The sequence below is a fragment of the Puma concolor genome, chromosome B3, assembly GCF_028749965.1.
Source record: "Puma concolor isolate L17-30 chromosome B3, mPumCon1.1.hap2, whole genome shotgun sequence".
Taxonomy (NCBI): domain Eukaryota; kingdom Metazoa; phylum Chordata; class Mammalia; order Carnivora; family Felidae; genus Puma; species Puma concolor.
In genome coordinates, this window is record NC_141672.1 from 103,310,913 (window position 1) to 103,599,270 (window position 288,358).

Sequence of the window (288,358 nt, forward strand, 5' to 3'; positions counted from 1 at the left end):
TACCCTTTGCTGTACAGAAGCTTTTGAGTTTGATGTAGTCCCATTTGTTGATTTTTGTTGTTATTTGCATTTGGTATCACTCCCAACTCCCAAATTATTGCCAAGACCAGTAGTGATGACCTTCTTTTCCCACATTTTTTTCTAGGAGTTTTATGGTATCAGGACTTATAACTCTGATCCATTTCAAGTTAATTTTTGTGACTGGTCTAAGAATAGGGGTCCAGTTTCATTGTTCTGCAAGTGGTTATCCAGTTTTCCCCACACCATTTGTTGAAGAGAGTATCCTTTCCCCATTGGGTATTCTTGATTCCCTTGTTGAATATTAGCTGAATATTATATATGCCAGGATTTAATTCTGAACTCTCTTATTCCATTGGTCAGTGTGTCTATTTTTGTGCTAGTACCATGTTTTTATTACTATGACTTTGTACTGAAGTTTGAAATTTAGAAGTATGATGATACCTCTGGCTTTGTTCCTTTTTTCAGAACTGCTTTGACTATTTGGGATCTTTTGTGTTTCCACATAAATTTTAGAATTGTTTCTTCTGTTTCTGTCAAGAATGCCTTTGGAATTTTGATGGAGATTGTGTTCAACCTTTAGATGGGTAGTATGGCCATTTTAAACAATATTAATATTAATTTTTCTGAATCAGCACAGAATGTCTTGTTTATGTCTTCTTCAGTTTCTTTTAGCAAGGTTATTATTATATACATCTTTCATTTCCTTGGTTGAATTTATTCCTATTTAATTGTTTTTGGTGCTACTGTGAAGGGGATGGTTTTATTTCTTTTTCAGATGCTTCATCATTATGTAAAGGAATGCAGTTGATTTCTGTGCGTTGATTTTATACCTGCCACTTTACTGAAATTTTTGCTTAATTCCTACAGTTTTTTGACCAATTTTTTGGGATTTTCTTTATGTAGGATCATATCAGTAAATGATGACAATTTAACTTCTTCCTTTTTTATTTGGATGCCTTTTTATTTCAGTCTTGCTTACTTGCTCTAACTAGACTTCCAGTACCATATTGAATAGGAGTGGCGAGAGTGTACATTCGTGCACTGTTCCTGATCTCAGGGGAAATGCTTTCAATTTTTTCTCCACTAAGTATAATGTTAGCTGTGGATTTGCAGTATATGGTCTTTATTATGTTGAGGTATGTTCCTTCTATGTGAGAATATTAAGAGTTTTTACCATGAAGGATGTTGTATTTTGTCAAATGCTTTTTCTGCACCTGTTGAGATGATCATGTGACTTTTATCTTTCATTTTATTGCCTTGATGTTATTAAATTTTTTATTTGTGAGTTGAACCATCTTTGCATCCCAGGAATAAATTCCACTTAGTCATGGTGCATAATCCTTTTCATGTGTTCTTGAATTCATTTTCCTAATATTTTGTTGAATTTTTGCATGTATATTCATCAAGGATGTTGATCTGTAGTTCTTCTTGTGGGATCCTTATCTGGTTTTGGTATCAACATAATGCAGGCTTGTAGAATGGGCTTGGAAGTGTTCCCTCCTCTTCCCTAATATTTTGAAAGACTTTAAAGAGAATTGGCATTAATTCTTCTTTAAATGTTTGGTAGAATTCTCAAGTAAAGCCACCTGCTCCTGGAGAGTTTTCTATGTTGAGAGGTTTTTGCTTACTGACTAAATCCTCCCGTGCCCCCCCCACCACCTTCTTCCTGATTCAGTCTTTATAAGTTGTTTCTAGAAATGTATCCATTTCTTCTAGGTTATGTAATTCATTGGCATATCATTGTTCGTAGTAATCTCTAATGACTCTATTATTTCTGTACTATCAGTTGTAATGTCTCCTCTTTCGTTTCTAATTTTGAGTCTTTTTATTCCTGATTTCTTTAGTTATTGTAGCTAAAGGTTTGTCAATTTTATCTTTTTGAAGAACCAGCTCTTAGTTTCATTGGTCCATATATTGTTTTTCTGATCTTTATTTATTTCCACTCTGATCTTTATTATTTCTTTCCTTCTGCTAATTTTTGTTTTAATTTGTTCCTTTTCTAGTTCATTGAGGCATAAAATTAGGTCCTTAATTTGTGATCTTTCATTTTTTTAAAAAAAATATGTATCTTTTAAAATTCTTTTTAAAGTAGGCACCATGCCAAACGTGGGGTTTTAACTCTGAGATTAAGAGTTGCATACTCTACTGACTGAGCCAGCCAGGTGCCCCCCTAATTTCTTAATATATACAATTATTGTTACAAAGCAGTTCCTCTCAGAACTGCTTTTGCTGCATCCCACAATACTTGATATGTTTTGTTTTCTTACTTGAGATAATTTTTAATTTGCTTTTTGATTTCTTCTTTGACCCAATGGTTGCTTAGAAGCGTGTTGTTGAGTCTCCACATATATGTACATCTTCTCACTTTCCTTTTTTTGATTTCTAGTTTCATACCACTGTGGTCAGAAAAGATAGTTGGTATGATTTTGATCTTAAATTGTCTAAGATTCATTTTGTGACCTATCATATGATCTGTCTTGTAGAATGTTCTGTATGTGTTTGAGAATAATGTGTATTCTACTGCTGTTGGATAGAATGTTCTGTATATGTTTATTAAGTCTATTTGTTCTGAAGTATGTTTCAATTCCAATGTTGCCTTGTTGATTTTCTGTCTGAATGATCTATCTATTGCTGATAGTAGGGTATTTAAGTCCTCTACAATTACTGTATTGTCTCTCCCTTAAGGTCTGCTATTAATTGCTTAATAGATTTTGGCACTTAGGTGTTGGAAGCATATATATTTATGCCTGTTATATATTCTTGATGTATTGACCCCTTTATCACTATATAAACAAGAGACCGTTGTCTCTTGTTACCCTTTATGGCTTGAAATATATTTTCTCTGATATAAGTATGGCTACGCTTGTCTTCTTTTTGTTGTTCTTTGCTTGGAATATCATCCTTCATCCATTCACTTTGAGCCTATGTGTGTCTTTAAAGCTAAAATGAGTCTCCTATCAGTAGCATATAGTTGGGTCGTGTTTTTCTTTTTAATATATCCAGGCACTCTGTGCTTTTTAATTGGTGAGTTTAAGCCATTAACATTTAGGGTGATTATTGATAGATAAGGATATACTACCACCATTTAATCTTTTGCCTCCTGGTTATTTTGTTCTCCATTGTTTCTTTATCCTTCTGTTTCTCTTTACCTTTCTAAGTGGTGGTTTTTCGTGGTGATTTGCTGAGTCTTGCCATTATGTTTCATGTCTCTGCTCTAGATTTTTGCTTTGTAATTACTATTAGGTTAACATAGAATATATCATAAATAGGGGTGCCTGGGTGGCTCAGTTGGTTGAGCATCTAACTCTTAATTTCGCCTCAGGTTATGACCCCAGGGTCATGGGATCAAGCCCCACATTGGGTTCCATGCTGAGGATGGAGCCTGCGTAAGGTTCTCTCTAACCCTCTCCCCCACTTGCATCTTCTCTCAAAAAAAAAAAAACACAAACAAACATACATACACACACACACATACATACACACTCCTTTTTCTGTTGGTAGTAAATTAGCTTAATTCTCCTATAGTTTCCATCCTTTTACTCTTCCCCTTTTATATTTTTGATGTTGCAAATTATCTCTTTTTATGCTGTGATTTCATTACCAAGTTGTAGTGGCTATTATTATTTTTAGTGCTTTTCCTTTAACCTTTATTATGTACTTAAGAGTTTTTTGTTTTTAATTTTTTTAATGTTTATTTTTAATGTTTATTTTACATTAAACATTAATGTTTAATGTTTTTTTTAATGTTTATTTTAATCTTTATTTTATGTTTGTTTTAATGTTTATTTTGAAGCAGACTCCAGATGCGGGGCTCAAACTCACAAACCATGAGATCATGACCTGAGTCAAAGTCAGACACTTAACGGACTGAGGCACCCAGGCAACCCAGTACTTAAGAGTTTAATATATTATTCTAAAGAAGAGTTACAGTAGTCTAATTCTGACTATTTGTAACCTTAATCAGAGTTTTGTGTACTTTGATCTTATTGTTTCAACCTGAAGAGCTCCTTTCAACATTTCTTGTAAGAGAAGTCTAGTGAGGTGAATTCCCTCAGCTTTTGTTTCTCTGGGAATACCTTTATTCCTCCTTCATACCTAAAGGTTATTTAACTTTACTGGATAAAGTTGTCTGGCCGTTTTTATCTTTCACTATTATGAATGTCATTGCAGTCCCCTGACCCTAGAGTTTCTGCTGAGAAAATCTCTGATAGCTTGCTTAATAGGGGTACCTTTAATGTTTACTCTTCCTGCCCCCCCCCCCCCCCCGGCTACCTTTAAATTTTTCTTTATCATTGACTTTTGACAGTTTTAATAGAGTATGGCTTGGAGAAGGTCTTTTTGCATTCAGGTAATAAGGTGTTCTGATAGCATCATGAATTTGTATATCCAGTTCCCTTCCCCAAATTTGGGAAGCTCTCAGGTATTATGCTCTTTTCTCCTTTCTTTCTCTTTTCTCTGTCTGGAATACCCATTATTCTTATGTAGGCATTTTTAATGAGGTCAGTTTTTTGGTTTTGTTTTTTTTGTAAGTTTATTTATTCTGAGAAGGAGGGGAGGGGGGCAGAGAGAAAATCCCAAGCTGCCAATGCACAGCCTGATGCAGGTCTTGAACCCATGAACCAGGAGATCATGACCTGAAGTCAGATGCTTAACCAACTGAGCCACCCAGACACAGATTACTTTGGCTATTTGGGGTCTTTTGTGCTTCCATACAAATTTTAGGATTATTTATTCTGGTTCTGTGAAAAGTGCTGTTGGTATTTTGATAGGCATTGCATGAAACCTGTGGATTGCTTTAGGTAATATGGACATTTTAACAACATTTGTTCCTCCCATCCCTTACCATGGAATATCATTCTGTTTGTCATCTCTGATTTCTTTCATCAAATTTATTATTGTCAGAGTACAGGTCTTTCACTTTGGTTAAGTTTATTCTTAGGTATTTTATTATTTTGGTGTGGTTGTAAATTGGATTCTTAATTTCTCTTTCTGCTTCTTCATTATTAGTGTATAGAAACAGCAGATTTCTATATATTGATTTTGTATCCTGCAACCTTACTGAAGTCATTTGTCAGTTCTGGCAGTTTTTTGGTGAAGTCTTTTGGGTTTTCTATATATAGTATCATGCCATCTCCAAAGAGTGAAATATTACTTCTTCCTTACGAATTTAGATGCCTTTTACTTCTTTTTGTTGTCTGATTGCTATGGCTAGAACTTCCAGTACTATGTTGAATAAAAGTGGTGAGAGTGGACATCCCTATGTTGATGTTGGTTGACCTTAGGGAAAAAGCTCTCAGTTTTTCACCATTGAGTATGATATTAACTGTTGGTTTTTTACATATGGCCTTTATTATGTTGAGGTGTATTCCCTCTAAATCTATTTTGTTGAGAGTTTCTATTATGAATGGATGTTGTACTTTGTCAAATGCTTTTTCTGCATCTATTGAAATGATATGGTTTTTATCCTCTCTTGTTTTAATGTGATGTATCACATTGATTTGAGAATAAAGAACCATTCTTACATTTGAGAAATAAATCTGAGTTGATCGTAGTGAATGACTTTTTTATTGTATTGATTCAGTTTGCTAGTATTTTGTTGAGGATTTTTGCATCTCATCTTTGCGTTACAGATATTGACCTGTAGTTCTTTTTTGTGTGGTGTCTTTATCTGGTTTTGGTATCAGGGTAATGCTGGCCTTATAGAATGAATTTGGAAGTTTTCCTTCCTTTTCTGTTTTTTTGGGATAGTTTGAGAAGAATAGGTATTAACTCTTCTTTAAATGTTTGGTAGAATTCACCTATGAAGCCATCTGGTCCTAGACTTTTGTTTGTTGGGAGTTTTTTGATTACAGATTCAATTTCATTGCTGGTAATCAGTCTGTTCAAATTTTGTATTTCTTTCTGGTTCAGTTTTGGGAGGTTATATGGTTCTAGTAACTTACCCATTTCTTCTGGGTTGTCCAGTTTGTTGGCATATAATTTTTCCTAACATTCCCTTGTAACTATTTGGTGTTGGTTGTTATTTCTTCTGTTTCACTTCTGATTTTGTGTCTTTTTCTTTTTAATGAGTCTGGCCAACAGTTTGTTTAATCTTTTCAAAGAGCCAGCTCCTGGTCTCATCTGTTTTTTTGTTTTTAGTTCCTATTTCACTTATTTCTGCTCTAATGTTTATTATTTATTTTCTTCTGCTGGTTTTGGGTTTTGTTTGTCCTTGTTTATTTAGCTTCTTTAGGTATGAGGCTGGTTTGAGATTTTTCTTGGTTCTTGGGGTAGGCCTGCATTGCTGCAAACTTCCCTCTTAGAGCACCTTTTGCTGCATCCCAAAAATTTTTGGACCTTTGTGTTTTCCTTGGTGTCCATCTATTTTTTGATTTTCCCTTTCCTGGTTGACTCATTCATTGTTTAGCAGCATGCTATTTAACCTCCATGTATTTGTGTTCTTTCCAGATTTTTTCCTATGGTTGACTTCTGGTTTCATAGTGTTGTGGTTGGGAAAAGATGCATGGTATGCCTTCCATTTTTTTAATCTGTTGAGACTTATTTTTTAGCCTAACATGTGATCTATTCCAAAGAATGTTTCATGTGCACTTGAAAAGAATGTGTATTCTGCTGTTTTATGATGGAATACTCTGGATATATCTGTTTAGGTCCATCTGTTTCAGTGTATCACTCAAAGCCAGTTTCCTTGTTGATTTTGTTTGGATGATCTAGCCATTGATTTAAGTGGGGTGTAAAAGTCCCCTATTATTATTGTATTATTATCATTTAGTTCCTTTTGTTATTTGCTTTAGGTACTTGGGTACTCCCATGTTGGGTGCATAAATATTTACAAGTGGTGTATCTTCTTGTTGGACTGTTTCCCTTTATGATTATACAGTACCTGTTTTTGTCTCTTGTTACAGTCTGTTTTAAGGTCTATTTTGTTCGATATAAATATTGCTACCCTGGCTTTCTTTTCACTTCCATTTGCATAATAAAGATTTTTCCATCCCTTTGCTTCCAATCTGCTGGTGTCTTTACTTCTGAAATGAGTCTCTTGTATGTGACATATAGATGGAATTTGCTTTCTTATCGATTCTGTCACTCTATGTCTTTGGATTGGAGCATTTAGTTCATTTATAGTCAAAGTAATTATTGATAGGTATGTACTTATTGCCATTTTGATACTTGCTTTGTGGTGGTTTTTGTAGTTCTTCTTTATGTTCTTGCTCTTTCATGGTCTGCTGGCTTCCTTTATTGATAGAAATTCCTTTATCTTTATTTTTTGCATATCTATTACTGTTTTTTGATTTGTGGTGACCATTAGGTTTACATATGACATCTTATGCATATATTAGTATTAAGTTGACGGTCGCTTAAGTTTATACCCATCCTTTTACTCCTCTCCCCTCCCACTCTGCATCCTCTTACTTTGTGAATCCCTTGACTAATTTTTATATATATACTTAATTTTATTGCTTTTGTGCTTCCTACTTTTCTTACTTCTACTTATGGTCTTTCCTTTCCCCTGTAACATTTCTTGTAAGGCTGGTTTAGTGGTGTGAACTCCTTTAACTTTTGTTTGGGCAACTCTTTATCTTTCTATTCTGAATGACAGCCTTGCTGGATAGAGTAGTCTTGGTTGCAGGAATATTTCTTTCAGCATTTTGAGTATTTGAATACATTATGCCACTCTCTTCTAGCTAGAGGCACTCCTCTCTCCCCCCTGTTATGGATGTCTGATAAGTTGTAAATTAAAAGGAGAGAAAAAAGAAACACTCACGCTGTCATCAGGCTGATGTCCCTCAAGTTAATTTTTCTATATGGTATGAGGTGAAAATCAAGATTCATTTTTAGTATGCCTCATTCCATTAGTTCAACTCTATTATCATCTTCTCCTTTAATTATATTGGTACTTTTGTCAAAATCTTTAACCACATATGTTCAGGTTTTTATTTTTATTCTATCCTTATGTCAGTACTATAACATCTTGGTTTTTGTTGCTGAATAAGAAGTCTTGACATCAGGTAGAAGGAGTCTTGAATTTTTTCTGCTACTTTAAGGTTGTTTTATTATAGGTCCTATATAGTTGCATTTTTATATTATTTTAAAATATAGTTGCATTTCTATATACATACAAAATGAGACTGAAAATTTCTAATGGAAAAATTTATGGAATTTTGATTGGGATTGTTTTGAATTTATAGGTCAATCTGAGAAGAAATGACATCTTCGTATTTAATTTCTTAATCTGTAAGCATGATTGTCAATACATTAGACTTGATCAATATTTAAAACTTCTCCTCTCCTAACGACACTTAAGAAAATGAAAAGGAGATCTAAAGACTGAAGAGAAAATATTCCTAAAATATATATTAAGAAAGGACTGGTATTAACATATCAAGAAATCTTCCAACTCAAGATAAGGAAAAATATTAAACATAAATACATGAAAAGATGTTCAACATCTTTAGTCACAGGAAAATGCAAATTAAAACCATAATGAGATATCATTATACACCCACTAGAATGACTGAAATTAAAAAAAAAAATGATAATATCAAGTGTTGGTAAAGATGTGAAATAACTGGAACTCTCTTATACTGCTGCTATGAATATAAAACAATATAATCACTTTGAATAACAGTTTGGCAATTTCTTAAGTCTAACATATACCAACCATACAACCCAGCTACTCCACTCTTATTTACCCAAGAGACATGAAGGCATATGTGCACACACAAAAATTTCTACACAAATATTCAGAATAACTTCATTTGAAAGAGACTAAAACTGAAAATAACCCAAATGTCCATTATCAGGTAAACACAGAAACAAACTGTAGTTCATCCATTAAATTCCTCATCAATATATAGGAATGAACTACTGGCACATGAACTACTGCAATAACATGGATGAATCTCTAAGTATGGTAAGTAAAAGAAGCCAGATAAAAATGAGTCTATATTTATGATTCCACTCATAAAATTCTAGAAAATACCATAAAAGACATAAAGTAGATCAGTGGTTGCCTGGAGATGGAATGGGAATGGATAATAAGGGGCATAAGGAAACCTGGGAATGATGGAACGTTCTTTATTTTACTGTGATGGTTCATGGAGATACATACTTGTATATGAAAATATTTATCAACTGTTTATCTGCAATTTATTGTGTGTCACTATCAATAAAGGATAAAATAACAAAGGTCACATCTGTTCTACCATAAATCACTAAGCTGGACAAAATATATAAAAGAACTGTTTTATATAAACAGTAAATATATAAAATATATAAAAGAACAGACAGAGCAGAACTGTTATCCCTGAGAGAAGAGAAACAAGTAAAGTGAACTCAATGATTGCTATTCCATCTTTTTGCCTGGATGCATTTTCCTAACAGGGAGGGGAAATCAATCAGAGCCCAGAATGCTAAATATGAAAAGACAGAGATGGGAGTTCATGGAGACTGACCAGTTGGCATGCAGGACAGAGCTCTAGAGAGAAGGAAGCTATGCAGAAAAAGAGCTCCATATAAATCCCCTTCAATATCTGTTTAGTATTAGGGCAAACACATCAAATGAAACTCATGCAGTTGAAAAATTATATATATAAATCAGTTTTAAACTGAACAATTCCCAGAGTTGTGCAGGGCAAGAAGTTCAAGTTTCATCCAACTGAAGCCATGAATTCTGAGTGGTCAACTAGGGCATTCAATGTCAACAACAAAGAGGCTATCCCACATTACTATGCCTGAACTATCTCTTGAATGAAATCTATTCTGGCTCCACCATAACAGCCTATAAACAAGGCTCAAATTTATCAGACTGATCAACAAATAAATGCCTTACACTCATTGAAAAGAAAACAAAATTAAGACAGTCAACAGTGAAGTAATCATAATGTCCAGCATCCAATAAAAAGCCAGTAGACATGCCAGAACCCAAGATGATCCCTAACCAGGGGAAAATTCAAATAGAGGAAATGGTAAGAGATGTTAAATTAGCAGACAAGGAACTTAGAAATCAAACTTATTTTTTACAACCCACAAAGAAGTTTTAGAGATGGAAAAAACCAATGTATGAAATAAAATTTTCACAGGATAAGATTAACGGGATTAGACAGTACAGTAGAAAAGACTGGTAAACATGAAAGAACAAAAATAAAATGAATGAAAAAATAAAAGTTCAGTGACCTCTGAGGGAACATCAAGTTCAAAACTAGATGTAAATGAAGTCACAGAATAAGAGAGTGTAGAAAAAATATAGGAAGAAAAGTGGCCAGAATCTGCCGATCTGACTAGAAAATACACACAATAACACACATCATAATCAAACTGCTATAACCAGTGATTAAAAAGAAAATCAATAAATAAACAGGAAGGGATGGACTGGGGAGGAATATCTCTTCCCTGCACCTCCATCGCACCTCACCTAGCATATCCTATCAAAGTTACCCAATTGCTTGAATGGTGCTAGATCACTAGACATGTATGTGGGCTTTAGTAAGTGCCACTACATAGCAAATGCCAAGGGCATGATACTTCAGACAAGAGGCTCACTGCAGCGTCCCAAGGAGAGGCTCCTAGAGCTCTTAAGTACCAGTCCAAATCTGTTGCGAGGTGGACTGGGAAGCCCTGGAAGGATAGCCACCTAGGAACAGGCCATGTCCATCCCCTCCATTCTCCCAAACAGAGAAACTGAAAACCATGGCTTTCCCCATGCGGGAAAAGGCAGACCTGTAGCAGAAAATTTCTATCTGTCAACCTCTGGGTTATGGGGCCGGCAATCTTATGCTGCATCGCAATGAAAACTCTAATTTTCAGTTACAGGAGAAAATACCCATCAACATATTAATTCAAATCTAACTTAAGCCTGGGGCACCTAAATCATACAGCCATCACTATGAGGAAGGTCTCTAACCCTAACAATACTGATTTGAGACTCCAGAGGAAAATGAATGAGCAGGCTGAAGAATCAAAAAAGAAAACAGGCAAAAACGTCTTTGATCTTGGCCGCAGCAACTCTTACTCAACACGTCTCTGGAAGCAAGGGAAACAAAAGCAAAAATGAACTACTGGGACCTCATCAAAACAAAAACCTTCTGCACAGCAAAGGAAACAATCAGCAAAACTGAAAGGCAACCGACGGAATGAGAGAAGATATTTGCAAATGACATATCAGATAAAGGGTTAGTATCCAAAATCTATAAAGAAGTTATCAAACTCAACACCCAAAAAACAAATAATCCAGGGAAGAAATGGGCAAAAGACATGAACAGACACTTCTCCAAGGAAGACACCAGATGGCCAACTGACACATGAAAAGATCTCAACATCACTCATCATCAGGGAAATACAACTCAAAACCACCATGAGATACCACCTTACACCTGTCAGAATGGCTAACATTAACAACTCAGACAACAGATGTTGGCAAGGATGCGGGGAAAGAGGATCTCTTTTGCACTGCTGGTGGGAATGCAAACTGGTGCAGCCACTCTGGAAAACAGTATGGAGGTTCCTCAAAAAATTGAAAATAGAACTATCCTATGACCCAGCAATTGCACTAGTAGAGGTATTTATCCACGGGATACAGGTATGCTGTTTCGAAGGGACACATGCACCCCAATGTTTATAGCAGCACTATCAACAATAGCCAAAGTATGGAAAGAGCCCAAGTGTCCATCGATGGATGAATGGATAAAGATGTGGTGTATACACACACACACACACACACACACACACTGGAGTATTACTCGGCAATCAAAAAGAATGAAATCTTGCCATTTGCAACTACGTGGATGGAGCTAGAGGGTATTATGCTAAGCGAAATTAGAGAAAGACAAATATCATATGACTTCACTCATATGAGGACTTTAAGATACAAAACAGATGAACACAAGGGAAGCAAAGCAAAAATAATATAAAAACAGGGAGGGGGACAAAACATAAGAGACTCATAAATATGGAGAACAAACAGGGTTACAGGAGGGGTTGTGGGGTTGTGGGAGGGGGGAAGTGCTAAACGGTTAAGGGGCATTAAGGAATCTACTCCTGAAATCGTTGTTACACTATAAGCTAACTAACTTGGATGTAAATTAAATAAATAAAAATATATATTAAAAAAAATAAAAATAAAAAGGGCACCAATTAGATCTTATGCCTCTAACAATATATAGGTTCTGAATTAACTTTAATATTTACTAAAATACATCAATTGGTAAAACTTCATGGACTGAATGCTGGGGCTCTAATTACAGTTATACTTGGTTAAATTTGAATATGGTACCCCAATAATCTAAATAGAAAAAATAAGTATGCCTCACTTTATAGCCTTACCTATCCCACTGCCAGAGTACCCATTGCGCTAAAATATTCCACAGTGAACATGAGTAATGAATTAAAACTGAAGTAAGTATTTGGCACTTACAAACTGGTCTGACAAAAGAAGACCCCACAGACCCATGGTTATAGTAGTTAATATGGCCCACTGAGGGTGAAAACAGGGCCTTCGAGTATGGAAACTTTATTCTTTACAACCCAATTAATACTGGTTATTCCTACTGCTTCTCCCCTTCACAGCCCATTTTTGCCTGCTCTTAAACCCAGGAAAAGGACTGATACCTCGTGCTGGATTACTGCAATCTTAAATGCTGTGGTTCCTTCCACGAAGGCCCCTATACTCAATACCCAGTATTACTGAAATTCCTAATGCCATCAGTCAGAAACTGGCAACTATTTAGCTATTATAGATTTGGCTAATATGTTTAATTTAGTGCCTATTCACATAGCTTGTCACCAGTTTGCCCTCACCTTTGAAGGAACACAATACACCTCAACTAGACCACACTGCAGCAGTGTTGCCATCACAAATAACTTTGCAGACAGACTCCTAACTGCATTTATCTTTCTCCAAAAGCATAGGTATTACCTTATTTTGATGACATCCATCTCCAAAGAGATTCACTTGACACACTCATTAAGGACATACAAAGTCCAACATTTTTTAGTCCTTTTTGGGTTCCGAAGGCAACACATTCCTCATTGACGAGTTTTGATTTAATCTCACAGATGCCACTACTTAGAAATGAGCCCATCTTAAATGGGGCTCCCTCCAACAAAGGCCCTAGAATCTATCCATATGAAAATCAACAGACACTTCCTTTAGTGCCTTTAGAGACTCCCCTAGAGAGGCTTTGACAACCTCCCCTCTTACTTCCTGGTCTCTGGACCACCTATGATGGCCTGAAGTTGCCCATAGGCTTCAGATGCAAGAAACTACCCTTCTTAGTCTCAAGCTATATACCAGTAGAGCAGAAATTGCTGGCCACGTACTGAGATATCCTGGAAATAGTGGCTCCTGTAGATCTCGAGCCTCTGTACCCAGCTGCCCATTATGTCTTGGGTCACGGAAGCAGCACCCCACAAGCGTAGCAATGCTATCGAGGCCTCCTTGTAAGATGGAACCAAACATGGGTTCTGTGACCTTAATTCCACTTGCAAGAGAAATGGCCTCCTTTGTTCTCAGCCCCTTGCCAGGTGTCACCCCTCCTCTAGAACCCTTAGCTACCTGTGGAGCTGCTTGGGAATTACCAAGTGAACAGCAGTGAAAGCTCACAGAGGGTACAGACGGTATCTCCACCACCATAAATGAGGGAGCTGAGTGCCATGTTGCTTTCCCTTAACCAGGGTGTCCCCAAGAAAGGATAGAACACAAGAGTCGGCAAAAGTGGCCAAACTTCAGGCAGTCATCATGCCCCGCTCAGCAAATGGCCCCATCTGCACCTGTGTACAAATGTTTGGGTCATTGCCTAAAAGTTGGTCCTGTCCCCTCATGGTAAAAAAACAAAACAAAAAACAGCCCAGAATCTCTTGCCTCATAGATACCCAAGATATAAATCAAAATCAAACATGCCTCAATATATACTAAAGGCCATAATACAAGGCCACACAAGACACACCTCATCCCCTTCAGAGTTCCAGACATTACTGATAGTAACCAAGACACATATTCCACTTGTCAAACTACACAATGATGGGCTCTTAGAAAAGGCATTCAACTGAATTTTTACCTTTCCAACAGGTCCCAGTTTACTGAGATATAATGGTCCCTTCAGATAACTTGTTTTTAAACTGTAGTCTGCAAATGGACCCCAAAATGGTCCCTATCTTGCCCCAGACTTATTCTCTCTTAATTTAAAGCTCCTTGGATAACTCACACCTTATACCAACTAAATAAACAATTTTCCAGTGCACCTTCCTATCTTTATTTATTTTTTTAAATATATGAAATTTATTGTCAAATTGGTTTCCATACAACACCCAGTGCTCATCCCAACAGGTGCCCTCCTCAGTACCCATCTTTCCTATCTTTAAAGAGGGTAAGCCTAGCCTCTTTGTATGTGAAAACTCATTATATATGAGGCCCTTTGATAATGTCTCCCCTATCTTTAAGGATTTTCAAACCTGCCTCCATCCCATAAGGGCAAGAGGCTAGACTCCCCTGGAGAGGCTATGACAACCTCTTCTGCACGATCTTCTGGGGCCTGTTAACCACAGATTTTCTGTCAGGTCAGACATCTGCTCATCCCATATGGGACATTTGAGCCAGAACTTCCACCATGCAAAAAACCTTCAATATTCAGATTCTAAAAAGATGGGTAATTCTTCTGGGATCTCCCGCCAACCTCCTCAAGGACAGAAAAATTAGTTGTCCAGGGCCATTTCCACAGACATTGTGGACTACTAAGGGAGACAGAAAATTCCAGTTTGAAAATGAAAATCACACTGACAATAATAAAATCCATACTCTGTCCCATAATGATGAGATCAGACACCCCCTTCTGGTAATACTGCATTCTGGAGTAAAATCGGCAGCAGGCGATAGAAGCCCTTCAAGTGCAACTGCACTCCATCCCACTGGCCACTGGTCTTGTCACTTTTGGTCTGAGCGTTTGCTCTGCTCTGCAATCCGGAGGCCCCAGCCCTCCAAATCAGTCACTGTTTCAACCAAACAGAGCAAATGTTGAGGCCACATGCCATCAGGTGTGGCTCATGCACAGCTCTGCGGATCAAAGGCCCCGCAGCATGTCCGCCAACAGTCGAACCGACACATAGAACAAAAGACCCATAATGACAGGCTAAGGTGCATGAGGACCTGCATGCACCTTAACGCTGCAGCTCCAGCAACCTCCGCCGTGGATATTTTGACTAGCAAACAACATGAGACTATATTAACGACACGCACCGAAATCAGGCCATAAAATTTAAAATCTATTTGCTGCAGAACCCCTCTCTCATCACCCATCTGGGAAAACCCTTGGACTGCTGGGGAGTTTTTAGATTTGGTCACCCTCACTTAGGGATTTGATTGAGCCAGCTGGGTTCTGGTACTCTAGCTCAATTACAGCAGTATCGTGGGTGCTGTCATCACTTTTGCTAGCCGTACACCCACAAAGCCCCTGCACTTAAAAGCCCTTGTACTGGGGCGCCTGGGTGGCGCAGTCGGTTAAGCGTCCGACTTCAGCCAGGTCACGATCTCGTGGTCCGTGAGTTCGAGCCCCGCGTCGGGCTCTGGGCTGATGGCTCAGAGCCTGGAGCCTGTTTCCGATTCTGCGTCTCCCTCTCTCTCTGACCCTCCCCCGTTCATGCTCTGTCTCTCTCTGTCTCAAAAATAAATAAACGTTGAAAAAAAAAAAATAAAAAATAAAAAAATAAAAAAAAAAATAAAAGCCCTTGTACTGAAAAGATACTTATAAGTTAAGCTCCCAGGCCCGACACTGCCTTCACATTCTACAAGCAGCTTGGTCTAACTTACACTCTAAGTTGTAGGAGGAATGTTTATACCCTTGACGCAAAAAAAAAAAAAAAAAAAAAAAAAAAATCCATTACAGTAGCCGATATCCTGTGATCAGTTTTGCGAATGTAAAATTAAGAGGTTTATATGAAAACTATTAGAATTAGTGACTTTAAAAGGATTAAATGGTTGATCAGATTTTCAGGATTTTACACTTCAATTTTATAGTTTCTATTCTCAGAAAATAAAACTCTCAAAGAACAAAAACACACAAACAAGAAACCATGACCCATACCAGTGTGCGTGGGCATCTACTTGGAAAAGGATACACCAGTCTCTAGTCCCAGACCGCACTGCTCTGGCCCAGTTCACCACTACAGAGGACATTGCCTCAGACACCATGACTCCTGTCCAAATCTCCGTGCTGAAGAGGACTGTACCCCAGGCACTGACACATGAGATGCGTGTCACTCACTGCTTTTCCTAACAGTAGGGATTCTGCTATGCTTCTTGATCTCGCTATTTACTGAGCCCACGATCCTAGTGTACTCTCTGCAACCCTCTGCGTTGCAGTGAATGCAAGTTTTTTCTTGGCCAGAGCTGTAAATAACAGAGTTCTGCCTTTTATCTCTCCGAGTGTTTTTGTGTCCCATCAACTTTAAAGATGAGTCTTTAAATCTTTTTCTTTCTTTTTTTTTAAGTTTATTTATTTTGAGAGAGAGAGAGAGAGAGAGAGAGAGAGAGAGCATGTGCACACGTGTGAGCAGGCAGGAAGAGGGGGAAAGAAAGAATCCCAAGCAGGCTCTGTGTTGACAGTGACAAGGGGCCCAACCTCACTGTTCCTGTCAGCACAAAGCCTGATCCCATGAACTCTGAGATTGAGCCCTGTGTCACTGTCAACACAGAGCCTGCTTAGGATTCTCTCTCTCCGTGTCTCTGCCCCTCCGCCATTTGTGCTTGCTCTCTCTCTCTCAAAATAAATAAATAAACTTAAAAAAAACCCACACAATTAGCTGGGGTGCCTGGATGGCTCACTCAGTTGAGTTTCTGACTTTGGCTCAGGTCATGATCTCACAGTTCATGAGTTTGAGCCCTGTGTCAGGCTGTGTGCTGACAACTCACAGCTTAGAGCTTACTCTGGATTCTGTGTCTCCCTCTCTCTCTGCTCCTCTTCTGCTCACACACACTCTCAAAAGTAAATAGACATTAAAAACAACAATTAAAAAAAGGACCTCTAAAAATGATCTAAGTTTCCACTATAAGGGGAGAAAAAGAGCAAATTAAAACCAAATAAGCAGAAGATAACAAAGAGTAAGATCAGGAAAAAAATGAGCAGAAAATAGACAAATAAAAAAACATCAACAAAACCAAAAGCTGGTCCTCTGTGGGGAGAAAGAAACTCTAAAGTTACTTCAGCCAGACAGATTGAGGGACAAACAGAAAAGAAACAAATTTCCAATATCAGAAATGGAAGAGGTGGCATCACTACAAATCCTACAGATTTTATAAAAGATAATAAATAATTTTCCACCAATAAATGTATTCCTTGAAAGGCAAAAATTATAACAACTGGTTAAAAAAGAAACAGAAAATCTTAATAGCCCTAGGTCTGCTTGGGATATTGAATCTGTAAATTTAATATCTCCCCAAAAGAAAACTCCATGCCCACATGCTTTCACTGGTAAATTCTACCAAGCATTTAAGGAAAAAAAAACAAAACAAAACACACACACACACCAATCTTACAAACTCTTTTAGAAAAGGCAAAAGGAAAGAACATTTCTCTTTCACATTATTTAGTCAGCATCACCCTCATAAACATTACAAGAAAACTACAGACTATTCTTCATGGAAACAATGCAAAAATTCTTAACAACAACAACAACAACAAAAAAGCAACAAAGGAAACCAAACTTACCGATTTCAAAACTTACTAGGCAACAAAAACAAAGGCAGTGTGATACTGGCATAAGGACAAATATATCAATGGAATAGAATGGAGGGTCAAGAAATAAAACCATTTGTTCACTGCCATCTGGTTTCTGACAATGGTGCCAAGAATATTCAATGGAAAAAGAATAGTCTTTTCAACAAATGATGCTTATCAACAAACCAATGATACACATGCAAAAAAAAATAAAATTTGACCCTTACCGTGTACCATACACAAAAATTAACTCAAAATAGATCATACACCTAAATATAAGAGCTAAAACTATAAAACTCTTATGAGAAAACATAGTGGTAAATTTTCATGCCTTCTGCTTTGACAAAAGATTCTTAGAAGTGACACTAAGAGCACAAGCAACAAGAAAAAAAAAATTGTACCGAATCAAAATTAAAAACTTTTGTGCTTCAAAGGCTACTATAAGTGAAATGACAACCCACAAAATGGAAGAAAATATTTGCGAGTCATGTATCTTCATATATCTGATAAAGGGCTTTTTTTACCTAGATAGAATACTTAAAAAAAAAAATTCTGCAACTCAATAACAAAAAGGTAAACAAAGCACAATTAAAAAAGTGGGCAAATGATCTGAATAGACATTTCTCCAACAGAGATGTACAAATGACCTATAAGCAAAGGAAAAGACAGTGCAATTAGTCATCAGGGAAAGGCAAATCAAAACCACAATGAGATACCACTTCATACCCACTAGACTGGCTAGAATCAAAAAGTCAGAGAAGCATTGGCAAGAAAGGGGAAAAAAATCTGAACCTACAAATGCTGTTGATAGAGATAGGAAATGAAGGGCGCTTGGGTGGCTCAGTCGGTTGAGTGGCCGACTTCGGCTCAGGTCATGATCTCGTGGCTTGCGATTTCGGGCCACGCATCGGGCTCTGTGCTGACAACTCAGAGGAGCCTGTTTCAGATTCTGTGTCTCCCTCTCTCTCTGCCCCTACCCACTCGCATTCTGTCTCTGTCTCTCTCAGAAATAAACATTTAAAAAAAAAAAAAAGAAATAGAAAATGAAAGTGGAAATACAGAAAAAAGTCTGGCAGTTCCTCAAGCAATTAAGCATTGAGTTACCATATGATTCAGGAATTCCACTCCTAGGTGTATACCCAGGAGAAATGAAAACATATTCCCACATAAAAACATGTACAGGGATGTTTATAACAGCATTATTTATAAAACCAAAAGAGGAAAACAAAATTTCCATCAACTGATAAATGGATAATGTGTGGTATATCTATACAATGGAAAATCATTCAGCCATAAAAAGAAATGAAGTACTGATTACATGCTACAACATGGAGGAAACTTGAAAACATTATGCTAAGTAGAGAAAAGCCAGACATAAAAGATAACACTTGATTTCATTTACATAAAATGCCCAGAACTGCCAAATCCATAGAGACAGAAAATAAATCAGTGGAAGCTGAGGACTGGGGGAGGGCCAGGGAAATGTGGGAGGAGGTGACATTTAAAGAGTACAGGGTTCTTTTTGAGGTGATGAAAATATTCTAAAATTGACCGTGACAATGGTTGCACATAGCTATGAAAGTACTAAAATCACTGAGTTGTGAAAAAGAAATCCTTAAAATTTTAGTAAGCCAAACCTAGCTGTATCTATATCTATATCTATATCTATATCTATATCTATATCTATATCTATATCTGTAACTTTACCTATATATCACAACCACGTATGAATTCTCTCTAGTATGCAACACCCTATTAACAGAATGAAGGGATCATCTCAACAGATGCAGAAAAAGCATTTGATAGAATTCAATATCCATTTGTAATTAAAACTCTCAGTACACTAGGAATAGATGGGAACTTCCTCAACCTCATCAAGGGTATAAATGAAAAACTCAAAAGTGACATTATACTTAGTGGCAAAAAAAACTGAATGCTTTTCCCCTAAAATTGGGAACTATACAAGAATATCTGCCCTGACTACTCCTATTCAACATTCTGTTGGAGATACTAGCCAATGCAATAAGACAAAGGGGGAAATAGGCATTTAGATTCGTAAGGAAAATCTAATGCTACCTTTGTTTCCAGAAAACATGATGGTGCACATGGAAAACAGAGGCATCTACAACAGAGTCAATACAACTAATAAGTAAATTTAGCAAGGTCAAAAGATACAAGAGTCAGGCATCTGGCTGGTAAAATTGTGGGGCATGAGACTCATGATCTCAGGGTTGTAAGTTCAAGCCCTACATTGAGTGTAGATATTACTTAAAAATACAATCTTAAAAAAAAAAGATACAAGGGCTAATATACAAAAATCAATTATGTTTCTATGTACTAGCAATGAACAATAAATACCATTTATAATAACATCAAAAATATTAAATACTTAGGAAAAAATTTCACAAAAAAATGTGTTATAATCTACACGATGAAAACTATAACACATTGCTAGAAGATATTAAGGAAAGCCTATTAAATGAAGAGAAACACTAATTATGGATTGGAAGATTCAATATTCTTTGTAAATATGTCAGTTATCCCCAAATTTAATCTATATATTCAACACACTTTCATTCAAAATTCCAGCATACTTTTTCTGTAGAAATTATCAAGCTGATTTTAAAGCTTACATGGAAATGCAAATAAGTGAGATTAGCCAAAATAATTTTGAAAAACATAAATGACAAATGGAGGAATTGTATTACCTGATTTTAAGACTTAATATAAAGATACAGTAATCAAGATACCACAGTGTGGTATTCGTGAAAATACAGACATAAAGATCAATGGAACAGAACAAAGTCCAGAAATAGATTCACAGATATAAACTGATTTTTTTTAAATGTTTATTTATTTTTGAGAGAAAGAGAGACAGCATAAGCCAGGGATGGGCAGAGAGAGAGAGAGAGAGAGAGAGAGAGAGAGAGAGAGAGAGAGAGAGAGAGAAATCCCCAGCAGGCTCCACACTATCAGTGCAGAGACTGATGTGGGGCTCAAACTCATGAACTGCAAGATCATTCATGACTTGAGCAAAAACCAACAGTCACACACTTAACTGACTGAGCCACCCAGATGCCCCTGTAAATTGATTTTTTAAAACAAAGGTGTTGGGGCACCTGGGTGGCTCAGTCGGTTGAGCGACTGACTTCGGCTCAGGTCATTATCTCACTGTTTGTGAGTTCGAGCCCCGTGTCAGGCTCTGTGCTGACAGCTAGGAGCCTGGAGCCTGCTTTGGATTCTGTGTCTCCCTCTCTCTCTGCCCCTTCCCCACTCATGCTCTGTCTCTCTTTGTCTCAGAAATAAATAAACATTAAAACACATTTTTTTAAATAAAAAAATAAAGCAAAGGTGTTAAAGTGATTTATAGGAAAAAGATAGCCTTTTCAACAAATAATACTGGAAAAACTGGATATCCATATAGAAAAAATATATCTCAACCCTTAGTTTATGCCATACATAAGTCAACTTGAAATGGACTTTATGTAAATGTAAAAACTAAAACTATGAAAGGCCTAGAAGAAACAAAGGAGAAAAACCTGTGACCTAGGGGTAGGCAAAGATTTCTACCTAGGACCAAAAATACCCCTGAACTTTCAAAGAAAAAAAAATGATAAACTGAACTTTATCAAATTTAAAACCTATTTTTCAAAAGACACCATTAAGACAACGAAAAGGCAAAGCACAGACTGGAAGAAAATATTCCCAGTATATATCTGATAAAGGACTGGTATCCATAATACACAGAGAGATCTTACAGTTCTCTAAGATAAAAAGCACAGTTAAAAATGGGGTAGATAATATCTGAAGACATAATTCACAAAGCTTTATCAGTGGTCAATATACGTATGAAAACATGCTTAATATCCTAGGTCAACAGGGAAATGTAAACTAAAGCTACGAGATAGTTCTGTACACCCATCAAGGCGGCTGAAATTAAAAAGACTGACAATAGCAAGTGCTGATGAGTCTGTGGAGCAATTTTTACCCGTTACATTGCTGAAGCAAAATGGTACAACCACTTGAGAAAACTCTGAAACAGGAAACTGGTTAAACACACTTTTACTATACACACACACACACACACACACACGCCCTACACTGGATGAAATGACTTGATGTTCTTACAAGTATGGGCCTATAATTGAATCTCAGTTCTACCACTCGCTATATTTATGGTCCTGGGCAAACTGTTCTTTAGTTTCCACACATACACAACAGGAATAATAATAGTACCTACACCTTAAAAAAAAAAAAAAAAAAGTACCTTCACCTAAAACATAACCTTGTGGAAATTAATTAATGCATGTAAATTACCTAGTAACAATGCCTAGCCCATGTAAGTGTTCAATTAACAGTAATTTCTGTGATGACTTATACTCCTATTTAATATGCGTGACACACAGTAAGCAGGTAATGTAATTCCTCTAATGTTGTTATTTATGTTTTTCAAATTTATTTTTGGCTAATCTCACTCCTTTCCATTTCCATGGAAGTTTTAAAATCAGTTTGATAACTTCTACAAAACAGAATGCTAGGATTGTGAAAGAAAATGTGTTGAATACACAAACTACATATGGGGAGGACACACATAAGTTACCTTATTGAGGCACCAGGGTGGCTCAGTTGGTTGAGCATCGGACTCTTGGTTTCGGCTCAGATCATGATTTCACAGTTCATGAGTTCGAACGCTGCACTGGGCTCTGCACTGACAGCATGAAGCCTGCTTGGGATCTCTCTCCTTCTCTCTGCCCCTCCCCTGCTTGTACATGCTGTCTCTCAAATAATAAATAAAATTTTTAAAAATATTTATTTATTTTTGAGAGACAGAGCATGAGTGGGGGAGGGACAGAGAAACATGGAGACACAGAATCCAAAGCAGGCTCCAGGCTCTGAGCTGTCAGCACAGAATCATACGTGGGGCTCAGATCCACAAACTGTGAGATCATGACCTGAGCTGAAGTCGGATGCCCACCGACTGAACCACCCGGGTGCCCAGGCTAAAACTCTTCTAAACCCTTCTCGGAGGTGACTCTCTAGTTAACAGAATGAAAACAAATTTCTGTAATATATAATATTAATAATACTAAGATTTCACAGCTTAACCAGGACAGTTCTGAAAGCTCTGGATAAAAGCTCCTAAAGCTGACAAAGAAGTCCCCCTTTGCCCATTCCTGAGTGGTTCAATTATATAAAGTCATTAACCTCTAGTTAACTAGAAAATCACACTAATCAGAGCATCTCACCCCCGCTGGCAAAAGATGGGGTCTCTAAAACCGAAATAACATGTATTTGAGCAGTGATGAGGAAAACTCTATTACCCATAAAAATGCCTGCTGCTCTTCAAAGAGCATTTGGTCCTGTCTACTCTGCGCTCTATGTCTATAGTGACTGTCAATGCCACCTGTACATATGAATCATCTCGGAGAACATTTGTGGAAAAATATGCCTAGGCCCCAGCCACAAATGTCTGGGGGTAGGGCCCAGGCTTGACAACTAACCTTACCCCGCTCAGTTAGATCTCCAATTTTGTCCAGTCAGCAGTTGTACCAGTTCATTTCTCTATTTAACCAGCAACCTTTACAAATTGAAATACTCAGTTGTAGAGCTGAGAAGGGCAGAAAAGGTTATGAAATCCAGAGCAATACAGAAGTGCCAGCTTCCCAAAAGGCCGAAGACCAGGGTACTGTGCCTGCCCACACCACACAGAAGTCTGAGCCATCTCATGAGCACGACCATATCCACCCACAGACATTTACAAGAACTTCTGCAGAGACTCCTTCTCAAATCAAAAGGTGGCCTCAGAGCGATCCCTCGTTCCATCTTTCCCTTTATATGAGAATTCAAACTGCTAAATTATCTAAGAATCTAGACCTTTTGGATTATTATTCACTGCTGCATACAAAGGAATATGGAAGGCTTTAAGAGGTGGTATTCAGAATTCACCTTGAAGGGCTTTCCTAGAAAAGATGCCTTAAAAAAAAAAAAAATCTTAAAAGTCTGTGAGCTTAGACGTTAACTCTCTAACACTGTAACAGAGCACAGTACCCAGCTACCAAGGTGAAGAATCGGTCAGATTTATTTCCTAGGAACAAAGACCAAAAGGCTGCCTTTAGAGCTCTAAACCTAGTCAACGATTTTGGATTTAACACCAGAAAGGGCTGGAGGACTAACATCTAAAACGCTGGAAACAAAGACACATACACTTCCAGGTGTGGATTTTTATTTTCACAGAGACAACAATGCCTTCCCACATACAAGTATTTACAAAACCCAACTGATTCACCAATCTAGAACCTGGGTTTTTTCCAGTTCTCAACATAGTTGGGAACATGGAAACATTAGTAACCACACAACTCCCAGAGGTGGGATTTATCCACCAAATAGTGCAGATTACCTACAAGTGCACTTACCTGCACAACTCAGTCTAAAAACCTCAGTGATACAAACCTCATGGCCAAGGTTTCGTTCATCTATTTGGTTTCATACCATGCAAACCTGAACAAGTGTGCTGCTACACTAACCTGAAAATCGGCTCTCATTTTACAATTAAAAAGGTTCTCAACGCTTTAGCAACTATACAGAATAGGAAGGTTTATTTCAAAAAAGAGTACATTTTTTTAAACCAGGATACACAGATGCACTTAATGTAACAGTACCTTCTGCAAAAATAGGTTACATAATACTCAGAAATGCAAGGAACAATCTTATTCTCTAAAAATTAGACAGCAGACGTTTTAAGCTTCGACAGCCTTCAAAATGGAGGCTGAAAATGCTTGGTGACAAGAAGGAACTCTAGAGCCTGACACCACGGAGCTAATGCTGCAAATTAAACTACTACCACACAGCTGCAAACTACTCTTTATATTCACACAGAGTTCAACAAAATGGTTTTGATTCCATCCTTTCAAATGTGTCTCGGTGCTGCAAGAAAAAAAGTTGAATGATACACAAAACTATTAAAAGTTACAACGGAACTATTTAAACATCTTCTCCAAAATTGAGAAAAGCAATCATGTTAAATTTTAAAAAAAGAGAAAAAAAGAAAAGTCTGACAAAACTCTCAAGCAAGTCAGAGGTCCTCTTCGTAAGTAGTCAAGTAAAGTTTACAGGAGATTTCAATAAATTATCTTGAAACCATGGCAGAGAGCTAATTTTCAGAATCGTCGCGGAGGTCCACCCTTAAATGGCTTAAATCCGGAGCCACTTCCTCTTGGCATGGAATTGCCACTGATTTGTACAATTCTATTAATTGGGGATGCATTACTGAAAAAGGTTTAAAAGAAAAAACTGTCAAGAACAAAAGAATAAATTATAGCTAATACCTATAAAGTGCTTATCATTTACCAGGCACTGTTGTTCTTTGTACTTTACCCATATTAAATAACATTCTTTTCAACAGTTCTGTGAGGTAAGTACCATTTACAAACTCCTCTTTATTGATGAGGAAACTGAGATCTGGAGGCTAAGTGACTTGCTCAAGGTCACAGCTAATAAATGGGGGAATGAGGACTTAAACTTGGGCACTCTTGGGGCGCCTGGCTGGCTCAGTTGGTTAAGCGTCTGACTTCAGCTCAGATCATGATCTCAGTCTGTGAGTTCAAGCCCTGCATCAGGCTCTGTGCTGACAGCTCAGAGCCTGGAGCTTGCTTCAGATTCTGTGTCTCCCTCTCTCTCTGCCCCTTCCCCGCTCATGCTCTCTCTCTGTCTCAAATATAAATAAAAACATTTAAAATAAATAAATAAACAAACAAACAAACAAACTTGGGCACTCTTGCTTCAAAGTCCCTTCCTCAGAGTAAGCCATTTACTGGTGTGCACATGAATGGAACAGAGCAGCAGCCCTCAGAGTGTGGTCCCCAGATCAGCAGCATCAGCATCAATGAGGAACTTGAACCACTGAGCTACAGGACATTGTCACACCAATATTTTTGGATTCTGGAGGAAGGTTGATTTTTTATATGTTTAATGCAACATAGTAGGTACTAATGAGAGACGCAAGAAAAAAGGCACACCAAAAAAACCTACAACCAATTTGGGAGATAAAAACCGATGGTAAAACGCTTTAAGTAGAATAAGACCAAAGCTTGTGGCTTTGGAACCAAGTAAATGGTGTATGAAAACATTTCTAACAATTAAATTTGTAAATAGTATGTGTAACGGAGAAGGAAAAAGACTAATTTGAGAAGCTCAGATAGAAGCTGAAATGAGGAAGAAAGCATAGCTACTATAACTCTTCTTTAAAAACAGAACCACATTTACATATTTATGCTAGGAATGAAGAAATGTAAAGATGAGGCCCAGTCTAGGTGAATGAGATGAACAGTGGCACCAACAAATTAAAAGAAGCTAGAGACGACAAATGGGACGTGAAGATCTGAAACAGGAGAGGAATGAGTTTGCCTGCGACCCTGAATTTAGAGAGAGAGCAAAGTATTTACATAAAGATCATAATACAGAGCTAAATATAGAGTGGTGTTTAAAGTTCAACCATCTGAAGGAGCCGGCAAAGGAAATAAAAAAGGTGAGGAAAAAAATACGATGCATTAGAAAACATGTGGGTCACACAAAAAAGGAAAAGCAGCAATGAGAAACAGTGCTTAACTGCCAAGGAGCTCAAGAACTCAGAAAATAAAGAGATATAGATTAATCAAGAAAAAAGGCATTGGTAACCTTTAGACCCAAAGACAGAAATGAGTGATGAGGCTGTGCAGGCCCAAATATAATAAACACTCACTCAAGTCTGATGGTAGAAGTGACCAACAGAATAGCAGTAACTGAGATCACCGAGTCAAGCCCCCCCTCTTCTAAGACAGGGGAATGGGAAAGAAAGAAGGGCAAGGAAGACCGGGAGAGGCCAAAGACTTGCCAGCTGAGGGGCCACGATGGATGTTAGTGCACAGGGAAAATGAAGCTCATCTCTTAGAATATACACAGGCTTTGGGTTAGTTAACTATCCAAAATTTTTGCTAGACCTATTTGAAAAGGAAGGAAGCAGAATATATTTTGTTTCCTCTTCCTTTCCAGAACTTTTAGGAGTGACAGGCACTGAACAAGATCACGACTCCAACATGAAGTTAATGTTCATCATCTACTGGTTTCTAAGACACACACGTACCTGTATCTCGATCCATACGGCAGAATGCCAATGTAAACTAACAAATTACCATTAGCTGCCCTACATAAAATCTCTGGGAGATTTTGAGTTAATAAGGAGAAATGTTTGGGCAGGGCAGGGCTAGGGCTGTTTGTTACCAGCTGCAATTTAATCTCTCAGAAATTATTTTGCCCTTTAAGGAAAGGACAAAGGTTTGGATATATGCTGCCAGAAAAGTCTTAACCGAATAACTACTTACCTCGCATGTTGGGTTATCATGCCCGCTCCTGTCCGGCCATCACCCATTCGCCTTGCATCGTGATAGCCAGGCCCTTGAGAAGGTGGACCATGCCACTCTTTCCTTGGTCCACTTGTGTCCCGTCCATGGCGTTCAACCACATGTCGCTCTTCAGGATAGTGCTAAAGAATCACATATTAAAAGAAAGGTCATGATACCCTCAGCCTCATGCCAACTCACTATGTTGGTGTGCTCTTAATGTCGGAAGCAAATCAATACGATGTCTGAGAAGAAAACTGGTGAATAATACAAGAGGATATGCAAAGGGTTTCCAACTACTTCATATTGAGAAGCTGCTCGGGCTTCAGGGTAGGGTAAGGGGGCAATGATTCAGCACTGTCATTTCTATTTCCATACCTTCTAGCATGCATGTCCTTCATGACTTTGAGTATTTCTAGATATGCATATCATGCATTGATTTATAGGTATGTAAGAAGGCACAGTGAAAGGTCAAAACCTGAAGACAAATCAAGGTGGGGTATATGCTCAACACTCAAACAGCACAGAGACACGCAAATCACCGTCTTATTTCACACGGTACTCATCAATGCTATGACTCTTACAAGGTCTTACATACATGACGAGAAAAGCAGAGTAGTGAACATAAAGAAACAAAAGCCACAGAACTAAGGATCCAAGAAAAGCAGAGTCAAAAGTGACAATACTTAGTCTACAGAAAATAAAGCTGAAGGTACTCTACATAGGTGTAATACTGGCAGAACAACATACATTATGAAAAACAGAATTGTCAAGGCAGGGACAGGATCTCCTCCTCAGAACATCTTTTCTGAATGGATATCTGAATACAGGGGCTACTCTGTGAGACTGCCTTCCTTAAGTGTTACTCTAAATAGGGCAGAATGTCTGGATTATACACCCCGTCTTGAAAGTTATGTTCAGGGCAAAGAAATCAATGAACTGATCCACTGAACATTTCAACTTACTTAAAACATGAAAGCTTATAATGCACTCCCAAATCCATTTCATAAGTGCTCTGGATGAAATGGAAAGTGTATAGTGGTATAGCTAGAATGTCAAGGGATTAAAAAAATTTCCAGTCAAGTATACCACTACAAAATCGAATATGTATTCAAATACAAAACAGAGCTTCATACTATAATGCAGGTTGAAGAATGGACACACACACACATTTCAGAATTCTTTTTTGTGTGTAATTTAGGAAGATTTTCTATTTGTGCTACTGTCAACTCATATGCCAGTATTTCATCAATAGAATGCTTTCAGATTCGTTGAAAGGTCATTTGAGTTGTTAAGAGATGAAGATACTTCGCTTTGGCCAGGTTCATTAACTTCCAAAATAATCAAGTCAATAAAGTATCACAAGAATAAAAAGCAATTTAAAAATATGAAATATTTCACCCACCTACCTTTAGAATTAAAAGAAAAAGACACAAAAATTATATCTCAATTCTACACTATAAACTACTGAATGAACAAGGAGAGGACTGGACAAAAAAAAGGAAAAGTGAAAGGGAAACACAAGTAGAGGCCAAAGATTTTTGCATCTAGTATGAAAGCCTCAATTTCTTAAAGAGAAATAAAACATTCATTCACTAGGAAGGCTCATCTACAAAATTTAATAATGCTCAAATTTCAGTAGGAATTTTAATAAAAATGGCATCAGACTTTCAGGGCTAGTATCCTACTTCTTTGTAGTGATGTTCAATTACTGACAGTAAAATATGAAAGATTTTAAGATCTTTGATAGAAACTAGTCTCCCAATCATTCTAATCTAACTAATCCAGGCTTCATCAAAATTTTAAGTCCTTGGGGCACCTGGGTGGCTCAGTAGGTTGAGCGTCCAACTCTTGATTTCAGCTCAGGACATGATCTCACGATTCTGAGAGTTTGAGCCCCACCTTGGGATCTGTGATGACAGTATGGAGCCTGCTTGGGATTGTCTCCTCTCTCTGACCCTCCCACGTGCTCTCTCTCTCAAAAATAGACAAATAAACGTTTAAAAAAAAAAAAAAAAAACTTAAAAAATAAGTCCTCTGAATTTATTACAGAAGAGTGGACAATAAACTCTCAAGCACTTACCTGTGTTCCACTTCCTCGGTCTGTGATTACGCCTCTGTCTCCCTCTCTGTTTCCATAGCTGGAAGCACTGCTGCGATTCCCAGGGGGAGCCCCTCTCACACTGTGTCCTGATACTTCCCTCCCCGATCGTTCCGGCCTTTCAACTCTGTTAAACAAAACCCAAAGATATCTACAATCAAAATTCTTTTACACCTTAAAAAAAATTTTTTTTAAATTTTTTTAGGTTTTATTTATTTAAGTAATCTCTACACCATGTGGGGCTCGAACCCCTGACCCTGAGGTGAAGAGTCGCATGCTCTTCCAACTGAGTCAGTCAGATGCCCTAACATCTTTTTTCCCTAAACCCAAATTCGTTATGTACCACCAGTTAGACACTGAAAACTACACAAATACCTTGCTTCCCGTTTGTCAGTGGACATGCCGCCATCACTTTTCCAGGTGGTTGGTCTGGATGGATTGGGCCCTGCTTCTCGAGGATGTCTAGGGTGAGTGATATCAGGCCTGTCATGGATGATTACCGTTCTCCTCTCATCTCGTTCTCCCCGGACTTCTCTCCTGTCCGTTTCTCTAAGTTCATTTCTTGGTGGTGGAGGCTCATTTCTTCTGGAATCACTGAAATTTTTGGGATACCTTTCAAAACCTGGATCTTCTCTTCGTGCAGTAGGACGTGTTTTCTTCCCTTCACTTTGACCAACAAAGCGTTCTCGCCTGTTGATTATCCAAAACAAAGAACACAGGTCCTGAGACGTACTTATTTGGCCCTATTTTTCTTAATTTTATTTGCATAACTTACAAAAATTACAGTTCTTTAAAAATTAACTTAAGGCAAAGCCACCAAAAAAGCCACAACTATTATTATAATCAATAACTTATATTCTTTTAAAATGAGCTAAATGTTTGGCATGAAAATTGTTTTTTAGCATCTGGGGGAAATTACATCAAACACTCTAGTGACTACCAACCTGAAGGATGTCATACTGTTCTTAACAGTTGAGGCACATCCAAAGCTAACAGTATTCCCACCTAGTTTTAAACAAAGTTAAAAAGATAAAGCCAATCTACTTGACCTTGTTATAGTGGCCTAGTAAAGCTTTTTTTTTTTTTTAATTTATTTATTCAAGCAACCTCCATACTCTGTGTGGGGCTTGAACTCACGACCCCAAGATCAAGAGTCACATGCTCTACCATAGACTGAGCCAGCCAGGTACCCCAAACTAATTTTGAACATTGAATTCTAGCTACATAAATTAATTATGTGAATTTATAAATTAATGAAAACAGAAACCAAACACACAATTTGTTCTGAACACTCAGGCCTGACCTGCTGTACTTAAGTTTTATTTATTTATTTATTTTTCAACGTTTATTTATTTTTGGGACAGAGAGAGACAGAGCATGAACGGGGGAGGGGCAGAGAGAGAGAGGGAGACACAGAATCGGAAACAAGCTCCAGGCTCTGAGCCATCAGCCCAGAGCCCGACGCGGGGCTCGAACTCCCGGACCGTGAGATCGTGACCTGGCTGAAGTCGGACGCTTAACCGACTGTGCCACCCAGGCGCCCCTGTACTTAAGTTTTAATAGAGAACCAAACATATCATTAGCAAGGCTCATGTACCAAATACAGTAACTTTAAAAAAGGCATCTACCTTTCAAAAGATGATGACTGTACTGTTGAACTCTCAGGAAACCTGCTCCTCTCTCGGTGATCAAAGTCATTAAATCTGTTCTGCTGGCGAGAATAGTCAGATCCATGGCTGAATCGTGCATCTGTATCTAGAGACAACTTTTTATTCTCGCTCCAGTAAGGATCATCTCGCCTTGAAGAGAAATATTTGCTCATTTATATAAATTAGTTTTATAATAAACCAACAACACTTATTTGGAGTCATACATACCACATGCTAGGAACTGTGGACACAGAAGGCTAATAAACTCAAGACACAAAACACTGTTACAAGAACAAGCTAGCAAAGAATTAATTATCAGACTGCATGAAGTCCTATAGTGTTAGAGGAAGTTCACAGGCGAGGAAATAGTTGAAAAATGGTCTGTTTTAAAATTCGTAAATGGAAAAAAGATACCATTTTATAATAAAATTCTAACAACGTTTTCAGTTATGTTTAACTTTGGAAGTTACACAGGTAAGTCCCAAGCACAATTCATTCATTCCATGTATTTTTCAACACAACCAACTAAATCTCATAGAATTTATGAGATAAAAAATTAAATAACTATATATATTTTGAAAACTATTAAGCAGCATGAACACAGACAACCCAAGTTTGTAACTTCCAAGTTTATCTGCATTAACCTGTAAGAATTTTCAAATGGGTCTGAGTTTGAGAAGCATCACGGAAGCCCAGTATAATCATGTATTTCCAGTCATAATGGAAAAACATGTGCCATTAGGAAGGGGAAGGGAAAGGGAAAGAGAGCAGACTCTTCCTACTTGACAATGCATTGGATCCACTCCAGTCCTGCAATCATTCCCATCCCTACTGATCATGACCTTTTATTCCAGTGACAGTTGCCTGTAGTTTCTAATGCCCTGGTCAGTCTTAGTTTAAAAGGCATAAGGTAACAAATGTAACTGTTAAAGAAGAAAGCAGGCAACTACCTATGATCTACATCACGTGGGCGTTTCAAAGAATTCCTTTTTTCTTGTTCATAACGAAGCTGCTGCTGTTGCCTTCTCAGTTCCTCTCGTTCTCGAGCAATACGTTCAGCTTCCTTACGACGTTCCTTCAGACAACACAGAAGGAAGAACCAACCAATGCAAAATGAAAACATAAGGTAAGTACATGCGCAACCTTGTTTTCATCCTGTCATTAAGAAACCACCATAGGCAAGCACCAGGCAAAACACATACCTGGGACAAATACATAAACAAAACTGACTTCAGAAATCAGAAATCAGTAATCTAGACTATGGCTATTGTTCTGCAACATTTAAAAATAACAGAGATTGGGTGGTGAAAGCTGGCAAGTAATTGGGAAGGTCAGATTCAGTTTCATCATTTGATTGAAACAAAACCACCTAAAGGGAATTAGAAATAAAGTTCTAAATATGTATGGAAACTAAATGCTTTGATGCAATTCTGCAAAGAGAGGCATTATTTCCTTCCAGCCTTGGGAAATCATTCCCACTCTAATATGTAAGGAAATAAGTTATGATGTGCTGAGACTGGGATAGTGACAGAGCCTGGATTACAACTACTCTGGACTCATAGTCCTATGCTCAGACTATTAGGCTGCCATGATATTGCAGAGTTCGAGTTACTACCAATTGGCCAGAACAAAGTCACTGCTAAATGTATTTTTAACTAGCACCTAACTGATGGTTATCTTTCAGGGGCACTCAATAAATGCTCATCAGCTGAACTCATTCTATAGAAGCTTTACAACAAGTAAAGCAAATTTTAGGGCAAAAATCACAGGGTTTGAAAAAGGTCAGTTATTTAAGATGAAAAGATTTTCTGACTGCACCTGTTCAATACGAATGCGTTCCCTTTCCAAGCGTTCGCGTTCCATTCTCTCTCTCTCTAGTTTTTGCCTTTCAATTTCTAGGCGCTCTCTCTCTCTCTGTAAGCGTTCCCGTTCTTCCCGTTCACGAATTATTCTAATGCGTTCTCGCTCTCGACGCTCTCTTTCTGCAATCTCTCTTCGTCTAACAAAAATCAGTATTTAGAAATACTTAAATTATGCTAGCACTGTGTGAAAGAGAATAGCTTTTGAGTTTGAATTTTTCCTTGTGGTTGGCAAGTTTAAACTTCAACTCAATCTAAGTAGTTTTAATGTTAATTGGAAAGAGAACTCAAAATAAAACTTTAAACAGATTCAAATGCTGTCACTTATTTATTAAGATTGTCAACTGAGCAGCTGAATTTTATAGAGTAGTTGCCTCTTAGAGGATTCCTGTTTAAATAAAAATCCCACTATAATAATAGCCCATTAGTTAATCAACATTTTAATAAGGACATATTCTACAAATATGTTTACAAAACTACAACTTCTGTTTTTGACAGGAAATTTTCCAGTAGCTAGTATGTGTTCTATCTCCTTAAACAAAGTAGACCTTATTTTGGTGACTTGGGATCATATCCATCAACATGAATTATAGCAGATGCTATATATAATAAGATGGTTGCCCTTAAGGGCTTTTTTGCTGTTCACTAGCCCGTGATTCTTTGAGTCAGGAGGCAGTTCAAATATTTGCTGAACTTAATGAAGATAACGTATCGGGACTTTTCACATTTCTGTCATCCCCTCACTCTAAGGCCCTCAGTGTGCTCTATCAGCATGTCTTCCTCTAGCCACCCAGTGGTTCTCAGTGGGTCAGTACTGCTCCCATGGAAATCTGAGGGGCACTTTAAATTATCCCAATGACCATCGGGGCCATTAGCAGCAGCACTGAGTGAATGGGGACCCAGGATTCTAGATAGCTTACACTGCATGGAATGGTCAGATAGTTCAGCACAGCAAAAAAATCTGTCCAATATTCATTATACTTTCAAATGTCATAATGGACATTCACGTCATTAAAACAAAATCACCTTTAAAAAAACTGGAGCCTAGAGCTTCACTCATTGTGAATACATGCTAGGTTGGTTGGTTTGCATGGTTGCATGGTTGGCATGGTTTTATATACACTAAAATTTCCAGGAATGCAACTCCATGTCAATTAGAAGGAAAATTATACTTTCTTAAGACCTTCACCAAGAGTCGTTCACCATTTCAGAAATCATGTTGTAATGCCAACACCACTCCTGGCATTTGACTTACCAAAACGACACACCAATATCAGTCTGCATTTGTAGCTGTCACATTCTCATTGAATCTAAAGAGGGTTGTAAACATCTGACTACTTCATTAGGTCTTCTAGAGAGTCGTGCCTAAACATTCATATCTGGAATATATGCTTCATTATAATTTACTTTTATTTCTCCTTTGTATTAGAATTAAGGCATTATATTGGTTTTTTGGAAATTATTTGCATAGGCATATAACACATTTGTAGGCCTATTATGCATCAATTACATTTCAGCAGAGTAAAGAGGACGCTGCAACTTTTTTTTAACATAACAGGGGTGCTGGTCTGATAGGCATGAGAATCCCTGCTCTAGCAGCTCCCACGCTCTCCTCCTGATCTGTCATCTAAATAGGAAGCTCAGCATATTAGGACTTCATCAAAAAAAAGCAAATGGATTCTGAGCAATGCGAGGATTATTTCTCTCTAATAAAGTGTGTGGCAATCACAGTACTATTTAAGTCATCACAAGTGTCTGGTAATTCCTGACGCTCCTGTGAACGAATAGATGAAATCCCATGATAAAAGACCTCTCAATGAGACAGGTTAGTATTTGGAAATTTATATTATAAAACACTATCACAAGAATATTTTAAGTGGCATCAAAAAATTGACATATGAAAGCAAACTGGCATTCATGGCAAACTGCTGAGATAGATACTGCCACTAAAAATTGAAAATGTTTTGTTTTGTTCTCTGTTTTAAAGAGAATGCTTGCTTTGAGACAGAGCTTGAACACATTAAGGTTCACAAGGCAAAATTCCTTCACTTCCTTTCAATTTCCAGAAATCTGGTTTATAACTAGTGTTAAAGATGTACCTACAGGTAAAGACAGGTATAAAATAGACACTTGAGAACCTATAGATTACGTTGAGGCTATCTTATGTCACCATCATTTTTTCCTTTAAAATGTTTTTCATGGCGGCAGCTTTGGAGTAGAGGAAAGAGCATTGGACTTGGAGTCAGAAGACTTGGGTCTGAGTCCCGACTCTGCCACTCATTAGCCATGTGGCATTTGGAAGAGTCTTTTAGCCTCTCTGGGCCTCCATTTTTTCAATCAGATAATGGGCACACCTAACCGTACAGAACAGCTGAGACAGAGAGAACAGATGGAAAGGTACTTGGTAAATTACAAAATGCTATGCAAACTTAAGAAATCATTAGGTTTTACTGCATTTCTTAAAAGCGGCAAACAGCTTTCTTGGGAATACAATTTCTAGGAATCTGGTTTGTAACTAGTGTTAAAGATGTACCTATAGGTAACGACAGGTATAAAAGAGACACTTTTCCTACCTTCGAAGTTCCATTGCTCGTCGCAATCTTTCAAAGCGAACTAAATGCTCTCTTAGTCTTTGTTCCTTCATCTTTTCAAAAGGCAAGATGTCTTTCCTTCTATAGTCTTTGTCCCTTTTTTTATCTAGGCTAGCTCTCTCCTTTTCCTTGCTTCTTCCATGAATCTATAAGAAAAAAAGTGTAACAGGACCAGAAGTTAAAATAATGTGGAGTTTTGGTTTTCAAGTTCAGCTGGTCATTTAAAAAGCTTTAAAAGAGTAATGACATTCTATTTTTCTTGATTTTCAAGTTATAGAGATACCGAATTATCTTCTTTTGAAAACAGCAGAATAGTACACAGCAGCCCTCTCAGAGACTTACTTTCTCATATCTTCCTCTTCTTGATGGCCTACAATGATCTCCTTTAGTTTGGTCTAGTATTACCATATGTCCTGGACTCTTTGAACCTAAGAGGAAAAAAAAATTACATAAACAAATGTCTAAACACTATCTCATTAAAAAAGACAGTAACTATCATGTAAAAATGCTGAAATCTTAGATAGCCAGATATTCACAACATAGTGCATGAAATAAATAAACCTACTTATTCTATGAGAACTTAACTGCAAATAGTCTTTAAAAAGAGCTCAACCCACAAACATAATTACTTTCAGTGATACCAAAAGATCCCAACTCTTATGGAAACCAATTTGACAATCAATTTCATATTAAAAAAGAAAAAAACAAAACAACAAAAGATCCCAACTCAGTCACACAGCTATCGATGACCATAAAGGGGCTTAGATGGAAGAACACACTTGTTTCCCAAGAGTACAAAAGAAGACTTCCCCTTCTACCACAGTGACACCTAACAACGAAGTTTAAATATTTATCTGGACTGGGATCTCAGGTTTTCCATTCCACTGTAAAAATGAAATGGTAGAAAGCATTAGAAAGGGATTGAGAAGAAAGATACATAAGCATACTTATTCGCTTCTTTTCTTCACTTTTTTTAATCGACTCTGAAGTTTGGCCACTTGATCCATTATCATTCTTCTCATCTTTACCTTCTATTTTCTTAGTATCCTTGCCTTCTTTTTTTTCACATTTCTCAGATGACCTTTTCTCTTCTTTTTTCACAGAGGCTTGTGTCCTGATCATACCACCCAGGAAAAACACGTAATGAGAACTTTTGCAGCAATTTTCCAAAAAAGTCTAGTGCTTATCAAAAAAATAAATCCTTACTTGCTACTTCTATCACTCATGTTTTTTTTGTCTCCAGAACTTCTTGAACTACTCTTTTCATCATTTTCTTTCTTCAATTCTTTCTTAGAAGGATCACCTTTAACCTGAAAGGTTTAAACAGGAAAAAAAAAATCAGTATGTTTTAAGGTTATGTTTCAGATCACAAAAAAGTATGTTTTGGGGAGCAAATGTGGAAAAAACAGAAGTAAAAACATAAAAATAATACTTAAAAACTATTCCAAATTCTACTCTCTATGGGTGTAAACTCTTTAAATTGAGCACTGCTAGCCCTCGAAGTAACCTCCGTTTTATATACATTTAGGCAAGCTTACTTTTTCAACAGAAATCAGCTGTCCATGCAGCTCAGTGCGATGAAGATGTGCAATACATCTGGATACCTCTGTGCTTGAAGACATAGTTACAATGCCATAGCACTTTGCCCCAGGACTTCGAGCATTCGTAACTACCTTTGCACTCAGAACCTAGAATATAAAATAACACTTGACAAAGTTTTACAACTTTACCACAACATACATTTCTGAATAGATCAAACTTCAGAACTAATACTAATCAAATAAAAGGATATATTCAGGATACATGAATTTGTGATGATGGATACATTTTGGATATATATTATTATTTTGGTTCATATTCTTGTGATCATTATCTACTTTGCTTATAATAAAAGTACTCAGTAAATATCCAGGGGAAAAATCTAAAGCATCAAAAACCGGGCTCCTGGATGGGTCAGTCGGTTAAACGTCCAACTCTTGATTTCGGCTCAGGTCATGAGACCACAGTTCGTGGGACTGAGCTCCATGATGGGCTGTGCACTGATACCACAGAGCCTGACTGGGATTCTCTCTCTCCCTCTCTCTTTCTCTGGTCCTCCCCCACACCCTGTCTGTCTCTCTCAAAATAAACATTTAAAAAATAGCGTCAAGGGGCACTTGGGTGGCTCAGTCGGTTAAGCATCCGACTTCGGCTCAGGTCATCATGTTGCAGTTCCTGAGTTCCAGCCCCTCCCATCGGGCTCTGTGCCGCCAGCTCAGAGCCTGGAGCCTGCTTCGGGTCTCCTTCTCTCTCTACCCCTCCTCCTCCTGCGCTCTGTCCCTCTATGAAAATTAATAAACATTAAAAACAATAATAAAAAAAATAGTCTCAAAAAGCAATTGTAATCTACTTGTTTTGTGTTAAAATTTTCAACTCTATAGCCAAAATACAGCAGTCACATCAATGCAATAATGACACAATTAATGAAAGCAAAGAAATTAATATTCTCAATTGCATTTGGGCCAAACTTCCCCTATCATAAACCCTCCCTGAATCTCTCAGAGGAATAAAAGAGGTAATTTTCTAGAAAGTTTCTAAATGAGTGTTAACAATTTTCTCCAATGAGTTAAGAAATTTCAAAAAATGAATAAAGAACCATCCACATATAAAAAAGCAGTCTTAAAAACACACCCTACAAAAACATACTCTAAAAAGATACACTTTGAGCTTTAAAAATATACACCAATATAAAAGTGACAAAGAATTTCAATTCTATCAAAGTCAAGAGAAACAGGGATGGATGAGTAGGAAGAAAAGTGGCAGTACAATCTAGTGCTGAACAAAAAGAGAGACAGACATAATGCCAAAACGAGATAAACAGGGAATTTAGGAGGCTGGGTGGTGTGGATGGCTGGAAACTATCAGCTTTTATCTCAAGTCTGGGAAAGGCAGACTTGCCCCAACAACAACTTGGTTTTAAAGCCCAATGTCTTGTTATAAAAGTACACGGTGTCCTTATATAGTTTTAGTCCTAAGAAATGCCAGCATTAAAAAACTTTTTATATCTCTAACAATAAATTACTGAAAACAAAATAAAAAATAAACCAAGGCTGATCACAGGACTACAGTTCTCAGTGTTGTTTATCTGACACCTATAAGAATCCTTAACACTCAGGCAACTCTATATTAGAAGAAGAAAAAAAAGACTTCTGAAATCAACAGAATAGATTTTTATAACATTCATGAATGGTTATTCACCAATATTGGTCATTAATTTAACAAATATTTCAAAGCCTACCGCATGCACTTAAAGTATAGCAGACGAAGTCCCTGCTATCAAAGAGACTACATTGGAGGGGTGCCTCCAGTCAGTTAAGAGTCCAACTCTTGATTTTGGCTCAAGTTATGATCTCACAGTTCCTGGGACACAGGGATCGAGCCCTGTGTCACGCTCTGCGGGGACAGCACGGAGGCTGCTTGGGATTCTCCCTCTCCTTCTCTCTCTGCCCCTCCCCCACTTCTGTGTGCATGCTCTCTCTCTCTCAAAATAAACATTTAAGAAAAAAAGAGCTTACACTGGAGTAGATTACATATGACATATAATGAAAACAAAAATATAAGGAAGAAAGGAGTGAGTGCCCTAAGGGATACAAATCGACTACAATGCAATTCAACAACTATTAATTGAGTATTTAATGCATTTAATTATTGGCTATTCTTCTGTTAGATCTTCCCTTTATATGCCAGTATATATTTTTCTGATGAACCAACCACAGTCGAGCCTCCCCTTCTGCTCTCTTGGCAACTCTTCCATCATAGCACATATCACAACTTCTGATGAAGGATATTTTCACCAGTTTTACATTTTTTTCCACTACTGTACTGGAATCTGTATGGTGACAGGTGTATCAGTTCCCACCCCCACCAAATTCTATATCCCGTTGTCTAATATTTTCCAAATGACTAGATTAGCCTTAGATACTCTAGTTCCTAGAAGAATCATGATGAATGTGATGAATAACTCAGTCCTTGGCTGAAATGGGCTTAAAATATGAGCTTTTAGGGGCGCCTGGGTGGCTCCATCAGTTGAGCGTCCGACTTCAGCTAAGGTCATGATCTCACAGTCTGTGAATTTGAGCCCCGCATTGGGCTCTGTGCTGACAGCTCAGAGCCTGGAGCCTGCTTCGGATTCTGTGTCTCCCTCTCTCTCTGCTCCTCCCCCACTCATGCTCTGTCTCTGTCTCTCAAAAATGAATAAACATTAAAAAAAAAAAAAAAGAAAACTGTAATATGAGCTTTTAATACAAAGATCCCCAGGCTCAGAGTGAGATTATAGGACGAACTCTACGTTACCACAGAATTCAATAATTATGCTTAAACCAGTCCTAAGAAAAACAAAAAAAACTGGAAGGTTTCATATAATATTGTTTTGAATAGAATTCCTTTCAAACGGACACACGAGAAAGATAGATAAACAGGTAAAAGCAGCGTACCTTTCCATATTTGCCAAAAAGGTTCTTCAAATCAGCAGCTTTGGTATTAGAAGAAAGTCCACTAACCCAGATATTTTTAGTTGAGCTTCCACTGCTACCACTAGTACTACTTGTACTGCCTAGAACAAATTTAATATCAGACATTTTAGTATCTCCACTGGAATTTTTTTTAATAAAATGATTAGATCCATCTTCTTTCAAAATTATAGAATTATCTTTTGACGTAACTAAATCTAATAGCACAACCTCGCTGTATCAAAATCCTATGAATTTGCTATTATTAAAATCAAACACAATAGACGATACAACTAGTGAGGAAACAAATCTGAACATCTGTATAGTTTCTACTGCATGCGTTAAACTGAAGTGGGTAAAAAATCAGTTAACAGGTCTTGACTTTGACTGTTAAGTTTAATAATTTATACTCTACCACTGCAATGAATATAGACAACTGGAAAGCAGTCATCTAGAAATGTACAGATTGCTTAATTACCCACATATGTCCTGGGCTTTAGATCCTGAGACATTGGGAGTGCAAAAGGGAACAGTCAAAGGAAGGGATAAACCATATTCAAAAATGTAAATGTTTAATAACAAAGACTAACCAACAGCTCATCTTCATTCTCTGGTAGAGAAAGAATAAAACAGGAATTATATGCAGCTAGATAACTCTGGATTTAATAAAAAACAATCTTCTAAAACAAAGTTATTAATAAGAATAAAATCAGAAACCTCAAAATTCTTTAGAATAGGTAAATGGTTATACGAATTATTTCTGTACTACCTCCATACACAAAGTAGGCTGTCATACACCTAAGTACCATTTCTTGGAATACAGGCCTAGTCAGTCATTCCCCCCCCCCCCCAGTGCTTTTCTTCAAATGTGCTGTTACAAAAGGGAGCTTTCATTCATTTGACTTAATTTGCAGAACAATTCTTACCCACTTTAAGGAAAAAAAGTATGTAAGCAATTAAAAGTAACAATTTTTATAACTGCACGTTATTGTAAGTAGAAAGAGTAAAATTTTCAATGCTTTAAAATATTAATGCCACAGGTTTTAGTTGAAAAATTACTGTCCACGTAGACTTATGAAGAGACGACACATTTTAAATATTAATGTCTGCTGCATTTCTACTCTTAAAAACTACATTTATCAAAGGATCGATTTTATGAAATGCTAACTAGAAGACTGCGTATCTTTTTTTATGTTAACAATAACATTTGGGCCCTGGTACTTCTCTTAATTACAGAAAAAAAAAATTTCAATAATAGAAAAAAGTTAACATTTAAACAAGACCACTAATCTTCTGAATTTAAAGGGTAACATTCAATAAATCTATTAAATTTTGTCCATTAACCAAAACTGTAAAAGGATGTGAGTATTGCAATTAACTGTCAATTTAGTACACAATCACTTGAAATTCCAACTATTAAAATTACCAACAAAATAACACTAAATGAACCACAAAAATCAGATAACATTCCTTATTTATTCACTGAAGAGGCATTCTAGGACTTTGCAATATCTGATTGGTGTTATTTCCCTTAAAGTGATTTTTCAGAAAACAGGAAATGTTTTTCAAGTAGACAGCATATGTACAAGAGGAAACTACAGTGCAACAGCCATGAGAGACCCAGACATCCCAGTAACAGAAAGTAACCAAATATTGTATCTTTAAGCTTATAAAAATTTAAAATAAAACGAATTTCCTACATAAAACTCCTATCGACCCAAAATAAGTCAAATCAAGAAGCAAATTGTAAAGAATCAAAAATACCCTATACTGGCTATGTTAACAGAAGTGTGCCCTGATTTAAACAATGAAAAAAATAAAACCAAATGTTAGAGACTGATTTTCTTTTAAATATTAGACTCCACAAATATATGCAAATATCATTTATGGCACATTTCCTACTAGACAGAACAGGGAGAAGGTTGGTGCATATGGGTTGCAAATGACTACGACTAAAGATAAAATATTTCTAAAATTATAAGGCAAGAAAATGAAGTATCTATTGTATTAATATTCAACACAGGTGCTTAGAACACAATGTTAAAAATACAACTTTTAGCATAATCCTACCAGTTTACAAATTAATTAAAGCTTAACACCTCAATAACACCAAGAGTTTGCCAAAATCTATTTAACTCAACAGTCTGCACAAAAGCCATCCAGAAATTTTAGTATGTATATTTTAAATGACTAAACGTCAAAGGAAACCCCAGGCAATTATTATTTTTTAACGAAAATACGCAATTTACCACTGAAATAAATAGGAAAAAAATCCATTACCTTTGTCATCTTTGGATGATGTCTTGCTGTCTTTAGATTCCTTTGAAGAGCTAAAGAAGCAAATCACCAGAAGAAAATTGAAAACAAAAAAAAAAACCCAAAAAAACCAAAAATCGAACAGCTTGATATTGACTACATTTCAAACTAGTGCTATTCACACAAATTAACAATTCCAAAGGTCTAGATTAGGTTATTTGAACAAATGATTCCCTTAGGATTCTTGCACTGATTTTCCCCAAGATGCCTGAAGATCTAGATTTTCTGACAATTCTATTCAGTGGATATATGGCCATCTTCTCCAGATTTCAGGACTGGGACTTGACTTCATTTTGTGTTCTTAGGACTGATAGTTGTTCATTAACCATCATCACAAGGATTTTTAAAAATAAAACACAAAAAAATTGTCAATTTGAAAAAAAAAACAAAAAACAACAAAAAAAAAAACCAAATATATGCTGACAATTCGACAATGCAATCAGTAGGACACACTGCATATTACGAAGATCTTGAAATTTTTTTTAAAGTAACTTATGACGGTCAAAAATATTATAGGCAGGATCATAAGTACTAATTACTGTACATGGTCTTGAAGCCACCCCCTTAATGTAGAGTGATCTTATTGAATGCTGGAATTCAGTATCGTAAAGAACTGACATAGAAAAACAAACCTCTTTGCTTGACCAGAGGCCCCAGTAGACGAGGGCCCTTTCTTCAAAGTATCCTTTTCTTTGTCTCCAGATTCTGCTTTCTTAGAACTTTCTCTGGCTTCCTTCTCGACAGGATCCCCCTTCACGCAGTCTTCCTTCTTACCATCTTTATGGTTCGCATTCATCTCATAATCCTTGCTTTCCTTCTCCGGGCTCTGTGCAATGGCGTCCTGCCCATCTTTTGGCTTACTTGCTTCAGAATCTGTAATTTTCACATTTTTACCTGTTTCTAGGAGGTCATCACCATCAAAATCCAGAGTGATGGCATCTTCAGCCTGGATTGTGACCGAGATGTTGTCATCCTCAGCTTCTTTCACAGTCGCATTAGCTTCCATCTCTTCATGAGCTGTGTGATCAGCCTCAGCTAGGTTCCCTTCTGAAGGAAGAGGTTTAGATACTTCTTGTGTACCATCACCAGAACCTGCTATATCTAAGAGGATTTAACAGGAATAAATATGGCAAAACAAGAAGTTTAAACAATTTCATATTCATAAGCTAGAATAGGACCTAGAAAATATAAAGCCAGTTATTAGCACTGATGGAAGGTTAGGGGAAAAAAAACACAAGGGTATTAACTAACATAAACAATCCTTTACCCAGGATCACTTATTCTTCATGGAAAAAAATGATCTCTACATACAAATACCAAACAACAAAAGTGAGGAAATGGTTCCATCCTGAGGATACCAGCTCTTCATTTGTGGTTAGAAGTTAATGGCATATGGAAGACGTTTTTCCTCCATGAGATAGTGACAAATGTGCAGATTTGGTATTCAATGTTCCAATCATCTTGGGTTTAACCCTTGTGACCTTCAGAATTCCCTTGGTGACGTCTTGAAAGGTCACAGTCTGAGGATATCAATCAGTCTTCAAAGTTTTTCAGGGCCCCATCTTTTTCACTCTTCTTACTCAATTCTTGGGTAGTCCAGAATCGTATGGAAAACTGCTACAGAAGGCTCCAAAGATGGCCTGCTCCATAACGTTCAGGAAATTGGTTATTTCCAATCTTCATCCTGTCCAGTCAGTCCCGCAATTACCGTTTTTGAAGATGTCTTGCATTCCCCCAAAATAGAAAGGCTTCAGGTATGTGAGATTTTCAGTCAGTAGCTTTACTTCGTCATCATTTTTAGGCCTTTAATTCTGCCTTGCTTAGAACCCTGCTCCATGTCCTTTCTAGTCCAAAGTAGGATCCTTTGACTTCCATCCAAGAACTCTTCCATGATAACCTCGTACTGACAAATGTATTACTACTGATGTCCCTGTAATTGTATTGGATGAGACAGTTCTCCTAAACTATGAAAACTGTCAGAAGGCTATACGAAAGTTTCTCTATGTAGCAAACAAAACGTTAGTCTCCTCATCACCCATTTTTAGGACCGTTCATACAATTAATTATCCGTTACACTCCAATAAGCACGTATGAGTTACTGCAGTGCCAGTCTTAAGGACGTTATCGACTTACCGTATGCTAGAAGTTATTGTAAAAAATAAAGTTAAAATTGGGTTAAATAAAATATGGCATTGTCCACTACAGTAACTGATATGTACCATTAAGTTAGAACATATCTTAAATGTTAAAAAGAAAATTAAAACCAATTGAAAAATGAAATCAAGATGCTAACTTAATTCACTAAATAGATAAATTTGAAAATAAAGTCATTTCAAAAATAAGATTTCAAATAAGGAAGGTTTTTGTTCTCACATAATTTACTATTTTTCTAAATGTCAGCAATTTTTAAACTCTACTTGGCATCAAACATACCTTTCTCATTTTCTTCTTCCTCACCATCCTGAAATTCAAAGAATAATCAAATGTAAAATGAATTCACTTAAAACTAGATTTTAGTAATAGCATAAAATCAGTCAAGTTAAACTGGTATATAATTTAGTAACATTAATTAGGGACACCTATCACTAGCATATATAGGATCTTCCAATCAGAACCAGAGGCCAGTTAGAGAAATGTGGCACATGTCTGGTATATACGGTTTCAGACAAAACAGGTAAATCTATCAATAATCAGATCATCAATAAACTGTATTAGTTTCAGTATTCAAAACTAGTTTATATAAATCTGAATCTTACTCACATCAAGCAGTTGCCAAAGGACTGACCTGATTATCTTACGTGACTCCATTCAAAAGCACTTTTAGGGCATACTATTCAAAAGTAGTACCAGAAAGTATAAATTGAAGACCCGCACTTTCAAGGGCTTAAATGCGTATTAATAAAACAAACAAACAAAAACTCTTTCCAGGTATCTCAGAACTCAAAGGGAAGACTACAAGAGCAGTTATCTTCAAATTACTCATTCCTCTGATCTGCTAAAAATTAATTCACAGCAGCCACATACACCCTGGAGGCCAACTACTTTTAAAAAGGTGTTTGCACAATAGGTAATGAAAAGAGTAACTCACACTTTTTAAAAAATATGACTGATTTTAATTTTAAAATATGTGATCTCCTCACCTAATCTAAAATTAAGCATGTACTAGCCTGAAAACAGGAATACTGCAAGGGGATTTTCCCTTTACCAAGCAAATAGTGCAAAAACCACTGAAGTAGTCATAATCACACCAAGATAAAACCAACATTTTCCCATTAAAGATCTTAACAAATAACGAAATATGCATTTAATCTCAGAAAAGGAAAAAAAAAAAGTGAAGGGATGTTTTAACTTATAACTTTTAAAATAAAAGCTGAGTAGAGGCACCTGGGGGGCTCAGTCGGTTAAGCGTCTGACTTCAGTTCAGGCCATGATCGGACAGTTCGCGAGTGTGAGCCCTGTATCAGGCTCTGTGCTGACAGCTCAGAGCCTGGAGCCTGCTTTGGAATCTGTGTCTCCCTCTTTCTCTGCCCCTCCGCCACTCTATTACTCTATTTCTCTCTCTCTCTCTTTCTGTCACAAATAAATTAACATTTAAAAAATAATAAATAAAATAAAGTAAAAGCTGAGTAGAAGTAGATCCTTTTCGGTCACAGTGGTATGAAGCTAGCACATACAAAGCCTTAGAGTAGTGGTTCTCAAACTTTGAGTCTGTATCAGAATCTCCTGGAAGGCTAATTAAAACCGTTTGCTAAGCACCAACCCAGAGTTTCTAATTCAGGTCTGGAGGCAGGGCTTGAGAATCTGCATCTCTAACAGGCTTCCAGGTGACGCTGATGCTATTGTCCAGGGACCACACTTTAAGAACTACTGCCTTAGAGTGACAGCCCAGTAGTGAAAAAAGACTTAAACTGAACTGTAAATAAAACTTTAACTGGCATATTTATTTATAACACAATTTTAGATTCATAGAAAAGTGTGCATTCTTTAAAAATGTCAAATATTTTACCATATGCTCAAACTTACATCTGGCAACAACCATATTTCTAAGAAATCATTTTAACAGATTTTTTGACTTTAAGCTAACATGTAAGTGCCCCAGTTAGGAAATGCCCAATTGTTTTACACACTAAAGTGTATGAAGGAAACTACAAACACTGAAACAACTAAGCCACAAGCTTAGGAAGTAAGAGAGTCCTGAACAAGTAGGTTATTGATTCATAGCAAAGTGAATCTTATTATCACTTAAGTCTGCGACATTATGCTCTGATAACTCTATTGTTGCTCTGGACCACAATGCTGAACCAGAATTTAGTTTCAATCATTATGTTTCTAATCTGCAACATTTGGAAAGGAAGAGAAATGCTTTCACTTGGGTGGCATGACAGGCAATGGCAGCAAGGAAAGGATGGGTGAGACCAGAATTGGTGATTTATCTTTCTCTTTTAGTTTAGTAATTTGTCTTGGGGGAATAAATATACTGGAATATCTTTAACTTTTAATTGGAAGCAGAACAAATTAACTTAAAGAATGCAACTTGCCTCTCCTTTATCTACCAACAGCAACACCACTTTCCAGTTATTCTTTTAGAGATGCGATACTGACAGGTTTAAGAAAAAATGGCCAAATTATCTCCTGTTTTAAAGAGTAAAAACATTTTAATTTTTACATTAAAAAAAAAATTAAGTATTGTGTGTTTTGTAAGAAACAAAATCCTGGGGCTCCTGGGTGGCTCAGTTGGTTAAGCGTCCGACTTTGGCTCAGGTCATGATCTCATAGTCCGTGAGTTCGAGCCCCGCGTCAGGCTCTGTGCATGGATTCTGTGTCTCCCTCTGTCCCTCCCCTCCCATGCTCTCTCTCTCCAAAATAAATAAACATTAAAAAATATTTTTTAAAAAATGCTTTCTGCTGTAGTTCCACTAGTTACAAATGTTATTTCTAGCTGCTAAAATAACTGGTAAGGTTTGCCTTACTTTGCGGAAGAGCTTTCAGATATTTACCCTAATTATTCAACATGTCTTCTGAAGGGTCTCATAACGTGAGTTTCTCAAATTAAAGGTAACACTAGCTTTACCACATATGCTTCAATGCCCCTAGAAGAGTCTGACCCGGCTTCTAGAAAATAAAACCAACTACAACACAGGTGAAGCACAAAAACAACTAGGGTTAGTAGAAAAGATGAGCCACGTATCAGTGCAGGTTTCACTGCGCAGTATGTGCAGTAAACAAAGTTCTGCTAAAGTCAAACCAAAAGCCCTAAATAAGCCTAAAAATCTTTGTAATACGGAAACAAACCAAGAAATACAATGGGAGATTTTTCCTGTCTAAATGATACATAGGATACGCATCTTCTCTGAAAACAATTTTCCTCCACCGAAAACAGGTTGTTTTCAGAATGAGAAATATAATAAGGAACAACAGTGTAAAGCATCCTTCCATATTAAACACTTTTTGAGCTCCTCTTGGAAAAAATGTAACATTTCACATATGAAAATGAAGCAAATGCTCTGTAAGGTAGGTACTCATGTTGTTTATCCTTATAGCAGGATCTACAACCCTTAGTCAAATGCCAAAATTCATATACAAAGCTACATTCTCCCCACCCCCTCTCTCTCTCCTTTCCCCTAGGTTAATCTTGCGATACATGTAACATGTGCTATGTCAGAAGACCGCTTCTAGAAAGCCTCCTTTCCCTGACTTGTATGTAAATACTATATTCAGCCTGATTTTAAAATAAACCTTCAAAATAACCTTAAGCCACCAACTGTCTGCTATCTATCTGGCAATATGCTAAAGATCACAGAAAACACAAAACATCTGGCATGTGATAAGCATTCAATAAATATTTATTGAATGAATTTACTGAATAATTGTGGTATAAGACACTACTATTTTCAGGTGAAGGGAATGAACTAACTGTTCATTTCCATGTACGTAACGGGCTTAGCTACAGCCCTGTGTGAGTATAATGGAATCAGCAAACAAGATTTACTAGTGTGCAGTGATTTAGTGAAAAGAATTCTAAACCAGGCATCATAACACCTGGATGTTTATCCTATCGTTGTCAACGAAACAGTTTCGCTCGTGTTATCCATGTAGGTGAATTTTACCCATAAAATAAGGGATAACATATGACCTAAATAAATATAAACATCTGAGTAAGATAATGGATGTAAAAAATTCTCTGTAAACAATAAAGCACTACATAAAAGATATTAGGGAAAGTTTTAGGGAGCAGATACAGATAAATCTGGCTTTAGGGGTACACAGAATTCATATGACAAAAAAAGGGTATCAAATTAGTGAAATATTAAGGGCAAAGACAAACAGAAAAAGGAATATACATGGTGTGATTACCAAAGACTGAAGAGACTGTGATTAGAGGAAATTTTGAAGAATTACAGAATCAGCAAATATAAACATTTTTGAGAAAAATTCCCCCAAATTCTTAAGTAAAACGAGTCTCTTCAAGCTAGTAAACAAGATCACAACCAGAATGCACATATGCTAAGTGCCAGGATCTATAATTAATCCTAACATCAATGCAGCAGGTAGGAATTAATGTTCACTTTACAGACTTAGAAACTAAGAGAATCCACCCAAAGTCAAAATATTATTAGCAACTAAAAGAAGCAGAATTTGAACCACATTCTTGGCTAACACCTAAAGGCCAAACATTTAAAGTAAGTAAGCCTGAAAACTGGCTTTAAATAAATACATTCCTATACAAATATACTGCCCATTTGCTTGTATCTTTAGGAACAAATAATAGAAGAATGTATCAGGAATTTAAAAAGTTTGCCATCAAGGGAATGAGTGGAGGGGACTTTTTTTGTGTGGATGTGAGTTCTACGCCCAATGTGGGGCTTGCACTTATGACCCTGAGATCAAGGTTCACATGCTCTACCAAATAAGCCAGCCAGGCACCCCAGAAGGGACTTTTGTGAATGTACTTTTCTCGTAGCTTTGATTTTGAAACCACATAAATATTGTAAATAATTATAAAATTAAATTTCCTAGTTTGAATTATAGACTCACAAAAAGTTACAGATTCAAGTTTTTTAAAAAGCACACCTTAATTATTGAAAATAAAATGAAACAAGTCAACCTAAATATGTATGAGTTGGTGATATAATCCTATAGAGCAGAACTCGTCCAAAATAGTATAGTCTGTTCACTCCTAGAAGGGTACGTCTTTAGGACAGATACACTGGGGAGAAGTTATTTTCACTAATCTTTTTGGTAATAGTGTTGATATTAAGTTTCTAAGACTATTTTATGTGTACCATAAGACAAAGGAAATGATTAACTTGCAAGTATCCCTGTGACCTCAAAATTTATTTAACTTGAAAGCAAAAACAAACCAAAACACCACACACATTCCCTAGCACTGTACACTGGAAGAAAAGACCTAGAAGACATGAAAACCCAGCGGCAATGAACTACATCCCTACCACCGAGACTATTTTCTTGAAAACCATTTACCACTATAAAGGGAAAAAATGGCTAATTAGGTCTAGAGCAGAAAAAGGAACATCATAACATACCAGAAAGCAAGGAAGCAGTCAAAGACTACTAGGATCATATTGAAATGAAGAGGCTCTCACAAGCTACAGATACAGATGGGACAGTTTGAACACTGAACAAGGATAACTACAATGGACTGAAATACATCAAATACACTTAAATCCATGAGTTCAAAATGAAACTAAGGGAGAAAAAAAGGAAAAATAACAAGCTCATTAGTCAGTGATAAACCAGCTCATTATTCTCAAAACTGGTAAATAAAAGCAAAAGAAATGAGGCATAAGTATATACGCTGGCTTTCCTTTGTCAATGGTACCACTGGATAACCAAACAGTATGAGATATTTCTATTTCTAGGAACATCCTAGCTGATCAGTAAGAAGAAATGATAGAGTTAGAATATACTACTTTGATCAAAGGGGTGTGGATCATCAATGATTGGTAGCATCACCAAAAAGTTAAAACCAGACATGACATGCATCCAAATGGAAGAACACTGTTTCTGCAGTAGTTGGGTGTGTTGGGGTGGGGTGCCCTAAATTGGACAGCAAGTCTCTAGATCCTATAACCGACTTACCAATTTACAGAGAATACAGTAAACAAAGACACATGTTGAACGACTCCACAGAAATGTAATCAGCAAAATCTAGACTTCGGAAAGCCTATAACACGGGTTGGCAAAAAAGAGGCTAGATACCTCTTTTTATAAATATTTGTACTGAAACAGCCATGTCAGTTCATTTACCTATGGTCTACAGCTGCTTTCACACAACAATGGCAGAGCTGAATAGGTGTAACACAGACCATATGGCCCACAATGGCTAAAATATTTTCTACCTATTCCCTTAAGAAAAACTTTGCCAACCCTTGCTCTACAGAATATACAGCTCAATTTCTTCAACAAATAAACTGAAGGAAAAAAGATGGAGGGAAAAAAACCTATAAACTAAAAGAAATTTAATAAACATTTCAATCAATCACAGTAGGTACATCTTATTTACATCTGATTCAAACAAAACCTGTGAAAATAAGAAAAAAAGCAAAAACTTCTGCACAATTGAACATTTAAATACTAAGTGTACATGTAGGGAGACTAAAAATCTTATCAGGAGTGATATTGTAAAAAAGTAAGTTCTCTTTTAGAGATACATAATGAAAAATTTTAAATGTCCAGGATTTGTCTGAATAATGCAGAAAAGGAAAAGTGAAAGGAGGTATAAATGAAACAAGACTACCCATGAGTTGTAACGGCTAAAGCCGGGTGATCGTTACGCTCTATGTAGTATTACTTAATGCACACACAGTAAAACAACACGTTCAGAAGCATTAGGTCACAATGAAACATAGAAACATTTTTATATATTGCTAAATGTTCCACTCTACATTATTCACAAAGAGAAAAAAGGTCATTTTAAATCGTAAAGAAAACTTCTCTGAAGATGTACCTTCCCAATCTTTTGATACAGTAAAGCCCTTGATGAGGAATAAGTGTTCACTCATCATCAGGATAGAAGGGAAGCATGGCCATCTCCAGGCCATAAAGATTTGTGAAAATTTTTAAAAAGGCATCCATTCCTTAAGGTACTTTAATCTGTTAAATTTTTATAACAAATATGTAATCTATGATGTGAATGGGGACCTTAGAAATGATCTCTTTACACAGCTCACAACCTACACAACTCCAGGAGTGGGCCTTGGAGCAAATTAACAAGCTAGTTGCTAAGGAATATGAAGAGCTCAACTCTACCTTTTTGCAAATTAGTTAATCTAGAAAAGGTATTCCCCTAATCTGAGAGTTAATATTCCTCACCTATTCTTTATCACTCAGAAACTAACTTAGTTGGAGACAGTATGGGGGACAAATCTACAGACATGCATGGTCCTATCATTTCCTTCCTGAATATTCCAAATTATCAGACACATTTCTCCCAGAAATGCAGTTTCTCCCCCCACTGCAATAAACGCAGAAAGCCAAAATACAGCCTCACCAGCATTTGTGGTTCAACATCATTTCAAAGGCAATAGAGCTGCAGGAAAGAAGGTGTGACCAGAGGCAATCAGCTAAGCAGTCCATAAGTATGAGCTCCACTTACATACTCTTCTGGCAAATATTACGGTAAGGAAATAAAAGTCTCGATCCCTATTTTTTCTTAATCTAGTAAAGAGAGGAAACTCCTATCTCTATTTCAAAGCATACTATTTAAAGGAGGTAGATGAAAAAGGGGTTCTTGAGTACAGATGAGGAAAAAACAAAGAATAAGTTAAAAAGGAAACATTGTAGCAACTGAGCTATATGTGTTTATAGCCCCTCTAAGTCACTGTATATATAGATATACACTATCTATATCACATATACCAAAAACAACACGACACACAATAGAAGAGAAGTCATTTTCCACACACACATACACACACACACACATACCCTGAGTAAATTTCTAGAACAGAGACTTTTATCATTTTTATACTCTGCCCATTCTAGGTGTGTTAAATTAACAAAATCTTAATTAAAGCTTTAATAAGGGTATTAGTACTTTTAAATGATTGACTTCATAGCAAATTGCCAGAAAAAAAAAATCAAGGCGAGGTAGACTTCTCAAAAGACTGGTAACCAGAGGTTTTTCAGTTTGTTTCTTTTTTTTTAACAGAAAGGATGGACTATTTTTATTTTTATTCTGAAAATGGTAAGAACCTTGTTATAAAATCTTCCAATTACCTTTGTGGCAACAGAAATTTCAGCTGCCAATTTTAAGTATTTTGTATATACCAGTACTTAAACTGAATTTAAAGCAGTTTTATGAATTAGAGAATTATGAAGTCAAAATAAGATTCCTTTTCCAAGCCCTTCCACCCACAATATCATATTCATAGGACTAAATGTAAACTTACTTGGGCTGTTAGAAAGGTATCATCTTCACCTTCTTGAGCTTCAATTTCCTAAGTAAAAGGGTATACAATAGCTTTGCTTTACAAAATATCTGGGTAACATGAGAATGCTTTTATGCTATACCCAACTATCACTTGCCTTGTATTCTGCACAGTGTCTATGATACCGTCGGTACTAAGTCAATGCTTAATAATTCAGACTACACTTTTTGTTCCAACATAAAAACAGTCACACTGATAGAGGATTACAAAAATCTCTTGAGCCCTTCATTTATTTGGCTAAGTAGAATGGAAGTATTCTAAGCATGAATATTAACAGTACTGACTCCCTAATCCATTGGTTTTAAGACACACTAACATACTTCAAAACAAGACAAATGGTCTATTTCAATCAAATACTTTTAAAATTATATGCCTTTAAATTAAACTTGAAGTAATTACCCACCATTCATAACCAAAGAAATGCAAATTAATCCTTTATATCTACTAAAATAGCAAAAGAAAAAATAGCTACCATCCAGTACTGTTGGCAAGATCAGAATGAACTGGTACACTCACCCATAATGGGGTAGAAAACAACTTATGTGTAAATGTCCAAATTAAGGGAGTGGCTATTTGACACACAGAAATCAATCTAGTAAGTTACAGTATAGCACACGCATTATGAAATTATGGTATGTTATATGAAAACATCATATAGAATAAATAGCAACTAAAGGCATGATAACTACTATATAAAAATATATACAAATGTGGAAGACAAGCAAAAATTTAAAAGGTCATCTTAGGTGGTAGGATTTTGGGTGGTTTATAAATAACTCCAAAATGATATTTTTGAAAATTCTGAAACTTCCACATTGAACTAGAAAAAATACTTTTTATTATTTATTACTTAATTTATCCGTGTCACATTTTTTAAAAACTGGCTAAAGACCTGACTTTCGATGTCCTCTTTTTCTATATCTTCTATTGCTTCTGCCTCTATTAATTCATGAGCTCTCTGGTTCTCTTCTGCAGAAAGTAACTCCTTGGAATGCACATTTTCTTCTTCATTTTCACCAAATTCTTCAGAGTCCTTTAGCTCGTCATTTCCATCTTGTTCATGTGCCTCTTGATTCTCCAATTCACAGTCCTTTTAATGGTAAGAAAATTTGGTACAACTAGAGGCAAAGTAGTGTAGGCTATCCACCAAACCTTTTTGGTAATTTACGTGTCTACATGTTTTAAATTTTACCATACTTTGACTTTATGCCCAAAGTCAAAGTTCAATCATTTTACCTTACATATTTACTGTGTCTTTAAAAAGAGGGTGTCAAATCCCAAAGTTACTGAACCATGCATCTAACTCCCCAAATCTCTCACACTGAGGTACACACTAACTGGATTGCTACTGGAGATGCTTTCAAGTTCCAGTTATTTAATATTTACCAAGTCACATCCCAGGAGTTGTCCTAGAAGATACGACTTCACAGAAATGACTTGATTTCTCCATATGCCAGTTTGATTTAACTTCAAAGACCCTGCAAGTCTTACATATTGTAACAAAGTTTATTTCTAATTTATAATAAGGCACCCCAACTGCTACATTCTGCTTTTGAAAAAATGCAAATAATTAAATGTATTTATTCTGAAATATATCACTGTGCCACAATCCCAGATAGGCAAGGGAACATAGGTTGGGGTTGTCTCTGTTAAGGAATTCTGTTTGCCCTTCAAAGTTTATGGATTCACAGTAATTCAATAGAAACAAAGAAAAGTAGCAATCTAGTTAGTTTCCTCTTTAACTGCAGAGAAAGGGTGGAAAGCAATGAACACCCTTCCCCTTTTCCTATTCTTATGGTAAATATAACAGGTTTAAGAAAAGGCTTCTGGGTTAAAAGGGGAAAAGTGCAGGGGCAGGACTATCAATCACTCAGAGCTGAACTGCAGTGAGGAAATAGAAATTTCTGAGGGAGATGGGCAAAGAAAAGCAATATGATTGTATTAGAATGTGGAGTGCTTGGGAGCAGGATGTTTCTGGGGCAGTAGGTTTCACCAACCTCACAACCTATGAGTGAGGAACACTGGAGACTGAAAATGGGAGTAGATGATTATGTAACAGGGGTAAAGGCAAGAAAAGAAAAGAAAAAAGAAAAGAAATGAAAAGAGAAAAAGAGAAAAGAAAAGAAAAGAAAAGAAAAGAGAACCGACTAAGGGAAATCACCCAGGGGACTTTATTTATTCTGAAATGCCAACTTGGACCATTCTCTTCACTTGTAAATGAAAGCAATTACTCTATTATTCATGTCTAGACAATAGGTAATACTTACTTACCACTACTGTATAAATTCTAAAATTTACCAATTCTAAGAAATTAGCATATTCACTTTATTTCAATCGAATACATCATATATGCCGTTACTTCCAAAGTGAAAAAAGAAGTACAAAGAAGGAACTGAAGATTTATTTAAATAGGACTTTTTTTTTTTTTAAGCTCTTCTGTTCTTCTAGACATTATGACCAGGTTCACTTAATAACAACACAAAGCTATCCTTTGCAGCACATGAGACAATACTATTATGCTGAATGGACATATCTATCTCCTAACAGTTCAAATAAATGTGAGATTTTTGTGAACTGAAGAGCTGAAACAGAGATATTTGAAAATTAAAAGTTTTTTACTAAACCACAATGTTTTTCCAGGTTATGGATAGTTTTTACTCAGTCATACACTCACTAGTGAAGATACCTGGAGAAAATAAGAACAAAGAAACCTAAAGGAAGATGTATCACAAGAATAACAGAATACAGAGACTGGAGAGTTCTGAAAGGCTCAAACAAAAGCTAGTTACAGGCATGCAATCATCAATTTTAATGGCTCCTTGGGCAAGTATTTCCCAAAATTATCTGATTTCAAAGTTAAATCCTCACCATGAATTTCTTTCTCTCTGCATACCCTCAAAGTGCAAGGTGCAAACTGTAGGGCATGTGGTATACTCTGTGGTCTGTGTGTCCCTCTAACGTGGGGAGGGGAGAGAGCTAAGCAGTAGGAAGAGATGGCCAGGTGAATGGACACAAGCTAACTTCACGGTAGAGCACACAGACATCCAGAGATGTTATGACCATATGGACTAACTACACAGAGAACAGAATATATGGGGGTATAAACGTACATAATTTAAGAGGAATTATGGTCATTAAATAATTCCTACAAATGCCACACTACTTAAGACCTAATGATCAGTAAGGAGCAGATCACATTAGTAAACACACACACACACACACACACACACACACACACACACACACCCCAAGGGGGGAAAAAAAAACCCTGTGATTAAAAATAACTTAGTACACAGAACTGCCACAACTCCAGCTAAAACTATATACATTATTTTTCTGATTGGTCAGTTTTGAAATACATTAATTTTTAGCCAAAAGAAACTGGCTTATTTATCTTTAAAAGGCAAAACAAATTTCTTAATTCGATCTTTCCTAAGTAGCAACACATCAGCAATCTTCTCTCTCCATTTTAAGAACTACTTTAAGCTAGTTTTGTATATTTTATACAGAAGCTAAATGCAATGGGAAGATGAAAAATAAATTATCAATACCTTCATTGCAGCACTTTGTCCAGGAACTAACATATCAATTGTCCTATAGCTGTTCCTCTGGCATCTATGTCTGATTTCTACTTAAAGACCTGGACAAAAATTATTTTTAGCCCTATGTCTCATTCAACTAAAGACAGTTATTGTATTTTTCAACTATGATGAGATTGACAATACTACATAGGTCTCTATCTTTATTTTACCTACATACATCTATTATTCAAGTAAACTGCATGAATTCATCATGCAAAATACTACACTCAAAACAAACATCTTAACCTGGGTAATTAACACTTTACCTTGACAAAAGCATCATCTTCCACAGAAGCATCTCCACTCAACTCATCTGCTTCCTGTTTTTTACCTGCGAAAGAAGGAAAATGGGCTAACAACCAGTATTTTATTACTTTAAGAGCAAAAGACATTTGGAAAAGTTTACCCCACAGTATCACTCTCTACTCCCAAATCATCGACCAAACTAACGCGAACTGCTTATAAACCACCTGCTCATAGCTGTCTCAAACAAAAAAGCTTTGAGAATGTCATGCTGTTTCACAAAAACAAACTGCACAAATAATCCTAACATGAACTCTTCATCTTAACTGACTTGATATACGTAATACACTTTCCTTTATGCCACTCAAACTCTCTTCAATTCTCCCATTAAGTAGCAGCACCCTTCAACAGTGTTGTGTCTATCACCAGACACCTGATAGTTAAGTTCAAGGCTCATGTCCCCACAAAGCCATCCCTAGTGCTATTCTTCAACAAGCTTTCTCTGCAATAAAATACTCATACTTTAATCTACACCTTACACTCCATCAGTTGATAAAATATGCCTGGTACTCTCAAATACATCTTACTTCACCATTATAGAAAGGAAATTCCTTAAGTACAGGGACTGCTTTTATGCTTGTTTTGTATTTTTCCAAAGGCCTAAATATAAACCAAATATTAAGGCAAGGAGAAATTCCTTCAGACTGAAAACTGCTAAGAGCTTCCAGAGAGACTACAGGTCTCCTCCACCCAACTCGCATCTTCAAACGTTACAAATCACTTGTTGGAACTTTAAAACTGTTTTCCACAGTTAAAGAAATACATATTTTCCTCCAAGCCAATGCCAGAAGTTCACATTTCTCAGGTTGCTCCATAAAAACCTACTGAATAACACATGCATCAGAAATAGTGTAAAAAACACAACTGCTGGAACTGTAATATTTAAATTTTTTAAAAATGCATTTATTTTGAAATGTGAATGGATGTTCTTTCCTGAGGTCAACTAATCAACTTTCCCCTTTGCCTAAAACAGGGACTACCGTGTATCTATCTTAAGCTTCTGTGACCCCCAGGGTAGAGGGTTAGGTGTAAGGTAGCTGTAAAAAAAGTTAGTGTACCTCCCTTTCCCTAGTCTCCTCAACAGCCCCTATCTTCCATGTACTTCCAATATGAAACCCTCTCCTCAAAGGAGTGATAAAAAAGCAACAAGATTCTGATCCTTCCAGGTATGTGGCAAACAGTATTAAGAGTGGAGGTTTGGGGGCGCCCAAGCGGCTCAGTCAGTTGAGTGGCCGACTTCAGCTCGGGTCATGAGCAGGCGGTCATGAGAGTTTGAGCCCCGCTTTGGGCTCTGTGCTGACAGCTTGGAGCCTGGAGCCTGCTTTGGATTCTGTGTCTCCCCCTCTCTGCCCCTCCCCTACTCGTGCTCTGTCTCGCTCTGCCTCTGAAAAATAAAATGTCAAAAAAAATTTTTTTTGAAGAGTGGAGGTTTGTTTTTGTGCTTCTAACCCACTGAGGTAAAAGAAGGCTAAGAGGGCTTTTCCCTGTCTCTTAAGGACTTGTGTGACTCAAAAGACAAAGTGTGAAGCTTGTGTGCCATTCACTTCCTATTTGCAATGTTGGTGTTTGTATTTTAGGGAAAATAGAAATTAGACGTTACTACAAGGGAAGCACCTGGGTGGCTCAGTCAGTGACTCCTGATTTCGGTTCAGGTTATGAACAATGTGAGCGTAGAGTTTCAGGCATGGAGCCTGCTTGGGATTCTCTCTCCCTCTGCCTCTGCCTCTCCCCCAGTCACATGCATGCATGCTTGCTCTCTCTCTCTCAATAAACATTTAAAAAAATGGAAGTTACTACAAAGGACAACCAACAAAGTCTGCTAGTCAGAAAGCATCTATTAATACATTTTTTAAAAAAAATAAGTGAAGATGTTCCTCCCATGGAAAAGAAAATGGTATGAGGTGAGAAAGAGCTCACTACATTCTATCACATCTTGATAAAGTTCCACAGTACAAAAACCTTAAAGATGCTTCTTTTGGGGAAAAAAAAGCTTTTTAAAAATAGAGGACCACAAAACACACCACCAAGTAATCTACAGAGTAGAGCTTTGGGGGGAACTCCTTCAGAACGTTTGCAAACAGTATTTACTCCTTATGATTATAACCTGCTTTACAATTTACAAAGCATGTGGAAAAAAAAAAAAGTTCAATTGATTTTTCTAAGCACAGTATGGTACATGGGGCAGGTAATCACAATATTATGAAAGAGCAAATGAGCCTGAGAGGTTAAGTAGCTTGCCCAAAGCTGGTAAATAGCATTGTCAGAACTGGATGCCAAGGCTTCTCATTTCCAGTCCTAAATTCTTTCCACTACATCTTACTATGACCTACTTAAAAGACATTATCCTAGTAAGGAGTGCTTAATTAACTCAGTTTGAAGATACTATCTTTAAAGCGGCAGCCTTCAGCATTATGACAAACTACATATGCTTTGCACATTCTGTGGTGAATTTCACTTGCTTTAGTTTACTTAAAGGAAAACCAAATTACACTACGGCAACAAAAATAACACCAGCAGTCACTATCCCTGCTTATGTGGCTTCCATGGTCCAGGTACCAGGATAAATGTTTTGTATACATTAATGTATTTATTTATCATCATAACTACTCTGAAACTATTATCCCCATTCTATAAAAGAGGAAACTATTGCTGAAAAGTTAATCAGATTACAAAGCTAGTGAAGGCAGTGCTTCAGTTTAAACCTAGGCCTATATTCCCACTTCTCAAAACCCACAAAGCCATTAGATCTTTGAGTAGCTACAAATGTGCCTATCGTTAAGACTATTATCTCTTGTCGTATAAAGAGAGGCTCCCAAAGCCACATCTATAAAATGTTTAAGTGTAAGTCTACTCTATCACGTTAAGATGCCGCATGACAAATAGGCAACAAGCAGCAGAGGTACACAACAGGGCCCAACTTTGCTATCCCGTACTGTTTTAAACAGCTCTATCACATGAAAGCACTAGAAATTTACTGTATCAGCTTGTAAACATAAAAACCACAAGGACAAGATTTTCAAACATACAGTGATAAAACCGTAGCAATAATTTGATAGATACACAGTGTTTAAGAAAACTGAAATTTTACCATCTTGGGAAACTGACCTTTAAATTCTTAGGCAATATAAGAAAATTCTGGTTGGTGTCTCACAGATGAGCTGACATCATTTTTGTTCTGTATATTTAGAATGAACAAACTTAATATAAAGACATCTTTGATAATTCCAAAATTTAAAAAAAACATGAAATTTTACACTCTAGCTTTTGAGTGATTTCATAATTCGTAACTTTGGGCTTACTTTACACATGTTGAATTAGAAACTATACAGTAATTTCTTCCTTACTGAAAAAAGTATCATCCTTTCCTCATATAAAATATAACTCACATTTTAATAAGCTCTGATGATCATCATCCAGCCCAGAACCTGGTACAATGTTATATAATGAGCAGATGTGCTACCTGACTGATAATGGAGTGAATCATACATTGGATGTAACAAGGTCTGGATTGCTATTCAGCTCTCACGGGGACAAAAGGTAAGAGGTGGCAGGCCAGTCAAACTAGAAACATGTGCAAACCCATCCTGTCAGTAAGGCCTATAAATTCACAACTTCAATGACGCTACAAAGTACCTCTATGAATTCCTAACTTAGGTCACAGATGAGAAGTAACTTAAAGGAAAAACCAAATCCTCCTCAAACTCCAATAAACAACATCACTTTTGGCACTTTTTTGTACAGTTAATAACCATTTATAGCTCTATCTCTCATTTAAGCCTGTGCTATCAAAACTCCTACAGCAAGTTAATCAACTAATCTTTAATCCTTCAAGGATTCAGGCACGTGCCACAGAAATGGCAACTGGTGCAAAGGAAAGTAGTATGACCAGGATGAGAGCTAACTTAAAGTTTAATGTTATTGAAGCCTAATATTTTTTTTAAGATTTTATTTTTAAGCAATCTCTACACACAATGTAGTGCTGGAACTCACAACGCCAAGATCAAGAGTCCCACACTCCACTGACTGAACCAAACAGGTGCCCATTTAAAATTAAAAAAAAAAAAAAAAAAAAAAAAAAAAATTAAGTAAGCTCTACATCATTGGATGTAGGGCTCGAACTCACAACTCCAAGATCAAGAGTCTCATGCTCTACAGACTGAGACAGCCAGTCACCCCTGAAACCTAACTTTAATGCTTTGAGGAACTAAACTAGAAAATTAGTTGAGCAGTAAAGATAGTCTGAATATCAAAATACAAATAGAAGTAAAATTAATTTATCACATCTTAAATTATCCATAGTAGTAACACATGGCTATTTTTGGAATTAGAGAATTTCATATAAAAACACTGCAATATTCTTCATGTGATTTTAGGGTCTAGGGTAAAATGGCAAAGTAAAAATATTTACACCAAAGGAAGATGATGCTAGAAACAGCTCTTTATTTATGCAACATAAATGTTTATAGGTTCACAGATCTTAAATTTTATAATTAAGGATAATTCAGAATTTTCAGATTTTAGAAGAGTACAATGTATATATATACATATATATGTATATATATAATTTATTAATCTAAATTTCCCAGTGGCTTCTGGAACAGGGTCTCCCAACCAATCACAGAAATATTTGTGCAATGAAATACATGCACATTCATGCCAAATAAGATAAGACTATAAATAAATCAAGGCCTTAAACAGCTTCACTTTTGCCACCAAACTTAAGAAAAAAACACAATTTTTAGAACTTTTGTATTTCAGAATTATGAATAAAGGATTCTGGGTCATAAATTGGCTTTCTCCTCCAAAGGCAAAATGGTCATATAAGGATTTGCAATTCTCCTTTTCAAGTTCAGAAACACCTCCAAAAACAAAAACAAAAAACTCCACACAATAAGTAGGTTTAAAGTAATTTTGCCAAAAAACTTTGTGACTTGAGCAACTCTTCCCTATAAACATTTACAAAATATAAAATGTAGAAATGGTTAGTCATAAAATTGCGATTTAAGAGGGGAGGAAATCAGAATATAAGCCAAACTGAACATGAATGTTTCCAGCAACACCCTGTCCCCAATTACATGCAATATTTAAAAATAATCAGACTATGCTTTGTGTTAATTGTTTGCATACAATTGCATACAATGTTTTAACATCTCTTCTATTAGACTAATATCTTAGTAATAAAACTTCTCTAAAAGACCTAATAGCAGCCATCCAATAGGTCATTTTTTATATATTTTTTAATCTGAAGATAATTATTCACTATAAATCCAGAAAACACCAAAAGTATGTTATTTATTTTTTTAATGTTTATTTATTTTTGAGAGAGAGCACATATACACCCACAAACGGGGGAGGGGTAGGGAGAGGGAGGCAAAGAATCCAAAGCAGGCTCCAGGCTCGGAGCTGTCAGCACAGAGCCCGACGTGGGGCTTGAACTCACAAACTGTGAGATCATGACCTGAGCCAAAGTCGGAAGCTTAACCAAATGAGCCAGCCAGGTGCCCCCAAATATATAGTTTAAAAAATTTGTCAACTTTGTTATCTATAGATAACTAAACTATAAACAAAGACACACACACAAAATGCACATGCGCACACACGAGATTTTAATCTAAAAGGCAGCAAAAATGTAACTCAATTTTTAATGGGTTACTTATCTATTCTACCAATAAAAATAAAATACTCCTGGCTAACTCTAAGTCCTGCTGTCAGAATCAAATAAAGCGGTGTGGAGTTTTTTGGAAAATGTAAAGTACACAAAACTGCCAAAGAGAAAGAGGTAAAGGAGAATGGTGCCAAGCTTCAAGCTCTAGTCTAGATCAGCCAGCGGTTCTTAACTCTGTGTGAGAATCACCTGGGGAACTTTTAGAAAATAATGAAGCCTATGCCCCCAACAGAGCAGCCAAAACCAAATCTCTGAGGAGGCAAGAGCCTGGTATCTGTATTTTTAAAAACTCAAAATGACTCTAACATAGTTCCTAGGACGACTGAGCATAAATAAGCAGCTAGGTAGAATGAAAAGAATGTACGAGGAAGACTACTGCTTTCAGGTTCTCCAAACTAGAGAAAATTTCAATTTTATCTGCCTTTAACAAAACACCATGTATGATGTGAGCCTATTTTAGTTGTTGAAAAAAAAAAATCCGTAAACATAAATCTACGAGTACATGTACACACACACCTTAGATAAACAAGTAACACCTGTGATAGTTTCAGGGTGGTGGAATTATAGGCAATTTTCACTTTTTAGTACTTCTCCAGATTACTGAATTTTTTTAAATGAACATTACTTCACTTTAATAATCAGGAAAACAATACTGTAAAGCTATATTGCAAACTACTATTCCAGGGTACCAGATCTGCCACAGATGGCTAACTTAGGCTGTGGAATTTAGGACGAGAACGGTTAACTCCTAGAAATGCACAACCTTGAGGCCCTTTTATATGATATATACGTGAGAACCATAGTAGAGTCAATTAAATAAACCCATGAATTCTACCCTTACACCCTAAATCATTGTTCAACCTGTTCGTTAAAGTCATTTTGGATGCTACCAACTAGTAATAAATATTTTTCTCCCCTAGTTCCTGGACAACTCATACTTTATTTTCATGAAAGAGGAGTTCACAAAAAAGGAGTTAAAGTCTGAAGCCCTCTGCCCCTAATTTAGAATGCCTAGAAGAGGACTAACTTGGGAGAAGCACACTGTCTTAAAGAACTAGAAAATTCTACCTACCTTGATACACACCACATTTGACACAATAAAACAGCTGGAAAAAGTACACAAGTGCTTTGATGATAAACATAAGCCACCATATAAACTGCATAAGACAAAATGCAAGTTCTAATGGTGGAGGTAAAAGGTCTGACTTGCGGATGCAAAAATGACATACACAACTTCTAAGCCTGGACAATATTCTAGCGAAAGTTATGAGGAGTTCCAACAGAGCAACAAAGTGGTAAAGAATACAAGGCTGTTGCAATGATTCATGTGTTCTAAGAGTAAGTACACTTTACATGTCAGTGCTTAAGGGGGAGCCACCACTGCCACTGGGAAAGGTACCTCTCGAAGGGAACACACTATTAATCTCTGACATACATGCTTCCAACAAAGAAATAGACAATTAAAGTAAGTACCAAAATAAGCACTTCTAAAAGCAGTTAAAAAAGCCATCATATGGCTGTCAGTATTCATCCAACAAATATTTTCTGAGTATCTATTATATGCCTAGCATTATGATAGGTATTACAGAGACTAATGTAAATGAAGACTATGTCCTTACCCTCAAAAAGTTTCTAGCCTAGTGGGTATCCAAAAGGCTATCCTTTTGACAATCCTGTCCCCAAAGCCCTTGTCAATGCCACAGTTCTAATTAGTTTCCTTAACACCCAACAAACTAAGTTTAAAAAAAAAAAAGGCAAGAATTAAAGTACATTAGAATACTGTATTATATTAAATATATTTTATGCAGTTTACTATATCCTTATCAGACATAAATTTCAGAAAGCTTTACACAGTAAACATGTAACTAATTTCATTGTCCGTGGTATTTTCCACACAAAATTAGGCATCAGGTGTTTGGATAAACCTATAACCCAAAATTATACTTGTCTCTACAGGAGGAAAAAAATCAGATTTCACGTAATAGTTTGAACCTTTACTAAGTCTACACGTATTGCAAGTGTATTTCATCATAAGTACTGCGTTATATATAAGTCGTCTGAATACTACACTGATTAACCACATAAAATAACTTCTGCTACAGTTCAGAGGTGACTCTAAGGGTTGAAAATCAAAAGGATGCGATATGCCATTGTTAAGTAAAGCAAAAGAAACCTTAAAACTATAATCTCTAAAACAAGTTAATGAAGAGTTAGTGCTACCTGTTTAACTGCTTTCTTAACACACACCCAAATAATAGGACAATAAATTTCCCCGGTAAAGCTTTCTTCTATGTTACTTACTAAAAAGTTCATAGCAAAGAGAGCTGTATGTAAAAACACTCAGAAGGGAGAATTAGTATAAGCTACAAACTGTTTCACCATATTAACTGCATGCAAACAGATTTTATAAATATTAGAACCAACTATAACATTATCAAAATTTATTACAAGCTTATGCTTGCAATAACTACATTTTTTAAATACTCTAAAATACAGTTAAGAATACAGATCCCTCTTCCTCTAATCTGTCTAAACACAAACATTTTTAAAAAAATTTTTTAACACTTATTCATTTAAAAAAATTTTTGTTAACATTTATTATTGAGAGAGACAGACAGAGAGAGACAGAGCATGGGAGGGGCAGAGAGAGGGGGAGACACAGAACCGGAAGCAAGCTCCAGGCTCTAAGCTGTCAGCACAGAGCCGGATGCGGGGCTCGAACTCCCAAACTGTGAGATCATAACCTGAGCCGAAATCGGACGCTCAACAGACTGAGCCATCCAGGCGCCCGGTCATTTATTCATTTTTGAGAAACAGAGACAGAGCATGAGTGGGAGATGGGCAGAAAGAGAGGGAGACACAGAATCTAAAGCAGGCTCCAGGCTCTGAGCTGTCAGCACAGAGACCGACGCGGGGCTCGAACTCACGATCCGTGAGACGATGACCAGAAGCCAAAGTCGAACGTTTGAGCCACCCAGGTGCCCCTAGGCAGAAACATTATAACATACAAAATTTTTTAAAGAAATAGCGACCCTGCATTTATAACAATAAGCTTAATATTTCACATAATTTTCCAGGTCCATTAAGCTTAATCTCTTGCTTTCTTAACATCATTTGAACTTTTATTTGCTACCTTAAGATGATCATAAGAAATATTTTTTTTCCCTGACAAGCTATTATATGCTGTATCTTGCTGATGTCTACATGACTACCTCTGAGTAATCCCTTCGTTTTCCTTTTCTAATAATCTGTTCTAAAGAATATTTACAATGATTGAGCACCTATGAGCTCTACTCTTCCTTCCTTATACATCTATTTTAATTGAACAGAAAGCATTTTTCTTCTGGCTCCTGGCTATATATAATCATTAAATTTCAGAACTCAAAGAACCTTAAAGACGATCTAGTAAAAATTCCAATTAAAAAAAAAAAAAAAGGAAACAGATCACTGAAGGAAAGGTAGTGTGACCAAAATGAAGTTATTTTCAAGCTAGATATTTTTAAGTGAAATACGATTTGGAAAAAAGAACTTAATGCAGTAATTCAGCAATTAGACTGAAAAAATGGCACCACATTAAAACACTTTAATTTCTCAAGTTCTTGGTTTTAAAATTGTTATTGATATTTTTAAGTTTCCATATTTAAATTTCAAATTTTAAAATATTATTTTTAAACTTAATTTAAAATTTAAAATAATCTTATTTATAGGCATCTTTCATTTAATTGCACATTGATTCAAACCAGGTTCTTAGTTTGGGATTTACATTATGTCTTTGTAATTCATAGAATTTTTAGTACAATTATAAATGGAATTTAAGGAGATAAGAGCTATTTATCATGCATGTTCTAGAACGAGTCCCATTAAGTACTCAGTAGTAGCCTGCTACAGACAAAAGATTAAATGTTACAACTTCTAACTAAAGACCACAAGACACCTGCACAACAGTGTTATGGAAAAATTAAAGTTCAAGTATCCTAATAATCCACCTAAAGGAAAAAAATGAATTGATCATATGTACACACACACACTGTATATAGAAAAAAGAAAAACTTAAAATTTTATACTTCTGAAATTATTTCTAAGGGTTAGATGAATGAAATTCCTAATAACTGAAAAAGAGATACACAGAGAAATTAAAAATAGGTGAGAATGAACAAATCAGATGCAGTTTACTTCAGATGCTAAAATCGATAATCAGCTTGAATAATCTGGAACTATGATTAATACATAGCATCTGTTAAACTATCACAAGGTGCTAAATAGATGACATGAATCAAAATCACTATAAGATACATGGTTAATTCCTGATAAACTTATTTCCAAAATTTTTATCCTTCATTTTGAAATAGCCTCTGGTTTGTCAGCATAGGCTCCTCAGCACAAGTTTCTCTAAACACAGGGAAATGTATTTCTCAAAGTGATACACTGTGTCAGTTACATTAAAAGCCACAGATCTTCAAGATAACTTTGTTATTCCTCTAAACTCCATTTCCACCTCTGTCATTCCCATCCTACCGAGGAAATACTCCTTAGCCTTTATCAATTTCCTTGGGCACAAAAGGGGAACTCTTGCAAACATATGAAGACTCAAATAGTGAGATGGCGTCAAGATCTATCCAGTCCTAGTACCTACAGATTGCTTAAGATCAAATGTTAAATTATTTCACTCTAGTTACAGTCAATCTGGTTCACGGCAGACAGAGTGGTATTTGGATCACTTAAAGCAATAAGGAAAGTGAGATTTTTAAAAATTCTGCAGCTATCCATGACATACTCTACATGGAGCTTGTAAATAGGTACCTGGATCCAGATATCCACATCATGTCCACCCTCTACCACTGTCCTTACGGGAGGGTGGGAGAAATTTGTAATTATTCAAATGAAGATTTCAATTACCAGAATATTTTTAAAACACCTAAGCCCCATTTATATCATCAAAATGTTAATTTAAAACCACTTTTTACCTATTCATTAAATCATATCCTGGAAATATATTCTAGCCTAATTTAAAAGTTATAAAATTAAAATCTTTAACATATCCCTATAATTTAAAACTTTTTTTAAAGCTAATTAATCATGGATTTTTTCCCTACCTTGTTAGTATGATTGGTGAGGTCTTTTTGAATTTCACTGAAAATCAGAAATGTATAATAGCATAAATGGAAATTAAGTTCACCATGTCAAACAAAATACTAAACATAAAGGTTATAAAATTTTAATATATTAGAGAAAACAGCAGGAGTCAAGGTGAAAGATTTGGAAGGAATTCCATCAATACTCTGCCAATTGTGGGGCAAGGTAGACATGTATTAAACTGCATTTTATTCTTCAGGTCTTCACACTATGAAGGAAGAAACATTATGAAACTTGACTTTGTAATTTTTTGGAAGCAATAAAGAACTGGTCTCACTTTCAGGTCAGCTTCAGCCAAATCTTAAGGGCTACAAGTTACCCAGAGCCTGGCAACAGTAACTTTTCTTCCTTGACCCAAGAAGGCAGAGTGCCAGAGGGAAATAGCAAAGAGTAGCACTATATAAACAGGGCAAGTGGCACAAGAGCAGAGGCAAGTTATATAACCAAAATATATTTTAAAATATGTTCATAACTCGTAACAACCTTTGCCTTTGGTTGGTTTCTTGTTTGGAGTATCAGTTGAAACAGTTAATTCAATATTATCTGGATCGCCTCCTTCCTCTTCAATAGCCTACATTAGAAAGAGAAGTTAATATGCTACACAATCTATCTAAACTTATTTTATAAAAACGAAAAAAAAATTAGCAAACCTCAAGCCTCAAGACATTAGAATTGCCAGTCATTTCATAAACCGACTTCCAAAAAGAGCAATTAAACTACACGAGTGTGAGAAACTTTCACGGGGAAATACCATTAGGTACCAAAATCACATGGAGTTTTAAATTCTACCGAGTCGACATAATTAAATATCACATATTATCATACTGAACAAAAGTCTAAATATTCTCAACTGCAGAAAAGTTGCTAGCTATGAAAGTACATAACTAAAAAGAGCTCTCCTAATTTCTATAATGCAGCCTTATTTCTCCTGTACTACCATTCCACCGCTCACTCAAACCAGAAAGATAATCAGGGATGAAAAAGCAGATTACTGCTCTGATGCAAAAACTGAAAACCCAGCGAAAAACAAACCCTGTCTCTGACCCACCCCTCAACTCCCACTACCAGTTCCCCCCACAAGATGGGGAGGAAACGGTTGGGCACAATTAAACGGTAACTTCGCAGAAGTCACCAAAGTAACCAGTCCCTCCGAGGCCAAGAAATGCACGCGCTCACCACCGCCAAAGACTGGGGACCGAGCGCCTCCCGGGTCTCCACGATCGCCCTTGGGAGGCCGCGCCGGCCGTCCGCAGCCCTCGCAGCCTGGCGGGGACGTCCCGGAGGAGGCAGGGGCGCGCACGGCTGCGACGGCCGGTCCCGGACGCCTCGCGGGCCCCTCGCAGGCCCAGCCCGGCTTGCGGGGGCGGGGGCGCCGCGGGAGGGTCCTCACCCTCCCCGCGCGCGCGGGCGCCGCCCGGGGCCTCTTCACCGCGCCGCCCCGCGGGCCCCGGCGGCTGCCGGCGGCCGGGGGCTGCGGCGGAAGTGGGGGCTCCGAGGCGCGGCCTAAGCTCCCCTTCCCGGACCTCGCCGGGCCTCACCTGCTTGAGTCGGGAGACGAGTACTGTCTTCACTCCGGTGATGTCTAAGTTCCGCCGCTTCAGCTCGGACTTGAGATCGATGACCCGCAGATCAGTGATCTTTTTACCTTCCGCCTGACCCGAGGCGGCCGAGGCTGCCACAGCACCGGTAGCGGCAGCCATTTTAGAAGAGCAGCGCGCTGCCGAGGCAGCGAGTGGGCTGCAGGGCGGCGGCAGCAGCGCCAACTTCGACCCAGGCCTCAGCGGCCGCCGGCGCCGCGCAGCGCTGCGCACAATGAGCCGCTGGCCCCGCCCCCTGTCCGCCACCCCAGCGCAACCTGCAGCCGCAGCCAGCACCCGGATGACGGGCGCGCGTGCGCACTGGCGCAGGGGACGGCGTCCGGCGCGCTCCTCAGAGCCGGCCGCGGCCACCTGGGCGGCGCGACCCCTTGCGTGGGCTGGGAGGTCAGGCACGTCCAACCGCACCAACGTCCGCTGCGCCGCGGTTCTCCCGCCTCTTCGTTAGCCATTTTCTGGCAGCGTCTGGAGACTTGAGCAACAATAGTGTCAGGCACTTCGCGGCATAGATAGTTCGCGTGTTACTCAACACAGACCGAGGGGCGTGTGCGCGCCCTGAACCTCCTCCAGAGAGATACTTTATCAGACCTGCTGAATAATCGAAAAAAAATGTGGCCAGTGTGCACCAAAGAACTAGGCTCCCCGAGTTCCAATCAAAAGACCGGAAAGAAACCGCGGGGCAGTTTTAGAAAATAAAGAACGTAGAGGGCTCTGAGGGTGGCCTGGGTGACAGGTCCCACCAACTGGCTCAGGAGGAAACATGCCTTCAGCCCAGGGAGGCTTCGTTTGTTTCAGGGCTGCCCTACTCGCTAGAAAATCAGGACAACTGCCCCTCTGCGTTGGCCTCACGTTACCGACCTCTCCGGTGGAGCTGAGGGCTCAACACGAAAGTGATCACCGAGTGAGGAAGTTAGTTTATAAGTACTCGTGACCATTCTCATACGGTCCCCGCCAAATTGGGGATCCCAAGAGCAATCACCATCTTATGAGGGACCGGCCTGTACAAGTGAGTACCTCTTTGTAACTTTAGTCAGTGTTTATCATCAAAGCATAAGCAGGTATGGAATAAAACTGTTCTCTGCATTCCACACACTGCTTACGACGCACCAGGACTTACACTGGCATTTTCCGGTTTTAAAACTTAAATTGACGAGGTCTTTCTCGCTTTATGTTGTTTTTCTCTGGTTGGCTAAACAAAAAGGAGAAAAACTGGACATCATAAAATAATACTTGACATTCGGGTAGTTCTTACCAGTCTATAATGCGCTTTGACATGCAACAACCCTCTTAATCCTTCCGAATTCCGCGGGGTGAAATCTATGCGAGGCTTAGGGAGATTAAATGGCTTGTGCATGTTCGCATAGCTGGTATGTGGCCGAACCGGTGCTCAAATCCAGGTCTCCTGATTCCAAGTCCAGTTCTGTCTCTAGTACAGCTTGATTCACAGTCACAGAATTTTTGAACTCAAAGGATCTTTAGAAATCTGGCACAATTCTCAGTTCTCTCTCAATAAAGATTTTAAGAAAGTTACCTAGGTGCCCACCGCTAATCATTGGCCAAATTGACACTAAACCTAAGATCTCATTCCAGTGTCTTTCCCACTAACCTCCCCTGCTCCCACCTTTTGTGAATACTTGTACAGAGGGGTTGTACTAATCAAAAGCTAATGTGATAGTTAAAGTGAATAAGTCTTTAAAAATTTTTTAATAATGGAATTATCTTAAAATGGAGATCTATGCCTTCTGATCTGATGCACTTGGGAAGACACATCACCTGCCCAAATGCCAAGAATGTTTAACCTGGATCTCATCGTGACAAAACGATTAGACAGTTGTGGGACATTCAACAAAATAAAAGCTCTAGATTCTTCAAAAAGCAGTATCTTAAGAGTAAAAGTAGGAAATAAGACTAAAGGGATTTGATAAATTTTGTCTGTGATTGTTGTTTGGGTTCTGGATCAAAAAAGCTACTAAATGAACAATTGGGAAATTGGGGACAGTTGGGAAATGTATATAGTAGACTGTGTTACTGTGCCAATATTAAATATCTGGAGTGTTAAATCGTGGTTATGTTGAATGTCTTAGTCCTTAGAAGATACTTGCTGAGGTTCTTAGACGTGAAGAAGTATCTTTCTATCTGCAATTTACTTTCAAATGGTTGCGGGAGAAAACAAATGTAGCGATGTGTTACAAATCACTGAACTCAATGTAGCAAACTGTTAATAATTAGGGAAACGTAGCAAAAATGTTAATAATTAGGAAATGTAAATGAAAGGTATAAAGTTATTAATAGTACACTGTTTAAATTATTTTTATAAGTTTGAAGTTATTTATAGACAATACATAAATCTAATTTTTTGTAATAGAAAATAAAATGGAGGAAAAATATTTTTGCACTTTTAACATATAGAATATTTACTTTTGTCATTAAACGTATGATTTTTGGTTTTTGAAATTACTTTCTAAATAGTTCATCTTTATTTTTTTATGTTTATTTACTTATTTTGAGAGAGAGAGAGAGAGAAAAAGAAAAAGAGAATCCCAAGCAGGCTCTGCACTATCAGCACAGTGCCCAATGTGGGGCTCCAGCTGAGAAACTGTGAAATCATGACCTGAGCCGTAAATCAAGAGTTGGAATTTAACTGACTGAGCCACTTAGGTGCCCCTAAATAATTCACTTTAAATGGATGTTTCTTTAGTATGATGTTGTTGTTTTTTTTTTTTTTAGTCTTGATCTCTAATGAAATATAGTTATATGAAGGAACATGGTGCACTTATTTCTGCATCAAGAACACTACTTAAGGGGCACCTGGGTGGCTCAGTCAGTTGAGCATCCAACTTCATTTTGGCTCAGGTCATCATCTCACAGTTCGTGGGATGGAGCCCTCCATCCAGCTCTGCCCTGACAGCACTGAGCCTGCTTGGGATTCCCTCTCTCCGTCTCTCTCTGCCCCTTACCAGCTCACACTTTCTCTCAAAATAAATAAACATTTAAAAAGAAGAAGAAGAAGAACACTATTTAAAAGGTAATAATAACATATTTTATTGCCATTTATCGAATTCTTTTGCACTCATTATGGGTTTTGTTTTCATATAAGCTCATCTTTTAAGAAACATCTATTAAGGGGCGCCTGGGTGGCTCAGTCAGTTAAGTGTCCGACTTTGGCTCAGATCACAATGTCATGGTTCATGGGTTCGAGCCCCGCATTGGGCTCTGTGCTGACAGCTCAGAGCCTGGAGCCTGCTTAGGTTTATGGGTCTCCCTGTCTCTCTACCCCTCCCCCACCCATGCTCTGTCTCTCTGTCTCAAAAATAAATAAACATTAAAAACATTTAAAAAAAGAAATAGAGGGGCGCCTGGGTGGCGCAGTCGGTTAAGCGTCCGACTTCAGCCAGGTCACGATCTCGCGGTCCGGGAGTTCGAGCCCCGCGTCAGGCTCTGGGCTGATGGCTCAGAGCCTGGAGCCTGTTTCCGATTCTGTGTCTCCCTCTCTCTCTGCCCCTCGCCCGTTCATGCTCTGTCTCTCTCTGTCCCAAAAATAAATAAACGTTGAAAAAAAAAATTTAAGAAAACTTAAGTCTGTCGAATTTAAAAAAAAATAATAATAAATAAAGAAATAAAGAAATACATGTTGAATATTTGCTATCTGCCAAGCATGCCAGACTCTAGGAAGATAATGATTACCTAGTCTCTCTTGTTCTCCATTGTATGGGCTCCTAACACAGTGTAGACACTCAGTAATAAATTGCTTGAAGGAAAATAGGTACAGTGCTCTGAGAACCTATTATAGAAAAATTTAACCCTTATAGGAGTAGATAGAATGATTTTATTTTATGGAAGCATAACCTGAGATTCAACATGTCAATAACTAGTCCAAGAGTGTAGAGTTAGTAAAAGGAAGATTCAGGATGATTTCAAATCCACTGCGATTTTTTTATTAAAACATCTTATTTTCCACCAAAGTTTATTTCCATTCCCAAAGAGAATTTTCTTCCTTCCTCCTAATGCTAAGCTCCAATTATTACTGTTCATTCTGTTTTTTTTTTTTTTGATGTTTTGTTTTGTTTTGTTTGTTTCTTTGTTTGTTGAGAGAACTTAGTCTCTGCTTATCATCTTCCTGGCCAATATCATTTTTTTTTTTTTTTACCCTCACTTTCAAGTAGACTTTAAAATCTTTCTCATCTTGAAATATCTTTGCTTGACCCAGATATTTAGTGTCGGCAGCTGTTGAATTGTTGCTGTGTCCTTCTCTTAATGGAAAGTGTATAGCTTCTGGTAATGACAGAAGAGGTAAGTCAGATAAATACCCCCTCTGAAAATAACAAAAATGCTCGACAAAATATAAAGTTCAAATCTTCTATTTTCTTACTGACTTTCTGTCTCTTGTTACATTAATTACTGTGAGAGATGTGTTAAGAATTTCACAAGATAGTATATAATGAGTCACTCTTTACAACCCCAGTGCAGCTTTCTGCCCATGGGCCCTGTCCCATGGTTTAATAAAATCACCTTTTTGCACACACAAAACAAAATTCACAAGAATGTGGATTTGTTTGTGGAACCATCAAATGTGACTTTGTGTATTTTAATGTTTATTTATTTTTGAGAGAGACAGAGACAGAGTGTGAGTGTGGAAGGGGCAGAGAGAGAGGGAGACCCAGAATCTGAAGCACAATCCGGGCTCCAAGCTGTCAGCACAGAGCCTGATGCAAGGCCCAAACCCACAGACTGTGAGATCATGACCTGAGTGGAAGTAGGATGCTCAACCAAGTGAGCCACCCAGGTGCCCCTGACTTTATGTAATTTAAGACTTTATTAGATACATACAAATATGCAATTCTTACACCTTCATCACTAGTTAAGTGAGCCTTTTATCTTTAGTGGTTTTTATTTTGCTTAAATGCTATACCAGATTTCTCTTGGTTAGTGTTTACAAAGTGTGTCTTTTTCCAAACTTTTGCCTTTAATCTTTTTGCATATTTTTAAAATGTGTTATTCTAAGTAACATACAGTTGTTGTTGTTGTTGTTGTTTTTAATCTAGACTGGCAATTATTTACCTGAAATATTTCATCCATTAATATTTAATGTGATTACTTTTAGGTTTTTGGTGTATTAAGGTTCAGAGAAACAGAACCAGTAGGAAAATATCTGTGTTTGTGTGTGTGTGTGTGTGTGTGTGTGTGTGTGTGTGTGTGTGTATGTTTGAGTGTATGTGTAGAGAGAGGGAGATTATGTATATACATAATTATATACATGTATGTATACATACATATATATAATCTCCCTCTCCTCTCACACAATGATGGAGGCTAAGGAATCCCAAGATATTCCATCTGCAATCTGGAGTTGTGTCTTTGTGCGTGGATTTTAAAAATGTATCCTACTTGGGTTTTGCTGAATGTCTTGAATCTATGGATCAAGAAGATTTCCTGGCCTTATTCCCAGGAAAGTCCGTGGTATAATTCCAACCCAAGTGTGAAGGCCTGAGGACCAGGGGAGCCAGTGGTGTAAATTCCAGCCCAAAGCATAAGACTGTTGTCTCAGCTCAATGATTTTTTTTAAAACATTTTTGTTTATTTTTGTGAGATACAGAGAGACAGAGCGCCAGAGGGAGAGGGGTAGAGAGGGAGACACAGAATCCCAAGCAGGGTCCAGGCTCTAATCTGCCAACACAGAGCCCAACATGGGGCTCAAACCCACAAACCGTGAGATCATGACCTGAGCCAAAGTCAGACGCTCAACCGACCGAACCACCCAGGCACCCCCCAACTCAGTGATTTGAGGGCCATTCTTCAGGATTGTCTCTCCTCAAAGATAATATTAAGAGAATATTATCATGACCTTGGACTAGGAAAAAGAATATGAGGACACAAAAAGCACTGACTACAAAGAAAAAAATTTATACATTTGGCTACATTAAAATTAAGAATTTCTGCTCATCAGAAGTTACCATTAAGAGAATAGAAGGCAAGACATGGAGTGGGAGATATTTTTAACACATAAAACAAATTCTGAGTTCATAACCAGAATCTACAAAGAACTCCTACACATTAAGAAACCAATTAAGTAGGAAAAAAATAGTCAAGTCTTGAAAACATACTTCACCAAAAAGTCAAATGGCATAAACACACACACACACACACACACACAAAGTGATCAATCTCATTAGTAATCAGGAGATTATGTATTAAATTGACAGTGATATCTCTTTATATTCCAGTATGATGCCTAAACCAGAGACACTGATAATACCAAGTGTTGGCGAAGATATACAGTAATTAGAACTGAGAGTAAGTGAGAGTACAAATGGATACAACTACTTTAGAAAACAGTTTAGAATTATCTAACAAATTTACAGAACCACATATCCTTTGACGGAGATATATCTTAAGTATATAACAAGAAATATATGTGAAACAAATACACATAGCAGCAGAATTTGTAATAGCCTCAAACTAGAAATCCAACAAATATCAAATTAAAAGTAGAATGGGTAAATAAACTGTCGCATATTCATACAAAGCAATACTATAAAATAATTGAGGCTCCTGGCTGGTTCAGTTGGTAGATCATGTGACTCTTGATCCCAGGGTCATGAGTTTGAGCCTCATATTGGGCATGGAGCCTACTTAAAATAAAAAAATGCAAGGGGTGCCTAAGTAGCTCAATCGGTTGAGCATCTGACTTCAGCTCAGGTCATGATCTTGTAGTTCTTGGGTTCAAGCCCTGCGTCAGGTTCTGTGCTGACTGCTGACAGCTCAGAGCCTGGAGCCTGCTTTGGATTCTATCTCTCTCTCTCTCTCAAAAATAAATAAACATTAAAAAAATTTTAAATACAATAATTATCACAAAGTAATTATATAGCTTTATGCAACAATCTGAATAAATCCAACAAAAATGATGTTGGAATAAATCAAACATAAAATACATACTGTACCATTTCAAACACAATATAAATATGGGCAAAACTATGTTGTTTAGAAATATATACTGAAATGGTAAAACTATATATAAAGGAAATCAAGGAGGTCACTGCCAGAAAAGTCGAGAAAGTGTTTAGGTTTAAACAATAGGTATGGGTTGTGATTGGGAAGAGTTGTACACGACTTGTCAAATGCTAACAATATTCTATTTCTTGATTCAGGTGGTAGTTCTATGGATGGCCACCTTATAATAATTTTTAAATCTGTATGTTTTCCAAAATTTCTATATGTAGATTATATTCATGAAAAAGAGATTAGAAATTGAAAGCATGGGCTTTAGGGCCATATTAGCATAGATTCACATTCTACTTTTGAGGTTTATAGATGTATCTTCTTATCTTGAAAAAAAGGAAATACTGTGTATCTCCAAGTCTGATTTTGAGAATTAAATAACTTATGTAAAATTATATAACATATAACAAGTGCCCAGCCATTGTTCTTATTTTCTTTTTGTATCCATTAAACCCATGCTATAAAATGAATATTAAAAAACAATTGCAATAGTGGGCACTTGGGTGGTTCATTTGGTTCAGTGTCTGACTCTTGGTTTTGGCTCATGGTCATGATCAGTTCATGATTTCCAGCCCTGTTTCAGGTTCTTTGCTGACAGCTAGGAGCCCACTTGGAATTCTCTCTAACTCTCTCTCTGCCCCTCCTCCCATTCTCATTCTCTCTCTCTTAAAATATATAAACTTAAAAAAATATCTTCATATATGCAAACAAAGGCCAAATAGAACACTTGGTAGAATTTCTTCACCCTATAAAAGAAAATACTTAAGTTTAAACAACACAAGAAATATCCAATACATATATGAGGAAAATTATAAACCACTTTTGAAAGATTCAAAAGTTGACTTAAATAGATACACCACATTTTCTGAATAAAAGGTTTGACATCATAAAGATGTCAACTTTATACTGTATTATTTCCTGTACTATCAAATCCTTTTTTCTGGGACATGACAAGTTGATTAAAATTTTAATTTTGAAAAAGAAACAAGCAAGAATCACCTAGAAAACCTGAAAAAGAACACCAATGATTAGGTGAGCTAGGCCTACCAGATATTAAAACATAAAATACTTATAGTTAAAATAATTGGTATTGACTAATGAGTAGACAAACAGACCAATCTAAAGAGCAGAAATCCACAAACAGGCTGAGTTCCATAAGGAAATTTAGGAAATTGAAAAAGATTTAAGAGCACCTCAAAAGTTGAGATTGCTGTGGCACCTAGATGGCTCAGTCGGTTAAGTGTCCGACTTTGACTTGTGATCTCACGATTTGCAGAACCACAAATCTCCGCATCGGGCTCTGTGCTGACAGCTCAGAGCCTGGAGCTTGCTCTCCCTCTCTCTCTGTGTCTCCCTCTCTCTCTGCCTCTCTCCCGCTTACCCTATGTCTCCTCTCTCTCTCTCTCTCTCTCTCTCTCTCTCTCAAAAATAAATAAACATTATAAAAAATCAAATATCTCCCTCATACCACTCCTTTATAGTCACACTCACTCCTTTCCCCCACCCACACAACTCTAACCCCTGGCAACCACTAATTCTCCACTAATTTTTTCTCTTGAAGAATGCTACATAAACGGAATTATACAATATGTGACCCATTGAAAATATCTTTTTTTTTTACTCCACATAAGCCCCTTGAGATCCAACCTGTTGCGTATATTAACAGTATGTTCCCTTTTATTGTTGAGCAGTATTCCATCATACCAATATACCACAGTTTGGTTTTTGTGTGGACTTAAGTCATTTCTCTGGGGCAAATGCCCAGGAGTGTGAATGGCATGTCAAAAACAAAAGCTTAGTATCCCTAATATAAAAAGAGCTTCCAAAAGTAGAGAACAAAAAGCCATGTTTATTTTTTAATAAGCTGCCAAACTTTTCTAGTGTGGCTTTACCATTTTATGTTTCCACCAGCAATTTATGAGACATCTGGATTTCCCACATTCTTGCCAGTGTTTGGTACTTTTAGTTTTTAATATTTTAGCTATTTTTTTTTTTTTTTTTAATTTTTTTTTTCAACGTTTTTATTTATTTATGGGACAGACAGAGACAGAGCATGAACGGGGGAGGGGCAGAGAGAGAGGGAGACACAGAATCGGAAACAGGCTCCAGGCTCCGAGCCATCAGCCCAGAGCCTGACGCGGGGCTCGAACTCACGGACCGTGAGATCGTGACCTGGCTGAAGTCGGACGCTTAACCGACTGCGCCACCCAGGCGCCCCAATATTTTAGCTATTTTAATAGGTATGTAATGATGTCTGATCAAAAGTTGGGATTTTTAATAACTAAAGTGAATCAATTTCTAACACCATGATAAATCCCAAATGGATTAGATATTTTAATATACAAGATGAGATCATACAGGTCCTGGAAGAGAGCACTGGTGAATTCCCAGTTGCTGGTAACCATTGATCCAACTTCTGTCTCTATAGTTTTGCCGTTTCCAGTTTGCCGTATAAATGGAATCATATGGAATGAAGCCTTTTGTTTCTGGTTTATTTTACATGGCTTAATGCTGTTGAAATCCATCTATGTTCTTGTATATACTATTACTTCCTTTTGTCCAATGGCTGAGTAGTATTCCACTCTATGGTTGTACCACAATTTGTTTATTCATTAACCAGTTGATGGACATTTGAGGTGTTTTTAACGTTACCATTATGAATAAGGCAACTGTAAATATTAACATACAGGTACTTGTGTAGACATATGTATTTATTTTGGGGGAGAGTGGATACCAAAAAAGGGTAGTATGTTAAATATACTTGTATATTTAACTTCAGGAGAAAGTTCCAAACTGTTTTCTTGATATGCTATTTTGCATTCCCAGCAGCACTATCTGAGGGTTGCAGTTGCTCCAAATCCTTATTAGCATTTAATATGATCAGTCTATTATATTTTGACCATTTTAGTAGATATGTAGTGTTATTGTCTTCATTTGCATTTCTATAATGGCTAATAACTTTGGACATGTTTTCATGTGTTAATTTGCCATCTGTATGTGAGGAGATGTCTGTTCCAATCTTTTGCTCATTTAAAAAATTGAGTTGTCTCATTATTACTGGGTTTTAAGTTTTTTTTATATATAGTATGCATATAAATCCTTTTTAAAAATTTTTGATGTTTATTTTTGAGAGAGAGAGAGTGAGAGAGAATGGGGGAGGGACAGAGAGAGAGAGGGAGACACATTATCTAAAGTAGGCTCCAGACTCTGAGGTCCAACCTGTCAGTCCAGAGCTTGATGCAGGGCTCAAACTCATGAATCGTGAGATCATGACCTCAGCCGAAGTTGGACGCTTAACCAACTGAGCCACCCAGGTGCGCCTATAAGTCCTTTTTTATATATGTGTCTTTTGAATATTTTCTCTTGGTCTCTACATTATACTATCATTTTGTTAGAGGTGCTTTTAAATAGCAGGACTTTTAAACTGTGAGGATATCCAGTTTATCATTTTTTTCATGATTCATGCTTTTTGCATCTTAGTAAGAAATATTTGGCTAACCCAAAGTCCCCAAAATTTTTTCTGATGTTTTCTTCTAAAAGTATTAAGGTTTTTGCAGCCACTCTGGAAAACAGTATGGAGATTTTTCAAAAACTAAAAATAGAACTACCCTATAACCCAGCAATTGCACTACTAGGTGTTTATCCAAGGGATACAGGTGTGCTGTTTCGAAGGGACACATGCACCCCAATGTTTATAGCAGCACTATTGACAATAGCCAAGTATCGAAAGAGTCCAAATGCCCACTGATGGATGAATGGATAAAGAAGGAGTGGTATATATCTACAATGGAGTATTACTCAGCAATCAAAAAGAATGAAATCTTGCCACATGCAACTACGTGGATGGAACTGGAGGGTATTATGCTAAGTGAAATCAGTCAGTCAGAGAAAGACAAATATATGACTTCACTCATATAAGGACTTTAAGAGACAAAACAGATGAACATAAGGGAAAGGAAGCAAAAATAATATAAAAACAGGGAGGGGGACAAAACATAAGAGACTCATAAATATGGAGAACAGAGGGTTACTGAAAGGGGGTGGGAGGGGGGATGGGCTAAATGGGTAAGGGGCACTAAGGAATCTACTCCTGAAATCATTGTTGCACTATATGCTAACTAATTTGGATGTAAATTTTTTAAAAATAAAACTTCAAATGCTAAAATAAATAGCTGAGCTGGGAGAAAAAAATTAAACACACACACAAATAAAGGTCATCCAAAACTCAAAAAACGAAAAAAAAGTATTAAGGTTTTTTTTTTAAGGTTTTAAATAAGTAATCTCTATACCCAACATAGGGCTCAAACTCACAACCTTGAGATCAAAAGTTGCAATCTCCACCGACTAAACCATCCATGCACCCCCTCCAAAAGTATTAATTTTTAATTCTTAAGTCTCTGATTCATTTTGAGTTAATTTTTATATGGTGTGAGGTAACAGTCAAAATTCATTTTAACGCATGTGGAAGTATAATTGTCTCGTCACCATTTGTTGAAAAAACTATTCTTCTTGAATTATCTTGGCAACATTATTGAAACTCAATTGATCTATTTCTGGACACTGTTGTGCTCCATTAGCTGTGTCTATCCTTATAGGATTGCCACACGGTCTTGATTACTGTAACCTTGTAACAACTCTTGAAATTACTGTGAGTCTCCAAATTTGTTCTCCTTTTTGAAAATCATTTTGCTGGGGTGCCTGGGTGGCTCAGTCGGTTAAGTGTCTGACTTCAGCTGAGGTCATGATCTCACGGTCTGTGAGTTTGAGCCCCGTGTCAGGCTCTGTGCTGACAGCTCAGAGCCTGGAGTCTGCTTCGGATTCTGTGTCTCCCTCCCTCTGCTCCTCCCCTGCTCATGCTATGTCTCTCTCCTTCAAAAATAAATAAAAACATTAAAAATAAAAAAAAAATCATTTTGCTATTTGAGATCCTTTACATTTCCATATAAATTTAAGAATCAGTTTTTCCATTACTACAAAAGGTCTTACAGGATTTTAATTGGAATTGTGTTGAAACTAAAGATCAATTCAGAGAGAATTAACATCTTAACAATATTGCCTTCCCAAACATATACATGATATTCTCTCTCCATTTAGTTCAATCTTTCTTTACTGTCTCTCGGCAATGGGTAATAACCTTCAAAATACAAATATTGCACATATTTTGTTCGATTTCATCACAAATATTTCATGTTTTTGATGCCTTTGTAAATGGTATGATTTTTTTTTAAGTTTATTCATTTTTGAGAGAGAGAGAGAGAGAGACAGCATGAGTGGGGGAGTGACAGAGAGAAAGAGAGAATCCCAAGCAGGCTCCATGTCATCAGCATAGAGCCCAATGCAGGGCTCGAACTTACAAAACCATGAGATCATGACCTCAGCTGCAACCAAGAGTTGGAGACTTAACCAACTGAGCCATCCAGGCACCCCAATGGTATGATTTCCTAATTGTATTTTTCTTTTTATTTATTTATTTAAAAATTTTTAATGTTTATTTTTGAAAGAGAGAGAGAGAACGTGCAAGCAAGGGAGGGGCAGAGAGAGAGGGAGACACAGAATTGGAAGTAGGCTCCAGGATCTGAGCTGTCGGAACAGAGCCCACTGCGGGGCTCCAGCTCACAAACTGGGAGATCATGATCTGAGCTGAACCCGGATGCATAGCCAACTGAGACACCCAGGCGCTCCAATTTCATTTTTCAATTATTTGTCATTAGTATACAGAAAACAATAGATTATGGCATGTTGATCTTGTGTCCTGATACCTTTTGAAAGTTACATGTTATAGCAATATTTTTTTAGATTCTTTTTTTTTTTGTTTTCTAGTTAGACAATAACTCTTTTTTTCCATTCCATATGACTTTCATTTCTCTCTTTCTCTCTCTCTCTCTCTCTCTCTCTCTCTTCTCCCTTATTTCACTAACTCGGACCTTAGAGCGATGGTGTATAGATGTGGTGTGAACATACATTCTTACACTGTTCCAGTTCTTAAGAGGAAAGCATTTGGTCTTTCAATGCAAGTATGAGTTAGCTATAGTTTTTTCATAGATGCTCTTTATCAAGTTGAGGAACTCCCCTTCTGTTCACAGTTTACTTACAATTGTTATCATAATTGGATTTTGAATTTTGTTAAATCATTATTCCATATTTATTGAGATGATGATTTATTTTTTCTTTTTTGGTCTTTGATATGGTTAATTATATTCATTGATTTTTGGATATTGAGTCAACCTTGTATTTTTGTGATAAACTCCAATTGGAAAATTAAATTTTTCCTTAAAATTGCTTTTGTTCCAGAAGTTATATATTATCCTTTTAAAGAGTGTGGGGTTATATTAATTTTATTGTTAGAGTTTTTCTTTAAGTTTCTGTAAGTTTTTCTTTAACTAAACTTCACCCCCAATGTGTGGCTCAAACTCACAACCCTGAGATTAAGAATCATGAGCCAGGTACATGCCTCATTGTTAGGAATTTTTGAATCTATTTTTATGGGGCATAAAGTTTTCTTACGATGTTTTTATCTACTTTCTGTGTTAAGGTAATGCTGACCCCATGAAATGATTTGGGAAATGTTCCTTTCTCTTCTATTTTTGCTAAAGTACATGTAGAATTAGTATCATGTTTTTTTTTTTAAATGTTAGGCAGAGTTCCTCATTGAAGTGCTCCAAATCTAGAATTTTCCTGTGGGATGTTTTTAAGTACAAAATCAATTTCTTCAAGGTGTATGGCTCTTCAACTAATTTATTTCTTCTTGAGTGAGCTTTGGTAATTTGTGTTTTTTGAGGAATTTGTCCCTTTCACTAAGTTATCAAAAATATTGCCATAAGGTTGTTCCAGGTGGAAAGAAAATTTTTGTTTTTCTTTTTTTTAAAAAAAAAATTTTTTTTTCAACGTTTTATTTATTTTTTTTGGGACAGAGAGAGACAGAGCATGAACGGGGGAGGGGCAGAGAGAGAGGGAGACACTGAATCGGAACCAGGCTCCAGGCTCTGAGCCATCAGCCCAGAGCCCGACGCGGGGCTCGAACTCCCGGACCGCGAGATCATGACCTGGCTGAAGTCGGACGCTTAACCGACTGCGCCACCCAGGCGCCCCTATTTTTCTAAGAGATAAGTTAATATATAGGAAAGTGCCTTTTTTTCCCCATAACAGTTTAGGTTGGCATGGAGATTAAAAGTTTGTTAACTTGTGGGGCGCCTGGGTGGCGCAGTCGGTTAAGCGTCCGACTTCAGCCAGGTCACGATCTCGCGGTCCGTGAGTTCGAGCCCCGCGTCGGGCTCTGGGCTGATGGCTCAGAGCCTGGAGCCTGTTTCCGATTCTGTGTCTCCCTCTCTCTCTGCCCCTCCCCCGTTCATGCTCTGTCTCTCTCTGTCCCAAAAATGAATAAACGTTGAAAAAAAAAAAAATTTAAAAAAAAAAAAAAAAAGTTTGTTAACTTGTGTTGTCAAAAATGTGTTGTTAGTATATCCTCATGCATTGCTGATTGGAGTGTAAATTGACCTGTCTGGAGATCAATTTGAAAACATATAACAAAATTACAATGCACAGACCCTTTGGCCCAGAAATTCTACTCATAGGTAATAATGTATTCTTGTAGGTAATAACATACTTATAGGAAATAACATATGTACTGAGATATTTACTGCATTATTTACAATAGGAAAATTGATGGAAATAAAGATTCATCAATAGTATGGCAGAATGTTCTGTACATATTAATAAGAATGATGGATCAATACACATACTGCTGTGGAAATATCTATAGGATCTATCTTAAAAATCAAATGGAACTAGACATCAGAAGATAGTTTGAATGGTAAGCTTTCATTTGTAAAGGAAAAATAATATGTATAATTATGCATATAAACATATAGACAGATCTGGAAGGCTACAAAAGAAACGGTTAATGGTTGCTTCATTGAGGTGTAATGTTTTAGTCTCTTTGGGCTGCTATAAGAAAACCACCATAGGGGCGCCTGGGTGGCGCAGTCGGTTAAGCGTCCGACTTCAGCCAGGTCACGATCTCGCGGTCCGTGAGTTTGAGCCCCGCATCAGACTCTGGGCTGATGGCTCAGAGCCTGGAGCCTGTTTCACATTCTGTGTCTCCCTCTCTCTCTGCCCCCCCCCCCCCCCGTTCATGCTCTGTCTCTCTCTGTCCCAAAAATAAATAAACGTTGAAAAAAAAAATTTAAAAAAAAAAATTAAAAAAAAGAAAACCACCATAGACTGAGTGGCTAATAAAGAACAGAAATACTTATCTCATAGTTCTGTAGGCTCAGAAGTCCAAGATGAAGGGGCCAACAGATTCAGTGTTTGGTGAGGACAGAAAGGACGAAGAGAACTCTCTAGAGCCTCTTTTACAAGAGCACTAATCATATTTGTGAGGACTATGAATACATATGAATTGCGGGGGTGGGGGTGGGGGTGGGTGGGAGGGGGGACACAAACATCCAATCTACAGCAAATCTACATGCCATTTAAAATATACAATTAAATGATTTTTAGTAAATTGACAAGTTGTGCAACCATCCTCACAATCCAGTTTTAGAACATTTCTATTACATCCTAATAATCCCTCATGCCTGTTTGCAATCACCCTTGTTCTGACATCCAGCCCTAGGCAACCACTAATATACTTTATATTTCTAGAGATTTGCCTTTCCTAGACATTTCATGTAAATGAATTATACAACATGTGTTATGCATCTAGCTTCTTTGACGTTTATCCATTTTGTAGCCTGTATCAGTTGTTCCTTTATATTGTTGACAATGTTCCATCATACAGATATAAACATGGTCTCTCCACACTAGTTGATAGACATTGGGATTGTTTCCACTTTGAACTATTATGAACAATGCTGCTATGAACATTTATGTATAAGTCTTTGTGTGGACTTGTTTTCATTTTCTTGGATAGACATCTAGGAGTGGAATTGCTAGGCTTTGTTGTAAATTTGTTTAATTTCTAGGAAACTGCCATAGTAGCTGTAGCATTTATATATCCATCAGCAACATATAAAGATTCTTTTTCTTCATATCTTTTCCAACACTTGTTATTGTCTCTTTTATTATAGCCATACCAGTGGGTATGAAAGGGTATTTTGTTGAAGTTTTAATTTGCATTTCCCTGATGACTAATATGTTGAGCATCTTTCCATATGCTTGTTCCAGCCATTCATATATCTTCTTTTGTAAAATATCTATTCAAATCTTTGCTCACGTACAGTTGGGTTGTTTGCAGATTTCTCTCTTTCTCTCTCTCTCTCTTTGAGAGACAGAGCAAACAGGAGAAAGGCAGAGGGAGAGAAAAGAGAGAGAATCTTAAGCAGGCTCCATACTCAGCACGGAGCCTGAAGTGGGGCTTAATTCACAACCCTGGGATCATGACCTAAGCTGAAATCAAGACTCAGATGCTCAAAGAACTAAGCCAATCAGGAGCCCCTGAGGGTTTCTTTTAAATTCTATTACATTATTTCTATTTATTTTATATTTATATTCATATTTATATTTATAATTAAATTTGTATTAAATTTCTATTATATTATTAAATTTAAATTTCTATATATGCAATTTCTAATTATGTATCCATCTATTCTTGTTTATTTCTGTTTTGTAACTTCTTATTTTTCATAAATAAATGTTACTTCTTCATTGGTCGCTTTGAAGATATTCAATGTAATTATATTGTCTTTAGTTTTTTATTATGGAAGATTTCAAACATAGACAAAAGTAAAAAAAAAAGTATAGTGAACATTCATGAATTCATCACACAACTTAATATGTCTCTCATTTCTTTTATAGGGTTGATTCTCTAAAAAACCTTATCTTTGATTACTCAAGACATAGCTATTGAAACCCTTCTCACATATAACAGTTTTCCACACGTACATGGTAATGTTAGAATAGTAGCCCTTCTTTATGTCATGCAATAACTGATCTCTTTGTGACTAGTAGCAGTGCATTCTAAAATCCATGGTCTTGGGGCACCTGGGTGGCTCAGTTGGTTGAGCATCTGACTTTGGCTCAGGTCATGATCTCACAGTTTGTGGGTTCGAGCCCTGCATGAGGCTCTGTGCTGACTGCTTGCTCAGAGCCTGGAGCCTGCTTCAGATTCTGTGTCTCCTTCTGTCTCTGCTCCTCCCCAGCTCATGCTTTGTCTCGCTCTGATTCTCAAAAATAAATGAATGTAAAAAGAAAAAAAATTTTTTAAATCCATGGTCTTTGTCTTACCTAGCTTTTGGATTTCAGATAAGCTATACATACCAACAGGGCAGGAGGGGATGATATGCAGGAGATTTTTCCTATAGAAGAACTCTCTTGCAAAGCTCTTGTCTTGACTTGGTGAGAGAGCACATGGCCCTAAACCTCCCAGAAGGTTTTTGTAGTAAGAGATTATGAGATAGTTTATTACCAGACTCACACTTTGATTTCTATACCAGCCTCCCTCTCATATGTTTACTTTTAGTTAAGCTGTTCACCTCCTTTCTTTTTTTAAGTTTGTTTGTGTGTTTATTTGTTTGTTTAAGTAGTCTCTACACCCAGCATGGGGCTGGAACTCACAACCCCAAAATTAAGAGTTGCATACTAGGAATACCTGGGTGGCTCAGTCGGTTGGGTGTCCGACTTTGGCTCAGGTCATGATATTGTGGTTTGTGAGTTCGAGCCCTGCATTAGGCTCTGTGTTGACACCTCAGAGCCTGGAGCCTGCTTAGAATTCTGTGTCTGCCTCTTTCTCTGCCCCTCCCTTGCTCACGCTCTGTCTCTCAAAAATAAATAAACATTAAAAAAAATGTTGCGTGCTCTACCAACTGAGCCAGGCAGGAACCCCAAGCTCACCTTTCTTTCTTTCTTTCTTTCTTTCTTTCTTTCTTTCTTTCTTTCTTTCTTTCTTTCTTTCTATGTTTATTTATTTTTGAGAGAGAGACAGACAGACAGCGTGAGCAGGGAAGGGGTAGAGAGAGAGGGAGACACAGAATCCGAAGCAGACTTCAGGCTCTGAGCTGTCAGCACAGAGGCCGATGCAGGGCCCTAGCTCACTATCCATGAGATCATGACCTGAGCCTCAGGCAATCAACCGACTGAGCCACCCAGGTGCCCCGCTCACCTTCTTTTGTAAAGAATTGTGGATCTCACTGTGGTATAGACCACCTCAGCTCTCTTTCCTTCATGAAACTCACTATGATACTTCTATAGGGATGTTGTTAAGAATGTTTACTGTCACACGGTGTCCCTTCAATGGTAATGTTTTTTTCAGATCTCAATGTAAGGAAAATTTCTGCTGCTTCTGACATATATTACCTTATTGATGTTCATGAATCTTGCAGCTGATTACATTCACTTATTGGCTTTGACCAAAAGGAATCTAAAGCTAAATTTGTGGCTCACATCTAAAAATTGTCCAGGATTCTATGGTATGTATTTCTTGTGTCATCTCATAATTACTTCAGGCTGCATTTTGCTATCCTCCCTTATTTTTAATTGTTTTTCTAAAGTGTTGATCTATCTACGTTTCTACCCTGATATTACTGTGCTCATGTAAGCTATCACAAGTACCATTAGAGAATAGGTTTGAGAGTATTTGCACACAGAAGTAAATAAAAGATGGGTTCTCTATTCTGTTCCATTATCTATGTGTCTGTTTTTAAAAAGATTTTTAAAAGTATATTTATTTATTTTGAGAGAGAGAGAGAGAGAAAGAGGCAGAGAGAGAGAGGGAGAGAGGATCCCATGAACCATGAGATCATGACCTGAGCCGAAATCAAGAGTTGGATGCTTAACCAAATAAGCCACCCAGGCACCCCATCTTCCTCATGATTTTCTTAATAACACTTTCTTTCCCCTAGCTTACTTTATTATAAGAATACAGCATATAATACATATACACATTACATGTTAATTGATTATATTATCAGTAAGACTTTCGGTCAATAGTAGGCTACTAGTAGCTAAGTTTTTGGGGAGTCAAAAGTTATACATGGATTTTAGACTGCTTGGGGGTTTGGTGTTCTTAAACCCTATGTTGTTCAAGGGGTGATGTAATAGAGTTTGAAATCAAGGAACACAATGCCTCCAACTTTGTTCTTCTTTCTCAAGATTGCTTTGGCTATTCCAGATCTTTTGTGACTCCATACAAATTTTAGGATTCTTTGTTCTATTTATGTGAAAAATGCCATGAGAATTTTGATCAGGATTGCATTGCATCTGTAGATTGCTTTGGATAGTATGGACATTTTAACAATACTAGTTCTTCCAATCCATGAGCATAAAATATCTTTCCACTTATTTGTGTCTTCCTCAATTTTTTCCCTTAATTTCTTGTAGTTTTCAGTATACAAATCTTTCAACTCCTCGGTTAAATTTATTCCTAGGTATATTATTCTTTTTGATGAAACTGTAAATGGGATTGTTTTCTTAATTTATTTTTTTATAGCTTGTCATTAGTGTATAGAAATACAACAGTGGGGCCCTGGGTGGCTCAGTCAGTTGAGTGTCCGACTTTGGCTCAGGTCATGATCTTGCTGTCCGTGAGTTCGAGCCCCACATCTGTTTCAGATTCTGTGTCTCCCTCTCTCTGTGCCCCTCCCCCACTCATGCTCTGTCTCTCTCTCTCTCTCTCCCTCTCTCTCTCTCTCTGTCAATAATAAACACTAAAAAAATTTTTAAAAAGGAAAAGAAATGCAACAGATTTTTATGTATTGATTTTGTATCCTGCAACATTACTGAATTCATTTATCAGTTCTGACAGTTTTCTGATAGAGTCTTTAGGGTTTTCTATATACAGTATTATGTCATCTGCAAATAGTGACAGTTTTACTTCTTCCTTACCAATTCAGATGCTTTTTACTTATTTTTCTTGCCTAATTACTGTGGCTAGGACTTCCAATATTATGTTGAACAAGAGTGGTGAAAGTGGGCATCCTTGTGTTATTCCTGATCTGAGAGGAAAAGCTTCCAGCTTTTCAGCTGAGTATGATGATAGGTGTGGGCTTGTTGTTTATGGCCTTTATTATGTTGAAACACATTCCTTCTATTCCCACTTTGTAGGGAGTTCTTTATCATAAGTGTTGTTGAATTTTACCAAATGCCTTTTCTGCATCTATTGAGATGATCCTATAATTTTTGTCCTTCTTTTTGTTAATGTGGTGTATCACATTGACAGATTTACAGATGTTAAACCATCCTTGCATTACTATAATAAATCCCACTTGATCAAGGTGTACTAACCTTTTAATGAATTGTTGAATTTGATTTGCTGATATTTAATTGAATGTTGTTGCTTCTATGTTCACCAAAGATATTGGCCTATATTTTCTTTTCTTATGGTGTCCTTGTCTGGTTTTGGTATCAGGGTGATGCTGGCCTCATAAAATGAATTTGGAAGAGTTCCTTACTCTTCTACTTTTGAAAGAGTTGGAGAAGAATTGGTATTACTTGTTCTTTGAAATTTGGTAGACTTCACCTGTGAAGCTGTCTGGTCCTGGATTTTGTTTGTTGAAAGGTTTTTGTTTTATTGATTCTATATACTTGCTAGTAATTGGTAAGTTCATATTTCTTATTTTATGATTCAGTTTGGGTCAGTGCATGTTTCTAGGAATTTACCCATTTCTTCTAAGTTGTCTGTTTTTTCCCCTGTTTCATTGATTTCTGCTCTGAGTGAACAGAGCACTCAATGATTTCTTCATTGAGTTTTCTTCTGTATGAAATATTAAAAGTTAATTTTGTTTTCCAAAGTACAGTTTATATCATGTATAAACATAACAACATAGTACATAGACATAAGAGGTCTCAGATGATTTCTGTAAGTAGAATTTCAAGCACAATGTCCTGAACACATTTAAAGATGAAGAAGCACCCCCCCAACACACACACACACACACACACACACACACAGACGACAAAGAAGCACACAAAGAGACAAGGGACCATGAGTTAAAATCAGCAGCAAAACCAAACAGAAGAAAACAATTCACAGGGACTCCAGAAATTTTAATTATCAGGCACAGAATTTGGAAAACAACTATGATTATTGACAAAAATCAAGCTTGAAAATTTTAGTAAGGAGTTTTAAACTATAAAAAAGTGACATAGCAGATGTGGAAGGAAGTCAAAATTCCAGAAATGAAAATGAAATACAAAATTTTTTTAAATGGTTTAGTATATTAGTCACAATCTAAGAGAGAATTAGGTGACTAGAATAAATTACAGAATAAACTATCAAGAATGAAGCTGGGAGCAGTTAGAAAATAAATAAAACAATGTAAAAGACAAGCAACATATCACACACAGTGAGAGGATCTAACGTATTTAATTGGAGTCCCAGAAGAAAAGGAGAAGAAATGGATCTGATGCAATCCTTTGAAGACATGATTGCTGATAATCCACTAATTCAAGACACCTTACAGAGCCCAAGCAGAATATATAAAAATAAATCCTCACTTAAGCATGTAACAATGAAACTTTAATAAATCAAGACAAAGAGGAAAATGTTGAAATAGCCAGAAAAAAAGATGAATTAGCTTTGAAGAAGCTGAAGTTAAACTCACCACTGATATCTCAATGACAAGAGCTTCAAAAGACAGTGAAATGTTATCTTCACAGTACTGTGAGAAAATTATCATGCTAGAAATACTTCAGTAATGAAAGCAAAATTAATAAATTTCCAAGGAAAGTAAAAGATTTGCCCATAGAAGATAAGCATTAAAGAATGTTCTAGAAGTTGTTTGTCATGCAGAAGGAAATCTTGCATGAAAGATAAGGTGCAGAAAGCAATGGAGACCAAAGGAAATGATAATTGTGATGATGAGTCTAAATCACATTGTGAAAATAAGCGGTGTGAAAAAATAATAATGTCTGTGGCATTTAAATGATACAGTTGTAATACATGACAAAAAATAGCATAAGTGATGTGTGTGCATGTGTCTGGGGGTGTATGTGGTAAATGTTGTTCAACCATTTATGGATTCTTCCCAGGCGGGTATAAAGGTAACAATAATTTCTAAGGTAACCACTAAGGGAATGAAACAGAGTGTAACCACACTAAGTTGCCACTTTCTACTCACTAGGATGGCTATAATCAAAAAGACTGGTTAACAAGTGTTGGCAAGGATATGGAGAAACAAAAACTCTCATATATTGCTGAATGTACAATTCACCAGCCACCCACTATGGAAAAGTTTGATGGCATTTCAAAGAGCTAATCTTATAATTACCATATGACCCAACAATTCCACTTTTGGATATACCCAAAAGAATCGAAAACAGGGACTCAAAAAGCTACTTGTACATGAATGTTTATAACAGCGTTATCCACGGTAGCTAAAAGGTGAAAACAATCTGAGTATCCATCAAGAGATGAATGAATAAATGATTTTGGAATTTTATAACTCATCTTCAGTTCTGGGTATTTATTTTCTTTTGTAATTTCTTTTCTCTATATTCTTTGTTCTCCCTTCCTGGAACTCGTATTAGATATTTTACTTCTAGGATTGGGTCTCTAGAACTCTTACCTTGTCTCTCATGTTTCTTTTCCTTGCCTTTATCCTTCAACTTTTCTATTGAATTTTAGTTTCAGAAACCATCATTTTAATCTCTAAGCATTCTTTCTTGCTTTTTTGTAACATCCCTTTCCTTTCATAAGGATGCAACATCATTTTTAATTTCTGAAGATATTAGAGGTTTCAAATATTTTCCCACTGATTTGTTATATTATGCCTACTCTCTATAGTCATTTTTTTAAATGTTCATCTTAGTCTCTTTTATGTTACAGTTTTCCCCTCAAATATCTGGCATATCTTGGTTTGTCAATAAATATTTTTAAATGATGTAGTATAGCAAAACTAATGCAAAGTCTGTGCAAAAAGGTGATGCCTACTGCTATGCAGGTATGGGCAGGTATGGCCTAGAAGTATTTAGTATAGATTGTTATACCAGCTGCTCTAGTTCTCCTCAACTAGTTCAATCTCTTTCTTTTCAGGATTGCCATCCTTGTTTTTTAACTTCAAAGCCTAGATGCCATATATTTTTTTACATGGTTAACAGAGGCATAGAGACTTTTGACCATGCTACATGTACACTTAAAATTAATCTCTTTCTTTTATTTTGAAGTAATCTCTACATCCAACGTCGGTCTTTAACTCACAACCCCAACATCAAGAGTCACATGCTCTGCCAACTGAGCCAGCCAGGCATCCATCTCTCTCTCTCTCTCTCTCTCTCTCTCTCTCTCTCTCTCTCTCTCTCTCTTTCATTTCTCCATTTTGTTTCTCAGCCTCCCTTGTTTTGGGCCCATATATCTAGCCTCTGGTGTATTCTGTAAGAATATCAGCTCCCTCATTGGTGTAGCCCTTCTATTAGTGTTTTGTGGTATAGATTTTTCTATTCTGCTATACCAGTTACTAGTTCTCTATCTGATTTCTATCTTCCAGATGTTTGGGAGGAATAACTCACTTGCTAACAATCTGCTCCCATTTTCTTTTTTTTGGGGGGGGTGTACTTTTTTTTTTTTTAACATTTTGTGTGTGTGTGTGTGTAGGAGAGGGGAAGAGAGAGGGAGCCAGAGGATCTGAAGCAGGCTCTGCATTGTGAGTGCGGAGCCCAATGTGGGTCCAGACCCACAAACCATGAGATCATGACCTGAGTGGAAATCAAGAGTCATCAGCCCAACTGACTGAGCCACCCAGGTGCCTGAGTTTGTATGATTTTTGATTCCTTTATAATTTCTCAGGATGATGTGGGGATAGTAGACACATATGGCCAGTCTATTATCTTTTACTGCGAGAGAACATTTAGTTGAATGATTTTTTAAGGAAGATTTTCTGTTTGAAGATCATCTTTTTAAAAATGTTTATTTATTTTTCAGAGTGTGAGAGTGAGACCAAGAGAGCACAAGCAAGGGAGGGGCTGAGAGAGAGAGAGAGAGAGAGAGAGAGAGAGAGAGAGAGAGAGGAGAGAGAGAGGAGAGAGAATCCCAAGCAGGCTCCATGCTGTCAGCGCAGTGCTCCATGCTGGGCTAGATCTCACAAGCTGTGAGATCATGACCAGAGCTGAAATCAAAGGTCAGATGCTTAACTGATTGACCTACCCAGGCACCCCTGTTTGAAGATCATCTTAAATGTACATCTTTGAGAAAAAAATGCTAGAACTTTAGATGGTCTGAAAAACAATGTTGACATGTTTAAGTAGTTTTTATTCAGCAGGTGGCACTCTTGCCTAGTTTAACTCAATCCTAAAAGACTGAAGGTTTCAGAGTAGAATGATTTTATTTATCCTTATAATCCAAATAAATGAGATTTCAGAGTTTGCTCTTCGTCAACTTTGACCCGTTCATATTTTCAAAACTTAAACACTTTGAGCAAATTTCAAAATAAGATATTAAACTAAAATCTCTAAATAATCTTTCCAATGTTCTGAAACAGTAGTGTAATAATGACTTATGCTTTATAAAATGTGAAAATAGTTAAAATCTTACCAGAAGCACTGAATACTATAGTCATTCAGATTCAAGGTGTAAAATACTTTTAAAATCTCTTTTCATGACATGGGCAGTTTCATTTATTTCTCTTGTTTTTTCTTCTATATACTTCTGAATAGTCCCCCATTATATGTTATATATTTCAAATGTACTGTATTATCTAAAAACTAAAAAATCACAGTCTCTGTAATCCTATAGCCCACAATTATATTCAAGGTACACGTTAGACAATTAAAGAATTGCAGTATGGTTTGGGGAAACATTTGATGTTTGGAGAAAACTTTATGTGATCTGTGAGTAACAAGCAAGTAAATAAAAACATTTTTACTTCTTGTTCTGAATTTGCAAATAATTTGCCAGTGTGTAAATCATACTTGAAATTGTAATATTTGCAGGGTTTGTATAAATCTTACAAGCAAACTGTGAAATGTTAGAGCTCTGACATTGGAGATTATGTAGCCTAACTTAATGATCAGAAATTTGTGAATTTTTTAATGCTAACAGGAGTGAGTTCTTCAAAAATTATGGATTTTATTTTTTTTTAAATTTATTTATTTATTTTGAAATAGAGAGAGAGAGAGAGAGCATGCAGGAGGGTCAGAGAGAGAGGGAGAAAAAATCTTAAGTAGGCTCCGCACCATCAGCCCAGAGCCAGGTGCAGGGCTCGAACTCACCGCCTGAGATGAAATCAAGAGTCAGATGCTCGAACCACTGGGCCACCCAGGCACCCCCAGAAATTATGGATTTTAAAAACAGCATTGCAAAAACATTCCAAAAAGTGTTAAATTAATGTGAAACTTCAGTGGTAAACTTATGACCAATTTGACAAAGAGTATATAAATACTAGGGATTAGCAGACGAAACTAGTTCTGAGAACAGTTGGCAATCAATTCAGACACCTCAGTTGTGTTTCTAGGCCTATATGACCATGGTGGGTGGTGCCTTTCTCTTTCATTTTCCTATAGTTTTATTTGAAAATATACTTTCACAGAGCCAGATGGCCTCAAACTTCTGGCCAGAATTAGGCCAGATATCCAGAACTATTTCAGGATACTTGAAATTTCTACAAAATTTCAGGCATTCTATGCCTCCCTCTTAGTCCATAATTTGTTGCCTCACTTTTTCAGAAACTGAGCCACATGGATAGTATTAGTGCTTTGTAATTCAAATGTGTCTTGAAGGCTGCATTCCAAAAGCAGTCAGAGAAACTTTAAAAATTACAAATAGTCACCAAAATTGTACTCTTTTGAGGTTATCCTTCCACCAAATAACTCCTCAAATTTTCTTTTTTTTTTTTTTAACTTTTTAAAATATTTATTTTTGAAAGAGAGAGAGAGCACACACGCGTGCATGAGTGGGGGAGGGGCAGAGAGTGAGGGAGACACAGAATTCAAAGCAGGCTCCAGGCTCCTAGCTGTCAGCAGAGAGCTGATGTGGGGCTCGAAATCACAAACTGTGAGATCATGACCTGAGCTGAAGCTGGACGCTTAACTGACTGAGCCACTCAGGCACCCCAACTCCTCAACTTTTTAGTCTATATTTCAAAATAGTTTCATTAGATTAAAAAATGACTTTAAAGTAGGTTAGTAATAGGAAAGAAGTTCTGTGTCTAAAGATTTTCTCTTTGTTTCTCTGTTTTACTTCCTCTGTATGTGTAATAAAGATTTATAATCTTTAAACAGTCTGTGTTTTTTAATCTAAAATCAAAATTTATATACAAAGTTTTAAATCATTTGTTTTTATTTGAGAGAGAGAGTGCGCGCACAAGGGGCGGGGGGAGAAAGGCAGAGGGAGAGAGAGAGAGAGAGAAAGAGAGAGAGAGAGAAAGAGAGAGAATCCCAGAGACAGAGAGAGAATCCCAGGAAGTTTCCATGCTCATCACAGAGCCTGTTGCAGGGCTTCATCCTGAGCCTGTGGGATCGTGTCCTGAGCTGAAAATCAGGAGTCGGACACCAAACTGGCTGAGCCACCTAGGCAGCCCTATATATAAAGTTTTAAGGAGGTCCTGTACTGCCTCAACTAAATCAGCAGTGTTGTAAAATCTGTAACATTTTCTTTTCTGTTTCAGGTTTCAGTGATATCCTTGTACATTAATTGGAAAGTAAAATGTTGTGAATCGCTAAATATTCTGACTAGTGCATCTCTTAGGTCCTTTTAATTCTTCCCAAACCTTTTCATCTGAGGAAATATATTTATTGAAATAATTATATTCAGCAAGTTCCCAAGGTCTCCCTAATTCATTACATTTAATCTCCAAACATCATTTTCTTCCGAAGAGCTCTCAAAGCTGACCACATACTCAGTTACTCTCATTTGCAGACTTTCTGTAATTGTGAAGTATGCGATGGTTGGTGGGCATACCAGTCTTTCCCTCTGACTTTGGTAATTTGTAGAAATTGTTCCTTTTTCCCATTTATTGCAAGTGACGCATTAATTCAGCTCAGTATTTTTGTGTTCAAAGCAAGCTTCTCAAACTCCTGCCTACTAGATAGTTAGATACTGCTGGCCCATATATGCAGGCTAATTTGGTAAATTTTATTTTGCTGCAGTTTCACACAAGTGGAATTTGGTTTGGACTATATGCTGGGTAGCTGTGATCTTTACACAGGAGAGTAAAATGAATTTTTGGAAGGCTTCAAGTGATTTGATTAAGATTAAGGATTTCCAGCTTCTTAGTGGCAAAAATAGAGACGAGAGCCGCATCTCCTTATTCTGTAAATTCAGTAAATATTTAATGAGCAGTATTTTTCTACTGAAGGGAGGACATGATTTGTTTTATTCTTAGTTTTTTTGGGGGGGGTGGGAAGACAGGTATATATAAATATACTTCTAATAGAAGTATATGCAAAGATTGAAGAGAGTGCAAAAGCAGGAGTGATTATTAGCTCTGTTGTAAGAACAAGGGAGCAAGGAAAGGAAATGTTTCATCCATTTGAGGAATGGATAAGAGTTTGCTAAGCAGATAAAGCAGGGATGAAGGATATGGAGGAAAGAGGGAGGATATTTTAAGACAGAAGGAATAGTAGGTGCCAAGGCAGGGAGATACTGGAACACTATATTTTTTTCTGGAGAACTACAAGTAGTTTGAGAAGTTCACCAAAGTCTAAGCTGGGGCAGGCAATAGGATGGTGGGAATGGGTGGTGTGAAATGGCTCTGGGGAATCTGGATTTTGAAGAGCTTGATTTGACAAGCCAAGGACTTGTGACTTTATTGTGTAGGTGATGGAAGGTCCTTGAAGGATTTTAAGCAACTTAGTGTCTCAATCAGTTTCTACCATACTCCGAGAGTGGTTGAAGGTTGCACTGGGAGTGGTGGGATAATTGTGGTGGGAGCAGAAGCACAGAAATCAGGAAACTGTATGTAATTCAGGTGAGGGATCTCTCCCAATTCTATAATCTATAATCTACCATTATTCCCCTAAATACAACTTCCCTGGCACCTGACCTCTCAGTCATACCCCTGTCCCCCTATCTGTTCTGGGCTTCCTGCCTTTGATTTGTTGTCTACCTACCGTCTGCCCTGCCATCATGTTAATGACTATTCTGATTTTTTATCTCTGTCTCCTAATTACTCTCCACCCAGCCATTTCCAAAACTGCTGCCTTAGTAGATGACCTTACTTAGAGTTTCACAGAGACATCAAGGTCATTCAATGAGCAAGCCCTGGACTTGTCCCCTGAAGCTAACAAATTTAGTTCATTTGTGCAATCCTTTCCTACCTCTCCTCACTTGTTTCAATGAAAGGAATATCCCTTCTATCCAAGGCTAATTCTTCTATCTGAGCTTTAAGTCCCATTTCCTCTGTCTCCTTTGAGCATCCCTATATTTCCATTATCTTTCATTTCTCTTTTTCTGCTACTCTCCTCCCCTGAGCCTACTGATAGGATTCAAGCCTTCCCTTTCTTGACTCCATATCCTGCTAAATATAGGTCTATCTTTCTTTTTCCAGTTTACCATTTTCATGAAAAAGTACTGGTCCTTGTCTATGTACAATGTTCAGTGCATTCTAAGCCAGGACTTATCAACTGGATCATTATGGCATTTTGGGCCAGATAATTCTTTGTTTTAGGGGCTGTCTTGTGCATTATAGGATAGTTAGCAATGTCCCTGACCTGTAGACATTAGATATCACCAGCATCTTCCCCGTTGTGACAACAAAAAATATCTTTGGACATTGTCAATCCCTGGGGGTCACAGTCAACCCTGTTGAGAACCTCTGTTCTAAAATGTATGACAGTTACTGAGATTACTCTTGTTTACAGATCTCCTTATTGCCAAACTAATGGACATTTCATATCTTTGATCACCCACTTCATCATTGAAACTCTTTTTCTCACTTGGCCTGCCACCTATGTGTTTGGGTTTTTCTTTCTTTGCTTTTGTTCTGGCCCATCCTTATTTTTCTGGGACTCTTCTTCATTCTTCCACTCTTAAAATATCACCTTTCCCCAGATATCTGTCTCTTTTCACTGATATTCTGGGTGACCTCATCAAAATTACTGCTTCAGTGATCACAAGCTAATTCCTATCAAAACTCTGTCTTCAGCCCAGACTTTTCCTGAGCTCCAAACCCACATATCCAACAGCTTACTGGAATCTACACTTTGGCTAAATATTAGACACCTCAAACTCAACTTGCCCAATAAAGAAGTAATGATTTCCTTTCAACCTCCTTTCTCATCCCACCCCAATCAAAATTTCCATACCCCAAAGTTGGGTTTTGCCATTCTTTTTCCTGAATGGCACTTCCACCCAACCGCTTACTGTAAATTTGGAAGCTTCTGAGATTCTCCTTCTCCTTCACTCCAGTTGTTTACTCTTCTTGTATCTGTCTCTTCCTTCTCATTCTCATTTCCACCACCCTCGTCACTTTTTGCTTGCCAGTTCAACTGGTCTTCACCTCTCTATTTTTGTCCCTTTCCAATCCAGTCCCTACTCTGAATATATAATGATATCTCTGATAGTCAATCTGATTATTACTCCTCCGGTTGATTTCCTTTAATGGCTTACCATAGTTTTAAGTATAAAATAGTTCAAATTCCTCATGCTAGCAAAAATAACCTTACTTAATCTGTTTCTATCTACTTTTCTTCCCTTATCTCTCAATAGTTTCTCTGCACAACACATTCAGTAGATCCTATTAGAGAATTTGCTTCTTGCTGTTTCTGTACCTTAGTGTACTGATCTTTTCTGCCTGGAATGTTCTATTTGCTTCATTTGATTGTCTTCATTTATGTCGCAAAGTTTAGTTTACACATCACTTCCTCTTGGTTTGACTATGGTGTTCCATCTTTGTGTTCTCAGAGCACTACTACACCACCCTGTTCCTTCCATGTTATAGTGTAAATACAGTATACCTACATTTATTTATTTTTATTTATTTTGAACACAATGTGTTAGGGATACCTGTGGGACATTAAAGTGGAAATTACATATCCAGTAAAATAGCCATACGGGTCTAGATCAGTCCACACTGTCCAACAGAAGTATAATGTGAGCTACAGATGTAATTTTAAATTTTATAGTAGTTATATTTAAAAAGTAAAAGAAACAGGTGAAATGAACTTTAGTGGTATATTTTATTTAGCCCCAGGATTTCTCAACTGTACTATTGACATTTTTGGCCAGAAAATTCTTTGTTGTGGAGGGTTGTCCTGTGTATTGTAAGACGTTTAGCAGCATCCCTGGCCTCTTGTTAGTAGAGGTCAGTAGCCATCCTTCCCCCAAGTTGTGAACACCAAAAATGTCTCCAGATATTGCTAAATATCCCCGGGGGGGCGGGGAGGGGATGACAAAATCATCCCTGCTTGAGAAACACTGATTTACCCCAATCTAACCAAGATATTATTTCAACGTGTGATGAATATTAAAATTATTGGGATTTTTACAATTTTTTTGTATTGTATCTTTGAATTGGATGTATACTTTTCACTTAATGTGCTTTTCAATTCATACTCACCACATTTCAAGTGCTCAATAGCTACATGGGGCCAGTGTCTACTTCCTTGAAGAGCACAGGTCAAGAGCTTGAAAAAAAGGTTAGGTCTGGAAATATCGTTCTGGAAGTACATGATTTTGAGAAGTCATGAGTCAATAACAATTGAAATCATGGCAGTAGATAAGATAGTCCAGGTAGAATTTTATGTTTAGAGCAAGAAAATAGGAGGACTGAGGAAAATTCCTACTCCAATGCTTTTCCAGTTTTCCCACAAAACCTGTGATCTTTTCTTTTCTTTTTTTCTTTTTTAAAATATTTATTTTTGAGAGACGGAGAGAGCATGAGTGGAGGGGCAGAGAGAGAGAGAGAGAGAGAGAGAGAGAGAGAGGATCTGAAGTGGGTTCTTTGCACAGAGAGTCCGATGTGGGGCTGGAACCCAGGGACCTTGAGATCATGACCTGATCTGAAGTCGGGTACTTAACTGACTGAGTCACCCAGGTGCCACTATTATTATTATTTTAATATATTTTCTTCACACAACAGTATGGAGAACACAAGTGAACAAAAGAAAACATATTGAGAAAGATAGGTTGATAACAAAGGGAGGGAATTAATGTTTATTGAACACTTAATTGGTAAATAATGTTCACAACATTATATGAACTGTCTTATTTAATCTCACAAGAACCCTTTGAGGTAAATAATGTTCTTTTTGTAAAGAAACAATTTTATTTTATTTTTTGCTTAAGATGCCCTTTTATTTTCTTTTTAAATTGAAGTGTAACTAACGTTTTCTTTCTTTTCTTTTTTTGGAAAGATTTATAAAGGTATAATGAATACGAATGCTGTTAATTGGCATCATCAGGATTTGAAAGGAAGTCTGTCTGACTGATTCTAAAGCCTATATTCTCCTTCCGTACATCCTCCTAATGCACGTAATGAAGCAATTGCTATCTACTGATTTTCATAAAATAATTAAGAAGGCGTAGGTGATTGTACAGTCAGTTCCCAGGATATGTTACCACTTTTGATGTGATTCTGGAAGCAAATTCACCCTAAGATCGGGGTGCTATGATCTTTATTTCATTAGCGAGTATGATTTGGGTATCATTTTTTGTGTGTGACAGTAAACCGTGTTTTCGTTTAAATGTACTGTAAATGTAGTCAATAATTCTGTGGTTAATTGTACTTTTCAGTTACGAAAAAAATTAGCCAATAAATAGTATTTTGCTTAAATGTAGAATACAATCACCAAGGAAAATAAAATAACGAGCTTCATGAAATCGTTAGGCTTCGCTAACAGACTTCGTAAAGCAAGTACAAAGGGGGAGGGCTGAGGAAGAGGGGGCGGGACATTGAGAAACATGAATCTGAGCAAGCGCAGAAACAGATATTAATGGAGGCGTGAAGACTACTGCTCCCTCACTTTCCGAACTGTCGTAAAGACTCTGAGTGTCGTGCTCGCTCGGTAGAGGAGGGATTGGTTAGGCGGCGGCAGCGGCGGCGGCAGGAGAACAGCAGCAGTGGCGGCGACGGTGGCGAGGTGTTCGGTCTGCGCAGCACAGAAACGCCCGCAGCTTCAGGGAAGGAGTTCTCGTGGGATCAAATCAGGCGTTCTGAACCCAGGCCGGGTGAACTGGGCCGAACCAGGCGCTGCCGCTCGTACGGTTTGGTGGCGGTGACAGACGCAGCTCTTGACTATAGGGGCCTATTAGGCCGAGATCTGAAAGCCCAGATCACTGGCTCTCGACGCATCCTCTTCCCCTGTTCCATCTGCTGTCTTCCTTCCTGGGCCAGTGATTCCCGGACTCTGGGAAAAGGGTAGCTAATGATTAAGGTGAGGGGGCTAGGGGGGAGGGGATCGATTGGAGGCCGCGCGTGCGCGCAACGGGGGAGGGGCCGGCCTGGAGGGGAGAAAGAGGAAGGGCTGCGGCCGCGGAAGGCTGGGGTCGGCGACCGGCCGGTTACTGCTGGCTCCATAGTGACTTAGGGTCTGGGTCTTCGCAGGAGAATTAATTGTGTTTGAGCAAAGCATTCGTCTACAGACACACCCACACCCCACAGTAAGGGAGTGTGGGTGAGGGGATTTCTTTTCCTCTTTGGACTCTCCCTAGAGTCTAGGAAGGGGACTGAGGACTGAGGCGTGGGAGTACGATTTGACAATGGAGTGATGAAGGTAACCCGCACCGGGGGTGTTGGAGGGCGCTAAGTCAGCCCTGACGGTTAGGGAGTTGCCGTCTTATGTGATCAAGGAAACGTCCGCGGAACAGCAGAAATACAGACGCGTCAGATTTTTGTGTAGAGTTGGTTTGGTCATTAGAAAAGAAGCTGTATATTTTATTATTGTCCTTAGGTAATTTGTCAGAGGCAGTGGCAAGGCTGTAGTGGAAATATCTGTTCTGTACTGTAGAAATAGAGGTTTGTCACCATAGCTTTTAAATAGGCTATAATCTTTACAGATACTTCTTAACGCAAGTCCCAAGTTTTAGTGCTTAAAAATACCAGGAAGTATATAGGGTATTCATTTAATTTGTTCATGTTCGTACTGTGAGGTGACTCCATTGTATTGTGTGCTTTCCTGTTTCTTGATTTATGTGCAGTATGAATTTAGAACTCTCTGGAGTGGTCAGGTGCCAGCTGACATAGACTTCATTTTATAGTTGTTTGAGCTTTTGAGCCCGACTTAATACAAACTTTATTTTACTTGGTATTTTTATGTTTAATTTTCTTGTATTAGGGACCTCTTCAGTCGAAAAGAACAGCCTGGGGAAAATATAAGCTGAGGTCCCATTTGCTTTCCCATTTTGTGTGTGTGTGTGTGTGTGTGTGTGTGTGTGTGTGTGTGTTTGCTTTCAAACGTTAGAATGTGATTTCGATATTACGTGGAAGTTCTGTAATACTATTTTTACTCAGCTTTATTATGGTGAAGATCTACATTTTGATGGTTTGTTACTATATGTTTTTTAGTAAATATTTTCATGTCAATATAAACTGTTGCTTTTCATACTAAACAGTAGTCTTTGGTTGTGTTTGTGAGATAAAACGGGATGAGAAAGAGGCCCTCTTACTCTGAAAACAATCCTTAATTTTTTTTAAAGCCTTGAATTATTTTACTTTTGTCCATTTCTTCTCATTAACCTTGGACACATGACATTTTTCCCCTGCTCATTTGTTTGCCATCTAAGATTCAGAGTAGTATTCTAAAAGCTGGTGACGATGTTTGTGAATTCGTCTGAACAATATTTTAAGAAAAACTGGGAGGAGTGGAGACTCTTTCCTTGTTCACAGGGATGGTGGATCTTATATATGTGGCTCTTTACTTATTTTTTAAGTAATTGCTACACCCAGTGTGGGGCTCGAACTTAGAACACCCAGGTAAAGAGTCCCATGCTCCACCAACTGAGCCAGGCAGGTGCCCCGTTATTTTCATTTTAAAATTTAAAGTGGGATTAAAAACTCTTGAGTCATGCCAATTAAATTTTTTAGACATTTTATTATTTTGCCCAAGAGGGGTTTCTGTAACATGCTTTATTTACTTAGAGCATAGTTATATGTGTCTTGTTTTAACTTTTCCCTCTGTGAGCTAGGACTTCAATAGGAAGAAAAAAAGTGACAACATTAAAAATGATAGTAATTAAAGTATGTTAGTAACTTGACATTAGCATTCTATGGGTGACATTATCTTATGAAAGAGTATAAGGCTGGAGATAGGAGATCTGGATTTTAGATCTAGCTTTGCTTGCTATTCATTAGATAGGTGACTTTATTGATAACCATCCTTGGCTTCTGGTCTCTTTCAATTGTTAAATGAGAAGTGTGGGATGGCTTTCTAGGTTTCTCTAGGTCCCAATTTAATGATTCATATTTTTAGTTAGGTGTTTTTGGTACTTATTGGTGTATTCATTATGATTCAATTCCTAGAAAGAAGTGCTATACTGAGAGTTAAATTCCTTCATGTTTATATTAGGTGAGAAAAAAAAAAAGAAAAAAACCCAGGAGGCAGCCATGTTTGTTGTTCTAGATAATACTTCTCTCCCGTTGTAGATATTATATATGATTTAATAGCTCTCATATGATACTAAGAGATGAAATTTGTTCTATTTCTGGTAATGCTCTTTAAATCATCCTGAATAGTTTTTCTTTCAGAAACCTGTAATCGTTCAGTTAAAGTCCAGAATTGCGTTTGAATGCCTTACACCTCTGTTCTTTCTTTCCTGATCCCACCGATTCTTGGTAACAGCTGACCCAGGTTTCTACAGGTATTCAATTCATATCATTACATGTGGAGTGAGCTACAGATGTTTAAAAACAAATACTAAATTGAGCTTACATTTTAAATAAGGGTACTGAGTTATTACTTAGTTACTCAGTATGTATTTATTGAATGTCTCCTGTTCTCAGTATTGTTTTTGGTCTCCAGTGAGGAAGGCACTTTGCCTTCAGGGAGTTGTCATTCTACTCTGGGAAACATAATAAACAGAACAGTTTGAGGTAGTGGTGAGTGCCATGAAGAAAATAAGACCATGTAATGAAGAATGAGTGGAAGTGGAGCTGTACTGTGGATTGAGTGGTTAGGGAGGGCCTAACTTCTTTTTAGAGGTGATGAGTTGTGATCATTTACTAAAAAGAATCAGCCATACTGATAATTTTGAGGAATCTTGCAGATAAAGGGAACAGCAAAGGCATTGGATTGTGTTTGATTCTGGAGAATCTACAAGTGTAAGTTGTTTGGTTTGTGTGTTAGGCTTTTCCATAATTGCTGACAGACGATGTTAAAAATATTTTATGTGTAGCAACCAAATGTAATGTGTTGACCTTGTTTAAATCCTCACTCAAATCAATTGTAGGAAGTCCTTTTTGGAACACTTTGGGGGAAATATGAATGTGAATGGATATCATATATCAAGGATATTAGATATTAAGGAATTATGTTAATTTTGTTAGGGATGATAATGACATTATGTAAACATCCATTGATGATTCTTGCCTCTGTTGATCTTTACTTTGATGGTTGCAGAATGCTTATTTCAAACTCTACCATCTCTAATCAATAGGCTGTTGTATGGAAGAAGCACTCTGTTATCTATTATCAATATGAACCTATCTACTTCGTGTTTTATTCAATGGATTATAAATCCATTACTGCCTTTACTTATTTTGATGCTCAAATTATCCCACGTTTGTCCAGTGAGAGCCTCTCCACCCTGGCTCCTGTGTTTTTTGACATACATAATTTTTTATGAATACTGTATTTCCTTTCTCTCTGACACAACAAGAAATTCAAGCTCATCTTATATCTTTCCTGTCTCAGTCTTGGAATCTTTAAGGAGCCCTGGTTCCTTTTAGTGAGGAGTCCAATTTGCTTTTGAGTTTTCTGTTTAATTTTTTTTTTTAACATTTATTTATTTTTGAGAGAGAGAGAGAAACAGAGCATGAGTGGGGGAGGGGCAGAGAGAGAGGGAGACACAGAATCCAAAGCAGGCTCCAGGCTCTGAGCTGTCAGCATAGAGCCTGATGCAGGGCTCGAACTCACAGACCACAAGATCATGACCCGAGCTGAAGTCACTCAACCCATTGAGCCAGCCAGGCATCCTTGAGTTTTCTGTTTATATATAGAAATAATCTCTTATTTCCTGGATCAGGACATCCTCTGAGAAACCTAAACTTAGATGTTGATAGTGGGTTTATATTTCTATCAAGATTTTATTTATGAAGTAAATAAATGTAGTAATTTATTATATTTGCCATAAAGCACTGTATTATTTTTCTATTATTTATTTATTTATTTTTATTAAAAATTTTTTTTTCAATGTTTATTTATTTTTGGGACAGAGAGAGACAGAGCATGAACGGGGGAGGGGCAGAGAGAGAGGGAGACACAGAATCGGAAACAGGCTCCAGGCTCTGAGCCATCAGCCCAGAGCCTGACGCGGGGCTCGAACTCCCGGACCGCGAGATTGTGACCTGGCTGAAGTCGGACGCTTAACTGACTGCGCCACCCAGGCGCCCCTATTTTTCTATTTTTAAAAATAAAGAAGTTCTGATTTGATCTTAATTATGATCAAATGAAATAGAAAAAATAAAATATTATTTTACTTTGTGTTACATTTCATATGTTGAGGGTTTAATCACTTAACTGTTAAAAATGACAAGGTGTAGGGGTGCCTGGGTGGGTCAGTTGGTTGGGCGTCCGACTTTGGCTCAGGTCATGATCTTGCAGTTCGTGGGTTCGAGCCCTGTGTCGGGCTCTGTGCTGACAGCTTCCTCGGGCCTGCTTCGGATTCTGTGTCTCCCTCTCTCTGCCTCCTCCCTGCTCATCCTCTCTCTTGAAGAATAAATAAGCATTAAAAAAAAAAAATTAAAAATGACAAGGTGTGCATACCTCATTGTTTTTAACTAAGTCATCAGACATTCTAGTCTGAAGGAAATTGTTGCTTTTTAACTAGCCTTTTATTTTATTTATTTATTTATTATTATTTTTTTTAATGTTTATTTATTTTTGACAGAGAGAGAGACAGAGCATGAGCCGGGGAGGGGCAGAGAGAGAGGGAGACACAGAATCTGAAGCAGGCACCAGACTCTGAACTGTTAGCCCCAACGTGGGGCTCAAACTCAGACCACGAGATCATGACCGAAGTCAGACGCTGAACCGACTGAGCCACCCAGGCGCCCCTTAACTAGCTTTTTAAGTGAGATTTTTAATTATAATATAGACTAATGTTTCAAATATGAGTGGAAATACATGGACATTTTTCTGGATATTGTTACAAGGTATGTCTCACAGCCATTTTCTCACCTGTGTGTGGGTATTTGCTTTATTTATTTATTTTTTAACCCTGATTTGTAAGTATTTTTCCAGACAGTATTTTGGGCTTTTTTGTTTTTTAAAACAAGCTCTGGCCAGTTTTATTTAAGGAAAATTTTGTGTGATTTGCTGTTCACCAGTCTGTTCTGGCATGCTTCTAATGATACCAGAATCACCTGGGTCAATGATAACCAGTGTGCATACTTTGTAGTATTTCCCACATGCTGTGCCCAGTTCAGTGTTATTGCCACTCTAGTGATAGACACCAGTTTTGGCCAAACATGGTGTAATAATCTATTTCAGATTTCCTCAAGGCTGGGCAGTTGTTGGCGAGGATCATCAGTTTTGCTTTGCCATGTCCGATCATGTTCAGCTGCTTGTACCCCAGTACATACTTCCACTTTTCGTAAGTAGTTGGAGACTAGAGGTAATTGACTCCAGTGACTTTTTTTGTCTTCTTTGCAGCCACCATCTTCCTGCCTTAGGTGAGGGATGGCCCCAAGCAGGAGCAGCCACCAAGATACCAGACAATAATTTGAATGGTTTTTAACCAGTTAATTTTTGAGGCAATTAATATATGTACATGGTTTAAAAATTTTTTTAATGTTTGTTTATTTTTGAGAGAGAGTCAGAGCGTGAGTGGGGGAGGGGCAGAGAGAGGAAGACACAGAATCCAAAGCAGGCGCCAGGCTCTGAGCTGTCAGCACAGCGGGTCCAAATCCACAAACTGTGAGATCATTACTCAAGCTGAAGTCGAACTCCTAGGAGGTTTTTTGTTTTTTTTTTTTCTGGTATTACTATCATATTTCTTATAGTATGCTTACATATCTGCTTAGTTACTTTTGATGTCAGTGATTTTGTTGTCTTTTAAAAAATATATTTAAGTTTTAAAGATAAAAGCAATACACAGGGTACCAAATTCATAAGATATGAAGTGTATACACAGAAAAATAAATTTTCTTGCCATCCCTCTTCTTTTCCCTGAAGATCTATCTCCTCTTACTATTTTATATGTATACAGCACAGCAGTATGGCCTCTTGTGGGGAGGTCTGCAAGTGTTTCAGCAAATTGACTGGGTTGAATGAAACTATTTGATAATAGTAAGTTCTTCTTCACTACTTAACTATGTTGGCATTTGCAGTGATAGTACAAACAGTGATGGGCAAAACTGCTGGCCCTGCAGTGCATATTAAGACCATGGCTAAAACTGTACTAATAGTCATCATATTTTTCATTACTACACATTTACAAAGCCAGTTTCATTTAAGAATGAAAACAATGAAAAAAACAAAAATAAAACCAGTTTCTTTTAACAAAGTTCTTTATAAAGCAGTAAAACCTGTTTTATTAATCTTGACCCTTGAGTACATGTCTTTTTAATATTTTTTTTCTTTTTAATATTTCATGTGATAAAATGAGAATGTTGTAAGGCACTTTTGCTTCATCCCAAATTATGCTTGTCTTGAAGAAAAGTACTTGTGTGATTGATTGAGTTGCAGGATGAACTAGCAAACTTAGTTGCTTTTTTTTAATGGAACTGTATTTTTACTTGAAAGAATGAAAACTGTAGTTACTTAAACTTGGGTATTTGTGTATGTTTTCTCAAAAATAAATGAAGTGAGGGAAAACAACTGACAGAAATGATTGCCAAGATAAAATTAAGGCTTTCAAGCAAAAATTAGAATTTTGGAATGCATATCTGCCACTATGAGTTTGGCAGCTTCTTAGGACCTTTTTGATGAAATTGATGGTGATATTAACAAAATGTGTATAAAATGACTATTATATAATGAAATGTGTCAGTGTTTGGAAGATATGCATAACTTTGTGGACCAACTTTTCTAATGACCTGTGCATGATATTACAAAATCATGTATGTGTGAAAGATCTATTTAAGTGCAAGATAAATCAATAGATATTTAATGAAATGATAAGAAGTTTCATTGATAAGTTATCAGATTCAGCATTACAAGTAACCTTTACAAAATTATAATTACTAAGTTTTGTTTTGGGTTAATATCAAAGAATAGTGTATACACTTATCTGACAAAGTTATTAAAGATACTCTTTTTTTAAAGTTTATTTATTTTGAAAGAGTGCGAGCAGGGTGGTGGGGGGCAGAGAGAGAGGCAGAGAGAGAGAGAATCCTAAGCAAGCTCTGTGCTGCTAGCTGTGGAGCCTGATGTGGGGCTCAAACCCACGAATTTCTAGATCATGACCCGAGCCAAAATCAAGAGTCAGATGGTTAACCTACTGAGCCACCCAGGTGCCCCAAGATATTCTTCTCTTTTAAGTACATATTTGTGTGAAGCTGGGTTTCTTTTTTTTTTTTTTTATGTTTATATTTATTTTTGAGAGAGAGATAGAGAGACAGAGAGGAGGGTGAGTGGGGGAGGGGCAGAGAGAGGGAGACACAGAATCCAAAGCAGGCTTCAGGCTCTGAGCTGTCAGCACAGAGCCCAACGCGGGGCTCATACTCATGGACCATGAGATCATGACCTGAGCTGAAGTCAGACGCTCAGCCGCCTGAGCCACCCAGGCGCCCAAAAGCTGGATTTCTTATTAGATAGGATACAGAAGCAGATTTAAGAATCCAAGTTTCTTCTATTAAGTCAGACATTAAAGAGATTAGCACAAATGTGTAATAGTACTACTCTTTAACTTTTTTGAAGAGATAAGATGTTACTTAATATTAGCATGTAATAGACTTACTATTGCTGTTTTTAAAAAATAAATTTTTAAGCATTAATTTTATTTTCTAATATTGTATTAAATATAACCTAGAATTTAAAGTTTTGGGAGATTCTCAATTATTTTTAAGAGTCTAAAGGGGTTCACAAGTCAGAATGTTTGAGCCTTGCTGTGCCAGTTATCTTCTTATGGAAAAGAAATTCACACTTCTTTCTTCACCCTTTCTTTTGATATAGTTGTGTCACAACTTTAGGTTATTTTAAGTAATAACTCAACACGTATTTATTGAATACCAACTCTGTGATCTAAGCTTTGGGGCACATAATAATGGTGAAAACAAAGACTAGGCTCTATTGGGAAAACAAGTAAATTTTACCTATGGTGATTATGGCAATAACTGAGCTGGTAAAAGAAGACAGGAGTGAGGTTAACTTTTGAAACGTAAGATGATCGGGGATGGTCTCAAGGACAAGGAAACATTTTTAGCACAGACTGAAAGGAAACAAGTGAGATCCTTGTGGCTATCTGGGGGACAAGCATTTGGGGCAGATTAAATAGCATAGCATACTTGGCCTGCTCAAGGAAAAGCCAAGAAGCTGTTGTGACTGGAGTGGAGTGGATGAGGAGAATGGTGATTTCTGAGGATGGAGGTAGCAAGGGCTTATGTCCTTCAGTTTTAAGAAATATTTTTGTGTTAGTTTTCATGACATCTTAGTCATTTTTTTTTTTTCCTGTTCTCTTTTGGGAGTTGTTGTCAGATAAGATTTTGTTGCTCTTTCTTGTTGTTAGCTCCTTTTCTTTTTTGGTGAATTAAAATATTTTTTCATTTAGTGGGGATTGCAAGGAAATTTGAGAGAAAGCTACATGTATAATTTACCATGTTTAAACAAAATGTGAACTTTTGTTTTTGATAAATACCAGCAGCAAGTTACATTGTTGATACGGAAATTGGCTCTTCTCAACTCTTAGTGGCAGAATCATGTTTAAATATGTGAAAAAGTACACATGTAAATAGGTTCATTTTACAAAGTCTAAGTCTACTTTAACAACTGTGTTTTTTAATGGAAGGTAGTCATTAAGTGAAGAAAATCATGTGATGTAATACTTTTATTACAGAACATCTGCAGAGTATCACAGATTTGATTGTATTTTCTGTGAAATCACATTTCTTTAAAGAACTGTATATAGTACCAGATAAAAATGGCCATTTTATGGAATCTTATACAGCCATAAAAAAGGGATGAGATTTTGCCACTTGTGACAACATGGATTGATCTAGAGGATGTTATGCTAAGTGAAATAAGTCAAAGAAAGACAAATACCATATGATTTCACTTATATGTAGAATCTAAAAAATAAAACAAGTCATAGGAATAAAAGGTACAGAATAGGGAATATAGTCAATGGTATTATATAGCATCATATGACAGATGGCAGCATCTTGTGGTGAACATAGCATAACACAGAGAGATTGAATCACTGTGCTGTACGCCTGCAACTAATGTTACATTGTCAACTATACTTAAAAAGTTTTTTGGGGGGCGCCTGGGTGGCTCAGCCGGTTAAGCGTCCGACTTCGGCTCAGGTCATGATCTCACGGTCCGTGAGTTCGAGCCCTGCGTCGGGCTCTGTGCTGACAGGTCAGAGCCTGGAGCCTGCTTCAGATTCTGTGTCTCCCTCTCTCTCTGACCCTCCCCCATTCATGCTCTGTCTCTCTCTGTCTCAAGAATAAACATTAAAAAAAAAAGTTTTTTGGTCATAATAAAATGAAAAGAAGAGGAATAGGTCAAACACAGACTGCTTTACCTCTATAAATCTGAGAGAATATGTAGAGAATTTTGGTTGTTAAAAAAATCAGTAGCTAACCATCTTTTTTTTTTTTTTTAATTTTTAATGTTTATTTACTTTTGAGAGCGAGAGAGAGAGTGAGGGAGAGAGAGAGGGTGTGCAAGCCAGGGAAGGGCAGAGAGAGAGGGAGTCACAGAATCTGAAGCAGGCTCCAGGTTCTGAGCTGTCAGCACAGAGCCCGATATGGGGCTTGAACTCATGAACCTCGAGATCATGACCTGAGCCAAAGTCAGATGCTTTAACTGACTGAGCCACCCAGGTGCCCCTAACCATCTTATTTTCATAACCACCTTCCTGCCTGCCATTCCTCTGATTTGCCTTTATCCTTATTTTCCACTTGAGGTCTTTTTTTTTTTTTTTTTTTTAACGTTTTATTTATTTTTGAGACAGGGAGAGACAGAGCATGAACAGGGGAGGGTCAGAGAGAGGGAGACACAGAATCCGAAACAGGCTCCAGGCTCTGAGCTGTCAGCACAGAGCCCGACGCGGGGCTCGAACTCACGGACCGTGAGATCATGACCTGAGCTGAAGTTGGCTGCTTAACCGACTGAGCCACCCAGGCGCCCCCCCCTTTTTTTTTTTTTTTTAAATTTTTAAATGTTTTATTTATTTTAGAGAGAGAGAGAGAGAGGAGACAGAGTACAAATGGGGGAGGGGCAGAGAGAGAGGGAGACACAGAATCAGAGGCAGGCTCCAGGCTCTGAGTTGTCAGCACAGAGCCCAACGTGGGGCTTGAACTCATGAACCTCGAGATCATGCCATGAGCCAGAGTCAGATGCTTAATTGACTGAGCCACCCAGGCACCCCTCAGTTACTCCATTTTAATAGACCTTTAGCATTCTCCCACTGTGGAGGCTAAGTTCCAAAAATCTCCAAGGAAAATAGAAGAAATTGTGGCTGAGTAACATAATCTTATATAAAAATAATGTCATTGGAACCAGAGTCATGAGTGAACATATGAAAGCGTGCATAACTATATATTTAATTTTTAAAATGTGAAAGACCAAAACCAGCAACTTCTGTCAGAATTAAGATCCAGATGTGTGTGTTAGACTTTGAGCAAGCTGCCTAACTTTCTATAATCCTTAGTTCCTTTGAGATAATAGTTTTTAGTGAGGATAAAATGAAATAAAAGCATGGCACGTGGTTCCTTAACAGACCTTACCTGATCTGGCCCTTGACCATCTCTGATCCATCTTGTGTACCATCTTTCTTTCCTCCCCTCCCCTTCTTTCTGTTGTTTGTTAGGCCTCTTCCCTGTCACATGATCTTTCTTTTATTGTTTCCTCTGCTAGGAATGCTCTTCCTTTAGCACTGTGTGCTGTGGCTGACTGGTGGCTTCTTCCTTCTCATATTTCAGGTCTTTAGCTTTTTAGTGAGGAGCCCACTGATGGTCAGCTTTTCCTCTTTGTTTTCTTTTTTTTTTTTTTTTTAAATTTTGTTTTTTAACGTTTATTTATTTTTGAGACAGAGAGAGACAGAGTATGAATGGGGGAGGGTCAGAGAGAGGGAGACACAGAATCCGAAACAGGCTCCAGGCTCTGAGCTGTCAGCACAGAGCCCGACGCGGGGCTCGAACTCACGGACCGCACGGACCGCGAGATCATGACCTGAGCCGAAGTCGGATGCTTAACCGACTGAGCCACCCAGGCGCCCCTGTTTTATTTTCTTAATAGCACAAATTTCTCTCTAAAATTATCATGATTGTTTGTCTACTTGTGCCTTGTTTGTCTTCATTTGCATCTAATTTTCATGAAAGCAAAGACTTTCTATTTCCTGCTCATGGCTGCTGATCTCAGTGCCTACAACAGTAGCCACATTATAATAGACTCTCATAAATACTTGTTGAATGAAAATAGTAAACTGAATAAATGGTAGCTAATATATTATCAATGGTAGTTTATCTTCTAAAATATTAATAAGTTACTGTAAAATTAATTTCTGTTGCCTAGTTAACATTTCCAGATTCTGATCTGATCCTAGGTGCTTGGATGGAAAAAGTTTGGATCACCTAACTTGTATTTATCCTGTGATTTGCCATCACAGAGTACATCATTCTTTTTAGACTCTTGAAATTACCCATTTTATTCCCATTTCAGTCATCTTCCTTTATCTTGAACAAGCTTCAATTTAAAATATTTTTTTCTTTTCAGGGTGCCTGGGTGGCTCAGTTGGTTAAGTGTCCTACTCTTGATTTCCATTTGGGTCCTGATCTCATGGTTTGTGAGTTAGAGTCCCACATAGGGCTCTGCTCTGACAGCCTGTGTGCACATGCTTTCCTGATTGTTCTCTCTCCCAAAAATAAATACTTAAAAAAATTTTTTCTTTTCTTTCCTGTCATTTTTATTAATCATCAGTTGCTCTTTTTTCTGATTATTTCTAACAGGAAGAACTCATATATATACTGAAACCAAAATTCTAAAGATTGCCCATAAAGTATATAAGTAAATGTGTCTAGGCTAGACTTACATGTATGGAAATCCACATTGGGGTTAAGATTACTATATTTATCCAGAATGTGAGATTTTTGGGGGATAGAATAGTATCTTAACTATCTTCTTAATTGTGACCTTGAGCAGTGGCTAGTAGCAAAACAGCCAAAGAGGGTTTGTTGAATAAGGTGGCTGACATTAGCATAGAGGATCATGAATCCTTGGTTTCTCCATACTAGTATCCTCAGTTGTCTAATAGGCTTGCTATTATAGTTCTCGCCACAAGGATTTTCACTTTGCTGTCAGAATACACAGACCCAAGGTAGGCAAAAATGTCAGTCAAAATAACCTTGGAAATCCCTAAAGTTGGCCATAAAATATAGACATACAGTCTCTTAGAGTCCAGTGTATCCTGTTTTTCCTTTAGTATTGGAACAAATCACATTTCATTGTTAAACACTAGAAGAAGTAGTAGGCTGTGTTTATGGTTCATGTTGTGGGAAAAATAAATGGCTCTCAACATTAGAATCTGACAGCACAGTAAGATGTTTATATCACGAGAGGCACATGGGAAGTGAGACCAACTAGAGAATGGTAAAATTTTATCTTTCTTGTGTTCATTTGGGTATATAATTATTGAGCAGAATTGCAAGCATAATCTACATGGTTTAAATTATTTTTTCATTGTTTTCATATTGTTGAATTCACGTTAAGGGTGTGCTCTCTACCCAGAGGTGTTTTTCCTAATCCAGTTTTCAGTATGCCTTTACCTTCAATCATTAGAATGTAAGTAACTCTTTTTTCTCCTTATGACTCTAGTTCTTATTCTTTAGAACATGTTCTTAATATCCTCCAGCTTACATATTTTGACCCAAATGATACAGGAAGAGCAAAAACAAATTTTGTTTAATAAACTTGTTGGACTTTATCCGAGGAGAAATTGTTTCCTTGGTCAGTTTTGCTCACCATATTAGATCCTACATTCTCAGCCAGCTGCCAGCTTTCCTAATCTAGTTTTTTGTTTCATTTGTATTTATTTTGTTACCCCACCCTTTGGGTGCTTTAACAGTTCAGGGGTTTTTGTTTTGTTTTGTTTTTTAATGTTTTCTTATTTTGAGAGAGAAAGTGCAAGTGGGAGGAGGGGCAGAGAGAGAGGGAGAGAGAATTCCAAGCAGGCTTTGTGCTGTCAGCATGGAGTGACGCCTCCATCTCATGGTTATGAGATCATGAGCTGAGCCTGGGCTGAGCTGAAACCAAGAGTTTGACTCTTAACAGTCTGAGCCACCCAGGTGCCCCCAGGGTTTTGATACGATGTTCAAGAGGAATTGAGGTTCATTTGAATAAGATAGACTAACTTGAGGTGGGTGTACCTAAGAGGATTAAAGGCCTACCCCCCCCCTCCAAAAAAAGAAAGAAAACGTAAGCTTGTGGATTTTTTTGCCAGGATGATTTTTGTTTTAAATGTTTATTTACTTTTGAGAGAAAGAGAGAGACAGAGGCATGAGCAGGGGAGGGCAGAGAGAGACACACACAGAATGTGAAGCACGCTCCAGGTTCTGAGCTGTCAGCACAGAGCCCAATATGGGGCTTGAACTCATGAACCTCGAGATCATGACCTGAGCCAAAGTCAGACGCTTAACCGACTGAGCCACCCAGGTGCCCCTAACCATCTTATTTTCATAACCACCTTCCTGCCTGCCATTCCTCTGATTTGCCTTTATCCTTATTCTCCACTCGAGGTCTTTTTTTTTTTTTTTTAATTTTTTTAACGTTTTATTTATTTTTGAGACAGGGAGAGACAGAGCATGAACAGGGGAGGGTCAGAGAGAGGGAGACACAGAATCAGAGGCAGGCTCCAGGCTCTGAGTTGTCAGCACAGAGCCCAACATGGGGCTTGAACTCATGCACCTCGAGATCATGACCTGAGCTGAAGTTGGACACTTAACTGACTGAGCCACCCAGGCACCCCTGCCAGGATGATTTCTAAAAGCTAGGTGACTCTTCATCTTTAAAAATAATAATAAAAGCCAGCGTGTGCATACATTATTTTGTTTAAAATTTACAAGAACCCTTTAAGGTAAATATTTCCATTTTTCAGATGAGGAGATTTAGGCATACAGTGGTTAGTAACAGTAGTAATGGAGTTGAAGGGATTTAAGTTAGTAGGTTTTGACTCACCTGAGAAAGGGATTCCAAAATTCAGGGGCTTAACCAGTATTTCTGTATTGCCTTTAAGGAAGACATGAGGTATATTTTTATTTCCAGTGGGCATGGTCTTTGTCAGAAGAGAGAAGGATGGTGATACTTTATTTGGTTGTTGTGATGGGCGTGCTTAATTTCTCTGCATATTCCAGATTTTCTATAGGGAACATCTTAAAAAATTTTCTTTTAATGTTTGTTTTTGAGACAGAGACAGAGACAGAGAGACAGAGAGAGGGGGAGGGGCAGAGAGGAGACAGAATCCATAGCAGGCTCCAGGCTCTGAGAGCCTGATGCAGGGCTCAAACCCACAGACTGCGAGATCATGGTCTGAGCTGAAGTCAGACGCTTAACTGACAGCCATCCAGGCGCCCCTAAATTTTTTTTAATGTTTGCTTTTGAGATGGGGTGAGGGGCAGAGTGAGATATAGGGAACATATTTTAGAAATCAATTTAATTTAAGTATAATTTATATATAATGTAAGGCATATATTTTTACTCTGCAGTTCAGTGAGTTTTGGTAAATGTATATATCCATGTAGCCAACACTCCAATCAGGATATAAAATAATTCTATCACCTTAGAAAGTTTTTTCTTGCTCCTCTGTCATCATTCACCCCATCTCTTGCCATAGGCAACCACTGATTTGATGTTTGACATTACGAATCAATTTGTTCTAGAACTTTTTCTGTTTGGCTTCTTTTTCTCATCATGTTTTCCTTCTAGCATTTTGTTGTGGAAAATTGCAAACATAAAAGTTGAAAGAATTGTACAGTGAACACCCATTTCCCCATCACCTACATTCTGTAATTAATGGTTTGCTGTTTTTTGTTTTATCACCTGTCCATCTATTATTCATTCTTCTAACTATCTTTCAGTCATGCTTACTGGTTGGTGGTTTGTTTTTATGATTTATTTATTCATGAGTTTATGAATTTATAAGTCTATTTTGTGAGAGAGTGAGTGACCCAGCAGGGGTGGAGTGCAGACAGAGAGAGAGAGAGAGAGAGAGAGAGAGAGAGAATTCCAAGCAGGTTCTGTGCTGTTCTGTTATTGTGCTGCCAGCACAGAGCCCACTGTGGGGCTTGATCCCACAACTGTGAGATCATGATCTGAGCCGAAATCAATAGTCAACACACTAAGTCACCCAGGTGCCCCTGTTATGTGTTTTAGAGTAAATTGCTGAAATCAGTGCTTTTTTTTTTTAATTTTTTTTAATGTTTATTTTTGAGAGACAGAGTGTGAGCAGGGGAGGGGCAGAGAGAGAGAGAAAGACAGAATCTGAAGAGGCTCCTGGCTCTGAGCTGTCAGCACAGAGCCTGACATGGAGCTTGAACTCACTGTGAGCTGTGAGATCATGACCTGAGCCGAAGTAGGATGCTTAAACCGATTGAGCCACCCAGGTCCCCTAGATATCAGTGCATCTTATCCCCAAACAAATTCAGCTTCCATATCATTAACTAGACTTGAATATTTGTTTAATTCTTTGTTTTTATAGTAAAATTTACATACAGTGAAATGGATAAATTTTAAGTGTATGATTTAAGTTTTGCCAAGTTTGTTTGTGAACCCAAATCCTTATGAAGAAATAGAACACCAACACTTCAGAAAGTTCCCTCATGTACCCCCTACTCAGTTGTTTCTCCTACCCTTTAATCCTTTGTAGAACACAACCAGTTTTAATTTGCCTTTACCTTAGGTTAGATTGGCTTATTCTATAACTTCATATATATGGAATTATATACTTTATATCTGATTTCTTTCCCTTAGCAGGATGTTTTTGAGATTTACCCATGTTACTTGTATCAGTGGTTCATTCTGTTACTGTCATTGTTGCTGCAGTTTGGTATTTATATATCATCATTTTTTTATATATCCTAGTTGATTTTTTAAAAAAAAATTTTTTTTTCAACGTTTTTAATTTTATTTTTGGGACAGAGAGAGACAGAGCATGAACGGGGGAGGGGCAGAGAGAGAGGGAGACACAGAATCGGAAACAGGCTCCAGGCTCCGAGCCATCAGCCCAGAGCCCGACGCGGGGCTCGAACTCACGGACCGCGAGATTGTGACCTGGCTGAAGTCGGACGCTTAACCGACTGCGCCACCCAGGCGCCCCTATCCTAGTTGATTTTTATATATCCTAGTTTTATATATCCTTGTTGATCTGTTTTTTCCCAAATTTTTGGTTGTTATGAGTAAAGCTATGAACATTCACATACAAATTTTTTTTGTATACCTATGTTTTCAAACCTAGGTGTGAAATTACTAGATCATAGGTTAGATGTATGTGTAACTTTATTAGAAGCCACCAAAGATCTGTACGTGGAGTTCCAATTGTACCACATCCTTGTTAACCTTTGGTGGTTTTGGTCTAAAAATTTTAGCCTTTTATTGAGGGTGTAGTTTTATCTCATTGTGGTTTTAATTTGCATTTTCCTGATGACTGAAGATATCAAGCATTTTTTCATGTACTCATTGTCCATGTGTATATCTTTTGACAAATTTTTTTTGGGTGGGCTTCTCTTATTAAGATGAAAGAGTTTTGCATATATTCAACTTATGTGTACGTATTTATATACATACAAATTACACTTATGTAAATGGTTTTTTTTTTTTAATTTTTTGTATTTAGCTTGTTACCTTGCTTTTTTGTTTTAATGGTGCTTTTTTGTTTTCTTAATGGTATCTGTGAAGAGCAGATTTTCAGTTTGATGAAGTTTAGTATTTCAATTTATTTTAAGTGTATTTATTTTGAGAGAGAGAGAGAGAGAGCACAAGCAGGGGAGGGGCAGAGAGAGAGAGAGAGAGAGAGAATGAATCCCAAGCAGGCTCTGCACTGTCAGCACAGAGCCTGACACGGGACTTGAACCTGTGAGCTGTGAGATCATGATCTAAGTCAAAATCAAGAGTCAGTCGCTTAACTGACTGGGCCACTGCACTTGTAATTTATCAATTTATAAAAATTGAGTGGTGCTGTTTGTGTTCTATGAGATCTTTGTTCATGGTATGATGACATTTATCTTTTGCTATGTTTCTTGTAGAAATTTAAGGTTTAGCTTATTTTTTTCCTGAATTTGTTTTTTGAGAGAGAGAAAGCACATGCGCATGCACACACATGCATGCAAGCAAGGAGGGGAGGGGCAAAGAGAGAGGGAGACACAGAATCTGAAGGAGGCTTCAGGCTCTGAGCTGTTGGCACAGCGTTCAGCAAGGCTCGAACCCACAAATCGTCAGATCATGACCTGAGCTGAAGTCAGATGTTTAACTGACTGAGCCACCCAGGGGCCCCTAAGGTTTAGCTTTTAGGTCTAAGTCTGTCATCCATTTTTTTTTTTTTTAAGTTTATTTATACGTTTTGAGAGAGAGGGAGAGTGATTGCATGCATGCGTGCCCATGTGAGTGGAGGAGGAGCAGAAAGGGAGAGAGAGAGATTCCCAAGCAGGCTCTGCTCTGTCAGTGCAAACCCTGACTTGGGGCTCTATCCCTCAGACCATAAGATCATGACCTGAACCAAAATCAAGAGTCAAATGCTTAACCGACTGAGCCACCCAGACACCCCAGTCTGTGATTCCCTTTGAGTTAATTTTTGTATCTGGTGTGAGGTGTAGAGGTTAAGTTTTTTCCACATGATTCACCAGTTTTTCCACCACCATTTGTTGAAAACTGTATTCCTTTGCTAGTATCTTGGCACCCTTATTGAAAATCATTTGATGACATGTATGAGTCTATTTCTGGACTCTCCAGTCTATCCTTATGCCACTACCACCCTGTTTTGTTACAGTTAGGTTTTAATCCATCATCTTGCTGTTTGTTTTCTATTTGTCCCATCTGTTCTGTATTTTGTTTTCCTTCTCATGTCTCCTCTTTTGGGGTTGAGTTTTTTTTGTTTGTTTTGTTTTTTTGTTTTCTGTTTTTTAGTTTTTTGGCTTTTTTTTTTTTTTTTTTTTTTTTGGTGTGTGTGTTATATTTTGTTTTCACTTTTGGTTTATTAGCCAAACTTGTTTTATTTTTTATCTTTTGTGGTTGCTCTGGGGTTTATGCACACACATGCATGCATTAACTTTTCACTTTTTGTCTTCAAGGAATAATGGACTATTTCACATGATATAAAAACTTAACACAGTCTACTTCTCTTTGCTCCCCTCCTATGCTTTTTGTTATTGTCATACATTTTACTTTTATATGTTATTAGTTTTGGGAAGATTTCCTCAAATTTAGGGTTATATTTAGAGAATAATTTTTACAAGGGTATCTCTATGACAAAAGATGCTAGTAGAACTTGCTTTATTCTATTTAACTTTTACAAAAGTCAGTGGGTGGTGATGATTTGTGAAAAAAGTCTTGAAAATTTGATAAATTCAGACTAGAAAACTTTCATATGAGTCTGAAAAAAGATGGTTGTATCATTTACTCTTTTTATAGAACTAGACAGAGAAATTGGAGCATTTGTGAATGAGTATCTCTGAATATTACCCAGTTATTGACTTTAGGCAAATTATTCAGGTAAAAACAAACAAGCAAAATACCCCTTTATGTCTTTATCTGTATATAAGCTAAATTTAGTGGCAGTATTTTACATTTATTTATTTTTAATGATTTCGGTAATTATTCTAAGCTTTTATTTTCAGGTCTCGATTTTGTCACTCAATTTGTATGTAATACACTTTTCAGCTTTTTTTCCCTTTTTTTGTGTTTTTAAAAATTTTAATTTTATTTATTTTTAATTTAAATCCAAGTTTGTTAACATATAGTGTAATAATAATTAATAGAATTTAGTGATTCATCACTTACGTATAATACCCAGTGCTCATCCTAACAAGTGCCCACTTTAAAAAAATTTTTTTTTAATGTTTATTTGTTTTTGAGAAAGAAAGAGAGCACCAGAGCGTGAGTGGGCGAGGGACAGAGAGAGAGGGAGACACAGAATCTGAAGCAGGCTCCAGGCACTGAGCTGTCAGCACAGAGCCCGATGTGGAGCCCACACCCATGAACTGTGGGATTATGACTTGAGCTGAAGTCGGATACTTAACTGACTGAACCACCCAGGTGTACCCCAACAAGTGTCCTCCTTAATGCCCCTCACTCCTTTAGCCCTCCCCTCCACTCAAGACCCCTCCAGCAACCCTCAGCTTGTTCTCTGTATATAAGAGCGTCACATGGTTTGTCTCCCTCTAATTTTATATTATTTTTGCTTCCCTTCCTTTATGTCCATCTGTTTTGTATCTTAAATTCCACATATGAGTGAAATCATATGGTATTTGTCTTTCTCTGGATGGCTTATTTTGCTTAGCATAATACACTTTAGTTCCTTCCACGTTGTTGCAGATAGCAAGATTTCGTTCTTTTTGATCGCTGAGTAATACTCTGTTGTATATATATGCCATATCTTTATCCATTCATCCGTTGATGGACATTTGGGCTCTTTCCATACTTTGGCTATTGTTGATAGTGCTGCTGTAAACATTAGGGTGCATGTGCCCTTCAAATCATCACTCCTGTATCTTTTGGATAAATACCCGGTAGTGCAGTTGCTGGGTCATTGGGTAGTGCCATTTTTAATTTTTTGAGAAACCTCTAGACTCTTTTCCAGAGTGGCTACACCAGTTTGCATTCCCACTAGCAGTGCAAAAGGGTTCCTCTTTCTCTGCATCCTCACCAACATCTGTTGTTGCCTGAGTTGTTAATTTTATCCATTCTGACAGGTGTGAGGTGGTATCTCATTGTGGTTTTGATTTGTATTTCCCTGAGGATGAGTGATATTGAGCAGTTTTTTTATGGGTCTCTTAGCCATCTGGATGTCTTCTTTGGAAAAGTGTGTATTCATGTCTTTTGCCCGTTTCTTCACTGGATTATTTGGTTTTTGGGTGTTGATTTTGATAAGTTCTTTATAGATTTTGGATACTAACCCTTTATCTGATATGTCATTTGCAGGTATCTTCTCCCATTCGGTTGGTTGCCTTTTAGTTTTGCTGATTGTTTCCTTTGCCGTGCAGAAGCTTTTTATCTTGACTGAGGTCCTCGTAGTTCATTTTTGCTTTTGTTTCCCTTGCTTCTGGAGACATGTCAAGTAAGAAATTGCTGCAGCCGAGGTCAGAGAGGTTTTTGCCTGCTTTCTCCTCTAGGATTTTGATGGCTTCCTGTATTACATTTAGGTCTTTAATCTATTTTGAGTTTATTTTTGTGTGTGGTCTAAGAAAGTGGTCCAGGTTCATTCTCCAAGTCACTGTCCAGTTCTTCCAACACCACTTGCTGAAGAGATATCTTTATTCCATTGTATATTCTTTCCTGCTTTGTCAAAGATTAGTTGGCCATACGTTTGTGGGTCCGTTTTTGGGTTCTGTATTCTGTTCTATTGATCTAAGTGTCTGTTTTTGTGCCAGTACTGTACTGTCTTGATGATTACAGCTTTGTATTACATCCTGAAGTGGAATTGTGATGCCTCCAGCTTTGATTTTTGTTTTCAACATTACTTTGTCTGTTCCAGGTCTTTTCTGATTTCATACAAATTTTAGGATTGTTTATTCTAGCTCTGTGAAGAATGCTGGTGTTATTTTGATAGGGATTACATTAAATATGTAGATTGCTTTGGATAGTATCGACATTTTAACAATATTTGTTCTTCCAATCCATCTTCTTCAATTGATTTCATAAGTTTTCTATACTTTTCAGTGTATAGATTTTTCACCTCCTTGATTAGGTTTATTCCTAGGGATATTATGGTTTTTGGTGCAATTGTAAATGGGATCGGTTCCTTGATTTCTCTTTCTGTTGCTTCATTATTGGTGTATAGGAATGCAATCGCTTTCTGTAAACTGACTTTATATCTGAAACTTTGCTGAATTCATGTATCAGCTCTAGTAGTTTTTCCGTGGAGTCTTTTGGATTTTCCACATAGAGTATCCTGCCGTCTTTGAAGAGTAAAAGTTTGACTTCCTCCTTGCTCATTTGGATGCCTTTTATTTCTTTGTGTTGTCTGATTGTTGAGGCTAGGATTTCCAACACTATGTTGAATAACAGTGGTGAGAGTGGACTTCCTTATCGTGTTCCTGACCTTAGGGGGAAAGCTGTCAGTTTACCAGTGAGGATGATATTAGTGCGTTTTTTGTATATGGCTTTTATGATCCTGAGGTGTGATCCTTCTATCCCTTCTTTCTTAATGGTTTGTATCAAGAAGGGATGCTGTATTTTGTCAAATGCTTTTTTTGCATCTATTGAGAGGATAATGTAGTTCTTTTCCTTTCTTTTATTAGTGTGATGTATCTATCCTTTCTTTTATTAGTGTGATGTATCACATTGATAGATTTGCAGATATTGAACCAGGCTTGCATCCCAGGAATAAATCCCACTTGATCATGGTGAATAATTCTTTTCATGTATTGTTGGATCCAGTTTGCTGGTATCTTGTTGAGAATTTTTGCATCCATGTTCATCAGGGAAATTGGTCTATAGTTTTCCTTTTCAGTGGGGTCTTTGTCTGGTTTTGGAATCAAGGTAATGTTGGCCTCATAGAATGAGTGGAAGTTTTCATTCCATTTCTGTTTTTTGGAACAGCTTCAAAAGAATAGGTGTTAACTCTTTAAATGTTTGGTAGAATTCCCCTGGAAAGCCATCTGGCCCTGGACTCTTGTTTGTTGGGAGATTTTTGATTACTGATTCAGTTTCTGTACTGGTTATGGGTCTGTTCAGATTTCCTATTTCTTCCTGTTTCTGGAATTTGTCCATTTCTTCCAGATTGCCCAATTTGTTGGCATTGCTTTTCAGCTTTGTGTCAGTTGGGAATATAGTGAATATTCCACTTATGTCTTCACATGAAACCATGGCTAAAAACAAATTTTGGAATGCATGTTGTTGGCTCATTTTATATTGCTGATTATTGATACATTTCTTGACAAGTTTTGGGATTAATCTTTATTCTGTTTTAGCTTTCTATTATAGCTTATAGTTTCCTCACAACTGAAAGGTCAGTGAAGGTGAGACTGCTGCCTGATGTGAGAGGGAGGGAGTTTAGTGTTCATGTTCAAGATTAAGGGAGAATATAGGGTTCTAGGTACTGTGGATTCTTCCCTGTATTATTAAATTGAAACAAATTCTGGGGGAAATTTGGTAATTATCTGGACCTTTGTTTAGTCGTTCTTAATGCTGAAAAATATCTCAAGAAGTCATTTTATTTTTCCTTTTTCTTCCTAACAATAATTCTAGACAAATAGTTGAAATAGAATGACATTTTTGAAGATTAGATGTTGTTTATCAGAAGATCATATGTTGTTTCTCAGAAAACTGGTTTTGTACATTTGTAGGTGTACTTCATCATTAAATATGTGTTTTATTCAGAGAACCTCTGCCATGGAAAACAGGGTGATCAAGTCTTATTTCTTCCCACTTCACTCTTTTTCCTTTTATTCTTCCTAGAAAACCTTCCCTGGTGTACATACCCTCCCCTTTAGAACTGAATTAGGCTCTACTCCAATTTGTTTCAGTGCATACCTCTATTATAACACTTACTGTATTTTAATTACCTACTGATATGTTTCCCTAACTGCTAGACTCCAACTTGTTAAGGACAAGATTATGTCTTACTCATTTTTGTATTTAGAATATTTGGGACAGTCTGGCATATTTAAAATACTAAGGAAGTGTTTATTGTATGGTGTGTAACTTTGATAGGGCTGCTATGACAAAGTATTTCAGACTGGGTGGCTTGAACAACATAAATCTATTTTCTCCCAGTTCTGTCGACTAGAAGTCCAAGAATAGGTGTGGTCAGGTTGGTTACTCCTGAAGTCTGTCTTCTTGGTTTGCAGATGACCACCCACCTTCCTGCTGTATCTTCACATGGTCTTTTCCCTGAGTCTCTGTGTGTGTCCACATTTCCTTTTCTTGTAAATGATACCAGTCAAATTGGATTAGAGCCCACCATATAACTTTATTTAATCTTAACTACCTCTTTAAAGACCCTATTTATACTCTTGGGGGTTAGGCTTTCAGCATATGAATTGGGGGGAGATGCACAGTTAGATCCATAACACATGGATAGTTTGATTTGGCCTACATTCCAGCTGATGGTGATTTCTTTGTTTCTTTTTTTAATTGTTTTTATTTTGAGAGAGCGAGCAGAAGAGGGGCAGAGAGAGAGGGAGACAGAATCCCAAGCAGGCTTCACCCTGTCAGCACAGAGTTTGATGCGGGGCTCAAACCCACAGACTGTGAGATCATGACCTGAGCTGAAGTCAGGAGTCAGGCACTTAACCGACTGAGCCACCCAGGGGCCCCTAATGGTGATTTCTTATGGGCCAATACCAAATCAAGGTTGTCAAAGTTGGAACCACAGGTTTCCTAGCTTGTATAAGGAAAAGGTGGCTTAATTTTAGTGTTTTGTCTTAATTCCCACTTAGGTAATTATATTTAATGATTAAGATCCTGTAACTTCTAGTGCTTTGAAGTGTACTTCCTTACTGTACTCATTTAATAATAGGTTTTCTTTATGTCAGAAAATATTTTTTTTATGTCACAAAATATTGATAAAACATACATACATTTACACACATACCCGGGAACATGTGTGCTTTGTGTACATATTGGCTATGAAAGCATGGTTGCTGAACATTTTAGCCCAGGAAACACATGTTTATTTGCCCAATTCCCAGTGGTAGTTTGGAAAGAATTCAGTAATTTCTCTATAGAAATGCCATGAATTATACATAATTTCCCAGTTTATGCAGATTCATGCCTTGCTATCCCAGTAGAGTGACCAGACAGTTGTAAACTTTTTCTTTTTACATGATAGTTCCAGCTTTAGATTTCCCTCCCTCTACCTCCCCAGCAGTCCAGTGTAAGATTTTTGGAGATGTTTTTGGCAGTGGTGAGGGGCTGGTGAAGTTGGAAAGCAGAGTAAGCTCCATCTTCACTCATTTGTCTCTTCCCTTTTTAAGGGATTTCCTTGGGAGAAATTTGTATATAATGCCCTAGTGCCCTTCCCTTTAAAAATAATAGAGCTTTTATTTTACAGTAGTTTTACATTTACAGAAAAGTTGCAAAGATAGTACAAAGAATTTGTTATGTACCCTTCACCCATTTTCCTTTATTGTTAACATCTTACCTATCATACATCTGTCACAACTAAGAAACCGACATTGGTACATTACTGTTAACTAAACTCCAGATATTATTTGAATGTAGTCTCCTCTGGTCTCACAGTTTCTCAGTTCTCATTGTTTTTTTATGATCTTAACAGTTTTGAAGAGTGTTCATCAAGTATTTTGTAGAATGTCCCTCAATTTGAGATTGTCTAATGTTTTACTCATTGGTTTCACTGGGGATGTGGGTTATGTAGAAGAGCCCCACAGAGGTGAAGTTCCCTTGTTAGCAGCATGATTTACGGTATTAACCTTGATCATCTGGCCGGGGTAATATTTGCTGCATCGTAGTTATTCTCCCTCTTAGTCCTTTCTTTGAAATCAAGTCTGGAGCAAGTCACTAAAGGGAGAGGAGTTAAGCTCTACCCCCTTCCTGGAAGGTATTCATTTACATAAGTCATTTGGAATTCTTCTATAAGGAAGTTTTGTCTCTTTGCTCCCACTTATTTATTTGTTCAGTCATTTATGTCAGTATGGATTAATGAATATTTATTTTATACTTCGGGTTAGAATCTAATAATATTTATTTTGTTGCTACAGTTCTATTTTTTGGCCACTGGGAACTCTTTCAGGTTGGCTCTGGTGTCCCTTTGACATGCCTCTGTTCTTTTGAGTGTGTGTGTGTGTGTGTGTGTGTGTGTGTGTGTTCTTTACTTTCTACTCCACGCTCATCTTGTATCTTCCCTGTCACAGATCTAGAACTGAGGAGCCCTGGTTCCTTTTTTATTGGAGAATGATATTAAAAATCAAAATTTGGATGCTGGGTCCTAGTGTCCTTTTTACTTGACTCTTCAGTTCCTATTCAGAATGCCTGGAAAGTCTGAACCTGGACATTTGGTTGAATGATGAAAGTTTTAGCATCACACATTTGTATTATAGTACATTGTAGTATCTGTGTGTGTGCTTTGTCTTGTGCTCTAGAGTCATAAGGAACAGCTTTATAAAAGCACTTCTAAGCATTTAAAAAAAGAAAAGTTGGAATGCTTTAGAAGAATGTGTGCTTATTTTAGGGGCAGGCAAGTAGGGAAAAGTCAGATACTTCTGTTTTATTTTGAGCCTCAAAAAATGAACTCTTCTTTAGATACAAAAAGAAAGGGTGTCATCAGGAAACCTGCCATGGACAAACAGATGTATTTGAGAACTCATGCTAACAGGAATTGTAGACTTCCTAAAGTCTGTTCCTCTCTGTCATCATCATCACCATCATCATCATCGCTACCATCATCAATAATATTAGTATTATTTTGCCATAGCTACTGTTACTCCAGCCTTACCTCTCTTTCCCATAATGCTGGCTTTTTTCTTTTTTAATTATAGAAATCATTTGCAAATGATTTGTAGACTGTCAGGACAGGTAAAAAAGATGAGGGAGATTGGAGCCTCTTTCCAATTGCTTTGGCTGGAGTTTGGCTCCAAGTAATGGAAACTGGAGCTTTTAAATGTATTTTTGCCTTGGGGCACCTGGGTGGCTCAGTCGGTTAAGCATCTGACTTTGCCTCAAGTCATGATGTCACAGTTCATGAGTTTGAGCCCCAGTTGGGCTCTGTGCTGACAGCTTAGAGCCTGGAGCCTTCTTTGAATTCTGTGTCTCCCTCTCTCTCTGCTCCTCCCCCGCTCATGCTCTGTTGCTCTCTCTCCTTCAAAAATAAATAAAAGCATTCAGAAAAATAAAAAAAATGTATTTCTGCCTTGAAACTTTTTTATTAAACATTTTAGAAAATGAGTGGACCTTGATCTAGGAATGAGTTTATTGTTGAACTCTCTTGCAAAATCTGATTTGAAATAGCATTTGCAGCTCTAAGAAAGGTTTTAATTAGAACAGCAGAGTTTGTCCTTGTCAAAATGGTGAAAGAGCTGGTGATATTCACAAGTTTTCTAAGTTTCCTACTTTCTTATCCTTTAAAAATCTTTTAGTTCAGCCTTTATCTTCCTAATTATATTTAGCCTTAGATTTTAGGATTGGTACCCCCTAGGAACCAAAGTTTTTAAATAACCTGAATCTCTCTTTTTAAAAACATTTGGTTATTTTGCTTCATAATTTCCCAAAATAAAAAGAAGGTAAAGAAAAAAATAAATAAATAATTATAGGTAAGATAGAGAAGTCACCCATGTTTTCCTTCTTACCAGTTTGAAGAAACTCTGTAAGTTAGGAATATAGTTTCGTATTTTGCAAGTATTTTGTGTATTTTAAAATTTTATTCTTTTACCACTTTTATGAATTTATATGCAGTTTTTTATACTATTGAAATTTTCATGTTATTTTTTACATTTTCATTAAAAATTGAGATAATTTTGGGGCACCTGTGTGGCTCAGTCTTTTGAACATCCAACTCTTGATTTTGGCTCAGGTTATGATCCCATGGTCATGGGATTGAGCCCCATGTCAGGCTCTGTGCTGAGTGTGGAGCCTGCTTAAGATTCTCTGTCTCTCCTTCTGCCCCTCTCCCCACTTGTGCACCCTCTCTCTTGCGCGCGCGCGCTCTCTCTCTCTCTCTCTCTCTCTCTCTGTCAAGTTAAATAAAAATTGAGATAATACTTTTAGTCACAATTGGCATGTTTCCTTGCAAGCAACTAAAATTTATTAACCGTATTGTTGTAAATATGCCTCAAACATGCCATGTACGTGTTTATTTTACTGAGAACAATCTGTTTTCTGGTTGGCTCAGAATTACGATTCTGAACATCAGCTTTTATTCTGTGCTATATTACAGTGTTGTCCTCAGAATCTGTTCACATAAATAACCTTATTCTAGACAAACTGAACTTTTTAGTTTTTGGGACAAAAGTGCATTAGTTCTTCTGTCTCTTACTTGTTTTTAGATGTTGCCACCAATATTCTGCTGTTATACCTGGAATCCAGACAACTAAGCTTATTAGAATTACATGTAAAATAAAATAGTCTCTAAATATTGAATTGCATGTGGTTTTTATGACAATTATCGTTATCCTTCAGAGAATCATTTTCCTATAGGCTATGCTTCTAAGAATTGAAGTTGCGGAAATCTAACTTCCAGAGAAATGGACTATTTATTACTGCCTTACAGAAAGAGAAAAGAGGAGTTATTTGAACAGTATGATAAGACTTGAAGAGTATTTTATGCACGACAATTGCAATTATGAAAGATACCATATTTTAATATGAATATTTGCCTAGATATGATACCAGCAAAAAACAGCATTGATTCCAAAGTAAGATACTTCTGTAGGGTTCTGCAGTTTGTGATTCTAGCTTGATTTTTGAGCAGTGCTCTGAAAAAATGTTGAAAGCTTCATGGTCATATTCTGGTATTTTGGCTCAAGTTTGGTTGATTCTGGGGATGTAGTCCTTGATTTGGTAAAGCAGCCTACCCTCCCTTCTTCTCTCTCTCCCTGCATCTCTTCTTTCCTTCCACACTGGGAGAGTAGGTAGAAAAGAATATAAGCTGGAGCACCTGGGTGGCACGGTTGGTTGAACGCTGACTCTTGATTTTGGTTCACATCATGATCTCGCGGTTCATGGAATTGTGGAATCATAGGCTTTGGGCTGACAGTGTGGAGCCTACTTAGTATTCTCTCCCTCTCTCTCTGCCCCTCCCCCACTTGCATTCACTCTTGCTCTCTAAATAAACTTAAAAGGGCTATGAAGTAAGGTTTATCCATGTAATAACTGATCATAGTGGCTTTTGGTTGGGCTGCCTTAATAGCATAAAGTTGCCAGTTTAAGTCCTTTTTTGAGTGGAGGGATGCTGTTATCTATTTTCCAGTACAGGAGGGCATGTTTGATTAAGGGTCCTGATATCAATTGAAAAGTTAGAGATTGGGTAAAGGGAAATGAGATGCCAGACTTTATTTTGGTAGCCTCTATTTTCTATAAAATAAGAGGCAGAGGTTAGTAATTTGCTCAAAATGAGAGGATGTAAAAGGAGGAGAGGGCTTGAGGAAATAAGTTAATATTGGAGTCCTTTACTATGAGGAAAGAAAGAATTGCCAAGTTGTTATTAGTTTCATTGATGTTAAAAAATTTTTCAATTAAAAATAATTGGTACTGGGTTAGGATGATTTAAATATAGCAGCAGCCTAAAAGCAAAGGCACGTGGTTTAATTGATATAGAATTATTGCTAAGAAAAGTGTTTACAGAAGAAAGGGATAAAGAATTTAGAGCAGAGCTTTTTAGCTGTATACTATGATTGGGTTGCAGGTATGTGGAGATATCTTCAAGCCCTGAAGATAGAGGGTCTGGGATGGCTGGAGCCCCAGGGCTGGCACCTTATAGATGTCTTATCTACCCTAAATGCCCAACATATATAATATTCTATGCGTATCATGACATAAAAAATAGTTGGGAAGCACTAATTTCTGGAGCTGGTGAGAGCCGTACTGAGGTGTATTACAAGGTCTTGCTGGTTAGTCAAAATGTGAAGTCAGGAGAAGATTAATAAATAGAATGGCTTCCAGGGTTTTGCCTTCTCAAATCTTCTCCTGTCTCAGACCTTTTTTTTTTTTTTGCTGTCTTATGATGCATACTCTATCATACAATACTCTTAGCTGTATGTTCTCTATATTCTGAATTTCACTTTTATGAAAGCAGATAATTTATTGACTATAGTGATTTTATTTTCCTCCAAGTAGATGATGCTAAAATCTGTATATTTTAGTCAAGGTCCCACCTTGTTGTCTTACTATTATTTCAAAATCAAAATATCCAAAACTGAATCCCTGCATTCTCTTTCCAGTTAACTTTATTTCCAACAGAGACTTAACGTTTCCTGTAGATATCCAATCAGGAGGTCCCAGACTGGGCATTGGCTTTTTTCTTCTTTCCTGTTTCCCTATATTATTTCTTTGTCTTTTTTTTAAAAAAAAATTTTTTTTTTCAACGTTTATTTATTTTTGGGACAGAGAGAGACAGAGCATGAACGGGGGAGGGTCAGAGAGAGAGGGAGACACAGAATCGGAAACAGGCTCCAGACTCTGAGCCATCAGCCCAGAGCCCGACGCGGGGCTCAAACTCACGGACCGCGAGATCGTGACCTGGCTGAAGTCGGACGCTTAACCGACTGCGCCACCCAGGCGCCCCTATTTCTTTGTCTTAAATGACTCTCACATTTTCCTATCCTGCCTTTTCCTTATTTCCTTATTTCAGCTCTCCTGTCTCCCCCACTTCCCCCCTCCCTCCACTCCCACCTTCAAAGCTGCCCTCTGCTCCCATCACAACAAAGCTTTCTCCCTGGTCTCTCTGACTTTTCCTTCAAGCCTACGTCTGTCATGACAGTACCTTCTCAATTAAATTTTCTAAACTGTGTTAAGTGGAAGCATAGAATTCCTCACTTCTTGATAATTTGACTCCAGCTTATTCCCTCCCACTGAAACAAAAACAAAAACAAAAACACCCATACCCCAAACATGAGAGTATTTAAATACTACCATCTCTGGCTACCATCATCTTGTACATCCTTCGTGGTTTGACATGGATGTCATCTTCTCTATGCAGCCTTTCCCAGAAACACCAGTTGCTTCCTCCTTTGTGTTCCCATGGAGGGTACTATTATTTATATCATTATTTATAGCATTCTATATTTTGGCTATTTACATTCTTTTGTGCTAAATTATGGATTTCTTGAAGGATAGGAGCCTGTATCTTATATCTTTGCCCAGAGATCTGGCATACAAAGTAGTTTTCTGTAACTATTTGAATAACTGAGCATTTTCGATATCAGTCAGAACTTTTCATCTTGACTTTTAGCCCACCATAATTTGGTTCCAGTCTACTTTAAAAAAAATTTTTTTTTTAACATTTATTCATTTTTGAGAGACGAGACAGGCTCCAGGCCCTGAGCTGTTAGCACAGAGCCTGATACGGGGCTCAAACCCACTGACTGTGAGATCGTGACCTGAGCTGAAGTCAGACGCTCAACCAACTGAGCCACCCAGGCATCCCCACTACCTACTTGTATTTCCTTGCTTATAAGGATGTGCTGACTGTTTCTTTGAGGTTGTTTTTCTTCAAAGAGTCTTGTCTAAGCCACAATAACTTTTATTTTTGTATTTTTGATTTTTATTTCTCCTATAGCATCTTTCAGCATATGTGACTATAAGACCAAATCATTGTAAATTATTGACAAAAATTTGTTCAAAATGGTAAATGTGTTTCTGTAAAGATTTAAGATTCTGGGGCGCCTGGGTGGCTTAGTCAGTTAAGCGTCCGACTTCAGCTCAGGTCACGATCTCGTGGTCCATGAGTTCGAGCCCCGCGTCGGGCTCTGGGCTGACAGCTCAGAGCCTGGAGCCTGCTTCCGATTCTGTGTCTCCCTCTCTCTCTGCCCCTCCCCCATTCATGCTCTGTCTCTCTCTGTCTCAAAAATAAATAAACGTTAAAAAAATAAAAAAAAAAAAGATTTAAGATTCTGTTTAGCAGTATGGTTTAATTCTATAGTTAGCTCTTGCAGATTGTTAAAATTTGATTAAGATATTAGGTGTATTAAAGCAGATAATTTCCATATTTTAAAATATTGATCATCTTTAAATTGGCTTCTGTCACTTTAAAAAAGAATTTTCAACTCACTGAGTTCCAATCTCCAAGGAAACCTGGTGGCCACTTGAAGTTCAGTTTTGGAAACTGGAAGTTTAAGAAATAGTAATCTCTAAGATTAGTTTGTAAATTTGAAGCTTTGAAAGTGGCAGATTGATTTCTTAAAGAATTACCAAGAATGAAAGATGATGGTTTGTTTTCCTTGTACATTATTTTTTTTACTTCTTACTCCTTTCAGTTATCCCAACAATACTAATTACTATTCTTTTAATGATGACTTTATGAAATGGTTATATGATAAATTATTATTTTCCAAGTATTAAAATTTCTTTGCAAAGGTAGCTCAGAAACAACATGCCTAAAACCATAGACCAGTATCAATAATTAAAAAGCGTAATCCATTTTTTAAAAAGGGAGGGGGGGGCGCCTGGGTGGCTCAGTCGTCGGTTAAGCGTCCCTCTTTAGCTCAGGTCATGAGCTCAGTTTGAGCCCCAGGTCAGGCTCTGTGCTGACAGGTCAGAGTCTGGAGCCTGATTTGGATTCTTTGTCTTTCTCCCTCCCTCCCTCTCTCTCTCTCTGTCTCTCTCTCTCTGCTTCTCCCCCACTTGCGCTCTCTATCTCTCAAAAAAAAAATAAACGTTAAAACAAAAAACAAAGTTCTCTCCTAGTCCAGCGGAGAAATAAAATATATTCTGTCTTTATTATTTTTTGTTCCTTTAAAAAATCCTGGTACTTTGATTTTTTTTTTTTAAGTTAATTTGTTATTAAGTTAATTAAGTTATTTTGAGAGACAGAGAGAGATGAGTGAGAGTGCTTGGGAGGGGCAGAGAGAGAGAGGAGGAGAGAGCATCCCAGGCAGGCCGTGTGCTGCAAGCCCAGGGCTCAATGCCATGAACCATGAGATCATGACCTGAGCTGAAATCAAGAGTCAGATGCTTAAATGACTGAACCACCCAGGTGTTCCCTTATACTTTTCGATTTTAAAGGGGGCAAGTGATTGTTTTATAAAAAATTCAAGCCACACAGAAGTTTGTAACACAAAAGTTGAAAGCTTCCAGCCCAGTGCTGTAAATCTCCCTCATACAATTTCAGTCCCAAACTAAGTATGTATTTTTCTATATGTCTTACATGCGCATATAAACAATAGTTGTTTTACAAAGAAAGGATTGTTTTATAGCAGCCTTATGTCAATCTGCTTTATTTTATTATTATTATTATTTTTAATGTTTATTTTTTAGGGGGGGAGGGGCCGAGAGAGAGGGAGACACAGAATCTGAAACAGACTCCAGGCTCTGAGCTGTCAGCATGGAGCCCATTGTGGGGCTAGAACTCACAAACCACGAGATCATGACCTGAGCCAAATTCAGATGCTTAACAGACTGAGCCACCCAGGTATCTTGCAACCTGCTTTAAAAAAATTATCTGTACTTTCTGTATCCTTTTGTGCAGAACTTACCTTATTTTTAAAGGCTGCTCAGCAGTTTTATTTGTATACCTTAATTTTATCTTAGTTGTAAAAATCAAAACTTGATTAGAAAGGAAAAACACTTGAATCAGATTTTTCCTTGTACCTATATATATATAGCTGTGTACAGTTCTTATTTAAAAAAATTTTTTTTGATGTTTGTTTATTTTTGAGAGAGAGACAGACAGAGCATGAGTCGGGGAGGGGCAGAGAGAGAGACACACACACAGAATCTGAAGTAGGCTCCAGGCTCTGAGCTGTTAACACAGAGCCCTACACAGGGTTTGCACTCATGAACCCTGAGATCATCACGTGAGCTGAAGTCGGATGCTTAACCGACTGAGCCACCCAGGTGCTCCCAGTTATTATTATTTTTAATTAAATGTTGATTATTCCAAAGTTCCAGTGAACAAAATGGCAAGAAATGAATTTGAATTATTAGTATGAATTTGAATTAATCTTTAAGTTTAATCTTCAGTGTTTCTAAAGGCATAACATGTCCATGATGATAGTATTTATGTTTTATATTTTAAAAAACTATGACTTTCTTATAATTTGTAACAAAGCCAGTTTGGAATCTTTCATCATACAGAAATGAGGTGTTGCTCCACTTAGATGAGTTGTCTTTTACATCCTGTTGTACAGTTCTGTAGTTTTTTGCATATAGATATTTTTTGGTTGATTCTTTTCGTTTTTTTGATAGAATATATTTTACATAACAGATTGTTAGCAGAATTTTTATATTTCATATTTCATGTTGCAATATAAATTCCAGAGTCCAGGCTTCTGTACCAGAAATGTTAGACATTGTGTGGTGTGCCCTTTGATTTGTAGTACTGCCTTCCTAACTGGTTGAAACTGACTCCCTGATACTCTTCAGCCTTGCCAGGATCGATACACCATTCATTTTGCTACTGGTCGTGATGTTACCATAATCATGGCTAGAGTAGTAGACTCTGTATATTGAACTCCACCTAGTTTGTACTGATAGGAGACCTAAATAGATGTTAGATGTATTTTCCTTTGATGACTAATACTTGAGGGTTTTAGAGTATTTTAAACAAGACAGACAAGATCATTAAGTTCATTGAGTAATAGAAACCTATTATTTGAGAGAGATTTACCTTTTTCCAAAAGTAGAAAGAAGGTCTAATATTAGAAACGAGGGAGCATACAGCTCCCCAGAGTTAAATCCTCCATAGTAGTGTAGAATTATTTGTTTTCATTGGTTTTGTGACAAAGAAACTTAGTCCTTTATTTTTATACTTTAAGGTTCTATAGGAACAGTTGATTGTATGCCCTTCATTCACTCTAAGGATTTCATTTAGGTGAAAGGAAAGGTCTTAAACATCATATTTCTTATCTCTGTAACTGCTCCGCTAGAAAAGGGATTAGTAACAGCTATTATGCCAGGGACTCTGCCAGGTATTCTCATTTAACCCTTTAAGCAGTTTTATGAGATAGATACTATTATCCCAATTTTCTAGACAAGGAGTTTAAGTAATCTGCCCAAGGTGACACAGCTAGTCAGGGGCAGAGTCCAAGACTTGAACCCAGATCTGTTTAGTATACAAATGAATGACACTTACTTTTGCTTGACTATTTATTCTTTTCTATTAGTGATTCCACTTAAACATGGAAAAATCACCTTCCCTAGGGCACCTCTGTGGCTTAGTTGGTTAAGTGTCTGACTCTTGATTTTGGCTCAGGTTATGGTCTCACAGTTCATGGGTTTGAGCCCCGTGTTGAGCTGTGTGCTTGCGGCTGGGAGCTTGCTTGGGATATTCTCTCTCCCTTTCTCTCTACCCCTCCCCCCGCTCGCGTTCACTTACTCGCTCTTGCGCGCGCTCTCTCTCTCTTCCTCCAAATACATAATCTTAAAAAAAAAAAAAAAAAAGGAAAATCGCCTTCCCTGTTTGTTATTCAGTATCTTTTTCCCGTAATGTTTTCCTGTAGTTCTTAGATAAGCTGTAGATTTTTTGATTATTATCATAATGCCTCATTTTCTCTAGCTTCATAGAATATTTTGAGAATATTTTATAAGACTTTTTAGTTTTACAATCTTCTGTTTGGTTGGTTGGTTGGTCAGTCAGCTAGTTCTCTTCCCTAAGTCATTTGCAAACAAGTCACGTTTCTGCAAAGACTTCATTCTACAAAGACTTCATTCTACAAAGACTTCATTCTACAAAGACTTCATTCACAGAGGAGCTTTACCTGAGATAGTCAACCCTTGTGAAAGTCTCTAAAGGTAAACATGGTGCTATCTGTGCTTCTCAGTTCCCCTTTGCTCTTTCAGAGGAGATAGTGTTCCTGGGCATACTCTCCTTGTGCAACTTTCAGAGTCTGACAGTTCTAAACTCCATTGTACTATATATACCTTCATTCCTTTTAATGTCATGAGCAATAGTATCTAGAGCAGCATGGAATGGAGGATGTCCCTGAATCTCCTTGCATGGATATATAATACGGCATTCCTCGTTATATTAGCATAGACCCATCCAGTGATACTCCTTGTCCTACCACCTCTCTACCCGGCTGATATCAAGGGTTTACTTTGGTACTGAGAAAAGTAAGAAATTCTGAGCTGCTTAACATGGAACTGTGAATAGATCTATGTGTTCTGGAGAACTGTGGATGACAGAGAATCTTTGAAGGTTAGGAGAACTAGAATGCTAGTTTCCCTTGTTTTATGATTTAAAAAATTTGCTAGTATTTTGGAGTCATATTAAAATTTCCTAATAATTTCTGCATAACTTTCATAGTAATTAATAGTTGTTTTCATGTAGGTCCTGTGTGTCTCTTGTTAAAGGTGACACTGGATATTAAATCTTTTTACCCCGATTGTGAATGGTATATTTTTGTTATTCTGTAGTATTTTCTAAGTTGTTTCTATTTGTTTAAAGGCAAGTCATTGATTTTAGAGAATTATTGTGGTATACACACATATAACTTCCCTGTGTTAGTATTTCCAGTGGTTTTCTTGTTGATCTCATCTGTTGATGTCATCTGCAAATAGTGACCCCCCCCAAAAAAAAATCACCTCCTTTTATTTATATCCATTCTCTGGTTTGAATGACTTGACTAGCCCTTCCGGAACAGTGTTATGTAGTGATGAAAACCTTCTTTTTCTTGATCTTGATGAGAACTAATCATCAGTTTTATTTTGTTTCTGAATTATGCAGGCCAAAGGAAACATGTGAGCTGAATCAAGCCACAATTCTCTGTTTTGAAGATTTATTTTTTAACACTGGACCTTGATACTCTCAGGGATATGAAAAGTGGTCTCTATAGACTTTCTGGAAGATGCAACTACTTTCCTATTTAATACTTACTATGAATCAAGAAAGCATATAGATCAGGTTACCAATTTTATGGAGGAGAAAATCTTTTGGTGCCTTACTATTGCCTTTTGTGATCAGTTTCTCTATTTCAAGAACTTTTTGGGCCCTCACATATAAAGTAAATGTCTTCTGTAGTTCTAGGACTGCGGCAACTGAAAATTAGGTTATGATAAATGTTCAAGAAGTCTTAGACATTATTAGTTAAGCTTCTGACTCTTGGTTTCAGCTCAGGTCGTGATCTCACGGTTCGTGAGTTCCAGCCCTGTGTTGGGTTCCACGCTGACAGCGAGGAGTCTGCTTGGAACTTTCTCTCTCTCTTTCTGTCCCTCCCACACTCACACACACACTCTCTCAAAATAAATAAATAAATTTAAAATAAAAAAGAGTAAGATACAAAAAAAAAAAAGAAAGAAAGAAGTTGGTTTTTAAATTTTTTTTTTTCAAGGTTTATTTATTTTTGGGACAGAGAGAGACAGAGCATGAACGGGGGAGGGGCAGAGAGAGAGGGAGACACAGAATCGGAAACAGGCTCCAGGCTCTGAGCCGTCAGCCCAGAGCCCGACGCGGGGCTCGAACTCACGGACCGCGAGATCGTGACCTGGCTGAAGTCGGACGCTTAACCGACTGCGCCACCCAGGCGCCCCAAGAAGTTGGTTTTTAAATGGAGTGGATGTTAATCCAGGTCCTCTGAGAAACAGATACCCCAACAGGATTAAATGTGCAAGGAATTGGGTTTTTTTGTGGTAAAATATACATCATATAAAATTTACTATTTTAACCATTTTGTAAGTGTGCGGTTTGGCATTAAATATATTCACACTGTGTTGCAACCATCACCACCATCCATTTCCACAACTTTTTAAATCTTTCCTAACTGAAATTCTGTACCCATTTAACACTAATTTCCATTCCCCTCTCCCCCTGTACTCTGTTGATCACCATTCCACTTTCTGTTTCTGAATTTGGCTAAGTACCTCATATAAATGGAATCATACAGTATTTGTCCTTTTGTGATTGGCTATTTCACTTAGCTTAATGTCATCAAGCTTCATTCATGTTGTGGCATCTGTCACAATTTCCTTTTTTTTTTTTTTTTTTTTTAAGCCTATATTCTTTTAGAGCAGTTTCAGGCTTACAACAAAATTGAGACTGAGGTTTATGAGAGACTTCTCATATACTCTCTGCCTCCACACATGCATGGATAGCCATCCCCTGTTATCAACATCATTCACCAGAATAGTACATTCTTTAAAAATTTTTTAAATATTTATTTTTGAGAGAGAGAGACAGAATGTGAGTGGGGGAGGGGCAGAGAGAGAGAGACAGAGAGAGAGGGGAAGACATAGATTCCGAAGTAGGCTCCAGGCAGTGAGGTGTGAGCACAGAGCCCATCGTGGGACTTGAACCCACAAACCATGAGATCATGACATGAGCTGAGGTCATGCTCTTAACTGACTGAGCCACCCAGGTGCTCCTCCTCCCCCCCTTTGTTAAACCAAAGATGAACGTAGATTGACCCATTGTCATCACTCAGATATCTATAGTTTACCTTAGAGTTCACTCTTGGGATATGTCTGTGGGTTGAGACAAATGTATAATGGTATGTATCCCTCATGATAATGCCAGACAGTTTTTCATTGCCCTCAAAATCCTCTTTGCTTTACCTGTTCATCATCCCTCAGGCCCACTGCCTGCAACCACTAATCTTTTTGTCTCCTTAGTTTTGCCTTTTCCAGAATTTCTTGCACTGTAGTTGGAATCATTCAGCATATATACAGCCTTTTCACGTTGGCTTCTTTGACTTAATAATGTGCATTTAATGTTCCTGCACGTCTTTTCATGGCTTGATAGCTCTTTTCTTCTTAGCACTGAATAATATTCCATTGTCTGGATGCACCGCAGTTTATCCACTCACTTCCTGAAGGATATCTTGGTTGTATCCAAGTTTTGCCAATTATGAGTAAAGCCGTTGTTGATATCTAGTGCAAGTTTTTATATGGATTCCTTCAGTTTTAAGACTGAGCAGTATTTCACTGTGTATTTACATCACATTTTGTTTATCCATTCATCCGCTGATGGACATTGAGTTTGCTTCCTCTTTTTGGCTGTTGTGAACATGTGTATCAAATATCTGTTTGAGTCCCTGCTTTCTTTTAGGTATACAACTAGAAATGGAATTGCTGGATCATATTGTAATTGTCTGTTAACTTCTGAGGAATTGCCATATTCTTTTCCACAGCTGCTGCACCATTATACATTCCCACCCGCAGTGTACAAGGGGTCCAGTTTCTCTACCTCTTAGTGATACTTGTCACTTTATTTTTTAGATAATAGCCATCCTAATGAGTGAGAAGTAGTATCACATTGTATTTTTGACTTACATTTCCCTAATGATTAGTGAAATAATTAAGCATCTTTTTATGTTCTTATTGGCCATTTGTATATCTTCTTTGGAGAAATGATTATTCAATTCCTTTGCTCATTTTCAATTTTAGGTTTGGATTCTGAGTGTTGCTTACTATTTGACAAGTCACTTAAACTTTCTAAGTTTTAGTATTTTGATGGAGCTAGACATGCAGAATATTGTATATGGCACAAAGTATGTGCCCACAAATTGGAAGATATTCTTTTTTTTTCCCTTTAGTGTTTTATAATCTGTATTTCTCTCTCTCCGCACTTTGTGAATTTTGTGAGGGTTAGGACTGTGATCTTAATTTTATAATGTCAGTAGTTGGATCATTGTATCATGCAGCCCCTGATACACACCATAATGGACCTGCTGGAACTGTTGATTCAATAAATGCAGTTTAAGTGTTCTGTGAGTTTTATCCTGGAAGTTTTTTACATTATCCCACTTTCTTTTGCACTCTGATAACATTATAGCTATAATTGCTTCTTCTGGAACCTTTAGTGTATTGTCTGTAATTGTTTATTTCATCTTGATGCCTTTGGTCAGCAAGAATCAAGTGAATTATTTGATAGCTAACAGTCTATCCTCTGAACATTATTTCCTAGTTAGGTGAGGTTGTCTTAATCATTGGTCTTTTTTCACATTTTTATTATATCTAGCCGCCTAAAAGAAGTTGAGTTTGGCCATATCACAATAGTTATTCTGACTAACTTCCTTCTTTCCATCAGGTATCAATCACTCTGAAAGTTAATTATTATTTGCTAATAAGTTTATCAAGGTTACCCTCACTCTTTTTCATAATTGAGTATATTATCAGATTGTGTGCTCCTACTACCTGTAAGAGCAGAACTGTCTCTTTAAGAAATTTAGTTTCTTGGGGTGCCTGGGTGTCTCAGTCAGTTGAACTCATACTTCAGCTCAGGTCATGTTCTCACAGTCATGGGTTCGAGCCCCGCATAGGACTCTGTGCTGACAGCTCAGAGCCTGGAGCCTGCTTTGGATTCTGTGTCTCCCTCTCTCTGCCCCTCCCCGACTTACACTCTGTCTGTCTCTCTCTCTCAAAATAAATAAACATAATAAAAAATTTTTTGAAAAAAAAATTTAGTTTGTTTTGATGGGGCGCCGGGGAGGCTTAGTCGGTTAAGCTTCTGACTTTGGCTTGGGTCATGATTTCCGTGGTCCTGACTTCAAGCCCCACGTCAGGCTCTGCTCACAGCTCAGGGCCTGGAGCTTGTTTCATATTCTGTGTCTCCTTCTGTCTCTCTCTCTCTCTCTCTCTCTCTCTCTGTCAAAAATAAACATTAAAAAAATGAAAAAAAAAGAAATTTCGTTTGTTTTGAGCGTTTTGCTAATGTAGTTGTGAGCCCAGAATGGTGCCTTTTGGGGTGAAACATCTTTCTTGCTAAATGAAATTTTGACTATTCAAAATATGTAACAAACCGTATTGTCCATACTATTTAGCTGTAAGTAGTGGAAGTTATTAAGCATTTAGGTGTACTAGGAGAGAGTATTCTGTCAGGTACTTGATTTCACTGGCACTTAGTAAAATAAATATCAATAAAGGAGAGTTAAAAATTCAAAACATGTTCTAATATCCCAGTGGTATAAGTATTATTTTTTTTCCACTTACATGAAAAAAGTGGATAAATAGTGGACATAGTTCTAGTTCCTTTTCTGATAATCTTTAAAAGTTGTATAGAAAAATACAAAATCATCTTATGGATGTTTTTAAAAATCTTTTAGAGCTCTGTAAAATCTCTCATCAAATTTTTATTTAAACTTAACAATACTTATCATTGGTGGTTAATGTTCATACCAGTAATAATGACTTGTTATAAAACATATTTCAGTTTAGAAGTAGAGTTCCTCAAAGTTGTATCCATAATCTTAATGAGTTTTTACTCCCACTTCTCACATAAGTGTAATTTATTTAAAAAAAAAAATTTTTTTTTTTAATCTTTATTTATTTTTGGGAGAGAGACAGAGTGTGAGCAGGGGAGGAGCAGAGAAAGAGGGAGACACAGAATCCAAAGCAGGCTCCAGGCCCTGAGCTGTCAGCACAGAGCCTGACGCGGGGCTTGAACTCACGAACTGTGAGATCATGACCTGAGCCAAAGTCGGACACTCAACTGACTGAGTCACCCAAGCGCCCCACATAAGTGTAATTTATGATGTAAATTGCCAAATCCTAACCCTAATTTTTAGTTCTGAAAGTTAACATTTTTAGTCATTGTGCTTTTTTTCACGGAAGGTTTACTACTAGTTGTGTATCCTATACTAATATCAGGAGTAATTGGTATGCCACTTTCATGACATAGCAATAAAATGATCGGATCAAACTCACAAAGAGGTACTAGTCCTGTAGATTCAGTGTTGAAACAATGTATAATAGCAAACCAGCCCTGATGTGGCTAAGGAGATAGATATATCTAGTACATATTTAACCTCCTTTTTAAATTAGCTCAACCAATCATTTTTATTGAAATAAAAGGCTAGAGGGGTGCCTGGGTGGTTCAGTCCATTAAGCATCTAACTTCGACTCAGTCATGATCTTGTAGGGCATGGTTTCAAGCCTCATGTTGGGCTCTGTGCTGATAGCTCAGAGCCTGGAGCCTGCTTCAGGTTCTGTGTCTCCCTATCTCTCTGCCCCTCCCCCACTTGTGCTCTGTCTCTGTCTTGTGCTCTCTCAAAAAATGAATAAACATTTAAAAAAATGTAAAAAAAGGAAATAAAAGACTACATTATGATTTCATCAAATACCAAAGAGTTTGTAACCTTCTTTATTGATTCTTTGTGTTAGTTTTGCTGTGTTTTTAGTTAAAAACTGCAGTACTGGTATTTGTTTCTTTTCATGAACTTCTTTTTCTCAGTTTAAAATAAGAACATGAATTAAAGTACTCCCTTGGTGGGAACAGTTTAGATAACATGGGGTGTTAATTTTGCATTTGATGTATGCTTGACAGATTACTCTGAGAACAGTTATTGGTGTGCAAACACACGCATGCCCCCCCTTCCCTCCCCCCCCCCCCCCCACCGGCCACCGTATACCACCTGTCCCTTATTCTCTCCCTGCTGTCAGCTGGACAGATAAAATTCTCCAAAACCCAGAGCAGAGTTAACCATAAAGAGTTCCATTATTTTGGCTTTGGGGCATAAACTAATGGAAAAGAAATCGAGTTTAATAAATTATGCAATGAATCACTTCTTTGTAAATTTACTTATGGATTCCTGTTCTCAGAAGTGATCTGTCCTTTTGGCAGGTTTTCATTGCCTCTCAGGATCTCCATTACCAGGACTCAGAGGGTAACTTAGTAATTAAGGGTGAGGAGTCTGAAATGGTTTTTTTTCTGCAACATATAAAGCTTATGTTTTCAGTGATCCAACTCGTCAAGACTCCTGGGAGATGTAGACTTCTGGAAGATCCCCAGATTTTTCCAAATGACGTAACACTTGATGGGATTGGAGAGGGGTCCATAGTTATCTTCTACTTTCCCTCTTGACTTTTTGACAATGGCCTTATGGAGGTAGAATTCACATACCATTACAATTCTCCCTGTTTAAGTGTGTACGTCAGAGGTTTTTACAATATTCAAAGTTGATTATCACCACAGTCAGTTTTAAAAACATTTTCAGTTCACTGAAAGTAACCCTACACTCTTTGGCCATCACATCCCAATCCTGTTCTCCTGCCCCAGGCAATGACTACTCTACTTTCTGTCTCTATAGCATTGGCTGTTCTGGAAGATAGTGGTTACAACTCCCAGTAGGTGGAATGACTGGAAGGGGATTTCTGGGATGCTGGTTATCTTCTGTTCTGTGATCTTAGAGGTTACATAGATAGATACGTTCATTTTGTGAGAGTTCATTGAGCTATAAATTTAGAATATATGTGTCTGTTATACTTAAGTAAATGCTTAAGTTAAAAATGTTAACATTATTTAATCATATTTTGCTCTTGTCACAATTAACTGCCTTTTAATAAATACATTGCATTTTGAGTCATATTTATTTATTACTTTTACATTATCACAGTTCTTGTGTATACATTACATTAATGTAGGTGCATTAATTTAAGTCCTGTTGCTCAGCAGCCCCTGATTTCAGAGGTAGAAAGATTTAGGTTAGTTTTAGGAAGTTTGGTTTTATGTTCTGGTCTACTGCTCTAACTGAGTGATCTTTAGCAACTCACAGTCTTAGCTGGAGTCCTTCTGCATGTATCTAAAACTTTGGGAAATGCAGTAATTGTGTATTTTGTCTGTCATTGAGTTCAGATTCTCATCAGAGAACAAAGTAGTATGAAGAAAAGAACCATGGGAAAGAGAAGATATATTTTTACTAGATCATTATTTATAGTAATCTTTCTAATATGGTAACCATCTAGATGTACAAGAAATATTTAATTACCACTTTCAGGATACCAGGAGAAACACATTGACTAATCAGAATCGTTTGAATGCTAGTCCTTTAATCTCTGATTACTGTAATAGGTTTTGAAGAAATTGTTAGATTTTGACCAAATATGTTACTGAAGGTAGTAAGATACTTAGTAAGGTTTTAGTTAATAGAAGTTTTCAAGTAGGCTTATGTTCTATAATCTTTACTATATTTCTAAAAATTGAGTATGTGGAAGAGGTATCAGAGAAATACGCCTTAAAAGAACAGTAAAATGACTTATAGCCATTTTATATCCTGATATATCAGGGAAGGACAGTTCTGCCTTATTATAGGGATGTTCTCAGTGGAATCTGAAACTCTTCAGTTAGTATAATAAAAGACATTAACCATCTTTTTAATCTCTAATTGTGTCTTTTAGGCCTCCCTTAAAGTTTCCCATGTCTCAATGGACTCCTGAATATAACAAGCTCTATACCTTAAAAGTGGATATGAAGAGTGAGATTCCTTCTGATGCGCCAAAGACACAGGAGAGTCTGAAAGGGATCCTCTTGCATCCACAGCCCATTGGGGCAGCCAAAAGTTTTCCTGCAGGAGTTGAGATGATTAACAGTAAAGTGGGGAATGAATTCTCTCATTTGTGTGATGATTCTCAAAAACAAGAGAAGGACATGAATGGTAACCAACAAGAGCAAGAAAAAAGTGTTGTTGTGAGGAAAAAACGCAAAAGCCAGCAGGCTGGCCCTTCTTACATGCAAAATTGTGTTAAAGAGAACCAGGGAATATTAGGATTGAGGCAACACCTAGAAACACCAAGCGATGAAGATAATGATTCCTCTTTTAGTGATTGTCTTTCTTCTCCTTCATCTAGTCTGCATTTTGGAGATTCTGACACTGTGACTTCAGATGAGGATAAAGAAGTCTCTGTAAGACATTCCCAGGCAATTTTGAGTGCTAAAAGTAGAACTCATAGTGCACGGTCCCAAAAGTGGCCTCGGACAGAGACAGAATCTGTTTCAGGATTGTTAATGAAAAGACCCTGTTTTCATAGCAGTTCATTAAGGAGACTTCCATGCAGAAAGAGATTTGTGAAAAATAATTCCTCACAGAGGACACAGAAACAAAAAGAGAGGATATTAATGCAGAGGAAAAAACGAGAAGTATTAGCCCGAAGAAAATACGCGTTGCTCCCCAGTTCTAGTAGTTCCAGTGAGAATGACCTCAGCAGCGAATCCTCTTCCAGCTCATCAACTGAAGGAGAAGAAGATTTGTTTGTTTCTACCAGTGAAAACCACCAAAACAATCCAACTGTTCCCTCAGGTAAAAATGTTTAAGTTGAGCAAAACCTGCTATTGCATTGTGTTTGTGCTTAAGTTTTTTCTACATTTTAGTGGATTTCATTGCTGTGAGAAGGAATTGGAGGCTCGATTAACTTTTATTTTTAAGCCATATAAATAAACTACTGACTGTAGTATTAAACCATGACTCTAAGATCCAGATTTTTTCAGATAGCTCTGTGATAGATTTCTTTCACATTCAACCACAGTAGTAACACTAAAAAAGTAATTAATATTATTTTTCCTTTAAGTACTCTGTTCTTATTGTTTACTAGTTATCTTGTCTTGATCTTTATAATTGAGAAATAATTTCAAGTATTTGAGAGGTGCTTTTATTCCAATACTAGAACACAAACTTTTAGTCCTGACAGTGCTCAGTAGAGCATGTGATTAATCAGTTAAAATTGAATAACTGATAGAGGACTAGCTTGAGTGCAGTCTCCCCTCCTCACAGTAAATATTATATTTAACTAGCATAAGATTATGTACAGTCTCTGAAGTACAGGTATGTTCCATATATACCGTTTTTACGGTTTGTTGTAATTTAAAGGAAGTTGATGAAGTAAACGTTGAATAAAGTCCGAATTGAGGGAAAAGATTAATTTCATGTGAAAGAATGGGGGAGGAGGAGAGCTTTTTAAAGGGCTAAGATCATGGTTTGTAATAGTGACACAAAGGTTTCCCAGTCTTTGCCTGATGTCCTGCTTGTCAAGGGTAGAGCCTGCTAATAATCTACTGTGCTGATATGCCATTTTTCCCTGTTTCTTTTCTCCTTCTGTAACGGGTTAAGTACAGAAGTACTTACCTTCCAAGATTCCCATTTCTATTTGTCTATCTGTGCCAGAACCCTGAAACCAGTAACTTTGATCTTTAGTCTAAGCCATGTCCAGTTTATTTTTTTTTAACCTACCCAAGTATTTAATTCTTTTTTTAAAAAGTTAATTTATTTGTTTTGAGAAAGAGAGCACACATGAGGGAGGGGCAGAGAGAGATGGGGAGAGAGAAGAATCTCAAGTAGGTTCTGTGCTGTTAGTGCAGAGCCCAATGCAGGGCTCAGACTCACAAACTGTGAGATGATGACCTGAGCAGAAAACAACAGTTGGATGCTTAACCTGCTGAGTCCCTCAAGAGCTCCTCCAAGTATTTGTTTTAAAGAGTTCATTGAGATCATCTACAGCTGGGAGGAGGTTACAGCAACCATTCTCTGAGGTCTTTTGAGAAAGAGGGAGGCGAGAATAGGAGTTGTCTTGCTTAATTGCCATATTTTACATTTTGCCACATATTTGCCATTTTTCTCAGGGGGTTAGAATGTGAAGACTTATTTGGGGAAGAGGGAGCAGCAGAGCCCAATTTCTGCTTGAAATTAGCGAGGCAGAAGGGTTGGTGCTGTGAGGCAGAAGTTCCAAGGAGCTGGAATTTGTAGGAGGCATGAAGATAGAGTTGATGTAGGTCAATATCAGTGTTGTTTCTAGGAAGTAAGGAGTTCATATACTCTCAACTTTCAAGATAAATGCAAACTCTAGAATTCATTTTTAAATCTTATTTAATACTTTCTGTAGCATGTGGTTTTTACTGTCTTTGGAAGTGTTGCATTATTTCAACATATTTTCATACATTTAAGAGGAATGTTTGTCTCTGGAAACACAAAGCCAAACACTGAAACAAAATTCTTTTATTTTTTTTCCCTGGCTTTTAGACCAGTGTTTTGTTTTGAACTAATTTATTTGTTTTTTAAATAATGGTTTAATAATAACATTCTCATAGTGTGGAATTTTAAAAATACCAAGAATGTTTAAAATAAAAAACAAAAGTTTACCACTTCTTCTTAGGTCCCAGTTTTATTACCCAGAAGTATTCAGTTAGCAGTTTCTTCTGTTAACAGAAAATGTGGAAACATATATAAGGGTAAATAAATACGAGTTTTTAAAATATTAGTGTGTATGGTTATCTCATTTTTAAAAAATGGTTGCATAGTATTTCCTTTCTTTGGATATTTCATAATTTATTTAGCCAGGTTATGTTGGTGAATATTTGCTGAATTGAACAGCCTTGTATGTACAGTTTTGCATACCTATGCGAGCATATCTTGAGGAATAATTTCTAAAAGTATATAGGAAGTTAACATGCATTTTAAAATTTGTTAGTTATTATCATCAGAATGCCCTCCAAGGAGTTTTCATCAAGTTCCTTTACCTTCCAACAGTAGATGATGTCATGATGATAGTAAAAATACCTACTAGCCCTTTTCGGGTATTTACTCCATGCTGGTAATGTTCTGAGTGTTTATATGTATTTCTCATTTCATCCTCCCAGCATTCTTAGGAGGTGTCTTCTGTTATTATCACCCTCATATTACAGATAAAGCCTTTGTAAAACCATTTTAGAATGATTTATATTCAGAATTAACTGAAATATTGATGGGACATAGTTCTATTTTCAAGAAATTTCAGCTCTCAAAACCTGACTTGGATTCTTAAGAGAAGGGTTTTTCTTCTAGATTTATTTTTAGGGCTGGCTTTCAGACTCCAGTTCTGGTATGGTTTTGTGTGTTGGGAGTTAGGAGAGGGTTGGAATATCTCAAATTTTAATTAGATTTATCTACTATAATAATATGATTTGTATGGATGGGTATTAGTTACTCTGGAGGTGCTAGGACAAAATTTTTACCCACTATCCTTCAACACTTACTGGCTACTGCTATAGTGAGCTGATGGAAAGAATGTTTGATGTGTTATTTTGTTGTATCGTCAAACTCTCTAAGATGTAACAGTTGTATATACTTAACTGGTTTTACCAAGTCATCTAAGAATGAGTTGTCAGTACTTATATTGTATAACAAGCATTAGTTCCGATGTTGTAATCAGTAGACTTCTGGGAAAACCCTATTTACCTCATCCTCATTAATTGTTTTTTAAATTTATTATGGCTCTCTTTTTTTTTTTTTTTTTTTAATTTTTTTTTCAACGTTTATTTATTTTTGGGACAGAGAGAGACAGAGCATGAACGGGGGAGGGGCAGAGAGAGAGGGAGACACAGAATCGGAAACAGGCTCCAGGCTCCGAGCCATCAGCCCAGAGCCCGACGCGGGGCTCGAACTCACGGACCGCGAGATCGTGACCTGGCTGAAGTCGGACGCTTAACCGACTGCGCCACCCAGGCGCCCCATGGCTCTCTTTTTAAGCAAAGGAAGCCAAAATGATATGTGACTTAGGTTGTTAGACTTTGAGTTATTCCCAGTTGCCAGTTAGTTGAGAATTTATACATCCAGTTTTGTACCTGATGATATTTGCCAAGAGCTTCAGATACTTCAAAATAACCTAATAGAAGCTAAGTTTGAGAGTAGATGTTAAATTTTAGTGACATATTTCTGTGATCTATTCAGTGAACCTTATCTGAACTGCTTAAATTTTTATATAGTCCTTGTATTAGCACTGGAAAATGCACATTTATTTCCCAGTTGTTGCTGTTTAATGACTATATTTTTATTCACAGCTTAAAATATGTATGTGTGTGTGTCTGTACACACACACACACACACACACACACACACGTATATATCCAATAGATACATACTCATATTTTCCAGTTGCATGCCATACTGTATTGACTTAAGTGTTCTAAAAGTTTACTTTTAGGGGCACCTGGGTGGGCTTGTGCATTCATGCCCTGCATTGGGCTCCACAGCCTGGAGCCTACTTAAAAAAAAAAAGTTTACTTTTAAACTTTAAAAGATAACCTTTAAGATAAATTTGAGGGGCGCCTGGTTGGCTCAGTCAGTTAAGCGTCCGACTTCGGCTCAGGTCATGATCTTGCAGTCGGTGAGTTCAAGCCCCACTTCAGGCTCTGTGCTGACAGCTCGGAGCCTGGAGCCTGTTTCGGATTCTGTGTTTCCCTCTCTCTCCGACCCTCCCCTGTTCATGCTGTGTCTCTCTCTGTCTCAAAAATAAAAATAAACATTAAAAAAAAAAAAAGATAAACTTGAAGATAACCTTTGGAATTATAAAGTCCTAATAACTAAGAGTTATATTTGTGAAAATTTCTTTTCCTCCTTTTCCAGATAGCATTGATAGAGCTGGGTTTTTTGTTGTTGTTGTTTGTTATTTTTATATGGAAATTTTCACACATAGAAACAGTTACACGTACATAATCTAGCTTCAGTTTTCAACATTCTGCCATTCTTCATCTCTCACCCCTCAATTTTTTTTTTTTTCCTGGAGAATTTCAGAACAATTTCTAGATACCCTACCATTTAAGTTATTTTATATATTGCATATTTCCTGCAAACTGGTATTTAGATCTAAAAGCTTGATTTAATTTAACTTCAGGAACACTTCCTTGGTTCTGCTGTGTATTTCCTATTGTATCACTTGTTAAAATTGATTAGAGGGTTCTGATGGTGTCATTCTGATCCTTCCACTCTAAAGTTCCCCATCAACATTTCATGTAGTATTAGCAACAGCTTTGATGATCTTGCCCAGATCCGTTCTTTCATTTAGGGGTTGCAAAATGTTGACTTTCTAAATCTGTCATTCTGCTTACATTTATTAATGAAGGTTCTTCTACAAAGAATTCTTCAACTAACTGGTTATTCTGAAATGAGTCCATATGAGAAAGGCAAGATGGATGCTTGATTTTACCACTTTTCAGAATGAATTGGTGCTCTAGCAGTATCCAAAGAGGAGTTTTCATTTTTTTTTTTTTTTCAACGTTTATTTATTTTTGGGACAGAGAGACAGAGCATGAACGGGGGAGGGGCAGAGAGAGAGGGAGACACAGAATCTGAAACAGGCTCCAGGCTCCGAGCCATCAGCCCAGAGCCTGACGCGGGGCTCGAACTCACGGACCGCGAGATCGTGACCTGGCTGAAGTCAGACGCTTAACCGACTGCGCCACCCAGGCGCCCCGGAGTTTTCATTTTCAGGTATCATTATGAACTCATGGGTTTTAGCATAGTTGATGTATAGCAATCTTTTTATTCTGTTTGATGTTCAAATAGTTTCACCTTTGGCCAGTGGGATCATCTTCAAGTTAGGTTTATGTCCTTTTGATACCACCCCAGTGGTCTTTGACAAGATGGTCTCTGATAAAACAGGATGGTCCAGATCCATAGTTTACATTTCCTGCCTCAAACCTGGAAACAACCATTTTTTAAAAACTACTCCTCATTTCCTTTCATTGCTGAGTTATAGTTAGAGGCTATAGACTGGGAATTAAGGTGTTTGTTGTTCTACTGAGTTATTATTGCATTTCAGCATTTTTCTTTTAGTGTTTATTTACTTTGAGAGAGCGCTAGTGAGGAGGGTAGGTGCAGAGAGGGAGGGAGAGAGAATCCCAAGCAGGCTCTGCACTGCTAGCGGAGAGCCGAGCATGGAGCTTAAACCCACAAACTGCGAAATCATGACCTGACCCGAAACCAACAGCCAGACGACCAACCAACTGAACTACCCAGGGGTCCCACTTTTCAGCATTTTTAATGGACAAAGTTAGGAATATAAAGATTTTAGAAAGAGATAAATCATTAATTTTTATATGACTATTTCCATTGAAAGTTTAGGATTAGGGATTTTTATGTAAACTTCTGTTTTATATTTGGATCTCTTTACTCTTACATTGAAAACTGTGATTCTTAATAACAATCGCTTTTTGGCTTTATCCTGTACATACTATAAATACACATAAATGAACATTCATAAATGAATAAAAATGAAAATATTTACAATTTACAATATTACAGTTATTACTAAGAGCAATGCTAATAAAGATTTTTTTGGGTTCCTTTTTGCTGTTGGTCAGTCTTCTTTGGTTATGCCATTGATTTAATATGCATTTAGGTTCATTTGTTTCAGAGTTTTTCTTTCTTTAAGGTATTTGTTAAAAGCTTTAATTTTGCTTTTTAATTATGTAAAACATTTACCTGGTTACAAAGTCAAAATTTTTTGTAATTAAAAAAAATTTACTTATTTTGAGAAAGACAGTGTGAGTGTGGAAGGGGCAGAGAGAGAGAGAGAGAGAATCTCCAGCCTGATGTGGGGCTTGAATTCATGAAACTGTGAGATCACGACCTGAACTGAAATCAGGCATTGGATGCTTAACTACTGAGCTACCAGGCGCCCCAAAGTCAAACCTTTTAAACAGGATTGTATTCACTGAGCTCTAGTTTCCCACCTCTGCCCTCTCTTCCTATCTTTCTCTTTGTCACAGATAAGTGTTTTCATTACTTTTTAATTTTGTTATTCCATCTTTTTTCCTGTTCAATAATATAAATAAAATATGTGTATTATTCTCTCTCCTCTTACCAAAAATATGTTTGTTGATTTTTTAGTTAACAATATGTAAAATTGTAACAATATAGAGAGATTATAGAGGAATTAAATCTATATTTCATTCCTTTATTCATTGCTTTTCGTTTATTTTTTTTTACAGCTTTATAGTATTCCATTGTATAGTTATACCTAAGGATGTTCAGCTAATTTGTTGATGAATAGTTTACAGTCTTTTGCTGTTATAAACAGCACTGCAATGAATAACTTTTGGTATATGTTATTTAATATTTTTTGCCATTGTATCTTTGGAATAGAATTCTAGGAGGGGATTGTTGGGCCAAAGATAAATCCATGTATTATTTTTAAAATAATAGCTAAATTTCTTTCTGTTTTTTTGATGCCCACCATCAGTATTTGAGAGTGTCTGTTTGTCCAAAGCCTTTCTATCAGAATTTATTGTCAGATTTTAGATTTTTGTGTCCATGTGATAGGTAAGAAATAGTATGGCAGTATATTTTTAATTTTTTAAATAAGTAATGTTGCATATCTTTTCATATCTTTAAAGGTAATTTTATTTTTTTGTGAGCAATCTGTTCGTATCTTTTGCCTGTTTTTCTATCAGGATATTGGTCTTCATTCTTCCGCTCATTTTTAGTGCTTTATATATTTTATAATGGGATACAGAAACTGTATAATCACACATTTCCCCTGAATTGGTCATTAGTCCTTTGACTTTGTTAGTGCTTTTTTACCATACCAGATTTTTTTTTTTGGTCAAATTTATTGACCTTTATCTTTACTATTTCTGGGTTTTGAATCATAATTAGGAAAGTTTTTCCCACTCCAAGTCAATGAGAGAAATAACCCATTTTTCCCCCTGCTCTTCCCCTCTCTATTTACTTTTTATTTTACATTTAAAGCACAGATCTATTTGATGTTTATCCTCAGGTACAGTATGAAGAATAGATCTGTTTTGTTTTTTTTTTTTAATGTGGCTGTCCAGTTGTCCCAAATCACTAAAAGGTTTCTTTCTCCTGTTGACTTGAGATACCACCTTTGTTATATGTTATATTTTCATAGACATTTGGACCTATTTATGGAGTTTTCTTTATGTTCCATTGGTCTCCATATACTTGAAGCACAGTGTTTTAATTATAGACACTTAGGTTTTCTTGGTTATCTTTGCCTGTTTATTCTTTCCAAGTGAACTTACCTTTTTTCAATTTTTAATTAAAAAAATTTTTTTTGTAATGTGTACTTATTTTGGGGGAGAGAGAGTACGAGTGGGGGAGGGACAGAGAGAGAAGGAGACAGAATCCAAAGCAGGCTTCAGGCTCCAGGCTTCAAGCTGTCAGCCCAGAGCCTGACACAGGGCTCGAACTCAAAAACCATGAGATCATGACCTGAGCCGAAGTAGGACACTCAACCGGCTAGACCACCCAGGGGCCGCCCCCCCAAATGAATCAGAATGTTTATCTGAAGATAGTGGTAGTGGGGAGACATATAAAGGTATTGTTATTGGGATTTTATTTGTTGGCTAAATTAGAGTGAACTGACATATTTAGTATTTTGTATATTCCTTTTCAAGATTATGGCATTTCTTTTCATTTGTTGAAGTCTAGTTCTGTATCTGGCAGGGAATATTTTATAGCCTTTTTTAAATTTTATTTTTTTGGGGCGCCTGGGTGGCTTGGTTGGTTAAGCGTCCGACTTCACCTCAGGTCATGATCTCACGGTCCGTGGGTTCAAGCCCCGCGTCAGGCTCTGTGCTGACAGCTCAGAGCCTGGAGCCTGTTTCAGATTCTGTGTCTCCCTCTCTCTCTGCCCCTCCCCTGTTCATGCTCTGTCTCTCTCTGTCTCAAAACTAAATAAACGTTAAAAAAAAAAAATTTTTTTTTTTTAAATTAAAAAAAAAATTTTTATTTTTTTAGGAAAACAGCTTTATTGGGACACCTGGGTAGCTCAGTCAGTTAAGTGTCTGACTCTTGATTTTGGCTCACGTCATGATCTCATGGTTTGTGGGTTTGAGCCCTGCCCTGGGCTCTGCACTAACAGTGTGGAGCCTGTTGGGGATTGTCTCTCTCCCTCTCTTTCTGCCCTTCCCCCACTCTCATGCTCACGTGCTCACTCTCTCTCAAAATAAAACTGAAAACACAAAAACAAAACAGCTTTTTTGAGGTATAATTTACCTACCGTAAAATTCATCCATTTTAGGTATGTGATTCAATGATTTTCAGTAAATTTAGTGTTGTGCAACCATCACCACTGTGTGGTTTTACAACATTTCCATTAATTCCAAAAGATCCCGCCTGCTCGTTTGCAGTTAATCCATGTCCACCCTTCAGACCTACACAACCTAGTCTGTTGCTGTCTCTAAGACTTGCCTTTTCTGTACATTTCCTATAAATAAAATATAATATGTGATCTTTTATGTCTAGCTTTTTTCCCTAAGTGTAATGTTTTTGTGGTTCATCCATGTTGTAGCAGCTATCAGTGATTACTGTCTATTTACTATTTAGGTTTTTTTTGTATTATTCCATTAGATGGGTGTACCACATTTTGTTTACCCATTTGTCAGATGATTGACATTGAATTGTTTCTGGTATTTGGCTATTGTGAGTAATGCTATTGTGAACTTTTGGATACAAATCTTCCTGGATACGTATGTTATCATTTCTGTTAGCTAGATATCTTTGTGGATATGTATGTTTTCATTTCTATTGGCTAGATAACCAACAGAAAAATCCCAAAGAGGAGTCAGAGTTAGAGCAACAACTTCTGTAAGTTTATTACTGCAAAAGACAGCAGCAGTAGCAAAAGCAGCTAGTAACAGGAAGATGCTTTTAATATTAACTAGCACCAACATGTTGAGTACTTACGGCACTGTAATGTAGTTTATATACAGAGTATGAGTTTTAGGGACACCTGGGTGGCTCAGTCAGTTAAGCATCTGACTTTGGCTCAAGTCATGCTTTCACAATTTGTAGGTTCAAGCTAATAGCAGAGCCTGGAGTTTCCTTGGGATTCTGTGTCTCCCTCTCTCTGCCCTTCCCTTGCTTGTGCTCCTTCTCTCTTAATAAATCAATAAATAAACATTAAAAAAAAAAAGTATGAGTTTTAGAATTGAAATTAGGTTTGAATTCCGAGTGTTGCTTACTATTTCACAAGTCATTTAAACTTTCTAAGTTTCAGTTTCTTGATAGAACTAGACATACACAATATTGTATATGGCACAAAGTATGTGCCCACAAATTGGAAGCTATTCTTTTTTTCTTTAAAATGTATTTATTTATATTGAGAGAGAATATATGCACATGTGGGAGGGGCAGAGAGAGAGAGAGAGAGAGAGAGAAAGAGAGAGAGAGAGAGAGAGAGAGAAAATCCCAAGCAGGCTCCACACTGTTAGCACAGAGCCCAGTGTGGGGCTCGAACCCACAAACCACGAGATCATGACCTGAGCCGAATTCAAGAGTAGGATGCTTAACTGACTGAGCCACCCAGGCACCACCTGGAAGCTATTCTTATTATTCCAGGTACCCCTGGAAGCGTCATGCCAGACTTAAGACAGAGGAACCAGGGTAACCAATGGTTATACTGGCTGACATTTCTTATAGATGTTGCCAAGACAATCTGTGATCTCTTGTCAGGGAATAGAAATGGTCACTGAGTTAATGAAGAACTTTGTCAGTGAAGCCATTATTTTTGTAACCATTATTACAGTACCCAACATTCTTTCCAGGCTGTTACGCATTATTTTTCTCATGATGGTTTTTTCTTCCCCTCATGATGTTTTAAAAGGTACAAACAACATAAGTAATTTTAAAAGAAATGGTTAAAATCACCTATAGTCTCACCACTCTAATGTCTTAGCTGTACTCAAGTTTCTTGTCCTTTAATATTTCTAAATGTAAGAGTCAGTGTGAAAATAAAAATGGTCCAATAAGAAATGACCAGGTTTTCTTTTAAGCAATATTGAGGTTTAACTTCATACTTTTAGGTTCCTATTTCCTTTAAATTTGGTTTCAAATAATTGTCATTCTAGAAAAAAACACTAGGTTATAGATGCCAAAATCTTGCTTATTGTGATTATTATTTAGTTATATGTATTATGTTCAAGTTATGCTTGTAAAGTTCCTTTTTAGAAAAATATTTAAGCAAGAGAGTAAGACTATCAGTTAACTTATATAGCCTTTAGTTACAGAATCTGTGTTCATAAAAAATTATATAAATTGAATTTTAATGCATTAGCAAAGCTATCTTTGTGTCACTTATCACTGGAACTTCAAAATGTTACATTTATGTTAGGTTTTGCCTAATTGCGTATAAGGTGTTTATAATCTTTGTTTTTTTTTTTTTTTATAGGTTTTTAAGTTAGTTTCATGTGTGCAATACGTGGAGAGAAACCAGTAATAAAGCTTATATGCAGGTGTAGCTTTTTTCCCTATAGAATGGTAATGTCCAGTTGGTGGGTTAAAATAAGGGAAGTGTTAAGAATCTATGATGTTTTATTAATATATATAATGCTTTTAGTTTTAAATATAAAATTCCCTTTGTACTCCTGCCTTAAGCCATGTCATGTGGTTGATTATGAAGGAGGAATTGGAAAAGTAATTTGGAAATTGAATATAGGATATTATTTTAAATAGCCACTCAAGTGCTATTTTTTTTTCTTTACCTATAAGATAGACATAGGCTATTAAAAAAATACATTCTACCTCAATATGTCTAGGTGTATAATCTTTGGAACTTAGAAACTACTTCTGAAGTAACTTTCTCCAAATCAGACCATCGTTCATTGACTGATTAGCTGGTGCCTGCTCTCTTCTCCTCTTTGAAGTATCAGAGAGTACATTGTAGATCTTTGTCATGGGCTTGTACCTCTTCTAGATACTGTCCAGTTTTTGAAATAGTGCATATGTTTGATAATGTACAGCTGTATTAGAGGTGAAATTCAACGTTTCCAAGGAATGGCACCTTGGGTGAAGGAATAGACTCATAAACCCCACAATGAAAGAAATTGAACGTTTGTTGTCTTTGTGTTAATAAGCAAGAGTTCGCTAAAAGTTGGGTAAAAATAAATATACAGTATCAATGGTATACCTACATACTAGGAGAAAAGAACAATAAAGGGAACTGGGGTGCCTGGGTGTCAGAGTCAGTTAAGCATCTGACTCTTGATTTCTACTCAGGTCACTATCTCATAGTTTGTGAATTTGAGCCTGGACTCAGGGGTTCTGTGCTGACAGTGTGGAGCCTGCTTGGAATTTTCTCTCGCTCTCTCTCTCCCTCCCTCCTTCCCTCCCTCCACCCCTTCCCCTCTCCCTCCATTCCTCTTTCTCACTCCCTTTCTCTCTGTCCCCCTCTCTCCCTCCCCCTCCCCTTCTCCTTCCCCCTTTCCCTCCCTCCTCCTCTCTCTCTCTGCCCCTCCCCAGCTCCTGCGTGCTTGTTTGCCCACGCGTGCGCTCTCTCTTTCTCTCTCTCTCAAGATTAAATAAATTTAAAGAAAAAGAATAAAGAGAGCTCATTTACAAGAGAAACAAAGTCTCTAAGAATAATCTTTTTCAAATTTTCTTTAATGTTTGTTTATTTTTGAGAGACAGAGCACAAGGTGGGAAGGGGCAGAGAGAGCGAGGGAGACACAGAATCTGAAGGAGGCTCCAGGCTCTGAGCTGTCAGCACAGAACCCAACACGGGGCTCGAACTCATGAGTTGTGAGATCATGACCTGAGCTGAAATTGGATGCTTAACCAACTGAGCCACCCAGGCACCCCTCTAAGAATAATCTTAATAGGAGTGTATTTGACCTCTGTGAAGAAAATTATATAGCATTTGTTAGCATTATAATAAAGTAAACCCTACAAGTTTCCTAGAGATTTATAAAAGATGGTATTGGTAGATGGCAAGATATATTCTTGGATGAAAAAATATATTATAGAGATGTCAGGGCTTCATTGGTGTTATTTAATGCCAAATCAGTCCAAATCTCAGGAATTTTCTTTTAGCCTTGATTTTATAATCCTGAAGAATTAAGAAAACCTGAGTCTACTTAGGTATCAAAATAGAATTATTCTAGTCTTTTCAACAAATGTTATTTGGCCATTTGTAGGTCCACATGCAAAAGAGATTAATTAATTAGACCTTTTATGTCATGTCAAGCACAAAAATTAACATAGAATTAATGTAAGATCTAAACTATACAACTTCTAGAAGAAATATAAGAGAAATTCTCAGTGACTTTCTGTTAGGCAGAGATTTCTTAAATATGTCACCAAAAGCATCATGCATAAAAGAAATTGCTAATTTGGATTTCATCAGAATTAAAGACTTAAAAAATTGTTTTAATGTTTATTTATATTTGAGAGAGACACATAATGTGAGTGGGGGAGGGGCGGGGAGGCAGAATCTGAAGCAGGTTCCAGCTTCCAAGCTGTCAGCACAGAGCCCGATATGGGGCTCGAACTCACGAACTGTGCGATCATGATTTGAGCCAAAGTTGGACGCTTAACCAACTGAGCCACCCAGGTACCCCGAGAATTAAAGACTTAAAAAAAAATTTTTTTTTCAACGTTAATTCCTTTTTTTGAGAGACAGAGGCAGAGCATGAGTTGGGGAGGGGCAGAGAGAGAAGGAGACACAATCTGAAGTAGGCTCCAGGCTCTGAGCTGTCCGCACCGAGCCTGATGTGGGGCTTGAACCCACGAACTGTGAGATCATGACCTGAGCTGAAGTCCAGCGCTTAACCAACTGAGCCACCCAGGCGCCCCGAGAATTAAAGACTTTTATGCTTCAAAAGATACTGGGGAAAAAATGAAGTCATGCTACCATCTGGGAGAAAATATTTACAAATAATGTATCTATAAAAGACTTGTATTACAAATATATAAAGAACTGTTACAACTCAACAATAAGACCAAGGTCCAAGTTAAACATGGACAAAAGAGCTGAACACTTCATTAAAGTGACTAATAATAAGCACTTGAATAAAATGCTCAACATCAGAAATGAAAATTAATGAGATATCACTATACATCCACTAGACTAGCTATAATAAAAGACAATAATAATGATTGGTGAGAATGTGGAGAAACTGGAGCCCTCGATTTCCTGGTGGGAATGATTTGTCAGTTCCTTAAAAAGTTACACATAAATTTATCATAGTACCCAGAAATTACATTTGAAAGTATTTACCCAAGAGAAATGAAAGTATATATGCAAAAACTTAACAGATTCATGTTTATACCAACTTTATTTGTAATAGCCAAAAGTGAGAAAAATCTAGAGTCCATCAACAAAAATATGGATAAACAAATTGTGGTATATTCACACGAAAGGACACCACTCAACCATAAAAGGAAATGAACTATTGATACACAGAACTACATGAATAAATATAAAAATAATACACTGAATGAAAAAAGCCAGACACAAAAGTATATGTAATGTATGATTCCATATTTAGATAGAACTCTTGAAAATACAAACCAAACCATAATGACAAAATGCAGGTCAGTTGTGGGAGTGTATCATGGACATGGAGGGATGATGATTTGACTGTAACAGGGCATACAGAATCTTTTTAGGGTATTGGAAATGTTCTAAAATTGGATTGAGGTGATGGTTATGCTCTGTAAATTTACTGACATCAGTGAAGTATACGCTTAAAATGGGTGAAATTTTTAGCTCTCAGTCTTCTTATGGGGAAATTCTTTTCAAAAACATGACATGTAAACTCTTGGCAGAGCTTGATGTAGATAGGTAATAGTAATGAAGAGAGACGAAAGTTTTTAAAAAGATTAAAGAAAAAAAAAAAAAGACCGTGCCACATTTATGAAAAATACAGCAAGGGAAGAAATGGAACGGGACTAGTGTGTGTGTGTGTGTGTGTGTGTGTAACCATCTTAACCATTAAAAACTTTTTTTTTTTTTTATTTTAGAGAGAGAGCACGCAAGTAGGGGAGAGGGGGGCAGAGGGAAAGAGAATCTTAAGCAGACTCCATGCTTAGTGTGGAGCCCAATATGGGGCTCAATCCCACAACCCTATGATCATGACCTGAGCCAAAATCAAGAGTTGGATGCTCAACTGACTGAGCCACCCAGGCGCCCCTCCTTCTTAACCATTTTTAAGTGTACATTTAAGTAGTAGTAAGTATATCCACATTGTTGTGAAACATAATCTCCAGAACTTTTCCTCTTGCAGTCTGAAACTCTATACTCCTTAACTCCCTTTTCCCCTCTCCCTTAAGCCCTGGTGACCACCACTTTACTTTATTAATTTGTCTGCTTTAGTTCCACACATAAGTAGAATTAATACAATATTTTAAAATTTTTTGTAACTGGGTTATTTCACTTAGCATAATGTCCTGAAGATTTGTTCTTGTTGTAGCATATGATAGTTTGTTCCTTTTAAAGGCTGAATAATACTCCATTGTATGCATATACAGTATTTTGTTCATCCATTCACCCATTGATGGACGTTTAGGTTGTTTTCACCTTTTGGCTGTGAGCTTGGGTGTGCAAGTATCTCCTTGAGACAAAATGTGAATTTTATTTTTATCCTTTTTTTTATTCACATATTTTTAAATATTTTATTTTTTTAATTTTATTTTAGAGAACGAGAGAGAGAGAGAGAGAGAGAGGTAGCCAGGGAGAGGGACAGAGGGAGAGAGAGAATCTTAAGCAGGCTCCATGCTCAGCGCAGAGCCCAGTGCGGGGCTTGATCCCACAATCCTAGGATCATGACCTGAGCCGAAATCAAGTATAGGATGCTCAACCAACTGAACCACCCAGGCAGCCCAAAATGTGAATTTTAAAGTATGAAAGTCATATCTTAGAAGCTGTTAAAAAAAAAAAAAAAACCAGCATTACCCTGACATAAGAATCTTTGTCAAAGGGGATGAATAGATGGCATTAAAATATAACCTAAAACACGTAAGAAGATTTAAGATAGGTATCAAAATGTAATAGAGGAAAATGAATTTTTCAGTAAATGGTTGGGGATAGCTAATTACCCATGGAGAGTGAGTGCCAGATTCTATTTATAATCTTATCTAATACCATAAACAAAAATTAGTTCTAGATGAAGTCAATAATTAAGGAAACACATTGAACAAACTATAGATGTATCTGTCCTCCAAATAAGGATGCACTTTACAAACTTAGAGCAATTTAGAAAAGAACTACAAAAGAAACGACAGATTTCATAATTTAAAACCAAAGAGCTGGGGTGCCTAATGGCTCAGTCAGTTAAGTGGCCAACTCTTGATTTCAGCTCAGGTCATGATTTCATGGTTCGTGAGTTCAAGCCCCTGCACCAGGCTCTGTACTCACAGCATGGAGTCTGCTTTGGATCTTGTGTCTCCCTCTTTCTGCCCCTCCCCTGCGCTCTCTCTCAAAAATAAATAAACATTAGAAAAAAATTTCTTTAAGTTAAAAAAAAAAGCTGCTTTGTATTTCTTAAAAGAATACCATATCTCATAAATAAAATCTGTCTTGGGTAAAATTAACAGCAAATATACTATCTTTATTTTAGATATTAAAGAGTTATAGAATGTGAATATCTTATATAAGATCTTAATACCTTTAGATATTACAGGATTAATATTTCTATATAAGATCATACAAATTAATATGGAAACCACTGGGGTGCCTGGGTGGCTCATTCGGTTAAGTGTCCGACTTTGCCTCAGGTCATGATCTCACAGTTCATGGGTTCGAGCCCCACATTGGGCTCTGTGCTGATAGCTCAGAGCCTGGAGCCTGCTTCGGATTCTGTGTCTCCCTCTCTCTTTGCCCCTCCCCAGCTCACACTCTGTCGTCTCTCCCTCTCTCAAAGATAAATAAACATTAAAAAAAAATTAAAATATATGGAAACCACTAAAAGTTGTAAAGAACAAATCATAAAAGGAAATAAACATGAAGATGCACAGATTAAGAGAGTAAGTACTGTTTTCACTATGTATGTTTAGCTCTGGTCTTTAAAAAAATTTTCTTTTGACAGGTAGGATTTTTACTTTTATAATGAATTTCATAGCCTTCAAAGTAAAAGTTTTTGTCTGTTAGTTTAAAACATTTTTCCTTTTTGTTTCCAGGAAGTATTGATGAAGATGTTGTGGTGATAGAAGCTTCCTCCACTCCCCAGGTCACTGCCAATGAAGAAATTAATGTTACCTCAACTGACAGTGAGGTGGAGATTGTAACAGTTGGAGAAAGCTATCGGTATGATTTTAATTCCTGTTTGCAGATGTGAAGTTTTAAATGTAAATATTTAAACATTTGTGCTGCAGATACTTGGATTCTTTTACCCTTTTTTTTTTTTTTTTTTTTTGAGACCTCATTTGAGCATAACCAGATTAGTGGTCTTCAAACCAGGTTGCATTAGATTCACCTGGGAAGATAATAAAGTAAAATTGTTCCCTGGATCATATATCCTGGACCAACAGAAAAGCACTGCAAATGTACAGTGGGAGTTAAGAGTTAATGCTACAGATAAACAGTAGTTTTACTTAGTGCTTTACAAAATTTAGTTTGTTTTATGATTCAGAGTTCATGAGCTTCTTTGAGTTTTAGATGTGAATAAAACATAAGTATTAGGAATGGTACTAAAAGTAAAAGTAGTGAAAAATATTAAGGAGTATTGATATTTATGTATTCATTTTTGTTCTAATCTATTTCAGGATTTCATTGATAGCAGTGAAATTTGTGCTATTAGGGCAATGTAGTATAAAACATATTTTTGTAATTTTTTTGGTCCTTCACTCAGTAATTTTATCTAAACCCTGAACTAAAAAATGAATGAAAATATGTCATTCCTTGATAAATAACTGGAAGTAATATTGCCCTTTTGTGAATTACTTTGACCAAAAAAAAAAAAAAGAAAGAAAAAGGAAAAAAGAAACCATAACACTATTCATTTTGTGCTTTAGATGATTACAGATATTGATACAAAAGGCAGTAAAGTGTTCCTTTATTCCATTTGATATGCCAAACTAATCTATGGATGAACCTTAATTTTTGTGTTGGGATGAATTTAGAAATGCATTTGCTCTTTGTGTTTTAATTTGTGTTATTTATTAATTTTTTTTTTTTTTTGGAAGCATGTTACAAACATACTTAGAATGTGCTTCTCCATTTGTACTTTTCCATTGGTGTACCGCTTCTAATGGCATGGAAGAGAGCACTCTGTAATGTATCTGTTTCAGTTTTAAATGATTTTCCTAGACTCAAGAAAATTGGTACTCCATGGTAGGTGCTACAGTTACCCTGTGACTGTACGTAGTGCTTGATACAATACTACTCAGTTTTTATGAGCTACAAGGATTGCTGAAATGAAGGACCTATCTTTGTGGAACTGGAGATCTTTCTTGTCATGGAGGTGCTTAATGTTCAAGCAGATGCATTTACCATAGTAATGGACCACGATCTTGAAAAAGACACACAGTGCTCATGACCCGTATTTTCCTTACTGTTACACGGGATATTAACTTTGTCACTGTTTAGCTGGCTTTTGGTCTTTCCTCTCTGAGAATGCATCCAGGGCCTCCTGGCTGGCTCAGTCAGTAGAATATGAGACTCTTGATCTCAGGGTTGTGGATTCAGGCTCCATGTTGGGTGTAGAGTTTGCTTAAAAACAAGATCTTTAAAAAGAGAGAGAGCAAGAATGCATCTGTGTTTCAGATTCTTTAATTTTAGGATTTGACAGTTGTCACTAATCATAGGGACCACTAAGGCCTCTGTGAAAACCATTCCTTATACATCAGGTTTTTAGTATAATATTTGAAGGTTTCATGAACTGCAAAGTGGACCTGGAACTTTAATGCGTTCATTAAGAGCCTCCCAGAAATAATAGACTATTTAGTCTCATTACAGTCTCTTGGTTTCTCAAGAATTTTAAATTGTGATCTCTCTTTTCATCCAAAACCATTTCATCCTGAGACATTTGTTTACTATCATGCCTTGATCTCCACAATTCTTGCTGGAATGCAGCGTCTTTTTTTGCTTTGTCTCCGGAATTCACCTTTATACTCCTGGTTACTTGAGAATTTCATTTTATAATTAGAGCTTCTTTCTAAATTCTTGGGCTCTACAATTCATTTTCAGCCCCGGTTCTTTTCTGAGTGGTCAAGCCTACATCCCTGATGACTATATATTAACGGATCTGGTTCACCCTTTCCATACAAGCTGACAATAAGCTTCTTTTTTTTTTCTTAAAGATAATTTTTTTTTAAATAATCTCTATACCCAATGTAGGACTTGAACTCACAACCCCAATATCAAGAGTTTCATATTCTTCCAAATGAGCCAGCTAGGTGCCCCTGACAATAATCTTTAAGCAGTTTTTACATTCAGTTTGGGCAAAAGGAAAAAAATCAACTCATAAGCCCCACCTTTTTAAAACACTTATTTTTCTCCTGAATCTTGAATAATATCCTTCTGAACCCTCAGTTCAGACTATTATAGTGAATCCTTGAGGTTTTTTTTTAATACTTAGAGATAATTTAGTGGAATACAACACGATGCACATAATAAAAGATGATATCAGTGTTAGGTGTTGAGGGTTTGTGGTTACATGCTTTAAAAGCAAAAAGTGGGGGTGCCTGGGTAGCTTAGTCGGTTAAGCATCCAACTTTGGCTCAAGTCATGATCTCACAGTTTGTGGATTCGAGCCCCGTGTTGGGCTCTGTGTTGACACCTCAGAGCCTGGAGCCTGCTTCAGATTCTGTCTCCCTCTCTTTCTCTGCCCCTCCCCTGCTTGTGCTCTCTCTGTCTCTCTCTTTCTCAAAAACAAACAAAGCATAAAGTGGCTCAAACAAGTGATGTTTCTTATGACTACCAAACTAGTAAACTAGCTGTAACTATCTTTACCTGTCCTAATCCCAGAAAATCTCTGGTGCCTTGAATCTTTAAAAAAAATTTTTTTTTCAAATGTTTATTTACTTTTGAGACAGAGACAGAGCATGAGTGGGACAGAGGCAGACAGAGAGGGAGACACAGAATCTGAAGTAGGTTCTAATCTCTGAGCTGTCAGCACAAGGCCCGACATGGGTCTTGAACCCACAAACCGTGAGAACATGACCTGAGCTGAAGTTGGATACTTCACCAACTAAGCCACCTAGGTGCCCCACCTTGAATCTTTTTTAGGACAATACCGGAAACTTATCTTGGTTTAGGACTCTCAAAGCCATGTTTTGCAAATTCAGTCTGGATTCAACATACAAGATTGTGTGGGTGTTATTTAATGTTTAACATATTGATGTTTTTGTTACTTTACCTGTGGTGAATAATTTCAGGTATTAAATAAAATGTAAATACTGGATTACAACCCGGTGAGTATTCAAAATAACCATTGAAAAGAGAGCAGCATTCTTGAAACAGAATCCTGTATTTTATACCAGTGATTGGTCTCACATATCATTTCACATATTCTCAGGTCAGTTGGTTGGTGAACATTTGTTGAACATTTCATTCAGCAAATGTTTTATTGAATGCCAGGCATTGTGCTAGTCATAATTTTTAATTCTATTACCATTATTTCCTTGGAGAAGAAACTTTACAACTTGAACTTCACAACATGTTTTGTAAGAAAGGCTTATGATTTCTTAAGAACTAAAATTCTTGTTCTTTTTTTTATGTTTACTAATTTAATATTGATGTCATTTAAGGTCTCGTTCAACTCTTGGACACTCCAGATCTCATTGGAGCCAAGGTTCAAATTCTCATACAAGTCGGCCACAGGAGCCACGGAACCGCAGTAGGATCTCTACTGTTATTCAACCCTTGAGGCAAAATGCAGCAGAAGTTGTGGACCTTACTGTTGATGAAGATGGTAGGTTGGATTAGTAACAGTGTAGAATTAAGAAGAGAACTGATAAAATCAGATACCTTTGAAGCTCCTAAAATGAAACTCCTGCCACTTCCTGTTAATATTATTAAACTACTGGAAAGTTTTTGGATATTCTAATCTTATTTTTCACTTGATATAATTACCTCAGTTTATGAATTGTGCCTAAAATTGTTTCATTGTTGTTGCTCAGTAGTTATTTTCTTAGGAAAAAACTATTTTTACAGGTGGTAGCTTGAGCCTACCCTCAGACTTACCTATTACTTTAATTTATAATATTATTGTCATGCTTTAACTTTGCTATGAAAAATAGAAGTGACAGGGATGCCTGGGTGGCTCAGTCGGTTAAGTGTCCAACTTTGGCTCAGGTCATGATCTCGCGATTCATGGGTTCGAGCCCCACGTCGGCCTCTGTGCTTATAGCTCAGAGCCTGGAACTTGCTTCAGATTCTGTGTCTTTGTCTCTCTCTGCCCATCCCCTGATTGCATGCTCTTTCTCTCTCAAAAATAAATAAACATTAAAAAAAGAAAAATAGAAATGACACTTTTTAAATACAACAGAAAAGCAACATAACTTGAATTTACGTGGTTAATACTGGTTATTTGAAATGTCAGAATTGCTTTAAAAATTATGTTATCCTCTAATATTACCAGTACCTTTGTGCTGCTTGGCTGTGGTGTTTTCTTTCGGCTTGCAACTGCATCCAAGTAACTAAAAAAAGAAAGCTAGAATTGGAAAACAGGTGAAGGAAAGTGGTAGCATGTATGAATATATGAATATTTAGGTGTAGATTTTCCCACATAAGTGAAAATTACCCTAAGATAGTAGTTAGTTACATCTTAGAAGGAATTGGTCAGTCATAATTTCCTTAGAGGAAGATGATAAGCCTTATATGAATTTGTTAGCTTTAAATTGGAGGAAGGATACATAAGATAGGTAGGAAGAAAGGCCTGGTACAATCAGCTGTTGTATGGATTGTTTGCAGCTTGGGTGATCAAAGCTTTCAGTGTATGACTACTTTGAATTAAGATGTTTATGAAGAGGTAATTTACTCCTATTATCTGCATTTCATTGAACCATGTCTCAGCTTTTATTTTGAAGTGCCATAAATTATCTGTAAGACAGTGATTAATATATTAGGGATTCATTTAAGATTACTCAAAGTTAATTAAATTAGGATTACTATGTTGGAAACTCTGTGTGTTTTCCCTGTGATGTCTGCCAGCCAGTAAATAGGAAAAGGTGATAGAGTAGTCTTTTAACCCATTGGAATTAGTTCGACCAGAAGACTTTCACTAGGTTATAAGTATTCCAGTGATCATTAGATGCCTTCTTCTCCCTACTAGTTTCTCTCATTGGAAGACATCTATCTTATTAAAAGTAAGTCCAAAATATTAAGTATATCAGTTAGACCAATGGTTCTTAAGTGCTGACCATTTTGTGCCCCTGAAGATATTTGGCAATATCTGCAGACATTTTTGGTTCTTACACTTGGGGAAGAGTACTGCTAATGTCTAATGGGTTGAGGCCCAGGATGCCACTAAACATCCTAAAAGGCAGAGGACAGCCGTGCTGGTACCGACTCCCATCTCTAGCAAAAAATTACCCAGCCCAAACTGTCAATACTGCTAAGGTCAAAATGTTAAATACCATTTGCCAATAAACAGAGGTTCCTTCCTCCCCTTTTTATGTTTAAGTAAATATATTTGTTTATGCATCCAGAGTACAGTGTCCCATGTAGATCAGCAGGCACTATTTGTGTTTCAGGAATCCACTCAGCACACTGCATTGTATAGAATAGTTTATCCTCTCATTCTGTATCACATTAAGAGAGTCCCTTCTCAGATCTAATTGTTCTGACTGTGCTTTGGACAGACTTATTTTCCCTTTTAAACAACTGTTTTCAGTCTGAAATATAACTTGTACATAAGTTAAGGTCTGCCTGATCAAAAAGAATGAAATCTTGCCATTTGCAACTACATGGATAGAACTAGAGGGTATTAGCTAAGTGAAATTAGAGACAAACATCGTATGACTTCACTCATATGAGGACTTTAAGATACAAAACAGATGAACATAAGGGAAGGGAAGCAAAAATAAAAACGGGGGCGGGGGACAAAACATAAGAGACTCTTAAATATGGAGAACAAACAGAGGGTTACTGGAGGGGTTGTGGGAGGGGGTATGTGCTAAACAGGGAAGGGGCATTAAGGAATCTACTCCTGAAATCATTGTTGCACATATGCTAACTAACTTGGATGTATATTTAAAAAATAAATTTGAAAAAAAAGAAAAATCTGCCTGAAATTTCTTTTACTTTCTACAAAAATTTTACTTTTGTTAGAAAGCTCTGATGATTATCAATATTTGCAAACAAATTTTTGAAAAAGGCATGTAAGAAAGAGACTAACACAGTGTTAAAAATCATAGCTAATGTTTAAGTAGTTCGTATATGTAAACATTATACAGAGTGCTTTATATGTGTGACCTGAGTTCATCCTAACAATAGTTGTGTGAGGAAAATTCTGTACTTTCCCAGTTCTACAGACGAGGAAATGGAGAGTGTTTAAGTAACTTATCCATGACTGTAGTGTCCATGCAGTCTGACTCTAGAATTCATTCTGTACCAGAGAAAGTGTAATTTGTAATACTGGTCTGATAGCCTGTGACAATGTATATGAAAATAGTAAAGGGGCTTTTACTTTCCTTTTCTCATTTTCTCCTTTGTGATCAGAAAATTTACATAATTGTTACCCAAAAGACTGTGGTAATCACCTGAATGTTAGAATATGCATATATGTTGATTTTTTTTAATGCAGTAATTGTATTTTAGTAGCATGTCATTTTAATGTTGCATGCTAGCTTTATGAAAGCTTTTAAAATTTAATAATTATAAAAATGTTACCATGAATTAAAATATAACCCATTACCTGATCTATTTTGAAATGCTGATTTAACATTTTGTATTTTGCAGAACCTACTGTAGTACCAACCACTTCTGCAAGAATGGAATCACAAACCACAAGCACTTCCATTAACAATTCAAATCCATCTACCTCTGAGCAGGCCTCTGATACTGCTTCAGCTGTCACTGGTAGTCAACCCCCCACAGTGTCAGAGACTTCAGCTACTCTTACAAGCAATAGCATGACTGGTACTTCCATAGGAGGTATGTAATAAAGAGGGGAAGCACCATTTTTTGTTACTCTTTTTAGGAAAAGTATTCTTGTTGCTATATTAGCAAGAGCATATTTGTAGAATAAATCCTGTGTGAGCAAAATAATGTCTTTAGAATTAGACTATGATTTCATATTTCAGTTTGTGTGCTATATATTACCAAAGTGTCATAGCTCAACTGAAAGAGATCAGTGAGAATGAAATGGCTGACCAAAAATATGAGCAACAAAAGAAAAAATAGGTAAATTGAACTTTCTCAAAATGTAAAACTTTTGTACATCAGAAACATTATCAAGAAAGTGAAAAGACATGGCCACAGCAACTTCTTACTCAACGTGTCTCCAGAGGCAAGGGAAACAAAAGCAAAAATGAACTACTGGGACCTCATCAAGATAAAAAGCTACTGCACAGCGAAGGAAACAATCAGCAAAACTAAAAGGCAACCAATGGAATGGGAGAAGATATTTGCAAATGACATATCAGATAAAGGGTTAGTATCCACAAATCTGTGAAGAACTTCTCAAACTCAATACCCAAAAAACAAATAATCCAGTGAAGAAATGGGCAAGAGGCATGAATAGACACTTCTCCAAAGAAGACATCCAGGTGGCCAACCAACACATGAAAAAATTCTCAACATCACTCATCATCAGGGAAAAACAAATCAAAACCACAATGAGATACTACCTTGTACCTGTCAGAATGGCTAACATTAACAACTTAGGCAACAACAGATGTTGGCGAGGATGCAGAGAAAGAGGATCTCTTTTGCACTGCTGGTGGGAATGCAGACTGGTGCAGCCACTCTGGAAAATAGTATGGAGGTTTCTCAAGAAATTAAAAATAGAACTACCCTACGACCCAGCAATTGCATTACTAGGTATTTATCCACGGGATACAGGTATGCTGTTTCGAAGGGACACATGCACCCCAATGTTTATAGCAGCACTATGAACAATAGCCAAAGTATGGAAAGAGCCCAAATGTCCATCAATGGAGGAATGGATAAAGAAGATGTGTGGCACAAAAACAGACACATAGACCAATGGAATAGAAGAGAAACCCCAGAACTAGACCCACAAACGTATGGCCAACTCATCTTTGACAAAGCAGGAAAGAACATCCAATGGAAAAAAGAGTCTCTTTAACAAATGGTGCTGGGAGAACTGGACAGCAACATGCAGAAGGTTGAAACTAGACCACTTTTTCACACCATTCACAAAAATAAACTCAAAGTGGATAAAGGACCTGAATGTGAGACAGGAAACCATCAAAACCCTAGAGGAGAAAGCAGGAAAAGACCTCTCTGACCTCAGCCGTAGCAATCTTTTACTCGACACATCCCCAAAGGCAAGGGAATTAAAAGCAAAAATGAATACTGGGACCTTATGAAGATAAAAAGCTTCTGCAGAGCAAAGGAAACAACCAACAAAACTAAAAGGCAACCAACGGAATGGGAAAAGATATTTGCAAATGAAATATCAGACAAAGGGCTAATATCCAAAATCTATAAAGAGCTCACCAAACTCCACACCCGAGAAACAAATAACCCAGTGAAGAAATGGGCAGAAAACATGAATAGACACTTCTCTAAAGAAGACATCTGGATGGCCAACAGGCACATGAAAAGATGTTCAGCGTCGCTCCTCATCAGGGAAATACACATCAAAACCACACTCAGATATCAACTCACGCCAGTCAGAGTGGCCAAAATGAACAAATCAGGAGACTATAGAGACTGGCGAGGATGTGGAGAAACGGGAACCCTCTTGCACTGTTGGTGGGAATGCAAATTGGTGCAGCCACTCTGGAAAGCAGTGTGGAGGTTCCTCAGAAAATTAAAAATAGACCTACCCTATGACCCAGCAATAGCACTGCTAGGAATTTACCCAAGGGATACAGGAGTACTGATGCATAGGGGCACTTGTACCCCAGTGTTTATAGCAGCACTCTCAACAATAGCCAAATTGTGGAAAGAGCCTACATGTCCATCAACTGATGAATGGATAAAGAAATTGTGGTTTATATACACAATGACACAATGGAGTACTACATGGCAATGAGAAAGAACAAAATATGGCCCTTTGTAGCAACGTGGATGGAAATGGACAGTGTGATGCTAAGTGAAATAAGCCGTACAGAGAAAGACAGATGCCATATGGTTTCACTCTTATGTGGATCCTGAGAAACTTAACAGAAACCCATGGGGGAGGGGAAGGAAAAAAAAAAAAGAGGTTGGAGTGGGAGAGAGCCAAAGCATAGAGACTCTTAAAAACTGAGAACAAACTGAGGGTTGATGGGGGGTGGGAGGGAGGGGAGGGTGGGTGATGGGTATTGAGGAGGGCACCTTTTGGGATGAGCACTGGGTGTTGTATGGAAACCAATTTGACAATAAATTTCATGTATTGAAAAAAAAAAGATGTGTGTGTGTGTGTGTGTGTATATATATATATATATACACACACACACACACAATGGAGTATTACTCGGCAATCAAAAAGAATGAAATCTTGCCATTTGCAACTACGTGGATAGAACTGGAGGGTATTATGCTAAGTGAAATTAGAGAAAGACAAATATTATATGACTTCATTCATATGAGGACTTTAAGATACAAAACAGATGGACATAAGGGAAGAGAAACAAAAATAATTTAAAAACAGGGAGGGGGACAAAACATATGAGACTTAAATATGGAGAACAGAGGGTTACTTGGAGGGGTTGTGGGTGAGGGTGGGCTAAATGGGTAAGGGGTATTAAGGAATCTACTCTTGAAATCATTGTTGCACTATATGCTAACTTGGATGTAAATTGAAAATAAATAAAACTGAAAAAAATAAATACAACTCTGGAAAATAAAGGAAAGGAATGACAGAATTGACTGCATAAAAATTTAAAATATATGGGCCAAGGGCACCTAAGTGGCTCATTCAGTTGCACATCCAGCTCTTGATTTTGACTCAGGTCATGATCTCAGGGTCATGAAACAGTCTGGCATTGTACTCATGTGCTGGGCATGGAGCCTTCTTAAGATTTTCTCTCTCCCCTTCTCCCGTTTTCCCTCTCCTCACCTCCTGGCCACTTGCTCTCTAAAAAGAAAAAAAAAAAAAAATACAGGTCCTGATACATAATGTAAGCAAAAATTAAAAATCAAGAGAAAATATTTGTAATATATATCAAACTGTGAGTCTCTGCAGTATCCACCATGACTCCAAAAAAGGGGTAACAAAAAGACAAAATGAACAATGTAAAAATAGCAAAATATATAATAAAATAATGAAAGAACATTAAAAAAAAAGAAAGTGAAAAGAGCCTACAGAGTGTAAGAAAAATACTTGAAAATCATATATTTGATAAGGGTCTAGTATCCAGAATATATAAAGAGCTTACACAGCTCAACAATTAAAAGACAGATAATCCTAGTTTAAAAATGGGCAGAGAATTTGCGTAGGTATTTTTCCAAAGAAGATACACAGTTAATCAAGAAAGACATGAAAACAGCATACTTAATTATTAGAGAAATGCAAATCAAAACCACAGCGAAGTATTACTTTATCTTCATCAGGATGTCTGTTACTCAAAAAACAAAACAAAACAAAAACAAAACAAAAAAAAAAACAACCAAAGAACAGGAAATCAGAAAATAGCCAGTGTTGACAAGAATGTAGAGGAATTGGAACCCTAATGAACATCTGGTGGAAATGTAAAATGGTGCAGCTGCCTTGGAGAACACTTTGGCAGTTCCTCAAAATGTTAAACCATAGTTATCATATGACCTACAATCTGACTCCTAAGTATGTCCTCAAAACAATTGAAAATGAGGATAGGGGTTTTTAAAAAAGCTTGATGTCCATTTTCTCAGTTTCTTTTTTTGTTTGTTTGTTTTTTGTTCTTTTGATGTCATATCTATGAAACCATTTCCTAATCCAGGGTCACAAAGATATTCCTGTATGTCATTAAGTGTTTTCAGCTCTTACCTCAGATTACTATGTTTCAGTTAGCACTGATACCTCTGGTACTTTCTCCTATGGGATGTTTGAGCATTAAGCTAGCCTTCTTTGTTTCCTGGACAATGGCACAGAGATAGGAATTTGCTGACCATTTATTAACAGCGATATTATAGACCCTGTATCTCATAGATTGACTATATCTATGAGCATTAATAATGAGACCACCTTATACTGTCTATCATTTTTTATTTTTATTTTTTTATTAAAACATTTTTTAATGTTTATTTTTGAGAGAGACTCAAAATAAGATTCTCTCTTATTTTGGGGAGAGGCAGAGCAAGAGGGAGACACAGAATCTGAAGTAGGCTCCAGGCTCTGAGCTGTCAGCACAGAGCCCAGTGTGGGGCTTGAACTCACAAGCCGGGAGATGATGACCTGAGCTGAAGTTGGATGCTTAACCAACTGAGCCACCCAGGCACCCTATTTTTTACTTTTCATAGTATCTTCCTTTTTACAATATTCTCATAAATTACATTGAGTAGATTAGGAAATTGCTTGTGGCTGGATTAGGTCTCCCTTCTGTGGGAAATTGAGAGTGGAAACCAGAATCCAAGGAGGTTTCCCAAAAGTGTCTTTTAAATACTATATTCTTTGAAAAAAATGTAGGCAGAAATGAAATGGGCTAATTTTTATTTCATTTATTGAGTGTATACTCTTTCCCAAGTACTATACTGTCTTCTGTATTGTTTTATATATTATTATTTAATCCTTTTAAGGATTAAAAAATCCTTTTAAGGATTTTAAGGATTAATCCTTTGTTAATATAACTCTTCCCATTTCAGAAATGAAGACATCTGGAAGTTAAATACTTTCATCAAAGTTAATAATAATCTTTGAGGCAAAGATTTGAACTTTTCTCATTCACTCCTTTCCCCTGGTAGCTTTAGGTACTCTCTTGTCTAGGTTTTATGTGACACAGTCCCAACTTTATTTCAATTCTGTCTCAAAGCTTTTATCTCTATTTATTTTTTAAGACTCTTGTTGCTCAGAATTCACATTTTATATCTAACATAGTGATGACATTACTACCTGAATGGTTTTCTCATGATACTATTTTACTTATATTGATGATTACCTTTGGGATAGACTTGTTTGTGTTGTATTTCTCTGGACTAGGGGAACCTTGTTCCAGGCCAAATTGTTTTCTTTATAAACCTGATAGAAGTACATACAGATATTCAGACTATATTAGGAGCACTCAGTTCTGCTGGCTTCATTTCCTGCTAAGACTGTATAGAACTTGTTCTGTAGAGTTCTTTAGATTCTATTCCTTACTTTACACCTTCTTGCATATTTCCAACCTTGAATCATTCAAGCCATCTAACTACTCCTGTTGAGGTTTTTAGATGGGACTGGTGAAAATCATAGAACTAGGCAGATTGGTGTCTCATAAATTTATGGAATCTAATCTTGGGCTTTTGGTAATAAGTTGCCATAGGGTGATGTATCTCAGTTAATTCCCTGTCCTTCTTCTCCTTCCTTCTTCTTGCCTTCCAAAATTTTCTCATTCTCCTCAAAACTGTGATTTCCCCAGAGAAAAATAAAAAGTAAATGAAGGTTCTTGAGCACTCATAACTTCCAGCCCTCCATGAAAACCTTTATATCTATCCTTCTCTCCTAATTCCTGGTCCTTTAACTCTTTCCTATCCCTTCCAGTCCCTTTATTCATCCTCTACCTCTTGTCCCTTCTTGTGTCCTTGACCTTGCTTTAACAGTTATCTTCTCTATGTCTTCAGCATCTTTATTGGTTCCATGACCTTAGTATGCATGTGTACATTTGTGTCAAGTCTGTATGCACTTAAAAGGGTCTTCTGTATCTTAAACACCTTCCTTTAACTTGCTTTTGACTCTTGTTAAAACAAACATGATGTTAACAAAACCTGGCAGTAATCTCATCTCTGTTTTCTCCCACAGCCTTGTTCATATCCTTTTTCCCTGGCCCATCTCATAACTGCACATGTTTTCACCTACCATGTGCAGTATGCTAGTGACCTTACATTTTGTGTTTCCAGAGCCATCTCTTTGTTTTAAACTTTTATATCCAGCTGCCTATTGGACATCTCCTCTGGACCATTCTTTAGTCACCTCAAACTCAACATGCCCAGGCAGCTCATCATTTGTCTGGCTCTTCCATGTGTTCTTATTTTGTGCATGCATATCTTATATATTCATTTATTCAGATGTGTTTATTGATTACACACTAATAATCAGGCACTGTCCTAGGCACTGGGAACAAAACATAAATTCTCTGTCCTAACAGAACTAATGTTCTAGTGGATAATAATGGCTAACATCTGTTGAGCTTATAATGTTAGTCCATGATTTATCTGTATTAACTGATTTTTGTGATAACTTACAAGGCAGGTTCTATTACTCTTCTCATTTTACAGGTGAAGTTACTTGCCTATGGTTATATGGTAGTGGAGCAAGAATTCAAACCTAGGAAGTCTGGTTTGGAGCCTGCACTCTTCCTTTCTGCCAGAATTTCTGAACCTTGACGTTATTGTCTTTGTGTTGTACAGTCCTTTGTATTGGGGGGTGGGGGGGAGGTGTTCTTGTGCATTGTAGGATATTTAGCAGCATTTTTGGCCTCTGCCTACTAAATACTAGTAGTACCACTTCCCCTCCAGTTGTGACAACCAAAAATATCCCCAGGTGTTACCATATGTTCCCTGGGGGGCAGCATTGCTCTGTGCTATATTAGAACCCAGTGCTGCTGTTATAATGCTGGTTGATTAAATCTTACGTTGTTTCCATACTTGATGATGATCTCCTTGAGGACTAAAGATCAAGTTACTCTCTTCTTAGCACTTAGCTCCATCATGCCTCTTTCCCCTTGTGAGGCTAACTTCTATTTAGCAAGGGCTTATTGAGCCACCTACATTGTGCACGCCTATTTCTAGTTGCTAGAGATAAAACAACAGAGGTAGACAACAGCACAAGTTATTTTAAAGACCAGGGCTTTCATTTTCACCATTGTATTTTCCAGTGCCTTTTGTAGATCCTTTACCATGCCATTAGTATGTGTAAGACTTGCCAGATGAATGAATAAATGCATGAATACATCTCAGTAATCCTGCTAGAATTACAAGAAAATACTTTAACCAGCTTGATGTTACTGAGCTGTGGAATTTATTTCTCTGGTGCAGGTTTGTTATTGGCCAGTTTCAGAGGACACTGAGCTGATTTTAATAAAAAGGAAGTGTTTTATTTGATTAGATCTTTGTGTTTCACTTCTAACGTATGGCAGTTTTCCTTGGTCAGTAATCTCGAACAAGAGATTCAGTTGCCTTTACTTAGGATTCCTAGCCCGTTTGGGCAACAAAGAGTCTCTCTACTATAAGAAAATAGATTACTAATTTAATGGGAAGCCAAACTGTACCCTAAGAAGTAGAACCATAAGGTCAGTCTTCTTTTTGAGGCTGAACAGTTAGTGATATGACCCTTTAAATATGTGGTCAGCTGTAAATATATTATAGTCATTATGCTTCCTCTTCTCTCACTCAGATTTTTATATTAGAAATATTTGAAGACAATGAAGGCAAGTTCTTTCTGAACGAATAAATATCCTGTCACTTCAGTCACAGCCTTACTAGTCTACAGATCTTTTGCTCTGGTTATACACTCTTCTCCTAAATTTTAGAGTTCCACATAATCCTTAAATAACTGGATTTGAAAATTAAAAGCATCTGAATTGGAAGGTCATTTAGTCTATCCGCTGAATGGATTTAGTGTTCCAGAGGTTTTAATCCTTTTTTATAAAGTAACACAATAAATGATACTCATTTGTACACTGTTTTGGCATGGGAGCTGAGATAAAATGCTTAAAATGTTGCCAGAAGTAAAGTTACATAATAGTTATTGCTACAAATATTACACCATATAGAAAATAATTAATGTTTGATTCAGCATAGCAAAGATAGCCTGTTGATCATGGTCTGTTCCTGATAAGCTGGTTGTAACTTTGTCCACGTTATGTAAGAAAATGGAATGCAAGTGAATGAAAGTGACATAATTATGGAACTGACTTTGAATCTGCCATAATTTATGTTATAAAAGTAAACCAACACATGGGACGCCTGAGTGGCTCAGTCACTTGAATGTCCAACTCTTGATTTCAGCTCAGGTCACAATCTCATGGTTCATGGGATCGAGCCACGTGTTGGGCTCTGTGCTGTGGTGCAGAGCCTGCTTTGGATTCTCTCTCCCTCTCTGCCCCTCTTCCTCTCGCTCATGTTCTTCCTTTCTCTCTCTTTCTCTCTCTCTCTCAGAATAAATAAACGTTAAAAGAAAAAGGTACCTTGACCTTCTTTTTGTCTCTCTCTCTCTCTTTTTTTTTTGGTTATAAATTATTTGTGATGTTTAACGTCTCAACTGATGCTAATAAGGTAGTGCTAATTCTGGGAGGCAAAAAAAAGAAGTTTTTTTCCTATCCAAGTTCACAGATTCCCTAAGTACAGTTATAAGATTAAGAACGTTTACAATAGATACAAGAAATTAGCCCAAATAGGACAGACTAGGAGCTTGGAGAAAAACAATGTACAGAGATTTTGAATGGAGATACTAACCCCTAACAGGGTTTGGATCACAGACCTTGCCCAGAAGAGAATCAGGAAAGGCAGGTTAGGACATGTATGAGAGGGCAGGCTTGGGAGAATTACAGGGAGGTTTGCTGCAGTCAGACATATCAACCAGAGCCTGAAGCACCCCACCCAGATTCATTTTTGTGAGCCTGTAAATTCCCTGTATTATTTTAGCTAGTTTGGGTTGGATTTTCGTATTGTTTGTGAGTAACTAGAAGATTCCAAATTGGAAAATTGACCCAGAAGAGGTTGGCTAGGTTCTATGGGCCAAATAGGAGCAGGGTATCCCTGGTATTGGTTACTCTAGAAATAGAGCCAGAACAGTGGTCCTCCAGAATCCTAAGGGTTCTGAGGAGATAGCTTAGGAGTCAGGCGGGGAAAGGAAGAGGCTGATGTTTGCAGGGGGAAGGATAGGGCTCTAGGCTCCCCACTCCTCTGATTTTTATATTTTAAGTAAAAATTTTTATCTCCATTTTTATCTGTTTTATATGGTTTCCACATAATATGCAGCTTGGGGAAAGGGTGCTGTTTTTTAGGTGAGTTTGAAGCACTGGGGTAGACTTTCTCAGGGCACTTTTGCAGTTCTTCTGGCATGGAAGAACGTACCTTCAAAATAACCCTGGGCATGTGGCGGAGAGCATCATCAGGACTCCAGTGTTTCCTACTTAGAGGATCATAACCTTTTCCAAAAACAATCATGCAAGTTCATTTATTTATTTTGGGAGAGTTTGTGGGGGTGGGGAGGGACAGAGGGAGAGAGAGAATCCCAAGCAGGCTCCATGCTGTTAGTGTAGAGCTTGACTTGGAGCTTGATCCCACGAACTCAGATCACGCTTGAGCCAAAATCAAGAGTCAGACACCTAACCGACTGAGCCACCTGGAATGTTTTAAATTCAATTTAAAGTTAATCATTTGTTATGACCTAGGAAAAGATGATCTCTTTCCATGTTTAAATATCATGGTAGATATGAGCCTTCTGAAGAATTTAGGCTTTCAGAAAAATCCCATTGAAGATCACTGCCTGAAATTATATGATATGCATATTAAGAATGTGGTACTATCATATTCTTATTTACAGAGATTTGAATTAAAAAAATTTTTTTTAATGTTTTTTTTTATTTTTGAGAGAGAGAGAGAGAGAAAGAAGTACAGAGAGAGAGGGAGACACAGAATCCAAAGCAGGCTCCAGGCTCCAAGCTGTCAGCAGAGCCTGACGTAAGGCTTGAACCTGTGAACTGCAAGTTCATGACCTGAGCCACAGCCGGACACTCAACCCACTGAGCCACCCAGGCACCCCTACAGAGATTGGAATTTTTTTTTTTTAATTTTTTTTTTTGTCAATGTTTATTTATTTTTGGGACAGAGAGAGACAGAGCACGAATGGGGGAGGGGCAGAGAGAGAGGGAGACACAGAATCGGAAACAGGCTCCAGGCTCTGAGCCATCAGCCCAGAGCCTGACGTGGGGCTCGAACTCCCGGACCGCGAGATCGTGACCTGGCTGAAGTCGGACGCCCAACCGACTGCGCCACCCAGGTGCCCCCAGAGACTGGAATTTAATTAACATTCCTTTAGCTCTTTATTTACTTGTACACAGTACCTATTATTTACACAGTGATACCTGATCATTTGATTGTTCTGTGCATTTCTGTTTATTTCAAGATGACTCGAGGAGAACTGCATCTAGTGCTGTAACAGAAGCTGGCCCTCCTGCAATGCCAAGGTTACCTTCCTGCTGTCCCCAGCACTCACCATGTGGAGGGTCGTCACAGAATCACCATGCATTAGGACATCCACACACAAGTTGCTTTCAGCAGCATGGCCACCATTTTCAGCATCATCACCACCACCATCATACTCCCCACCCGGCTGTCCCTGTTTCTCCCTCCTTTAGTGATCCTACTTGCCCTGTGGAAAGACCTCCACAAGTACAAGCACCTTGTGGAGCCAATAGTAGTTCTGGTACCAGCTATCATGACCAGGTATGTGGAATTTGATAAATGTTTCTTTCTTAATTTTTAAAAATTGTGCTTTCCTTCGGCGGGGGGGGAGAACAATACTAATGATGCACTTTATATACTAAAAAAGTCATTTCTATTGCCCTTGCAAAAGTGGCCTAATTTCGTGGTTTGTGATTTTTTTTTTTTTTTTTAAATTAAGTCTCTAGGATTTTCCGATGGTCTAAATTATTGCAACTAATTGGGAGGATCAAGGATGTAAAAAATTAGAAGTGATACTGTTTTTTATTCTGAAATGGTTTTTAGTGTTTGTAGTTAAATAAGGTGAATCTGATCTTTGGAATTTTATTTCAGAGTGTTGAAATTACAGTGTCAACGTGATTCATGAGAAATTGGGAAATTTTCCTAGTTTTTTACCTTCAGCTTTTACTCTGGAGCTTCCTTTTATCTCCACTCATCTAGAAATAAACAGCCTTCTCAGATGCAAACCAATGACATGGTTGCTCAGGAGCAGATGAGGTTTTTAGTTTATGGGAAATTGAAATTCTAGTTAAGTAATTTAGTTGATATTGGTGAGTGCTTAAAATGTCAAATAATATTAAATTAGTATTGGTGATCATATGGAGTAAATGAAGGTCATGTATTATATGCTGTTGTAACTTTTGCTGTGTCATCTCTGTGTATAATTGTGATATAAATCCGAGTGGGTACATACTTAAAAAAACACAACATAATCTCAAGGTAAAGCTGTAACTGACATATACTAGAAAATAGTCAAAAAGAAAATTCAGAGCCACTCTTTGTCTGTATTCCCTGACCTTTCCTAAAGTACTTTCTTCATCTTTTTAAATTTTGATGGTTATCTCTCCTGGATTGGACAGATTAAAAATAACTAAGAGAGAGGGACATTCACTTAAAAAACAAAAGATGAACTGCTGTTTTTCAAGAGTAAATTAGAAAGGGTTTAGTAGGAAATATGATTAAAGAAATTTTAGACGATGTTTTGGTTCTGGTAAAAGTTCTAAGTATTAACATCTACTGATCATCTAAATCTGTTCTGCCTCTTGGGAATGAGGAAGCATCAAGAAAAACTTTGTAGTGGACTGAATGAAAGGTTTTGCTTAAAAGCAAAATTTTCTTTCACTAGAAATTTGAGCTTAAAGGGGGAGTTTATAAGTATTGTAGAAAAATGATGAGGTAAATCTACAGACTGCTCCCATATTCATTCAAGGGCTACCAAAATATGGGCCTTTTGTTTACAGACTCTTTTGTTGAACTAATAAAATAATACAACTAGTTTGAGAGATTGTGTATGTAACATTTTCTTTTAACCCAAGTGAGTTATTTATAGGTAGAATCTCTTTCACAGTTTTGTTCATTGTAATATAAATGTAACCTACTCCCTTATATCTTAATAGAGGTATTTGGACTACACACAGAACTCGGGGAAAATTAAGGATCAGGCATTCAGTGGTGATAATGGGTATGAAGGAGAACAGAGAGTCAAGTTTTGACGGTAAAAACAATTTGGAACTCATATAGACATTTAGAGGCCTCTGAAATCAGCCACATGCTCATGAGATAACATCAGGTATCTCCAGTTGAGACTTGTGTGGGCACAACAGGAGGTGGAGGAGTGGGGTAAGCAAACTGATCTGAGGATTTCTGATTGTGTAGATGTGTTACGATTAGTGCCAGATTGTGGGTAGGCAGAAAAAGTTGAGGAGGATTAGGCCTGATAACAGAGAAGGTTCCGCAGTCACTTGACTCTCTAGCCTTTACTGCTCCTTTGGATGTAGCGTTCTCTTTTGAGAGAACAGTTCAGTTAGTGTTTTGCATTCCTTATCACCTTTGTAAAGTAATACTTGCATTTCTGTACCCATCTTGCTTACCCACTCTTTTCCTTCTAGAGTAAGAATTGACTGAACTGTTAGAATTGTGAAGAGGGTTCTCTTTGTAGTTTTTTTCCCCTTTCTCTTTTGATTCTTTACTTTTAACTTTACCCTCATTTCCTTCTAGGAGGATATTCACCCTACTTTACTCACTCTCTGCGAGTGTTCTTAATCACTGACTGGAGAAAAAGATAGGAAATTTGCTCATCTTCATAGTATGTTGATAATCTAGTCCATTTGCCAAATCTTAGCCTAAATAGGAAAATAGGGAAGGGATATAAATTCACAATCTTACAGTATTTTTCTTAAGCCTTATTCCCCAAATCAAGGGACATACATTGTATTTGCCAACTCAAAAGAAAGAGCCCAGATGTTTGCTTGATTGTAGACACATGATACGGAAGAAGAAAGGAGTTCTTTTTCACCTTCCCACTGCTTCTCCTGAGCCATCATTCTCCTTCCCTTTTAACAGTCCGAGCTCCTTTTGTTTCTGTTATCCCTAGAGCCACAAGTCCATTGCAAGTACAGAGACCACTGTGATTCCTCTAAGGACTGCTGGGTGACTTCAGCCTCTAATAAATGCAGTTCCCTAGCTTTCTTCATCTCCAGCTCCTCAGCTTCCAGTGTTGAACAGTTCTTGCATATAATTTCAAATATAACATCAAATTATTATTTTCTTTAATTACATTTTATTTATTTATTTATTTATTTTAAATTTTAACGCTTATTTATTTTTGAGACAGAGAGAGACAGAGCATGAACAGGGGAGGGGCAGAGAGAGAGGGAGACACAGAGTCTGAAACAGGCTCCAGGCTCTGAGCGGTCAGCACAGAGCCCGACGCGAGGCTCGAACTCACGGGGACCGTGAGATCATGACCTGAGCCGAAGTTGGATGCTTAACCGACTGAGCCACCCAGGTGCCCCTTTAATTACATTTTAAAAATTACAGCTATACTCAACACTAAGTAAAAACTTGTATTTAAATTACTTAAGAATTGGGGTGCCTGGGTGGCTCAGTCGGTTAAGCGTCCAACTTCAGCTCGGGTCACGATCCCGCGGTCCGTGAGTCCGAGAGCCGCATAGGGCTCTCAGCTGATGGCTCAGAGCCTGGAGCCTGCTTCCGATTCTGTGTCTCCCTCTCTCTCTGCCCCTCCCCTGTTCATGCTCTGTCTCTGTCTCAAAATAAATAAACGTTAAAAATCAATTATTTAAGAATACAAAGGGACAATTTGGTTTTTGTAATCTGCCCTAGAGTAGATTGAAATCAAGTGAAGTGTTTTACTTAGGACTTTTCAAAATGCTTTGGAGGAGAAACTTAATTACTGGTGAATGGACATGGAATCTAGAGTCTGGTTTATTTTTCAGCTTAGTAAAGGGACTTGTCTTAAATCGTACTTTTAATTTTTTAGTAAATGAAAAGGTTATGAGGCATAGCTGGCTCATAGTTCATCTTGAATAATCTTCCACCCTTTATTGTCTTGGATAATGTTTGCGTTATTAGAGTTTTAGTTGAGTGCTTGCTATACACAGTTCAGAAACAGGACAGACAAGCTTTTACCTAGAATCCTTAATCTTCATTGGTGTGGTTTTACGTTTTCCAAAGGAGTCCTAAATTAATAATCAAAATTTGAGGGTAAAGAAGAATATGGATGTATTATTTTAAAGTTTATTTCTCTCTAAGATCTAGAGGATGGAAGAGAAATAGACCTTAAAATAATATATTAATTAATTTTTGTTTATCTTGTAGCGTGATCCTATGCTTGAGTTTTAAAAACTGATATAACCACTACAGTTTTTACAATCCAGGATATACATAGTATTTGTTGTTGTTGTTGTTGTTGTTGTTGTTGTTGTTGTTGTTTTGGTGCTGAATAGGTCTTCATACTAAAAATTTCACCATTTTCAAATTTTTAATTCAGAGATTCTATTTTTCTGGATTGCATTTGGAATACTTCTATAATACAACATGAAACAGTGGACCAAACTTCAGAAAAATAAAATACAGTTCCTCTTTATACAGCAGGCATTGCCAGTAGACCTGAGCAACAATGGTATCAGAAGTCATGGAAGTGGTGGTTTTCATGGAGCGTCTGCATTTGACCCCTGCTGCCCTGTTTCTTCTTCCCGAGCTGCAATCTTTGGCCATCAGGCTGCTGCTGCTGCCCCGAGTCAGCCATTATCCATAGATGGCTATGGATCAAGCATGGTTGCGCAGCCCCAGCCCCAGCCCCCTCCACAAGCCTCACTGTCATCATGTCGACATTATATGCCACCTCCTTGTAAGTATAAACTTAACAGGCAAAGAACTTAGAGGCATATAAATGAACCATTGTACATTCCTCCATGAAATAACCTTTCATTAATCCTAATTGGTACATTTTTGGTATATCCTTGGCCTGAGACTGGGGTGTATTTTTTTCCATTTCATTCTTTCTTCACCCCGCATTCCCAAAACAATCTTCTAAGTTAAATAGAACAGGTGTTGTTTAAAAACATCAAGGAAATAAAAGTATTATATTTTGTCTCTTACATTTTAATATTTGCATTTTAATACATGAAATTGAAGTACATTGAATGGCACCTTAGATTCCTATGAAAGGAAATTTTAAGAGATTGAGATTTATCCTTTAGGAATAACTGGCAATTTGAAAGTTCAGTAGTTGTTGCTAGGCACAGGAAAGTGAGTTTTGACTAAAAATTCTGAGGGTCAGCTGAGGCATATGAGAGAACAACTGCACAGAAAGCTTGGCCGAATGCAAAAAGATTTCTGTATTCATTTGATGCAGGCAATTAATAGAGCCAGATGTGGCTTTTCTGAAGAAATTGAAATCTGTTTGGTATCTGAGTATCATAAGAAATGAGAGATACTCAAGGGGCGCCTGGGTGGCGCAGTCGGTTAAGCGTCCGACTTCAGCCAGGTCACGATCTCGCGGTCCGCGAGTTCGAGCCCCGCGTCGGGCTCTGGGCTGATGGCTCGGAGCCTGGAGCCTGTTTCAGATTCTGTGTCTCCCTCTCTCTCTGCCCCTCCCCCGTTCATGCTCTGTCTCTCTCTGTCCCAAAAATAAATAAACGTTCAAAAAAAAAAAATTTAAAAAAAAAAAGAAATGAGAGATACTCTTAGGCTGTGCAACACATATTTACTACTTTGTTATATTACAGGCTAATAATCAAATGGAAACTTAATAGATACTTTGGTTTAAAAAAAAAAAAAAAACAAACACTGGAAATTCACTGCCAGGAGTAAATTAGGAAGTTGGCAAGAACATTTGCTTTTGTTCTGATTACATGCAAGGGATAATTTTCAGTTACATATCTCATTAGACTTCTTCCATTCCAATAATTTTAAAAATCTGGGTTTTGCACACACAGCTGGAGTCAATCCAGAATTTGTACAGTGAAACCTGGTGATATATCATTTACCTTTTCAATAATACAACTTAAGATGTACAGTATAAGTTAGAAAACAGGTTTTGAAACAGTTTTTGCAAAGTATTGACCAATGAGCAAATTCTATGTATGAGCACTGGTATAATGTACAGGCTGTTTTGTGATACCTATTGATATTTATCTTTAATTGATCGTCTTTTATTAGGAACCCAAAATGTGTGGTTTTCTTCCCCCTCCCAAAAAATAATATATTTAGCAATTTAAAGGGAACCTATTTTGCCCTAATAAAGAAGTGTTTTAGATGTAAATTTGTTTTACTTTTATTATAAAAGTAACTTTCTTTACATCGTAAGAAGTTCAAACTACAGAATGACATAAATGGGAAGTTAATGGCCCTTCTCACATACCACTTACCTTGATACATTGAAGGTGACAACTGTTGGTAGCTTATAAAACCTAGCTTTGCACAGTGGCAGTATCGTAGCCAATGAGGTTTATCTGAAGCACGATTATTGCTAATTGTAGCTTATAAAACCTTTCAGAAGTTTTCTTTGTACACACAAAAGTATATATATGTCTCTCCTTTAAAAAAAAAAAGTGGGATCATAACATATTATTTGCCTCTGTTTGTTGGGTTTTTTTTTCATTTTTAAAAATATTTTAATAGTCCATCTTAGATTTTTTTCCATATTAGCACATAAAAATCTAGGTTGCTATTCTCAATACCCTCATAATATCCCATTGTATATTAAATCAGTTCTCTGTTGATGATCACATTGTAGTTTTTTAGTCTGTAGGGTAACTTCTAGGAGTGTGATTGCTGCTGGGTCAAAGTGACATGTTGAACTTTCAGGAAACAATATCAAGAACTTTTTTTTTTAACTGTCAACACATAAAATAGAGAAGGAAGGGAAATGGTCTGTGGGAATGCAGAATGTCACCTTTCTACAGTGGTTAGCAATCTGTTTTGTTTGGAATATATAGTGAATTATAGTAATGGCTGAACTTTCACCAGACACACACAAAAGATGGTAACTTGTGAGGTAATGGATGTGTTAATGAACCTGATTGTGGTAATCATTTCACAAAGTATATGTATGTCAAATCATCATTGTACACTTTAAATATATATAATTGTATTTGTTAATCATATCTCAATAAAGCTGAAAAATGAAATGATTGCTGAAGAGTTAAATAAATTGATTCATTCTGAAACAAAACTTTAAAATTTTGTAATATTTGTCAATATTATTTCTTGCCTAATGATTATAGAAATTGAAAACTTTGAATTGAAACTGGAAAAAATGCTCTGAATTTGAGGAAAGATAGCTAACAATGGTAAAACATAGCGACTTCTTTTTTTATGACCAGGTACTGAGTTTGGAGGCTTGGAGTAAAGCCTAGATTTGAAAATATGATATTTAGAAAATCACTTAAAAATTCCTTTAAATACATGCTAGTAAGGTGTCCTTTGAAAATGTGGTTGAAATGAGTTCATGCTTACCTATTCATTCATGCTGAACAAACGGTGAATCAAAAGGATTAAAATTCAAGGTAATTCTTCTGTCATGAAACTAGAGAATGGCTATACTTCCATACCAGACTCCAAGAAAATCTTCCAAATACAGTGAAATTGAGGCTGAAATCCAAGGAAGAAACAAACATATTTTTAGACCTCAAAAAGATGCATATCTCCTCCAGTAAGAGAGATGTGTATTCCTCAGAGGGACTTTTCAGCAGCCACTTTGAAACATAACGAAGAAATGGGGGAAACCATCTTTATTAAGGCTAATTTCCATTTCAGGTTCTTTGAAAATATGCCCCTTCATCTTCTTACTATAGCTCAGGAAAAGTGGCCTGGGGCAGGGAGAGAGAAAAGCAGCAATAAAAGAATATCTTTGCAGTCTTGTCCAGAAGAACTCTCAAGTTCCTTTTCTCTTTGTAGTGCTCTATAACTAGTAATCATAAAGGAAAGCAAGATTTACATATTTGTGAAAGTGTCAATTCTACATTTGACAAAAGCAAAAAACTTGCATATATGGTAAAACAAAATTAACAGAAGACAATTTGGAAAAATGTTTATACCTTATTATGACAAACTTTCCATGTATACAAAGAATACTTGTAAATCATTGAGAAAAAGGTGAATGATAGCCTAAGAATATGAATAGATATTCTGGGAAGAAATATAAGTGGTTAATAAATATAAGATTTTTCTGATTGTCATTTAAAAAAATTAGTAGTATAGGGTTTCAGGTACTCTTGTATGCTGTTCACTGAAATATTAATTATAGTAACCTTTTGGGAAGGGTATTTTGTTGACTGATATCTGAGTTTTAAAAGATTTTTCTCAGACTAAGAACTATTTATAGGAATTTATGCTACAAAAACCGTGAGTAGAGAGTGTGTGCGCGCGCGCGCACGTGCGTGTGCACATGCACTGGTGCATATGTATATGAAAGAGTACAAGAGGCGTCATACACACAGATGTTTAGTGTTGGGTTTCCCATTTTTATCAATGGCGATTTCTTTAATAAATGTTGGTGTATCCCTATAATAGAATGCTGTGAAGCTGTGATATATTGACATGAGAAGCTATATATATTGACATGAGAAGATACCTAAGATTATTCAAAGAAGAAAGCAGGTTGTAAAGCAGAATTGAGCAGACTCAAGCATTGATACAGTATCCATAAAAATTAAACGTGTACTAATATGTTTGTAAACTACAAAAGGAATATGTAACAGCAATATATGCTCAACTGCATGGTGCCTACATTTTTTTTACAGATGCCTCCTTGACAAGACCACTTCATCATCAAGCCTCTGCCTGTCCCCACTCTCATGGAAACCCTCCTCCTCAGACTCAGCCTCCACCTCAAGTGGATTATGTTATTCCTCATCCTGTACATGCTTTCCATTCTCAGATATCTTCTCATGCAACATCTCACCCTGTGGCACCCCCACCCCCGACTCATTTAGCCAGTACAGCTGCACCAATCCCTCAGCATCTTCCTCCCACACACCAGCCAATCTCACACCACATCCCAGCCGCGGCACCTGCAGCACAGAGACTGCATCCTCATGAAGTGATGCAGAGGATGGAAGTTCAAAGGAGGAGGATGATGCAGCATCCAACGTATGTTTTCTGTTTTCTAAAAGACGATCACGCTGTGTTCCTCTCCCTTCTATTGCTGTTAGTTTTTAAAACTAAAATCTTTAGAAGTGATGGAACTATGCTGAATCCTCAGCTCACTAGGAAATTATTCTTTACTAACTAGAATCTTCCTTGTTCTTGTCCTGAGTTGTAGGTAGCTTGACAAAACAAGTCAATATCAGGCTATTTAAAGAAATCAAACCATTTTCAGGGTATGACCCAGGGTCATTTATTTTTGTAAACCAGTCTCTTGTCGGTTTCTTCAATATCACATAGTAAAGATTCATGTTAAAATCGATGATCCTGAGGAACAGCATATAAAGTTGTCAAGACTTAATTTGATTTATTCCAGAGGGAAGAAGAGTACTAGTAGAATTTTCAACAACTGACATTGAAAAAATAGTATTCTTTACCTGTTTATTTATAAATTTAAGTATTAAAGTATTGTACTCTCCAAACATCATGGAAAGACTATATATAAATGAACTTTTTGTTTTCTTTTAAAAAGTGAGGATATGATTTTCTAATTCATGGTAGCAAACTGTATTGCTCTAATTCTGCTTGCCTGTTTTTGTAAATAGAGTTTTATAGGTCAACAGCTATGCTTGTTCATTTATGTATTGTCTGTGTGTTCTTTCACACCACAAAGACTAAATTGAGTAGTTGAAATAGAGGCCATACAGCCTAAACAGCCAGCAATATTTACCATTTGGCCCTTTTCAGAATATGTTTGCAAAAACGCTTTCCTTTTTTGTTTGTTTGCAGAATTCTTGATCTAATTAATCTACCACATGTATAAATTCTTTCTTTAGTTATGTAAGGTTATTTCCAGAATCTCTGGCTATTACTGGCATGCTAATATAGTAACTCTTTATATTAAAAGTTGGCAATTTAAAATTTATATCTTCCAGTATCTAGAAAAAATTACGTTTTAAATCATTAAGCTTACACATGAAAACCTGTAAATATGTTAGAAAGTGGTAGAAAATAAGAATTAGACTATAAAAATGAATACTTGGAATCTTTTGTTTAAAATTTTATGACTATTTACATTTATAAATGTGGCTGACTTTAGACGAAGAGAATATAATAATCTGGGATACAGAATAAAGATGTGAATGGAGTTAATCTCCGTTTCCGAGATGTGTTAACATGTATTTGCATGTGTTTGAAAACAGTGCACAAGGTTAAAAGTTTTTTCTCTTAAAGTAAGTTTTAGTCATTAAAATGGGTAAATGTCATCACAGTATAAAAGCAAAGCAAAATAAAAGTTTCCATTTTCCTCCCTTATTTTGTGCCTGCAGCATTTGCTAGGGTGTTTAATTTTTAAAATTCTGTTTCTACTCATTTCCTGTTACTCTGTGTAAAATATCTGCTGTAGGGAAAGCATACAAGATAATGTTAAAATTTTTCCTTGGAGGATATTTGAATTGGAGACATTGTAATAAATGAGCATTGAGATTTGTGGGGTTAGGGTGTCTTGATTTATTAATCAGTAGATTATATTTTTATAATATATTGTTATAGAAGTAAATTTATGACTGATTTATAGATGTTTGTAATAATACTAGATTTTTTTTTCTACATTAAGAAATAACCAATTATTCAATTATTTCCAGTGGTCTTTTTGTGTTCTGTGTTTCCAGGCGGGCACATGAACGGCCCCCACCCCATCCACATAGGATGCACCCAAACTATGGTCATGGGCATCATATTCATGTGCCTCAGACTATGTCCTCACATCCTCGACAGGCTCCAGAGAGATCTGCCTGGTCAGTATCATGTTTATTTCAAAGTTACGCTCAGGAGCCTGTGGTAAAACTATCAGAACAGATGCTTTGTAGTGGAATGTCATACAGAATGGAGAGGCTGAATTCCAGCTTAGCTGTGAGACACTGTCTCTGGGCAAGTTATAGAAACTTGGAGTGGAAAGAGGAACTTGAGTTCTGGGTCAGAGAACCATGTCAAATGAGAGTAGAGCTTTTTTGTTAATTGTTTTTTGGAAGTATCTGCCATTAAAGTTAACTCCCTAAATGGATCTTACTCTCACAACTTCCTTATCCACCCCCCTCACCACCACCTCTGTACTCAGATCTGCTTTACCACCACCAACCCCTGCTTATTGACAAGGGAAATGGAGCCTGCATCCTCCTAGGAGTGTGGTCTTTTTTAGAGAAATGGAAGCAGAGTTGCATTAATTTTTCTTTCTGAATCCATTGTCTGTAGGCAGTCATTGAGATCTTGGTCCACGATGACATTTGAGGCAAAACATAAAATGAGAATCAATAAATGAAAATTTGGCATTTACCAATTTTACTCTTTCTAGAATTTTGTTTGACCTTGCTTTAAAAGGTATAGAAATGTTGGTTCTTCTAATTTTCCTGTTGACAGTAACCCAGAGACACTGTCCAACAAACACAAGTCCTGGGAGCATCTGTAACATTCATATAAACCAGAAAACTAAACCCTATATTTTGTATGTTCCTCAAGTAGAATCAGACTTTTAGATTGGAAGGAACCTTAAGGGTAATTCGTTGAATATTTCCTTCCTTTGTAGGATGTGAAACTGAGTACAAATGCTTTGCTTCTCATAGTCACAGAACTGAATTTTTGAGTTTTAATTGCTGAATAGTTAAGTTTTGGGGGTAAATTATCTTTTTCTCAGCTGTGTCAGTTAAGAAACTTTAGGTTACTCTAAAAAATGCAAACACGCTCCCCCGTTTCTGTTGATAATAAAGACACTCTAAGGATGGCTAAACGTTAAAGTGTTCTCCTCCTTCGTCAGGGAGCTGGGGATTGAAGCTGGAGTGACTGCGGCCACTTACACGCCTGGAGCGCTGCACCCTCACTTGGCCCATTACCACGCGCCACCTCGACTTCACCACTTACAACTAGGAGCTCTTCCTTTAATGGTAAAGGAGGAAAATATCAGAATTGTCACCTATTCTCCTTCTAAAAGTATTCTTTTCTAAGAAAAGTTAAATATTTTGCTGGAAATTTTTAAAAATATTCTGAATTGATATCGGTGTTTTAATAGAATTTGAGAATTATTAGACTGAAATTGTGCCATAAAAAACTAGATCTATTGAAATCTGTATTTGTATTTGCATTGTGAAATGTACTCTTCTTAATATAAAAAATGACCAAGATTTTTCTTTTATACCAAGATGACAGTCTTTCCACTGTCACTAGGACATACGCTTTATTTTGTCAAAACTGCTAGTGGTTCTGTTATGATGCATTCATTCTTTATTTTCTGATCTGCAGAAGGACTTTCCTAATTCTCTAATTTGAACAGACTCAGATCTTGTCAGTACCAATTTGGGTTCTACAGAACAAGTTCAGCAAAGATAGATTGAATTTGCTATTCATGATACCTACTGGTTATAAAAGTGGTATAGAGTAGGGAGCTGTTTTGTTTTGTGAGGGTAAAGACACTGCAGGAATGGTTTCCAGGATGCTCTGTCATACCTACGACTTAGACTTTGGAGTTGGGAGTAGTACTTTACAGTGGTTATAGCATATAAGGAGCTGTCAAACAGCATAAGCACAAGGAACTCTGAGTAAGTTGGTATTTAAAGATCTTAGGCATGGGGGTCACTCGACAATAACAGCTAAAGCTGCCCCCCCAAGAAACTGGGACTCCGGAACAAAGGAGACTAAGGGAGGGGTATAGGGTAAGAGCAGGTTTAAGTAATTTGAGGGGCAGGAGTTCCTTTCTGATTTTTTATTTTCCTTGGAGATGTGTAGGAGGTTGGGTTATCTGCTGAGAGGTGGGTAGTATTGATTTTGATCATAAGGAAAGTTGCAGATATTTAAATAATCTATTTGACGGTTAAAAGTTATTGCTTATTTTAAATTCTTTACCATGTATGAATTGTCTTTTAAAGCTATAAACTTGCTAAAAGCATGTTGTGATTCAGTGGAAGCTCACTAAAAAATAATATTGGAGATTTTATAAAGATGAAAGAATTGGGGCCCCTTAGTGGCTCAGTCATTTGAACGTCCAGCTGTTGATTTTGGCTCAGGTCATAATCTCGCGGTTGGTGAGATTGAGCCCCATGTCGGACTCTGAACTGACAGCACGGAACCTGCTAGGGATTTTCTCTCTCTCTGTGTCTCTCTCTCTGCCGCTCCTCCCCCTCGTCGTACTCTCTATCTTTCTCTCTCAAAATAAATGAGTAAACTTAAGAAAAAAATAAAGATGGAAGAACAGTGCTCTGTCCTAGAATCTCCCTTTCCTAATACAGTCTACTCTTTTTTTTTTTTTAACTTTTTAAATGTTTATTTATTTTTGAGAGAGCAAGAGTCAGAGTGCGAGCTGGGGAGGGGCAGAGAGAGAGGGAGACACAGAGTCTGAAACCGGCTCCAGGCTCTGAGCTGTCAGCACAGAGCCCGACATGGGGCTCGAACTCCCAAAGTGCGAGATCATGACCTGAGCCGAAGTCGGACGATTACCCAATTGAGCCACCCAGGCGCCCCAGCCTACTCTTGTTAAGCACGGTACTTACATTCTGCAAAGTTGTGCAGACACTGAGGAAGTAACTATAGAGCCATTTTTCTTGTGGTAAATGCAAGTTTAGGTTACTGCAAGCATCTGGTCACAGTGTTGATCTGCTAACAACAGCCAGTCAGTATATAATCTTGTTTTGATGTCCATTTTGGACATCAAAGTATCAGGTGTCCTGATACCATTATTATTATTATATTATATATTATTGAGTTGTTAACATTGAGCTCATGGGCCAGCAAAACTCATGCCTGAATGAAGCTTATCTACGCTCGTTTTGTCCATAAGGCATATTGAAGCCTTCTTGCACTAGTCCGCATTTAAGCATTATGCTTGTGGCCATTTTGAACAGCAAAGTCACCGGTAAAAAGCACAAAAATGGGGAAAGCACGGCACTAAATAGACCGCAAAAAAGACCCATGTTTATAGTATAAGAGCTGAAAGAAGAAGGCAGAGCCTTGTTCTACCCTAGATGGAAATGGGACAACTCGAGTTTTTTGCTGCTGTGCATGTCCACAAATGATTGAGAGAGCACGGGTATTAATTTTGGAGTTACAAATAAATTTTATCAAGTAGGCAAATTCACAAGGGATCCATGAATAATGAGGATTGAGTACACCTCACAGAAGAATCAGAAAACACTGTTAAAACTTTCATTAACAGGGGCACCTGGGTGGGCTCAGTTGGTTGAGGTCTGACTTTGGCTCAGGTTATGGTCTCATGGTTTGTAAGTTCGAGCCCCACATTGGGCTTGCTGCTGTCAGCATAGAGCCCACTTTGGATCCTTTGTCCCCCTCTCTCCCTTTGCCTTTCTCTGTACTCTCTCTCTCTTTCAAAAATAAAATAAAACATTAAAAAAAATAACTTTCACTAACAGAACCAAACAAAAAAAGCAGTAGGGTACCTATTGCCGTTAGGAAGTTAGAGTAAGGGAAATAAGTTTCATTGGAAAATTTTGTGCATTTTGATTTCTTACTATGATTTAATAAAGTTCTCTGAAAGTGACAAAATTTTACGAAGGTTTTAGTCTTTATGCTTTTAGGCTACTAAGAGCAGCAGTCTTAACTTTGGGTATTTTCTATTTAGGAGTCTTTGTGCAAAATAAAACAATTTATTAAAACAATTTGTTATCTCATGGAACAGCTATTCTTGTTTTGTTTTTGTTTTTGTTTTTTTTTATTATATTTTAAGTGTTACCTTACGAGATTATATTTGAAGAGGAACTTAATCCTTTTACAGAGCGCAAACTTGTAGTTATATATACTTACTGAAGTTCAATTTTGTGACTAGCCGAATGGAGAGAATTGTGTCTCAATTATTTAGTGTGTTAAAACTTGAGCCTACTCTTACTTGATTTAGCCTATCTCTTCTATTAAAATAGGTTCCTGACATGGCAGGCTACCCTCATATTCGTTACATTTCATCAGGATTGGATGGAACATCATTCAGAGGTCCTTTCAGGGGCAATTTTGAGGTGTGTAATAAAATTAATGAGATAATTTGCAACGGTATCTTTAGTACTCTCTTTAATGTAGAGAGAGAATATATGATGTATGTATTCTTAGTATTCACAGTTGAATAGGATTGCCATGGTGGCTGGGGATCTGAATTGTTGATACTACTTCTGGGGGTTATCACAGAAAGATTTATAAGCGATATTTATCTTGGTATCAAAAAGTACCCGGGGGCACCTGGGTGGCGCAGTCGGTTAAGCGTCCGACTTCAGCCAGGTCACGATCTCGCGGTCCGTGAGTTCGCGCCCCGCGTCAGGCTCTGGGCTGATGGCTCAGAGCCTGGAGCCTGTTTCCGATTCTGTGTCTCCCTCTCTCTCTGCCCCTCCCCCGTTCATGCTCTGTCTCTCTCTGTCCCAAAAATAAATAAACGTTGAAAAAAAAATTTTTTTTAAAGTACCCAAAAGTTAAAGATGAATAAATGAAAATACCTAATATAAAAGAGTATAAGTATTTATTAATTAAATCAATATAAATGTCAGATAAAGAGCTATACCATTACATTTGGGGTGGGGGAAACTTACTGCTTTTGACTAAGCTCATTTTTAGAGAAACATTATTGGAGGAAAAAAACCCAAGTAATTTGGTTTGTAGCTAACTATCTTGTTTGAATTTTCAGGAAAAACAAATTATTTGAATATATTTGAAATTTTGTTTTGTTTCTTCATTGTCACTTTGGAAGTTGGAGTCAGTAAACTTGTTTCATTTGTTTCCCTATTTTACTACAATGATTTCCATCTTCTTCTGGCATTCATACTTACTGACTCATACAGTACCTTGTAGTAATATGTTGCCCTAATCCGTAAAGATAACTTTGTCATACCACTTCAGTTGGCTGAGAAAAGAATTACAAACAACGATTTGCCTTAGCATATATGGCTTTTTGAACACTGTATTTATATTGCAGGTTTATAAATATGGGACTTCATTGCTTTTACAATATTGACAGTGCTGTTCAAGAAATAATCATCCTGGTTTTTAATACTAATTGTCCTTTACCTTCAGGAACTGATTCATTTGGAAGAAAGATTAGGAAATGTGAATCGTGGTGCATCCCAGGGGACAATTGAAAGATGTACATATCCACATAAATACAAAAAGGTAAGAATTTATTCTATGAAGTGTCTATATTATTATTGAAATACATACAATTTAATACTATGGACCTTTTTGGAGATTGTGGAATCTAGCAACCCTATTATTTATTACCAAAACAACACATACATAGTTTTTTAAAAAATTGAAAGCCTGGGGCACCTGGGTGGTTCAGTCGGTTAAGCGTCTGACTTCGGCTCAGATCATGATCTGGCGGTTTGGGAGTTTGAGCCCTGCATTGCACTCTGTGTGGACACCTCAGAGCCCGGAGCCTGCTTTGGATTCTGTATCTCCCTCTCTCTCTCTGCCCTCCCCCACTTGTTTTCTCCCTCTCCTCTCTCTCTCTCTTTCTTTCTCTCTCTCTTTCAAAAATAAACATTAAAGAAAAAAAATTTTTTTAATTGAAAGCCTAAAAATATACACTTGAAGTTTCTTTCCCTGCTGTCTCCAGTCTTCCTTCCCAGAAGAAAAATCATAGTTAAGGATTTCTTAGGTAATGTTCCAGATATTTGTATGCATTTGCAATAACGTGCATATGTATGTGTTTTTCCTTTCTCCTTCAGAAATAACACAAAGTGGATGGTATGCACACAGTTTTGCACATTTTCCTTTCCTTCTCTTTCAGCCCTCACAAGTCACTCATATTCTTTTTTAAGAGCTTATACAAAACTTCATCATATGGCAATACCATTATTGAGCCTGTCACTTATGTGCACATTTAATTGATATACATTTTTTATATTCTACCCTCCACTCCTTATGTAGTAGTCTATCTAGAAGTTAAAGTGCAGACATATTAAATAAGTTTCTTTCAACAAGCAACAATGTCCTGTGATACACAGAGAATAATAAAGTATGAAAATTGCCGCCTTTGTAGTTTTTGTTTGTTTTCCAAGAGTATTAGTGAGGTGTTACCATTAAATTTAAGTCCTTTCAACTATGTAAGCTAATGATATAATTAGCAATAATTTATTTGGATATTATTTGAACCATTCATTGGTAAGATAAAATTCATTTAACTGTATTCATGATGGGACAAAAATAGAGTTCATGTTGTATATCCTCCTAATTGTGGATTACAAATAATAGAAACTGGTGAATTCAAACTAATGAATTTCTGTTACATTTGATTTTGCTTTTCATGCTATTTAAAGGTCTTAAAAGAACAGGTGGTGGTAGTCACTTAATTCATCCATTAATTTGTGACAGCTGTACCTGGGAAATAAGTTGTGGGTGTGAATGTGTGGTTTTGTTTTGTTTTTGTTTTTCAAATAAACACAGACTTTACTCAGTTGTTCAATAATGTCATCTCTACTAATAAGGTAACAACTGATTGGTTCTCACAGAGGAAACTGCACTGCAAACAAGATGGGGAAGAAGGGACTGAGGAAGACACAGAGGAAAAATGTACTATCTGTTTGTCTATTTTAGAGGAAGGTGAAGATGTGAGGTAACTAGACATTAATTATCTAAAAGTCTGTTGTCAGGACTGTACGAGAGATTTGATTTGAAAATAGACGAGAAACCAAATAAAGATTACTGCTTGCATATCCTGTTATCAGTATCTGAAGTGTAGAATTCCCTTCTAGTGAGTGGAAGAATAGAAAGATGAGAGTCTCTGTATGACCAACAAAGGGATGGGAATGGGAAATACACAGCACACCAGGATTTGGCCAGGGAAATTTTGTGGTCAAATTGTCTTCTGTAAATCTTGCAGAAAGGAGAATTTGGAGGCTTGGGAGGCTAAGGCAGTTAAATTAATGTATTCTCCAAATCTTAAAGAGGGCAGTCTAGATTAGCTGCATGCAGTTTGTCTTACAGCATCTTTTGTAAATTAGGTTTGCCCTAAAATTTTCCCTCAACTTATAGGACAATTCTCTTTTTGCAGCTGCACAGTTTAGAAATGTTACTGTGCTAACCCACTGTTAATTTTAGTCGTTTTCTTTTTATAATCTCTTGAGTAATTGTTTTATTCCTATTGTGTTTTTTTCTAACGTAACATAATGCCGTATGAAACAAGTTCTGAAACATATATAACAGAACTGTATGATGATATTGTTGCCCTAATTTATAAAGATAACTTTATCATATTTCTTCAGTTGGCAGAGACAGAAAAAATATTATGAACAATTGGCTACCATACCACATGTAAGGATATTTTAGAACACTGGATTTCCAGTGAAGGTTTATAAATATGGAAGGCAGTTGTTTTCACAGCACTGACAATCCTGTTCAAGCAGTAATTGGAACGCTTCTTTTTAGCTACTAATTTTATAAAATATTAGGAAGTCTGAAAATGTATGACAACTCTTTTAACAGTGGATGGAAGTATACATGGACACTTTTAAGTCAGTAACTTTTATCTCACTGTTCACTTAGATTTAATATTATCCTGTATTGCCTGGAAGCTTTATTTCTCAGTTTCTCACTGATAACTTAGCGTAGTACACTTAACTTCTTAACCTTTTATTTTTTCCACTAATTTTTTTATTGAGATATGATTGACATATAATGTATTAATTTCAAAGTATACAACATGGTTTGATAATGCAAATATATTACAAAACAGATTAACCTACCTCTAAAGGAGTAGCATAGTATTAAGTGGATATAACAATTATCCCATGAAAACAATATTATTAGCCTTTATTCAGTGAGGTACTCAAGTTTAAGGTATAAAGATCATCTAGGTAGAAAATGATATTTGCATATTAAGACATTCCTTAATTAGTATGACATGCTATATTTACAACATGAGTTCTAACGTTTTTGAAAGAGAATTAAATGCAATACATTTTTAAAGTGTTGTATAAATGCAGTGATTTGATATTAAAAATATATTTCAGTATTATGTAACAGGGAACATACTGCCAACTTCTGTGTTGGCAGTTCATGTATAGAAACCAAATCAGAATAATTGCCAGTGTAATTGTTGTTCTTAAAATTGTAAAGATTACATATAATTTGATTTCATAGTTGTGACAGTTAATTATTGTGGTCATTTATACATTATATTGTCCAAAGTGTTAATATAGGTGTAACTTGTTAGAGAGCTGTGTAAGTGTTGTGTGTTTGTTTGTTTGTTTGTTTGTTTGTTTTTTACAAAAGGGGAAGATGCCTGCTAACTACAAAACAGTCATGGATTATTACATGTTATCATTTATTTGAAAATAAATGCTACGTGTAATTGTCAGGAAATTCACTTTTGCAATTTTTGCTTTTTGTTTTGTTTGCCTATAATAGGCGCCTTCCCTGTATGCACCTTTTCCACCAAGTGTGTGTTGACCAGTGGTTGATCACCAATAAGAAGTGCCCCATATGCAGAGTGGACATTGAGGCCCAGCTGCCAAGTGAAAGTTGACACCATGTCTCAGAACTCTTGCCCTCCCTCTCATTCCCATCCTCCTGGTACTGCAGTCAACCAAAGATGGCGTGACTTACCTGCGCAGATTTGGAAGCCTTGAATTTAGAGTGCGGCTCTGCTATATGGTACAACTAATGCTAGACCTACAGTTTATGTATACAGTTGAGTTTGATGTATTTATAAAAGCTTTTTTTTTCTAGGTTTGACATTTTTCCTGTATCATTTTACTGTATTTTTGCATGGTTCCTTGTATTGCATTTCTTTGCACATATTATGGGCTTGTGACCCTAAACTTGCAGGCAAGATTAGCTGCTTTAGTAAGTAGAATTTTGTGGTCTTTTTGTTTTTTACATAGTACCAGGTCTTGAGAATTATGAATTTTTTTTATCCATTACTAACCTTTAATTTAATCAATCATGTGCTTTAGTTTAATGTATAAAGATCCTCTAGAAAATGATAATATTGTGTATTAAGACATTCCTTAATTAGGACAAAATGGCTGCTGTATATTTACAATATGGAGTTCTGAGTTAAATACCATCCTTAATACTGGGAACAGAATACAAACCATATTCAATCAGATGCAGGTGGTATTCACATCACCAGAGTGATCAATAGACATGTTCTTGGTGTATCCTTTTCCTTTCAGCACAACGCAGATAGAGTTGAATATTGATATCATACATATAGACTGCTGTTCTGATTGTATTTATCTTTTTCCTACATCATTTAGAACTTTATTTCCCTGATTCAGTTTTTGCTGCTGTGAAACAGCTCTGATGAACACTAAATATTAATTTCAATTAGCTGGATTGTACATACTTGCAGATTTAACAAAATTTTAGGGAAATTGAAGAAGACATGTAGAATTTTGTTCAGTCTTCTGCTAAGCACGTTACAGTAACGATATCTGCTTAACATTGATTTTGTAATAAACACATTCAGTCAGGAGTTAGAATTGCAGTCATTGGCAGGTATCTATGCATTCATAGAACTTCTAAAGGTCCCAGGATCACTTTTAAGGGATTTTATTAGTTTAAAGATAAATAAAGTCAGCTGAATCTACATGTCTCTTGTTTTATTTCTCTTTAAACTTGAAAACAGTAAATCTGCAGATACTGTGAGGCACAAACCTACTGTTGCTCTGGTTTTAGACGCCCACTTCATACATTACCAAGAGTCGATCACTGATTTAAAAATTTTAATTTCTATAGTTAAGATTTACTGCATAATATAGAATATAAAGTTAAGTTAACGTACTAACATTTCTCCTTTGGAGAAAGTTTTAATCCACTTCAGGATGCATATTATCAAGATACTTTCATATACAGGATAGCCTAATTTTATTTGTCTAAATATGCTTAATATGCCCCAGATTGCAAATGCATCAGTCAGTAACGTCACTGTCTGTATGTGGAAGACATGTTCCCATGGATCATATGTGAAGATGTCAATAAGCTTGCATTAAGCCACCTGCTTTGTAAGTGGATTGATTAATAAATAACTTATATTTCTATTGTCTTTGTGTTTCATAATTAGTTTTATAAACGTTTATATTAAACATCTTGGAGTTCAAAATAGTGATTTCACTCAAGTCGACATTTGCATAATTTTTGTATTCAGTTATGGCTATTTGCCTTTTTTGTATTAGTAATGTTACACTGTAGTAATTGTCAGTTTAAAACATGCCTTGACATAGTTTTATGTAGAGATGGAGGATGGACTATGGTTTAGAATTTTGGATAGAAAATAACATTGTTTTAAAAAGAATACTTAACGATAGGCTGTAGTTGTAGAAGGGCCGAGGAAGGAGACAGAGAAAGAGTGACATTGGCCTATGCCTGCCACCTTACTGGGGAAGAGAGCATGTAGCCTATCGTTGAGTAGCCTGCGATGGGTGTAGAACTTGGCACTAGAAAACCCAGGGTCATTGCCAAGGGTGGAAGAAGTATCGATGGGGAGAATTCTGTACAATTGAGTCCTCTTGATGTTCCCTAAAACACAAGAAGAACAGATAGATTTCTCTATTTTTTAATATTACACCAGATTTAGATGCACGACTACCTGTTGACCTGTTTTATAATTGCTACTGATTTTTTTTTTAATGTGGATAGAGGATTATTACCCTAAAGTTTATTTAATACAGGTATTTGTGGCATAAACCTGGATTGTTAATGCAGGAGCTTATTAGTAAGCTACTGCAATTAGTTACAGAAAATGTGATTAGTAATGAGCCAAGTAAGGAAGAATATAATTTTTAATATAACTTTTGTGCTTTGTTTTGGTGTCTTCCGTATCCTGCTGCATCTTATGTCAAAATGAAAATTTCAGTGATAGCTGTCCAAATACTTTAGAACTAAAATTCTTTTGTCAGAAAATTCTTATTTTTATTGTTGTTAATATGCAAGTGATAAACTGATATTTGAAACATTTTTCTTACTCTGGTGACTTTATTTTAGCTGCTAAAAACACTTCATCATTTGAACCATAACAGTTTGACATACAGAAAACTAACATTTGTTAATACTAAAATTAAAATACAGACTGAACATTTCACTATTAGTTTTTCACAAATGAGAATAGCTTAATTCCATAGAAAATACATCCTGATTTCTAATTTACCTTCCAACTCCTCTGGAAACACAGTGAATTTTTTTTTAATGTTTATTTATTTTTGAGAGAGAGAGAGAGAGAATGAGCGGGGGAGGGGGCAGAGAGAGAGAGGGAGACACAGAATCAGAGGCAGGCTTCAGGCTCTGAGCTGTCAGCACAGAGCCCAACGTGGGGTTTGAACTCATGAACCTCGAGATCATGACCTGAGCCAAAAGACGCTTAATTGACTGAGCCACCCAGGCACCCCTCAGTTACTCCATTTTAATAGACCTTTAGCATTCTCCCACTGTGGAGGCTAAGTTCCAAAAATCTCCAAGGAAAATAGAAGAAATTGTGGCTGAGTAACATAATCTTATATAAAAATAATGTCATTGGAACCAGAGTTGTGAGTGAACATATGAAAGCGTGCATAACTATTTACTTATTTATTTTTTATTTTTTAGTTCATTTTTGAGAGAGAGAGAATGAGAATGAGCAGGGGAGGGGGCAGAGAGAGAGAGAGAGACACAGAATCCGAAGTAGGCTCCGGGCTCTGAGCTGTCTGCACAGAGCCTGACATGGGGCTCAAACTCACGAACCTCAAGACCGTGACCTGAGCCGAAGTCAGATGCCCAACTTACTGAGCCACCCAGGCACCCCACACAGTGAGTTTTTTACTTACTCAAGACTTCCTGGGGCACCTGGTTGGTTCAGTTGTTAGAGCATGTGACCCTTGATCTTGGGGTTGTGAGTCTCAGCCCCACATTAGGTGTAGAGGTTACTTTTAAAAATCTTAAAAAAAAAAAAAGACTTCATGTGTCACAATATTGGATGTATCAAGGTTGAACTGTCTTCTCTCAGTTATAGATTCAATCATTCTAAATAATTTTCTTGAATTAAGAGTTACAGGGGCACCTGGGTGGATTAGTCGGTTAAGCATCCTACTTTAGCTCAGGTCATGATCTCGTGGTCAGTGGGTTCGAGCCCCGCGTCGGGCTCTTTGCTGACAGTTAGGAGCCTGGAGCCTGCTTCAGTTTCTGTGTCTCCCTCTGTCTCTCTCTTTGTCTCTCCCCTACTCATGCTGTGTCTCTATCTTTCAAAAATGAATAAATGTTAAAAAAATTACAGTTGACCCTTGAACAACACGGGTTTGAACTGCACAAGCCCATTTACTTTTACATGGGTATTTTCAGTAAGTACAGTACAATAAAATGTATTTTCTCTTCCTTGTGTTATTTTTTTATTATCCTTATGATATATTTTTTTTAAGTGTATTTATTTTGAGAAAGAAAGTGTGCTCATCAGTGTGAGAGAGGCAGAGAAAGAGAGAATCCCAAGCAGGTTGGGATGCTGTTAGCACAGAGCCCATACGCAGGGCTTGATCTCACGAACCATGAGATCATGACCTGAGCCAAAACCCAGAGTTGGACACTTAACCACCTGAGCCACCCAGGCACCCCAATCTTTATGATATTCTTTTAATTTTTTTAAATCTTTATATTTGAGAGAGAGAGAGACATAGTGTGAGTGGGGGAGAGGCAGAGAGAGAGGGAGACATAGAATCTGAAGTAGGCTCCCGGTTGTGAGCAGTCAGTACAGAGCCTGACGTGGGGCTTGAACTCACCAACCATGAGTTCATGACCTGAGCCGAAGTCAGACACTCAACCGACTGAGTCACCCAGGCACTCCTATGATATTCTTAACATTTTCTTTTCTCTTGCTTTATTGTAATGTAGTATATAATACATATGACATATAAAATATGTGTTACTACTATGTTATCAGTAAGGCTTCAAGTTAACGGTAGGTTATTAGTAGTTAAGTTTTGGGGGGGTAAAAAATTACACATGGATTTTCGTCTTTGTGGTCAGTGCGTCTAACCTCCATATTGTCCAAGGGCCAACCATATGTCCAAAACAACTATTTGTTAACTAAGAAAAAAAATGTTAGCCAATTTTGTGGTTAGGCTTACTGGGCACAATCTTCTCTTTGTCCTATGTATTCTGTACAAATTCACAGGCCACATAAATGATTTTTGGAGTTGTGAAAAGAATATAGGTTTTCGTGTCAGACGGACAAGGGCTTTGAATTGTGCAGCTTTGAACAACTTAAGCTTTCTGAACCTCATGTTTCTCATCTATAAGACAGACTAGGTTGTTAATTAGAATTAAATGAGGTAACAAGGGCAAAGAGGTTTGAATGTAGTATACTTACATTAAGAATATAAGTTCTCCCAGTGCTCACTGCATTCCACCTTTACCACCCCAAACAACTACCCTTGACCTTGATAACAAATGGTAGCATAGCATGGTGCTGAACCTTAGATCAGTGTTGTCTCTAATCTTCCTCTTACAGAGTCCAAGAAGCTAATTACTAGATAAGAAAGAACAAGCCTCTTTAGAACTTTGATTGATTGGAATTTTTATTCTACTCAAAGGATAGAGGATTCCTGGCACATTTGCCTTATTCCCTTGCCTTGCAGTCACAACAGGGGCACAGTTGCCTATCAGTACCATCCAGTGCTGTATTTTAGGCAGCCATTGCCAGTGGATCAGAATTGGCAAATGATATCAAACCACTTGCCCTCTCTGATCAAAAGGAAAATTTTATGTAGAAATTAACAACTAGAATTTCTCATTCTCCCCTAAATTTTCTCCTCACCAAATCATGTTATGCAGCAACCTGGTGCCCATTAAAGGTTAATTAAGCACATACCACTGAGTTGCCTATATTAGCCTCTTCTAGGCTTATTTTTAGGCTAATAGCTATCACTGAGAGAGCATGTGGAAGGTATGGGTTTCCAGGAAATACTTTGATTAGTCCCAACAAATTGCATATCTCTTCATTCTTTATCATCACTACAGAGAATGAATTGGATTCACTAAATACTGATTTTCACTGTGGGCTGTGCTGAATCTTGAGTACAAACTGCTAAATCAGTTTTGCTTTTGGTGGTAATGTTCAAATATATGCATGGGCAGGGGGAAAGCTTTGGAAAATGTAGAATTCTGCAGATTATCATGTGATACATTGTGCTCCATAAAGAAAAAACTTGATTTTTTCCACTGCCTGTGTGACTAGTAGCATAACTCAAGACACTGAAGTTTCCGATCTGGCAGTTCAAGGATGACCCAAAGGCCTGCCCTTTCCCCTCTTACATATATGGAAATTCTCTCATAATATGGGATGCTCCAAACTTGTTATCCTAGAGAATCTATTCTTTACGTTTTCAAGAGCCTGTGTAAGAAGAGTGTTAGACAAGGAAATTGGAAGAGATGTGGTATGTCTCCCATCCTGCATCCTGGCCTGCCTTTAAAAAGGAATGAGGGACGCCTGGGTGGCTGAGTTGGTCAAGCATCTGACTTGATTTTGGCTCATGTTGTCGTCTCACACTGTTGTGGGTTCAAGCCCTGACTCGGGCCTGTGCACTGATTGCGAGGAGGCTACTCGGGATTCTCCTTCTCTCTCTGCCCTTGCCCCACTTGTGCTCTCTCTCTCTCTCTCAAAATAAGTAAATACACTTAAAAAAATAAAAAGGATTGGATGTCTTTTATTGAACTGTCTAGACTACTATACTATTAGTATTTGCTCAGAGAATAAGTTCTTATGGTGTACCTGGCTTCTTAGCACTTCACTATTAGCCACACACTCCCCAAAGTTTTATATTCTCTATTGCTGTGAAATATTTAAACTTAGTGGCTTAAACATCAAACATCTTAGTTTCTGTGGATCCAGAATTTGGAAGCAGCTTAGTTGGGTACTTCTGGCTAGGGGTCTCTCGTGAGGTTACAATCAAAATGATAGCTGGGGCCGCAGTCATCTGAAGCCTTTCCTGTCTGGGTGATATGCTTCTTAGCTCATTCACATGGCTGTTGATAGGAAACTTTGATTCTTTATTGGCTATTGGCCAAGAGTACCTCTCCTCCCACCCCCCACCCCCCCATCAACAGCCATGCAAGCAAGCCATCCTGGAGCTAGTACAGATTCAAGGGGAGGGGAGATAGCTATGCCTGTTAATAGAAGTGGCAGCAAATTATAGCCATTTTTAACCTATTACAGTTAGGTAAAACGAGCCCTATTGCGTTATTAGAATTACTACTACAAACTTCCTAGGCACATTTAGTTTTTTCCCTCCTAAACCAAATTTTAGCATATGGAAAAGCCATGTGTGCAAAATGACCTATGTTCTCAAGCATAGTCATCAGGGGAATCGGTAGTGGAAGAACTTTAACTTCTCTACACTGATATCTCAGTAAAAGAAACCTATGGGAGGGAGATAGCGAAGTATTTCTGTAATTGGGAAATTCTTTCTGCAATATTCTTGTTAGGTGATTACTGTGATGGTTAATTTTATGTGTCAACTTAACTGTACCCTGGAGCGCCCAGACATTTGGTCAAACATCGTTCTGGGTATATCTGTGGGGGTGATTCTAGATGAGATTAACATTTGCATATCTGTGGATTGTGTAAAGCAGATTGCCTTTCCTAATGTAGGTGGACCCTGTCCAATCAGCTGAAGGCCTGCATAGAAAAAAACAAAAACAAAAAAAACTTGTCTCATGAGAATTCTTCTTGCTCATCTGTTTTTCTCTTGCCTTTAGACTCAAACTGAGACATGGGCTTTTCCTGGGTCTCTCACCTACCAGTCTTTGGATTTGGAACTACAGTAATGACTTTCCTGGGTGTCCAGCTTGCAGACTAGAGATTGTAGGATTTGTCAGCTTCCATGATTGTGTGAGCCAATACCATTTATATCTATCTAGTCATGTGAGCCAATACCATATAATCTACCTTCCTTCTACCTCCCCTACTCTGTCCTCCCCTCCCTCCCCCTTCTCTCCGGAGACCCCTAACTAATGCAGCGATCATGCCTCTAGTTATATGTACTTATTTAAGATGCACACATTTTATAAGCCATCACTGTTATTCTTTATTGTATATTCTAGAGTAATGCAAAGATCCGGTTTCTTCCTATATGCTACATCTTCAGATTTTATAGGACAGTTATTTTGATTTTTTTTAGATCTTCCCCAAGTGAAATATCCTTAGTCCCCTTGACTTTGTTTAACCTGGATCTTAAGCATCTTAGCTATTCTTGTCACCATTTTCTGGATACTTACTGTTTATTAATGTTTTTTAAAGTATGATACCTATCGGGGCGCCTGGGTGGCTCAGTCGGTTGAGCGTCCGACTTCGGCTCAGGTCATGATCTCACGGTTCATGGGTTCGAGCCCTGCGTCAGGCTCTGTGCTGACAGCTCAGGGCCTGGAGCCTGCTTCGGTTTCTGTGTGTCTCTCCCTGCTCCTCCCCTGTTCACACTCTGTCTCTCTCTCAAAAATAAATAAAGATTAAAAAATTGTTTAAGTATGATACCTAGAAATAATCATTACTCCAGGTGTGATCCAAGCATGAAAAAGTACAAAATTACCTGAATTCAACTCATGCTATTGTGTTAGGTCTTGGAATGGTGGTATTTTCTAAGGGAGCAGAGGTTTCATAAAGGACAGTTGTGCAAATAGGAGTAAGAATGAATTGGAGGGGTGCCTGGCTGGCTCAGTCGGTGGAGCATGGAACTCTTGGTCCTGGGGTCGTGAGATTTAGCCCCACATTGGGTGTAGGGATTACTTACAAAAGAAGAAGAAGAAGGAGAAGGAGAAGGAAAAGGAATCAGAAAAGGATTACAGAGTGAACGGAAATGAGACACAGTCTTCCCTCTGTCATCTCTGTGAAACTGGGATTGGCTCTCAGATCTGAGTAGGCCTGCACACCCCACAGGTACTGGTAAGTCCAGAATTGGGGCTGTTACTGAAAAGTCACTTGATATTCCAGCCAGGACACTCTCTGTACTCTGCAGCTCCTCAGTATTCTACCAAAGCTAATAGGCTCTGATTCAAAAATTAGAGTTCTTCACAATATTTATCTGTCATAATAGAGAACAGGGAAATTTGTGAATAATTGAACAGCATAATTTTACATCTCTTGAGTTAGTGGTTTATTATCTTCAACAGAACTTGTACCTTTTTACTCTCTAAGGATGAGTAAATTCTATTGTTATCCTCTCATCTACCTTATCTCTATATTGTAAACACCATGAGGGCAGGCACCCAGTTTTTATGCCTTTTTTCCCCTTCTAAGTAGTAGGCACTGTGCCTTGCTTATAGAAGGCATTAAACTTATTTAAAAACAAAGAACAACAACAACAAAACAACTTGGATAGATCACAAGCTTGAGGTCCAGATTTTAAAGAATCATTTTGAATGGAGGCCCATGGAGGCACTAGAAAGTTGTTGGTTTCCCCTCTCTGGGTCTTCTTACTCCTGAGCAAGCTCATAGGCCCTAGACTGGGACATATGCATGCATCCTGTTCAGCCAGTAATAGATTACCTAGTTACCTTCATGGGATGGATAATGTTGACCTTTTGCTTAACATGAAAGATATCAAGATGGATGCTTCCCCCTCCCAAGAAAATTAGCAAGAGAAGTTATTTCTTTCCTTTATAACTTGGTTTGGATAAAACCAAGTTTTTCTTGAGAGAAAATTTTAACATAACCACTCAAAACTTTTATGTTGGGGCGCCTGGGTGCCTCAGTCGGTTGAGCATCCGACTTCAGCTCAGGTCATGATCTCACGGTCCGTGAGTTCGAGCCCCGTGTTGGGCTCTGTGCTGACAGCTCAGAGCCTGGAGTCTGCTTTGGATTCTGTGTCTCCCTCTTTCTCTGCCCCTCCCCTGCTCATTCTCTGTCTCTCTCTGTCTCAAAAATAAATAAAAACATTAAAAAAAAAAAACTGGATGATTTGTCTATTTAAAATTTAAAAAAAAAAACTTTTGTTGCTTTACAATTATTTTCTGTCACATTCAGTTATTTGTCAAGGTTCTGTCATTTCTCCAAAATTGCTTCTCATACCTGTTTCCATTTTTCATTTTTCACACTCCTCCGAATCAAATTTTTGTTCCCTCTCACCAGGGAAACCTTTAACTTTCCAATCCACTATAATCCATCCTTCATGCTGCACAACAGGTCAGCTTTCTAAAACAAAGCCCTCACCAAGTCATTATCCTTCTTAAAAACGTCCCATGATTCCTCATTTTCTGGATCTTTTGCAGCTTTATCTTTTTTAAAAAAATTTTTGTTTTTAAATGTTCATTTACTTCGAGAGAGGGAGAGAGAGAGAGAGTGTGTGCGTGCTCACACGTTTGGGAGAAGCAGAGAAAGAAGGAGGGAGAATCCCAAGCAGGCTCCACTCTGTCAGCACAGAGCTGGATGCGAGGCTCAATCTCACCTACTGTGAGATCATGACGTGGGCTGAAATCAAGAGTCAGACAGTTAACCAACTGAGCCACCCAGGTGCCCCTGCAGCTTTATCTTTAACATTTCTGTGATGCAAATGCCTCAGAGTATGTGTGTTTCCACAGGTTTCTTCTCATTGCTCCCACTTCTTGAACACCTTTCCTGTCCCTGCCTGCTAAATTCTAACCCTTCAAAGCTCAGCTCAAACTTTTCCCTTCTAGTAAGCCATCCTTCATCCACCCGGAATCAGTCTTCACCTTTGTGAAGTATTTTGCCTCTTGTAATAATTTTGTTCCTAAGTGTCTCCCCTTCACTGTTTTGAACTTGAGGGCATGGCTCATACTTTATTCTTCTCTGTGTTCCCTGCAGTGCCTTGCACAAACTGACACTTTAATGTTAATGTATAGCAAATACATTTGCTAGTCTTTTGGCTGATTGAGAGAAAAGAAGAAATCAGAAAGAGGTAGGCAGAAATGGGTGGGGTGGGTAACAAATGGGATAAGGGCAACTGAGGGGGAGAACATGGTAGTATATTAGGAAGATTGCTGGGTTCTGATAAAAAATCAGCTGGTGAAGGGGCAGGCACCTGGGCAGTTCAGTACTAGCGATCTTTGCTTTTGCTTGGCATGTACCCTCTGTCTACAATAATCTCCCTTTACCCTATATCCACTGGAGTTCATATGTACATGTGTTTGAAGCAGTAGTTGACCAAGAAATTAAAGTGAACAGGGGCACCTGGGTGGCTCAGTTGGTTGACTGTCTGACTATAACGCAGGTCACAATCTCACTATTCGTGGGTTCGAGCCCCACATCAGTCTCTGCTGTCACTACAGAGCCTGCTTCAGATCCTCAGTCCCCCTTTCTCTGTGCCTCTCCTCCGTTCATGCTCTCTAAAAACTAAAAACATTAAAAGGAACTGATGATATAGAATTTTACCATTGGCCTCCAAGAAATTTCTTTTTGGTAAATTTAATATTTTATTTCCTTTGATGACTGTTTCAAACTTTCCCCACTCTGCCAAATGTAAATAGAATGACAGCAGTAAATACAGTGGGAAGAGCACAGAGCTGAGTACAAATCCTAGCTCTGAAACACAGAAGCCCTATGATTGCAGCCAAGACATTTAACTGCTGTGAGCCTTAGTTTCGTCATCTGTCAAGTTGGGATAATACGTGATGGAGGTTAACTAGACTTGCTGTGGTGATATACAAATACCTAATCATTATGTTGTGCATCTGAAACTGATGTATGTTAATTATAGCCCAATAAAAAAATGACACAAAATTTGGGATAATACTACCTAATTTATCAATATTGTTATGAGGACTCAACAAGAAAGTTAATGTAAATTAATATATAGGAAGTGTGACCAATAAATGTTATGTGAGACAGGAAGGAACAGGAAATACAGGAGGACTAGGGGCACCTGGCTGGCTCAGCTGGTAGAGCTTGTGACTTTTTTTTTTTTTTTTAAGCTTATTTATTTATTGAGAACATGAGCAGGGGAGGGGCAGAAAGAGCAAGAGAGAAAATCCCAGGCAGGGTCCTGTCAACACAAAGCCCAACATGGGGCTCTATCTCAGGAATTGTGAGATCATGACCTGAGCCACAATCAAGAGTTGGACACTTAACCGACTGAGCCACCCAGGCGCCCCCAAGCTTGTGACTCTTGATCTGCAGGTCCTGAGTTCAAGCCCACATTGGGTGTAGACTACTTAAAAAATACATATGGACCACAATGCATTAAACAAAAGGTTGAATCAAAAAGTTTATTTGTAAAGTTCCAGGTTAGTTGCAGTGAAGGATACAAAAGAAATATTACTTCCATTTTTAATGAAAATACAATCTAATATGGATTAAATTATTCAATTTTGACAATGTAAAGTCAGTTAATAAAAGCACTTTACCATTCACGTTAACATTCCTGTTTACAAAGCCCTGTGAGAGGGTAAGGATTGTTATTTTCATAATTGTAGCTTTTGATAACATCACAATATTATAACAAGTAAAAATATAATCTCGCAACCTCAGCGCATTAAACATCTATTTTTCCTTCCTAAGACTTTTTCACTGCATACCTAATTTTTAGTCATCACTTCTTTCCATGCCACATAGTAGCTGCAATTATTCCTGTTTTACAGAAGAAGAAACAGGTTTAGAAATGTCAGATGCAAGGGCAAGGGCAGAATTTGATCCAGATTACTTAACTTCATTCAAGGTTCATTAGTACCCCAGTCACAGAGGTAAGCCATTTTTTCCAAGAGTAGAACAGGTGAGAAAGTTTGTTCAAATAGAGGCTGCTATCAATTATCATTCTACCACCTTTACTGTGGGCCATTGGACTTTTCTTTTCTCTCTTCTTTCCTGTTCCTTTCCCTTTTTCCTTTTTTATTTTCTTGTCTTGACCTGATCCTCCCGCTCTTCTGCCCAAGGTTGGATCACACCTTCTTTCTCATTTTAAAATCTTCTACACATCATAGGGCCATTTATTCGAGGAATATTTATTGAACACCAACCATAATACATAGGGAAAACGTGCTAGGTGTTGGCAATATCCTGGAGAGCTTACATGAATCAGGAACCACAAAAATCACATTTGCCTTTTATTTTCCGCTACCTTTGGAGTCTTAGCTCTTCTTTTCTTTTTTAAATTTACTTATTTTGAGAAAGAGCTTGAGTTGGGGAGGGACAAAGAGAGAGGAAGAAAGAATGAGGATCCCAAGCAGGCTCCGCGCTGTCAGCGCAGAGCCCAACGAGGGACTTGAACTCAGGAATCCCCGAGATCACGACCTGAGCAGAAACCAAGAGTGGGAGGCTTAACTGAGCCACCCAGGCACCTGGGGAGTCTTAGCTTTTGAGTAAATGTCACAATTTCCACTCCTTTAACACACGTTTAAGTCTCAACCACCTAACAGCGCTGCCGGGAACCGCCCAGAGATGTCAATTCCACCACCCAGGACAACACAACCTAAGCTCTAACTCGAAATTTCCCTAACAGGAATAAAGGTTGGAAATGGCATTTCCAGTGTGTTCCCTAGAACGAACTTCCGCCCAGCCAGTACAAACGTAGAGAGACATCCTTAGGTGAGACCTACTCAAAATTAAGAAAAGGCATCCTACGTCTGTCTGATTTCTTAATGAGACCATTTTATTTTTGTTGATTTTAGAGAAGAGACCGAGATTTAAAAAAAAAAAAAAAAAAAAAAGCCAGTAGGCGGAAAAAACAACCAGTTATTATGACAACCAAACGGGTCTGGAAAATTCAGCCAATCCACCAATCCACCTGCGGGAATGCCTCCTGCGTAGCCAATAGGAAGAGCGCGTCGTACGTAAGGCCGCCCAATGGGGGCGCGAGCAGCGCGGTATTTGAATCCCGTAACAAGGAGACATTGCGAAGATCCTAAGCAGAGCAGGCTGGAGTGCAGAGCTAACGGCGCCGCGGAAGCTTCTGTCCACCATCTCCGGTCCTCGTCCCTCCCTGGGTCGGGCTGGCACTCTTGCCTGTCCCTTCCCCCATGGCGCTACTCCGACGCCCGACGGTGAGTGGGCCCAGCCGACTCCTTCTCCCCCCACCTCCCCACCCACTGACCAGGGGCTTTGGCGGAGCAGCCCCCTCACCCGTCTCTAGCTGCCCCCTCTCTTCTACGCAGGGCTTCTTCCTCCCAACCGCCGCGCCGCTTTCCCGTTCTGCCGGGTTACCTTTTTTCCCCGCGGCCCAGGCCTGCGGCCTGTCCTCTTTTCGGGCCTCTCCCCTCCTGGGATCCGCTCAGGGTTCCCCGCTTTCGCCCTGGCCAGTCCCAGCCCTAGGGTGGGGAAAGTGTAGGAAAGCGCCTCGTAGGTGGCACCTGTCAAGTGAGCCTTTCCAGCACTGGACTTCTCAGCGAGCGATCCCGTAGTGATCTTTGTTGTTAGAGTGCTAGCTAAATAAAGGTTGTTGTAATTGCCTTCCCTGTTCTCAAACTCCGTGGTGGGGATGGAGAGCACTGGAAGAAACGCTGTAGGTAGTAAAGTGTTCTGAATGTTTGATCAAGTAACAGTTAAGGATTTTTCACATTTCGCTCTAAGTTTCCCATTTATTTCTGCATAGGAAGTCTCCCAGGCTAAGTTCACTAACGTACAGATTTGTCCCTTTCAAAAATTCAGTTTCTTCAATCAAGTGTAAAAGAGATTTTACATTTAATGTAGAACAATATGGCAGACAGAGAGAAGGGTCCAGATTCATTTATTTCATCTTTGCAAAAATCCAAGTGTTAATGGTGTTTTGGAGATATATATATATATATATATATATATATATATATATATATATATATATATATATATTGGAGATATATATATATATTTTGTTTTGTTTTGTTTTTTGTTTTGTTTTGTTTTGTTTTCCTGTGGGCTTGACTTGTACTTGATCTGTTTTTCCTTTGCTGAAAAATAGAGGGCCCTGACACACCTGAGTTCTGTCTTCCTGGCTATAAGGCTGGTTAAAAGCTGACAGTTTTCTCCTCCATATGGATTTAAACTTAGATTACACATAAGCATTAAAATTTCAAATACTTTTTAAAATTGGCAGTTACTGCTGGAAAAAATTGAAGAGTGTGCTTTTGAGAATCCTAAAAATTGAATGAATACAATCAGTACTTAATTCCTATCCTTTGTGGATGTAAGTTAAACTGACAAGTAATTTTTGTCTAATCTGTCCCATGAAGTTCTTCCATAGTCAGATTCTTGTTTTTAAATGTTTATTTATTTATTTTGAGAGAGAGAGAGCATGAGAACATGTGAGCACAAGTAGGGCAGGGGCAGAGAGAGACAAAAAGAGAAAAAGAATCCCAAGGAGGCTCCCCACTGTCAGTACAGAGACCTCGGTGGCTCCATCCCACCAACCTTCAGATCATGACCTGAGCCAAAATCAAGAGTCCCATGTTTAACCTACTGGGCCACCCAGGCGCCCCCATAGTCAAATTCTTTCTATTCAGGGAAGGCTTGAGTTTTCTTCTGCCCCTCTGTTCTGGTAGGTCCATTCTGTCCATTGTGGAAGGCCCATTCAAATCTCCTGTTGGGAGATTTTTTTAGGATTGAAAAATTTAGGACCCACAGTTTTTAGGGATAGGACATGCTGTTTTTTTCCTCATGAAACGTTCACTTCTATAATAAACTTGTCTGTATGAATTGTTTTTTCTGGCAAGTTTTGTTTCTAAACATACTCTGTCTAAAGCAGGTTAAGGTCATCCAATGGTTTTTTATTTCATACCATTTCAACTTTGTCTGAATTTTAGAGTAAAATTATTTTACCTGTGAAAACTATTTCTAAATATTCTTTTTTAAGTATTTATTTCTAATGTTTATTTTTGAGAGAGAGAGACAGAGTGTGAGCGGGGCAGGTGCAGAGAAGGAGAGGGAGAGGGAGACACAGAATCCAAAGCAGGCTCAGGGTTCTGAGCTGTCAGCACAGAGAGAGAGCGAGAGAGCGAGCACGTGAGAGCAGGGTAGGGGCAGAGAGAGGGGGACACACGGAGCCCAATGTGGGGCTTAAACTCATGAATTGTCAGCTCACGACCTGAGCCAAAGTTGGACACTTAAGGGACTGTGCCATCCAGATGCCCTCTAAATATTCTATTCTATTCTATTCTATTCTATTCTATTCTATTCTATTCTATTCTATTTATTTACATTTATTTATTTTTGAGAGACAGAGTACAAGTGAGGGATGGGCAGAGAGAAGGAGACACAGAATCCGAAGCAGGCTCCAGGCTCCGAGCTGTCAGCATAGGGCCACACCCAGGGCTTGAACCCACAAACCGCGAGATCATGACCTGAGCTGCAGTCAGATGCTCAACGGACTGAGCCACCTAGGTCCCCCAAGATGCCCCCTAAATATTCTTAATATAAGAGTGTCCCTGCTATGGCAGCCTCATTTTAAAAGGCAGTATCTCTAAAGATCATGTCAATAGGAGCACTTCTTATTTGTAGAATGGCATAAAAATCAAAGCTAGTTTAGGTTTTAAACACTTGGACCTATTAAAGCTTTTAAATAGTGTTTTAATTGTGCTTGTTATTAATCTCTCTAAAGTTGTTAAGTAGATGGGTAGTATACGGAGATCTCTAATAAGTGGGTGCTATGTGAGAAATAATCCCTTATCTGTAAACTTTTTTTTTAATGTTTGTTTGTTTTTGAGAGAGAGAGAGAGAGAGAGAGAGAGAGAGAGACAGAGCATGAGTGGGGGAGGGGCAGAGAGAGGGAGACACAGAATCCAAAGCAGGCTCCAGGCTCTGAGCTGTCAGCACAGAGCCTGACACGGGGCTCGAACCCATGAACTGTGAGATCATGCCCTGAGCCAAAGTGGGACACTTAACCTACTGAGCCACCCAGGCACCCCCCTTAAACTCTTAATGAGAGTATTTTACAGATAAGCTGGGTAAGTGATTTGCCTAATTAAGAGTGATGTGATCAATCACTCAGCATTTTTAGACTTTCTACAATGTAGTTTCTCCCTCTTACAAGTAGATATCCACGAATTCACCTTTCCCAAATCAGTTCTGCATTTGGTACCTGACATGAGCAAAGTATTGTAAGTTGTCTTCACTTCTCATTAACTCTTTTTTTCTCTCCCCTCTTTTTTTAGGTGTCCACTGATTTGGAGAATGTAGACACGGGAGTTAATTCTAAAGCTAAGAGTCATGTGACAATGAGGCGGGCAGTTTTAGAAGAAATTGGAAATAGAGTTACGACCAGACCTCCACACATAGCTAAGGTAATAGCCATGAAGATTGTCCATGTGTACACTAGGCTGATTGTGTATAGCTCTGAGGAACACCACTGACTTTCTTGCCCTGTTACATTTCTTTTCCCTTGTAGAAAACTCAGAACACCAAAATACCTGTTCAACCCACCAAAGCAAATGTCAACAAACAACTGAAACCCACTGCTTCCGTGAAACCAGTACAGATGGAAATGTTGGCTCCAAAGGTGGGACGGTTTGTATTTACACATGTACTTAATGAAATAGCTTGTTTTCGGCTAGACTGCAAAGGCGCCGTTGTCATCACCGCCATTTTTGAAGAACATTCATAACTAGAGCTCTCCTTTGAAACAGCAGAGTACGAAATGAGCATATCCATCCTTTTAGTGATGGCACCTTAATGTTATTCATAACAAAATTTTGCACCATTTCCCCACATTTTATATATCTCCCTAATCTCATTTGAAGTGAGGGATTCCTCTGCCTTTTTCTCTTCCTCCTCTGCAGAGGAGATGCAGATGTGGACTTCTTATAAAATCATTCAATTTTGGCCGCTTGCATACTCGTTCATACCGTAATGGTCCCCTTACTGCGTTTCTTTTGACCATTTTCCTGCAAGGGGGTCATTTTATACTCTTGCATAGATGTTGACTGCAGTACAGTATGAAACTTTTGTCATATACTGTATTCAATGTAACTAGCAATAAGGCAGCAGAGGAAGGGGTCTCTGTCTGCAGACAGCTTGACCTAGAATGAAACAAAGCATTCCTAAGCTTACTTTTGTGTGGAAAAGCAAAGAGCTGTCCATAAGTGCTTTGAAGTGACAAAAAATACACCAATACCAGTTGTGGGCACCTTCCAACGTTCTGAAAAATCACTGATTTCTGCTAAGCACCACAGCCTGAAACCGAGCATCTGAGCATGGGAGACCATCATCCACAATCCTGTAGGGAGTGAGAGAGACGAGAACCATTGGCTCAGTTGTGATCATGTGATGTTCAGCACCGCGTAGTACTTGTATTGCAAGACATCGCTCATTTATCAAGTTAAAATTTATTAGAAATGTTTGCTCATCTTGCAGAACATTTGCAGAACAAGTTACTCGCAGTCCAAGGTTTTACTCTATATATAATATACAGTAATAACATTTATAACATTGTTTGAAAATTTTCAAAATAACACATTGGATATATTTGAGAAATATATGTATTGACCACTTAATAAACACATCCAGTAGTGTTAAGGCTGATAAAGAGATATCTTGCCTTGATATCTCTCTTATCCAGAAGGAGCATATGTACCTAAAATTAAATTAGTAATCCCAGGGAATGATGCCAGATGCCCCTGGGCAATGGATGATTGAGTATCAAATGTCTGGGGTAGATGGAAGTACCATCTTTCAGAAGGTGCTTGTACAGGAGGGAGAGAACACTAAGGGATGGAGTGGTTGGAGGAAACTTCATAGGTGGGATTTTTAAGGATAGGGAGATGCTAATAGTAAAGAGCACCTTATAGGGAACAAAGCACAACAAGAATCAAGGCACCAAAGCAGAAATAGGCCTATAATTTTGTCCTGTGGGTAAAGAGTCAGCACATCTAAGCTGGGTCAGAAGATTTGTGTGAGTAAGCAGAAAATAAAGTTGGGAAAAAGGTTGCATTTGCATTTGAAAGCCTTGGAACTTGGATTTTATCCCATTAGGCAGTGAGGGAAGTTTTGAGGAGGTGGGAAATGATGAAAGCAGTGTAGACTGGCCATGGAAGGGACCTAAATTAGGAGGTATTGCAGTTGTCCGTGCTAGAGCTGATGAGGGTCTTGAACTAGCTCAGATCACCCCTAAGCACTCACCCATATATGCCAGTGTCTGTAGGTGCTAAGAAACAACACTGAATATGTTGGGGTGTACCCGCTCCTTTCAGGGACATCGTGCTGTATTTAGAAGGAATTCTTTAGCTGTGTTGCTTGGAGTAAAGGAATAAGAATAAGGAATAACTTAAAAAATGGGAAAGTCAGGAAAGGGAGGGGAAGTTCTGGGGAAGGCGGCTCATTTGGCTTTAGACTTGTTGAGGTGACAGAAACATCCGCCGGGAAATGCAGTCAGAAATACACCAGCAACATCTGAAGGAGAGGGGCCGACTTGTGAGCCTTCTCCTTGCAGGTGATGGTTGCAAGCATGGTGCTATTAGAAAGCCAGGAGAGAGCATCAGATCAAGAGCTAAAGCTCAGCACAAATACTCAAGACTGACCTTCCTTTCATAGGCCTTTCCTTGAAGGTTTCTAGTGACATCCTAGATGCTAAACCCAAAGCAGCTTTTCAGCCTTATCTCCAGACCATTATGCAGCATTTTATATGGGTGGCTGTTTGAATGTGGTTCCTCCCACCTGTCAGGAAGGCAGTTTGGCAGTGTTATTTCAAATGGTTATTCTCCATACCTGTTTTTAAAATTTATCCTAAGAAAATGATTAGAGGGACACCGAGGACTTTTCATTAGTTCTGAAATGAATATCTCTTATATAATAGGGAAATATTAGGAGATCAGTTAAAGTTATTTATTTATTTATATTCAAGTAAATTAACAGAGTGTTACATTAGTATCACATGTACCATATAGTGATTCAACAATTCCATACATTAGTCAGTGCTCCTCATGATATGTGTACCCTTAATTCCCTTCACCTATTTCACCCATCCCCCACCGACTTCCCCTCTAGCAACTACCAGTTTGTTCTCTATACTTAAAAGCCTGTTTTTTGTTTGTGTGTCTCTTTTTTGTTTTTCCCTTATTTACTTATTTACTTACTTATTTAGTAATCTCTACACCCAACATGGGACTTGACTCACAACTCCAAGATCAAGAGTCACATGCTCTTCTGACTGAGCCAGCCACATGCACCATATCTTTTTTCTTTGTTCGTTTGTTTTGTTTTTCTTTTCTTTTTTTTTTTTAATTTTTTTAAATGTTTGTTTATTTTCGAGAGAGACGGTGAGCGGTGGAGGGGCAAATAGAGAGGGAGACATAGAATCCGAAGCAGGCTCCAGGCTCTGAACTGTCAGCACAGAGTCCTAGGTGGGGCTCGAACCCACGAACCTCTGAGATCATGACCTGAACCGAAGTCGGCCGCTTGACCGACTGAGCCACCCAGGTGCTTCTCTTTCGTTTCTTTTTTTTTTTTTATTTAAAATTTTTTCAATGTTTATTTATTTATTTATTTTGAGAGAGAGAGCAGGGGAGGGGCAGAGAGAGAAGGAGACACAGAATCCGAAGCAGGCTCCAGGCTCTGAGCTGTCAGCGCGGAGCCTGACGCGGGGCTCGAACTCTCGAACTGCAAGATCATGACCAGAGTTGATGTTGGACGCCTAACCGACTCAGCCACCCAAGTGCCTATATGTAGTTATTTTAGAGAGAGAGAGAGAGAGAGACAGCAGGGAAGATTTTTGAGAGAGAGACAGAGACAGCAGGGACGGGGCAGAGCCAGAGGGAGACAGAGAATCCCAAACAGGCTCCAAGCTGTCAGGGAAGAGCCTGGCGCAGGACTCGAACTCACTCACGAACCATGAGATCAAGACCTGAGCAGAAATTAAGAGTCGGATGCTCAACAGACTGAGCCCCCCAGCCCCCCAGGTTCTGAGTTTTTTTTTTTTTTTTTAACATTTTTTTTTTCAACATTTATTTATTTTTGGGACAGAGAGAGACAGAGCATGAACGGGGGAGGGGCAGAGAGAGAGGGAGACACAGAATCGGAAACAGGCTCCAGGCTCTGAGCCATCAGCCCAGAGCCCGACGCGGGGCTCGAACTCCCGGACCACGAGATCGTGACCTGGCTGAAGTCGGACGCTTAACCGACTGCGCCACCCAGGCGCCCCAGTTCTGAGTTTTTAACAGGCTCCCAGGGGATGCCGGTGCTGCTGGTCCACCGACCACACTGTTTAAGTAATGAGGTCCTCAAACAGGAGGAAGGTCCTGTCACCTTTTGCAGACGAGGAAAACTGAGACTCCAGTTTGTGCAAATGCTGGTCCTCCCCTCCCAACACAACCTTGTCCTTAGCCTCAGAGCACACCAGGAGCACCTGTGCTGTCGGGCCTGGGAAGGAATTCCTGCCATCTTTCTTCCAGGATAAGCCCTGAGCCATTCTGCCCACTTATCAACGAAGAAAGTACCAGAGCAGCTCTCTGTGAATCCAAAGCCTGTAGTCCTTTTTTTTTTTTTTTAATTTTTTCAATTAATTATTTTTGAGAGACAGAGACATAGCACAAATGGGGGGGGGGGCAGAGAGAGAGAGAGAGAGAGAGGGAGACAGAATCCGAAGCGGGCTCCAGGCTCCGAGCTGTCAGCACAGAGCCCGACGTGGGGCTCGAACCCACAAACCGCGAGATCATGACCTGAGCCGAAGTCAGACCCTTAGCCGACTGAGCCACCCAGGCACCCCTAAAGCCTGTACTCTTAAACAATTAACTTTGGAGTTGCCGAGACAGCAAATAAATCCATTCTCTCAACTGTATGCCCTTCATCACGACACAGGCTCAGAAGGAAGCTTACGTTCTGGTAGCTTTGCTGACACGGGAAATAAATGAAGCCCACCCATGGGTTGAGAATCCTGGCGGCTCTGGGGAGCGTATCTGCCCTCCCCAGGCCCCCTTGGCTGGTCTTTGGGAAGTGCTGACGCCCCTCCGCCATCGCTTACCTGAACTGGTCTCCACGTCTGTCTCCAGGCCCGTGACCTTGGGGCTGGCCTTTGGGTCGCTGGGGTCTTCTGAGGGGGTCATTGCTGCTTTCCACAGGGCCTGGATGGAGGAGCACTTCTCGGCGGCCTCTTCCAGGATGAGGCTCCCCACCCAAAGACCGGATCTGCAGAGTGAATTCCACCAAGAGCCACAGGAACTGGCCTGGGGCAGCTAGGGGATCGCTTTGATCAACAGGGTTATGTCAACAGAACTGCTGTTGGGTCGCTGGGAGGCTGGCCTTTTCTACCAAACAGATACTTATGTCTTTCAACTCCAGCCGCTTCCCACACGTCCTTTGTCTTAGCCTGTCCGGCGTTAAACAAGAAACATGTATTTCTCCCGATCTTAGAGGCTGGGAAGCCCCAAATCAAGATGTCCACAGATTCCGTGTTTGATGAGGACTCACTGGTTCGTAGATGGCTGTCTTCCCCACGGTGTCTTCAGGTGGCTGAAAAGCTCTTTCGTTTCTTAAAATCTGCGTATTAGTGAAATCACATGGTATTTGTCTTTCTCTCACTTCCTTCATTTAGCATTAGACCCTCTAGTTCCATCCATGTTCTTCCAAATAGCAAAGTTTTATTCTTTTTTTTTTTTTTATGGCTGAGTAATGTTCCTATGTGTGTCAGGGGTGTGTGTGTGTGTATTTGTGTGTGTACACCACATCTGTATCCATTCATCTATGGATGGACATGTGGGTTGCTTCCATATCTTGGCTATTGTAAATAATGTTGCAGTGAACGTAGGGGTGCATGGGACACCTGGGTGTCTCGGTTAAGCAACCGACTCTTGATTTCAGCTCCAGTCATGATCTCATGGTTTGTGGATTCAAGTCCCAAGGCGGGCTCCATACTGATGTTCAGAGCCTGTTTGATATTTTTCTCTCTGTCTCTCTCTCTCTCTCTCTCTGACCCTCCCCCCTCTCAAAAATAAACAAACAAATAAGCTTTAAACATAGGGGTACACATATCTTTTCATTTTCTTTGGGTAAATATCCAGTAGTTCCATTACTGGATCAGCTTAAATGCCTTTTGCCCTTAGCAAAGTGTCAACACTGAGGCAGCTGAGCTCCCAGAGGAAGGTCACTCTGCCTGTCTCAAGGACTTGTCAATGTGCTGTAAGTTGTAAGGAAATTTAATTTTGTTCTTTTGTCTTTATATCCCACATCATTCCCCCTGAACAATTTTGACCCTTAAATCTTTAAGGTTGCTAAGGGTGGAAGGTCTTATCTTCTGTAACTTCTTCCTCCTGAATGAGTAGCATAGAGATGTCCTTACCTAGGGGTCAACAGTGGTCAATTGGGGATATATATATAATATATATATATATATATATATATATATATTATATATATATATGGCAGAGGCCTTTGAATCCAAGGGAGACCACATGTATGGATCTTCTGAGTGGAAAGGATCATCTGTCAGCTTCAAGTTATGGTAATGAAGGAGTCTCAGCACCAGGTGAAGAGATATGGGAGAAAACAGCAAAACATGATTAAAATTAACAAAAAGAAAATGAAGCCCAAATAAGAGTCCTTTGATAGTTGACAAAAATCCTCCTCCAGTCCAGGAGTTTAACCAATCATTAAAGGGAAGAGAGGGATCCTTTAAGGCACCAGTTTGAGTGATCATGTCAGTTAGAAACCCAGAAATATTTTTGTGGTAATTTAGAATGTATACGTAGTGTTCTGTTTTTAGAATAGCACAAGTTCCACCTTGTGCAGCAGTTAAAACATCTGATGTCATCTTGTTTTGTAAAACTGCTTTACACATCTGTGTTACGTCAGTATTTAATAGGGAAATGCTATTTTGAGTGTCATTTAGGGCTTTGACTATGTTTATTAAGAACTTCCATGTGTCAAACAGTATCCTCCAGTCCTAAAGAGGTAACAAAGATGGATGCTAGGTGGTCATACCAATGAAACACACAGCGTGTCCACTGTTGTTGTTGTTGTTGTTGTTTTTAAAGTTTATTTATTTTGAGAGAGAGAGAGAGAGAGAGAGAGTACGAGTGGGGGAGGGGCAGAGAGAGGGAGAGAGCGGATCCCAAGCACACTCTGCACTGCCTGCGTGGAGCCCAGTGTGGGGCTTGATCCACACCGGATCAAGATTGCGAGATCATGACCTGAGCCCAAATCAGGAGTTGGACACTTACTCGACTTAGCTACCTAGGTGCCCCTGTGTCCACTGTTGTTTTAAATTTGGAAGGTTGGCTGGTTTGGTGAAGGTTTTAATAATGCATTCATGCATTCGGGCAAAACCCAGAGTACAGTGGCCTATCCAGCCTGGGTGGGGGAAGCTATGGCAACTAGTTAGAGCTGCATAGCTACTGGGTCCCTTAGGAGCCAGTCATCTAATTCTGGGCCTCATTGAACAGTAGGCAGGATTTCACGGGCCATTCGATTTTGGAGGACCATCTTTCCAGAGGACTGTGGTTGTCAGGCTGAATGTAAATAGTAATTTTTTAAGGCCCAAACTATTTGCTCAGTTATTTATGCGATAAAAAGGTGGTCCATTGTTACTTTGTAGGGACCAGGGGAATCCAAACCTAAGGCAGTTTCTTCTAGCAAGGTTTTTGTCACCTCAGTGGCCTTTTTACTCAAATCAGTAGCCTGGAATAAACTGTATATTACCTTCTGTTGGTTATTTGGCAGGGGGTGGGTGGATAAAGATTTTCCCCTTATTATTAACAAGCTAGTCCTGTGCAATTTTTTTTCTTTTAAATATCCTCAGTTCTTGGGCTATGTGAATTTCTTGGTCTGAATAGACTGGAATTATGGATTTTTTTTTTTTTTTTTTTTTTTTTTTTTAGAAAGAGAGCACATATGTGAGCAGGGGAGGGGCAGAGAGGAGGACAGAAGATCTGACGGCTCAGTGCTGATAGCGGAGAACCTGACATGGGGCTTGAACTCATGAACTGTCAGATCATGACCTGACCTGAAGTTAACCAGCTGAGCCATCCAGGTGTCCCTGGAGTTATGGACTTTATTGGAGTTGAGACTGGCATAAAACTTTTGCCAAGTTATTGGCATAGAATCTATGACCTATAGATTCTAAGGTCATATCCTTTTGATGTCCTTTGAGGTGAATTACAGCTACCTCCTTAGGTAGGTGTACAGTCTCAAGAAGAGTAATAATTTGGGGGCCATGTTTGATTAGAGAGTGATGGCTTGATTATAATCCCCTTTTCTTCCAAATCGCTCTGTGGTCATGTAGGACTAGGAAGGCCTATTTAGAGTCAGTAAAGATAATAATTTTGAGGCCCTTTGCCAATTGTAAAGCATGAATGAGTGCTATTAACTCTGCTTTTTGGGCAGGTGTATTTGCCTGGAGGGCTTTGGACTCCACAGTCTTGAGTTAGACTGACTTTAGCATACCCAGCTTTTCTTATCCTTTTTTCTGTGAAACTACTGCCATTAGAAACTACTGCATTTTCAATAGGGAAATCTCAACTCTGATTGGCTAGAATAAACAAGATCAATAATCTCTGAGCAGTCATGTTCTAACACAGAAGTATGATGATCCGGCTCAGGCAAAGAATATCTGGGTTTAACATTTGATAAGTTTTATTTCAGGTGTATCTCTAAACATAGTCTGTATTTAGTAAGTTGACCTCCCTTCATCCATTGGTAGCCTTTGGGTCTCTAAGACATTCTGGACCTGATGTAGAGTCATTACTGTCAGGGACTGTCACATAGTAAGTTTTGAGGCTTCTTCGACCTCAAAATTGAGGTTAAAGCCTCTATTTGCAATTGGACATCAAAAGAGGTAGTCCCTGGGACAAATGTGACTAAGGAATAAAACCATCAAGAAGCCTTCTTTGTTTGAGGCCCAGCCTTAACAGTATCCTAATTATGAGGAATCATTGCTAGAGTTTCCTCTAGCAGTGTAGGCTTATGAGGAGGAATGGGCCTATTCAGACGATCATCATCCAATATGTCCAGAGGAGATTTATTAACCTGGTTGGTGGTTAGACACATTCTGCAAGAGGCCCTAAGGTCCAGATCCTGATTTAGGGCCATAAAAGCCTGGACACAGGGGGCTTCAGTCCATTTGTCCTGCTTCTTGCATAAGAGATATAACCAATAGATCCTACTAAGGCCATGGAGTGTTACAGAATATCAGTCCTTTCCTAAATTGTGCAATCTGAATTGTTTCCAGTGGGTTAAAAGGCATTCCAAGAGCATCCTTGGGGACTGAAGAAGCTCCCATGCTCCTAGAAAAGCAAAGAGGGTCCACTACCAAAATTTCCCCCTGACTCCCAGGTGGCATCCCACGCAAGATATGTCAAAGGTTCTGGGTGTCCAAAGTGACCTACGGCATCCCTGGAATGAAAATTGCTATCGATTACCATACTCCTTTGCCTTGAAGGCAGTGCTGCCCTGAAAAGCCCTGTGAAAGGCCCTGTGGAAGTGATGCTAGTGTCCTCTGCTTCCCCATTGCCTCTTAGGCTACAAATGGGTGCCTGGCATATGGACCACAATACTGTGCCATGCCTTGAAAGCTGTGCCTTAAAGAACATGCCGTGAAGGCCATGCTTCAGTTGACCTTGCCTTGACAAGAATGCTGTGAAGGCCCTGCTTTAGTTTGACTTGCCTTGCGGAACCTGCCGCTTTTAACCCATGAAAAACACTAAAGTTTTACAAGGGGAAATTACCCAGTTTTGTAGTTCAAGTAGTTAGTTGGGAGAACAGTAAAGAAAGAAATCCATCATGGTCTAAGCGACATTCCAACACATGGAGTCTTTACACCCAACTTCTCCAGGAGACAGTCCTCAGTTGGTCTTTAATTCAATCGGGTACTGGTTTCGGCTGGCTCTGAGTGGACATTTTGCAGCCAGACCAGAGATACGGAGATATGGAGAAGATCACATGAGACCAGTGAGGAGGGAACCTCACACAGGAGTCTTAAGATGGCAGCCATGCTAGTTGCTTGGGTGGCTGTCCCGTGCCCAAGACAGGCAGCTTTGCATAAGGACAGAAATAAAGAGAGGGCATCAAGTTTCTGGGTCTTATTACCATTCCAGCCATGGTACTAACTTCCAGCCAAAAGGCAGGCTTTCTCCTCCCTGTAGAGTAGCCACGGGCTAGAGGATTGCAGCCTGAGTAATTGACTTGAAAGTGTTCCAATAAGACTATGCTCTTTGAAAAGCCCCTGAAATGAAAGTAAAGGAAAAGAGAAAATACCAAGTTGGTACTGAGGCTCAGAGTCCAGATGAGAAGGCTCAGTCCCATGTTGGATGCCAAATGATGTGAAAAATGGGATTAGGAGCCCAAGAAAGAATTTTTGAGACATTTTTGGTGCAAAAAGGTGGTTTTATTAAACCACCACAGGACCTGTGGGCAGGAAGAGCTGCACTGGGGATGCGACCGGGGAAAGATTATATGCTTGCAAGTTGGGAGGGGGTTAGGGATAGGGTAAGTCTGTATGGCTTTAAGGACCTTGAGGGACTAGTTGCTGTTAGGGAAAGGTCATTCATTACTACTTAGTAAAAAGTTCAGTTATGAGACCCTTCAGATGTATGTCAGAGGGCCATAAACTTGGAGTGTGTATGATTGCCAACATATATCTTGTTGGGCGGGGGTAGAGATAAAGGAATTTCTACATGTTAAAGTAGATTTATGGGTTCCTAGGAGGTTGGGCTAAGATTGCCTTTTGCCCTTAGCAAAGTGTCAACATCAAGGCTGCTGAGTTTGCAGACGAAGGTCACTCTGCCTATCTCAAGGACTTGTCAATGTGCTGTAAGTTGAAAGGAAATTTAATTTTCTTCTTTTGCCTTTGTTTGCCACATCAGTTTTTTTTGCGTATGATGTTTGGCTTAAAATTTTCAGTCTTTTCACCATAGGTACATATTAATCTTCCAGTTGGAGAAGAAGGGAAATTAAAAGAAAAAAACCAAAAATGTTATGAACAAAACAGAGGAGAAATTTCTTCCTATGACCTCTGCAACTCCACTCTTTCTGAGTTACCCTGCATTTCCTTGGTGACTCCTTTTGCTCTAGCTTCCTGACAAAATTGAGGCCACTGTGTTTCACATAAAGAATTATGGACCTGTAACTCAGTTGATACAAATATCACTTCTGTGGCTAAAATGTGCTTCTCGTTTTATTAGATGTCAGGGATTAATGAACAATACTTACTTCCAATTCAAATAGACGTTTCTCTGAGAAATGTAATGTAGAAGAGATGATTAAGTCCACAGTTCAGGGGGAGTCCCCTCATGCTGGCAGATGAGCCTCTCTGCCTGCCTGGCTCTGATCAGCCTTTTGGCTTTTACTTGTCATCTGCTGTATCTGCAGTCATTGCTGCTCCTTTATAGCCAGTCCCTGGAGGTGTGGAAATGCCAGTTGAGCACAGGGTTCTAGCAGCAGTGAGCCCTGGAAAATTTATAAGCCGTGTGCTCATGAAAGCAGATGTTCCCAGCCAAATCCATACCATCCTCTGCAAAACTGGAGGGCAGGTTTCTTTCCTCGTAGCAGATGAAGCAACTGAATCACAAAGGGCTCTGGCTGAGAACTTGAAAGTGTTTCCGCTGTTCACAGGTGTTTGCAGAAGCTTATTATCCTGCAATTTTGGGAGAAAACAGTGTTTTTGTTGTTGCTGTTTTATTTTATTTATTTTTTTGCTGACCAAAGAGGCTTTGGCAAACACTGAGTTGTGTGAAAGGAAGAAGGCTTTGTCCTAGCCACATTGTTTGCTGAGTACTGGGGAAACCAGTTGAATGAGCCACCAGCTCTGTCCAAAAGGAGCCCCAGTCAATTGGAGGAATGTCAGAGCACACATTAAAACAGGGTGTAGCAGAGATAGATGCACACTGAGGAGAGCTGCTGGGGAGTCAGAGTTAGAAATTCAGATGAGGTTTTAGACTTACGATTTGATGTAAACACTAAATTCAGTAGTAGTTACGGGTCGCTCTGATTGGATGGGGGTGCCATCAAACATGGGACATTTGGGTGGGGGCTGGTGGCATGGGTGGTGAAAGAATTCACCCAAGGCAGAACAAAAGAGAGAAAAGTTTATTAAATACACCACAAGGGAGGGGCGCCTGGGTGGCTGAGTCAGTTAAGCACCCAGCTCTTGATTTTGGCTCTTGATCTCAGGGTTTGTGAGTTCAATCCCCACACTGGGCTCTGTGCTGACAGTGTGGAGCCTGCTTGGGATTCACTCTCTCCCTCTCTCTCTGCCCCTCCCCCACTTGCACTCTCCCTCTCTCTCTCAAACTAAATAAATAAACTTAAAAAAAAATTTTAAAAAACACACTGCAAGGGAGCAGTTGGGCAGGACAGCAAAGGAGAGACTGTCTGTGGGGAGGTGATGGTGAGGGGCCACAGTTAAAGGGCGGAGTGAGGGAGTATGAGACTTTTGGAATTTTCCCTTTTTTGGTAATCTTAGGAACTGTGCCTGGTTGTAACTGGTCAGTTAGAGCCTATGGTGAGTTGCTTAATGAGCCCCTTTCCATTGCTTGTTTGCACTCAGCTTGGTGGTCACTGTGGGCCCTTTTACCTTGATCAAGTTTCATTGCTCAAGCCTGTTGCATAAAAGTGGCCTCTACAATAGTCAGTATTCAGCTATGAGAATGTTTTATGGCTTAACTATCCTTAATACAAAAACAAGATATAAAAGGGAAATAAGCACAACTATTCACATTTTTTTTAAAAGAAGAGTGCCTTTTTAGGTGCCTGACTGGCTTAGTCAGTGGAGTGTGTGAGTCTTGATCTCAGGGTTGGAGATTCAGGCCCCATGTTGGGTGTAGAGTTTACTTAAAAACAAAATTTTTATTTTTTCTTATTTAAAAAAAAAATTTTTTTTAACGTTTATTTATTTTTGAGACAGAGAGAGACAGAGCATGAACGGGGGAGGGTCAGAGAGAGAGGGAGACACAGAATCCGAAACAGGCTCCAGGCTCTGAGCAGTCAGCACAGAGCCCGACGCGGGGCTCGAACTCACACACCGCTAGATCGTGACCTGAGCCGAAGTTGGACGCTTAACTGACTGAGCCACACAGGCGCCCCCAAAATTTTTATTTTTATTTATTTTTTTAGTTTTTATTTGAGAGACAGAGAGAGCAAGCATGAGTGGGGGAGAAGGAGAGAGAGAGAAAGAGAGAGAGAGAGAGAGAGAGAGAGAGAGAGAGAGAGAATATCTCAAGTAGGCTCCAAGCTCAGCACAGAGGTCAGTGCGGGGCTCGATCCCACGACCCTGGGATCATGACCTGAGCCTAAATCAAGAGTTGGTCGCTCAACCGACTGAGCCATCCAGGTGCCCCAATAAATAAAATCTTAAAAAAAAAAAAAGTGCTTTTTATTTTTAATAACACAAGAAACATAGTCATAACAGCAAAATACTACAGAAATACATCAGGTATATAGAATAAAAGCTCATTTTGGGGGTGCCAGTTAAGTGTCCAACTCTTGATTTCAGCTCAGGTCATGATTTCATGGCTCATGAGATGGAGCTCCAGGTCGGGCTCTGTATTGGCAGTGCATATCCTGTTTGGGACTCTCTCTCTCTGCCCTTCCCCCGCTCATGTGTGTGCTCACACTCTATCAAAAAATAAATAATATAAAATAAGCATTGAAAAAAAGTTGATTCTTACTATCCCTACCCTCCAAATTCCAGTTCAGTGTATTCCCTAAAGCTATTCCCAGTACTTGATTTTGCCTTTCTGCAATTGTGTGTGCCTTTGTGTGTAGAAGTACACACTTATTGCTACAAATCATGAGCTGTCTAATCGGAAGCATCAGTTTTTCTGGGAATCCTTTCTTGTACTTAATTGACATTGTTTATCATAAATTTAGTAAATAAGGGAAGTCTGTTTTATCAAAACTCATGCAAACACCTACACATTTGCATGTTAATAGTAATACATTCTGTCAACAAACCCACCTCAGTAGTAGTAGAATTTCAGTGGCCTTTACTCAGACTATCTACTACAGGAGCTTCTCAAGTTCAGCAAAATCTCACATCTTTATTATTTTTGATATGACTTTTCAGTTGTCTCTGACAACTGACAGAACTCATTCATTAATCTAATTTGAATATTTTTATTCTCAGACTACTTTTGTCATACAAAAGTTTGTGATGGTTAGTTAGCTAGTTTCTTAGTTTTTTAGTTCTTTTTTTTTAATGTTTTTTTTTTTTTTTTTTCTTTTTGAGAGAGAGAGAGAAATGAGTGGGGGAGAGTCAGAGAGAGAGGGAGACACAGAATCTGAAGCAGGATCCAGGCTCTCAGCTGTCAGTACAGAGCCTGACACAGGGCTTAAAGCTATGAACTGCAAGATCATGACCTGAGCTGAAGTTGGAGGCTCAACTGACTGAGTCACCCAGGCGCCCCAGCTTTTTAGTTTTTTAGGACGTAGGATTACATAGTTGGCCCCTAGAGCTTAGGCTACTGTTTGCACAGGATTTTATAATTAAATTTTGTTGGAGTCCAAAAGGAATGCTTTCAAGAAATTCTAAATTAAGGGCCAGAGCAATTAGCCATCCTGGTGGCTTTGGGATATGGCTAAACTCAGGTGTACTTCTGAATAGACACAGGGAAACATTTCAGGCTGCTAAGGCAGCACACACAGTGCATGACTTTAATCTCTGCCTCCTTAAACCAGCCTCCTAGTACTGACTGCACTTCCCTGAGAGAGAGTGATGAACCTTGTCCTTGAAACATAAACATATCCTTGAACTTAACCAAGCTATGTGTGCTTATTAAAATGCCCTTCTGGGGGTGTCTTGGTGGCTCAGTCGGTTGGGTGACTGACTTCAGCTCAGGTCATGATCTCGAGATCAGTGAGTTCCAGCCCCACGTCGGGCTCTGTGCTGACAGCTCAGAGTCCGGGGTCTGTTTCAGATTCTGTGTCTCCCTCTTTCTGACCCTCCCCCGTTCATGCTCTGTCTCTCTGTCTCAAAAATAAATAAACGTTAAAAGAAAAAAAAAAAAAGCCCATCTGTTTCTAGCTACTCTTTTTTTTTTTTTTTTGATAGAGCGTGCCTGCATGTGTGAGCAGGGCAGGGGCAGAGGGAGAAGAAGAGAGAGAATCCTAAGCAGGCTCCATACCCAACACAGGGCCTGACGCGGGGCTCAATCTCACAACTGTGTGATCACGACCTGGACCAAAATCAAGAGTTGGATGCTTAACTGACTAAGCCACCCAAACACCCCAACACCTTTTTTTTTTTTTTTTTTTAAGATTTTATTTTTAAGTAATCTCTACACCCAACAGGGGGCTCGAACCCCCAACCCCAATTTCAAGAGTCTGTTGCTCCACCAACTGAGCCAGCCAGGTGCCTCTGATTCTAGCCACTCTTGCTCCATTCCTTCAGTGGGTTCACTTCCCTTCGGGTAAAATCTAAACTCCTTAGCAAGGTTCTTGCTCACCTTTCCAGCCCATCTTCTCTCACATCATGCACTACCTCCCACCATTCCAAATCAGCGTGTACTTCCCAAGACTTGCCTTTATTTCTTGGCTTCCTCTGGGACTTTGTACTTGCCTACGTTTTGCCTATTCATTTGCCTTGAGGTCTCATCTTCTCTGGTAACCTTATCTAGGTTTTTCCCTGGTACCCCAAGTAGCTCTTATTCATTCTAGTCCCTTGAGGTTCTTAAATTCTTGAATAAGTGGCATGCATACCTGCATAACTTGCTCAGCTGACCCTTCCTCAGTTTAAGAACTTTGGTGTTTGAGGGAAGGATGTGATCTGAACTGCTATCAATATTTTCCTGCTGCTGCTGTTATTGTTTTATCCTTCTCTAAGACTGGAAACTATAATCACTGAGCTTTAATATAAATTAAAATGGTTTGTTTATTATACATCCTTCTTTTTCTATATTTTATTTCTTTAATACCCAGTCTTTATAGTCTAGCAGTCCTGTTAGGTTTTACTTTGAGAAGTACCTCTTATTCTTTTGAAAAGTAATGGTTTATTTATACTTCATTACCAAATGCTTGTTTTTAACTTACTTTATAAATTTTTAATTTGTGTGACTTTAATAGCCACCCAGTCAGCATAAGAAAATACTGGGTGTGTGCTTACTCAGTCTTTGCTTCCTCCTCCTATTTTATTCATAGGCTGGAATGTGCTTTTCTGCTTTTTAGTTGCCAGTTTCTCAATTTAGAATAAATTAGTTTACGAGAGGAAATCTTTATACTCGCAGAAGAGGCTACAGCTGAGGTGAACTATCAGCTCTAAGAGTCTCTTAACCCAGGTGTCTAAGTTTCTTTCATTGCATAAATATTTAGTGAGCACCTAGTATGTGTCAGGGATGATATAGGTATTTGAGATACCTTAGGGACCAAAATCAGTTTAAATAAATGTAAGCTTATAGAGCTTACACTCTAGCAGACATAGACAGAAAATGATATACATCATATATTAGTAAACTCCATAATCTGTTAGAAGGTTATAGGTTCTATGGGGAAAAACAGAGTAAGAGGAATGAAATGTGGTGGGGGTGGTGATAGGTGGCAGACAGTGATTTAAAATGGGGGGTCAGGATATACCTAATTGAAAAGGTAACTTTTAAACTAAAAGTTTACCCACAGGGGTGCAGGGAAAAGAGCTTCTGTGAAGAGGGAGCCCACTTGCAGTGAGGGAGGCTGCAGTGAAGCAAACCAAGGGCAGGGAAATAGGAGGCGGTCAGCAGAGGAAGAGGAGAAAGCCAGATCATGCAGGCCCACAGGCCATGGTGAGGACTTAAGGTTTTCACTTGGAGTGAAATTACAGAACTTTAAACAGAGGAGTATATCCCTAAAAACTTCATCTACTACATCTTGAGTTAGTCACCTCTTACTCTGAAATTTGTTTTGGCTTTCACATATTTTAAAAATGCATATGCTACTTTTAAAACCAGTTGCCTCTGCATGTATTTGGCTATGATTAATGATTAAGGCTATTGCACATTAATTTGTCCATGTAGGGTCCTGCTCCCCCAGCGGAGGATATCTCCATGAAGGAAGAGAACCTCTGCCAAGCTTTCTCTGATGCCTTGCTCTGCAAAATCGAGGATATTGATAATGAGGACTGGGAGAACCCTCAGCTCTGCAGCGACTACGTTAAGGATATCTACCAGTATCTAAGGCAGCTTGAGGTGAGTGGGCCTCTGGGTGTTGGTCGTGCAAGCAATGTGGAATTCACCACACAGCTGGGAAGGAAATGAGGTCAGCTTTTTAAACTTTTCATTCCATCACCAGGTTCTGCAATCCATAAATCCACGCTTCTTAGATGGAAGGGAGATAAACGGACGCATGCGCGCCATCCTGGTGGACTGGCTGGTGCAAGTCCACTCCAAGTTTAGGCTGCTGCAGGAGACCCTGTACATGTGCGTCGCCATCATGGATCGATTTTTACAGGTGAGTGTGGCTTCAGGGACTGTAGCAATGCGCACTGGAATTGCATTGTGCAATACCAAAGGGTGGTACCTTGAAGAAAAGACCCAAAGTCACTTTGTGAGAAACCGAGGAACTTCATGTGCCAGAAAGGAAAGTAGCCAAGTGTGTCAGACCTCTGGTGATGCTGACCAGTGCTGGGCGTTTGTGTCAGGTCAGCCTGCGGAGAAATGCTGGGGGCCCCAGGGAGGGAGACGCTGCATTGCCAGTCATTCATCAGAGGAAACATACCAACAGGAGGTCTGAAGGTCAGCCCAAGCCTGTGGTGCCTTTGCATCTTGGTTTTCCGGGTCTGCTTAATCGATTTTGTAATTTGGTGCTCTCTGTTGTTAAGTTTCCTCATCTGAAAAATGAGGAATTTAGCTAGAGAATGTTGCAGTATCCAGCCAGCTGTTGCATGAATTGCTGTAGAAAGGAGAGGAGGCAGAATTTTTTAAAGGGGGATTGGGAGTATGTGTGGGGAGTATACTGAGTTATGGAGGTCTAAAGCAGAGGAATGTAAGAAATTAAGCTGAGAGGCAGGAGTGGTCATCAAAATAGGACACATCACCTGGTGTCCTAAAACCCTAACCAGTTAGAGGAAATGCCAGATAGAAAGCACTAGTGTTATCCATCAGGCAGTAGCCCTACTGCAGATAAGGATTTATGTATTTAAAGTTGACATTTATGATATAACTCAAGTACAAATTCTGCCCAACAATACAGTAATAATTGTGTTTATTATAATGATGACCCTGAGATACCGCCAAATCCTACGAAACCATAGATTCAGTGGTTTGCATTATACATTCCTCATGGGGTAGGAAAGTAGTCAGATTTTAGGTGGATTTTAAAAAATGAGAGTTGAAGCAAGAAAAACGAAATCCCAGTTTAAAAGAAAAAGAAGGGACGCCTGGGTGGCTCAGTCGGTCGAGGGTCCGACTTTGGCTCAGGTCATGATCTCGTGGCTCCCTCAGTTCGAGCCGCATGTCAGGCTCTGGGCTGATAGCTCAGAACCTGGAGCCTGCTCTGGATTCTGTGTCCTCCCTCTCTCTCTCTCTGCCCCTCCTCTGCTCATGTTCTGTCTCTCTCTGTCTCAAAAATAAATAAATGTAAAAAAAAAACCAACAAAAAAAACTTTAAAAGAAAAAGGAAATGAAGGGAAACACTCAGACCCTGGACTGAGATTTTCCCTGACTCTCAAGCATCTTTGAAGATACCTCAGGTTGAATAATGAGCGTACTTTTGGTAATGAATGATTAAGGAAATGTTTGAGATAGCCCCTTCCACATCCCTAGGCATCCATTATTTAAGCCTGCTTTTTGGCTTGACCTTATCTTTTTTTTTTTTTTTTTTTTTAATTTTTTTTTTTTTTCAACGTTTATTTTATTTTTTGGGACAGAGAGAGACAGAGCATGAACGGGGGAGGGGCAGAGAGAGAGGGAGACACAGAATCGGAAACAGGCTCCAGGCTCTGAGCCATCAGCCCAGAGCCCGACGCGGGGCTCGAACTCACGGAGCGCGAGATCGTGACCTGGCTGAAGTCGGACGCTTAATCGACTGCGCCACCCAGGCGCCCCAAGCTTGACCTTATCTTGATGCAGACTGTGTGGAGTGCCATGTTGGGACTTCCCCCAGATGTTCAAGCCAGGATGATGAGACTGGAGCACAGACCAGGAGCTTGGTTCTCAGGCTTATTTCTTCCCTACTGAGAAGTTGAGTGAACTTGGGCTAGTGTCTGAATCTCTTCTTAGCCCATCTCTTTGTATGTGGAGAAAAATACATATACTTCCTAGGATTTTTGCGAGGATTCAGTGAGGTGATTACTGAAATCTTTGCACTGTGCTCGGCACAGAGTGAATACTCAGTAATCTCTACACCCACTGTGGGGCTTGAACCCACAACCCTGAAATCAAGAGTCACATGCTCCACCTAGTGAGCCAGCCAGGAGCCCCTGATGGTACCTGCAATTAATACACAGGTTACCTGTGCTCGTAAGAGGGGGATGAGGAGAGATGATGTGTACTTCTGCAGGACGTGATTCGCTCTCACTTTCTTCCCCTCAGTGCCCCAGTCCTCTGGTCGGACATGACTTTTGACACCTTCTTCTTCAATTAGGTTCAACCGGTTTCCCGTAAGAAGCTTCAACTGGTTGGGATTACGGCTCTGCTCTTGGCTTCCAAATATGAAGAGATGTTTTCTCCAAATATCGAAGACTTTGTTTACATCACAGACAATGCTTATACAAGCTCCCAAATCCGAGAAATGGAAACATTGATTTTGAAAGAACTGAAATTTGAGTTGGGTCGACCTTTGCCACTGCACTTCTTAAGGCGGGCCTCAAAAGCTGGGGAGGTAAGTGCCTCCGATTCCATATGAGACTTTATTTTCCCCCTGTTGTCTTATGCTAGAAACGTTGATCCAATTAAAGGAAAACTTAAAAATTTATAGAAAACATGTTCTCATTAAGTCCTAATGTTTTATCTCCTCAATTCTTAAAAGACCTCATGCTCTGTGTTTTTAATATACTGTGGAATAGGGCACTTGCTGGGAAGGACGAGTGAATTGACTGGATTTCAGCTCCTAGGCCTTCACCTGTGATTTTGCAAGACAGTGATAATAGCTGTGCTTCTTCCTCTCTGGGCTATCCAATCCTAGGTCGATGTGGAACAGCATACTTTAGCCAAATACCTGATGGAGCTGACTCTCATTGACTATGACATGGTGCATTATCACCCTTCGAAGGTGGCAGCGGCTGCATCCTGCCTGTCCCAGAAAGTTATAGGCCAAGGAAAATGGGTAAGAAGAAATTAGGTTATATTTTAGACCCTCTGGATATGAAAGGTCTTACCGTTTTCACCACAGTGTTGTTAAAGCAATTGTTAAAATCCAGAAGCCTAAAAGAAAGCTGCTTGGAATGCTTCAGACGTAGACTAGGTAAGCACACCATGGCACCCAGGTGCTAACTATACAGTTGTGAAGGCTGTGCATGGCTGCCTACAACTGGTATGCTAAGGTTTCTGGGATCTTTGGTTAAATGAAACCAGCAAGGCGTCAAGCATCTAAGACAAAAGCAGGGCCAAGGCCCAACTGATTGAGCCAGTAAAGGTAAAAAGGAGCCACTTTTAGGTTTATACAAGTAGTCAAAGCTGCCAGCAATTGTGGTCCTTATCTCACGCACCAAAAGGGACAAGAACCAAAACGAAAGGGGCCAGGTGACTGCAGTGGGAGTCGTGGGATACCCTTTTGTGAAGGAGCCAACTCTAGACTGGTACTAAGCAGTTTTATCATCTGTAGTTGTGCCCCAAGAGCAGCAGAACAAAAGCCTCCTCAGAGCCCAGGTGTTAAGAAACGGTCTCAAGATAGCCTCTCAGGGGAGATACGGAGGAGGGTGGGAGCCGCTCTTCCCAGCCTCCCTCCCCTCACATTCCAGGAGGATCACCAAGCATTCTGCCAAGACACATCAGCTGGGCTTCAGGCCTTTGCCTGGCCCTATGTGGCTGCCTGCAAGCTTGCCAGGACACCATGGCAGGGCTGTCCCTCCACACATTTGTTGTAAGAAAGAAGGGGAATAAGAGAGAGAGAGTACGTATGTGTGCTTAGGTATTTCCTGATTAAAAAAAAAAAAAATACAGGAAGAATAGACCAGAAACTAATGGAAATGATACCTGTGGGGTTGGGTGGGAACAGGGTAGAAGGCTGGGGATGGGAGCAAGACTTGTGGTTGTAATTTTTTATCAGCTGTATACAATATAATGTAACTTTTTTGACTTCTGAACAATATGAGTGTTTATGCAAACCCTAACTGGAATTACACAGAAACAACAATGTCACCATATATCAAACTGGTAATAGAACACTGAGGGAAGAATTACTTTATCTGGTTAGATAAAACAAAGAACCAAAAGAGGTAACATACTTAAAGTTTACTTGGGAGATGTATTGTTAATAGTAATCTGTTATTATAATTGTGAAACTATTTAGGAATATTAGGGTAAAACATTCAATGTTATTAAGGACTAAAATTTTCACAATAAGAAGAGGGATAATATTAACAATTAAAAACAAAGGAAAACCCCTATGACGTTAAATCTATTTTGGAAATATCGGTAAATTAATCATGAGAGGGCCCGGAAACAGTGATAACCCAGTAGCAATGATCATACCTAGTGCCCACATAATGGATACTAAGTACCATTACCCGCTAGGAACTAGGCCACCTTTGAGAGATAGCTGCTCTCAGGGTTGGGGGAGAAAAAGTATAAGGTGAGACTAGATCAGTTTGTAATAGACATCAAGCAAATTCTCAAGGATCAGTGGGGGTCACGTGAAAAGGACATAGGAACTGGCTTGAAAGGGCTCTTACTGGCTAAGTCTGAGCATTGTAAAGAATAGTGACAGGGGCTCCTGGGTGGCTCAGTCAGTTAAGCATCTGACTTCGGGTCAGGTCATGATATTGCAGTTTGTGAGTTCGAGGCCCGCGTCGGGCTCTGTGCTGACAGCTCAGAGCCTGGAGCCTGCTTTGGATTCTGTGTCTCCCTCTCTCTCTGCCCTTCCCCCGCTTGTGCTCTGTCTCTCTCTGTCTCTCAGAAATGAATAAATGTAAAAAAAAAAAAAAAAAAGAATTGTGACAGTAATAGATTGTAACGCATTTTTAAAAAATGTTTATTTGTTGAGAGAGAGAGATGGAGGATGAGGCAGGCTCTGTGCTGACAACAGAGAGCCTAATAACAGGGCTCAAACTCATAAACTGTGATATGACCTGAGCTGAAGTCAGACACTTAACCAACTGAGCCACCAGGCGCCCTGATTGTAACACATTTTTAAAAATCCATGCATTTCGGGGCGCCTGGGTGGCGCAGTCGGTTAAGCGTCCGACTTCAGCCAGGTCACGATCTCGCGGTCCGTGAGTTCGAGCCCCGCGTCAGGCTCTGGGCTGATGGCTCAGAACCTGGAGCCTGTTTCCGATTCTGTGTCTCCCTCTCTCTCTCTGCCCCTCCCCCGTTCATGCTCTGTCTCTCTCTGTCCCAAAAATAAATAAACGTTGAAAAAAAAAAAAAAATTTTAAAAATCCATGCATTTATAACGATACAAAAGAAAGAATGGAAGAGGGGCTCTTTATTATTATTATTATTTTTTAATCAGGATACCAGCTATTTAAAGCAGAAAGAATGGTAGAGTTAGAAATCAAATTTTAGGGGCGCCTGGGTGGCTCAGTTGATGAAGCCTCTGACCCTTGGTTTTGGCTCAGGTTGTGATCCCACAGTTCTTGAGATGAGACCCTGTATCGGGCTCTGCACTGACAGCACGGAGCCTGCTTAGGAATCTCTCTCTCCCCCCTTGCCTGCTCGTGCACACATACACTCTCTCAAAATACATATTAAAATAAATAATAAATAAAATTTTAACCCCTAATGTAAAAACTGATTCAAGTGAGGATCAACTGATGCTCATATCATTAGGTGAGGTAATTTTGGAGGACGAGTCACATGGTCTCAAAATATCACCTCACAGGTATGTAATAATGCTGAAGAAAAACTGTACCTTTATGATAGGGGGTCTGCAAATTACCACCTTAACCTGGTGATCAAGCTTGGCATCACCAGTGGTAGGAGCACCTGACTTGACCTATGTTCTGGTGCATTATCAGAAGTAATGCATTATCATCTCCATGAAATTCATGCCTCAGATGTTTGACACGAATCCAGTCATCAGGAAACACTCAGATTTAAATGTGGGATGTTCTAAAAGTAACTGGCCTAGGGCCTTCAAGTTGTCATTTAAAGCCAAGAAAATAGGAGTTTTAAGTAAAAAACCCCCCAAAGATCAGATATACTGCATGTACCTTAATTGGACCTGGATCTAAAAAGACAAATCTATGAAAGATATTTTTGGAACAGTTGGAGCAATTTGAATATAGACTGTATTCTAGATGATACTATGGAAATGTTGATTTTTTTATGTGAAAAGCTTTGTGTCTAGATAGGAAAATACTATTTAGGGGATGTTTCTGAAGCATTTAGAAGTGATGTGTAATGGTGTCTGCAACTCATTGTCACATAGTTCAAAAATTGTGTGTGAATACATACATACACAATTCTTGCTAAACCATTTGCAACTGAGTTAGCTGCAGACACCATGAGAGAGAAAACGAGAAAGTGGCAAAATGTTAATAGGTGAATCTGCACAAAAGATGTACAGATGTTCATTATATTATCTCATTTTTTCTGAAATAATTTGAAATTTTTTGAAATAAAAAACTTGAGGCAACAAGGCTGCTGATACATGGATGATACAGGGTCCTGGTACCAGTGGCTCATTTTAGCTAAATTACTTTCCTCTGGGACATGTCTTCTTTGGGCTCTGAACCTACTAGCACTAGGTCTCCTCGTTTTCTGGGAATTGACTTGAAAATGCCGGTGGTTGTGTGTTATTTCAGAATTAATCTTGCTTTGTTCTTTTTTTCTTTAAATTATTTTAGGATTGGGGCACATGGCAGCCTCAGTGGGTACAGCATGAGACTCTTGATCTCAGAGTTGTGGGTTCAAGCCCCACATTGGGCAAGGAGCCTACCTTAAATTAATAAAAAAAAAAAATACGTTAGGAATAAGATTAAATTGTGATTGGGGTGCCTGGATGGCCAGTTAGTTGAGCATCTGACTCTTGATTTCAGCTCAGGTCATGATTCCAGGATTGTGGGATTGAGCCCTGTGTCAGGTTCTATGCTGAGAGTGGAGCCTGCTTAAGATTCTCTCTCTCTGCCCCTCTCCCCTGCTCACGTGTACTCCCTCTCTCTCTCTTAAAAAAAAAAAAAAAAAATTAGAAAGAAAAAGATTAAATTATGATTTATCTTCCCAATTAGATTGTGCATATGAGACAGATGTACTTTGGCTTTTAGAATTTTATCACAGAACTGAAATAAAGTTAGGTTACCTATCTTCACACATGATAGATCTTACTGTCAATCAACAACTGTCCTTTTGCTTGACCTTTGTTCTCCGGGAGGCTAGGTCGCAAAGCCTCTACCCCTAGAGGCTTCTCTGCTCTCTGTTCTCCAGTGCTTAACTACACAGTGCCCAATGAGAGAATCCCGGGCAGTCTTTAATTCTTCTGGATTTTGTAGATTAGATTGCTGCCCATGGCCTAATTTATTCTTAATAATGAACCTCTTTCCCTAACAATATGGGTATCAGCTCTGTCCAGCTCCCCACCAGCCACTGTCCAGTAGGGCTTTGATTGGGACGGGGGGGCGGTGGTGGTGGTGGTATGTGTGAGATGTGCTTGTCCCAGGTCTCTGCCATTACTCTGAAAGGGGCTTTCCTTTGCTGGGTTTTATTTTTACTCTGCCCCACTTTCCATCCCCCCACCCCACCCCGGTGTGGTGATAGAAGCATGAAAGCTTTGTTACTTGGAGTACCCTACATACCCCTGCAACCTTGTTAAAAATAATAATAATTATGGGAACTTTGTCACTTGATTTAGCTGAAGTTGCACAGTGTCTTAATTTAGTCTTGCTCAGAGCCAGAGTCATCTTGCATTTACTGGCTGCTTTGCTGGTACAATGGTAGTGTTTAGGGCTGTTACTGAATTTTACGAAAGTAGGAATATCATTGTATAGCTTTTATGCAAGTGATAAGTGATGTTAGCATGTATAAGATGTGCTCTTCTAAAGAAGCGGAGGCTTTATCTTGCACCTTCTCTCTTCATTGTGTTCCAGAACTTAAAACAGCAGTATTACACTGGATACACAGAGAATGAAGTATTGGAAGTCATGCAGCACATGGCCAAAAATGTCGTGAAAGTTAACGAAAACTTAACGAAATTCATCGTAAGTACTCCTCCCTCAACCGTGGAAAGCATTAGATTATGGGTTTTGTGAATGAGAGTATGTGTACGTATGTGCGTTTGCGTTTTCATGTAAACGTAATATTGGCATATGTGAGAGTCTATTTTAGCACGAACTCTTTTCTAGTCCAGCAGGGGATGGAGCATACTGACGTATCTGAAAAGCAGACTTTCTTCAAAACCAAGTAGCTAGGCTAACCAGGTCCAGGCCCCAGGTAGTCAGCCAGATGGCCATTCAGTGTGTCTCCCCACCTTGTCCCAGCATCCTGGGCAGGGCACTCAGCATCAGGGAAGGCGCTCCCCATGTCATCTGGAACAGCAAGGGCTCCGTGAAGACTCGGGTTTTGGGGTGGTATCACTCAGGGCCTTTGACCAGGATCTTTTGGGACAGTGACCAAATCATGGTGAAGAGGGAGGGGCAAGAAGCCCATTCAGAAAGGCTCCTCAGGGTCTGGTATCTGTCTCTGTGGGGCCCACCTGAGAGGAGGAGTCAGAGGAGATTGGGTGCTGTCCTGTGCTTGTGTGATGCCGAGTATCACCACAGGTGTGGTGACAAAGAGCAAGGCATTTGTGCCAAGCATGTAGTTTCCTTGCATGTAGTTTCTGTATGATTTAGCACACCATGGAAGTGTGACATGTTTTCAGTCCTTAGGGTATTGTTGTCTGGGACCCGCTAAGCACTGGTTGCCACTTGCTTTTATTGCCAGTTGTTGCTGCCGGTCCTGGCAGACCTGTTCTGTCGTGATGGTGCTTAGGTATGATAAACACAGCTCCTACCTCCCAACCCTCTGGCAACATAGGAGAGAGAGCCTGCTCCTTGGACCTTGACACCATTTATTCCTCCATCACCTGTGCTACCAGCTGGGCTTTATCCATTGCTAGGTATGGAAGGAAATTGTCGGGTGCAACACATTATAACCTCAGAGCTCTAGCTGGCTTCAGTGATTCAGCATCATCGCACTAGTTGGAGATTGTGGGTCTGGCCCTTAAATACTTGTGAATTAGACTAGGAACATGGTATAAGGTAGGGGGTCCTGATGCGTGCTTAATCACAGATGACTTCTGCAGGCCATCAAGAATAAGTATGCAAGCAGCAAACTCCTGAAGATCAGCACGATTCCTCAGCTGAACTCAAAAGCCATCCAAGAGCTTGCGTCCCCTCTGATGGGACGGTCCTAGGCTGCCATGGCCCTCGGGGAAGAGTGCTTCATTTGTGTGCTTTGACTTGCTGATTTGGAACTCTTCACTTTGTACATAGTTGTCTGGTCTATTTCATGAAACCTTTTCTTAGACCTATTTTCTAAATGTATATTGAGGAAAAATAAAGCTATTAATTTTTCTTCAGGTATCCTATGTGTATTTATTTGTGTATTCTATAGTGGAAAGAAGTCAGTGGAAGCTTGGGTTGACTAATTTCTTTTTGAGCTATTATGAGAAGTATGTAAATTATTGCCTTTATGGCTTTGGGAAAGATCTTCCTGCCACTTTCTCAAATGGAAAAAACTAGAACTTGGCTTCAGTGAATGCTAACCCATTCTTAAACTTCTGAGATATAAAAAGATTCATGATGAAATTTGAAAATGGGAGGATAACTATGACCGTTCCTTTTCAGAATGTACTCAACTATTTTCTCATTCCTATACAGGAACGCCTGGCCCACTGGGTTGAGGGCTACCAGAAGCAGCCCTCACAGTATGCCTCTCCTTCAAAGGCATGGTGGGGACCAGGAATGTCAGTCCTAAGGGGCCACCACTGGAAAACAAAAACGGGTCTGTGACACCTTGTTAATGTTGAAACTTGGAATGCATTTTCCTATTTCATGGGTTACTATTTGTTGTTTTTTTTTGGCGGGCAGTTGATCACATTTAGCATTATTCTCTAAGTGTGAATGCATTCGCAGTCTCCAACCACTAAAAACAAAACCAAAACACATAAAATAAATGAGTGTCTTATAGCAACAACTTCCCAAACTATTAGCTCAGCACATGTTAATTGCTTTTTGAGAAAAAGGAGCTAGTCAAATACATTCGGGAAACATTGCAAACACATTACGATTCATAAAGGCTCGGAGAAGCTTTGCAGTAAACTCTTAACTCCGCCGTTCCCCAGTCCAGAGTGTGGTAAATGCTGCCTTCTGCGTGACAGTGAGATGTGCAGGTGCTGGTTCTGAGACTCAGCTGTGGCTTCTGGCTGCCCTGGGAGGCCAGCCTGGCTGGCTCCAGCTAGTGCTCACTTCCCACCCCTCTCCCTAGGCAGGCTGGGCCGCCTAAGTAAGTCTTTATGTGCGTGAGCACTTGGAGGAATGGGAGTCTTCTGTGTTAAAGTCCTAGTGTAAAGCTTTAGAAGTATCTCTCTTTGAGTGAGACTCGTTCCCATGGCAGCCTTAGGCTGACTTGGGTCACACATGTGAATAGTAATGAAGTGAGACCCTGCGAGGAAGCTTTCGCTTCCCAGGGATGCTTGAGCTCCAGCTTCTCGTCAAGAAGAGATGGGTTTTGTAGACTATTCTGAGACATTTTATAGCTTCTTTATTACATATTTTGCTTAGTTAAATATTAAATACCCCGACTCAGGAAATTCCTATTTACAGGATGTCATAAAAAAAAGACCTTTAAGATCCTTCCTATGTGCCATAGCAGGCATCCAAAACTAAAGTGTTATACTTATGAAATAAGAAATTACTACTGTAAAAGTACAAATCATAATATAAAAGCATTGCAACTAGAAAATGAGGTGATGGAACCATAGTATTTGAAGAGCACAGATGCTGAAGCTGCATCGCATGGGTCTGAGTCTACTTAGCAACTATGATCTCTGTGCCTTGTTTTTGTGTCTGTGACATGGGGGTAAGAGCATCTACCTCATAGTGTTGTAGTGCAAAGTAAAGTATGCCAAGCCCTTAGCAGTGTCTGGATGTGCTTGAATGTTAGTGGCTATTATTATAAGGAGGTGGTGGTCTTGGAATGAGATGGACATTGGGCATTGAAAGATATGTTAGGCACAGCTCTTGCCTGTCAAAGCAATTTACAGGGGCATTTGGGTGGTTCACTCGGAAGCATCTGACTCTTGATTTCGGCTCAGGTTATGATCTCATTGTTTGTGGAATTGAGCCCCATGTCAGGTTCTGTGCTGACAGCATGGTTTCTGCCTGGGATTCTCTCCCCTGTCTCTCTACCTCTCCCCTGCTCGTGTGCCTGCTGTCTCTGAGAGAGAGTGAGTTTACAAATTTATAGCTGTTGAGTCCTGTTTGTGAGTTTTTCTTTTTTCTTAATTTTGGTTTTTGATTTTTGAGAAAAAGATATTGGAAGTTGAAAGGTTGACAGTTAGACTATCAAGCTCTTTGTTATTTGCTTGATTGAAGACAAAGATGAAAAGCATGGGCATTGGGGTCAGATCAGGGGTCAATTGATGGGTTCCTCTACTTCAGAGCTGCATGACCTTGGGCAAGGTAGTGAACTGCACTGATCCTTCTCATTTGCTAAGTGGTTTTAGAGTAGTTCATGCTGGTTAGAGGGGGCGGGTGCAGTACTGTAGGCAGGAAAGGCATCAAGTAGTTAGTAAGAGTAAAAATAAGTTCCTAAATTCAGGAGCAACTGTGAAGACCAGCTAGGCCTCTGGAACGACACAAAACAAGGCAGGAAACGGAGTGATGTTGCAGAATGGCTCCCACTCATTGACCATAAAAGTGAAAGGTGCCAGGAACATCATCAGGTTCTCCACCAAAGATGCATCCTGTACACACCGTACTCCCGAAACTGGACTCTGACCCCACCTGGAAATGAAGCCACTGTAAAAGTAGCAAGTAGAGGCAGGGCCAGCCTTTAGTCTGCCCAGCTTCACTCAGGAGGTCTGCGGAGTTCAGAGGGAGTCCGGAAGAGAAAAGATTTGGATATGTATAAGCCCTGCTCTGTGGCAAGTCAGTGATCGTCAGTTACATGGATGCATAGCCATGTTGTCTCATACTTGTTCTTGTGGACATCTCTGCCTGGAAGGAGCCATGCCTGAAGGAGGAGGAAGATCTCTCCCTGGTGCCTGGGATAAGCTGCTCTCCACACCGAAACTAACTGCCCCCAGCAAGACTCTCCCAGCCTCCCTGGCAGTTGAGGCCACATGACTAAGTTCCAGCTGCTGGAACCTGAGTGGACATGGTATGTGCACTTTGGAAGGAATGTTCTTTCTTTATTTTGATGTTTACTTATTTTTGGGAGAGAGAGAGTGTGCAAGCAGGGGAGGGGCAGAGAGAGAGACACACACACAGAATCCAAAGCAGACTTGAGGCTCTGAGCTGTCAGCCCAGAGCCTGATGCAGGGCTCGAACTCACGAACCGTGAGATTGTGACTTGAGCTGAAGTCAGACGCTTAACCGATGGAGTCACCCAGGCACCCCACAAGGAATGTTCTTTAAAAAGGAAACTGTTGGGGTGCCTGGGTGGCTCAGTCGGTTGAGCATCCGACTTCAGCTCAGGTCACGATCTCACGGTTCGTGAATTCAAGCTCCGTGTCAGGCTCTGTGCTGACAGCTCGGAGCCTGGAGCGTGCTTCCGATTCTGTGTCTCCCTCTCTCTCTGACCCTCCCCTGCTCATGCTCTGTTTCTCTCTGTCTCTCAAAGATGAAACTGCTTCCCATCACCTTTCCACCCCATTAGGGCTGGGCTTGGTAATGGTGGTATCAGGTTTGACCAGATGGGCTGAGACAACACGTGTGCATGGTTTTCACACCTGTTGGGGGAACAGGCTTATAAAAAAGGCCTCACCCTTTGCCCTCTCCATGGGCATTGACTTGCTTCCCTAAGCACTGTGGAAGAGATGACCCTTTTGCATGATGTTTTCAGAGAGCCAACTGCGCTGCCTGCTCTAACCCGTTTATTAGTACTTAGTCCCTCTGGTGGTTCTCAAAATGTGGCCTGGGGTCCCCTGGGATATCTTGAGACTCCTTCAAGAAGGCCGTGAGGTCAAAACTATTTTCATGATAATACTAAGATGTTTGCCTTTTTTTGTTCTTGTCTGTCATTAGTGTAAGGTGGAATCTTCCAGAGGCTATGAGAAGTGATGATGTCATCGCTCTGGTGGTTAGTGGAATGTGTATGTGTGTTTGTTGGTGTTTTAAAATTTTCTGTTTTAGGAGCTCCTGGGTGGCTCAGTCAGTTGAGCAACCGACTTCAGCTCAGGTCTTGATCTCATGGTTCACAAGTTTGAGTCCCGCATTGGGCTCTGTGCTGAAAGCTTAGATAGACTGGAGCCTGCTGCAGATTCTGTGTCCCTCTCTCTCTGTCCTTCCCCAGCTTGTGCTCTCTCAAAAATAAGATAAACATTAAAAAAATTTTTTAATTTTCTAATTTCTCTTATGGTAAATACAGATAGCTATAAAAGACAAAAGCAGAACTCTTTGAGGTCTTCAATAACATTGAAGAGTATATTTTGTTTTATTTTAATTTTTTTTTAACATGTTTATTTGAAAGAGCATGAGCAGGGGAGGGGCAGAGAAAGAGGGAGACACAGAATCCAAAGCAGGCTCCAGGTTCAGAGCTGTCAATACAGAGCCCGACACGGGGCTTGAACTCACAACTGTGAGATCATGACCCGGGCCAAAGTCAGACACTCAGCCAACTGAGCCACCCAGGCTCCCCTTTTTTAAATTTTATTTTTATTATTTTTTTAAATGTTGATAACAGTGAAGAGTATAAAGGGGTTCTGAGGCCAAAGGGTTTGAGAACTGCTGGTCTATTGCTCGTTTGAACATCTCTGTCCTAGGGAACATTCAAGCCTGCTCACTTGGTACTTGGTTACTTTAAAACCTTTGGTTGAAGGGATCTGTCACATCTGCACACTGCATTTTCTACTTCTGTATATGTATATATGTGTAAGCATACCATCATTCCAAACAGGATGGGGTATTGTAGAAGGCAGGGGTGGCCCCTTGATCCTCTTTACACTCTCCCAGGTGAGGTGACTCCCAAACTAACCACACGACTGCTTAGCTGAACAGTGAACAAAATGGCAGGCCTGGCTAGATACGGGGCCAAGAGAAGCCTAGGATAAGGACTTCACACCTATAAACAAGTGTTTACTCACCTACTCAAGCATCACTTGTTGAGGACCCCCTTGGGCCTGGCACTAGACGAGGCTTCTGGGTGCAGAGGTGGGGCTTGCTCTGTGGTCCTGAGCCAGGGCTCTTCCTGCTGCTTGTCCAGAAGTTGGACTCAGTTCCTACGCTGTCACCTAGAGCCTGAGGGGTCCTGGTTACACTCCAGTTTTAAAGGCCAATCACTAAAAGTAGCCAGGATTGATTTTTCTCCCCATTTTTAAAATTTTAAGTTTATTTATTTGGAGGTGGGGGAGGAGGGGCAGAGAGAGAGAGAGAGAGAATCCCAAGCAGGCTCTGCACTGTCAGCCCAGACCCCGATGCGGGGCTCAAATCCAGGAGCCATGAGATCATGACCTGAGCCGAAATCAAGAGTCAGATGATGCTTAACTGATTGAGCCACCCAAGCGCCCCTGGGTTATTTTATGCTTTAATGCATAACATTAGGAAAATTATGTAAAGCCATTAGTTTTTTTTTTCAGTATAGCTAACACACAATGCTACTGTAGTTTCAGGTGTACAACTTAGTGATTTGACAAGTTTATACGTGATGCTGTGCTCACAAGTGTAGCTACCATCTGTCCCATTACATCACTTATAGTACCATTGACTGTATTCCTTATGCTGTGCCTTTTATTCCCATGACTTATTCATTCTGTGATTGGAAGCCTGTATATCTCCCTGTCACCTTCACCCATTTTGTCCCCCCAACCTCCCTCCCTCCCTCCCTCTTCCAGCCACCAGTTTGTTCTCTGTATTTATAGGTCTATTTTTGTTTCTTTTTTTCCTAGATTCTACTGATGAGTGGAATCATATAGTGTTTGTCTTTCTCAGTCTGATTTATTTCACTTAGCATAATACCCTCTGGGTCCATCCATGTTGTCTCAAATGGTACAGTCTCATCCTTTTTTTACAAATACATTTTTTTTTAAAGGAGTTTCTCAGTGATTCCTTCCACTGCCCATCAAGGTCACCTTAGTTCCTCCAGAGCTTGAGCTAATATTTATCCTCAAGATAGCCCTTTTCAAAATAACCTATGCTTAACTCAGGCTGTCCTGTCACTTGGCCCCAAATTCTTTTAAAGTTGGTCTTCTTTTGGGGCGCCTGGGTGGCGCAGTCGGTTAAGCGTCCGACTTCAGCCAGGTCACGATCTCGCGGTCCGTGAGTTCGAGCCCCGCGTCAGGCTCTGGGCTGATGGCTCAGAGCCTGGAGCCTGTTTCCGATTCTGTGTCTCCCTCTCTCTCTGCCCCTCCCCCGTTCATGCTCTGTCTCTCTCTGTCCCAAAAATAAATAATAAACGTTGAAAAAAAAATTTAAAAAAAAAAAAAAAAAATAAAGTTGGTCTTCTTTTATCCCAGGACTGATTTTCAGGGGGGAAAAACGAGCCCGCCAAGGGTGTGTGGTAACAATGGAAGGTGATCTTGGCAGTCCTGCTTGTGAGAAAGCCGCCTGCGTGTTGAGGCTGTGGGGGGTCCAGGATGCTCCTTCGTTCGAATTCTGGTTCTAGCGCCTTCCTCCCACTTTGCGTGAGTCCAGGAATGTGAAGATCCTTTGTCAAATATTAAGAGACTCTTGGTGTAAACAGCGATTACCTTTCCTCGTGTCATCACATTATGGCTTTATTTTCCTTTCAACTGGTCACAAAATGGAACGGAAATCTACTTTAAATGTTGTTATTGTTACCAAATGAACTTTGCTCCCTATTCTTGAAAATGCAGAATCAAATGGTTTACTTGTCCCAAATTCAGATCCATTTGTTTCCTTATATGAAACCCCTGATAATTTTTTCCACGGACTCGAGGATCTTGGAATGACAGAAAGGTGTGTGCTGGTCAAACCCTACTTTCCCAGTAGCTTCAGAATGACCAAGGCAACCTGGAGGAGAGGCAGAAAGGTGAGTGTCCCCTGAAAACCATTCCCTTATCAATAGATATTACATCATTTGTGACTTTTCACCATTACTGCAATAAACACTGCATTGGTTTGCTAGGGCTGCCTTCACAAAGCGCCACAGACTGGGTGGCTAAACGGCAGAAACTCAGTGTCTTACAAGCTGTGGAAGGAAGCTGGAAGTTCGAGATCTGTGTGTGGTCAGGGCTGGTTCCTGAGGGCCGTAAGGGAGCACATCTGGGCCGGGCCCCTCTCCTTGGCTGTAGACGGCTGTTCCTTCACATCATTTTCCCTCTGCGTGTCCATGCATGTCCAAATGTCCCCTTTTTATCAGGACACCAGTTATATTGGCTCAGGGCCCACCCTAATGACTTCATTTTAATTTGATCATCTCTATAAAGACCTGTATTTCCCAATAAGGTCATATTATGAGGTCACAGGCGTTAGGGCTTCACCATGTTTTTTGGGGGTGGGGGACACCATTCACCCTATAACAAATGTCACAAAAGAACAGGTAGTTCATGATTCCTTTATTTATTTAGGAGTTAAGGGGAGGGGCACAGGGGGCAGAGGAAAGTTACCTACGGGGAAAGGATTGGGAAGGGTTTGCAGGGGCTGGGCTAGAAAGCAGTAACACTGATTCTATAGTTGAAAAGGAGTAGTGCACATTTGTAAGTACCTGGTGGGAGTTTTGTAATAAAACCTACCTTATGAATAAGTACAGTGGAATACTACTTAGTACATTCATACATGTTGCTACCATCTTGAGATTTTTATATATACAGTATATGATCTGTTTTTATAAATGTACAGCTTGAAAAAAAGAGATCCTTCTTATAATAGGTACAGCATTAAACACAAAACCAACATGGGCCAGCCACATTCCAACTGAAGACCCAGAGAAAGCAAGGCCAACAGCCCAGCCCCTGCTTAGCCTGGCAGCCTGATGGGTCCCGGCAAAGTGTAAACCAGCTGCCCTCTGCACCTGGGGGCTCAGCAGGCCACGCTGGCCCTTGGCCTTCGCATGGGAAGTGCCGGCTCATGTCAAGCCCGGCCTGCAAAGAGGGCAGGTCCTCCCTGAAGGAAAGTGGCAGAGAGGAATGTGTGTGTCAGGTAAGGAAAAGAGGGAGGAAATAAATGTGCTCTTTGACTAAAGGCACTTGTCAGTGGCCGCCTACAGCCATTCCCTGGGCCTGGTGAGCGAGCGGGGTGCTGTTTTGATAGAGCCAACAAGGTCCAAGTGGACCTCGCCTGTCCTCTCACCAGGTTTAAATACAATAAATAAATCTTAGTGGGTGGTGGTTTTGCCCTCCTGGGCTCCTATGAAGAGGCTACCTTTTAGGATCATTTATGCAGTGACACTCCCTGTCCCCAACCCAGCTTTTCAATGTCCTCCATGGGGAAGGTGCCAGAAAAACTCCAGGCCTTGGACAAGGGAGCAATTGCTCGCTATGGATCAGAAGGAGAGCCCCCAAATGTCCCCTTCCCTGTCTGGAGCTGCTTTGCCTGTGCATTAGAGTCTCTGTGCGCCTCAGATCTTGGTCACATAGTTGTTGGGGAACAGGCCCTGCTTGCCTCGTAGTCGACCCGTCCACCAGCCAGAAGGATCTGCAGGAGACAGAGGAGGCGAAAGTGAGGGCGAGCAAGGCAGTTGTGCCTGGGCCAAACACACCCTGTCCTGTGGGCGTATCACAGGGCAAAGGTGGTTTGGCTCCTTCTACGTTCTTTTTCCTTCTTTATTTTCTTTTACATGAAAGAGTCCGTTGTAAAAAGGAGCCCTTCCCCCTCGGCAGACATAGCACTCGAGGCCCCGTTCTAGGAAGATCCTGCTCCTGCACCTTGAGGCTTTGCCTGACCGCCCCTCGGGGCCTAGGCCTGCCAGCCCCAGTGCGTGGTGGGGCCACGGGAGGCTGGTGGGTTGTGGTGGGATGGTCCTGCCCCCCCCACCCCAACTTTTCATCATGGGGGCTACTCCTCCACTGCACCGTTCCCGCTCCTTCCTCCAGTGCAGAATCTGCTCTGGGGAGAAACTGATGCCCAACACTTCCCACGTTAATGCCAGACCCTCCACCAGTGAGAAGTATGTGCTAATGTTCTTCCAGACCCTCCTCTGTGATTTTAACTGTACACACACTCATCTTAAACACAAACAGCCATTCTGTATCTTACTATTCTGCATCTTGCTTTTCAATACTTAATAGCTATCATCTTCCATGTTGTATCTCATTTTTTAAAGGGCTGCACTGTATGCCATGATTTATGGAATCATTTCCTTACTGATGGACATTTTTTCCCAATTTTTCACTATTGATGGAATAAACTTTCACATATATATCTTTATGTCCATGTGCAAGTAGGTCTGTAGGATAGATTCCTAGGTCAAAGAATATAGCCCTTTTGGGGTGCCTGAGTGGCTCAGTTGGTTAAGCGGCCAATTTTGGCTCAGGTCATGATCTCGCGGCCCTTGAGTTAGAGCCCCACATTGGACTCTGTGCTGACAGTTCAGAGCATGGAGCCTGCTTTGGATTCTGTGTCTGCCCCTCCCCTGCTCGTACTCTGTCTCTCTCAAAAATAAACATTAAAAAAAAAAAAAGTCCCTTCAAAGAATACAGATGTTTTATGTTGTAAGACAATTATCATTCATTTTTGTAATAGGTAATATTCTTAGATGTACTTTCAAAAGTACAAAAGCATAAACAGTAACAACAGCCACCCAGATCCGTTTTTAAAAATGCTTATTTATTTTGAGAGAGAGAGGGAGAGAATCCCAAGCAGGCCCTGCTCTGTCAGCTGTCAGCACAGAGCCCTCCATGGGACTCAATCTCATGAACCATGAGCAGATCCCTTCTTTGAAGGCATGCAATATTATATATTTTTTATACTTTCAGAGATATTTCATGTATATAAAAGCAAGTATTTATAAAAATTACCCCTTTTGTACACAAACAATAGCAAACTACACATTCTGCACTGTTTTTAACCTTAATAATATATACTAAAGACCATTTCATATCAGTTTATAAAGAGTTTCCATATTCTCTTCCAATAGCTGCATGACTTACTATCATTTGCCACCTTCTCTGTTGTTGGCCATTATTTAAAAAAAAATTTTTTTAACATTTTCTCATTTTTTGAGAGACAGAGCGCAAGCAGGGGAGGAGCAGAGAGAGAGGGCAACACAGAGTCTAAAGCAGGCTCCAGGCTCTGAGCTGTCAGCACAGAGCCCGACGCAAGGCTTGAACCCATGGATGCAAGATCATGACCTGAGCTGAAGATGTACACTAAACCGACTGAGCCACCCAGGTGCCACTGGTCCCTACTTTTTTTTTTTTTTTTTTTTTTTTTTATGTTTACTCATTTTGAGAGAGAGAGTGAGTGAGGAGAGGCAGAGAGAGAGGGAGACAGAATCCCAAATAGGTTTGATCTCACAAACTGTGAGATCATGACCTAGGCTGAAATCAAAAGTCAGATGCTTAACTGACTGAGCCACTCAGGCTCCCGGGTGTTTATCTTCTTAATTAGGAATTCTTTATATATTAGTGGATTTGTCATATGGGTTGCAAATATCCCCCCCTCCCATTTTTAACTAACTTTTTATATTTTAATATTTAAGTAGTTGAAGCAAATGATATTTTTACAGCTTCTTGATTTTCTATCACTTTTATAAATATTTCCCACACTGATATTAAAAAAGAAAATTCTCCCATACTTCTAGGACTTCTGTTTATACATTTAAATATTTATTTATTTAGGATTTATCTTGATGGAAGTGGTTAAATGTAAATTCAAAGTAATTATATTGACATGGGGTTTTAAAATTTTGACAAATAAGTGTTAAATTTCCTTCCCAAGTCTATTCTAGCTGTAAGCTATGAAAGAAGGTACCTTTCACCCTGACTTACCACAGATACTATAGTCCAAACTATTTGCAATGACCAAATCCAGAAAGTTCTTAAAACTTAAAGGCTCATGTAATTCATTTGATGGCAAAACCTGACCTGAACTGAGTTTGTTTATGATGTCTCTTCCGACAGAGGGTGAATGCTCAGATGTTGCACAGCAGAGATGCTGAGTTTGACCCAGGCTGTTGCCTTGGGACCACCAAGTGTTCTAATAGGTGGTAATATCTCCTATACACACACACCATTATCGACTTTCTAACCGTCTCTGGTTTCTAAAACTCAGAACTTAAGGGTTTGGAAAAGGGAGTGTGACCTGCATCTTATTTCAATCTTCTGCTGGAGTCACGGGTGGAGTTGTTACCTCTCCTTCACTGATGGGTAAAGGGTGGGGAACCTCTCCATGCACGGTCTCAGGAGCCTCTGTCCACTTTTGGACTGGACTGTGTCTTTTTATTCATGTGGGGGAGCTATTTAGAGGTGTAAAATGTTTTTTCCTAGCCTGTTTTCTATAATTTAACTTTGTGCTGGTGCAATTCACTATACAGAAGATTTTAATTTAGCCTTTTTATGAGGTTTAAATCCTCTATGGTTTTTGGGTTTGATGTTCTCCATCGGAAGACTTTTCACCCCCAAAGATTAATGTAGTATTCTAGGTTTCCTTCTAAGATTTTTATAATTTAGATATTTAATTAGTCTGATATTTTGTGTATGAGGTAGAGCTTGAACTTTATTTTCTTATCAAAATGGAAAGTAATGCCTATCCTTTCCCCTGGTTTCAAATGCTACATTTATCATATATTAAATATCTGTATACACATGGCTATATTTCTGGATTCTATCCTGTCTCATCTATATGTCTATTCCTGCACTCACACCACACTGCATAAATGAGAGTGATAATTTATAGCATTTTTTGAGAACTTCTAGGACCCTACACTTGACACAAATATGTAATTGTTTTGATTATACCCAAAATACATGGTATTTCTAGAAAAATCTGAAATATTGAGAACTGAAAAGAAATAAAAATTCAACATTTAAGGAGACCACTTGATATCTTATATATATTATATATAACATACATACGTGCATATAGTCATCTATTTTTCATCCTTACAAAAATGAGACTACAGTCTGTATAACCTTTTTGCCTTTTCTCATGAACATTTTTCCATTTCAGTAAATATAGTATTGCATCATTATCTTTAATAAAAATGTTTGTCATTGAAGTTCACTAAATGGATATAGCAAAGCTTATTTACCCAATCTTTGTTACTGGGTAATTGGTCATTTCCAGTATTTTTGCTGAACAAAGCTGGTGATAAAAATTCTATTTGTTTACTAAGCATTTATTTCAGCCCTTAATTCTACTCCGACACTTTGGAGGAAGGATACTAAATGGCTAAAATATTAAAATCTATAGCAAGCTAGATGGCTATCTAGTTTCATGATAGATCAAACTATTTGATGAGATCAAAATAATGTCCAGAGGTCTTTTAGAAGGAGGTCAGTCCGGGGACCTAGAAGTCTCCTATGAGCTCATGTGATTAAGGAGTTTGATAATAACCCCCTTCCTGGAACTGTGTGTCCTGGCCACCTCTTCCCGAAGGCTAGTCTTACCAAGGCCCGTTTCACTCAGTTTGTCCTTGCTCTGTTCGTAATGGCTTCCACACTGTACACAAGTCCTCCTCAGCCTGACATTCAGGGTCCTCCACTACCAGGCCACTCCTGGCTTCCTCTTGTCTCCTGGGAGATCTTGCACCGTGGTTGAGCGTTGGCTTACTTTCGTAAAGTGACCTGCTCTTTCTGCCCTCCGTGGCTTCTCTGTCCCATTCCTCACAAATGCCATTTCCTTCATGGTGTTTTTGAATATCCTAAGTCAGGAGTTCTCGTTTTAAAAGTACTTCCATAAGCACTAATGTTTGGTCATATGTATATCACATTCTAACTTCTCTACCAAATTAATAAGGCATTCAGCCAAGCTCACAGCTTTTTTTTTTTTTTTTTTTTTTTTTTTTTTTTTTTCCCCGAGAGAGAGAGAGAGATTGGGAGAGGGAGAGAAAGAGAAAATTAAGCAGACTCCATGCTCAGCATGGAGCCCAACACAGGGCTCGATCTTGCAACCTTGAGATCATGACCTGAGCTGAAAGCGAGAGTTGGAAGCTTAACCGAATGAGCCCCCCAGACACCCCCAAACTACTTTTATAACAGATATTACAGGTTGTCTCCCTGGCGTACATTCCATCTACCATCATTATGAGGAGGCCACCAAGTTTGGGTGGGATAGTCTTAACAACCATTTCCAAAGAAGTCCCTGCCACACCTAACTTACCACGGGTACAGCCTTTGCCTTGCTAGAGATTCAGGGATGGGCACATGAGCAACTGGGTCTAATGAGAGTAAAATCTAGGACTTTTGTCCAATGGCTAAGAGAAGTTTCAGGGATAAAGCAGATTTCAGACACAATTTGATCTGTTTGCATGGCAACCATTTCATTGCCATGACGGAAAACAGCCTAAGAAGGGAGCAAATACAAAGAAAGCAGAGCTGATAGATCGATCGATAGATAGCTGGAGCCCTGATCAAACTGAGCATGAAGCCCTAGCCTATCGCTGCAAGTTTCAGTTAGAGGAACCTATAAATTCCCTTCATGTTTAAACTAGTTTTTATGGCAATGACACTGAATGTTCTTTAGGACGCTGTCTCAGCCAGCCATGCACTTACCTTCTTTGATGATATCGATAATGTCATTGGCATTGAAGCTGAGTTCATCTGTGTCCTGAGCATCGTAGGCATACAGAGCCTTGCACTGTGGCACCTGAGGCTTAGGCTTGGGCTGGGGCTTGGGTCTGCCCCCTGCTGGGGGAGGCCGACTGGTCGTTTGTCTCCGGACACTGTGGAGAGAGTGGAGGCAGGTAAGAGAAGGGACCTAACAGGAGGCAACACCATATGGTGGTCTGGAGCAAGGGGCCAGCACTAGCCTGCTCAAGTTCAAATCCAACTCTGTCCTTATAAGATACGCCACTCCGTAAACTTTCTCTGAAATTAAAAATGCACCCCCCCCAACTTCAGAAACAGAACTTTTCACCAGTGCCATAGAAGCATGTGGTGTTTCTCCTCAACAGCAGTCCTTCCCAGAATCAACCACCACCCTACATTTTGTATTAATAACTGCTTTTCTTTGTGGTTTTACCACACACACAAGTATCCCCAAACAGTACACGTAGTCTGCCTGTTTTTTTTAACTGTATAAAAGGAATCATGTTCTATCACTCACTCCATTTTCGAGATGTACCCTGGTGATGCATGAACGTAGTGGCCATGCATTCTAATGGCCTTATACTCTTCCATTGCATGACTATGTCACAATTTACTTATCGACTGCACTGTTGATAGTTGTTTGGGATGATTCCAGTTTCTACTATTGCAAAAAAAAAAAAATGCTGCTTTGAATTTTTTTTTTTTTTTTTTGAGAGAGGGTGTAAGTGAGCGAGGGGCAGAGAGACAGAATTCCACAAGGGGCAGAGAGAGAGAGAGAGAGAGAGAGAGAGAGAGAGAGAAGTCAGGCTCACCCGAAGTGGGGCTCAAACTCACAAACTGAGACTGTGACCTGAGATGAAGTCAGATGCTGAACTGACTGAGCCACCCAGGTGCCCTCTGCTTTGAATATTCTGGTGCAAGAATTTAACCAGAGCAATTTCTCAACCTCAGTACAACTAACCTTTGGGGCCAGATAATTCTCTGTTGTGGGGCTGTCCTATGGACCACAGGTGGTTAGCAGCATCCCTGGACTCTAGCCATTGGGTGCCAGTAGCATCCCCCCCTCCCCCCCACATGGTGATGATCAAAAACAGCTCTAGCACTAGAATCCTAATCTGAATCTTCTAGCTTTAAATGTATTCTTTGTATACACTGTATTGCCTCCAGTCTCCATGCATACATTGTCTCAAAGGCATAGAGCTATAGCTTGTGAGATCTTTAAACTTCTATCCGAAACAAGTATCTGTTAAATATGTTCATAAAAAGCATTTAGAGAAAAAAAAAAAAAAGGAATACAAGCTGGTGCAACCACACTGGAAAACAGTATGGAGGTTCCCCCAAAAAACTAAAAATAGAACTACCCTACCACCCAGCAACTGCACTACTAGGTATTTATCCAAGGGATACAGGTGTGTTTCGAAGGGACACATGCACCCCAATGTTTATAGCAGCACTATCCACAATAGCCAAAGTATGGAAAGAGCCCAAATGTCCATTGACGGATGAATGGATAAAGATGTGGTATATACACACACACTGGAGTATTACTTGGCAATCAAAAAGAATGAAATCTTGCCATTTGCAACTACGTGGATGGAACTGGAGGGTATTATGCTAAGTGAAATTAGTCAGAGAAAGACAAATATCATGACTTCACTCATATGAGGACTTTAAGAGACAGAACAGATGAATATAAGGGAAGGGAAACTAATATAAAAACAGGGAGGGGGACAAAATAGAAGAGACATAAATATGGAGAACAAACTGGGGTTACTGGAGGGGTTGTGGGAGGGAGAATGGGCTAAATGGGTAAGGGGCACTAAGGAATCCACTCCTGACATCATTGTTGCACTATATGCTAACTAATTTGGATGTAAATTAAAAAAAGAAAATTAAAAAAAAAGAAAAAAGGGACGAAGAAAATATTTTCATCAAGGACAAACCAGGTTAAGCCTATATCATTTGCTTACAAAAGAAACAAGTTGGAAACAGGAAGAAATAGAAAATTTGAACAGACCCATAACCAGAAAAAGAAATTGAATTAGTAATCACAAATTTCCCAAAAATCAAAAGTCCAGGGCCAGATGGCTTTCCAGGTGAATTCTACCAAACATTTAAAGAGTTCACACCTATTCTCTTGAAGCTGTTCCAAAAAATAGAAATGGAGGAAAACTTCCAAACTCTTTCTGTGAAGCCAGCATTACCTTGATTCCAAAACCAGACAAACACCACACTAAAAAGGAGAACTATAGACCAATCTCCTTGATAAACATGGATGCAAAAATCCTCAACAAGATACTAACCAAACGGATCCAACGATACATTAAAAAAATCATTCACCACAACCAAGTGGGATTTATACCTGGGATCCAGAGCTGGTTCAATATCTGCAAAACAATCAATGTGATTCATCATATCAATAAAGGAAAGGACAAGAACCAAATGATACTCTCAGCAGATGCAGAGAAAGCATTTGACAAAATACAGCCTCCTTTCCTGATAAAAAAAAAAAAAACCCTCAAGAAGGTAAGGATAGAAGGATTATACCTCAAGATCATAAAAGCCATATATGAAAGACCCACTGCTAATATCATCCTCAATGGGGAAAACCTGAGAGCTTTTCCCCCTAAGGTCAGGAACACGACAGGAATGTCCACTCTCGCCACTGTTATTCAACATAGTATTGGAAGTCTTAGCCTCTGCAGTCAAACAACACAAAGGAATAAAACGCATCCAAATCAGCCACAAGGAGGTCAAACTTTCACTCTTTGCAGATGACATGATACTCTATATGGAAAACCCAAAAGATTCCACAAAAGAAAACTGCTAGAACTGATCTATGAATTCAGCAAAGTGGCAGGATATAAAACCAATGCACAGGATCAGTTGCATTCGTATACACCAATAATGAAGCAACAGAAAGAGAAACCAAGGAATCGATCCCATTTACAATTGCACCAAAAACTATAAAATACCTAGGAATAAACATAACCAAAGAGGTGAAAAACCTATACACTGAAAACTATAGAAAGCTTATGAGAGAAATTGAAGAAGACATACAAAAAAAGTGGGAAAATATTCCATGCTCCTGGATAGGAAGAACAAATATTGTTAAAATGCTAATACTATCCAGGGGCGCCTGGGTGGCGCAGTCGGTTAAGCGTCCGACTTCAGCCAGGTCACGATCTCGCGGTCCGTGAGTTCGAGCCCCGCATCAGGCTCTGGGCTGATGGCTCAGAGCCTGGAGCCTGTTTCACATTCTGTGTCTCCCTCTCTCTGCCCCTCCCCCGCTCATGCTCTGTCTCTCTCTGTCCCAAAAATAAATAAACGTTGGAAAAAAAAAAAAAAATTAATAAAAAAAAAAAATGCTAATACTATCCAAAGCAATCTACATATTCAGTGTAATACCTATCAAAATAACACCAGCATTCTTTACATAGCTAGAACAAACAATCCTAAAATTTGTATGGAACCAGAAAAGACCTCGAATAGCCAAAGCAATCTTCAAAAAGAAACCCGAAGCTGGAGGCATCACAATCCCGGACCTCACGATGTATTACAAAGCTGTAATCGTCAAGACAGTATGGTACTGGCACAAAAACAGACACACAGAATAGAGAACCCAGAAATAGACCCACAAATGCATGCCCAACTAATCTTTGACAAAGCAGGAAAGAATATCCAATGGAATAAAGACAGTCTCTTCAGCAAGTGGTGCTGGAAAACTGGACAGCGACATGCAGAAAAATGAACCTGTACCACTTTCTTACACCTTACACAAAAATACACTAAAAATGGATGAAAGACCTAAACGTAAGACAGGAAGCCATCAAAATCCTCGAGGAGAAGGCAGGCAAAAACCTCTTTGACCTCAGCCACAGCAACTTCTTACTCAACACGTCTCTGGAGGCAAGGGAAACAAAAGCAAAAATGAACTATGGGGACCTCATCAAAATAAAAAGCTTCTGCACAGTGAAGGAAACAATCATCAAAACTAAAAGCCAACCGATGGAATGGGAGAAGATATTTGCAAATGACATATCAGATAAAGGGTTAGTATCCAAAATCTATAGAGAATTTATCAAACTCAACACCCAAAAAACAAATAATCCAGTGACAAAATGGGCAAAAGACACAAATAGACATTTCTCCAAGAAGACATCCAGATGGCGAACAGACCCAAGAAAAAAATGCTCAACATCACTCATCATGGAAATACAAATCAAAACCAGAATGAGATACTACCTTACACCTGTCAGAATGGCTAACATTAGCAACTCAGGTGACACCAGATGTTGGCGAGGATGCAGAGAAAGAGGATCTGTTTTGCACTGCTGGTGGGAATGCAAACTGGTGCAGCCACTCTGGAAAATAGTATGAAGGTTCCTCACAAAACTAAAAATAGAACTACCGTATGACCCAGCAATTGCACTAGTAGGTATTTATCCAAGGGATACAGGTGTGCTGTTTTGAAGGCGCACATGCATCCCCATGTTTATAGCAGCACTATCAACAATAGCCAAAGTATGGAAAGAGCCCAAATGTCCATCGATGGATGAATGGATAAAAAAGATGTGTATATATACAATGGAGGATTACTCAGCAATCAAAAAGAATGAAATCTTGCCATTTGCAAGTATGTGGACGGAACTCGCGGGTATTATGCTAAGCGAAATTAGAGAAAGACAAATATAGGACTACACTCATGAGGATTTTAAGATACAAAACAGATGAACATAAGGGAAGGGAAGCAAAAATAAAAACAGGTAGGGGGACAAAACATAAGAGACTCAAATATAGAGAACAGAGGGTTACTGGAGGGGTTGTGGGATGGGGGGATGGGCTAAATTGGTAAGGGGCATTAAGGAATCTGCTCCTGAAATCATTGTTGCACTATATGCTAAGTTGGATGTAAATTAAAAAATAATTAAAGGGGGGAAAGAAAGTTACATTTAAGGTTTCTTTTCAGAGGAATTGGGTGGCACTCCACTTGGTGGCTGTTGACACCTGTGGAAGGAAGAAGGAAAAGGGAGGGTCTTTCCCTGGGCCTGCGTCCTGGAAGGGAAAGCACACCCAGTTTTGATCTGTGATCTCAGGAGGCCAGAGCTGCTCTGTCTTTGCTGCGGCCCCATGACAGTAGATGGGTGCTGATGAGAGAGTTAGATCTGGTGGGGAGGGGGGACTGGCTACCACCTGGGGGGGTAGGACTGTTCCTGTCAGGGTGGGATTTCGGGGGCTCCCTGTGTGGGAGGGAGCAAACCCTAAGGTTACTCAGGCTCCATTCTTCTTAGGTCAACCCCCATCCCTATCTTCCCACCTACCAAGCACTTTTCTTTTATCCTGGAGGAAAAGCATCTTATAGATGATTAGCCTGACATAATTTCCTCCCAAGTCCACTGGAAATCCCCATTCCCTCCTGGAGAAGTGCTTGCCTCTCTGAAAGCTGGCCAGGCAAGCAGGCTCTTAATTAAGCAACCTATATATTAGGGATGTGTCAGCATTTGGTTAATAAGAGCCATTAGCCTGCATACCAGAAGTCATCTGATTTCCCAGCAATAAGGAAGGGGGAGTGGAGGAGGGTGTGCATTAGAATACCCTGGGAGGGAGAGAAGCCACCAGCCTGGCAGTTGCAGGGCACAGGATTGGAACATTGCACACACACACACACACACACACACACACACACACACACACACACTCTCTCTCTCTCCCCCCCCCCCCCCTCCGCTCCCCCCCAGATATTCATAGAAGGAGAAGACTTAGACTCTCTTATGTCCAGGGAGGAAACCTACAAACATTAGTTAGTGCAGGTTGATAAGGCCTCTGGGCCCAAGAGTACTGGGACTTGGGTGTCGTCCCTGGGAAAAGGGGGCCAGAGGGGCCTCTTAGTGGGGAAACAAAGCTGGATGATGCTCTGAAATGTAGGACTATCCTCCCTGCAGCAGTCCTGGGAGTCACCTCCTGGCTCCTCTGCCCATCGCCTCCAGCTCTGACCCAGCCCTGGCACCTCCTCCTCCTCCATGTCCGGTTGTTTCCTTTCTGGGCTCCCTGAATATCCCCCCAACTCAGTGTCTATTAGTTCACTTCACCCTCCACAAAAAATACTAACAGTTTCTCCTTGCTCTTGGGAAATGGACCAAAACCCTTCATGAGGCCTACAAAGTCCCTGTCAGGTGTGGTCCCCACTGGTTCCCAGCCTCATGTCCTGCCACAGGCCACGCTGCTGTCTTCCTACCTTTAGGAGCCCTGACTGGCGTTAGGACACTCAGTTCACATATTCCTAGCTTACATCATCTTTACTGGTAAAGACCATGCTTTCCCCCTAAGATCAGGAACAAAACAGGGAGGTCAGCTCTCACCACCTGTTCAGTACTGCATTGGAAGCTCTAGCAAGAACGATCAGTCAAGAAAAATAAAAGGCATTCACACTGGAAACAAGTGAAAATACCTCTATGTGCAGATGAGATGATCTTGCATATAGAAAATCCTAAGGAATGCATAGCACTAAAAAACTAGGAGAACCAATAAACACGTTCAGCAAGATTAGAGAACACAAGACGGAGAAAACAATTCCTTTTGTAATACATGCCATTTAACCAATTTAACAAAAGGATTCTATTTTTATGAAATATCCAGAAAAGGTTAATCTATAATGACAGAAATCAGATTAGTGGTTGTCTGGGGCTGAGGCTGGGGGTTGGAGGCAGTGACTGCTAATGGGAAGGAGGTTTCTTTTGGGGAAGATGAAAATTCGAAAATTAGATTCTGATGGGGGCACCTGGCTGGCTCAGTTGGTAGAGCATGTGACTCCTGATCTCGGCGTTGTGAGTTCGAGCCCCACACTGGGTACAGGGATTACTTAAATAAAATTTAAAAAAAAACCCCAAAATCCCAACAGTTGAATGGTACTTTAAAAAGGTTGATTTAATGGTATATAAATTATATCTCAAAACAATCTGCTTAAAAAAAAAAAAAGTAACTTACACAGACCCCTTTTGGCTCAGCACCACACTGCTGACACCCAGAGTGACCTCAGCCACTCTGAGACGGCAGACACCAGGTGTCCCAGAACCGGGGCAGGCTGGAGAAGGAGATGGAGGTAGGGAGGACTGTTGAAACACCTATTTGAACACAGCCACTGCATGGTATTTGGTCCCAAGGCATCAGAGGATAAATCGAAGTAAACCCAATCAAGGTAAAACCTCAAGGATTACTGGCGGATTTGGGTTCCCCTGTAGGCCCTTGGCAACAGTTGGCTTGATTGTCCCAGGCCCCAGACAGCGGCTCCCACGCTTTACCAACGTAAAACCATCTGGTTATTTACTACTTGGCTAAACGGGGTTCACTGTGCTTCCCAGGTGGGAGCCTAAAGAGTCCAGGCAGCTTTGAGATGAGGCATAGTTTGCTGCGGAACAAGAGTGTGGACTGGAAGACTGTGTTTGATGGGGAATAGATGTGGAGGTTGGGAATAGCTCTGCATTTTGCATTAAGGAAGTATCTGTTTAAAGTTTATTTATATTGAGAGGGAGTGTGGCTAAGGGAGGGGCAGAGGGAGAGGGAGATGGAGAATCCCAAGTAGGCCTCACACCATCAGCGCAGAGCCCCAGGCAGGGCTCAAACTCACAAACCGTGAGATCGTGAGCTGAGCTGAAATCAAGAGTCGGACGCTTAACTGATGGAGTCACTGAGGCACCCCCAGGGAAGTGTCTGTTTAGACAATGAACCCTAAGGTCACTATGGTCTGGCTCTTTCCTGTTTAAATGTCCTCTGTGACCAGGATGGAGTACAACTCTTCCAGCAGGGCAGCCAGTGACAGCAAAATCTTCCTGGCCGGTTCCTGCTGCCTCATTCTCACATCTGAGCATGGTTTCACTCTTGTGAGTGTGGGCAGAAGGGACGTCGTCTGGGAACCCCTGCCTATAGCTGTATGAAATATAAACTCGCCTGGGCTGTGGCTGTGCTGGGCAAGGCACTGTGCTAGGCATTTTCACAGACGTGGCCTCATTTAATTTCACAACACTCCCGTGAAATGACCACTGTAGGTTCCTGGGACTTCCTGCCGGTCTCATCCCTAGACGTCACAGTAACAGACGCATAAGGCTCCCAGAGCTCCAGCCACACAGACCTTTGAAACCAACTTGCCAAGGACCTACATGGGAACCCAAATCCCCCAGTAATCCTTGAGGTCCCTTGGTCTGATGTCCCCTCGGCCCACCCCCGTCCTAAGCGGCACTGCTAATTCCTGCTCAGCCTTCAGATCTCATTTCAAACCCCCCACCACATCCTGGGAAGTTCACACCTGCTCAGAGCAGGGGGTCCATGTGGCAGTCCAGGGACCTATGTCACCATTCAGCTGACTCCCTCTTAGGACCAAAGGTTCCATGGGGGCAGGGACTGGGCCTCTTCATGCTCACCACTGTAGCCCCCGGACCTGGCACCAGGCCCGGGAACACTGCGTGGCCTCAGTCTGCACATTCTCATGGAGTGACCGTGTGCAGGAATAGGAGGGACACTGCACTGGCTGAAGAGTCAGTGTGCCGGGTGTGAGGCCCAGTTTGGCCACTGGCGGGCATGTGGCTTGGGGATGTCGCTTCACCTCTTTAACGATCAGCGTCTTCATCTGTAAACAAGGGAGATTCAGGCAATGGTCCAGGTTCTTTTTCTAATTCTTAGAATGCTTTCTAGAGCGCTCTCAACAAAATCTCTACGGTCAGAGGTACCACGGTACACAGGAAGCCGAAGAAGAGACTGCTGCCTCCACATTTCACCACATTGCAGACCCAGAAACCATCGCAGAAAGCAGTCGGGAGGGACAGCCATTTTCCTAGCTCTATCTTAGACCGATGCAGCCTTAAACCCACACAATCTCTTTTGCATCACTAGGTGGCGATCCTGTGTAATCAATAATGGGGAGAGATCATGACTAGGAGCTGCCAGAAATTGATTAATGAGGTCTTTTAGGTGCCTGGAGCCTCCACTTGCGGCCAAGGGGCGGTTGGTCAATGCAGTGAAGGAGGGATTCAGACTTGCTCACACAGCAAACACGACCCTCCCACTCAGGCAGCTGGCACTGGCTCGTCCAGCCCAGGAGAGAGGGTTGTTAGGCCATCGGGAATTCTGTGAGTCGTTAAACAACGGCCACTGTTAAAGATTAAACGGAACACACAAGTGACGAAATTAAAAGCACAAGCAAAAACTACTCATCACTCAACCCTTCCTAATTATTTTGCTACATTTCATTCTGTCTCTGCACTCGAGGTTAAAAACGTCTGGTTGCTTAAGTCTGGTGGGAACACTCGGTAACGGTGTGTGGCTGCCCATCTCTTCCCAAGCCCGAGGCCGGTGTGGTCATGCCGGTAGCCTGGCACTGGCCATGGCGAGTAGAAACTGGCAAACTGAGCACGACTCAGGCCCTTTGGTGTGTGGACAGCCAGTCATTCAGCAGCACACTGCTGTCCTCACACTGTTGTGCTCTGCCTGGATGTGTTCTGTAACACACATGCGGGACTTAGATAATTTTGGCACGTGACATTTGCACGCCTACTAAGCGTTACAGGATTGAAAACTGTGTTAGAAAAACAATCATTTTATTGGGCTAATGGGGGATGGAGCAAGAATTTCAGACTCACAGCAACGGTTCTTTTTCTTGTTGCCATTTCAATAACAAGTGTTCATGTTATACATATTAACACGTAGCTGGAAACTGCCATGTCACTGAGCAAACTGTCTCCTTCTAGGTAACTTCTGCACAATGTAATCCAGTTTTCCTGTTACTGCTTGACCCATCATTTTGGGAGAATTTGTACACACTTCCCACTTGAGCGTATCTCTCCCCCAGTAAGAAGACAAACACAGGAAGAAACTGAGTTACAGCCGCCTGTTTTTACAGCAGGTCGTTTTCTGAGTTGGGCATCAGACCTCCGATGCCATCACATTATAACCCACACCACGAGGTTTCCCAAGTCATCAAGCGCCTTCCATCCAGGCTGCTTTGGAAAAACCACGCTGCTGGAGAAGTCCTGTCTTAGTGACTGAGGAAGACCTTTGCCCTGAGACCTCAGGATAACGACTGACACTTGAACCCTCACGGACAACTGCTCGATCTCACAAGATGCCGAAAGCCCATGAGAAAGCAAAACCCCAAATGACGTCAATGGTGACAAGGCTCCCTAAAGTGAGTGTTCATGCATTTGCTCTTTCCTGGTAACGTCTGTCACTTTCCATGGGATGTTAGCTGTTACGGTGACTGGAGCAGAGGATGTTCAACTAGAAAAAGATGGAGTCATAGTATAGCTGGAGAAGAGGTTGTGGACTTTTTTACATGGTCCAAATGCAAGAGCGTCTGTTGCAAGGTTTTCCTCATGGCTGCTTTGCTGTTGCTCTGCACCCACAGCGAGTGGCAGAGCTCTTCCATACGTGTGTGAAGGGGAAGGTGTCTCCCTCACTGGTCCCCTTGTCTGGCTTTCCTAGGCCACCTATTTCCCCTGTTAAAGCTGCAATGCCTGAAGCTTAGACCCTCAAGGGGTCCAGAGATTTGAGTTCTTGAGACTAAAGCCGCCTTTTGATTCTAGGAGAATATTAATATTATCCAGGGTGCCTGGGTGGCTCAGTCGGTTAGGTGTCTGACTCTTGGTTTTGGCTCAGGTCATGATCTCATGGTTTTTGAGTTCAAGCCCCAATTCTGGTTTTGTGCTGACAGCGCACAGCCTGCTTGGGATTTGGGACGCTCTCTCCCTCTCTCTCTGCCCCTCCCTTATATGTACACATGCATACATGTGTCCTCTCTCTCAAAACACATAAACTTTAAAAAAAGAATATTAACATTTCCCTATAAGACCGAAGGACATGAGTAACAGTAGTAAAACCAATACAGATAAACTTTGAAGTTGCATCATGCTTGTGGTTTACAAAGCCCTTATTTAATCAAGAAACCCCGAGGAGTGGGCTTTAACATTATATTATTATCGCTATTGTACAGTTAAGGACACCAAGGTGTAGAAAGATTAGGTGCCAAACATGAGGAAGCACAGCTGGTAATTGTCCAGCGTGTGGCACAGAAAAGGCATGTGGCTCAATAAATGTTTGAGGAACGAATCAATGAAGGAATGAACAAATGAAATGGGACCAACACCCGGTTCCTCCAACTGTGACCCCTGTGCTCTCTGCCCACCACCAGGCCACCTTCTGTGAACGTTTCAGAGCTCCCACACCTCTGGGGCAGCTGGGTGTAGCTCGTCTATGCCAGGGGGAGCTGGGATTGAGCTTTCTAAGATCACTGCTTTGTTCTGCAGATGTGAGATTTATGTCTTGAAATTCCAAGAAGGAAAATAATGGCATTTTATTTCATTGGCTATTTGAAATATGCTGTATTCCAAAAGGTTGAATCTATAAACATTACTGGAAATGTGGGAATGGATGCCAGGAATTCCTAAGCCTCATGTCTGCCTCGGCCAGGATACGGCTGCTGCTCCTGTAGATTATGGGTTGAGAAATATTGCTATTGGACATTTGTTGGAAATTTTAAGCCCCCTGAAAATATGACTCCATTAGGAGAATCCTGTCAAGAGACATACAGGGAGCATTTGAATTTTTCTATCGATCCCTCCCCCTTTGTGGCATGGCAAGAAGCCCAACCACTGAGCACTTTCAATATTTTTCTATTTCTCCTACTTCTAGTTGGATTAATCTCTGGAGTATCTTGAAATTTCCTGAAGTTGCCTTCCCATGAAATGGACCATAGGATTAAAGAGGCCAACAGAAAAGATATTTCCAGTCTGGGTTTTAATGCTGCCAGTGATGAAATGGAGTCAGATTATGTACGTCTCAGCTATAGGAGGGATAACCGAAAGCACACGTGACTGGCAAATCAAGTGTTCCTATGAAATCAGAGCAAAGGCTGATGAATGAAATGTTTGTATGATTCTTGCTTAACCTGTTCTCTTTCTGGATTCTCAGGAAACACCTTGAACCTGATGCAGACATTTCAAAAGGTATGCTAAGAGACTGCAGGGTAACGATTCCCTCTACATCTTTTCTAGTTTCCCTGGACAATAACAATGAGGACAACAGTAAGAATAGCTGCCATGTCCCAAACGTGGCGAGCCAAGGGTAAAGGATCCAGTTGGGATGGTAATTAATTTAGCAAAGGCTTCATGCTCTCTCCAAAAAAACCTGGCTGAACCTAAAATAAACTGACAAAGACTTTCCTGAATTAACTTGAGGTGCTAATTATACCATTTGATTTTATCCACATTACATGATCCAAAAGAAATGATTGCTTATGCTAAATACATCTATAAAGAAAAGTGCATTGGGGGTGGGAGAGGGAAAGGAAAGATAAGCCCAAGAGTACGAAAGCCCGAGGAGCAAAAGACCGCGGAAACCTTGCCTTTATAGATTGGCACCTTCAAGGTCACTGTTTGGAACTGTGACGTTTTACAGGAATTTTTGTGTTTATGGAAAGGCTTAAGTTTGGGATCCCAAAGTCTGCTGTTTGCTTCAACAACCTGCTGTGAAATGAAGGCAACTCATGTTTTCTTGGCCAAGAGGAGCTATTAAATGCAGGTGACCCCGAGGCTTCTGAAATGTCTAAGGCATGCCGAAGGTCACTGGCCACATTAGAAATGATTTTAATTTTCACTTGATGTGTTTCAGAAAATAAATATGAAGAAAAAGTTCAGACCTTTGACCAGAGTAGGATTATCTAAGGAATGTTTGCACTACAGCAGATTTAAGTGTACAAGGAGGAGGGTAGAAGGGATTCCTGCAGCTCCTGGACTCAGTGTGCCTACTAAGAGTACAGACAACAGAAGGTCAGGAAAATCTTACTGCCTGGTAGCCAGCTGTGAAGGTGCCCTCTCTGTCCAGCCTCATAGCCATCGCCACGCCACATTATGTACGCCTGATCTTTAGACCTAGAGGTGGCAAAGGGTGCGCTAAGACTTAAATAGGGAGCCACGCAGCTGAGGGCTGGAAGGGAGCAGCCTCAGTTAAGACACTATGTTCCTAAATTGCCTGCCTTTGGCTGACAGATGCTGGCAGTTGGCTGGTGTGCAAGTCTGTAACTTGCAAAGCAGGGCTGGAAAGATGGTTTTGCTTGCCAAGGCCAATGCAAGTAGGAAGCTAACAGACAGAGCTAAGAGATCTGATGCATTTTGTTGACTGATTGATTTTAATTCTCGGCCTACTTTGGGACACGAACCTCAACCCGGGCCCAGGAAGAATTGTTTGATTATTTTCATTAGGTCCATCCATCTGAATAGTGTAGGTCTGGGTTATGGAGTAAAAATCTTAATTCTGCCTCAACAGCACCCTCTCAATTCACTTGTACACAGAATCTTTCCTGGCTTTATCAGTTAGAGAACAGATGCCTTTAGAGGAGTGCTTTTCAAAATGTGGTCCCTGGATCAGTAGCAGCAGCAACAGCAGCTGAGAACTTGATAGAAATGTAAATTCTTGGGCACCGCCCTGGACCTACTGATTCAGACTCTGGAAGTGGGCCAGTGAGTTCTCCAGGTGATTCTGTGCACATTAAAGTCGGAGAACTACTGCTTTTGATCAAGCCAATCAGGCAGGCCATGATCGTTGGAACTGGTGGGAGGCAGCGACTTACACAAAAGTGGGGGGTAGGTGCGGAGAGAGATCCAGGGTAGAGTGGCATCATCTCTACTGACAACCATCTGTACCAAACTTAGGTGTTTTCCTATCTGGAGCCCAAATGAGGTGAGACTTGCCAGGGGAAGAGGAACCCCGGGAGAACGTGGTTAAGCTTGTAAAAGCTTTGTGGTCTTTAGAAGGAAGCTGACAAGGCAGGAAAAACATCTTGTAATGGGAAATGGAGGTGAATGGCAGGAGCTGTTGTCTCTCTCCCAGCACTGCTCTATTGCATCCACGAGTCTCCCGACCACATCTGAAACTCCATCATGGTGGAGCCACGGAGAGAATGGAAGATGCAGGCAGGCATGAGGAAGGGGAAGAGTGGGCTGGAGCAGGCCCACTCTTGGGTTCAGTGGAGAAAACCACTCTACCATGGAGAATCATGCAGAGTTGGAGGACTCCTTCAAAGTCACTAGTTCAGCCTCGGTGAGATAATGGTTCTATCATCATCATCACCACCACCACCACCATCATTGTCATCAAGCCCCCGCGGACCGAGTGGCTCCTACATGCCCAGTATCATGCTGGGTATTTAATGTATATTATTTCTAGTACTCCCAACAACGTGCACGCATGGTGGCCATTACATCAGTGTATAGATGAGGAGAAAAAGCTCAGGGAGGGTAAGCAGCAGGTCCAATATTAGCTAGGTAATAGGGACTGAAATAAGACCCTCATCCTTATCTGGTACCTGACAACCTCACTCTACAGTACATCTGCTTGCTTATTTCCATCCACCCCGTGCCTGAATACTTCTGGGGGCAAGGTACTCCTTACATCCTAGGGCAGTTCATCTTTGGGGTTCTAGAATGCCCCTTTATTTACTGATGCCAAAAGCTACCTCCTGGCAGAGATCACTTACACGTCTTTGAGTGGGCCTGTTTTATGCCTGGTGACTCCACAGGACGTGTCCAACCGCCTTTCCACACTAATAACTCTTTGAATATCAATACAGAGTTCTAGAAGTCTTTACTTCCTCCAGCTAAAAACCCGGCGTTTCTTTTTGTCACTCTTCATTTTCAGTTCTAGAAAGGCTACGAGGCTCTCATTTTAAAGCCCTAAAGATATGTATTCATAAAAGCATCTATACCTCGTACAATGCTGGGATGTTATTCTTAGTGTTCCTAATGGCTCTTCGAGCTGTAGTGTTTATGTAGCAGCAGGCACAGACACAAATCAAAACCCCATCATTCCTCAGCCATGCCAGAGAGCAAGATAGGTCACAGAGTAATTGAATCTCAGGGCTGAAGGGGGCCCTCTTCTGATGATCATGATAAACCGTCTCCAGAGAATGAGTTGTGTGCTGTCAACCTGGCTGGTACTTTTATAAATGCCAACCACGAGCCTCATGGCCTTGGGTCCTGGATTATACCACGCAGGTGGAAAACAACTTTAGAACCATGTATAGACAGCCCAAAGAAATCCCCGGACCTTGCTGTGATGGATGGAGATACAGGTCACCAACTTCATCTATAGGGGGTGGGACCCTTACCCGGCAGCACCCTGATCTGGGACCTTAAGGAAATCCAAGCTCTCCGGCGTCTGTGACACTCGGTCTGAGCCGGTGGACTGCTGCCGTGGCAAGGGTGGACGGGCCATGGAGGTGTACAGACTTTTCTGATTTAACCTCTGGTTTCCAGGAGCGTGGGGATGTGGCACAAATTGGTTTTTGATGACTCCGTTCTGATGGTAACCTAGGGAGAGAAAAACGGGAGAAAACAAAGCTTACATCTTCTGATCTGCTTAAAGGCTCTCCATCGATTAGCCAAGAGCAAGTCACTTAGCTTCGCCAGGCCTCAGTTTTCCCATCTGAAAATACAGAGGACATGACTGCAAATAGGTTGTGAGGGACAGAGCTGATAGACTGTAAGCTGCCTAGCAAGTGCCTGGAACATAGCAGACACTCACACATGCTTGTTGAATTGGGTAGCAGAATCACCAGATGTTCATTTAGGCTTTCAAAGCCCACATGCAAGGAAAGGTAAGCTTGCAATGAGTTGGCAGGCACATTCTTAGATCTAAGAAAAATTATGAGGCTATGATTCAAGAGGGCTGGGAGGCAGCTGTTTAAACAGTTGGACGTCCATTTTCAAGGGGTCAGTCTTGGGTGTCCTCTGCAGGAGTCCCCTGTGGGAGGTAGAGGCTACACAGGCAGGGAAATGTGGCCACTGGTTGGATCAATCCACATAGGGCAAACTCTCGTAGCCAAACAACTGTTCCTAGTCAAGATCACATTATCTGTTAAGTAATGGAATATGGTGATGGGCTCCAAACCACAGGCCTTGGCCAAAAGGGGCATTATCTTTCCATTGTATGTGTGATCTCTTCTTCTCCCTTCCCTCTTCTCCCACTGACAGATCTGGGCAAGAATGAAGAACAAGACTTCCCCAGGCCCATTTTGGTAAACCTCCTATAAAACCTCTTCCAACTGAATTAAGAAAAAAACTCTTTGGTACAGGTGGGATGACCGTCAGTGTATAAGAGAGACCAGCAGGTCAGATTGGGCTCTGCCTAGGTTAGCTCTGTTGACCTTGAACAAGATATATGACCTTTCAGTGTGTCAGTTTCTTCATTAAAGAAACAAGGAGCTTGGTGGTTGCCAAGGAGAGGGGCAAACCAGAGCAGGACGTGCTGTATGGCTATGAAATTAAAGGGGGGGGGGGGGGTGTCACAGATGGGCTGCTCCATGCTGCGCGTGACCCATTCACCCTCGATAAGTTCAGAAATTAAGAATAAGCACCTAGAAGCGTTCACAGCAGCTTCATAGACCTATTTCATGTCTTTTGAATCCAGTAAGAAATTCTGGCTTCTATTTTGAATGCTTTTAAAATTCCATTCTTCTACTCATTTTTATTATATGTTACAATAAAAGCATGGTTTGTGATAGGCTGAGAAAGAAAGAAGGAAAGAAATTAAGGGCCACCCGGGTGGCTCAGTTGGTTAGGCATCCAACTTCAGCTTGGGTCATGAAATCGCAGTTCGTGGGTTCAAGCACCGTGTCGGGCCCCACACTGGCAGTGCAGAGCCTGCTTGGGATTCTCTCTCTCTCTCTGCCCCTCCCCTGCTCACCTTTCTTTCTCTCAACATAAATAAAAACAAAACAAAACAAGAAATTAAGAAAAGAAAGAAAAAAAACCCAACCTTGTTCCTTCACCACAGATAGTGTGAGAAAGGCTGATAAAAGGGATTCAGGTCCAACTGCCTCATTTTATTGACGAAAACGGTCACGTAGAGGGGTTGGGAGCCGAGCTCAAGGTCGGGTATTTGGTCTGAGGCAACTTTGGCCAACCTAAGCTGAGGCAAATGAACTTTCCAGGTGGTCTGGCCAGGATTCTGCACAGGGGCGGGACGGGGCTGGGGGGGGTGGGGAAGGCGGCGCCAGCACAGTGTAAGCAGTAACACAATACTATAGTGGTTCTCTTAGGTTCCTTTATGCTTGGATTTTCTTTAAGGGTAAAGGCAGAGGGGAGGAAAGAGAGCTGGGCAGAAAGCATGGGGACTCCCAAAGAGATCTGAATTAGTTTTTTCCTGCTAGGCACGGGTGTCCATATTTTAGCATATAGCTTCGAGATTGCAGAGCAGATGAAAGAAATGCTTTTCCCTGCTTACTTCAGACACTGCTATTTCCTTGTCTGGGATGATTTAAGTGTGGTCCTAAGGTGACTGTTTCAGACCCAGACTCCTGAACTTACCAACACCCAATATTCTGGGGACAGCTCTTTATTAACTGAATTTTGTGAGTGAGGGAAAAACATCTTGTGCATTTTGAGAGTGCTCTTAAAACACTAAATGGATTTTTCCAGGCAAAGAGTCTTGCATTGACTCAGGTTTGGATTTTATTGACCTGCGTGCTAGATTTTTATCATAAAACATGAGAAATATGAAACTTAAGGTTTAAAAAAATTTTTTTGTATCAATTTTGTAATTCTTTTAGATATTTCTTTGTTTTTTGGAATAAAGAGCCTATCTGACTGAAAATAAAAATTTTCCACTTATTCATGAAGCTCTTAACTAGTTGCAAAATATCATCATGATACTTGGCGGGAACAGAGTGCTGGTGGAGGGGTTATCGCCAGCGAACTCCTAGCCCCACAAAGGCCACATCCTCCCAACTGAAAAGCTGACAACATCCTGGTTGCCATGGGCAAGGAACTCCTTTTTCTTTTACTGATGTAAGAAGTCTTCCCTTTGGGGGTAATATTGCTAGGTAATGAAATCCAGAACGTTAACTCAGCCTCAGTTCAGTCTCACGAGCTCATGCTTTTCCTGCATTTTGGGGTCACAAGCAGGGCCATTATGCTGGCAGGAGTGCATCTGGCACTGCAATGGCTCATGGCTGGGTAATATGTGCGCATTTATCTGCTAATGGGTTTCTTCCCAGATACATTTTACAAATGATGGGTCCAGGTTAGTGGTCCTGGTCTCGGGCACACGCTGGATTTACCTGGAGGGGGAGGGGCGGCTCTCATGGGGTAGTTGGCATTGTGCGTCCCACCGGAATAACCTTTGTTTTGAATTGTGTTCCTTCTGGTAGGACCTGAAACAAACAAACAAGACAAAGTCAAAATCAGTACCACTGGTTGGTTTTATGGCTTCTGATGGTTTCTTGCTTATGGAAAACTTTCGAGAAGTGTGGAATCCAGGTTCCAGCCAGATATGCAAGGAGCCTGCATAGAGAAGGACAGTTGAGGGAAGTACTGTCTTAGTAGCTATGGGACAGGAGGGGCCGGAAGACATGTCGATGGACCCATGGTGTTGAAATGTTAGAGGCAATGGCTTTACAGTCTTACAAAAGCGTTTCTATTTCTGTGGGCTTTCAAAAGAGATGGGTGGGACATTTTAACGTTTGCACTCGTGGTCTGAACACAGCACGGAATGAACCCGTGAGTGCTGCCCGTCACGGTCACTGGCAAGAAGCACATCTCAGCGCTCACTGTACATCAGTGTAGGGTCAAGAGCCTTCCGATGAAAACAGAGACCACAGAGGGTAGAAGACTTGTACTTCTGACACGGACGTGAGGAGTTAGAAAATCAACTGGTGGTCCATGGAACCCCACTGTGGGTCAGAACTGGGTCTGGGGCGGCAGGAACACTGCCGGGCAGAGGAGATGGCACCTCTGCAGAGACATGTATTACAAAGGAAACCAACAGATAGGTCTCCAGTAGGACATGAAGGAAGGCAGGATCAAACCAGAAGAGGGGTGCAGAGGGAATTTCTTGCAAAGAGAAGGGCTGAGGAACTGAGAAGGATGGGAGGTGAGAAGGCACGAATAACACAAAATGAAGGAGGTCCTGAGGTCTGGGACAAGGGGAAGCGGCCTGGTGAGGGTTTCCCTCTCAGTACCTAGATTCCTTCCCTCCTGATTAGGGGATGTTCCACTTCGGGGCCTACTGAACACTCTTCACAACCTGCTGGTTATCTGTTGCTCTTCTTTGCCAGGCTCTGAGCCCAAAGGACTGCTTCACCTGGGCCAAGAGGCCTCTGCATTCCAGTTGGGTTTGGCCAGGAGGAGGTATTGGCAGGAGACCAGAGTGGGGAGACACAGAATCTTTTTTTTTTTTTAATTTTTTAAATGTTTATTTATTTTTGAGAGAGACAGACAGAGCTTGAGCAGGGGAGGGGCAGAGAGAGAGAGAGGGAGACACAGAATCCGAAGCAGGCTCCAGGCTCCGAGCTGCCAGCACAGAGTCCGATGCGGGGCTGGAACCCACGGACCGTGAGATCATGGCCTGAGCCGAAGTCGGTCATCCAACCGACTGAGCCACCCAGGCGCCAAGCAGACACAGAATCTTAAGCAGGCTCCAGGCTCCAAGCTATCAGCACAGAGCCTGACGCAGGGCTTAAACCCATGAATCACGAAATCATGACCTGAGCCAAAGTCAGACACTTAACTGACTAAGCCACCCAGGCATCCCAAGAATCCGTGTATTTAAAAGCATCTTCAAAAACTGCTGTCTGGGGGCGCCTGGGTGGCTTAACTGGTTAAGCATCCAACTCTTGGTTTCAGCTCAGGTCATGCTCTTATGGTTTGTGAGATTAAGCCCCATGTTGGGCCCTGCGCTCAAAGTGTGGAGCCTGCTTGGGATTCTCTCTCTTCCTCTCTCTCTGCCCCTCGTGTGCTCTCCCTCCCTCTCTCTCAAAATAAATAAACAAACTTAAAAAAAAAAAAGAGAAAAATTAAAACAAAACCCAAAAGAACTGCTGTCTGTTTTCTGTAAGTACCAACTGATACAGACACACCAATATGTTCTGCGTGGCTATTTGTCTGTATTGTATTAGTGACTTACAGCACATGCCAGCGTGTACCTTTGTAGACAGATTTCACAAAGGCCTCCTTTATACCTGGCATCCATTTGTTGTACGCATGGAGAAAATTCTATAAAGATATCTACAGTAGATGAAAGCATAGCATACATGATTACTCTATGCTGTACATTACAAACATTGGTAATAAATAGAAAAAGAATCAAAGGTTGGTGAAGGAGTTAGTGCAGTGCGGTGGCAGGAGGGGTTTTCCAGGTAAGCGCTGGTTCTATGGTGGAAGGAGGAGCCATTAGCTCTGATGCCCAGTAATACAGTGAAACCCGGCTAAGGGCTGGTAAAACGTGGTCAATTTCTTCTAACTGCCAGAAAAGGTAATGTTTGTACTGTTGACAAGATCTGACCGGAATGGGCTGGACATGTGAAGCTAACAAGCTGATTTATTTTATTTAAAAAATTTTTTTAAATGTTTATTTATTTTTGAGAGAGCAGGAGTGACGGAGGAGCAGAGAGAGAGGGAGACACAGAATCTGAGGCAGGCTCCAGGCTCTGAGCTGTCAGCACAGAGCCCGATGTGGGACTCGAACTCACAGACCATGAGACCATGACCTTGAGCTGAAGTCGGATGCTCAACCGACTAAGCCACCCAGGCTCCCCTGATTTATTTTAAACACAGTATTTGTAATGCCAGGATTGCTATACCTAAGTGCGAAATTATCCAGAAAGGTTTAACCTGCTCATTTGCCTCGATGTTGGTTTGGTTGGAAATGCTTCAATGTCAAGTAAACCCCAGCCCCAGGAAGCAGTAAATGTACTGGTTCTCTGCCTCGCAGAGCCCCGTGAGCATCTCGTAGGAAGCAAGTCTGGCCCCGAGCAGGGTGAGGGAGGGCCAGGCGGTGGTCCCGCCACGGGCCCCGTGCACACTTACGGGAGTTCTTGGGCAGGCCTGGTCCGATGCTGACCTGCAGCACTTTGTTACTGGGCTTGAGGATGGCCAGGTCACCGAAGCCTTGGTGGAACTGCACTTGCCGGGAGCCCCCTGCACTCCAGGGACCCCAGTTTTCCTTTTTCAACTTGAGTTCAAGCCTGTGATGAGGATATTTGTTAGTAACACATGAGAAAATGGTGCTCGCAGACCCCAGCATGGAGTTTTCTGCTGCTGGGCAAGAGTGCTGTAAAACTAGGCAAACCCAGGTCATCTGAGCCAGCCCGGGGCCCTCGAACGTGGACAACGTACATGGGTGTGGGACAGCGGCGTGCTAAGCCCCGACCAGAGGCAGAAGTATCTGGGGCCCAGCAAGCATCTGTGAGAAACCAGTTGGTGAGGGAAGTACCCCATTATAGGTACCAATGTCACTCCATCAGGTGAGCTCAGGTGGGTCTGCCGAGTGGACGAAAGGGAAAGGACACTCCCCAGGCCACACTATTGTGGGGCGTCACTGTGCCTCTCCGATTTCCCTCGGTCTGTTTGTGGAGAACTGAGAGATGCCAGACATAAGATAGCCCATGTCTCCCCGGCACGGAAGGTGGTTATTACTTAATTAAATTTCATTCAACACTAGCAACCAAAACCCAAATAGATGGGAAATTCATCCACAACTCTAAAATGCCCAGCCAGTTTTTATTTTTCATACTGCCTATGGGCTTACATAACACAATTCCATATTCTGCTTTTTTTTTTAACTTACATTTTCTCATGTCATAAGGCAGAAAAATCCTAATTTTAAGTAGCTGTCCATATTACTTCACAAAAATGCAAAAGTGATCTTTCAAGGTCTGTAACATCCATCAGGACTGTCTTCTATAGGCCCTAGGACTCTCTGGGAGAAATGGAGGCACACAGGGCTGGGCTTTTCTGAAGCCACTGAAGCCGGTCAGACCCCCTGCTCCACCCCACAAGCCTCCTCTCTTCTCAGCCTTGACTGCAGCAGGGAGATCAATTTTTACTCACAACTTTGGGCCCCAGATCCCCACTTACGTATTGCTAAATTTCAGAGGTAGTTGCTTCTGGGTTTTTTCCTCATAACGCTTTGCTAAGAGGCTTAAGAATTCAGTTTTGAAGACAGACTCAAGCAGACTGTCATACTCTTGCTCATGAAGAATAAAAATGTCATCCTGCATGGTACTGCAAAGAGATTGGAAAGACTTAATGAAAGTTGCACGTCTGTTTATTCCCTTAAAAAAATTCTGTAAGATAGCATTAGGTTTCTACAGTCTTTCTGTAAGTGATAAGCTTCAAAACAAAACACAACAGCTACAAATTACATAACAAAATTGCTGCAATCTGCTTTCGAAGGAAGCTTATAACCCACCAAAAGTATCATCAAAATAAATCTCCCACATGATTTTCAAAATCGGGAATTTAAGGACAACTTAGTCTGTATTAAAAAAGAAAAAACCACTTTCAAATTCAACTTCTACGTTCTTAGGATCATAAAAATCCCAACTGTTATGAATAGAATGTGGCTGAAAGTGAACAATTCCACATAAGTGCCAAGTTAGTAGAATTTACAATATGGTTGTAGCTATTGTAATAAATCCTAACTTGAAGAATTGTAGCTCAGTTACCAAAAGGGAGGCCAACACCCTGGGCTTTGTAAGCACTTATTACGGGTCTTTGGGTATTGGGTGCTCTGCTTAAACTGTGTGCCAAGAGCTGCTGAAGGCACAAACACACGAAACACAGATACACAAGACAGGTGGACCAACAGCAGGCAAGAACAATCATCAACTTCAAGCTAATGAATTTCGTGGGACAGGGAGAGAACACACCTCTGTGGAAACTGCATGTTTGTATAGGGTAGGGCTGTGGGCAAACTCAGCCCAGGAGGGAGAAAACATGAGATGCTGCAGGAAGACTGGAAGAGGCGGAGGCAAACCCAGTTCTGGGGAAAATGCTTACTGGTAGAGAGGATTGATTAGACTCAGTTCCATCTCCAAACCCAGCTAGACTTCATGGAAATTACAACACACATATAATTAAGACCTTTTATACTCCAGTTGTTAGAGGTATAGCTCAGTTGAAGGAGGCCACCAACCCCACAGGTTCCATAATGTACACACTTACAAAGACCTCCACTGGACCACCGTTGAACTATCTAAGACACCCCTCTAAAGAATGACATTTCATCAGGGATAGTGTTTTTCCAGGTATTAAAAACAAAGCAAACCTGTTTCAATGAATTGACCACAGTAACATTTTAATCTCTTCAAGTGCAGGAAATGCCAACAACATGGTTTTTTTTGGTTTTTTTGGTTTTTTTTGTTTTTGTTTTTTTCAGTAACCAGAGCTGAGCTGTATCACACAGGGGCCTGCTCTCGGGACCCTAGGTACCGCTGCACCAATAGATTACAAACCCAGACGGGAAGGTGAGTATGGAGAAAGAACTAGGGCATACAGAAGCTTTGAGATTAAGCATTCTTCTTCCATGTAGACTCTGATCCATTTAAACTGCAACCCCCATGGTATCTCTGGGCAGTCCCATGAATATGATGAGGTCGGGGTAGACCAGAGGCAGTCTGAGCCTTCTGACTTCTTCGGGCAGTCAGAGCCTTGATGGCTTGTCAGGAACCTTCTCTCTTTGGGCACAGAAGGAAGCTAACGACCTGTACCTGATTAAGTCAGTAGCTTTAGCCATAGCCTCTTCCAGAAACCTCAGCCCCTTAGTCTTCCTACATGAAAAGAGCTTGGTAATGTATAGGAGAGGAGAGATCTAAGGTAGGCCCGCCACCCACCTATAATTTAAAGGCACAGGATGGCAGCATGCACAAACCACAGGGGAGAGATGAGTAAACTAGAAGCAACAAGACAACAGCACACTGAGAGGGAGCTTGGCCCTTCAAAGCCTGTTTAATGAGGATGAGTATGCCGAAGAGTTCTTGGATGTGAAGTCAGAATACTTTACGGGCATTTTTGAACACATAATGGCCATTTAGGTGGAACACTTGCTCATTATTACTACCTCAAGCCTTTGTTTTCAAACTTTCCTACATCACAACTAGTTTCCTTTATACTCTTGTTATAGTTGGGATATAGGTTTTTCTGTCGTGATGAAGACTGTGGCAACTGGCGGTTTAAACAAGATTGCATTTTTGTCTCTTGCTCGTCAAAAGCATTTGCAAAAGCAATTCAGGACCAACAGGACCATTCTACAGTGCCTGGGGGCTAGGCATTTACTCTCTCCTTTTACAGGTAGGACCGGGAAGTTGTACAAGTCACTTCTGCTCACACCCCATGGGCCAGCACTACGTCACATGGTTACACCTAGCTGCAAGGAAGCCTGGGAAATGCAGTCTGAGGGGAGGCTGTCAGCCATTCCCATGTAAAGGAGAAAATAGGTATTGCAGGGCACAGCTCACAATCTCTACTATTTCTAAATCTCTACTTTTCTAAATGAGGAAATGGAATCTTTTCGTAAAGTCTGAGAATGTACCACAGACGGTCTAGCTACAAAGCTACTATCATCTTCCTGTCTCTAGGCAGATGAAAAGTCTAGAATTGTCATGATCAATTCAATTATGGCAATGCAGAACTCCACACAAAGACACTTATGTAAACATCATTTGGAATTAATGAAAAAAAACCCCCAAGCATCCTAGCATCCTAGCCCAGGGGTAAGAAGACTGTTGCGTGAGGAAGGGACTGGATGCAATAGGCAAAGAGTAAAACGAGAAGCCCCACTTTTCGGTGTGTGGGGTGAGAAACAAAACTCTGCTTGATGCAGAGCACTCTTGGGCATGTCTGGATGCGTCTGTTTGCCTGGCTGTACTTTTCGGCGGGACAGTGCTTATTCAACTGGGCTAAATGAGCCCAACGCAAGTAACCTTGAGTAGTTTAATGCGCTTAGGAGTTTCATTACCATAAAGAAAAAAGCAAGCAGGCCAAAACTTCAGGGCCAATTATCAGCAGGAGTCTGGAAATGAGAACAAGTGTTTGGACACTTTGACTTTAGCCCTCAAATTCAGAAACCCCTCCCTCGGGTGACCCAGGCATGGGAGTCAGTGAAACCATCCTTAGGCCAGAGTTTTAAGTTCATTCGCCTCTCCTCAGCCCACGCTCCAGGGGCTAAAAACAAAGCTTTTACATTTATTTATTCTAAAAATTCAGACTTATCTTTGGACCTCACCCCTGTCTTATTCATATGCTCAAGCTGCAATTCCTTACAGATGTTTGATGTAGTCCCCTGTGCTGAAAGATCCTTTACTAGTCCCTGCTTTGGCTCTCTATTTGCTTTTTATCTCATCTTTGTGGCTTATTGTTATATTGCTGACAATACTAGAAAATCTTGTTTCACTCCCTTAACCAGTATCTCTTTCACAAAAAAACGTTTGTTACAAAACACTGAGTAAAGACTTAAAGGAGGTTCCCCCGCCCTTATGCTGAAAAGGCTATTTCCTAGGCCAGCCCTGCCTTTATTTAAACCTTTATATGTACTCCTTTTAGCAAACTGCAAAGTACAGAGGTAATTAAAGAAGAAAAAAAACCTGGGTGCCTGGGTGGCTCAGTCGGTTAAGTGTCTGGCTCAGGTCATGCTCTCATGGCTCATGAGTTCAAGCCCTGCATCAGGCTCTCTGCTGTCAGCACACAACCTCCTTGGGAGTCTCTGTCTCCTCTCTCTTTGCCTCTCCTTTGCTTGCTTGCACACATGCTCTCTGTCTCTCTCTTTCAAAAATAAATAAACGTGAAGAAGGAGAAGAAAATAAACCTTCTCCAGAATTCCACCATACAGAGAAACCAGTGACACCAGCTTTGGGGCAACCTGATTTCCCTGTAGTGCAGACACAGGCTGTGTCAAACCTAAACAAGGGTCTCCTAGCAAAGCTTCACAGACCCCCAGTGAGAAGGCTCATCGTGTCTTTTGTATCCCAGGAGTATCCTGTGTAACATCTCCTAACACTTATAACCTGTATGGCAGGTTATATGGAAGGCCTACTCAGGTATTTGCTTCCATTCCAGAATGACAGGGAGCTCCTTGAGGCAGTGACTATGTTCGCATTCACCTCCAAATTCCAGAGCTGAACAGAAGGTAGGGGTTCAGTTCAAAAATGCTGACAACGTCCAGGTTCCCAAATCCCAAAGGTTACATCAAGTCAAGATTTCAGTAATGTTTTGGGTCAGCTGCGCAGTGGTAAAGTAGGCTGTTCTTATTGCCAGGTTTAGCCAATTAGGCAATGCAACATTCTAGGCAAGAATGTTGCAACAAGAGAAACTGGAGCATCTCCCTAAAGCCCTCTTTCAGGTTGATCTTCCCATCACATAGTCATTTTGGAAAATCTACTGAACCAAACAGGGAGCCACGTAGTTTTCAGTCTTGGGCCTCTGGTGATCAGCTATTAAAATGACAAGGACTATTAGAAGCCTCATCAGAGGAGGGGCCAAGATGGCGGAACAGCATGAAGGTTTTTTTTGCATCTCTCGTGGCTGAAATGTAGCCAGATTAACACTAACCCATCCTGCACACCTAGAAAACTGATTTGAGGACTAACACAACAATCTGCACAACCTGAACCACAGAACTCAGCAGGTACGCGGCGTGAAGAGGTGAACTGGGGGAGAGAGAAGCTGCGGAGGTCAGGGAGTTGTTTTTGCTTGTGGAGAGAGGACGGAGATGGGGAGAGAGTATGGGAAAAGCACCCCCCCCCCCCCCCCCACCAAAAGCAGCTGCAGACAAAGTGGAAAAGTGGAAACAGCCACGGGGACTGAACAAAAAAGGAAGAAAGGAGAAAGGAGAGGGTTTAAATTCCATTAAGACTCTATAAACAGGGGGAGCGCAGAGTCTGCAACTCCGCAGCTCAATACCTAGTGGTGCTCTGGTGGGAAGGGCGAATCCCCAGTAGCAGAGTGGGGTCCAAGAGGTTCTCGGGCCACATGGGGAGAAGCAGTTCCCCTGCTGGGAGGACACCTGGCAGAGGCTGTGCGGCATCCCCACAGGCAAATGTCCCAGCAGACTCCGGAGAACAACCACATTTACTAGTGCTGGAATGAGGACATTGAGGGTGAAGCCCGGAGCCAGATGTGTGTTGTGATTTTCCATAAACCTTGAAACTCTGCTGCTGGTACAAGATCGCATGAACTTTGTGTTCATGGTCACATGAACATGCCACAGTCTCTGGGCCCATCAGCAGTGCGGTCTCATGAACATTCCTGGGGGCGAGCCGGCACCTGGCCATTGCTTGGTGAGACCCTCCTCCAGAAGGTGTGAGCGGGCCAAAGCTGAAGTCCCTCTGAAGTGAGGGGCTGGGAAAAAGCCCTATTTGAGATAAAACTCAGGAGGCAGGTGCCGCCTGGCAGCTTGGTTACAGACAGTGTAGAAGTGGGGAGTGGATGGAAGCCAGAGAAAAAGCAAGGGTGCTCGATTGCCAGTCGTGGAGACCACAGAGTTCAAATACTAGAGACTGGGTAGCAGGGTGATGCCATTTTCACCCCTCCTGCATATGCACATACATGCCTACGAGTGCCATCCACAGCAATCCACCCCAGTAAGCTAAGCAGTGCCATCTATGGAGGACATAGCTGTTACACTAAGCCCTGCCCAACTGGGCCAACAGCACTCTTGACAAACACAAGTTTCTCTGCCTGCTTAGTTTACGGACTATAAAGTGCTTCATAGCTTGACTTCTATGAGAAACCAGATGTAATTTCAATCATACTCCATTCTGTTCGCTGGTCCTTTTATTCAATTTTTTTTTCTTTTCTTATTCTTGAATACAGAAAGAGAAAAAAAATCTACTTTTATTTTCCATTTTTATTAAAAAGACTTGTCAATTTTTTCTACTAGTTTTTTTTACTCTTTTATAAATTCTTAAAATTCTATTTTACTTTCATCATTTCATTCTATTCTGTTTTATTGTATTCATTTTTTCAAATTTTCAAAGGTTTTCCTTTTTTTTCTTTTCTTATCTTTCCCTTTTTTCTCTAATCTATCAAGCTTCTTTCAACAACCATACCAAAACATACTTAGGATCTAGCATCCTTTATTTGATTTCTTTGTGTTGTTTTTAATTTTTAATTTTAATTTTTCTTACTTTATTAATTCCTTTTCTTCCTCAAAAATGACAAAACGAAGGAATTCACCCCAAAAGAAAGAACAGAAAGAAATGACAGCCGAGGACTTAATCACAGATACAAACAAGATGTCTGAATCAGAATTTAGAATCATGATAATAAGAATACTAGCTGGGGTTGAAAATACATCAGAATCCCTTTATGCGGAGATAAAAGAAGTAAAAGCTAGGGAGGATGAAATAAAAAATGCTATAACTGAGCTGCTATCTAGAATGGATGCCACGGCAGCAAGAATGGATGCCACGGCAGCAAGAATGGATGAGGCAGAGCAAACTTATGGGAATACTGAAGCAGAAAAAAAGAGGGACACTAAGGCAAAAGAGCACAAAATAAAAATTAGAGAACTCAGTGACTCATTAAAAAGGAATAACATAAGAATGATAGGGGTCCCAGAAGATGAAGAGAGAAAAAAAGGGGTAGAAAATTTATGTGAACGAATCATAGCAGAAATCATTCCTAACCTGAGGAAAGACAGAGACATCGAAATCCAGGAAGCACAGAGGACTGCCATTACATTTAACAAAAACCGAACAGCAACAAGGCGTAACATAGTCAAATTCACAAAATACTCAGGCAAGGAAAGAATCATGAAAGCAGCAAGGGAAAAAAAGTCCTTAACCTACAAGGGAAGACAGATCAGGTTTGCAGCAGACCTATCCACAGAAACTTGGCAGACCAGAAGGGAGTGGCAGGATATATTCAATGTGCTGAATCGGAAAAATATGCAGCCAAGAATTCTTCATCCAGCAAGGCTGTCATTCAAAATAGAAGAGATAAAAAGTTTCCCAGACAAACAAAAATTAAAGTAGTTCGTGACCACTAAACCAGCCCTGCAAGAAATTTTAAGGGGGACTCTCTGAAGGGAGAAGAGATGAAACAACAAAAACAAAAACAGAAACAAAAAGACCAAAAGCAACAAAGAACCAGAGAACACTACCAGAAATTCCAACTCTCCAATTTATTAGCAACATAATGGCAATAAATTCCTATCTTTCAGTACTCACTCTAAATGTCAATGGACTCAACGCTCCATTCAAAAGACATAGGGTAACAGAAGGGATAAGAAAACAAGATCCATCTATATGCTGTTTACAAGAGACCCATTTTAGACCTAAAGACACCCTCAGATTGAAAATAAGGGGATGGAGAACCATCTATCATGCTAATGGTCAACAAAAGAGAGCTGGAGTAGCAATATTTATATCAGATGATCTAGATTTTAAAATGGACTTAGGGGTGCCTGGGTGGCTCAGTCAGTTGGGCATCCAACTTCAGCTCAGGTCATGATCTCACAGTTCGTGGGTTCGAGCCCCACTTCAGGCTCCGTGCTAACAGCCCAGAGTGTGGGGCCTGCTTCATATTTTGTGTCTCCCTCTCTCTCTGCCCCTCCCCTGCTCTCTATCTCTCAAAAATAAATAAACGTTAAAAAAAAATTTGTTTTAAATAAAGACTATAACAAGAGATGAAGAAGGGCATTATATCATAATTAAGGGGTCTATCCATGAAGAAGACCTAACGATTGTAAACATTTATGCTCCAAATGTTGAGGATCCCAAATATATAAATCAATTAATCACAAACAAAAAGAAATTCATTGATAATAATACCATAATAGTAGGGAACTTCAACATCCCACTTACAACAACAGGCAGATCATCTAAACAGAAAATCAACATGGAAGCAATGGCTTTGAGTGACACATTGGACAGGATGGACTTAACAGATATATTCAGAACATTTTATCCTAAAGCAGAATACACATTCTTCTTCAGTGCCCATGGAACATTCTCCAGAACAGATCACATAGTGGGACACATATCAGCCCTCAGCAAGTACAAAAAGACTGAGATCATACTGTGCATATTTTCAGGCCACAACGCTATGAAACTCGCAATCAACCACAAGAGAAAATTTGGAAAGATAACAAATACTTGGGGACTAAAGAACATCCTACTAAAGAATGCATGGGGTGCTCACTTCAGCAGCACATATACTAAAATTGGAATGATACAGAGAAGATTAGCATGGCCCCTGCACAAGGATGACACACAAATTCATGAAGTGTCCCATGTTAAAAAAAAAAAAAAAAAAAAGAATGGGCCAACCAAGAAATTAAAGAGAAAATTAAAAAGTACATGAGGGCAATGAAAATGATAATACCACAGCCCAAAACTTCTGGCATGCAGCAGAGGCAGTCATAAAAGTATATAGCAATGTAGGCCTTCCTAAAGAAGGAAGAAAGGCCTCAGATACACAACCTAACCTCACACCTCAAAGAGCTGGAAAAAGAACATCAAATAAAACCCCAAACCAGCAGAAAACAGGATAACAACGATTAGAGCAGAAATCAATGTGATCGAAACAAAAACACAAAAACAAAAACAAACAGACAAATAAAACAGCAGAACAGATCAATGAAACCAGCTGGTTCTTTGAAAGAATTAACAAAATTGATAAACCCCTAGCCAGTTTGATCAAAAACAAAAAAGAAAGGACCCAAATAAATAAAATCAAGAATGAAAGAGGAGAGATCACAACCAACACTGCCGAAATACAAACAATAAGAGAATATTATGAGCAATTATGCGCCAATAAAATGGGCAATCTGGAAGAAATGGACACATTCCTAGAAAAATATAAACTACCAAAAGCGAAACAGGAAGAAATAGAAAATGTGAACAGACCCATAACCAGTAAAGAAATCAAAACTCTCCCAAAAAAACAAGAGTCTAGGGCTGGATGGCTTTCCAGGGGAATTCTACCAAACATTTAAAGAAGAGTTCACACCTATTCTCTTGAAGCTGTTCCAAAAAATAGAAATGGAAGGCAAACTTAAAAACTCTTTCTTTGAAGCCAGCATTACCTTGATTCCCAAACCAGACAAAGACTACACTAAAAAGGAGAACTATAGATCAATTTCCCTGATGAACATGGATACAAAAATCTTCCACAAGATACTAGCCAACCAGATCCACGAATAATTCTTCTTCCACAAAGAATTATTCACCACAACCAAGTGGGATTTATAGCTGGGATCCAGGGCTGGTTCAATATCCACAAAACAATCAATTTGATGCATCACATCAATAAAACAAAGGACAAGAACCACATGATCCTCTCAATAGATGCAGAGAAAGCATTTGACAAAGTACAGCACCCTTTCTTGATAAAAACTCTCAAGAAAGTAGGGATAGAAGGATCACACCTCAAGATCATAAAAGCCATATATGAAAGACCCACTGGTAATATCATCCTCAATGGGGAAAACCTGAGAGCTTTTCCCCCTAAGGTCAGGAACACGACAGGCATGTCCACTCTCGCCACTGTTATTCAACATAGTATTGAAAGTCTTAGCCTCTGCAGTCAAACAACACAAAGGAATAAAAGGCATCCAGATCGGCCAGGAGGAGGTCAAACTTTCACTCTTTGCAGATGACATGATAGTCTATATGGAAAACGCAAAAGATTCCACCAAAAAAACTGCTAGAACTGATCCATGAATTCAGCAAAGTGGCAGGATATAAAACCAATGCACAGGATCGGTAGTATTCCTATGCACCAATAATGAAGCAACAGAAAGAGAATTCAAGGAATCGATCCCATTTACAATTGCACCAAAAACTATAAAATACCTAGGAATAAACATAACCAAAGAGGTGAAAAACCTATACACTGAAAACTATAGACAACTTATGAGAGAAATTGAAGAAGACATACAAAAAAAAGTGGGAAAATATTCCATGCTCCTGGATAGGAAGAACAAATATTGTTAAAATGTTAATACTACCCAAAGCAATCTACATAGTCAATGCAGTACCTATCAAAATAACACCAGCATTCTTCACAGAGCTAGAACAAACAATCCTAAAATTTGTATGGAACCAGAAAAGACCTCGAATAGCCAAAGCAATCTTGAAAAAGAAAACAAAAGCAGGAGGCATCATAATCCCAGACTTCAAGCTATACTACAAAGCTGTAATCATCGAGACAGTACGGTACTGGCACAAGAACAGACACTCAGATCAATGGAACAGAATAGAGAACCCAGAAATGGACTCACAAGCGTATGGCCAACCAATCTTTGACAAAGCAGGAAAGAATATCCAATGGAATAAAGACAGTCTCTTCAGCAAGTGGTGCTGGAAAACTGGACAGCGACATGCAGAAAAATGAACCTGCACCACTTTCTTACCATACACAAAAATAAACTCAAAATGGATGAAAGACCTAAACGTAAGACAAGAAGCCATCAAAATCCTCGAGGAGAAAGCAGGCAAAAACCTCTTTGACCTTGGCTGCAGCAACTTCTTACTCAACACATCTCTGGAGGCAAGGGAAACAAAAGCAAAAATGAACTATGGGACCTCATCAAAATAAAAAGCTTCTGCACAGCGAAGGAAACAATCAGCAAAACTAAATGGCAACCGACAGAGTGGGAGAAGATATTTGCAAACCACATCTCAGATAAAGGGTTAGTATCCAAAATCTATAGAGAACTTACAAAACTCAACACCCAAAAAACAAATAATCCAGTGACAAAATGGACAAAAGACACGAAAAGATATTTCTCCAAGAAGACATCCAGATGGTGAACAGACACATGAAAAAATGCTCAACATCACTCACCATCAGGGAAATACAAATCAAAACCACAGTGAGATACCACCTCACACCTGTCAGGATGGCTAACAGTAACAACTCAGGCAACAACAGATGTTGGTGAGGATGCGGAGAAAGAGGATCTCTTTTGCACTGCTGATGGGAATGCAAACTGGTGTAGCCACTCTGGAAAACAGTATGAAGTTTCCTCGAAAAATTAAAAATAGAACTACCCTACAACCCAGCAATTGCACTAGGAGGTATTTATACAAGGGATATAGGTATGTTGTTTCAAAGGGGCACATGCACCCCAATGTTTACAGCAGCACTACTGACAACAAAGTATGGAAAGAGTCCAAATGTCCATCGACAGAGGAATGGCTAAGGAAGATGTGGTATGTATATACGATCGAGTATTACTTGACAATGACAAATAATGAAATCTTGCCATTTGCAACTACATGGATGGAACTAGAGAGTATTATGCTAAGCGAAATTAGTCAGAGAAAAGATAATCATACAACTTCACTCACATGAGGACTTTAAGATACAAAACAGATAAACCTAAAGGAAGGGAAGCAAAAATAATATAAAAACAGGGAGGGGGACAAAACATAAAAGACTTAAATATAGAGAAAAAACAGAGGGTTGCTGGGTGGGTTGTGGGAGGCGGGATAGTCTAAATGGGCAAGGGGCATTAAGGAATCTACTCCTGAATCACTGTTGCACCATATGCTAACTAACTTAAATATAAATTAAACAATAAATAAATTAAAAAAAAATAAAAACCTTATCAGACAGAGCCCCAATTATGAGATTTGATGGTACCAATCTCATTACCTACAATGGGAAAGCAAAGAACACAGGCTCTTACACCTGAGCTATTGGGACTGGCCTATATGTTTTTCTTTAGCTTAAATTTTCTTTCCTAGTCTTTAAAAATTTTTTTTAATGTTTTTTAATTTTTGAGAGAGAGACAGATGGTGAGCGGGGGAGGGTCAGAGAGAGAGGGAGACACAGAATCCAAAGAAGGCTCCAGGCTCTGAGCTGTCAGCACAGAGCACGATGAGGGGCTTGAACCCATGAACCATAAGATCAGGACTTGAGCCAAAGTCAGACGCTTAACTGACTGAGCCACCCAGTCACCCCTAAAATTTTCTTTTAAGATTTTATTTTTAAGTAGCCTCTACATCCAACATGGGGCTTGAACTCATGACCCAGAGATCAGGAGTCCCATGCTCTACCAATTGAGCCTGCCAGGAGTCCCAGACAAAGCCTCTTTAGACCAAAATAACCACAATACCGAGATCACACCTAAGGAGATGAACACTAAATCCTTCATATCAAATATTTGGTCATGGTCTCATTTCCCAAACTGTTGCATAGTTGTTTTCGCATGGTTGGTTGGTTTGCTTGGGAGCTACGAGCCCATTTTGCTTTCCCGGCGGTTATAAGAGTTAGAGGTGGTCCAGAAGACCAAGTTTATGGGCACGGTGATGGCCTTAAATAGAAGAAACCATGAGGCAGTCACTGCAGCCAGAGTCAAGCACTAAGCCTCACAGTGTTCAGCACACATACACACAATACAACCTTTTCCCTGAAGTGCAAGACAACTGTTAAAATCCTTCTCTATACCAGTGTTGAAATATTTTGAGAACACACACACACACACACACACACATGCACATCTGGTGGTCTGGTACCACAATCCATTTCTACCCTGGTTTTGATTCTGCACATACCATCACCCATGTGGTGGCATTCCTCACTCAGATTACTGGCCTAACCCGGTAGTTGAAGGAAATGAGGGAACAGTATGAATCTTGGTGAGGGTGAGGCTCAGTGACTGCAACATGCACAGATCACAAGTTACAATGACTCAGACTCTTTTCTCTCCCCGGAGCCAGAACAACTTTTGGGCTAAGCACCTCATTTCATTACATCCTCTAACAAGGAAAGGCCATAAGGGAGCACATGTCCAGACCATGAGGAAGCAGCAGCAGAAGTTGGTTTTAGCATGAGACACTGCAGCCCCAGAGGCTGTGAGACAAGACAAGACAGAAGGA

At 39.0% G+C, this 288,358-nt stretch overlaps 4 protein-coding genes, 1 long non-coding RNA gene and 3 other non-coding genes across 27 annotated transcripts in view; 6 read left to right on the plus strand and 2 right to left on the minus strand.

Moving 5' to 3' along the window:
- Positions 1–23,929: 23,929 nt before the first annotated feature.
- SLTM (SAFB like transcription modulator) lies at positions 23,930–69,035 on the minus strand. 12 transcript variants are annotated; one of them, XM_086710809.1, is made up of 22 exons: positions 68,772–69,035; positions 68,410–68,535; positions 67,717–67,804; positions 56,399–56,484; positions 53,444–53,641; positions 52,513–52,560; positions 44,534–44,561; positions 42,733–43,201; positions 42,065–42,114; positions 39,770–39,888; positions 36,836–36,985; positions 36,504–36,607; positions 36,245–36,411; positions 35,640–35,725; positions 35,280–35,443; positions 32,666–32,846; positions 31,798–31,922; positions 30,827–30,997; positions 29,574–29,888; positions 29,181–29,325; positions 27,080–27,240; positions 23,930–24,989 (listed from the first exon to the last, which is right to left on the minus strand). In XM_086710809.1, the coding sequence occupies exons 1-22, from the start codon at positions 68,931–68,933 to the stop codon at positions 24,881–24,883; spliced, it is 3,252 nt and encodes a 1,083-aa protein (XP_086566935.1). In that variant the 5' UTR covers positions 68,934–69,035; the 3' UTR covers positions 23,930–24,880. The 12 variants fall into 12 exon arrangements, with proteins under 12 accessions (XP_086566935.1, XP_025774482.1, XP_025774481.1 ...); XM_025918697.2 differs by lacking the exon at positions 68,410–68,535 and having other exon boundaries at positions 42,733–43,147; positions 56,399–56,463; positions 68,772–69,033; XM_025918696.2 differs by lacking the exon at positions 68,410–68,535 and having other exon boundaries at positions 56,399–56,463; positions 68,772–69,033.
- A 246-nt stretch (positions 69,036–69,281) lies between these two features.
- On the plus strand, positions 69,282–199,053 carry RNF111 (ring finger protein 111). 7 transcript variants are annotated; one of them, XM_086710811.1, is made up of 15 exons: positions 100,687–101,063; positions 103,373–103,485; positions 143,874–144,772; positions 161,141–161,267; positions 164,711–164,874; positions 167,865–168,059; positions 178,321–178,640; positions 182,529–182,787; positions 186,686–187,034; positions 188,672–188,824; positions 189,838–189,964; positions 192,944–193,036; positions 194,079–194,174; positions 195,491–195,618; positions 197,412–199,053. In XM_086710811.1, exons 3-15 carry the CDS (start codon positions 143,893–143,895, stop codon positions 197,527–197,529), a joined length of 3,009 nt encoding a protein of 1,002 aa, XP_086566937.1. In that variant the 5' UTR covers positions 100,687–101,063; positions 103,373–103,485; positions 143,874–143,892; the 3' UTR covers positions 197,530–199,053. The 7 variants fall into 7 exon arrangements, with proteins under 7 accessions (XP_086566938.1, XP_086566937.1, XP_086566936.1 ...); XM_086710810.1 differs by lacking the exon at positions 103,373–103,485 and adding an exon at positions 106,335–106,437; XM_086710812.1 differs by lacking the exons at positions 100,687–101,063; positions 103,373–103,485 and adding an exon at positions 69,282–69,834.
- LOC112856516 (U4 spliceosomal RNA) lies at positions 184,354–184,489 on the plus strand. Its single transcript, XR_003223094.2, has one exon. It is a non-coding gene; the product is annotated as a U4 spliceosomal RNA (small nuclear RNA).
- Positions 199,054–210,769: 11,716 nt separating the features above from the next.
- CCNB2 (cyclin B2) lies at positions 210,770–241,037 on the plus strand. 2 transcript variants are annotated; one of them, XM_086710813.1, is made up of 9 exons: positions 210,770–210,953; positions 214,035–214,163; positions 214,268–214,378; positions 230,784–230,954; positions 231,058–231,216; positions 233,350–233,586; positions 233,890–234,030; positions 238,949–239,059; positions 240,722–241,037. In XM_086710813.1, exons 1-9 carry the CDS (start codon positions 210,930–210,932, stop codon positions 240,851–240,853), a joined length of 1,215 nt encoding a protein of 404 aa, XP_086566939.1. In that variant the 5' UTR covers positions 210,770–210,929; the 3' UTR covers positions 240,854–241,037. The 2 variants fall into 2 exon arrangements, with proteins under 2 accessions (XP_086566939.1, XP_025774854.1); XM_025919069.2 differs by lacking the exon at positions 240,722–241,037 and adding an exon at positions 240,145–240,424 and having other exon boundaries at positions 210,771–210,953.
- A 6,526-nt stretch (positions 241,038–247,563) lies between these two features.
- The window catches only part of MYO1E (myosin IE), a 228,889-nt gene continuing 188,094 nt past the window's right edge, over positions 247,564–288,358 (minus strand). For both annotated transcript variants that reach the window (XM_086710815.1, XM_086710816.1), the window contains exons 23-28: positions 275,607–275,753; positions 274,557–274,714; positions 271,811–271,903; positions 268,859–269,060; positions 253,675–253,844; positions 247,564–248,656 (exon numbers count right to left, since the gene is read on the minus strand). In XM_086710815.1, the coding sequence (XP_086566941.1) occupies positions 248,580–248,656; positions 253,675–253,844; positions 268,859–269,060; positions 271,811–271,903; positions 274,557–274,714; positions 275,607–275,753 (847 nt within the window). In that variant the 3' untranslated portion in view covers positions 247,564–248,579. The remainder of the gene's footprint in view (positions 248,657–253,674; positions 253,845–268,858; positions 269,061–271,810; positions 271,904–274,556; positions 274,715–275,606; positions 275,754–288,358) is intronic.
- Positions 260,487–260,559, plus strand: TRNAR-CCU (transfer RNA arginine (anticodon CCU)). Its single transcript has one exon. It is a non-coding gene; the product is annotated as a tRNA-Arg (tRNA).
- Positions 263,176–266,389, plus strand: LOC147580247 (uncharacterized). The gene is made up of 2 exons (XR_015252678.1): positions 263,176–263,884; positions 265,387–266,389. It is a non-coding gene; the product is annotated as an uncharacterized LOC147580247 (long non-coding RNA).
- LOC112856535 (U6 spliceosomal RNA) lies at positions 283,663–283,769 on the plus strand. Its single transcript, XR_003223109.1, has one exon. It is a non-coding gene; the product is annotated as a U6 spliceosomal RNA (small nuclear RNA).

Excerpts from the sequence above, each read along its gene's own strand:
- CCNB2 (XM_086710813.1), top strand. The coding sequence starts at position 210,930 with ATGGCGCTACTCCGACGCCCGACG. Across the intron at positions 210,954-214,034 it reads CGCTACTCCGACGCCCGACG|GTGTCCACTGATTTGGAGAA; the intron begins GTGAGTGGGCCC and ends CTCTTTTTTTAG. Across the intron at positions 230,955-231,057 it reads AGTATCTAAGGCAGCTTGAG|GTTCTGCAATCCATAAATCC; the intron begins GTGAGTGGGCCT and ends TTCCATCACCAG.
- SLTM (XM_086710809.1), bottom strand. The coding sequence starts at position 68,933 with ATGGCTGCCGCTACCGGTGCTGTGGCAGCCTCGGCCGCCTCGGGTCAG. Across the intron at positions 42,115-42,732 it reads GCCTCTGGTCAAGCAAAGAG|CTCTTCAAAGGAATCTAAAG; the intron begins GTTTGTTTTTCT and ends TTGCTTCTTTAG. Across the intron at positions 32,847-35,279 it reads CGAGCAATGGAACTTCGAAG|ACGAAGAGAGATTGCAGAAA; the intron begins GTAGGAAAAGTG and ends GATTTTTGTTAG.
- RNF111 (XM_086710810.1), top strand. The coding sequence starts at position 106,397 with ATGTTCAGCTGCTTGTACCCCAGTACATACTTCCACTTTTC. Across the intron at positions 187,035-188,671 it reads AGGATGATGCAGCATCCAAC|TGGTCTTTTTGTGTTCTGTG; the intron begins GTATGTTTTCTG and ends AATTATTTCCAG. Across the intron at positions 193,037-194,078 it reads CTTTCAGGGGCAATTTTGAG|GAACTGATTCATTTGGAAGA; the intron begins GTGTGTAATAAA and ends CTTTACCTTCAG.